We start from the raw sequence: 288,358 nt of genomic DNA, 5'->3' as shown, positions 1-288,358 counted from the left end.
TAAGGAGATACATCATTTTCCCTGAGGTGGCGGATTTGCCTACAGTGAAAGGTGACTTCTATGCCCTTGGACATATCCCCAACGTCATAGGTGCCATTGATGGGACCCATGTAGCTCTGGTCCCCCCCGCAGGAATGAACAGGTGTACAGGAACAGGAAGAGTTATCATTCCATGAATGTCCAGATGGTCTGTTTGGCAAACCAGTACATCTCGCAGGTAAAGTCAATGTTCCCTGGCTCAGTGCATGACGCCTACATCCTGCGGAATAGCAGCATCCCTGATATGATGGGTGAACTTCAGAGGCACCATGTATGGCTATTGGGGGTCTCTGGTTACCCCAACCTGTCCTGGCTACTGACCCCAGTGAGGAATCCCAGGACCAGGGCAGAGGAACGGTACAATGAGGCCCTTGGGCGGACTAGGAGGGTGATCGAAGGCCAGGTTCAGGTGCCTCCATATGACAGATGGGTCCCTATTCTACTCACCGAAGAAGGTGTGCGACATCATCATCGCCTGCTCCATGCTTCATAACTTGGCATTGCGACGCCAGGTGCCTTTTCTGCAGGAGGATGATCCAGATGACGGTGTTGTTGCAGCGGTTGAGCCTGTGGAGCCTGTGGACAGTGATGAGGATGAAGCTGATGAAGATGAAAACGACAACAGGGAGTCAGTCATACAGCAATATTTTCAATGAGACACAGGTGAGTACAATTTCATGTTTCGCATCATATTACATTTCACACATCTACCTCTATCCTGTACCTACATTTCACTCCCTATTTGGTAACTGAGTTGTCCCCTTCCATTTCAGTTTCAGTAATGTGGTACCCTACGTGTCAACAGCTTGCACCCTTGAAAGGCTTGTGATGTGTGACATTGGTATGTTGACCTTCCAATGGGTAACCTTTTTTAACACTGTAATTGACAATACAAAGTTCACAATCATTGGCTGACTCCAATATTATTGAGGTTTCAAGGGTGTTTATTGAAGTGCATAAAAATGTAGGGGGTTTGTGAAATGGGGAGAGATCATGGTGGAAGAATGTCCATGGCAGAGTCCAGTCTATTAGTCTCACAGGTACATTGCACATCTGGCCATTGGAAGTGGAGCTGGGGCAGTTCCAAGCTGGACAGGGTAACAAAGTGGGACAGTGGGGGGACAATCAGGGTGGTCTTATTTCCTGGCGGGTGTCTTGCCATCTTGCTCTGTCCTGTTCCTGGATCTCAGGGCCCGCTTTCGTGGTGGTTGTCTGTCTGCAGAGGGTGGGGTGCTGGTGTGTTGGTCCTGTGGCGGGGCGTCCTGTCCACTAGCACCTGCGGAGGTGGTGGGCATTTCATCGTCGTGGCTAGTGTCAGGGACCCCTTGGAGTGCCACGGTGTCCCTCAATGTTTTTTGAATGTCCGTCAGCACCCCTACCATGGTGCCCAGGGCGGAGCCGATGGTCCTGAGCTCCTCCCTGAACCCCAAATACTGCTCCTTCTGCAGACGCAGGGTCTCCTGCAACTTGTCCAGGACCGTTGCCATCGTCTCCTGGGAGTGGTGGTATGCTCCCATGATGGAGGAGAGGGCCTCGTTGAGAGTTGGTTCCCTTGGCCTGTCCGCCCCCTTTCGCACAGCAGCCCTCCCAGTTCCCCTGTGTTCCTGTGCCTCCGTCCCCTGGACCGTGTGCCCACTACCACTGCCCCCAGGTCCCTGTTGTTGTTGGGGTGGTGGGTTAGCCTGGGTGCCCTGTAGTGGTGGACACACCGCTGATTGACCTGTCCTGGGTAGGGAGGTATGGGCCCGCTGGATGGGTGCTGTGTTGGTGTTCCCAGAGGGTGTAAGCTCGGTGTTGGGCTGTGGCTGGGCAAGGGGAACCGACTGTCCTGAGGCCCACGATGGTCCGGGCTGCTCATCAAGATCCAGTAGGGCAGAGCTGCTGTCGTCACTGTGGGATGGAGTGGTGTTGTCTGGACCCTCTGGTGTGGTGACGTTCCTTCGGGTTCCTTCGGGGGTATAAGTACATGATTATTGCATGTGTGTGTTTCATGGTGTGCAATGGTTGGGTGTGCGTGAACCCCAGTGCAGGCATTCCTGTGTGGGGGCTTGTGTGGTAATGTTTGGGGGGTGTTGTGGGTCTGTGCAGTGGGCATGCTTTAGTGATGGGTGTCCATGCTTAGTTGTGTCATGCAGGTCTTGGGGTTGAGATGGGTGGTTGGTGTTATGGGTAGATTAGTGAGGAGTTAGGGTGATAGGGGAGGGTGTGAGGGTGGGGGTGTGTGATAGCATGCAGGTAGGGTGGGGGATATGATAGTGAAGGTTTGACTTACCAGTGTCCGTTCCTCCAACGACTCCTGCGAGGCCCTCAGGATGCAAGATGGACAAGACTTTCTCCTCCCATGTTGTTAGTTGTGGGGGAGGAGGTGGGGGTCCGCCGCCAGACCGCTGTACCGCAATGTGGTGCCTGGATACCGTGGAACGCACCTTCCCTTGTAGGTCGTTCCACCTCTTCCTGATGTCCTCCCTATTTCTTGGGTGCTGTCCCACAGCGTTGACCCTGTCGACTATTCTTTGCCATAGCTCCATCTTCCTGGCTATGGGTGTGTACTGTACCTGTGAGCCAAATAGCTGTGGCTCTACACTGATGATTTCCTCGACCATGACCCTGAGCTCCTCCTCGGAGAAGCGGGGGTGTCTTTGGCGTGACATGGGGTGTTGTGTGTGATGTGTGGGGTGGTGTATGTGTTGATGAGTGTGGTGAGTGTAGTGGTATGTGGTGTTTTGTGCGTGGGTGTTGTGTGGGTGATGGTGTAGTGTGCCTCTGTGTGATGGTGTTATCTATTCTGTGCTGTCTCTCTCTGGCCTTCGTCTCTAATTTATGGTCGTAGGGGTTTGTGGGTGTGTGTTTTATATTGTGTTGGGTGTGTGGGAGTTGTGTGTGTATGTGTATCAGGTGTGTGTATTTGTAATTGTCCAATGTGGCTGTGTTTTGTAAGAGTGTGTGTATATTGAGCGCGGCGGTGTGTACCGCCAATGGAATACCGCGGTTGAGAGACCGCCGCGTGGATTCGTGGGTCGTAATAGCATGGACATGTTTCTGTTGGCGTGGAGGTGGAGGATTTGTTTCCGCATGTTTATTGCTGACCTTTGGTGTGGCGGTGTTGTGTGGGTGTCTGAATTTCGGCGGATTCCGAGATGTGTGTCATAATAGCTGTGGCGGTCTACCACGGCCGTGGCGGTGTATTGGCGGTCTTCTGCACGGCGGTAAGCGGCTTTTACCGCCAATGTTGTAATGACCCCATTTGTTTTTTTTTAAAAAATGGGAAAAAAGGGCTGCAGAAGGCAGCTCGTGGTTTTTTCCCTGAAAATGGCATCAACAAAGGGTTTGCGGTGGCAAGATCACCATCTTCCCAGCTCTCAGGAACAGGCAGACTTGAATTGGAAAACCCAATTTTTCAATACAATTTTGACATTTTACTGGGACATACCCCATTTTAACTATTTTTTGTGCTTTCAGCCTCCTTCCAGTTAGTGACCAAAATGGGTGAGAAACCACTGATCCCAGAAAGCTAAACATTTCTGAAAAGTAGACAGAATTCTGAATTCAGCAAGGGGTCATTTGTGTACATCCTACAAGGGTTTCCTACAGAAAATAACAGCTGAAATAAAAAAACTATTGAAATTGAGGTGAAAAAACCAGCAATTTTTCTCCACGTTTTACTCTGTAACTTTTTCCTGCGATGTCAGAATTTTGATAGCAATATACCGTTACGTCAGCTGGACTCTTCTGGTTGCGGGATATATAGGGCTTGTAGGTTCATCAAGAACTCTAGGTACCCAGAGACAATAAATGAGCTGCACCTTGCAATGGGTTTTTATTCTATAGCGGGTATACAGCAATTCATTTGCTGAAATATAAAACGTGAAAAATAGGTATCAAGAAAACCTTTGTATTTCCAAAATGGCCACAAGATGAGGTGTTGAAAAGCAGTGGTTATTTGCACATCTCTGAATTCTGGGGTGGTCATACTAGCATGTGAATTACAGGGCATTTCTCAAATAGACGTCTTTTTTACACACTGCCTTACATTTGGAAGGGAAAAATGTAGAGAAAGACAAGGGGCAATAACACTTGTTTTTCTATTCTGTGTTCCCCCAAGTATACCTGATAAAAATTGTACCTCACTTGTGTGGGTAGGCCTAGCGCCCACGAAAGGAAATGGCTCAAAACACAAAGTGGACACATCCCATTTTTTCACAGAAAACAGAGGTGTTTTTTGAAAAGTGCCTACTTGTGGATTTTGGCCTCTAGCTCAGTCGGCACCTGGGGAAACCTAGCAAACCAGCACATTTTTGAAAACTAGACACCTAGGGGAATCCAAGATGGGGTGACTCGTGGGGCTCTGACCAGGTTCTGTTACCCAGAATCCTTTGCAAACCTCAAAATTTGACCAAAAAAAACCTTTTTCCTCTCATTTCGGTGACAGAAAGTTCTGGAATCTAAGAGGAGCCACAAATTTCCTTCCACCCAGCGTTCCCCCAAGTCTCCCGATAAAAATGGTACCTCACTGGTGTGGGTAGGCCTAGCGTCCACGAAAGGAAATGGCCCAAAACACAACGTGGACACATCACATTTTTTCACTGAAAACAGAGGTGTTTTTTACAAAGTGCCTACCTGTGGATTTTGGCCTCTAGCTCAGCCGGCACCTGGGGATACCTAGCAAACCAGCACATTCTTGAAAACTAGACACCTAGGGGAATCCAAGATGGGGTGACTTGTGGTGCTCTGACCAGGTTCTGTTACCCAGAATCCTTTGCAAACCCCACAATTTGGCCCAAAAAACACTTTTCCCTCTCATTTCGGTGACAGAAAGTTCTGGAATCTGAGAGGAGCCACAAATTTCCTTCCACCCAGCGTTCCCCCAAGTTTCCCGATAAAAATGGCACCTCACTTGTGTGGGTAGGCCTAGCGCCCACTAAAGGAAATGGCCCAAAACACAACGTGGACACATCACATTTTTTCACAGAAAGTTCCCTTAAAGGAAAACGAGTTTCAAAATAAAAAAAATAACGAAACCATTTGGTTTAGTTTTTTCAGTGTAGACAGTGGTCCATTGGACCACTGCCTGCTCTAAAAAAAACTATTTGGCAACATTCACAAAGGGGAAGGGGTCCCATGGGGACCTCTTCCCTTTTGCGAATGAGTTACTACCAGTGTGACACTGGTGGTAACTGCGAATTGCAATGCGAGTCACCAATAGGAAGGGAACACCCCTTCCTATTTGCGAGTCGCATTCAGAATTTGCGAGTCGGTACCGACTCGCAAATTGTGAATTTGCATTGCAGAAGGCTGTTTGCATGGCGCAAACTGCGATTTTCGCAGTTTGCACCATGCAAACGGCTTACTACATCTGGCCCTAGGCCTTTATTGGCTTGTCGCAATTCTAACAGTTCTCGGTCTGCGGATAGAGTAACTGTTCTTCGATCAAACTCTCTTTCAAATTTCCAGACAAAGTTTCTCCAATCATAAAGCAGGGGAATGTCTTTACGCACAAGAGGGATTGCCCAGGTGGCCGCATCTCCAGTCAAATAGGATAGCAGGAAGGCCACCCTGGATTGGGCATCAGGGAAGGTGTTTGGTCGACATGTAAAATGCAATTCCACTTGAGTCAACAAGGTTTGTGCTTTCTGAGGATCACCTGAAAACCATTCTGGGGGAGCCAAAGGAATGGGTGTGGGAACTGTGAGTGAAATGTTAGTTGAAGGATTAAGCCCTCCCACACCCAAGGGACTTTGCTCCATCTGTCCCACTCTGTTTTGTAACTGATCCACCCTTTCTGCTAGGTTGGCTGCTATGTTTTTAGATTCAACTACATCTAGTTGGAGCTGCGTAACCACCTGAAGTAACTCGTCCCATGGGGCCATATTGAGAACCTAGCGCAAACCAGGAGGATTAAAAATTTGTGGGCTCACTGTTCTGTCAGGAAGACCGGATCCTCGGGGTTTGCGTCTCTTCCCAATATGTCCACCTCCTGGCAGCTCCAAACTCTACTTGCTATTATAGCACAGAGTTAAAGAATGGCCAAGCGGGGGATGGGGTGTTAGGTTGGGAACAGCGAGGAAGGAGACCTGTGGAAGCAAGAGTTAAGAACACAATAACAAGATTATGCACATTGACCTTCATAAACTTTGTTCCTAATATTTATATATTGATAACATGAATGATCAAGAGCTTCTCTATAACATGACCTATTAGCTCTGGGTATCTGGAAAATAAAGAAGGATTATGCAAACTTCCATATGAGCGTTTTTTAGAATAACATCTTATGTTCTGAACATTGAATAACACTCTGCTGAATCTGGGATTCCAGAATACTATGAACATTAAATAACACTCTGTTGAATCTGGGTTTTAAGAATACCATGAACATTGAAGAACACTCTGTGGAATCTGGGTTTTAAGAATACCATGAACATTGAATAACACTCTGTTGGATCTGGGTTTCAAGAATACTATGATCATTGAATAACACTCTGTTGGATCTGGGTTTCAAGAATACCATGAACATTGAACATTGAATAACACTCTCTTGAATCTGGGCTTCAAGAATACCATGAACATTGAATAACACTCTGTTGGATCTGGGTTTCAAGAATACCATGAACATTGAGTAACACTCTGTTGAATCTGGGTCTCAAGAATGCCATGAACATTGAATAACACTCTGTTGCTAATTCATACCTCAAGATTCTAATGTCATGAAATGATTGCGCACTCTGCCGATCTGTACTGCAAGAATTAAATGCCAAGAATGAATCGTGCACACTTTTGCTGATTTGGACATCAAGATTCAAATGTCATGAAATGATTGCGCACTCTGCCGATCTGTACTGCTAGAGTTAAATGACATGAAATGATCGCTCACTCTGCCGATCTGTACTACAAGAGTTAAATGCCAGAAATGAATCGCGCACCCTGTTGCCGATTCGAACATCAAGGTTTTAATGCCAGGATACGATTGCGCACACTGCCGATCCTAACTGTGAAAGTTAAATGCCAAGAATGAATCGTGCACACTTTTGCCGATTCAACCATCAAGGTTAAAATGCCAAAATACGATCGCGCACACTGCCGATTTGAACTGTGAGGGTTAAATGCCAGAATGAATAGTGCACTCTGTTGCCGATTCAACCATCAAGGTTTAAAGGCCAAAATACGATTGCCCACACTGCCGATCCGAACTGTGAGGGTTAAATGCCAAGAAAACCATTGCACACCCGATGTAACCAAAATGCCCAAAACTCGAGAATTTCTGAAAAAACTGAGTCGGGCCTAACCCGACCTCCACCTTACCGCCCTGCTTGATGATCACCAATGAAATGAACACAGGGCCTGGAAATCCTGGGGAGGCCTTCGATACAGGAGCTCAGGAAAATGCTGCTGCTCTGCACCGGGACCTCTGAATAGTGATCACGTAGAGCTGGGCTGGGTCCCTTAAATAGACCCACGTCCGCCCATGTGCCACACCCAGCCAGGCTGCAGGAAGGGATTCTAGAAAGGGTTAGATTAGGGACCATACCCTAACCACACCCTGTAGTACTGCAGCAAAGCCTTGAAAATGAGCAATAGATTGCAAACAGCATTAATGATGTTTCAACATGAATCTCTGCAATGCAAAAGGTTAACATACTGCATTAACACATAATGCATGAATTATTACATTTCTTCAGAGTTGGTGTATTGCATTACGTCACCTGTAGAGCGCCCACTGTCCTGAAGTTGACATCATGTTTTGGCATGGTGCTGAGTCCCAACAGGGTATCCAGCTAGTCCATCCAGCTTTAATCAGATTCTAAAGAAGAATCTGGAGTCCCTAGTAATGCCTTTTCATGCAGTCCTGATTCAGTGTATTGATGACATGTTAGTGGCATTAAATACTAAGGAACAGTGCAAGTATGATACAATTGCCCTTTTGAACCATCTAGCTGTGAATGGTCATAATGGGTCCCCAACAAAACTGCAGTACTGTAAGAAAGAAGTCTTGTACTTAGGACACCACATTGAGAAAGGTATGAGGAAAGTGTCTCAAGAGAGAATATCAGCAATTTTTAAGATGAATCCTCCAACAACTCAGAAAGAAGTCAGGATGTTTTTGGAAATGGTTGGCTATTGTTGCCAGGGGATTTCAAATGTTTCCCTTTTGTCCAAGTCTTTACAGAGGCTAACACACAAGGATGTGTCTGATCCAGTACAACTGTTTACATATCTTCACAAAGCCCCTGCTCTGGAAATGCCTGATTATAACAAATGTTTTAGTTTGTTTTGCTGTGAGAGGCAGGAATGCGCGCTCTCAGTTTTGACTCAGTCTCATGGAAACACAAACAGGTCAGTAGCCTGTTTTTGGCTACTCTTGATCCTTTAGCTTCTGCTTTGTCCAGCTGTCTCAAGTCGGTTGCAGCAACAAGTGTCAGCACTGAGCAGTGTGAAAGCATTGTTATGGGTCATCCTTTGAATGTTTTTTTGGTCCCACTCAGTGGACATCCTGTTACTGCGAAACAAGACCCAATATCTTACTGCAAGGCTAACGTGTTATATACAGAACCTTTTAGCCATGCCAAATGTGTCTCTGAAGAGCTTAATGTAGCTACCCTTATGCCCAGCCCTATTAATGAGAAAAATGCAAATGTTACGGATGGGGTTGAGCATGACTGTCACTGTACTATGCACCAAGCCAAGACCTGATATTCAAGAGGTTGCATTTCCCTAAAATGATTATGTAATGTTTGTTGATGGCCCCTTTTGAGAGATCATGAGGGAAACCTGAGAGCTGGTTATCCTGCCTATACAGTCTCAGGTTTGGTTGAAGCTTCCTGGCTTTTAAAAGTTTTTTTTGCCCAAGTATCTGAACTAGTTGTTCTTACTAGAGCATGCTGTGTTTCTGACCAGCTGAAGGTGCCAATTTTCACTGACAGCCGCTATGGTTTTGGTGTTGTCTATGATTTTGGACAGTTATGGTCCCATAGAGGGTTCATAATTTGATAAATGCATTGCAGATGCCTGCCCAGATTGTGGCTGTGAAGTGCTCAGCATACCGCAAAGCAGCTGATTTTATTGAGCTTGGTAATAATGACAGAAAATTGGCTAAGTATTGAACCCTTAACTGAACTGCCTTAAATAGAGAGTACTCCAACAAGGGAAAGGATGAAACAGATTACAATCTATTGTTAACTGCTACAGATACCTGGGAAGAGATTACAGCATTGCAGGAAAAAGGGTCAGAAGAAGAACAGCAGAGTTGGGTTAGAGCAGTTTGGGTCAAAAGAGATACATATGATATTTGGGTTTCAAGTAATGGAAGAGTTGTGATGCCTAATAGTTTGTTGCTACCTATGGCTACGCATTACCATGGTCTCACTCATGTGAAGTGTGATGTAATGGTGCGCTGGTTTCTTCAGAATTGGTTTAAACCCCAGATTCAGATTTATGGCGAAAGCCCATTGTCATAGGTGTTTTAGTTGTCAACAGATGAATGTAATTACACTGAGTCACACAGGGAGATCAGGAGGACCCTTCAACAGAAGGCTACTTCACTTTATCGAATCTTCTGCATGCAATGGACTGAGATACATCTTATTTTATTGTGTGTATTTTCCCTTGGAGGGTTGGAGCTTACCCAACCAGGAGAAATGACAGCCTCACATTAGCAAAATTGTTGCATAGGGAGTTGATACCACATTTCGGATTCCCGACTTCTGTAGAGTCAGACCACAGGACCCACTTCAACAGTGAAGTCCTGAGATTACTGTGTGTGGCATTGCAAGTTGAGCAAAGTCTACATTGCAGTTACAGGCCTGAGGCTTCCAAACTGGTAGAGCAAATTAACTAAACTTCAAAATCAAGACTGGCGAAAATCTGTCTTTCCACCTGCCTGAAATGGGCCGATGCATTGCCTCTTGTTTTGATGGGTTTGCACAATACTCAAGACAGAAAAACAGGTTTATCGCCTCATGAAATCATCATGGGACGTGCCATGTGATAACCAGCTGTGCCAGCAAGTGCGCTTGTGAACATTACAGATGACATGGTTCTGGATTATTGCAAAGGACTGGCTGACATGGTTCGTTCTATGTTCCATCAGGTTGGAGAAGCTACAGCCCAGCCACAATAGGAGATGTGCATGACTTGTGTCCTAGTGACTGGGTCATGGTGAAGAAACAAGAGGAAGTCCTGCTTAGAGCCACGTTGGAAAGGCCCTCACCAGGTGATTCTGGTGACTACGACAGCTGTGAAATGCGCTGGTCTTTCAAATTAGGTGCACGCTGCACACACTCGGAAAGTTCCAGGTCCCTTTGATGATACAGCTCCAGCCTCTGAAGGGTTGGTTACAGTGAGTCGTAAGGAGCAGGCTAGTGGAGCTGTTGGGGATGTGCAAACAACCGAAACAGTACAATTGCAGTCTGAGGGGAATCTGAGTGAATCAACAGCAGTAGTTGGTATTGAAGGGTCGAGACAGAAACCGTTGACTGCACAAAGCTCAGGTACTGATGAAGGACCTAGTGCTGTAGCCTACAGTGTGGTGCTTGGTGATAAATGGCAGAGTAAGCAAACTGTGTCAGCAGTACAAGTAGCAACCACTGCTCCAGAAGAAACTGAAGTGTTAAGTCAAAGTGACAGTGATACAGAAAGGCCAGTAGCTCAGAGACCAAAGAGAAGAAGAGTTCCTTGCCAAAAGTACATAGTACCTGAAAGGTCAGACTTTGCAACAAAAGAAAGGAAGAAAGAATTTACAGCTTTTTTTTTTTTAACAATACAAGTACAGCTAAACATTTGTTTCTTTCTTGTGGTGGAACTGAACTTTGAAATTTCATTGCCACTTGATAGAATGAGACATTACATTCTGGAAGTAGATATTAATGATTTTATACTGCACATTTATTAACGATTCTGTAAACAAGATTTTTGCAACTCATATTGAACATGTTTCAAGAAATATTTTGCTATTTGCCTTGCTGACAATGAAATAACTGAAAGAGTCAGTTGGTATTTTCGATGCCGCAAGCACATTTCACAGTTTGAATTTTTGGTCTGAATTTAGAGAACTCATGAAGTCCACTAGAAACAAAAAAGTAAACTTAGGTACATATGCACAGTAGTATTAGTTGTAGCAGTTCTGATTATGATTTTGTTGTTTATAGGATTGAATTTACCTACACATTCTGGTTCAGAAGACATTAGATCCCCAAGTGCCCCAGTTCATACAGCACCTGTAGTATATAGAGAGTCATATCCAGATGTAAAAGCTACATGCAGACGGGTCCAGAGGAGACCTGTCAACAAATGTGTATTATAAGCTTTTATATGCGTATGTAGATACCATGCAGGTTAAGAACAGTTATGTCTATACCAAGACTCCTTAATCAGTTGCAAAGGGAATTACTTATCATAGCTTGCCCCTTACATATGGAATTATCTGCAGTCTGGTGCTGACTCTCATGTATCAGCAAGAGTATTTCCAGTATTAGTACTCGGATTACAACTATGGGCCTGATAAGTGTCAAGACGGGGGCACTCACCTGAAAAGCAGGATGTCTGCAGGGGCAATGGTATGTCCCTGACCTCCTGGAACACCTCTCGGCACTTCCTGGTGGGCACAGAAACCCCAGGAGGTGTTCCAAAAGGAAAGGGGGGGTGGAAGAGAAAGAGACAAAACACTGCATTATAAAAAAACCAAACTGAGTACCATAACAAGAAGTACTGCAACACTAGGGCTGGCTTCACAGAGATTCACTGTTGCACACTACAATTAGGACTGTGGTTGCACTTATCATGCGCAAGAAAGACAAACAAGGGCATTAATTATAGCACGTATAACTTTCCTGCATGCATAGGTTTAAACTAAAAGGAACAAAAACAATCCAAGAAATACAAATGTCCACTCTGGGTTTAAACAGTTAGGGTGACACAGTTTGGTTTGGTTTCACTGTGTGTGTGAAAAACCCTTCAAAAGCAAAGGACTCAAACCTGAAACACAGGCATGAATGACACAATTTAATAGTTATGCTATTAAAGAAAGAAGAGTCACGTAAATGCTCTTTTAAAATTACACTGTCACTTTTTGTAGTACTTGAGCTCAAGCAGATTTCCTGAAGAACATTTAGGCAAGTAACTACAATAATAATGTAGAATGTTCAGAAATGCATTTGTCTCTTCAAGATAGGCACTGTGCCAAAATACGAGGTCTGAAATACGCCAGCTGTTCTAGGAAAGCGCAGTGCTCAAAGAACAAACTCCCTGGAGAATACTAGTTACTTAGCTGCAGCCTTTTCCAGAGTGCTGGAGGAATGCCTGGTGTCAGCTGGTACAGGAACGAAAAAAAGAATTGGCTGAAAAGTCCTGAATATGAGGATGACAGCAGGGGCTGGACTGCCAAATCAGATGCTGAGATCAGGAAGCAAAACAAAGCCAAGAAGGGAGGCATGCTCCACTCTGCCATTTATAGCCAATCAGGAAAGCAGTTGAGTTTCCACATGTGGATGAGTCACAACACCCAATTAGAAGCACATGTCTACACCACACCCAATTAGAAGCACATGCCTACACCTGCTCACATTAGCAAACAAGCATTGGTAAAACAAGCTTTGATAAAACCCATTGTGTAACACAGCACATTATGCTTACTTAGAAACATGTGAAGGTTTAACCAAGAACAGAGATATGATTTAACCCTAATCCCTGGGGATGCTGACAGATAACGCAGGAGGCACCTTGTGGATTCCTGACAATAAGGAGTCTGGCGGTAGGACTGCCAGACCTCCAATACTGCAGTGGGGAGAACCCCGCCAAGCCGGCGGCCTCTCCACCACTACATTATGATATTTCCGCTGGGCTGGCCAGTGGAAATAGGGCAATGGCATTAGACTCGGCTCTCAGAGAGAGCCGAGGCCAGTGCTTCTGCACACAGCACACTCTGAATGAGCACTGTCTGCCATGGCAAACAATGCTCATTCCGAGTATGCTCGTGGTAATGAACTTGGTCGTGGGCAGTGCAGGGGCTACCCTGTGGCCCCAACTCTGCCTTTCTGCCTGCCAAGAAAAGGCTGGTGGAAAGGAAAGTCATGATCAGCACGGCGGTGCCGACAGCAGCATTGACATGCTTGACCATAGCTTTCTGCACCGTGGAATCTATGTTCCTGGTAGTGTTAGCAGTGTTATCACGGTCCGACTGCCAGCATCCTAATCTGGCAGTCGGAGCACCAACGATGTAGCAGTCAGATCGCCACAGCGGGTACAGAAGTCCGATGAACTGCTGTACTCATAATCAGGCCCTATGTCTTTTCAGTTATCCCCATCATGGAACATTTCAGCAGCATTGCAAAAGCTAAAAACATTGACACAGTAGGAGGATTTTTTGAGCCTTTACTGACATTTAGTACAGTCTATGCCCATAGCAACAATTTGACCTGTGTTCATTCCCCAGTAGAAAAGGAGTTTGTAGGGTAAGTGGAAGATAGAAGGAGAAAAATGAAAGCAAAGGCAGAAATGGGAGTGATTGTTTGAAGTTCGGGAAAAAAAGAAGTAGCTCATACAGCCAAAGAGAGACGAGCTGCCCTGACCTTAGATTAGCAACAAGTAGGGAAATTGTGTATATACAGACTGAAAATTGAATGTAGATATATGTTTCTGTTTGTAAGTGTTTGAAACTTCATGTTAGCCGGACAAGATCCCACTATACCAGGAGCCTATTTCATTTGTGGAAAACAGCTTATTTCAGATAGCCAAAAGGATGGTATGGTACATGCTATCTAGGAGAAGTGTTTCCAAAGATTTATCAACTGGAACACTTTAATGAACCTGTATGGAAGCAGAAGACAACTGCCCAAGTCAAGAGATGTTCCAGTACTTCAGAGATAGTAGGAAATATTTTTGGCCACTGATTCCATCTGTAGGTGTAATCCTAATTGACCTGAAGATAAGGAAGTTGTCAACTATTGTAAATAGGTTGTCTACAGATATAGCAGGTTCATTCTTGTTAGTCGACACAGATATGGTTGCTATGCAATCAATGGTTTTGCAAAAGAGGCTTGCATTATACAAAGAGCGAAGTCTGCAAAATGTTGCAAGTGCAACAATGTTACACATTTATCCTGGATAATACCAAAGAAGCTGAGGAAGTAGATCAAAAACATGACAGACCTGAAAAAGGACTTGAAGAGTTTAGAAGCAACTGGTGCTCGGGAAGCAATAGGTGGTGGTTTTTCAGCAGTTGGAAAGTGGTTTAGTTCTCTAGGAAGAGGATTTGTTGGCAGTATCCTGAGACCGATACTGATAATAGCATTGTGCGTCATAGTTGTGTTTGGTTGCTTCAAATTGTTCAAGAAGATCAAACCGAAAAGAGCAGAAAAAGGATAAAGAAAGCAGGAGATTGAAATGGAGAATAGACAAAACATCTATTACAGTAATATAATGCAGTTAGGGGTGTCCAGAAGCTCTTACCTGGCTCGACCTCAGCGATTTTGATCTGTTTCATTCAAAATTTAAATATTGGGTACTTACCATGTGTCCCTTGCTAAACACCACTTGAAAAGGTTGAGTATTATAAGAAGCAACAGATTTTCTTTCTGTAACTGTCGAGCAATCATGAAATCTACTTTTCAGAATGAGAGATCTTTTGCATGTCACCTTTTGTCTGCATACTTTCATTTCTGTTTTTGAACCAAGTACCTTGCATGAATCAGGTATTCATTACTTTTTCTTTCTGTGGTCCATTGAGGTATCTTGGTTGCCAGTGCTCTCATTCATATCACAGTCACAGGACTTTCACCCATGGTCCAGTGAGGTGTCAAACAATTAGCCCTTAGAGCAGAGTTCAGTCCTGTTTTTAGACTGAGCTTCTCAAGAGTTGCACACTGCACTGCTTTCTTTAGCATACTCTTAAACCACTCAACGAGTCCATTGGCCTGTGGCCATAAGGATGTGATCTTTTGATGCTTTATATTCAGATGATCCAGAAATTCTTTAAATTCTTTGCTGTTCAAGGGTGAAACATTGTCATACTTCACAATGAGTGGTAAGGCCCATGTTGTAAAGATGTCAAGTTTTTCAATTACTTGCTCATGTGTTGTGGATGAGAGATCTTCGACCAAAGGAAAACATGAATATTAATCTATGGTCAACAATAAATGATGTATGCAGGAAAGTGCCCCTTTTTGACATGGGCACCCCCACTTTTTGTTTGGTATTGGATGCAATTTTGACCGAAGTGCAGTGGCTTTTTGCTAACCATGTCCCCAGTGCCAGATCAACTGGGCCAGTTATTCCCCAATTGGATATACATTTAGCGCCTCTGTAAGTCCTTAGTAAATGGTACCTCTTGTACCTAGGGTCTGGATTACTAAAGAGTGTCTCTAAGGACTGCAGCATGTATTGTGCCACCCCAAAGGGACAGCTAAGCAAACTCATGCAAACTGCCATTGCAGGCTGCATGACATGGTGCAGAGAAAAGTGAAAACAACATGGCATACCTCCTGTGTGCCATGCCTGCTGACACTGCATGCAGTATAAGTAAGTCACCCCTACAGCAGGCCTTACAGCACTAAGGCCGGGTGCACTCCACTACATGGGTGGACATATCTGCATGAGCAGATATGCCCATGTGAGATCTAAGTTGATTCTTAGATATTACGAGTAAACAGAAAAGTAATTTTAAGTACATGTGCTGGACACTGCTAATTACGAGTTCACCAGCTACACAATGATTTCACTGAAACCCAAGATGTTTTATAATGATATTAGATAAATATATTAATACTCAACTATCCATGTTGTTGGGGAATAATAACATCCTTCATCCTACCCAGATGGGTTTCAGGCCGCTTCATAGCACCGAATCAGCCTTGACAGCCGTCATGGAAGAGGGCAGAAATCGTATGGACCAGGGTCACATGACGGCAGTTATTCCTCTTGATCTGAGTGCGGTTTTTGATACAGTAGATCATCAGGTGCTTAGCCAAAGGATGAGGGAGATTGGAATTGAGGGCCTAGCACTCAGCTGGCTTACCTCGTTTCTCGAGAATAGATCATTCCAGGTCCTTGATCGGGCATATTTCTCTGATAGGTTCAACTGCAGCTGTGTTGTGCCACAGGGCTCCTCGCTCAGTCCTATGCTATTCAATATATATATGGCCCCACTGGCTAATCTGGTGGAATCTTTTGTACTCTCCCTTATCTCTTATGCAGGTGACACCCAATTAGTGGTTTCATTCTCCATTAATTCTGGGACAGAGGGACCCTTACTCGCACTGTCCTCCTGCCTACAGGCAGTATCAGAATGGCTGATGGATAGTAGGCTCCAACTAAACAGTGACAAAACAGAAATAATGATTTTGGCCCACCACCTGGGCCTGGGCAAGAATCTTTTGCTGCCTACTGTCCCTGGGGTATGGCCTCCCCCCAAGAAGTATATTAAAAGCTTGGGTATCTGGTTAGACCCCCAACTTACGTTGGAACACAATGCTAAGAAAATCTCTGCCACTTGTTTTAGATTAATGAGACTCTTAAGGAAGGTTCTTGTAATACTTCCTCCCCTTGCAAAAAGGCTTTGTCATTCAGGCGATTATTATGTCCCGACTTGATTATGGCAATGGACTGTTTCTTGGCTCCCCCAAATACGTTAAAAGGAATTTGCAGGTAGTTAAGAATGCCGCGGCCTGCCTGTTACTGGACATCTCTAGGCACACATCCGTGAAACCGGCTCTTGCCTCCCTACATTGGCTACCAGTGGAACAGCGTATAGAATTTAAAACTTTATGCGTTATCCGTAGGTCACTGCATAACAGAGGTCCTCCTTTGTTGAAGACCCTAGCAACCTTCTATAATCCCACCACAGCCCTTAGAACTGCGTCACCAGCAGTTGCCATGCTATCTATGGGAAAAAAAGCCAGATGGGGCGGTGCCACTATGGCATACCTGGGAGCTAAATTGTGGAACGCCCTTCCCCTGAAGCTCCGACTAATCAGTTACAAACTTAATTTTCGAAAGGCACTGAAAACCTGGCTGTTTTAGATCCAGCCGTCTCTCCTTCATAGTTATGGGGATTGTCCTTCAGCACTGGGAGGCCTTTGGGTAGCCATGCGCTCTACAAGTCAATTAACATAACATAACATAACATAACATAACATATCAAACATCTCATATTAATAGGTCCACATTGATTCCAGTGTTGGATTTATTCATACATGCACCCAGAGGGCACCTTAGATATGTCCCCTAAAAAACCTACCAACTACTAGTGTACTGGCTGACCTGTCCTTACCAGTCTATCACCACAGTCGAGTTTCTGACCCTCAGGAGGTGACAGCCTACACTCCCTGGCATCAGAGACAAAGCCTGAACTGGGCAGAAGTATTACCATATCCTCCAAGCAGGATGGCTAGTTATCAGCATTTCAAGGCAGAAGGCTTCATAAGGCCTCTGCTGCCTTTGTTATGTGACTCCAGCTTCCCCAGTAAGTCAAGACATGACCCCCTTGCCACAGGCCCAGTTGGCAGCAGGACAGGCAGGAACATTAGCTAGTCAGGTGGAGTGTTCCCTATCAGGCTAGTTCCACCCCTAAGGTGGGCTATCTGATGTGAACACAAAACTTAGAATTCCACCATCTTGGTTTTTGGTGGAAGTAGGCTCACTGAGTCAGGGTTGTGCCCACTCCCCACAGCAAGTGGTCATGTAGAGAGTGCAGTCACCCTATAGGTAAGCAGCCCATTGGCTACTCTGTTTAACACCCCTAAATTGAGTATTTTGGAGGCACTCTTAATACCAGGAACAAAGATTTGTCTGATCCTGAAGAAGCGTACAAAGAAGAGCCACAAGAAATGAGAACAGATAACTTGATGTGGACTTTTGGCACCAAACTCTGCCAGCAACAGTCTCGACAAACATGACAAAGTGATTCGTCCTGCATCTGAGCATCTGCTAAGAACCCCTGTAGATTAACAGCCCTTTGGTGAGAGGAGCTACTCCCCTGCAGTCCACAGATGCTGAAGCAGCAGAGTCCAGTCCACTATCTTGCACCTCCCTGGTCAGCTCGATGGTGCAGCCAGCCAGGAAGATGTACCTGTGCCCTAAAAGGTCAGACCCAATGACCCACCAAGTGAGAAGACTCCTCGACCAATTGAAGCCATACACCACCAATACCCAGAGTACCGAACCCCCTGCAGCAAACCAAGCCCGTCTGAGTCCAGCCGGACTCCCACTGCACGGAGACCAAGCAGCCGTCAAGAGACATCAGCACCAGAGAAACTCACTTCCAGAGTGGCCCAGCTGACCTGCTTTTGCACCCTCAACTGGCGTCCCCAACAACAGCAAGGACGTTTGATGCACCCATCCCAGTCATCCTGTCCACTCTGCACCCAAGAGCTCTATCCTGGGTACTCGAGAACTGGCTGTGCTTTCTTGCTTCCAGGACAGTTGTGACTTCTGTCCCCCATTGGGAGCTCCTAGTTCTAGCTCCTAGCTCGCCAAGTCCCCCTCTGCAGCCTGTTTCCAGATGGCCCCCCTTCTTTCCACCAGTGTATGCAAAAGCTACCACCCTGACCCGTAACTGTGCAACTGGACACCCTAGGGCAGGTAATGAGTAACTGCTGGTGGTACTTTGGACGTTGGCCCCCTACGACTCTAAGTCCCAAAGGAGAACCCCAGAAAGTGACCATAAATAACTGCATGCAACATATGACTTTTTCCCCATGGAAAAGCATTGCTGTGTAAAGATGCATTTAAGTGAACATTTTACTAACCTGTAAAAATCTATGGGGGTTATTACAACTTTGGAGGAGGTGTTAATCCGTCCCAAAAGTGACGGTAAAGTGACGGATATACTACCAGCCGTATTACGAGTCCATTATATCCTATGGAACTCGTAATACGGCTGGTGGTATATCCGTCACATTTGGTACGGATTAACACCTCCTCCAAAGTTGTAATAACCCCCTATATCTTAAAATGTACTTACTTGACAATTAAGTTCTTGGCATTAAAATGTACATAACATATTTACTATTTTTCTAAATTGGTCTCAGATTTATTCTTCAAGTGTGTGTCTCATTAAGGGGGTCATTACAACCCTGGCGGATGGCGGAGAACCGGCGGTAAGACCGCCAACAGGCTGGCGGTCTTACCTAGGTGAATTACGACCATGGTCATCCGCCGGTTCTCCGTCCCGCCCGCCAGGGCGGAAACGACCGCCGGGCTGTAGACCTGGGTCTCCAGCCCTGCGGCCGTCAGTATACCGCCAGCGGTATTTGGACCCGGCTTACCGCCGTGGATTTCCTGCGGTTTGAACCGCCATGAAATCCATGGCGGTAGGCACTATCAGTGCCAGGGAATTCCTTCCCTGGCATTGATAGGGGTCTCCCCCACCCCCACCCGACTCCCTCCCCTACACCCCCCACCACCCCTGCCACCCCCCAAAGGTGGCAGGGCCCCCCTCCCCACCTCGACCCCCAACATAACATTACTGACACACACCCGACACGCATGCAGGCACCACCAACACACACGCACATACCCCGACATACATGCCCACAGCCACACACACAGTCAGGCACGCACACCCACATTCAAACATACACGCACACATCCATACAGACATACCCACAGTCATACACGCACTCATTCCCATACACACAACACCCCCCCTACATACACACACGCACTCCCCCATGCACGCACACAACACCCCCCCAACCCCATCCCCTAACAGACGATCGATTTAACTGGTCTGTCGATCCTCCGGGAGGGGACGGGAGCCATGGGGGCAGCTCCGCCGACACCGCCACGCCAACAGAACACCGCCACAGCGAATCACAGGACGTGATTCGCTGGGCGGTGTTCTGTTGGCGTGGCGGTGGAGGTGGAGCAACCTCCACTTCCCCACCACCCACAAGTATGGCTGTTGGCGGCTCTCCGTCTGAATAACGACGGAGAGCAGCCAACAGTCATAATACGCCGAGCGGCAAACCGCCTGCACAGACGGTCTTCCGCACGGCGGCCCCTCGGCGGTCTTGCAAAAAAACCGCCGAGGTCGTAATGACCCCCAAACTGCCTTCTGTGAGTAGAACCAATGCTTAACACTACCCGCTGACAAGCCTAAACTGGTCAACCACACTAACATAAGAGCGTTTTTGACTCTGTAGACCAATAGAGGTTTGCATGGACTCTTTACACAGTGTACCTTGTCTTGGTCCACTATATAAAGAGCCAGATTTCTACAATCTCCATTGTGGACCAGACCAAAGAACTAGATAGCTATTCTCTTCCAAGCATGTTTAGGGAGTTCTGACATGTTCAAAATATTTGGTTTATAGGCAATTGCACAAGTGAAAGGCTTTGAGTTCCTTTTCAACCAAATTCCGTCTCAGAGAGCTCTCTTTGTAGCAACAATACCGCAGCTACTACTATCCCTTTTTGTCATATACTCTTCTGAATCAGGATCTTCGATCCTCGTAATATAACTCCTTTCTGAGTTATGGACAATTCATCTTTAACATTCTTGTACTTTGATATTCAACATCATTGCTGAGAGGTCAAACATGATTGTTCTGTGACTAAGGTCACTATCATGACTCTAAGCAGTGATAATCTGGGCTAACAATACAGCAGGAGTTGTACTTGACTTGACAATTAAATTGATTTAGGCCTCAGCAATTTTAGATGGAGCACCATGGCCTTGAATAGGCACTCTCGAAAAGTAGTCTGCAGGATTTTGATCCTTTCCTGGTCAATGCACAATTGTATGATCATACCCTTACAATTGTAGTCCCCATTATTCAGTTTGAGGAGGCATCTTGGCTTTTGGATTACTGAAGATGGTCAGTCACCAGCATAAAATGATTTCCATACAGAAATACATTGAAGTGTTCACAAGCACATACTTCAGCCAACATTTCCTTTTTAGGCTCTGAGTAAGCACGTTCTTCTTGAGACAAACACAATATGTCACTTAGCAGTAGGGCCTTCACTATGCTATGCAAGCATAGGGCCTAACCCAAAAGGGCTAGCATCAACCACAATCTCGGTGTTTAGCTTTCAATTGAAGTACACCATTTCTGTAGCATTTTAGATGACATGTTTGAGTCCCTTGAAACTTTTTTCACATTCTTATCACCATTTGAAAGGAACTTTTTTCTTTGTTATCTTTCACACTGGAGCATTGACAGCCATCAGAAAAGACATGGCCAAATAATTTTAGTTTTGTCTTATTCAACTTACACTGGTCCGAGTTTAAAGTCAAACCTGCATCATTAAGTAATGTACATACTTGTGTGGTGGCTCTATTGTGCTCCTTCTGTGAAGCTCCAAATACCAGTATGTCATCGCTATAGTTAAATGCATTAACACCAGATTGTATGATGGGTCGTATGACATAGTGGAAAAGTTATACAGCTGAGGACACAGCAAAACTAAGGCTCATCATGATACTGACGGTAAATCCCGCTCACCGCCGCGGTACGGCTGCCAACATACCGCTGCTGTGGCGAATATCTGTTTTCCATATTATGACACACACATACCAAACCGACAGAATACTGCCACATACACAAATCCACCATCCCAAAGGTCAGTGTTAAAGTGTTGGTACGAACACCCATACCGTTACGCCAACAATACATCGCCCACCACATTATGACCCATGAATCACCACGGCAGAAATTCAATGGGGCTAAACCATTGGGGGTACACACCGGTGTGATCAGAATGGTCACCCTAATACAAAACAATACTACATTGGCCAAAACGAAAATCACACACCTGACACTGATGCACACACCACACACACCCACCCACAGCACTATGAAACACACACCCACATTACCCACAACCCTTTGCCAGCACCAAAAGACTGCAAGAGCTAACCATCGACATCACAGACATAACTACACACACACACACACACACACACCACAACCACTCATTCATCCATCACACACCCCACATCTCACACCACACTACATTACTCAACACCCTCTGCACAACACACACCCCACAACACCCATGTACCCACTAAGGCACCCCCGTTTCACTGTTGAGGAGTTGAGGGTCATGGTGGAGGAAATTGTCAGGGTAGAGCCACATCTGGTTGGAGCACAGGTCCAGCAAATATCCATTGCCAGGAAGATGGAGCTACAATGGAGGATTGTGGACAGGGTGAGCGCTGTGGGACAGCATCCAAGAACAAGGGACTACATCAGGAAGAGGTGGAACAACCTACGGGGGGAAGGTACATTTCTTGGCACCAAGGCACCAGCTCACCTTACAGAGGACTGGCGGTGGGCCCCTACCTACTCCCCCACAGCTCACGGCAGGCATGGGAGGAGCAAGTCTTGGCAATATAGCATCCTGAGGGACTCACTGGAGTTGCCGGAGGACTGGACACTGGTGAGTCAATATTTACTACTTATCACCCCCACACCTGCATGCCATCTCACCCCCACACCCTGACTCCCTGCACTCCACTCCATCACACACACTGCACCTACACATCTGACTAACCCCAATGCCAAGCCCTGCACGCTATACCAATGCATGGACAGCTCTACCAGCCCTGCATGGACACCCATCACCAAAGCATGCACAGCATGGAGAACTAACCATCCCACAATACATCACCATACACAAACAAAGGTGGCAGGGCAACAGCAACAATTGAGGGGAAGCTAGGGATGTACAATTTGTCACAGACATGAAGCATAATACATCACTTACCTCCCCAGTGGTGCCCCAACCAATGTGAGCGGTGAAGAGGTGCCACGACTACCCAGTCCCCCATCACATGATTCCCCCAGTGATGACAGTAACTCTGGACTTCAGGATCTGGATCAACTACCTGGCCCATCAGGGACCACTGGTCAGTTGGCCACCCCAGCTCACTCACAGCCCACCACAGAGCCTCCCCTATCAGTATCCAACACAACAGCACCCACCCAACGTCCCCACACCTCTGTCCCCAGGACACGTCAATCAGCAGTGTGCCCACCTGGACAGGGACCCCAGTCCACACCTCACCCCAAGAAAATCAGGGACCTGGGGTCAATGGCAGTGGGCACACCATTCAGGGGACAGAGGCACAGGGGAACAGGGACACTGGGAGGACCACTGTGCACCGGGGAAGGACAGGCCCAGGGAACCGACTCTCCAGGAGGCACTCACCAATGTCCTGGGGGCTTACCAACAATCCCAGGACAAGATGGGCCAGATCCGAACCAACATGCAGGAGAATAAGCAGCTGCAGGAGGAACACCATCAGGAGATCAGGGAGGATTTGCAGGTCCTCAACACCACCATGATCTCCATAGCAGGGGTGCTGGCAGATATGGCCAACATCATGAGGGAATGGACAGCACAGCAGCAGGCCCCTACCTTTAGCCAGTCAACTGACCAGCCCTCCACTTCTGCTGCAGCTAGTGGGCAGGAGGCCTTGCCACATGACCCACAGGCCACCAGCACCCCTCCCCCTGCAGAAGGTGAACCACCCCTCAAACGTTTCCTGTGACCCACACAGAAGCCAGAGACACTTGCCAAGACAACCGCCAGGAAATGAGACCCTCCTGAATGTCCCCCTTGTGCCCCACCCGGTCACCTTGTCCACTTTGAACTGCCTTTGCTCCCCTTCCTATGGCCCCTTATACAATGGATCTGTGCTACAAACAGACTGGAACAATACCCTGGACTTTCTTCTACCATCATCCCATTCCATTGCACTTATCTGTCAATTATTTGCACTACAATAAACACCCTTAAACACAACTTGAGTGATAGTGTTTTATGTGATGAAAATGTGCAATTATGGAAACAGTCACATCATGTGCAAATGATCTGAACACTGTGATAGCATACAGTTAATGACTTGTAGCTGTCTGTAGTCATCACATCAGTACACTGTTGTTATATCACCAACATCTGCAAAATGAGAAGCCATAGGTGACAGTAAGTTGAGATGTAAAGGAAGTGAATGCTATCCTGCTACAGCCACACAGATAAAATCAATATTCAGAGGAATGGTCAGTTACACTGTCTCACCTGTGTGTCATTGGAAGTGTTGACATATAACTGATGTTCTGTTGTCCACATCCTGATCCTCTGCCTCCTCATCCTCACTGTCCTCAGGGTCCACTGCTGCCACAGGGGCATTTCCAATCTCCTCCTCCTGCAGATAAGGCACATGTCGTCTGAGGGCCAGGTTGTGCAACATGCAGCATGCCACTACTATCTCGCAGACCTTCTTGGGTGAGTAGCACAGGGATTCACCTGTCAGATGGATGCATCTGAACCTGGCCGAAGTTCTTTTCAATAATTCTCCTGGTTCGCACATGTGCATCATTATAATGATTCTCAGCCCCTGTCCTGGCATTCATCACAGAGGTCAGGAGCCACGATAGGTTTGGGAAGCCAGAGTCCCCTGCAAGTATTGAGGGACAAACATTAGCCTTACACAATGGGATGGGGTTAACATCAGAAGGCATACGCTGACATACATTGGGTGGGGATTCAGGCTCACCTATTAGCCACACCCTGTGCCTCTGTAGCTGTGCCATCACATTTTGTTATTCCTCAAAACAAAGGCTTCATGTACCTGTTCATTCTGGTGGGGGGGGACAAACACACTATGGCCCTCATTCCAACCCTGGCGGTTTGAAACTGCCAGGGCGGAGGGCAGCGGAAGCACCGCCAACAGGCTGGTGGTGCTTCCTGGGCTATTCTGACCGCGGCGGTAAAGCCACGGTCAGAAAAGGGTAACCGGCGGTATCCCGCCGGTTTTCCCCTGGCCCAGGGAATCCTCCATGGCGGCGCTGCAAGCAGCGCCACCATGGGGATTCCGACCCCCTTACACCGCCAGAACCAGGATGGCGGGAACGGGTGTCGTGGGGCCCCTGGGGGCCCCTGCACTGCCCATGCCATTCGGAGCCGGCTTCATGGTTGCAGGGGCTTTCCCGCGGGGCCGGCGGGCACTCTTTTGGAGGGCGCCCGCCGGCCCAGCGGGAAAGTTGGAATGGCCGCCGCGGTCTTTTAACCGCGGTGCGGTCATTCGGCGGTGACCGCATGGCGGGCGGCGACCGCCGCCCACCGCGGTCAGAATGACCGCTTATGAGTACCGTCAATCGCCCCAATAATATTGGGTATATGTCCCATTGCATAGAATCCAGCCTTCATAGTGGCTAAATCTTCGACCTGCGGGAAAACAATGTAGCTGCACATGTGTTTGACCATTGCAGACAAAACCATTGCCAGCACGATTGAGAACATTGGTTGTGACATTCCTGCTGCCAAGCCCACTGTCACTTGGAAAGAACCAGTTGCCAGGAAATGGAGCACTGATAGAACCTGCACAAGAGGGTGGATTCCAGTGGGATGACGGATAGATGATATCAGATCAGGCTGCAATTGAGCACACAGCTCTGTGATTGTGGCCCTGCCCAGTCTATAGGTGAGTAATATGTGCCTATCCTCAAGTGTAGACAAGTCCACAAGGGGTCTGTACATGGGGGCTTGTCTCCTCCTCCTATTCATCTGCAGTGGTAGGTATCTAAGGTACACAAGAGTAAGTAGGCTGTCACAATTTGAACAACGGAACCACCACCTCAGTGTACATAGAGCATAAATGTGATGACAAAGTGGGAATGGCAATGTATGTGCAATTTCCAGCAATGACGCAGTTATGGATTATCTGAATGTTGTCCAACACCATGAAATGGCAACCGCCTGTCCTGTATGTAGGGACAGGTGGAAGTGAGGGAACTCCGCCAACGTTGGGTGTCATGGAGGAAGGCGGTCTTGCACCGCCGTGCAATTCTTCATTGGCTAATATGGGGCTCTATGGAGTACAATGGCCAATGGGGATCAGCGGCGGCCGCAGATGTGACCATCATTTTATATCTAAAACGCACTTGATTCCTGACTTTCCACAGGACAACACCTACACTACATGTGCTGCTGTGACCTGTGTCTGGAACCTACCAAGGCCCGTGTGACCGGGGAAAGGGTACCTGCCTTCGCTTCAGAGGAGTTTGAGCTCTTGGCGGATGGGGTCCTACCCCAGTATGGACAGCTGTATGGCCCTCCAGACCAACAGAGTACACCTTGGGCATGATGCATCTGGCAAGGTTGTATGGAGATGTGTGTACAAGCAGCGTGTCATTTGGGGGGGTGGTATGTCTGGTGGTAGTGTACATGGTGGGCGCCAGGCGATGTGTGTGCCAATGGAGATGGGCCATATGTGTGATAGGCTGGATTGTATGTGTAATGGTGTCCTCCTGTCTGTAATACCTCTGCAGCTCAGCACCCATCAGAAGAAGGGATTGTGGTGTGCCATCGCCAAGGACATGTGGACCTGGGGTCTACAGCAGGCGGAGCACCCACTGTAGGAAAAGGTGGGAGGACCTGAGTCGCTGGGCACGGAAGACCGGCTGTGCAGGCCCAGCTGGGGATGGCCTCTCAATGAGGAAGGGGGTGCCCATCGGAACCTGACCCCCTAGATGGCACGCATTCTGGTGGTGGCCTACCAAGAGCTGGATGGGCTCTTGAAGGAATCACAGCAGCCACATGGAGTGAGGACAGTGGGCATTACAACAAGAACTGGAAGATGTCATAGGATCCGGTTGGTGGGTTGGAGTTAGTGGGTGCCCCTTAATGCCAGCTCAGACGTCGCAGCGTGATCCAGCTCAAGGGTAATGGGTGTATAGCAAAATCAGGTAAATAGAAATAAAAGAGGGTGTAATAGTAGGGGATTAATGGCGCTCAGGTAAACACTTGGCCAAGTGTATCTTCAGGGGTTGCCACCACAAGGGAAAACACCCATCCCTCCGAGGTTTCAAAAAAACCCCAACAAGAAACAATTTAACACAATGTGAGGCCCCCTGTCAGTATAATAAATCAACAACTTTTCTTCAAGAAATTCAAAAATGAAGTGAATGATATTATGACACAAGTAGGTCAAATTCAAGTGAGTTAAATTCAAAGGAATGCAGTCAAAAGAGTTTCACATAAGTCATTTCACAGTCCATTCTAATCCAGAGATTTATTAGAAATGTCTTCTTTTTTACAGCATCATCCATGGAAAAACAAACATCGAGCCAACACGTGTTTCGTCATGGGGACTTGCGTACTCGCAACAAGGCGTTTCTGGCAACACACACTCGTCGTACCTGGAGCGCTTGACACTAAATAGGAGCATTGAATAAATCGGTATTTTCAAATATTGGATTCCGGACAATTGAGCAACTGAACATTTGGAGATAGTTGTATAACCTACCTCTTGAAGCCAGACACGACCATTTATATTTGGAATTCATATAAGTTAAGAGTCGCCGGTCGTGGACTCTGTCATCGGACTCTTTTCACTATCTATAGAACAAAAGCCCTGAAGAAGTCGTTGGGAACTAGAGAACTTCCCCATGACGAAACACGTGTTGGCTCGATGTTTGTTTTTCCATGGATGATGCTGTAAAAAAGAAGACATTTCTAATAAATCTCTGGATTAGAATGGACTGTGAAATGACTTATGTGAAACTCTTTTGACTGCATTCCTTTGAATTTAACTCACTTGAATTTGACCTAGTTGTGTCATAACATCATTCACTTCATTTTTGAATTTCTTGAAGAAAAGTTGTTGATTTATTATACTGACAGGGGGCCTGACATTGTGTTAAATAGCAAAATCAGGTAGCCTAGCTAGGTTGCATTCCATGTCAGACAGGGCTTAGTGGGTCTCAGGAGGGGTTCAATTGGCAGTGGTTGGCCGTCATCTTGCTGTGGCACCTGTCCAATTGAATCCCAGTTCTGATCCCTGTGTGTGTTGGTAATGTGTATGCCAACTGTGGTGTTGGTACTCTAATTGAACCAGTGTTCCCTTTCTCTCTCTTACCCCCCTTTGTTCTTCTGCCATCCTGTCCATGTGTGCATTAGCATCATCTGGCGGAGGAGCAGGGGAACCGGTGACAGAGGGAGCTTCATCCAACAGGACCCAGGGGGCAGAGTCCACTGACGCCGAGGGAACCAGTGGTACGGAAGGCAAAGGGAGCACCACAGCGGAGACAGGAGGTGACAACACTGACTCTGATTCCTCCTCCGATGGCAGCTCCCCGGTGGTGGCGGACACCTCTGGGACCATCCCAGCTCCAGGTACAGCCGCCATCCCAGTACCAGCACTGCCCTCCCAGTAGCACCTCAGCGATTTCACCCCAGGCACCTCAGGCCCTGCCCAGTGAGCCCTGCTACCCTGAGTGAGGAGGCTATTGACCTCCTGAGATTCATCTCTGTAGGGCAGTCAACCATTGAAATGGCCATCAAGGGGCTGGCATCCCTGATGCAGAAATGCAATGCATTCCCGGAGGGAATCCACAGTGGAGTGGCGGCCCAACAGAGATTGTTTCAGGCTCTGGCCTCCTCACTGATGGCAGCCATTGTCCCTGTTCCTACCGTCTCCCCTCCAACTACCACATCCTACTCCCAATCTCTTCAACCTCAACCCATCCCATGCACACATATAGACAAGCATGCACACAAAACATCACACAAGAGTGGCACAGACAAACACAGGCACCACACTTCAGGCCACAGGCACTCACACAAACAGGCAGCTACACACACAACAACATCCACTGCCTCCACTGTCTCCCCCTCCTCCTCCTCCCTCACAGTCACATCCGCACTCACACCTGCATGCACTGCTTCAACAGCCACCACCACCATCACCACACCAAGCAGCACACACACCTCACTAGCAGACATCTCCACAACATCCATCCATGCATCCCGTGTCCTCTCCCACCCTGTCTGTCCCCACCCTCCTAAGGGACACAAACGCACGCTCTCAGATACCCAACAGCCATCCACCTCACATCAGCACACTGCCCATGCACCTGCACCCAAGTTCAGCAAACATACTCCTCCAGCAACCACTCACTGAACCTTCACTCCCATCCCTTCTCCCTCATCCCGCTCCACCGTCCCAAAGAAGCTTTTCCTTGCCCAACTTGATCACGTCCCTCCCCCAATCCCCCATCCTGCCCGTAAGAGCAGGGTTGCAACAACCCAGCCCAGCACCTCAGACAAACAGTCCACCGTGACAGTGGAGGCACTTCCTAGTCCTGGTAGAAAAGAGAGGTTCCCACTCACCCACCAATGAAAGGAGAGGTTCCCACTCAACCACCATTGAAAGGCAGGAAGCCCTCACCTCCAGCTGAGATACAGCAGCCTTCACCTCCAGCAGAGGCTGCCCAGGAGACACCTCCCACAGCAGAGACACAGCAGCCCTTACCTCCAGCAGAGGGCATGTAGGCCACCCTCCAGGGATTGTTGTACATGGAGCCCCTTCCAGAAGCAGTGGGCAAGTTTCCCACATCAGAGACTGTGATCTTGCACTCCCCAGCATTGGGAAATGGGCATGGAGCCCTGCCAGAACCAGTGGCCAATTTCCACACTTCGGCTGAGGTGCCCTCCATCCCCATTCCCCCTGAGGTGCTTGCCCACTTCCAACATGTTGCCCCTGCACAATTTAGTGCTGACATTGTCAGGATCAAGTTGGGGATTGGGCTGTGGCCATGTGGGCCTTTTGTACTTTGGACTGGGCATTGGCCCTTTATGGACAATTGTTCATATATTTTTGTTTCCACATTGAGACATATGGTGGCTGTTGCCATACAATCAATTCTGCATTACTTTTGTCCTTGCATTATTATGGTGTGTGTCCTGTGACATTGTTTTTCACTTGTAGCTGGTTGTGTGTATGGTGTGTGTGAATGGTGTTTTGTGCGTGTGTGGCACTCTCCTTTTCCTCCCTCCCTCCCTTGTGTGCTAGGTGGCTGTACTTACAGTCATCGTCTTCTTCGTCGGCGTTGGTGTTCCAGGTGGAGCATGGCGTAGAGGAGCATCGGGAAGACTTGGAGGTCCAGTTCCATGGCAGTGTTGATCTTCTCTGTGTCTTTGAGGGTGAGTCTTTGGTCTTCTGTGTTCTGTTTCCGCCAGGCTTTTGATGGTGTTCATACCTCCCTGGAAATCATGGCGGTACCTTGTCTTCCGCCTGGCTGTTGATGGCTACCGCCATGGTGAGTGGTGTTAATGCCCTGGCGGATGGTGTGGTACATTGGCTGTCTATGGGAGTTATCACCGCCATGGTCATAATTTGGCGGTAATTAGAGCCAGCCTAGTGGTGGTATTACCGCCACTTTAACAGTCACCACCAATGTCCAAATGACCACCTAGGTCTCTTGTATCTAAACAAACCAACATGTGTAGCAAAGGTTGTAATATATCTGCAGCTTTCCTCTAGTTCTAGCTAATGATAACCTTTATTCAAATCAAGTCGAGAGAAGATTTTGGCACCATTCAATAGCGTGATCATGTCAGCAATGTGCGGCCCTGAATGTCGCTCTCATTCAATTGTTAAGTTAGCCTGGCGCATGTCAATGTATATGCGCTCAGCTCCTTCATAGTCCTTTTTTGGGCACTATGACTATGGGAGAAACCCAAGGTGTCTGACCAGTGGAACGTTCAATAATGTCATGCTTAAGTAATGAATCAAGTTCTTTTTCAATAGCTACTTGTAAATGAGAAACAACTTGTCTATGTTTCTGAGCAACAGGATGGATATCCTCATTGATATGAAGTTTGACTTTCACATTCTTTAATTTTCCTAAACCATTAAACACCGAAGGCAATTTACTTACTATTTCCTCATGAGCATTCATGTTGTAATTCACTAAAATCAGTCAGCAGCTGTGTTGAAACTCATCTCTCAGGCACTTGCGTCTGTACCTTGAAGCACAGGGATCGGTGCTTGTACCTTTATTTTCTTATGTTTTGCTGTCACCTTGAACAATCCTTTACTTTTCATGGGTGTCAATGCATCAAATGTGTATACTTTGGTCTTTGATGGTGTAAATAGTGGTAACTGAAACACTTCATTTTACTTGTCTTCAGGCATTATATTTATCAAAGCTTCCTCTATCGTATCTGTTATTTAACATCCATTTATTTTCAATGTAATCTTTGGACAGTGTTTGTATGATTTTGTTACTTTGACATGTTGACATTTCTTAGTCTGACTTTTTTCACACAGGCAACCAGTCTGATGTGCAACTTTTTCTGGGGTAAGCACTGACGTGGCACAATGACTTTCTTTACTTTCACTTATTATTGATGTTGAAGAACTGTTTAAGGATGATTTAGATGACAGTCAGCTTTGTTTAGTATATATTTGCCTCAACTGATGTTGCTGCTTGGTCTTGTTGTAGGAAAGTAGCCTATTTATTGCATGGTTACCCCCACTTTTGGCCTGTTTGTGAGTGTGTGTCAGTGTGTTTTTACTGTGTCACTGGGATCCTGCTAGCCAGGCCCCAGTGCTCATAGATAAAAACCTATATGTCAGTGTGTTTTGCCTGTCTCACTGGGATCCTGCTAGCCAGGACCCCGGTGCTCATAGTTTATGGCCTAATGTGTATGCCTGTGACTGTGTCACTGAGGCTCCACTAACCAGAACCTCAGTACTTATGCTTTCTCTGCTGTTAAATTTGTCACTATAGGCCAGTGACTTCATTTACCAATTTAAATTGGCACACTGGACCCCCCCTTATAAGTCCCTAGTATATGGTACCTAGGTACCCAGGGCATTGGGGTTCCAGGACATCCATATGGGCTGCAGCATTTCTTTTGCCACCCATAGGGAGTTCAGACAAACTTAAACAGGACTGCCTTTGCAGCCTGCGTGAAATACGCTATGCACACACTATTTCACAGCCATTTTCACTGCACTTAAGTAACTTGTAAGTTACCTATATGTCTAACCCTCACTTAGTGAAGGTTAGGTGCAAAGTTACTTAGTGTGTGGGCACCCTGGCACTAGCCAAGGTGCCCCCACATTGTTCAGGGCAAATTCCCCAGACTTTGTGAGTGCGGGGACACCATTACACATGTGCACTACATATAGGTCAATACCTATATGTAGCTTCACAATGGTAACTGTGAATACGGCCATGTAACATGTCTAAGATCATAGAATTATCCCCCATTCCAAATCTGGTATTGGGGAGCCAATTCCATGCATCCTGGGGGCTCCCCAGTACTGCCAAACCCGCTCTCTAAGGCTTGCACTGCAGCTACAGCTCCTGCCACTTCACAGACAGGGTTCTGCCCTCCTGGGGTCTGGGCAGCCCAGTGCCAGGAAGGCAGAACAAAGCATTTCCTCTGAGATCAGGATGTTACACCCTCTCCCTTTGGAAATATGAGTTACAGGCTGGGGAGGGGTAGCCTCCCCCAGCCTCTGGAAATGCTTTGAAGAGCACAGATGGTGCCCTCCTTGCATAAATCAGACTATACCAGTTCAGGGACCCTTTCTCCCCTGCTCTGGCGGGAAACTGGACAAAGAAAAGGGGAGTGACCACTCCCCTGTCCATCACCACCCCAGGGGTGGTGCACAGAGCTCCTCCAGTGTGGCCCAGACTTCAGCCATCTTGCTTTGCAATGTGTGGAGACCCCTCCTGATAGGTCCATACCTGATAAGGTAGCCAATCCCCCTCTCAGGGCTATTTAGGGTCTCTCCTGTGGATTCTCTTCAGATTCTGCTTGCAAGTTTCCTTCAGGAATCCTCTGCAACAACTTTAGACTCTTCTGACCTTGGATCAACCGCAGCCTGCTCCAAGAAACGCTGTAACTGCACTAAAGTGTCTACAAGAGACACTTTTCTTTAGCAACCTCAGCTCCAAGTCAGCAACTGTAACAGTTTCTATGATGTGCACACTCTGGGGACTCCCTGTCTTCATCCTGCACCAGAAGGACTGAAGAAATCTCCCATGGAGTGAAGGAGTCACTCCCCTTCTCCAAGCAGGCACCTTCCAAGACTACGACTGGTACCCTGGGACTCCTCTCACAATGACGAGCTTGCTCCTAAGGACACAGAGGGTGGACATCATCAACTTAGACTGTCCTGAGGTCCTGCTGACGCAATTTGGAGGAGGTAAGAACTTGCCTTCCTGAGAACGATGGTACCCCTGTGTACTGTGTCTTCTTCACCTCCTGAGGCCTCTGTGCACTCTTTGCAAAATTCCTTCATGCACAGCCTGGCCCAGGACCCCAGGACTCCCCCCTGTGACGCTGAACTCGCTGAGTTGTTCTCCAGCGGTGTGGGATCTTCTTTTGTTGTGCTGCATCAACTGCATTTTGAACCTCCTTTGAACCCAGATCCTGTGGCTTCTGGGGGTGCTGGCTGGCATCCTGAGGGCTCTCTAAAGTGCTGAGAGCCCCCTTTTCCTCCTCACATGGAGTTGAAGCCCCCAGGTCCCTCCTGGGTCCATCCAGTGCCATTTTGATGAAAAACACACTTTTGGCACAGCCAAGGCTTGTTGGTGACTTACAATACAAAATCTTGTTTGCAACAAACTTCATGCCATGGGACATCTTTTACATCATGCAGGAACCGGCTGGCATCTTCCTAGGGTGCAATTCTGCAGTCTTTGACTAACCATGGACTCTTCTTTTGCACCCTCTTCTGGGTTGGCAGGGGCTCCTGTCCTTCCTGGAACTTCTTTCGACTTCTGGACTTGGTCCCCTTCCTTTGCAGGTCTTGAAGTCCAATAATCCAGCAGTTGTTCTTTGCAGACTTGGTTGGCTGCTGCAAAATCCCAAAAACGAGGTAAGTGTGTCCTAAGGAAACTTGCAGTACTTTAATCCTGCTTTTCTGGGATAATTTACTTACCTTTACTGAATTCTTACTCTCCCACTCCCAGCGATTCTGCACACACTACACTTCTCTAGGAGGGAATTTGTGATTCACATTCCACTTTTTTAGTATATGGTTTGTGTTGCCCCTAGACCAATTTTCTCCCATTGCATTCTATAGGATTTCCTACTGTTTGCATTGTTCTATAACTATTTACTTGTCTAATTTTGGTTGTCTAGTGTTTATATTGTGTATAATACTTACCTCCAGAAGGAGTATTGTCTCTAATATATTTTTGGTACTGTGTCACCCCAATAAATACCTTTTGTTTTTGGTAACACTGAGGCCCGTATTTATACTCCGTTTGCGCCGAATTAGCGTCGTTTTTTTCGACGCAAATTCGGCGCAAAACTAACGCCATATTTATACTTTGCCGTTAGACGCGTCTAGCGCCAAAGTATGGCCAAATAGCGTCATTTTTTTTGCGTGAACGCCTTCCTTGCGTTAATGAGATGCAAGGAAGGCGTTCCCGTCTAAAAAAATGACGGCGACGCAAATGCGTCGTATTTATACTCCCGGGAGGTGGCGGGTCAAAAAACCCCGCATTTGCGCCACTATTTAACGCCTGGGTCAGGGTAGGCGTTAAGGGGCCTGTGGGCTCAAAATGAGCCCACAGGTGCCCTCCCCTGCCCCCAGGGACCCCCCCCTGCCACCTCTGCCCACCCCAGGAGGACACCCAAGGATGGAGGGACCCACCCCAGGGACATTCAGGTAAGTTCAGGTAAGTATAATTTTTTATATTTTTTTATTTTTTTGGGGTGGCATAGGGGGGCCTTATTTGTGCCCCCCTACATGCCACTATGCCCAATGACCATGCCCAGGGGACAGAAGTCCCCTGGGCATGGCCATTGGGCAAGGGGGCATGACTCCTGTCTTTACTAAGACAGGAGTCATGAAATGGCGTCTGGGCGTCGTAAAAAAATGGCGCAAATCGGGTTGAGGCGATTTTTTTGCCTCAACCTGACTTGCCCCATTTTAAGACGCCCTAACGTCATTTTTTCCCAACGCCGGCGCTGCCTGGTCTACGTGGTTTTTTTCCACGCACACCAGGCAGCGCCGGTCTGCTTGCGCCGGCTAACGCCATTCCATAAATACGGCGCCCGCATGGCGCTTCAGAATGGCGTTAGACGGCGCTAAATTTTTTGACGCTAAACTGCGTTAGCGCAGTTTAGCGTCAAAAAGTATAAATATGGGCCTGAGTATTGCCTTTACTTGTGTAGAAGTACTGTGTAACTGTAAGTGATAACGAACGGGCTTTGCATGTCTCCTAGATCAGCCTAAGCTGCTCTGTTATAGCTACCTCTATCAGCCTAAGCTGCTAGAACACTACTACATTCAGTAACAAGGGATAACTGGACCTGGTGTAAGGTGTAAGTACCCAAGGTACCCACTACAAACCAGGCCAGCCTCCTACACTTGTGGGCTTGCATCACACGTTGCTTCTGGAACATTCTGGCAGCTATTTTGTCTGTGCATCTTGACAGCTTCTTTTTCCTTCACTCTGCATTTCGTTACAAAACAGTTAACTTTACCACATCCTTTGCATAGCTGAGCAATGGCGGGGCACTTTCCTTTGTTTGGAAATGTAAATCCACACCTAAAGCACAACTTCTTTTCTGAGTGTAGACATCACTTTGTGTCCTTCAGTCTTTTGTTTTTAATTACTTTTCACACTCATGACTGACTCGCTCTGTACATCTCCAGCCTCCATGTTAACAGCTTGCCTCTCAGCAAGTTTCTCAGCTCTGGCAGCCATCCACACTTGATCCAGACTAGGAGTTTTTCTCAGTGTAGGAAGTTGGCTCTGTATATACTATTTCAAAGTAAGAAATAGTGTGCACAGAGTCCAAGGGTTCCCCTTAGAGGTAAGATATTGGCAAAATTAGATAATTCTAATGCTCTATTTTGTGGTATTGTGGTCGAGCAGTAGGCTTATCAGAGGGTAGTGTCAAGCATTTGTTGTACACACACAGGTAATACATGAGGAACACACACTCAAAGACTTACTCCAGGCCAATAGGTTTTTATATAGATAAATATATTTTCTTAATTTATTTTAAGAACCACAGGTTCAAGATTTGAAGTAAATACATAAAATGCAAGGTACTCCACACAGGTAAGTTAGGAACTTCGAATAAAAGCAATATCATATACAGCATTTGTTAAAATGGCAATAAGCTATTTTAAAATTGGACACAGTGCAAAAATCAAAAGTTCCTGGGGAGGTAAGTAATGGTTAGTTTGTAAAACACTTACAAGTCTTAGTTCCTGGGCATAGGCAGCCCACCGGTGGGGGTTCAAGGCAACCCCAAAGTTACCACACTAGCAGCTCAGGGCCGGTCAGGTGCAGAGGTCAAAGAGGTGACCAAAACACATAGGTGCCTATGGAGAACAGGGGTGCTCCGCTTCCAGTCTGCCAGCAGGTAAGTACCCGCGTCCTTGGGGGGCAGACCAGGGGGGTTTTGTAGAGCACTGGGGAGGACACAAGTAGGCACACAAAACACACTCTAAGCAGCACAGGGGTGGCAGGGTGCAGTGTGAAAAGCATTCGTTGGGTTTTAGATAGGAAACAATGGAGGGACCTGGGGGTCACTCTAGCTGTGCAGGCAGGCACAGGGGGGGGCTTCTCGGGCCAGCCACCACCTGGGCTAGGCAGAGGGTCGCCTGGGGGTCACTCCTGCACTGAGGTTTGGTTCCTTCAGGTCCTGGGGGCTGCGGGTGCAGTGCTGGTTCCCGGCATCGGGTCCCTTGTTACAGGCAGTCGCGGTCAGGGGGAGCCTCTGGATTCTCTCTGCAGGCGTCGCTGTGGGGCTCAGGGGGGGTTGTCTCAGGCTACTCACGAGGTCGCAGTCGCCAGGGAGTCCTCCCTGTGGTGTTTGTTCTCTGGATCTCGAGCCAGGGGCGCCGGTGCAGAGTGAGAAGTCTCATGCTTCCGGCGGGAAACGTGAGTTCTTTGTTGCAAAGAAGTTGCTGTTGTTGAGCAGAGCCGCTGCTCACAGGAGTTTCTGGGTCCTTTAGTCCAGGGCTGTCCTCTGAGGCTTCAGAGGTCACTGGTTCCTGTCGGATGCGTCGCTGGTTGCAGGTTTTCGAGTCAGGAGACAGGCCGGTAGGGCTGGGGCCAAAGCAGTTGTTGTCTTCTGTCTTCTCTGCAGGCTTGTAGGTCAGCACTCCTTCTTGTTTCTTCAGGTTGCAGGAATCTGATTTCCTGGGTTCTGGGGTGCCCCTAAATACTAGATTTAGGGGGGTGTTTAGGTCTGGGAGGGCAGTAGCCAATGGCTACTGTCCTTGATGGTTGCTACACCCTCTTTGTGCTTCCTCCCTGTGGGGAGGGGGGCACATCCCTAATCCTATTGGGGGAATCCTCCCAAACTAAGATGGAGGATTTCTAACGGCAGGGGTCACCTCAGATCAGGACATCTTAGGGGCTGTCCTGACTGGTGGGTGACTCCTCCTTGTTTTTCTCATTATCTCCTCCAGCCTTGCTGCCAAAAGTGGGGGCAGTGGCTGGAGGGGTGGGCATCTCCACTAGCTGGGATGCCCTTGGCGCGCTGTAACAAAGGGGGTGAGCCTTTGAGGCTCACCACCAGGTGTTACAGTTCCTCCAGGGGGAGATGTGAAGAACCTCCACCCAGTGTAGGATTTGTTCCTGGCCACAGAGTGACAAGGGCACTCGCCCCATGTGGCCAGCAACATGTCTGGTTTGTGGCAGGCTGGCAGGAACTGGTCAGCCTACACTAGAAGTCGGATTGGTATTCAGGGAACATCTCTAATATGCCCTCTGGGTGCATGTTACAATAAATTGCACACTGGCATCAGTGTGCATTTATTGTGCTGAGAAGTTTGGTACCAAACTTCCCAGATTTCAGTGTAGCCATTATGAAACTGTGGAGTTCATGTTTGACATACTCCCAGACCATATACTCTTATGGATACCCAGCACTTACAATGTCTAAGGTTTTGCTTAGACACTGTAGGGGCATAGTGCTCATGCACATATGCCCTCACCTGTGGTATAGTGCACCCTGCCTTAGGGGTGTAAGGCCTGCTAGAGGGGTAACTTACCTATGCCACAGGCAGTGTGAGGTTGGCATGGCACTCTGAGGGGAGTGCCATGTTGACTTAGTCATTTTCTCCCCACCAGCACACACAAGCTGTGAGACAGTGTGCATGTGCTGAGTGAGGGGTCCCCAGGGTGGCATAATACATGCTGCAGCCCATCAGGGCCCTTGGTACCAGGGGTACCAGTTACAAGGGACTTATCTGAGTGCCAGGGCTGTACCTATTGTGGAGACAAATGTACAGTTTAGGAAAAGAACACTGGTGCTGGGGCCTGGCTAGCAGGGTCCCAGCACACTTTCAATCAAAACTTAGCATCAGCAAAGGCAAACGGTTAGGGGGTAACCATGCCAAGGAGGCATTTTCTTATACTCAGCATTCATCGTCTGAATGAATCAGAGACGCATCCATTGATCACTCTAAGCCTCATGGCTTCTTCATCATTAAATTGAACTTAACAGTGTTTGATGATTATGTTGAGTCTTTCTACAAATTCATGAATTGATTTTGCCAACTCTTTGATGTTCCTGAATGAAAACATATTGTTCATAGTCGACATTTGGTACTGGATTAAGCTTGAGATTCAACCCATTCCTAATCTGACAGTATGTGACTTCTTCAGTAGTTCTTGGCTGGCAATTTCTTTTTGTCTTCTTTCACACCTTCACCAGAAATATTTTTGAAATATTTTATAATCTTTCTTTTATGAGTCTGTTCAAGTGCATCTATGAAATCTTCAAATGTCTCTAGCCATACAGTCAATCACTCACCAGTGTTTTGCTTTTTGGCAGTGTCAAATGGTGGTAGTAGTTTGAGGAAGGCAGCAGCATTGTAACTGTTCACGGGAGTGTCTGACGTCGAGTGTGGAGCTCTGACAAATGCTGTACTTTGTCCCTGGGAATCTGCATCATTACTGAGGCCCATCAATATTTCAGCTTCTGCGTCATCCAAGACAGTCTTTGAAGTTTTGACCTTCTTCTTGGTCTCCATCAGAGCCCTGTCACTCATGGAGACCTCTGGATTTGTTCTGAGCCACCACCCGGCACCATTGATGGTATGGCCTCTCAGGTATAGGTCATTTCAGTAAGCACAACCCCAGTGCTTCTTCTTGAGTCTCCCCGCCTGGTGCTGTGGTAGCTTAATGCTCCAACAAGACTCAGGTAAGAGTAATATTGGTATGCTTCTTTTTTACTTGTACTTGTTCTGTCAGCCAGCACTATTTGGTATCTGATAATTGTCTTTAACTGTGCTTGTGCTTTGTGAACCTGGTTGAATCCACCTTCAGGGTTAACTTTATTTTGTGTGGCAGTGAATTACCTTTTAGTGGGATGCTGGTCATAGTTTCTTGACCAACAATGCATAGATCGTACAGTGAAGCGTTCTTTCCATTCACACGCTTCACACCGGCAGAAGTTGCGCTTTGACTCCACATAAGCCAACAGTCGACTCAGCACTTTAACAAAGTCACACGTGGCACACATGAGCCATTTCCTTGGACCATCGCAAATTCTCCAGGAGAGCACTTTCTTCTTCAAGTTACTTAGGGCCAGATGTAGCAAACTTTTGCGAGTCGCAAATGGCCCGAATCGCAATTTGCGACCCCGCAAAATCGGAAATGGGATGCAAAAATCCAATTTCTGACTCGCAAAATGCGACGCGAGCCATTAGCGACTCGCAAAAATAGCAACCCCATTTTGCAACCCGCAAATAGGAAGTCGCTATTTGCGAGTCGCAAACCATATGCAATAGCCACTCGCAAATTGCGACTAGTCGCAAAAAGCCCATTTTGCACTTCCAATTTACCACTAACTCAGAGCAGGTGGTAACCAGAACCAAAGTATAAAAGGAGACCCAGAAGGCATCTGGGTTAATCAAGATGGCGGAGATATATGTGATAGCAAGGAGGAGGAGAGCCCACGCCGCACAGCAGATGAGGAGGAGGAGCCAGAGACAGGGGAAGATATACAGAACCAGGTAGACACTTTTCCAACAAACTGAGGAGGAGATATATGATAAATACAGACTTAACAGTGCAGCAATCCTAGATTTAATAGATCTACTCAATCCACAGCTTCAACGCCAGACTGTGCGCGGCTGCGCCATCCCCACACATGTGCAAGTGTTATGCTCACTGCACCTCTTGGCCTCGGGTAACTATCAGGGGGTCATTGCCGTGGCAGGTGGGGTATCCCAAAGTGCACTCTCACAGTTCTTCAGAGCATTCCTAGATGCCATACTCACACACATGTCCAGATACATATACCTACCCAGGAATGAGGCAGAAATCAACAGCACCAAGTTGGAATTCTACAGGATTGCCAACTTCCCCCATGTCATAGGGTGTGTGTAGACGGGACACATATACAAATATGCCCTCCTGCAAATCTGGAATATATGTTCCGCAACCGGAAGTGTACCCACTTACTGAACATCCAGGTGGTATGTGACGCCCATTATGTTATCACTGACATGGTTGCCAAATTTCCAGGGAGTACACATGACTCCTACATTTTCAGGCACAGTGGAATACACCAACGCCTAGAACGTGGGGAGTTTGGAGACGGATACCTCCTAGGTATAGCTGAATACACCTTGAAGACATACACACAGGTCAATGTGGAACCCATCTGTGCCCAGCAATTTCCGACTCGCTAATTTTTTCCTACCTACATCTTGCCCTAAGGGAAAAATTTGCGAATCAGAAATTGCGAGTTGTTGCGACTCGCAATTTCTGACTCGCTAAAGGGTATCCAAGAAGAAAAATCAACTTCATTTTGCGACTCGCAAATGAAGTCGCACTGCAGATTGCGAGTCCGCTGTTTGTGAGGTCGCTTTTTGCGACCGCGCTAAAAAACGAACACGCAAATTGCGAGTGGGTGTCGCAAATTGCGTCTGTGCCGCAAATTGAATGCAGGTGCAGCAGAACACTCTGGAAAACACTTCCTGGCTCTTGATGATGATGAGGAACTGAAGAAACGGTGGTATGACCTGCGCTCCCGGACCAAGGAGAGGGTTGCAGAGCGGTTTCGGGAGAAGAGGGGCACTGGAGGGGGACCATCCACCATACCATTTACTTTATCACCAAATTGTTCTCAAATTTTATTAAAAGTGACTTGAAACAGCACTTCCTGTTCACCGGCTCTGTACTGCAATAGATTCAGTAAGGCGTTCATAAATCTTTCTATGCTCTGTTCCTAAATTATGGAGAAGAATGTGTTTTCTTCTTAATGAGGGAAATTGTATCCCCCATTGGCAATCAAATAGAGTTCAAATAATTTAACCTACTGTTTCCACAGCAAATATGGCTTGCTATAATCATTGAAAAATGAAGGTGGTTGTCTCATGCTTGCAGCTGCCACAGACATGAAGTAAAAATACTCTGTTAGCATTAGAGAACAGCAAAGTAACCAGGCTATTTATTCATGTATTTTATAATACAATGGGTACCCAATGGTGAAGTGGAAAAACATTGTATAAGAACTATATCAATATCAGGAAAATCACATTTTATAAATTAATGATGGAGAATGTATGTGCATGGTGGTTGATGATATAGCCCACACAATTAAATGAGTGAAACTTCTAGCATTGTGATGTAGGAAGAATAGGAACACATCATATTCATCACATACATACAAACATAAGTTCCCAAACCCCAATACAAACATTTTAGGCTAGAGATAGTTGTAAACTAATGTAAGTAGTGAGAGGCTTAATACATGACATGCTAAAAAAGACAGACTGTGGGTTCAATAGGAAAGGCAGGTCATATTTAGGACAAACACTTGTTACTTAGGAAACTTATACACATGCTGCATTGCTAAGTTAGCTGTGCTGAAACACACAAGAGGCCCAAGCCACATTAGAATGAGAGTTTTTTCTTTGGAGCTGCACCAACTGTCGCTTTCAAAATCTTCACTTAGCACGTACATGGTGGAACAAAAGGGTGTATCCTGCCTTAGCACAAGAGTCCTAAAAACCACAAGTCATTCATACCTTGGTGAGGGGAACTGTGTAAGGGTCAGATAAGCATTTGCACAAAGCAGGGCTACGGGAGCATCATGTAACAACTTGTCGTGCAGAAAGATAGAGATGCTGAATGACGTCAATGTTACTTACCTACCCATGAGGTGACCAATAATCGTGCATGTGCTCTTTTCAAGAGGTATCTCTCCCCTATTATCTCATCTGTACTGCTTGTTCTTGCTTACGTCAATGCTAAACTTGTGACCATAGTTTTGGTGTTTTTTACAGTATAAAAACCACTGCATGTGAATAGAACTTTGAACTTCAGTCATGGCCTCTATGTTGAGACTGCCTGTCGTTCCCAGCTGAAAATCGATTAAACCTATATTACTTTGTCAAATTGATCTATTTTATTTTATTAACAGATTTCCCTCTAACAATTGGATGTAGGTTGCAGCAAACATTCTGCAACAGCAACAAAAAATGAAGAATGCGTGGGTATTGATGATTACAACACACATTTACATGCCAAATTGGGGTATTGCACAGAGGAACAATTAATAGTTCCTTTCAAGAACACAGAATATTAAGGAGATCTACTACAGTAAAAACTTCAAGGAAGGTACGAATTGTGCGTGTATGGCAGAAACTTGTACACACAATGGTGACAATGCCAGATGCAAATGAAGAACAGTAAGTGTATCAACAGAGGACTCATACAGAAATTGAACTTGTTGAATTAACCACTACAAGATGGCTGCCTTGAAAACGTGTGCTGTGAGGTAAACTCAGCCCCTCCAAAAGCTTGTAGTGACGCACGTGACCCTCCCGCCGGATGAACACGCACCTGGATGGGAAAAGGAGCACCAGGTGTGGTAGGTAACAGCAGAGTGAACTCCGAGGCCACCGTTCTCATTCATGAAACACATTTTTGCTTAAAAAAACACAAACACAGTACCTTATGGATTGGCTTATTATGCTGTATCATGGGATGCTTTTTCAAGGTTATGGTCAGTCATGAAGCCAGGCGATACCATATCTACAGGTAATTTCGTCTTCCAGGTGCAGAAGTGATCTTCGTGAGGTCATTGTCAGTTCCGGGAGTTTCTTTTTCCTGGCACAGTTGTTAATCATGAGAACTCAAATCAAATGAGGGGTGATAACATTGGTGGTGCCCTCTGCACAGCATGCCCAGTTCTCGTCACCCATGCTGTTATCAAAGATGAGGCGTGAAAAGTAAGGTAACCTTTTTTTAAAAACCTTTATTTAAGATTTTCTGCAAAAAGAAATACAAACATATATCAGAAAAATACAGAAGCTGTAAATTAGACAAAACAATGACATTACTCGGCAGCTCAAAAAGCAGAGTAGGACTATAAATCAAATGAGCCCTTAAAAAGGGGAGAGAAGAGTCAAATATATTCGTCAGAGCCTCAACGGAATCTCCAATTTGATAAAAACAGCAGTAACGGAAGGGGGAGGGAAGGTAGAAGGCACAGAAAGCAATTATGCAAAAAGGTGGGGTGGAATAAAATATGCAGTTGAATCGGGTAGACCACAGTTTAACCCACAGAGCCCAACGTTTGTGAGTCACTGAGGCAAAAGAGCAATTACTGCAACTGTTTAGGTCAATCTCAATCTGGCCGGGCCTCTGGCCAACCTGCTGCTGGAGCTCCTCACACTACATCAGGGAGAGGGGATCAAAACCAATATCGTGGTGCAAGGAGGGATCTTCCTGGCAAGGCAGAGTCACCACTCAACTCAGTTTCAGAAGGCAGACATTTTCTAGTTTCTGTTGAGGAATGCAACGGCACATGGGCTTTACTCCATGTCTTTGTGCTCTTTGTTGTGGCTGACACTTCCACTCTGACATGTAGTTTGATAACAGAATGGCAATCCAGCTTACTTTGTATGGACTGTTCTGTTCATAGTTGGTGAGTTCTTGAGCTGGATGGAATCTCTAGCTTGTATGTTCAGTGCATGGCTATTTTATTACAAGACTGGAGGCTCCTATTGTTTTACAAGACCGGAGGCTCCTATTGTGCTTCCTTTTCTTGCTTTAATTTAATAGCAGCCAAGATATCACAACAAAAACTACATCTCCCAGGGGAAGAAGATACGACCAAATGAAGTAATAAATGAACAACCAATAGGGAGACTTCAAGTCCAAAAACTGTCTTAACTGGGAGCAATAATTCTTCTTTTCTTGCTGCTCGCAGTCAAGATAAGTTTTATTGTTCTATATTTCCTGACATAAATGTTCTGTACTTAATTGTGTTTTATTACCTGGGTTCCTCTGCTGTAGAATGCACTCCCCTGTCAGACGACCTGTCTGTTTCACGCTCAAGCATGTTTTTACTCGTTGCGCTCCCTCTATGCTCCAAGGAGATATGCTCTTCACGAGTGCTTGCCTCATTGCGCGCCCCTCTGTGTTCTGAGGAGGCAAGCTCTGCTCTTTGAGTGATTCCCTCCTCTGTCTCTCTGTGCTCTGTGGAGAGACACTAGCTTCAGCATGCGTTCACTGGAAACTTCGACTGCTCCTTTAAGACTGGGTGGTTCCTCTTGTCTGCTCTGGGCCCTTCCCCGCGGGTGGAGCTTGTGGGTTGTGCCCACCTACCCCTATCTTTTTTTCATGGCACAGTGCTATTTCTCTGTCCAGCAAGTTGTCTCAGCTTCCATGCTACAGGTGTCAAGAAATGGTGAGGTTTCTTTTCGAAAATTAGTCTCACAAAATAATATTTCTGAATTAAATAAAGGGAAGAAACATACCTTTTCTAAAGTTCACTCAACCTTAAATAATGCAAGTTCTTTCCAAAATTCTGGTCCTACCCCTGTGAGGAGTCTTAATACAGCCGATAAGGTTTCTCTTCAACTGAATATTAGCAGTTGAGGGATACTTATGGGATACTACATGGATAAAGATTATCTGGATGATATTAATGACCAAGATACAGACAATGTCTGGCATGGGCCGCCTGAAAAAAGGTGCAGAATTTCTCAGATGGATTTTGGTGACTCATCCAATAACCCTGATTTCACTGTTCTTGATTGTATGGGGGAACCAATGTTTGAACTTACTTTAATCCACCATCCGAATTCTCCGGAATGGTTCTCTTCTGATAATTTGGCTTTGTTTTTCTCCATTTGAGACAGGCTTTGGATAAATCCACTAGGAACAAATTACATTCTGAATGTCCCTGTCCTTCTCTTCCATACAACATTACAGCCACACCTGCTATACATCTTAACATAGTGCTATTCTTTTCAAAATGTGGCAAAGACCCTAAAAAAGGGGTGAACAGGGCCTGATCCACCTGTCAAGACAGGCTTCTTGATTTAACGGGTCCTCTAACCAGAATCTTAGATTTGGCTGAGGAGGCTAGACTGGAAGGCTCACAAATTGATCCAGACGCTTCATCAAATTGAGCTCAGAGGGCTCGTGAATCCTGCCATTTCCCAAGAGGGATGCAAAAGTCTTTTATTGAAGATGGATCCAAAGCTGGGCAATTTGGCCACCAGAGAAGAAGGCCAACAGGCCAATGGATTGCTTTTCAGAGGCACTTTTATAAAAGAAATGAGCAAGTATGTGACTACTTTTGCCACTATGGATAAGGATTAGTTTTCTCTTAAAAAGATCTTCAGCTCCTGAGTTTTCGGCAGGACTGGTAAAGGCAGGAATCGCTTTATCAGCCGCTATGCCTCCTGCAATGGCAATTTCTACAGAGGCTCCCATGGATACACTCAGGAATACAAACCCCAGTTCTACCCTCAAAGAGGTCGAGGATTCAGGAGCAGAGGTTTTCGTCAAAGAGGAAGCCAAATCTCAGGTAAGAAATTTAAATTCTGTCCCGCTTCCTGTAGGAGGTCGTTTGGCATTCTTTCTTCCAAATTGGTGCAAGATTACCGCAGATCTATGGGTTCTACAAACGGTTCAGGGTTATTACACAGACGTTTACCAAACCCCTTGTCAAACATATTTTCCTCCCCATTTAAAATTTCCCCAAGAACAAACCCATTTAATCAACATGGAAATTCTTTCTCTAATTTTGAAGAATGCAATAGAGAAAACGAGTCTTCACTCAATGGGATTTCCTAATTTTTCTTGTGCAAAAGAAGAACAAAACGTTTTGTACTGTGATAAACCTAAGAATGTTCAACAATTATGTTGACTACAATCATTTCAAGATGGAGACTATTGTTAGAGGGTTATTGGATGGTCCGCTTAGGTCTCCAAGGCGCTTATTTCACTATTCCCGTTCATCTGTTTTACAGGAAATTCTTACATTTTCAATGGGAATGTTCAATATTCCAATCCACAGCTCTTCCCTTAGGACTCTCTTCGGCACATTGGTGCTTCACGAAGATACTGAAACCGGTAGTGGCTCATCTAAGAGCGCAAGGAATAAGATTGATCATTTATTTAGATGATTTCCTTATTATGGCCCAGAACAAAGACCTCCTTCTGTGTCATTTGGAAACATGTCTTCATCTTTTGAAATCTCTAGGTTTCCTAGTCAACATGAAAAAATCTTCTCTCTCTCCCTCAACTCAGACAAGTTTGTGGGTTTCCTCATAAACAGAAAAACATCCTCTTTGCTTCTTATCCAATAAAAAGTAAATCAAATAAAACACAAAGGGCCTCATTACAACCCTGGTGGTCGGTGTTAAAGCGGTGGTAATACCGCAAACACGTCGGCGGAAAACAAAATGGGATTACGACCGTGGCGGAAACCGCCAACATAGACAGCCACTTTAACACTCCGACCGCTACTGCGGTAGAAACAAACAGCGCGGCGGTCACCGCCAACAGACAGGCGTGAGACAAAGTACCGCCCACCCTATTACAAGAGGCCTATCTGCCACCTTTTCCGGGACGGAACCAACGCTATCAAAAGCAAGGCGGAAACAGTACACAGAAGGGAAAACACTCACCTCTCAAAACCCAACGAGGAACCAGGACTCCATGGAGCCCGAACTACACGTACTGCCCATGTTGGTGTACCTTCTCTTCTACCGGGAGTACGAATGGTGGCGGCGGCGACCATGGTGAGTACTGCACCTACAACACAGGAGAGGGGGGGAGGAAAGAGAGTGACACACACACACAACAACCCCACCCTCACCGCCACACACAACAACAGACACACAAATACACGCAGCAACATCACATATACACCCCCCCACCCCCTGGAAGAGAGCAAGGACAAAAGGAAATGATTGTAACCATTGTAATCAAGAAAAATCCATTATTTCAAAGTCAAAATTTAGTATATACAAATATGTACACAAACTACACAAGTCCGGATAGTGTACTAATCAATGTCCGTGGACCACTGGGCCCAAAAGCATGGGCCAGGCCCACACATGATACCTGACTGGAAACGGAGAAAACACTGCTGGGGCATCAGATCTAAAATATACAGGCACCTCAGGGGGATGGGGAGGGGGGGGCACCTCAGCCTAATGAATGCACGACGCCACTGCTGCACGAGGGGGCTCCATGCCCATTGATGTATCCTGGGGAGTGCAAAGCCACAGTCTCTCAAGTCTCTCCAGTGGGTGGTTTGCCCACTGCTTTATCCTGGGGAGTGCAAAGCCACAGTCTCTCAAGTCTTCCAGTGGGTGGGTTGCCTACTTCTTTATCCTGGGGAGTGCAAAGCCACAGTCTCTCAAGTCTTTCCAGTGGGTGGGTTGCCTACTGCTTTATCCTGGGGAGTGCAAAGCCACAGTCTCTCAAGTCTTTCCAGTGGGTGGTTTGCCCACTGCTTTATCCTGGGGAGTGCAAATCCACTGTCTCTCAAGTCTTTCCAGTGGGTGGTTTGCCCACTGCTTGGTCCTGGGGAGTGCAAAGCTACAGTCTCTCAAGTCTCTCCAGTGGGTGGTTTTCCCACTGCTTTATCCTGGGGAGTGCAAAGCCACAGTCTCTCAAGTGGATAACAGTCTCCACTGGTTCTTGAGGGGGCCTGGTACCCAGAGTGCTTCACCCTGCCAAGGACTGAGGTAGTGGATGTCATTCTCCACTGGTTCTGGAGGGGGCCTGGTGCCCAGAGTGCTTTATCCTGCCACGGACTGAGGTAGTGGATGTATTTCTCCACTGGTTCTGGAGGGGGCATGGTGCCCAGAGTACTCCACGTGCAGTGTGGCCGGTACAATTCCCTCACCAGGGTGTGCGTGCCACAATATTTTTGAGGTTCAGGTAGCATGATGCGCCATGGAGGCAGCGACATACCCCACACTTCTGTGGCTGCGCCTTCCACCTGCAGGTGTAAACAGTGATGGAAGAAATGCCTCATGGAAGCTGCCTGCAGAGGGACACAGCAGGACGTTTCCTGCCGCCTCGGATGGCTGCCCACTGGGGAAGAGGCTGGGGACTGTTGCTAAGGCTGTAGACAAGCCTGGGGCAGTGCAGGTGGCGGTACTTGTGGCGGTGTCTGTCGCAGCGGTGCCTGCAGCGGTGTCTGTTGCGGCGGTGCTGGCGGCAGTGCTGGCGGCGGTGCATGGGTGAGCACCTGCAGAGGGACACAGCAGGACATTTCCTGCAGCCTCGGACGGCTGCCCTCCGGGGAAGAGTCTGGGGACTGTCGCTGAGGCTGTAGATGTGCCGGTGGCAGTGCAGGTGGCGGTTGTGGTAGCGGGGCAGCTAGCGGTGTTCGCCGCCATACAGGTTGGCGTGGTCATGGATAGAAAGTGAGACACTGGTCCCTCAGTCAGTCCCACCATGCCCTCTCCTGACCTGCTCTTCAGCTTTTGGCCCTTCCCCACCTTTGATGGTGCTGCAGTTGTCTTGCCACTATCCCCTTTGGTTTTTGCTGAGCCCTTGGTGGCTGGTACTTTCGAATTCTCGCTCCGGGATGTGGGCACCTTTTTCACCTTGGCAGGTGGTGGAATGTCCTTGCCCTCACTACGTGGCACACTGGCAGCCCTGTTGGGTGGCGCACTTCATAACCCGCAGTTGCTGGCACCACTGTGCCTGGGGATTTGGTGGGTGAGGTGCTGGGCTGGGACCCGGAAAGCCTGGCCCTAGGGGAAGGACGCGGGGAGGTGTAGGGAAGAGGTCAATGTTAGCCAGGAAGAGTTTCTTAGACACACTGGGACGGGAAGATGGAGGGGGTTTGGGAGTGGAGACAGAGGTAGTGGTTGTAGGAGGTGTACGTCTGCTGAATTTGGGTGAAGGTGCATGAGCCGGATGCTGTTGTGAGGTGGATAGTTGTTGGGTGGGTGTGTGCCTGCGTCGTTTGTGTACTTTGGGAGAAGGGCTCACAGACACAATGGGAGAGGACACAGGGGATGTGTGAATGGTAGTGGGGGTGGTGAGTGCACGTGAGCGGTGTGTGGTGATGGGCGTGCTGGTGATGGAGGCAGTGGCTGAGGATGTAGTGCATGCAGGTGTGAGTGGAGACGAGACAGGGAGGGAGGAGGAAGACGTGGAGGAGGGGGACACAGTGGAGGCAGTGGATGTTGCTGTGTCTGCATGGGGATGGTGCTTGTGTGAGTGCCTGTGGGATGTGTGGTGCTTATGTTTGCCTGAGCCACTCTTGTGTGTTGATGAGTGTGCATGCTGGTCTGATGGTGTGCTTGGAATAGGCTGAGTTGCAGGCAATTGGGTCTGGGTGGAGGAAGTTGGAGGGCGGAGGCTGGACACAGGGACAATGGCTGCCATCAGTGCTGAGGCCAGAGCCTGACATGCTCTCTGTTGGGCTGCCTGCCCAGAATGAATGCCCTCCAGGTATGCATTTGTTTGTTGCAACTGCCTATCTACACCCTGGATGGCATTCACAATGGTAGATTGCCCAGCAGTGAGGGATCTCAGGAGGTCAATAGCCTCCTTACTGAGGGCAGCAGGGCTGACTGGGGCAGGGCCTGAGGTGCCTGGGGCGAAGGAGATGCCCACACTCCTGGGTTAGCATGCACGGGACACGCGCTGAGGGGCTGCTGGGAGGGCGGTGCTGGTAAGGGGAGTGGTGGCTGTACCTGTTGATGCGGTGGGCACAGAGGTGCCCGCCACTGCAAGGGAGCTCCCATCAGAGAAGGAGTTGCTGTCACTGATGTCTGCTCCTGTCCCCACCGTGGAGCTCCCCTCGCCCCCCCGTCCCACTGATGGCTTCAGACCCAAGTGGGTTGCAGCTCCCTCATGCTCCCCTGCCAATGCTCTTCCACCTGATGATGCTATTGCACACAAGAACAGGGAGACCACAAAAAGGGGGGAGAAAGACAGAAGAAAGACATGTTCAGTGCATGGAACACCACTACCATTGGCGGACCCAACACACATGGAGCAGCCCTCTGCACTACGCCATGCACTAACAGTTCCTAGAAATTTCAGCTGACCATCGGGTACGAGGGCTAAGACCAATTGCTGGACACCTGGAAGTCACAGGAGCCTGACTAGGTGTAGATGGCTCTTACCACTGGTGGGTTGGGGTGCCACATAGCCTGCCTCACAAGGGACCTTGCCTACCAACCTCTCCCTGGCCTAGGGGAACCCACTGCTCACCTCCCCTACCCAGACACCTTGTTAGCGCGCAGAGTCAGCTGAATGAGAGTGTACTCATCCCCTTGTGGCTGCTGTGATGCCCTCAAGTGCCCATCCAACTCCGGATAGGGCACCACCAGGATCCAGAACATCAGGGGGTCATGGTGCGACAGACACCCCTCCCACGTTGGGAGGCCATCCCCAGCTGGGCCTCCGCCGTCTTCTTGCTCCAGCGGCGCAGGTCCTCCCATCTTTTATGGCAGTGGGTGCTCCGTCTGTGGTAGACTCCGATGGTCCGGACGTCCTTGGCGATGGCATGCCAAATACCATTCTTCTGGTGGGCGCTGACCTAGAGGAATGGTACAGAGGGAAACGGAAATTACTTACCCGTCCGGACAGTCATACTCATTGGGATGTGTGGGTTGTGTTGGTGGGGTATCGGTGGGTTGTTGGGGTGATGGGTGTGAGGGTAAGAGTGGGAGTATGTGATGGCAAGCAGGTGGGGGGGGAAAGGTAGTAAAGATTTGCCTTACTAGAGTCCAGTCCTCCTGCTACTCCTGCAAGGCCCTCAGGATGCAGTATTGCCAAGACTTGCTCCTCCCATGTTGTTAGTTGTGGGGGAGGAGGTGGGAGTCCACCGCCAGTCCTCTGTACAGCAATCTGGTGTCTGGAGACCACAGAACGCACCTTCCCCCATAGGTCGTTACACCTCTTTCTGATGTCATCCCTAGTTCTTGGATGCTGTCCCACTGTGTTGACCCTGTCGACAATTCTGCACCATCGCTCCATCTTCCTTGCAATGGAGGTCTGCTGCACCTGTGATCCGAATAGCTGTGGCTCTACCCGGACGCTTTCCTCCACCATGACCCTGAGCTCCTCCTCAGAAAACCTGGGGTGTCGTTGAGGTCCCATGATGTGGTGTGGGTGATGTGTGAGGTGGTGTCTGTTGTGATGTGTGAGGGGGTGTGTTAGTGTGTGTTGTTTGAGGTGCGTGGATGTTGTGTAAGTGATGGTGTTGTGTGTCTGTGGATGCTGGTGTTGTTTTAGGTAGTGTCTCTCTCTGGCGTGCTTTAAAAATTCTGGTAGTAAGGGTTTGTGGGTGATGTGGGTGTGTGCTTTATATTGGATTGGGTGTGTGGGTGTGGTGTGTGTATGTGTGTATGTGTATCAGGTGTGTGTATTTTGAATTGTCCAGTGTGTTTGTGTTTTGCAAATGTGTGTGTATTGTGAGCACGGCGGTGTGTACTGCCAATGGATTATCGTGGTGTGGCGGACTTGTGTGGGTGTCTGTATTGTGGCGGATTCCGGCCTGTGGGTCATAATACCTGTAGCGGAATTCCGCGACAGCAGCGGTATGTTAGTGGTCTTCTGCACGGCGGTAAGCAGGGTTTACCGCCAGGGTTGTAATGAGGGCCAAAATTCAGCTAGTACTCAATCTTTCAATCTTATCCCTCCAGTCCCTTGCAAGGATTGTGGGCCTTTTAGCCTCTTCCATCTAAGCTATCTGTTCAGGTCCTTTACATTATAGAGCCCTACAAAGATTAAATATTCGACATATTCACATCACAGAGGACTTCTTATTCAAATGTAATTCAACTAGACCAGGAATCACAAGCAGAACTCCAATGGTGGCTGGATCACTTGGACGCTTGCAGCCCCAGATCTAGTATTAGATCCGGTGCAAGTCGGATAGGTTGGAGCACAAGATGTGGCAACATCTCGACTGGAGGCATATGGTCAGAGACGGAGTCTTCAGTGCACATAAATTGTTTAGAGATGCCTGTAGGCTCCATTATGCTTCAGACATTCACGAAAGACAAGGTCAGTTGTTCAATTCTTCGGAGTCATCTTGGCGGGACCAAATCTAAACTGTTAGCAGATCTAGCTAACTGTTTTTGGGAATTCTGTCTACAATGATAACTGTCAGTCCAAGCTCAATATATTCTGGGGAAATTTAACACTATAGAAAATTGATGCTTCAGACACCGAGAGACTTGTACAGAAGCCTTTCTTTGAAGTTCTGCACCATGTCAGTAGACTTGTTTGCCTCTTGCTTGAATTCGCACCCTCACATATTTTACAGCTGGAGACCAGATCCTCAGGCTTTAGCAACAGACGCTTTTCTCCAAGACTTGTCTCTTCACCTCAGCTATGCCTTTCCTCTGTTCGTGATTATAGCCAGGCTTGTAGGCCTAGTTCATTGCCAACTGGCTTCGTTGGTTCTAGTCACACCCTTTTGACAAACTCAGCCGTGGTTCCCCTCTGTGGTGGAATTTTCAATAGACTTCCCAATTATCATTATCATTCCAATTCTCATTCCAACCTTCCCTAGTCATCTTCTCAACCCGGAGGGTCTTCTTCGCTACATAATTCTCTATCATTCTCTTAAAATTTCACATCAGCCTAGAGAACCCCTGGAATTTCAGAAGAAACAGCTTAATATATCCACCACTTTTTGGCTCTAGCAATGTTTATAAGTCTGCCAGGCTGTCCTGGTGTAGCTGGTGTGTGGACAAGAATTCAGATCCCTTTTCAGCTGATGTGACTTTGATTATTATTTATTTAGCCTCCTTAGCTTCACAAGGGAAGGCACACAGATCAGTCAATACCTAGATCTGCTGTTTCTGCACCCGTTGGTGAGCATGTTTTGATTTGTCGTCTCTTGAAGGAAGTAAGATTTTCTCATCCTCCTACTCCAAAATTCTGTCAAATGTGGGATGTTAATTTTGAATTTTTTTACTTCTTGGCAGGATAACGAGTTTCTTACTCTTAAATATCATTCTGCAAAATTAACAATGTTGTTGTGTTTAGTTTCATTGAAGAAAGTATCTGATGTTAGAGCTCTAGATGTAACTTCAGTACAATTTTCTCCATCTGGGGTGTCTTTCAGAATTCATAGAAGAACAAAAGCAAATTTGTCAGTGGTGCATTACCCCTATTTTTCTTCCCATCCTAAACTTTGCATGGGAAATTGTTTAAAACATATATTGCAAAGACTGCAGATTTGAGAAAGTCCTCTTCTCTCCAATTATTTATTTCCTCTTGAAGCTATTTAAACCTGTGTCTTCTACTACCCTTGCATGTTGGGATAGATGTATTATGCCCTTAGCGGGAATTGCCACCAGTTTGTTTGGAGCCCACTCCACTAGGGGGGCTATGGCTTCTAAAGCCTTCTGGGCAGGTGCTTGATTGGAGGACGCTCTCAGATCAGCAGATTGGTTCAATGTTTCCACTTTCAAAACTTTTTATTGTAAACCAATTTCTAATGTTGCTACCTCTGTTATTAATTTGCTTTAAACAAGCTTAATAGGAGCATTCAATATTGTAATAAAAGAAAGATTTTCGTAGTTTTAGTAAAGGAAAGTCTAGATTTTATAATGACTATTATCCCACTGCTTTCTCTTTCATAACCCTTCCTATTTTGTTTTCAGTGCCGATTCCCCCTGCATCCACTAATTCAACATCAAAATGTTTATCTTTCTACCAAGTTCCCCCCACAGGATTTGTCTACATCAGAGACACTACATCAATGGCGACTTTTCTCTTCCTGGCAACCTGTGGAGCATTTTAACATCTTTCAGCTTCAATATTGGATCTCGCTACAGACTTTTGTACTCTATTGCTGGCCATTTCTGTTGTTCTTGGTATTATTCCAATGTTTTGTTATCCTTGACACGCTCTTGCAAGAAAATTGAAATTGTTGCTTGCAGTTAAGACAGTTAGTTGGCTTTGAGTCATCCTATTGGTTGTTCCTTTCTGACTTCATTTGGTGGTCTCTTCTTCCCATGGGTTCATTGGAGATGTAGTTTTTGTTGTGATATATTGGCTGCTATTAAATTAAAGCAGGAAAAGGAAGCATAATACTCGCCCCCTGTCTTCAATAACATCTAGACTTTCCTTTACAAAAGCTAGGAAGCAGCATCCCAGTGTCAATGAAAGCATGATTCCACTTTCAAAACCCAACAAACCAAACTGGAGTAGATTTTGCCCTCCTAGCCCCTTGCCTTCCTCCCAGATGCTTGCTGCCCAAACATAGAGGGTTGACATGTGTCAAGTTGTGGCGGAGATTGCTGAATGTGGGAAAGGCCAACTTCACCTGGGGTGTCCTCTCTCTGAGAAGATTGCAAGAAGACTGAGGTTGAACCTGAATTGGAAGAGTGGACGGTGAATCCTTCATAGATGGAAAAGCATCTGTGGCTAAGGTGCTATTGGAGTTGTCATTCTGTGTAAGGCAACAATCTCTTCTTACTCTTCAGTGGCCACAGAGGTGGCTGGGATTAGGCATTTCTCCCTGAATTACATGCCGTTCTTCACTCGTGGATAGCATACCACAGCTCCTATATTACAAATGCCTTTTAGGTTAGCTAATGTTGTTGAATGTTATTATGTCACTTCTGCATGATTCCTTTGCGGATTCATCATATGCCATGCTCTTTGTCACTCTTGCATGATTCAAGAATGTAGTCTTCTCTGGCAGCTGAAGAGAAGTCTAGTATTGAAGAGGCCTTGGGTGTTATATGGAATAAACTTGAGCTTTACTGTTCCGTTGCAACTCCATACTACAACACCATCATCATCAGACGATTTGTCCTCATGTGATGCAAGGGAATATTCATTAAAGAGGGTGCAAGCACAAAAACAAGATATTATGCACATTAACTTTAAGGTACAGACAACACTTCAAGACCAACAAGTGAGCCAATTCAATCACATCTAATGTTATTTGCTGCTTGATACATGTCTATACACTCAGATATAAAATCATATTACCTGTGAATGCCAGTTATGCATCCAGTGTGGACAGACACAAGTTGAGGTCAGCTACTGAACAATCGTCCTTGAAGACGGCAGTGGACTTGTGTGTGTGTCCCTTCATGCAACAGCTAAAGAAGGAAATAATTAATAGCTTTGGAATTCTGACTGAGGGCAACTAGGTAATTGACACAAATTGTGTTAATAAATGTTAAAGACAGATTGACCCATTTGTTCACATTGAGAAATGGATAAATTGACTAATATTTCTTAGAAATAAAAGGTAATTGAGCTGCAAGCAAACATAGATAGTAGTGTATATATATTCTAGTCACAGACTCACCTGAACGATGAACGGAGGGTGGGGGGGAGAGCGGTGATGTACCCTGATGTTGTCTGATGCTTGATGCTTAGTTTGGAAATACACAGCCATTGTATCACCGAAGCTGTTCAAAGAGACACATAAATAGTATTAACATATCCCAACAGAAATAATAATTGAACATGTTCATAATATTGGGTAAATTAACATTCCCAGAGTCCACTCATGTGGTGGCTTGTGTAAAAATGTATATATTAAAGACTGTCATTATTGTGACATGGGAGATTGCTAGTTACTGAGAAAGTGGATATTTAGAACTGAATAAGTGTCTGTGATGTTGAATGGGTGAAAGGAGTCATAGACATAGACTTACTAGTAAAGTAGCATATTTAAAGGTGCATGTTGTGACATAAGAATACAGACATAAGACCATTTAGTTCACCAGGTATACTCATTGCTGAGACATGGGGTCTTACTGTGTTGTGAAATCACATTTTTAGGTCGAGCGTTAGCGTTCGACGTCTTGTATACTTTTAGGTATACTTATACTGGGGGTTCAACTGATTTCATTTGTTGGTTCCAGTGCCCTTTAAAAATCCTTGCTTGCTAGTGGTCAGTCCTGCCTCTTTGTCCTTCCTTTTTTTCTTTGGGAGCAGCACCAAGTACTGTATAATTACACTATATCCTGTTTATCTCTTCAGTAAGGGACTTTTTTTTTGTATTTGCCTGTTTGGCTTACATTGTGGGGGTGTGTTCAGTCCCTCCTCCCCACCAGCTTCCTCTGTAAACATAAACCAACAGCCGAGGGGGTGCTTTTCCAGGGCCAGCTCGCCCTTGCTCTCTTTCTGTTGTTTAATCAGGCTAGAAGGTTTCTTTTCTCCAGGAGCCTACGTGCATGTGAGAGGAGTGAAGAGCACTGCAATGAAACAGTTTCATGCTTCTGAAGTGGGAGGGCAGAGCGAAAACAGAAGCAGCCTGTTGGTAATTTGCCTTGTGCTTTTCGTTTCTCAAATGTTTGTTGCTTTATATGTCTGTTATGTTTCCCTGGGATGTTTTCTTTACATCTGAAGCAACAACATTTCAGTAACAAAAAGCGTAAGTGGAGTAGTTTCATTGCAGCGCTCTTAGCTCCCCTCCCCTGCACGTAGGCTCCTGGAGAAAAGCAACATTCCAGCCTGATTAAAAAAGAATAGCCTTGTTTCATCAGCATTTTCTACTGTGTAGGAGGAGGGGAGGCTGGAGGTCATCAAGCTGTAGAAGCGGCTCCTTTCCGAGGCAGCTTTTAACATCAGGAGAAGCGACTGGCAAGCTGCAGTGCTGCATTTATCTTTTACGTTGTAAAGACAGTGGCAATGTCCACAGTGGGATCTGCTCATCTGATGAGTCGAAGAGCCTGAGCTCTTTCAGCCCCATTACTAGCTCATAGTCGGGTTCCCTCTGACTTTACCACGAGCTGCATATCTTCCTGGTGCTTCCCATTTTCTAACTTTTATTTTTTCACATTCCTTCCAGTTTTAAAGTGCTTCATCAATTCACACCAGTTAAACGCTAACAGCGCTAACTTCATCTGAGTCATTGAAGTGCTTTATCAGCAATCATTATTGTATGAGACCCTATATAACAGATGCCTGTCCTGCTCTCTTTGACAAGTATCACAGCTCTGAAACATAACTAATTTATAAATTATGCAAACCACAGAGTCAGATGACATTTTATGGTTGGTAATGGGGGGAAAAAATAAGATAATATCCCACTTGTTCAATGTATATATAAGACCTAGAAGGACAAACTTGGAGTCGCCTGAAATAACTCTATTAGACGACCTGCTTAAAAAGATCCCAGGAGGAGAGACAATTATGATAGGGGGTGACCTTAATTGTAATTATGAACCCATAACTGGTTTCGAACATTTAGCAGAAGAAGAAGATCGAGCCAGAGCAATCCCTTATTTAACAATAGAAAAAACTGTCCCAGGCACAGTGGCTGCATTGCAACTTATGGGCCTTACATTAAAACATGGACTGAGGGCATGTAATGGTAGAGTGGGTGAAGGAGGCCTTAATTTGGATACCTTCCAGAGAGGCAACTCTACCTCGAAAATAGATTATATTTTACATAGTATAAGTACATGGGGAAGATTAATGACTTTTAAGATAGATAAAAGAAGGGAAAGCGACCACTTCCCGTTAATAATTGAACTTAGTGCCCACCTCCTAGATTTGGATTTGGAATATGTAGAACATAATAAGGTGGAGATACAACCCTTCCTCAGCAACAACAGACGGGATATAAAATGGCCTGCAATAATAGGCAATCTGGAGACTATGACAAATATTTACCATACATATTCTAATCTCCTAGACCCTTATGTTGAAAATGAACTTACTGATATCCCCATCACGGCCATCGACCAATCAATGAGTATTGCACTAAGACCCTTCCTGACCAAACAGCCACGGTACAAGCCCAAAAAGGAGAAGGTGCAGATTACCCCAAGCAGCCCATGGTACACTACCAAATGTAGGGAGAGGAAAAGAGAGCTGATAGAGGCTCTAAAGCAAAAGAACCAATTGGCCATACAGCAGGCAAGGGCCAGTTATAAGAAAACCCTGGCAACTGCCCAAAGTAACTGGGAGGATCAAAAATGGCAAGATCTCCTGGAAGCAGCAAAAACCAGTGATGCTAGGATCTTCTGGAAAATAGTTACCCATGGTAGTAAAGAGGGGAAAATTTCTACTGATCATCATATAGATCCCAATACATGGGTTAACTATTTTACACACCTTTATTCTGATCCCCCCAGCCTTGATTTCTATCCCTCAAGACATAAAACATTAGCCACCCAGGGCATCTTACCCGAGTTACAATTTAGCCTGGAGGAGACGGTGAACGCCATTGAAGCAATTAAGCTGGGGAAAGCCCCCGGTTTGGACAAGATCCCGGGGGACCTGTTTAAACATAGTTTAGAAATTTGGGCACCTTATCTAAATCTTTTAAGTAACGCTATATTAAGGGGAGGTCCTGTGCCCGAGACATGGAAAGGGGCAGAAATAATCCCAGTCTTCAAAAAAGGTTCCAGGGACGAACCAGGGAACTATAGACCTATCAGCCTCATAGATGTCACACAAAAAGTATATGCAAGACAGCTGCTGAATAGGATTAACAGCTGGATAGATGGAAACAGCATACTGACTATATACCAAGCTGGCTTTAGACAGCAGACGAGCACAGTCGATCAGGCCTTTAGGCTATTGACGTTAATGTGGAAATATACTAGACTAACGAAAGGCCATCTCTACATCGCATTTGTGGACCTGCGCGCAGCCTTTGATCTAGTGCCAAGAGACTCCTTATGGGCTGCTCTAGGGAAACAGGGTATGCCAGGGAACCTCTTGAGCCAGCTAGAGAGACTACATGAAAATACATTTGCAAAGGTTCGGTGGGGGCCAAAGGGTGAGTTGACAGACTCAATACCTATTAAGGGGGGGGTGAGACAGGGTTGTGTGCTTGCCCCAACCCTCTTCTCACTATACATTAATGATCTGGTTCAATATCTGAAGCAAAGCAACCATGACTCACCAAGATTGAACGGTGATCCTGTCCCCGCCCTCCTCTTTGCAGATGATACCATCCTATTATCTCAAACTCCCATGGGCTTGCAAACTCTATTAGATAAATTTAGCGAGTACTGCAGCCTGAAGGGATTAGAAATCAATACAAACAAGACCAAATACCTGACTGTTAACCCTCATAAAGCACTTAAGAGAAACATTCGGATTAGAGGGCAGGCATTGGAACGAGTAACAAATTTCAATTATCTAGGGATACTCCTTGATGCTAAATTGTCATGGGCACCGCATGTTAACAAAGCTGCTATTTCCTTAGCGCATAGCTCCATGGCAATTAGCAAAAATTATAAATGTTCAAGGTCTAGTATTGTTTCACCAGTATTTGAGATCTATAGGTGCAAAGCACAGGCTGCTGCCCTATATGGTGCTGAACTCTGGGGATTCACAAACCTAACCCCATTGGTTACCCAGGAAAATAATTTTATGAGGGGGGTACTGGGTCTCCCTCCATCTACTCCACTGATTCCTTTAACCTATGATATTAACATGAAACAAATAGGTAAATTGGCAGCCTTGAGGCCCTTGCTCTACTGGTGTAGACTCTGGTCTACCCCTGAATTAATCCATTATAGGCAAGCGCTAATTGAGATTATAGACTTGGACAAGGCAATTTCCCTCCGGTGGCTCCATTATATAAGACAATGCTTTTACACTCTTGGCCTTAAATTTTACTGGGAAGAACCACATACACTAACAAAACAATCTAAGATTCAACTAAAACAAGTATTTTGGGACTTTACCTTAAACAGCCCTCTCTACAGCAAGGATCTAGGCAGACTTACTTTAAGTTTCCTGGACATTAAACCATTACCGTATGCTGAGGAATGGATAGATACTATCCAACCTAGACAAGCAAAAGTTTTATTCATGAAGCTTCGATATGGGACTCTCCAGGTTAAGGCTTTTACTTCTAAATGGGGCCCCTTCAATGGGAGAAGACAAGAGGTGATTTGTGGGCTGTGTAATATGGAGACTCCTGAAACGACGGACCATGTCCTCTTAAACTGCAATGCCTATGATAAACCAAGGAGGAAATGGCTTCGACCGATTTGCAGGAACGTTGGAATCAGGAACTATAATGAAGCAGCAAGATTCTTGAGATCTAGTACGATACCATATGTTGTTTTTGGTTTAAGCCGGTTTTTACTAGCAATTTCATTTATCAGAGACAAGGCGGGCCTAAGGCTCTAGGATCCAGTTATTTATTCATTTTATTTTAAATAGTCCTCACCTACCAAAGCAAAATAAGTCCCTGATGGCTCTGGAGGCAAATTCTAAGGGCTTTATAAAAATTTAATACTGTAATTGATTCTTATTTATAGCTTTTAAGATTAATATTTGCTTTTATCCAGACAGTTGGTTTTAGTCGCTAAATGAATATTTATTGTTGTTGGAATAATGTGTCTTTTGTAATACTTGATTGTTTGCCTCTTTTTGGCCTTCAGCCGAATATAGGCATGTATGGGAAAAAGAAATCGTTGGGCATTAGAGATTCTCACTCAGCTCTTAAAAACTAGCAAAACAAGACCACATGTGATGGTGGTAGGCACATTGCCAAGATTCTTAGAGGCACTTTGGTATGCTAGGGACAAATGTCTTACAAAAGAAGCACGAAATTCTATTTTTTACAATGATCATTATTTGTGCGTACTTATAGTTCAAGAGACCAAGTGAACTTTCTTGCCAGTACACAGCCACTCCTATTAACAGTCAGATATCAATCCCATTTGCTTTGTGCACACAGATTGTATTTATGGTGATTCTATAATATTCTTGGTGTTTTGTAAAGTGATGTGTACTGTGTATTTCTACAATGTTTTAATCGATCAATTGCTTATTCTTTTCTTTTATCTAATTGTATTGTATGACCTTGGGGGAGTCCTGGATTTTTATTTTTTTTAATCTTATGATGGGTTTGGTTTTACTGCTTTTATCAAATTGCTTTTGTTTTCTTTTAGAAATGTATGATTTGTGTCGGTATGCTTTTATGGTATTGTCTTACCGAAATAAAGCTGAAATTGAAATTGAAATACATTTTGTGAGTGCCATTTTCCTGCGAGGTTTGTGCATTCATTTTTTTCTGAACAAAAACATATTTTTGTTTAACAGAGAGCAGAGAGATAAGGGATTTCCGCACTCCACAATGTATGGGAATTGCCCATGTGTGTCGACTTTCATCTTCAGCCAGTAGATTGCATGTGGACAAGAAATCATTCTATATAGTGTGTGCCACCTGCCAGCATATTCGTGTTTTAGCAAAGGCTGCTTCTCGGAAGCTTAGCTCCCTGGGAGTCGTCATGGTGAAGATTTATTGCTCTCCTCCAAAATATTAATAGCCCAGAGTTCACATTTCTGGAATTCCTCCATTCCCAGAAAGAAAGGGAAGGGGCAGCGGGGCGCATTAGCCCACCGTTGTAGAGACAGACTTGTGACTGCTGATACAGTGTGGTTCTGGGTTCTTGTGACAGTGCCCATGTTTACTTCGGTCAGTCACAGTGTTGGAAAACGTGCAACGGGAAGAACATTTGGTTCAGAGTTGGCACTGAAAGTATAAATGTAAAATCTTTGCAGCAGGTTTTTACATTATGCACACATCAGAAACGAGAAAACACAGAAGGATAAAACATCTCTGCAAATGTCATAACCCACAAGTGTTAACAATGAGCCTAGTTGAAAAAAATATTTAAGGCACCTCCTAGAAACTTGTAATTCTCTGCAATGGAGTGACACTTGTACCAAATAATAATATATATATAAAAAAATACTGACAGCATTTACATTTTTTCAGCAGATAGAGGAAGAAGGTTAATGGAAGTGCTTTAATTATATGCAGGGCCACTGGAATTATGTGCCAGAGAGGACCAAAATAATGGCAGTGTTGACCAATTTATGTGGCAAGAAAAGTCCAGTTATGCATTTACAATGCCAATAGCTCTAACTCAAGCAAATGCGAGACCTATTGCATTTCAAATGCTTGTTACTATTCTTACACTTATGCAGAGGTGACTCTTTCTAGACACTGGCCTCTTCCCATCATGACACTTTTTCTGAAATCCCCCACAGAAAGCCCCGCCACACCCAAAGCGTTCAGCCTCTTGGTGAACTGTTCACACATGGCCACATTATCTGCTGCACTGAGGGTGTATGGAAGCAGAAGTTTCATGTAGTGGTTTATAATAAACCAAACTACCTGCTGTGTCTCCTCCTCAGTGATGTCCCTCTTCCTTTTGGGTTAAGTAGACAGCATTCTGTAGGATTCATCCATGTCTGCTGTCTCAATGTCAGGAATTATAAGGGGGAGAGGGTATAGGGTAATTTTATTGTGCTTCTCTGATAATATATGCCAGGTGTGTGTGTGAGAGAGATTGTGCTCAGACGAATGCTATTTTCTTGTTCTTTTCCATTCATAGTTCTACATAGCACATGTGGATATCTCCACCTATGGTGCTTAGAGTTCAGCTTGCAGGTGTGTATGCCTGAAAAACAATTGTAAATGTATTAATTGTATTGTTATGGTGGTTAAAGTATTAGCACAAGTATCTTTACCTCCTCATATAAGGGGATGGAGACACGTCCTTTTAATAAAGCTAGCAAAGATCGCCAGATGTAGGCTATGTGAAAATCTGTATGTACGGAGTTTAGTGCATATAGATCCTCCTATGTAAAAAGACCCAATGTTTTTAAACACTTCCATTCGATAAAAAAGTGCACACAGGGGTCCATTTGTACAAACATTGGACTTGCGTTAAAAAGGGGCACATGTGCCTATTGCACCGCTGTTGGAGTGTGTCTTTAAAAAGCAATATTAACATGAAAAGCTTGCAAAATTATTGTGTGATAAAGCTGCATAGAAAACGTGTTAACAAAGAAAATAATGCACACGTTTGAAATGTGCCCACGGGGAGAGGCTACCAATGTATACGAAGACTGATGAAAGTTGCTAATTCAGAATTAGCTATGTACTAATGTTTTGAATTTGTATTAGCATATCATAATTAGAGTTATGTATTACAAGTTGTTTATTAATTAAAGGGCCTTAGCTTAGCAAGGGTCTGGGCCTAGCTGCCTGGTCTCATATTAAACTGTATTTTTCTAACGTGTAATGTGCTGTTTTTCCTGAAGGACACAAAGCTGTGCTTTTCCAGAAGTTATGTGTGTGTAGCCGTAATAAATTCTTTCTCATGAGAACCGACTTGTTCAAGGAGACGTTCTTGCTGAATGCAACAGTGTAATTGGTAACAGGTGCAAGGTTACTGGAGTAGGAGAAAACAATGTAGACACTGACTGGAGCGCAAAGTGTAACTTTTCTCACCTGACATTCCAACCGATGAAGACGTCAATAACATGGATCAATCCTCGACATGAGAACTGTGGTTTGTGGAAAATTCTGGCGAGATGCATGAAGGATTATTGGACAGAGATATCGATGCACCAATTATTATCCAATGAGGAGGTAAGGGCTAATTAGGGAGTTTTTTTTAACGGAATGACCTAAGGAGTTGAGAGCAGAAACTTTGAGACTCCACTTTAACTCTTTTGCTTTGTCCTGATACTTTAAACCATTCCTTACCCGTCCATACCTGATACTTACTTCTCCTCCATATGAGGGAAGATCCTATTCTTTAGCTATGCTATATCGAGACTTTGCCCCGTCTTATCTCTGCTGATGGTGAATCGACTGATGTCCTGAGAACGAAGACTGACACTGTTTGCTGATCTGTTAGATTGGTAACTATCTGATGCAAAATTGTCATTGACTGTTTGCCTTTTCTGTCTAGGTACCAACTGCTCTTTTGACAGAAGCCACAGTTTAGATGTTTTCCAAATTTGTGTTTGCTAAAATGTTTTGCATGAAGCCCAACATGCTAATGCTAATCTGAGGTTAGATAAGGTGTTCACAAATATCCTACGCAAATAGACAAATGATTGAGTTCTTGCTTTGTTGAATCATGTAATACTGAGACTTTGCTAAGTTGCTTTTTATTAATGACGTGTTTAATACTGAATGAATATTCTCTATGCATTGATTAATTGCGTTCTAATTGCAAATCTGAAGAGTTACTAATGAGATGAATTGTTAATGAGATTAACAGAAATGACCTCAGATTGTAACTAATAGGGAAAATAAATATCCTAACACTTAACTAACTTGGTGTGGTTATTCATGACTGAAAGGTCACGGTGTGTTCAACTTATTGATTTTTATTAAATGCTATTGATTGGGTTGTTATTTAGTCATTGAAATTATTGATTGGGTTATTGATCTATTGATTTGTGATGTCAAAATGACATCTTGTACTGGGAAGTCCCCGAACGTGGTCCAAAGGTCCGTCGACATAAACGCGTCTCCTTGTAAGTTTACTTATCAAGGCTCTGAAGCGCTAACACACCAACACACTATACTGTGGTAACCAGCCATGCAAGCAGGCCAAGAGGGGTAATGAAAGGTGAGTTTTTGTAATGTCATGGACTGTGAAGGGTGACCCTGAGGTGCACCGCAGCCGTGGTTTGAGACAGTGCTTATTTTGCCAATAAAAACGTGCCGGTGCCCAAAGCTCTGCTCTGAAACACGCTTCTGCTGCAATTAAATGTGCGAACACAGAATACTGAGGCAGCGTAATCCTGAAGCCATCTCGGGCCTCTTCGGTCCATTTACAGTCACTCCCTGTACCTTCAGATCACTCTTGCAGCTTTCTGCTTTATCCCTTTTTGACGCTTTTCGTTTTTCTCTTCCATTCGGCAGTCCTATATGTGTCACTTGCTAGCAGTAAATGCTTGAGGAAGAAAATAAGTGCTGGTCCTCAAAAATAAGTGCCGGTGCTTTGCACTGGAAACAACAAGCACAATTTAAGCACTGGTTTGAGGCATCCTCTGAATGAGAGGTCCCAGAAACCCTGCCAGAAAGGACGACAGTGCTATCAGGGCTGTGGAAAAATGGAAAGAATGGTAAAGTTCCACTGATAGATGGTGACCTTGTATCTTCATCCTTACAAGGCTGTTTTTGGACATTTTTGTCTGGTCTCTGTGAGTGTGTTGTGCGAATGTTGGCACTAATTGTATTTCAGATGCATATTTTGATAACGCGTCCCGTCTTAGATAATTAAATTTGTCTGGGACTCGTTTTAGGTCAATGAATCTTTTGACCCTGATTGAAGACACCTTAGGACGAGACAACTAATCAGCATATAAATCACTAGGTCAATAATTTTCTCAATATTCAATATGTCGAAGTAAACCAGTCGAGATAAATGCATTAATAAAGTTTGATCACACCATGACCTTTCAACCATGAATAACCACACACAAATTAGTAAGATTTAAGTTATTTTATTACACTCTACTAGCAAGTTCATTAGTCTCAAAACCAGAAAACACATCAGCAATGTCACAATGTGGCAACTAGAATAAGAATTCATCAAGGCAAATATCATAAACATTAGAACAAAGCACAGCGTCAAGATGGATTAACTTTAGCAGAGTATCATTAGCATAATATTCAACAAAGCATTGATTCAGTCATTTGTCTATTTGCATCTGTTTAGTGAACCCCTTAACTAACCTCGAATTAGCATTAGCATGTTGGGCTTCATGCAAAACTAGCAAAACTATTTAGCAACACAAATTTAGAAAACATCTAACTATGGTCTCTATCAAAAGGTAGCAGTTGATACCTAGAAAGGAAAGGCAAGCAGACAATTAAAATTTCATTATCATATGGTTACCCTCCGTAATGGGTCAGCATACAGAGTCAGTCTTCGTCCTTAGGACATCAGTTGATTCGCCATCAGCCAGGGAACACAGCAACGTTCAGCAAGACAGGCAATACGGGACACTTCCCTCTTATGAAGGAAAAGTATGAATCGAGCAGGACAAAGATAAGGATGGTTCAAAGAATTAAACAGCCAAGTATTTAAGACAGAGCGACGAAGAGTCTAGGTAGTAGCAAAGGCACGTAATGGCTGATTTCTCCTCGCGTCACAGGGTTATGTCAAACTTGTTGTACAGTCCCCTAATTTTGAATTGGCAAATTTTGATGCATCATTATCTCCGTCCAATAATCAGGTAATCACCTCATTAGAATTGGCACTTTAGAACAGTTCTCACGTAGTTCATTGGCTCCTGTAATTGACGTCTCCAAAGGGTAGAATGTCAGGTACAAACCTTTATTCTCTCAGGCTCAGTCAGTAGTTCCATTGTCTTTATCAGTTCAGGCGACCTTGTACCTGTTGCAAGTTTACACTGTTGCATTCAGCAAGAATGTCTCCTTGAGCAAGTAGAATCTCATGAGAAAGAATTTACTACGGTTACACACATCTTCTAGCTTCTGGAAAAATACGGTACATGTCCTTCAGCAAGTCAGCACATTGCACGTTAGAAAAACACATTTAATATGAGACCGGCAGCTAGGCCCCGACTCATGCTGACTAAGACCTAGTTATTAATTTTTAGCGACATCTTAACATATAACTCTTGATGCTAGTACAAAATCATACATTAGTACATTATTAATTCATCATTAGTCAATTTCATTTAATCATCGTATACATTGGTGGCCATTCCCCGTGGGCACATTTCAAACACGCTGTTAGAAATGGGGTTTCTGGTTGGCTAGGGTATGCACCTCAGCCAGACAGAACCCACCCACTCTAGTCAGGGCAAGGGAGTTACACGTCCAAGATAACCCCTGCTCACCCCCTTGGTAACTTGGCACGAGCAGTCAGGCTTAACCCGGAGGCAATGTGTAAAGCATTTGCACAACACACAGACACAAATGACGCAATATCCCCACCACAAAGGAAACACAACACCAGATTATATGAAAATATACTGTATTGTACACAACGCAATTATCAGACCAAACTTCACATATCAGTACTATCCTGCTACCTTAGCAGTTGTCAGAACGTTACACATTAGTTACTCTGCAAATTAGCAGTAGTCACACATAACACACAGGTTACTCAGTATTCTGCAACAGAAGCAGTAGTCAGGAAACACGTTATCACATTAGAACACTTGTCATAAGAATATCATAAAACGCGCATAGTAGGGACATTAGAAAAAATATGGCAAGTTAGGGAAACATATTAGCAAGTCATGCCCATAAAAGGAACATTTGCATATGCCTATGAAACACCATCAAAAACAGGTAGGCAACATATAAATCAGACGAAGTCTCTAGTAAGAATTTATGTTCTATATATTGTTCCTTTAACAGTACCTGGCTTGATGAAGGCACCTCCAGTGCCTAGAAGATGAACAATGGGGACCTCGGCGCTACTATGTGCAAAACGGGGGCCTCCCTTATACTCTGGGTTCAAAGGAGGGCGACATGCACCTCCTCTCTTTTATAGACAGGCCCCTCCCGGGACCGTGATTACTGGGGGCCCCCCAGGGCCTCAACCGGCCCTCACGAGGGGGACAAAGCCAGCAAAAACAACTTAGGGCAGGAGAGGGGCGCCACGCACCCCCTCCGGTTTAATGACAGGCCCCTCCCGGGACCTGTGATCTCTGGGGGCCCCCCCGGGCCTCCACTGGCCCTTCCACCAAGCTGGGGGGGGCACAATAATGCCTGCTTTACCTTACAGCAGAAAAGGAGCGTTCTGCTCCTAACGCAGAGGCCAGGGGGAAGGGGGCACTCGCTGTGCCTTCCCCTGGTCCTGCTGTGAAGCCACAAGAAGATCAGACCCCTCCTGGGCGAGCAGACACTCGCCTGCACCCGATGCGGTGCGCAAGTGTTCTTCCAGCTTCCCGGGCTGCTGCGGTGATCTTATTTAAAGGGGAACAATGCAGCAAGGAGCCTATGAGCTCCCAAGGCTCCATAAGCGCGCTGCAATCAGCGCTATGGCAGCCGCAACCACGGAGAAGCACCCCTCGTGAAGAAATGGATGCAGGGGTCAGGGGCCACAGCACCCTGCCCCTGGGGAGCAAAATCTTAAGACAAGGTCCTCAGGTGGAGGGCCCAGCTACAGACCAGCACAAGGGAAAGGCAGCAAGCGGCAAGTCCTTCACAGTGACCAGGCAGGTCAGCACAGCAGCAGCAGTCCATGGCGGTTCCTGGTGAGTCCTTTCAGCCTTTGGTGTCCAGTTCCAAGATGATTCCAAGAGTCTCCAAATTGTGGGGAAAATTCCCCTGTACTTATAGTCAGTTCTTACAATGTTTTACAATGGTAAGGAGAGGAGGTTCCAACCAGTTACAACTGGTTCTGGGAGTGCCCCCTCTCTCCTTTCAGCACAGACTCCAAACATCAGTGGGGGTTAACGACCCTATTGTGTGAGGCCAGGGCACAGTCTTTACAAATGCAGGTGTGCCCCACCTCTCCCTTCTCTCTGCCCAGGAAGACTATTCAGTATGCAGATGCAGCTCTGTGACACCTCCACCCTCCCTGTGTACAGGCTGTCTGAAAAGTATGCACAAATCCCCAACTGTCACTCTGCCCAGACATGGATTGGAGTCAAGCTGCAAAACACCAGAGTCATAAGCACAGATAAATGCGCACTTTCTAGAAGTGGTATTTCTGTGATAGTAATAAAAAATACACCCATACCAGTAAGCAGTATTTATTATCACCATCACAACCATACCAAACACGCCTACACTACCCCTCATAAATCAGACAATACCCTTCACACATAAGGCAGGGTATTTCTAATGCAATCCTATGAGAAGGCAGCACTCACAGCAGTGAGACACCAAGTTAGGCTGTTTGTCACTACCAGGACAGGCCATGCAATATGGCACATGTCCTGCCTTTCTACATACATGGCACCCTGCCCATAGGGCTAGCTAGGGCGTACCTTAGGGGTGACTTACATGTAGTAAAAGGGGAGTTCTGGGCCTGGCAAGTAAGTTTAGATGCCAGGTCCCTGTGGCAGAAAACTGCGCACACAGGCCCTGCGCTAGCAGGCCTCAGACAGGTTTGAAAGTCTACTTCAGTGGGTGGCGCAAGCAGCGCTGCAGGGCCACTAGTAGTATTTAATTTACAGGCCCTGGGGATAGAGATATCACTGTACAAGGGACTTATAGGTAAATTAAATATGCCAATCATACCAACTTTAGATGGGAGAGCACCTGCACTTTAGCACTGGTCAGCAGTGATAAAGTGCTCAGAGTACTAGAGCGAGAGGTCAGAAAAACCAGGAGGAAGGAAGCAAAAAGACTGGGGATGATCCTGCGTAAGGCAAAAAGTCCAACACACGCGTTTAGTAAAAGCACAATAATAAAATTTCTATGCGGCATCATTAAGCATTAATTTGCAAACATTTCATAGTAATTTTGGTTATAATAACTACACTCCAACAATCCCTCCTCTGATGACACTTGTCATCACACAAATCCATTCTTTAACAATCCTTTACCTTTTCAATTCCTTCATTTCGATTTCCTCTTTCTGCTTCGACTTTTCATATTTTTCTCTGAACATTTTCTCCCTTTTCTTTTCTTCTCTCCTCGCTTTATGTTTTGCCCATTTTGCTTTACTTCTTTCGCAAATTTTGCTTAGTACCCATCGTCCAAATAAACAAGCCAAAACAATTACTATTCCCAGTATTAATTTTCCCAAGAGCCCATGCCAAAGACCACTAAACCAACTTCCCACACGTGCAAATCCCTCTCCAACCTTTTCCCAGACTCCTGGTTCTTTCAGTTCCTTAAAATCTGCACTATCTCTTGTTAGGTTAGTAGGCATACTTCTAATCTCATTACTATTATCTGGTATATAGGTACAACAGTGGCGCTCATTAAGCATCTAAGAGGCTCCGCCACTTTTAGCTAAAAGAATGTCAATAGCAAGCCTATTTTGAAGAGTCATAGCCCTCTCCGCAGCAAGTTCAGTATCCTTCAGGAGAATAGCCCCTGTGTAGTTTGTCAGCATGTTATCCACAATAGTAGACAACTTTCGAATCTTTGTGGAGTTCAAAACAACTCCCACTGAAGGAATTATTGCTCCAAATATGTCTCCTACTACACCAGCAGCAGTTTCTCTCTTTTGTCTAGCACGAAGTAATTCTGTCACTTTCGGAAACTTCTTTAAATCATCTAGTTGATAGATCTTTGGAAAAACTATTCCCAAATAACATGTCCCATACCATCCCTTTGGAAGACGGTAATAAGCACTAAGTCCACAAATGTAATAAACCCCTGGGATCGCTTGATCCATTGCATTTAACATGAAAGTCCATTTATTCTGAAACAAAAACACATGCTTACACTCACTCGTTCCCACAAACACATTGTCATAATATTACTTTGGTCACGTTATGCAAAGCCTTCCTACATGTTTAGCATCTAAAGCTAGCTTCTCTTGTTCCCTAACCCCATTATTACTATTACTAAGGAATGATCGTTGCTGCAAGCCCTTTTCTAATTTCCCCTTTAAAACCCTCCTTCTATCTTCAGTGTGATCTAGAAAACTCTTTTCTACAGATGTAAGCAAGCTTGTCAAATTATTGTGGTGCGCTTATGAAGCACTAATTGTCGTTATAGGCTCAAAGAATCCCTTAATCAGCTTTATAGCATAATACCTAGCTACACTATTCACATCTTCTATGATAGGCACATAAGAGAACACTAAATCATAGTTCGAATGAAAATATTGCACTTCTTCTTGATTATAGAGACGCGTTAGTAGCAAACTACAACTAATCCTGTATGTTAATGGCAAGCTGTGATATGTAACTCCCTCTTGGACTCAAAGAGGAATTTGTGTACACACGTAACAAGCCTTCACATCCATAGTGTCAACATACTCACTCAGCAAGTGATAGAAAACATTGGTAGACATCTCCCCTTTTGTATTAGTTTTGTCATGCAAGTACTTTGTATCTAGCTCAAACTCATCCCACGGTGTTAGTGTAGCAGTCTCAGAAACTGTAGCATTGTTAGCGTCACTCTCATCCACCAAACGCATTTCCACAAACAAGGCGATGATGAATATCACACACATAACACCCAAAGCAATACCCAAATATTTACAGCGCTTATTCCCCTCAACGTCATCTCACGACCTAGGCATGATCTGTAAAGTATCAGAAAGTAAAGTACTACAAACTTAATCAACTAACAGGAGGATGGTTAATAACTCTTTTTCTCCGCAAGGCTTATGCAAAAGTCTTTCTTCAGCAAGTATTTACAGCTTTCTCATTCACTCCAGGGTCTTTTGTCAATCCAGTTAGCAGCTTGTCACAATCGGTTCTCAAAGTCAATTCAGGTTAGCAATGTCACATCCGATAATTTATCAGTTTCTTTCCCAGGTTTCCCTTTATTCAATTTCAGCTTAACACAGTCTCTTTTTTTTGTAGTCAGGTACCATAATATTGACCTGGAACTTCACAATGAAAACAAAATGCCAAGAACTCTTGTTGCCACTCGGCTGATGTTGCATAGGCCCATTCAGGACCTGCGTATCTTCTGTTTGCTATTCTCTTTCTTTTCAACTTGCGGTCACCCTGTAATTCTCCTTCACTCAGATCTTCTTTCCTTGTGGTATCGACCTCTTCCTCTATTGTTTCAATAATGACCACTTTCCCTTTCTCAGTTTGCGATTCTGGCCACTTATCTCCTCTCAATGTTCTTTTTCCGGTCTACTTTTCAGGTTGCTGTTCAATGCCCTCCTCTTGTGCTATGGTGTTTTCTCTTGATGGATCTGCAAGTGGCTCCAGAGGACTCTGAACACTCTGACTATCTTCTGCCTCAACTCCTTCGCCTTCTTGGCCTGTCAGGGGTTCAACTTCAAACCTGTATCCATCTGCTTCTGGGAGAACCTCTCTTTGGGTCGGTTCCCCTGGTGCCTCAGTTGAGATAGGCTCACCGTCACCCGCCTGGATCTTGTTTGCTGTTTGAGTGACCAAGCCGTCCTCAACGGGCTCTCCTCCAGTCTCAGTTCCACTCTCTGGCCCTGAGACTTCCTTCTCTGTGGCTGTTAGTTTCAACAACTCAATTTTCTCATCAGTTGGAAACGTCACCTTCTTTGTGTGACTGGCATGGATCCAGTTTGGAATTCCCGCACATTTCACAGCGGTGGTAGTTGTCAGTATCACTTGATACGGCCCCTTCCAATGTGGCTCCAAACACAACTTCCTCATGTGTTTCTTGACAACAACCCAGTCACCGGCTTTCAGATTGTGACCTGGATCATTTATCGGTGGCAGTGTGGTTGCTTCCACCTGGTGAGAGAAAGAGCGGACCACGTCAGCCAGACCCTTGCAGTAGTCCAATACCATATCATCCGTGATATTCACAAGAGCATTTGCAGGCACTGCGGGCAATCTCATAGCTCGGCCCATGAGAATTTCATGAGGAGACAGTCCTGTTTTCTTGTTAGGTGTGTTTCTCATTGACATTAGCACTAAGGGCAATGCATCTGGCCATTTCAAATTGGTAGCTGCATACATTGTCGCCATTCTCGACTTCAAGGTACCATTCATCTGCTCCACTAGTCCTGAGGCTTCAGGATGGTAGCTACAATGCAACTTCTGTTCAATGTTCAGTGCGGCACACAAGAGCTTAACCACCTCATTGTTGAAGTGACTTCCTCTATCTGATTCTAAAGAGATCGGAAACCCGAAACGTGGTATCAACACCCTAAGCAACAACTTCGCTACTGTGAGACTGTCATTTCTACGTGTAGGGTAAGCTTCAATCCAATGACTAAAGATGCACACAATCACCAACACGTACCTCAGACCTCCACACACAGGAATCTCAATAAAATCCATCTGCATCCTGCTAAATGGACCTCCTGCTCTCCCAATGTGGCTCAAATTCACCACAGTCCCTTTCCCCGCATTCATCTGTTGACAGATGATGCACCTGTGACAGATTACTTCTGCGGCTTGTCTGAATTTTGGATTGAACCAATCGATTTTGAACAACCTGATCATGGTGTCTCTCCCAATATGTGCTTGCTCATGGTAAAACCTTGCAAACTGTGACAAGAGACTGTTTGGCAAAACCATTTTCCCCTCATCTGAAACCCATAAATCATCAGGTCTTTGTACACATTGCATTTTAAGCCAAGAACGTTTCTCTTCTCTGCTGGCACATCCCTGCAACAATTTGAACTCTTCCATTGTGTCAACCACCCTCAATACGTAACCTGTGCATGTCTCATTTTCAGTTTCAGGTAACAATTCCCACTGATCTTTGAACGATATACAGTTCAATGCACAAAACATTGCGACTTGATCTGCATATCCGTTTCCCATTGACACAAAGTCTTGTGATTTCACATGAACGCTGCATTTCACCACCGCAATTTCAAGAGGTAACTGAATCGCGTGCAACAACTCCTTAATTCTTTCACCATTTTTCACTGGAGAACCAGAAGAGGTCATGAAACCCCTCTGTGACCATAGCTGGCCAAAATCATGGACAATTCCAAATCTGTATCTGCTATCAGTATAGATAGTGACTTTCAGTTTGTCAATGGCATGGCATGCCCTAGTAAGAGCAACTAATTCAGCCATTTGAGCAGAATACACTCTCTCGAGCCAAGATGCTTCCAGGATACCGTTGATTGTACACACAGTGTATCTGGCTCTCAGTATTCCTACTGAGTCCCTCAGGCATGAAACAACAACAAAGATAATGTAATCGTTTTCCTCCAATTGAGTATCTTTAATGTCAGGTCTCGGTTTGGTGCACAGTTCTGTTACCTCAAGACAATCATGTTCTACTTCCTCAGCATCATCAACATCTGTATTCTCATTGGGAAGCAAAGTTGCCGGGTTTAACACAGTACAGCGTTTCAATGATACATTAGGTGACGCCAATACAATCGTTTCGTATTTTGTTAGACGAGCATTTGTCATGTGCTGCATCTTGGTTCGGGTGAGTAGTATTTAGACTGAGTGTGGGACCATAACTGTTAGGGGATGTCCCATCACCATACCTTCACATTGAGTGAGGCTTTGACCAACTGCTGCAACTGCACGCAGACAACCCGGTAAGGCTGCTGCAACTGGGTCCAAAGGAGCTGAAAAATATGCTTTTGCACCTCCATTGACCTGTGTCAGGACAGAAAAAGAACAAGCAAAGGCTTTGTGTAGTCAGGCATACCTAAAGCTGGAACCCTGCACATACATTCCATGAGCTCAATGAACGCCCTCATCTCTTTCTCAGACATAGTTAGGGTATTGGGGCCATCCTTAACCTCCTTTACGGTCAACCTCACCAAAGGCATAGAGATAATTGAGAAGTTTGGAATCCACTGGCGACAGTAGCCCACCATTTCCAAAAACATCCTAAAATCTCTCTTGGATGTTGGGGGACTCATCTGTAATATGGCTGTCACTCTTTCTTTGGATATTCTTCTTGACCCCTTCTCAATCAGGTGGCCTAAGTACTTCACCTCTTTCTGACAGTACTGCAGCTTCTTTGGGGACACTTTATGTCCGTTATTTCCCAAATGATTCAGTAAGGCAATAGTATCAGACCTGCAGTTATCTTTTGTTTTGAATGCAATCAACAAATCATCAATGTACTGTACTAGAGTCTAATTAAAAGGCAGTTCCAATGATTCCAAGTCCTTCTTCAATATCTGATTGAAGATGGAAGGCGATTCTGAAAACCCTTGAGGAATTCGACACCAACTGTAAACCTTGTCCAGCAATTTGAAACTGAAGAGAAATTGGCTGTCCTCATGAAGAGGCACAGAAAAGAACACTAGAGACAGGTCCACGACTGTGAACCACTCTGCATCACATGGAACCTGAAACATGATCACGGCTGGATTTGGCACTATGGGGCAGCATTTTACCACTATCTCATTAATTTCCCTCCTATCTTGAACAATTCAAACTTTCCCACAAGGCTTTCTCAATCCCATTATTGGCGAATTACATGAGCTGCTCATCACTTCTTTTAAGACCCCTTGCTTCACAAAGTCTGCAATTATCTGCGTCACATGTATGAGGACATCTTGTGCCATGTGTTACTGTGGTACCTGGGGAAACACGGCATTTGGCTTCACTTTGACTGGTTCTACTCCTTTCATCAGTCCCACTTCCTTTTCTGTCAAGTCCCACACCTTCTCTGTGACTGTTCCCTGTAATTCGGTTGGCAAATCGGTCACTGTGAACATCGGGAAAAAGCTTATCACAGGGTACACCTCATCTGTGGACTCCGCCTCTGGTTCTGAGATCTGACCATCATCCCCTTCATCATCACTGTTTGTCTGTACCTCAATTCCTTCATTGGAACAGGTGATTGAACACCTTGTCTTACACAGCAAGCCTCTCCCCAGTAGGGACACAGGACTTGAATCACAGACTACAAACCTTTGTAATCCCTGAAAGGTACCAATCTCAATTTGGACCGGATCTGTAATTGGATTAGTCAGGAGCGGATTTGCTACTCCTACCACCTTTATTGTACGTCCTTAAAGGGGCAATTTCTGAACCTCTGCACTTCTGACTGTAGAGCGTGTAGCTCCTGTGTCAACCAGCAACGAAACCTTGTGACCCATCACTTTCCCTTGCACATAAGGGCCCCTCTGAACTACTTCTAGGGACGCTGCAAGCCTGCACTCCTCACTATCCGAACAGTCATCCGACCATTCATCGTTTATTCCATTCTCACCACGCAATGGGAACTGTTGTACTGCATTATTTTGACTCATAGTTTGACCTGTGACCTGTTGAGGAAGCATCACCTGTTGCTGTCCCATCGGAGCTAAAGGCAACTGCATTTGCTGCCTAGGTACCATGGGAATCTGCTGTTGTATTTGCTGCACCTGTGCTGGCTGAACACGTGGCATTTGCATTTTTCACATAGGCTGGAGACCCTGCATCTGAACCACATTATTCTGGAAGTTTGGGTTTGAACCCCTCATTCTTGGACCCCTCACATTTTGGAATGCACTGACATCATTGTTTTGTTGAACAACACCATCCTGCGCCACCATTGGACATTCCCGCTTCCAGGGTCTCACGCCCCCGCACGCATGGCATGGTGACATCTTTTTCATCCCTTGCACGTCATTATGAACCACAACAGTATTCAAATCTGGACCACGGTTCGCAAAACCTCCCCGACCTCTGCCTCTGGTTTGCGGCTGAAACATTCCATTTCCTTGTAGCTGCTGCACCATCTGCTGTACTCCATTTCCCTGCATCCCTGCTTGAGCTGCCTTAATTTGCATCACCATCACCTTCTCTTTCAGCTTTCTCTGCTTCAATTCAATCTCATCACTACAGTATTTTGCATACTGCAACACCTCGTCAATCGGTTTAGCTTGCCAACAGATCAAATGATTCTTAATCATCTGGCTTATCTCTGGCCTCAGTCCTTCAACGAACCTGAACACAAGATGATTCATGTCTTTTGGTTCTATGACCTCTGTGCCACTATAGTGTTTGAACGCCTTTACCAACCTCTCATAGTAAGCATGTATCGACTCTTTGCCTTCTTGTGCTGTTCGATCAATTTTCTGCCAATCAGTAACTTTCGGCGACACTTTCTGCTTCAAGAATTCAATCACCTTATAGTAGTGCTTCATCACCTCAGGAGACGGTGCTCCTGTAGTCCTGTTCCTTAGCGGTTCCGCTGTCGGTCAATCCACACTCCTCTTGCACTCAAGCCACAAATCGACTGGAACTATAATCTCAAACAGTGTATTCAAGTCTTCCCAAAGACATTTTGCAAGCTTCACAAACCTATCCGTTTGCTGATACCACTCTATCGGCTTTTCCCTCAACCTGGGATAATCATTTGTGAATGACAAAATGTCACCTCTAGACCATGGTACATGAACTAGAACCCCTCCAGCTGTCTCTCTCATCGGTAACATCTTTATTGTTCCCGTGTCTGGCACAGCTTTCGTCTGCTGCTGTTCCAGGCAGTCACTTTTCCTCTTATCTCTCTTCTTTTCCCATCTGCCTTCCCACTTCTCTAATGCTCCCCAGACTTGAGCACTCTGTAGTATCTCTTTGAGGTGTGCCTTCATCCCAGTGGATCTCACGTGATCAAAATCTTTAGGTTCGAAGTCTAACCTATAACTCTTCTTCAGATGTTTAGTATTGTCTAAGTCTATGCCGTATTTGTCTGCCACGTTTGCTAACCTCTGGTGCACCTTACTCACTTCTTTGTTTTTTTTCGGGCACAGATATCTTAATTCTGCTTCAGTGTATAATTCTAATCTGTTCACTCCCATGCTCCCTTCAACTAGCTCAGCTGCTTCCACTCCCAACCTCACAAAATTCAGGTATTCCTCTCTTTCTGACCACCCTGCTGTCGCAGGAGTAGCCTGTGGAGTGTTAAGCTTGTCTAACCACTCATTCAAATGTTGCGCAGTTAAGCCTTGCAACTAGATATTTCCAGCTTGTACCATTGGGGTTCGTGATGTGTATGCACTCATTACCTGTGGGGTCAGTAGACCCAAACCTGCTTGTCTCATTGTCCCTAAAGGAACCCCAATCGGACTGAAGTCCAACAAGGATCTAGACCTCTCCGCTGTCTGTTCTCCCGGTGTCATCCCTTGGGAGTTTCCTGTGAACCCTCCTCTTATCACCTCTTGCGTCATTACTCCTTGGTCACATACACTAGGTTTTGCCTGTGCATATAGTGGTACTGGCGGACCAACGGTAATTGGCAAAGATATCGCAGCTGGTGTCTGTCCATTTCCCAATCCCGATGGAGCATTGACTCCCATAGCTTGATTCATTATAGGTGCTGTAACTGACTGCAGTCCTGTGACCGAAGTGTAATTCGGGACCATCTGTTGCTGCGGCTGGGGCAGCAATTGTGGAGTTGGCTCAATCTGCACTAATTTTGATCTCACGTATACTGGATCAGGCGGCACCATCAGATTCGTAGTCGTCTCTAATACAGGGACATCAGGGTAGAGTCTCTGAACTGGTGGTGGCTGCAACTGTATCTGCGTCTCGGGGGCAGTGGATACACTAGCACCATTCTGTATCGGAGCTGATGTGGTAGTATTAATTGTCTATACTGTATTCGGGATCCCCTGATTCTGTGACGAACTTACAGGACCTGTGCTAGTACTCGGCCTGTTGTCATTTATGGTATATGGTGGTGGTTGATCATGTAACAACTGATTGAGAAACTCATCATCATCCGAATCATCTGCATCTACCCAGGACTTCTGAGTCTCCTTTTGCCTACTAGACCCCTTGTCTGTTTTACAAGTTGCCTTTCTTCCCTGTGTTTCGGCTTCTATAGTTATTGCCGGAAACATTCTAACTCCGTCTATTATTTTCCTTCTCCACATCCTGGCCTCACTATCCCACCTAGCCTCCGCTAGAGTGTTTTCTGCTTTTCTCATTCTCCTCTCGAATTTCTGTTGCCTCTGTCGCATAGCCATTAAATCCCAAATTGCTAACGCCTCAAACTGAGCTGGTCTCGGAGGCGGCTTTTGCTCATTTAACTCTTTACGCACATTCTCCAGAACCCCTATGTTAAAGATTCCATTCTTTGGAAACGCCAAACACCCATCTTTCTCTGTTAATTTGCACCATTGCTTTAACCAAAGACATGGCGCAACTCCCTTCTCCTCCATTACGGCATAAGCCGGAGTATCCTCTGGCGGTGTTGGCTCCCCCACACTCACTGTAATGTACACATCTCTCCTCAAAGCACTATTTAAAGCCTTGAAAAACTTAATTTTTGCGCCTTTTATTTTGTTCAGAATCGAATCAGGAAGTGACTTTAGTTCCCAGAACACTCTTTGCCTACCTTCTCAACCAATTACCTCTCACGGACGGCTGCCAATCCGTGTGCGACCCTTCTCTCTAGCTGACCTATCCCAGCGCGGCTCCAATGACGTCACACCCACATACACTGTGGCTGACAAAGTCTTGCAGCTTGCCTTCCTCACTCTAAATCCACACAAAACTAATGCAATATATTGCGAGCACCTTAACAACAAACTCAAATTTGCCGGTTTACTACAGGAAGGTTAACACAATAGCTTCAGAACTTTACAGAGATTTCACTTGAAGCCTCGGCCGCTACTGTCTCCTTCTCAGATCCCGCACCCGCGAGCAGAATTCGACCCGCAAATTCTAGTCTCGACTTGTCAATGGTTCGTCCTAGTGCACTTTAGAACTTACCAAATCTCCATCGAAGGTTTCACTCACACACTTTGACTCAAACTTGACTCGTCAACGACGCCCGATTGACCTATAAAACCTGCGCAAATTACAACATAAACCAAGTGTCTCATACACTTACCAATATACTCTGGAGTCTTGGACCACGCCGGGTCCGTACATCACCAACAACCATGTGGACAATTTTTGAGCACAAAGCACCACACTCACATGAAGTTCGCCGACTTCCCTACTCTCATACTGCGGAGTACGCCCACTCCTACTAAACATTGACTGGCCTAAATTCTCACAAACGTCACAATTCAACTGCGATATGCATAAGCTGAGCAAGCGCGAATTCTACGTCACGCATACCTATCACTACAACGCCGAGAACATACCCAACTCACTTCGGCAAGCTCTGAGATTCCGGGAAAGTAATTTGGGACTTAGGGGGCACATCCTCTTTCCAATTTGCTTTTATTTCGAAAATACTTCTAAAACAATGGTCCCTCGTCCTAGGGCCCCAAAGGGCCTAAAACGTCCTCTGCTACCAGAACTGATAACACGACCCGTCTTAGATAATTTAATTTGTCTGGGACTCGTTTTAGGTCAATTAATCTTTTGACCCTGATTGAAGACACCTTAGGACGAGACAACTAATCAGCATATAAATCACTAGGTCAATAATTTTCTCAATATTCAATATGTCAAAGTAAACCAATCTAGATAAATGTATTAATAAAGTTTGATCACACCATGACCTTTCAACCATGAATAACCACACAAAAATTAGTAAAATTTAAGTTATTTTATTCCCCATTGGTTACACTCTACTAGCAAGTTTATTAGTCTCAAAACCAGAAAACACATCAGCAATGTCACAATGTGGCAACTAGAATAAGATTTCATCAAGGCAAAGATCATAAATATTAGAACAAAGCACGACGTCAACTTGGATTAACTTTAGCAGAGTATCATAAGTGTATTATTCAACAAAGCATTGATTCAGTCATTTGTCTATTTGCATCTGTTTAGTGAACCCCTTAACTAACCTCGAATTAGCATTAGCATGTTGGGCTTCATGCAAAACAATTTAGCAACACAAATTTAGAAAACATCTAACTATGGTCTCTATCAAAAGGTAGCAGTTGATACCTAGAAAAGAAAGGCAAACAGACAATTACAATCTCATTATCATATAGTTACCCTCTGTAATGGGTCAGCATACAGAGTCAGTCTTCATCCTCAGGACATCAGTTGATTCGCCATCAGCCAGGCAACACAGCAAAGTTCAGCAAGACAGGCAATACGGGACACTTCCCTCTTAAGGAGGAAATGTGTGAATCGGGCAGGACAAAGATAAGGATGGTTCGAAGAATTAAACAGCCTTTAAGACAGAGCGACGAAGAGTCTAGGTAATAGCAAAGGCACGTAATGGCTGATTTCTCCTCGCATCACGGGGTTATGTCAAACTTGTTGTACAGTCCCCTAATTTTCAATTGGCAAATTTTGGTGCATCATTATCTTCGTCCAATAATCAGGTAATCACCTCATTAGAATTGTAACTTTGGAACAGTTCTCACGTAGTTCATTGGCTCCTGTAATTGACGTCTCCAACGGGTAGAATGTCAGGTACAAACTTTTATTCTCTCAGGCTCAGTCAGTAGTTCCATTGTCTTTACCAGTTCAGGCGACCTTGTACCTGTTGCCACACATCTTCTAGCTTCTGGAAAAATACGGCTACATGTCCTTCTGCAAGTCAGCACATTGCACCTTAGAAAAACACATTTAGTATGAGACCAGCAGCTAGGCCCGACTCATGCTAACTAAGACCTAGTTATTAATTTTAAGCAACATCTTAACATATAACTCTTGATGCTAGTACAAAATCATACATTAGTACATTAATAATTCATCATTAGTCAATTTCATTTAATCATCGTATACATTGATGGCCACTCCCCGTGGGCGCATTTCAAACACGAGTTTAGTAAAAGCACAATAATACAATTTCTATGCGGCATCATTAAGCATTAATTTGCAAACATTTCATATCAATTTTGATTATAATAACTACACTCCAACAATTTCATATGCACATTGTCATAGGGATATTTCCTCGATTGTTTTTATAGAGCAGCTTTTTATTTACAGCCATTTCATAACTTGTCCAATCTTGCACCAGATGTCTTGTTTTAGGACAAACCCCAGGGCTTCCTCACCAGTACTGAGGAAGTGCTCTTTCGGAACAACCTCACGCGCCCTCAGCAGGGTTCTCTGTTTCCGGTGATCTCGTGAAGAGAGCGAGGCCACTGAGGTCGGCACTGAGGGTTGCGGATAACTGACGGAGTGTGGGTGAAGGATGGCTGCGGTGCTCACTCCTTGGCTGTTGCTGCTGCTTCTCCACTCCATCACTGCACATCCGGGTCCCGAGGAGCCCAGCCCCACAGACAGCGGGGGCCCAGGTAGGACTGTCAGTAACTTAGGAGGTAATACTAGGACCCGTATGTACGATGAGTATCTGAAAATATGCAGCTGTGCGGATGGAATAAAACGTCAAATGGCGTGAGCGAGCTGCGCAAACCGTGGGAGGTCTAGAGTGCTTTACAAGCGTGAAAACAAACGATAATATTACTAATACTGCGCGTCGGCTGTGATTTTGCCCTTTGCTATGACCTTGTTATGGGGCACGTTGTGGCCCTCTTGCATTGTACCTTGCAAGTAAAGGGACCACTTCCTGTAAGATGCTGCCAGTGGCATACGTGAGACCGGATGTACTTAACTGAGAATAGGAACAAGTGGTAACATAAATGTATTTGCAAATTACTCCACCAAAACACACCCGCCCCTACCATCCCATAAACTGCAGGTCTGAAAGTCATAAAATACCTTGATATCAATTAGTCAGGCACGATTTGCGAATGTGAGTTAAAGGTACCCCATAGTCTGGGTATTTAAAATGTGGGATATATTTAAATAGTATGGCCCTCTGCTCACCCAGGTTGTAGCTCCTAATGCCCTGTGTTGAGGGATGTAACTGCAGTTAGTTGCTTGCCCATATAATGAGGGGGAAGGAAAATCAACACCCACTATCTTAAGCAATAAGGCGATTAATGTCTAACCTCTTTATCCCACCCCATGTCAAAGCTCCTTTCTGGAATCACCAAGAGCAGACAGGGGCCTCTGGGTCCTTTACATGGTGGTTGAGGTTGTTTTCCATTGATGTCCTGTGGCTCTGCAAATTGGGCCAAATACAACCCTTACCACATTTGGTTTTCAGGGTAGCGAGGGTGAGCAATCATAGGCTTCACAGATCTGTGGTGTCTGTGGTGGGAGGGGCACGAGCTCAGACGTCCACAATCAACCAACAGCCTTAAAAAGTACGTGTCCAGGCCAGTGCTTTAAATAAAAAATAAAAAGAACGTTCAATCACACCGTAATAATGCACAGTCTGAATGAATTATACACGTTAATATCCGTGGTCACTGTCTGTCTCTGGGCACTACATTCCTTCATGCTATAACCCGCCCTGTTGTTCCGATGGTTGAAGTATGAGCCAGTCTCAAGTCCTCATGTTCACCATTGTTTGGTGCTGAACACATGCCAAGGCCCTTGCACTTTGTGCGCGATTCTGATGGCTATCGCAAGGGGGGCAGGCACATCCCCTGATGATTTTCTGAGCAGCCTCTTGCATGAGCAGACATATTCTGCTTGGTGTGCCTTCAAAGTTCCCAGCAGTCGTAATTAACTTCTGAGCTGAGATGATGAAGATACAGCATGGCACTTGCAGCCCAGCACAGGTTTGTCCGGTAATCACGCTGCACAATACACGGTACACGATGCATGTACCCAACACAGACTGGGGGGCAGGGGAGTCACACACCAGGTCACACCACATTTCATTTGTAGCCAAGTTACGGCTGGTGCAGGAATCACATAACACAGCAGGTGCAGCCCAACAAGGGCTGGTGCAGTTCTTAATGTGAAATGTGGGAGGTGGCTCATTCTGTCTCAGGCAAATGGATATCTCTGGGTTTTCCTCAGTGATAAAACTAGTTACCCTTTTCCGCCATCCATTTGTTGGCCATAAAGGACCTGTAGCTGGAACAAATTGGAGTGGTTTGGGTGCCACTTTCATACTGTTTTTGTAGAGAGGGAAAGTGGATCCATTGTCTCAAACTACAGAACCAGTTTGGGATGGTTCTCTTCAAGTGCCATTCTCGGGTTGCTTTCCAGGCACAACCTTTGCGTAAAGTGATGCTCCTCACAGCAGGTTGCACTGGGGCTTTTTCTCCAAGTTTCTCCAAGCTGGCGTGCCAACGCCAAGAGCACAGTGAAGTGTGAGGTTTCTGCAGGTTTCTGGACATGGCTATTAGCAAACTTCTTAAACAGTAATGAAGGACAGCCAAAAGAGCATCCCTGGCCTCCAAACCAGTCCCACTCTTCACAAATACCATCAACCAAATGGCAGTGCCCATGAAGAACTATTTAACACCCTTTTTAACAAAGGCTTTAGAGAATTTCTAACAGTAGGCCAGTTTACATCTTTCTCAGTTCTGATTTTTGATTTTGAACTTCAAGCCACAATAAAGCAGGCAATACACTTTCAAGGTCCTCATTCACCACCTTGAGCCATGCTTAAACCAGGGGCATCCAAAATGGATCCCACTGGCTTCAGCACTCTCTCTACCACTCTCTCACTGTCTCTCTCTGTCTCTCTCTGTCTCTCTCTCTCTCTCTCTCACACACACACACACACCCACCCACTCACAGAAACACACACACACAAAGTTATATTAGCACTTGACATAAACTCAGAATGTGAGTGCAAGGTTATGGGTTTCACATAACAGGATTATAAACAAGGGTTGATCTACAAAACATAGTACACTGCTACCCATGCTTCATTTGTACAGGGACCATAGTCTTCTGTCAAGTATGATCACATGTGGGGTGCACCCGTCTAGGTCAAGGTCACGGAACATGTGTTGGGCCTCAGATTTCCAGCGACAGGCCAAGGCCTCAGTGCACACTTTAAGCTAGTGTGACATCAGGGCCAAAATAAAAGAAAATATAGCAGATAAACAGGCAGTCAGGAAAAAAGCATAGGGAAACATGTAAGATCACCATGCTGTGGATAGTCCAGTCCTAATACCACCTAAAGGCAGAAAATTAAGCCAAATGTCCACCTCTAGTTTTTGACGTGCTTCAGACTAGCACCAAAAATGTATGCTAACATCAGTAGGGGGTTAAGGATCTGGACAGTCACAGGCCACATAGGTATGTACAGTTGCACTACCCGGTAGACAAGAGTACCAAGGAGGGCAGGGTGCCATCCCTCACAGTTAGGCAGGAGGTGTCAGGGGTGAATATAGAAAAGCCCATGCAAACAGTGATAACCTTGTGCTTCTGGCGGAGGTTCTAAAACATGCAAGTCCGATTGATGAATGGCAGGTGCCGTAAAATGGGGCTGAGGTATAGGACAAGCTAGTCCAGGATGAATGTCCAGTATAAAAGGCTAATACTCTGGTGAGTCATTGCCATATTCCTCCTGTCCCAGTTTCAAGGGGAACCTTGACTTGTGTCTGTCCCTTTCCATGTGCAGTGCTTCCACCACTTGATGTGAGCCTCTCTGATTCCTACTGGATGACAGTCCCAAGCCTCTGATGTCTACATTGTAGAGTCAGTCAGAGGGATGAGGAGTCAGTCAGAGGGATGGGGATTGCAGCCCTTTCAGCTATCAAGGATAAGAAAACTCCTTTGTCTCCCCATCATTTGTCATCAGCATGTGTGCGGGATCCAGAAGGCCATATTTAAAGTCTTTTATTCACAGCCTAGGCCAGATGTCCAGGAATCTTCTCTGTTTCTCGTTGGTGGCTGTAGAGTTATCTGAAGAGTAGGAAATGCAGTGTCCCTCGAGGAGCAACACCTCTGTTGCCTTCCAATCTGCAAGTAGTATACTTTGGGTGTGTTGGTGGCATAGTACACATTCTGTAATTGGTCTGTGGGTATTCGACTGGACCGCCACAGAAGACTGAGCCCTATGTGCCCTCTAGAAGTCCAAGGATTTTGCCAAGTGCAGGTTAAGTAGTTTCCGAAGCATCAACATTAGGAATCCATATTGTTCAGTTCTCTACCTTCTGGAACGGACACGCCAGCTAGCTAATAAAAGAATGATACAAAGACCCAGTATTGATTTGTCAAGCAGTGCCTGGTCATTAATGTTATGCCTGAGAGGCCGCTGAAAGCCTGGGCTAGTATCCTGAAGATTTGACCCATTTTAAACCTCTGGCAGAAGTTTTGCGCTCCATGCTGATTAGTGTTGTATGTGTAAATTGATTTCCTCAGCATGGTGGGCTTCATTAAAGAAGCACTAGTGGAAGATTTATATTTAGAAATTTAGTACTCTAATGCAGTGGTCTGGGAACCCCTGGGCGTCCACAGTGCCTGCTCAGGTGGTCTACGATTGCTTAGAAAATGAAATAATATTAACAGATTCATAAAGTGTTTATAAATAAAGTTAAGTGAAAATGCATCAAGCAGAATATAGTATGGCCGAGTCGGTTTAATTTAGAAAAGCCCCTAACTTCCCACTAAAATATTTGATTGTGAACTAAATTAAAAAATAGTTAAAACGGGGAGCACCCTGTCTTCCATTCCAGCATTTGTGACCCCAAGGCATCATGGTAAATGCAGTCATTAGCACAAATTTGAATATAGTTTTGAAAGTTTTTCACCATAAGTTGGTCCAGCAAGTGCTGTATCTTCGGACACGTGTTTCTGGCTATTTGGCCGTCATCAGCGAAGAGCAACGTGTAGCTGGCGGGGTTGCTTGAAATGCCGCCTTGAAAGTATTCACAGGTTTAAGTACCACTCAAGAAGGCGCACAGGTGCTTCACCCGAGCTCGTCAGCTCAGAGGCTCACAGGAGCCTTAATTACAACAGTCAAAACGGGGAGCACCCTGTCTTCCATTCCAGCATTTGTGACCTCAAGGCATCATGGTAAATGCAGTAATTAGCACAAATTTGAATATAGTTTTGAAAGTTTTTCACCATAAGTTGGTGCAGCAAGTGCTGTATCTTCGGACACGTGTTTCTGGCTATTTGGCCGTCATCAGCGAAGAGCAAAGTGTAGCTGGCGGGGTTGCTTGAAATGCCGCCTTGAAAGTATTCACAGGTTTAAGTACCACTCAAGAAGGCGCACAGGTGCTTCACCCGAGCTCGTCAGCTGAGAGGCTCACGGGAGCCTTAATTACAACAGTCAAAACGGGGAGCACCCTGTCTTCCATTCCAGCATTTGTGACCCCAAGGCATCATGATAAATGCAGTCATTAGCACAAATTTGAATATAGTTTTGAAAGTTTTTCACCATAAGTTGGTGCAGCAAGTGCTGTATCTTCGGACACGTGTTTCTGGCTATTTGGCCGTCATCAGCGAAGAGCAACGTTTAGCTGGCGGGGTTGCTTGAAATGCCGCCTTGAAAGTATTCACAGGTTTAAGTACCACTCAAGAAGGCGCACAGGTGCTTCACCCGAGCTCGTCAGCTGAGAGGCTCACGGGAGCCTTAATTACAACAGTCAAAACGGGGAGCACCCTGTCTTCCATTCCAGCATTTGTGACCCCAAGGCATCATGGTAAATGCAGTCATTAGCACAAATTTGAATATAGTTTTGAAAGTTTTTCACCATAAGTTGGTGCAGCAAGTGCTGTATCTTCGGACACGTGTTTCTGGCTATTTGGCCGTCATCAGCGAAGAGCAACGTGTAGCTGGCGGGGTTGCTTGAAATGCCGCCTTGAAAGTATTCACAGGTTTAAGTACCACTTAAGAAGGCGCACAGGTGCTCCACCCGAGCTCGTCAGCTCAGAGGCTCACGGGAGGTACCTGTGCGCCAGGGAGTGGTACATAAACCTGAGAAGACTTTTGGCGGCATTTCAAGCAACCCCACAGATTTGGCTGCTCTCTGCTGATGACGGACTAAACCTAGAAACACGTGTCCAGAGATACACAGCACTTGCTGCACCTACTTAGGTGAAAGACTTTTGATTACTTTTTCAACACAAAACGAAGTGACTGCATTTACCATGATGCATTGGGGCTAACTTTTTGCTGGAGTGTGAGGCAGTGTGCTCCCTTTTTTCTTTTTGTCCAATAAATTAAATAATGTGTATTTGTTTATCTATTTGATGAAAGGTTGTTCCTGTATTTTTTTTTTTTGAGGTTCAAATAATCAAAATTGCTCAAGCTGCAGCCCCGGCTTCCATTAGTGAATCAGTGGACTTACACAAATACACACACACACACACACACACACACACACATCCTCACGTATTGACAAATTCTCTTACTTAAACACACTTTCACATACAAGCATGTTCACAACAAAAATTGGGATTCTTTTTACTTACTTCAGCTGACAGTGAAGGTCGCCTTCCAACTCGTATTGCTCTATTTACTATTTTCTATTACACTAATAGTGAATAATTGCGTCAACTAACTAAATGTGTGACAACTGAGTATACTTTTCAGGTGTAAAGTAAGCCCTCATGGATTGATAGGAGATGAAAGAAAACAATTAGGAAGCCAATAAAAAGACAATAAGACTTAGGATCTCATTGCGACCTTGGCGGTCCCACCACAGGACCTCCAAAGCTGTGGGGAGGAGCCTGCCATCATACCGGCGGTGTCCCTCCCAGGTGAATTACAATGTTTCCACTTGGCTGACCAGCGGGAATATTGTATTATGACTTCTCACCAGGCTGGCCATCTGGAACAGTGCTACGATATTGTTCTATGGAGCCAAAGCCAATATCATAGCACTCCAGCACCCTCGGAATGGGCACTGTCTACAAAGCCATTGCGCATTCTGAAGGTGCTGGGCAGGGGGGCCCACCATGAAAAGGCTGGCAGAAACAGGAGTTGTGATCAGCACGGCGGCCATGGGTTCAGTGCTGTTGTGGCTGACCATGAGTCAGACCACCATCAGCCGTCGGGAACCTTGTTCCCTGTGATGATGGCTGTCCTCTGTCGTAATGTGGTGGTCGGACTCAAGACCTCCAGCCTCGTAATGATCCCCCTAGATATTTATCTGGTCTGTGCCAAGATGTGAGTAACAGAATCTCAAGCCAATGACTGAAGTTTCCTCAGCCAAAGAAACCATGTCTGAAGGAGGCAAAGCCAAAGTCTCTTGTAGAGTATGTATTATTACAACATGTTCTCAGTGAAGTGTGCATGCCCCTTTAGACGTCAAACCTAAAAATGTATTTTGTCTCCTTTGCCTATGTTCACCTTGTTCATCTGTCTCAGGCCTGGCAACTTCTCCAGTTTACACGCACATGAATCTTGATTAGTGCTTACGCTAGAAGTTTGGGCTGTAGGTCCAATAGACCACTTCCAAGTCTATCACTGTACTGGGCACTAATAGCAGTCCCTTCTGCTGGTATGTAACACATCATACGGTTTTACACGGGACAAAAACACCAGTAGATGATCTACTTTAAAAATCCTGTTTGGCTTTTTGGACTTTCCTAAAATTGTAGTTCTGCTCCAGGAACTGCGTTCCTCATTGAGAAAGAGCCTTTGGCATGTTTTATGAAAGCACAGATCTTTCTGACTCACTCCTACCTCTCCTGCTGCCCTTTTGTTGCTGTGGAGTGCTGGACATGGTACTTGATCTAGTTTCACTTGAGGTGTCCTCTGTCATACTGTTCAATGCTTTCCGTGAGCCGGCATGCTATGCTTTCAAGTACAGTTGTGCAGTTCCACATAAGAGGTGGTTGTCATGGTAATATAGTTTTTGGGTTAGAGGTATATGCCTCTCTCATAGGCTGGTGATTTAATGCTTGTGCTGCTCATGGGCATCCCTTGTCTACTCTTTTGTTTTCCTGTGTCCTTTTCTCACTTCTTGTTTGCTCAGCCACCTTTGAAATTAGTAGCATATTTTAAGAGGTTTTCAGGCATAACAAAATTGACCTGCCATTTGTTGCTGACAGGTCTTCAAATGTTGATGAAACATAGCCTTTAGAAAAGTTTTTTTCTTCTTTTCAAGTAGTATGGGAAGGTCTGATGTATGAAAGTTTATTAACAAATCTTTGCACAGGAAGTAGTTCTTATGTTTTTCTAACCAAGAGCAGTGTTCACAAACATTTGTCCTGACATAGGGAAGATAATTCAACATATATTCTCATTACGTTTCATAAAATAAGGTAATAGTTACAATGGTTATGTACAGCAATAAGTGCTCACAATTAGCAAAACCTGTGGAAAGCACCTCTTATAAAAAGTTAGTATTATCATAGTAGAGTGAAAAGGTCGTGGACATGACCCCAGGAAGCAATACCTTTATCCTCGAATAGGGAATCTACATATTACTCTTCTGGTAAATGGCACTTGCATACTGATTGTTAGATGTCAAGATATGGAGAACTTACTATTGAGAGTTGCATATTAATATAGTGTCTGTTTGCTATTGTACATAGTCTTTTTGTATTAACATGTTAGCATTAAGGAAGTGGCAGCCTATTACTTCACAGGAGGTTCGAGAAAAAAAGTACCCTGCCATTTATTTCACATTCTTTAATTAAGCATTTCTTTACATAGCTCTGCTGTCAATAATTGTCTTCCTGTAAGGAGACTCACACATGTGTAGCCAGTTGGGTAGTCTGCATGCAATTACAGGGCAGGCTGGTCTGTTACATTAAACACTCAGAGGCTCACTTAGATGCTGGCGGACAGTCTTCCTGGCCCACCAGCTTATTAGAGGCTATGGCCTCGAGTCTCCTAGAGGAGGACCTCCGAGATAGTTTGAGATTGCCACCAGAAAGGCAGGGATATCTGTGTCTTCAATGGAGCCACCGCTGAAGTGGTTATATTGAAAGCACCGATCTTCATTAGAAAGGACACCATGTTTAAGGTGCCCGCATGGCAATGTTTTTTTGTTTCCTGAAAATAGATTCCTATATTGGAAATTTGTTTTCGGAAAACAAAGGACGATGGTCACCTGGCAGCCCTGTGGTGGATGGACCTCTTAAGTCAATGGTTCACTCTGGCTGAGCTAGCTGAGGCTCTGCTGGTGATAACCATGCATTTCTCCAAATTTAGATAAGGTGGTGGAACTGCAGTTTATGGTGGTGCTCCCCATCTGCCAAATTCTAACGGACTCTCTCATTATTAACCTCTTAAATGCGGGCGTCGGCCACTGGCCGACGCCCACACACCCTCCCTGGTGCGGGTCACGACCAGTGGCCGACACCAGGAAGGGCATTAATAAATCCTCGGGTGCGTCGCACCCGAGGATTTATTTTTTATTTTTTTTCCCCCCCCGGGAGACACGGAAGCTACCGTGTCTCCCCCCGCCCCCCACCCGCCCCTTTGTGACGTCAGCGCGCCGCGAGGCGCGCTGACGTTGCAAAGGTGTTTTCCCCATGAAAGCAGGAAGCAGCCTTGCGGCCGCTTCCTGCTTTCATGGGGGAAAACGGCCTTTTTCACGTTCGGGAAGGCCTCGTAAGAAAGGGGAGAGTCTCCCCTTTCTTACGAGGCCTTCCTGAAAGTGTTTCCTGGCCCCCGATCGCAGCACAGCTGCGATCGGGGGCCAGGAAACACTTTCAGGAAGGCCTCGTAAGAAAGGGGAGACACTCCCCTTTCTTACGAGCCCTTCCTGAAAGTGTTTCCTGGCCCCCGGTCGCAGCTGTGCTGCGATCGGGGGCCAGGAAACACTTTCAGGTTTCCTGGCTCCCCCGATCGCAGCACAGCTGCGATCGGGGGGGTCAGGAAACATTTTGAAAAGGCCTCGTAAGAAAGGGGAGACTCTCCCCTTTCTTACGAGGCCTTCTGAAACTGTTTCTGGCCCCCACTAGACACCAGGGATTTCACTTTTGGGGGGCAGCCCCCCCCCGGAAAACGGGCCGCCCCCCCCCGGATAATTTTCCCCCTGGTGCGGGTCACGACCAGTGGCCGACACCAGGAAGGGCATTAATAAATCCTCGGGTGCGTTGCACCCGAGGATTTTTTTTTTATTTTTTTCCCCCCCCCGGGAGACACGGAAGCTACCGTGTCTCCCCCCGCCCCCCACCCGCCCCTTTGTGACGTCAGCGCGCCGCGAGGCGCGCTGACGTTGCAAAGGTGTTTTCCCCATGAAAGCAGGAAGCAGCCTTGCGGCCGCTTCCTGCTTTCATGGGGAAAACGGCCTTTTTCACGTTCGGGAAGGCCTCGTAAGAAAGGGGAGAGTCTCCCCTTTCTTACGAGGCCTTCCTGAAAGTGTTTCCTGGCCCCCGATCGCAGCACAGCTGCGATCGGGGGCCAGGAAACACTTTCAGGAAGGCCTCGTAAGAAAGGGGAGACACTCCCCTTTCTTACGAGCCCTTCCTGAAAGTGTTTCCTGGCCCCCGGTCGCAGCTGTGCTGCGATCGGGGGCCAGGAAACACTTTCAGGTTTCCTGGCTCCCCCGATCGCAGCACAGCTGCGATCGGGGGGGTCAGGAAACATTTTGAAAAGGCCTCGTAAGAAAGGGGAGAGTCTCCCCTTTCTTATGAGGCCTTCTGAAACGGTTTCCTGGCCCCCGATCGCAGCACAGCTGCGATCGGGGGCCAGGAAACCCCACTAGACACCAGGGATTTCACTTTTGGGGGGCAGCCCCCCCCCGGAAAACGGGCCGCCCCCCCCCGGATAATTTTCCTAAAAAAATAAAAAGGTAGGTGCCCCCTGGGGAGGGGGGGGGGGCGCGATCGCGCCCCCCCCCCCCCAAGGGGATTTTTTTTTTTTCTTCAAAAAAAAAAAAAAAAAAAAAAAAAAATGAAATGACAGGGGGTCGCCCGTGGGCAGGGTGACCCCCTGTGGGGGCAATTTTTTTTTTAGATGTTGTAGGGTTTCCCTGGGGGCCATTTTGGCCCCCAAGGAAACCATACAACAACTAAAAAAAAATATATGTATATATCTATATATATATATCTATGTAGATAGATATATCTAGGTACATGGATATATCTATAGATATATCTATGTAGATATATATTTATATATATATATATAGGTAGATCTGTACCAAAGAGATTTATAAAGCGCGCTACTCACCTGTGAGGGTCTCAAGGCGCTGGGGGGGGGACGGGGGGGAGGGAAAGGGGCTAGGAGGTTCACTGTTCAAAAAGCCAGGTTTTGAGGCCCTTCCTGAAAAGAAGTAGGTTTTGGGTCTTGCGAATGTGGGTTGTGAGTGCGTTCCATGTTTTGGGTGCAATGTAGGAGAAGGATCTGCCCCCGGTGGTGGTGTGTTTGATGCGGGGGTCAGAGGCGAGAGAGAGGTCAGCTGAACGGACGTTTCGTGTGGGGGTGTGGAAGGTGACTCTCGTTGAGGTAGGCAGGGCCTGTGTTGTGGAGTGATTTGTGTGTGAGGATGAGGATCTTGAAGGTGATCCTTTTGTCAATGGGGAGCCAGTGGAGGGATTTGAGGTGTGGAGAGATGTGTTCGTGTTGGTGGAGGTCGAGGATGAGTCGTGCTGCTGAGTTCTGGATGCGTGTAGTTTGCACTTGAGTTTTAGAGTGGTGCCGGCGTAGAGGGCGTTTCTGTAATCAAGCCTGCTGCTGATGAGTGCGTGAGTGACAGTTTTTCTGGTCTCTGTGGGGATCCATTTTAATGTTTTTCAGTATGCGGAGTTTGTTGAAGCATGAGGAGGTAAGAGCGTTGATTTGTTGGGTCATAGAGAGGGAGGAGTCTAGGATGATGCTGAGGTTGCGTGCGTAGTTGGCGGGGGTGGGTGCAGGGCCTAGCGTGGTGGGCCACCATGGGGGGTCCCAGGTTTTTTTGGTGAGGGCCAAAGAGGATTATTTCGGTTTTGCTTGAGTTGAGTTTCAGGTGGTTGGCTGTCATATATACATCACTTTTGTCAATATGTGTGTGGTTTCCCCGGGGGGAAAAGGGTCCGACTTGTCTAGTGGCAGTTTTAGTGCCATAAAGAAGCGCAGAAGGTTTATATGCCTACTGCAAAGAGCACATCTGTATTTTATGTAAATAGCTGAGTACATTAGTAAAGTCTATGGAGAGATGAAGGGCACTTTTGCTGGGTGGTAATGAGGGAATCCGAGGAGGAGGGAGTGGGAGCACCAATAATGATTGTTGGACTGGGCGCAGGAGGTGCTAAAGACTGTGACGAATGGTATGTGACAAGGTGTTTTTTGAGTGTCTTGAAAGTACGTGCTGATTGAGGGAAGAAGCGCAGGTAAGGTGGCCTCTACTGTTGCACGTATCTCACACACACCATCGATTTTGTGACTGTCTACGTAGGCTAGTGTTTTAGAGCAACAGTTTAGCCAATAGCAGAGATGGCATCTTGATGGATGACTGCTGCCTGCACTCGGGTTATAGAGGACCGCTCTGACATAGGATCAGAGACTGAGACATCAGATACTGAGACAGCATCTGAGGGATAGGACAATGGCGCAGACTCTGGGAGTGATTTTTCAGTCAGAGGAGTCCCATTCGAAAACTCCTCTTCCAGTACATTATGAGGGAGGTGATGAGGACAGTCCTGCTGTCCCTTCGCAAGCTGTTCGTGCAACTGGGTAATAGTGGGTTAGGCCAACCCAGAGAGCAGGTGAATGCGGCAGCAAGCAGAGAGAGAGTGCTCTCTTGGGAGCTCACCAATTTAGTTCAGCCCCAAATTCCACCACCCAAATCATATTGTGGAGACATCAAAATTGTCTATGGCAAAACAAACTGGTTTTGTAAGGCAGGCACCTGTGTTTTTGGTCCTGGATTCGGCGGCCATATAGAGAAACACACTAAACCCAAACATTTCTGGAAACTAGACATTCGGGGGAGTCCACAGAGGTGTGACTTGTGTGGATTCCCCAAAGTTTTCTTACCCAGAATACCCTGCAAAGCTGAAATGTTGAGAAAAAACTCTATTTTTCTCGCATTTCTGTCACACAAACTACAGGAATATGCTGGGATCCACAACATTCCTACCACCCAGTGACTCCTCACCTGTCCTGATAAAAACACTACCCCACTTGAGTGCCTACACCTAGTGCCTGTGTCAGGAATGGATCACCCCAGGGTCAACAGCTGCCTCACGTAAGGACCAACATTGACCGTTGTGTGATCTATTCCTGTCGCAGGCACCAGGCCTAACCACACAAGTGAGGTATCATATTTATCGGGAGACTTGGGGGAACGCTGGGTGGAAGGAAATTTGTGGCTCCCCTCAGATTCCAGAACTTTCTGTCACCGAAATGTGTGGAAAACGTGGTATTTTAGCCACATTTTGAGGTTTGCAAAGGATTCTGGGTAACAGAACCTGGTCCGAGCCCCACAAGTCACTTCATCTTGGATTCCCCTGGGTTTCTAGTTTACAAAAATGTGCTGGTTTGCTAGGTTTCCCCAGGTGCCGGCTGAGCTAGAGGCCAAAATCCACAGGTAGGCACTGTTTTCTATGAAAAAATGTGATGTGTCCACGTTCTGTTTTGGGGCATTTTCTGTCGCGGGCGCTAGGCCTACCCACACAAGTGAGGTATCATTTTTATCGGGAGACTTAGGGGAACGCCGGGTGGAAGGAAATTTGTGGCTCCTCTCAGATTCCAGAACTTTCTGTCACCGAAATGTGAGGAAAACTTGTTTTTTTAGCCACTTTTTGAGGTTTGCAAAGGATTGTGGGTAACAGAACCTGGTCCGAGCCCCGCGAGTCACCCCTCCTTGTATTGCCCTAGGTCTCTAGTTTTCAGAAATGCACAGGTTTGGTAGGTTTCCCTAGGTGCCGGCTGAGCTAGAGGCCAAAATCTACAGGTAGGCACTTCTCAAAAAACACCTCTGTTTTCTTCCAAAAATTTTGATGTGTCCACGTTGCGCTTTGGGGCGTTTCCTGTCGCGGGCGCTAGGCCTACCCACACAAGTGAGGTATCATTTTTATCGGGAGACTTGGGGGAACGCCGGGTGGAAGGAAATTTGTGGCTCCTCTCAGATTCCAGAACTTTCTGTCACCGAAATCTGAGGAAAACTTGTTTTTTTAGCCACTTTTTGAGGTTTGCAAAGGATTCTGGGTAACAGAACCTGGTCCGAGCCCCGCGAGTCACCCCTCCTTGGATTGCCCTAGGTCTCTAGTTTTCAAAAATGCACAGGTTTGGTAGGTTTCCCAAGGTGCCGGCTGAGCTACAGGCCAAAATCTACAGGTAGGCACTTCTCAAAAAACACCTCTGTTTTCTTCCAAAAATTTTGATGTGTCCACGTTGCGCTTTGGGGCGTTTCCTGTCGCGGGCGCTAGGCCAACCCACACAAGTGAGGTATCATTTTTATCGGGAGACTTGGGGGAACGCCGGGTGGAAGGAAATTTGTGGCTCCTCTCAGATTCCAGAACTTTCTGTCACCGAAATCTGAGGAAAACTTGTTTTTTTAGCCACTTTTTGAGGTTTGCAAAGGATTCTGGGTAACAGAACCTGGTCCGAGCCCCGCGAGTCACCCCTCCTTGGATTGCCCTAGGTCTCTAGTTTTCAGAAATGCACAGGTTTGGTAGGTTTCCCTAGGTGCCGGCTGAGCTAGAGGCCAAAATCTACAGGTAGGCACTTCTCAACAAACACCTCTGTTTTCTTCCAAAAATGTTGATGTGTCCACGTTGCGCTTTGGGGCGTTTCCTGTCGCGGGCGCTAGGCCTACCCACACAAGTGAGGTATCATTTTTATCGGGAGACTTGGGGGAACGCCGGGTGGAAGGAAATTTGTGGCTCCTCTCAGATTCCAGAACTTTCTGTCACCGAAATCTGAGGAAAACTTGTTTTTTTAGCCACTTTTTGAGGTTTGCAAAGGATTCTGGGTAACAGAACCTGGTCCGAGCCCCGCGAGTCACCCCTCCTTGGATTGCCCTAGGTCTCTAGTTTTCAGAAATGCACAGGTTTGGTAGGTTTCCCTAGGTGCCGGCTGAGCTAGAGGCCAAAATCTACAGGTAGGCACTTCTCAAAAAACACCTCTGTTTTCTTCCAAAAATGTTGATGTGTCCACGTTGCGCTTTGGGGCGTTTCCTGTCACGGGCGCTAGGCCTACCCACACAAGTGAGGTATCATTTTTATCGGGAGACTTGGGGGAACGCCGGGTGGAAGGAAATTTGTGGCTCCTCTCAGATTCCAGAACTTTCTGTCACCGAAATCTGAGGAAAACTTGTTTTTTTAGCCACTTTTTGAGGTTTGCAAAGGATTCTGGGTAACAGAACCTGGTCCGAGCCCCGCGAGTCACCCCTCCTTGGATTGCCCTAGGTCTCTAGTTTTCAGAAATGCACAGGTTTGGTAGGTTTCCCTAGGTGCCGGCTGAGCTAGAGGCCAAAATCTACAGGTAGGCACTTCTCAAAAAACACCTCTGTTTTCTTCCAAAAATTTTGATGTGTCCACGTTGCGCTTTGGGGCGTTTCCTGTCGCGGGCGCTAGGCCTACCCACACAAGTGAGGTATCATTTTTATCGGGAGACTTGGGGGAACGCCGAGTGGAAGGAAATTTGTGGCTCCTCTCAGATTCCAGAACTTTCTGTCACCGAAATCTGAGGAAAACTTGTTTTTTTAGCCACTTTTTGAGGTTTGCAAAGGATTCTGGGTAACAGAACCTGGTCCGAGCCCCGCGAGTCACCCCTCCTTGGATTGCCCTAGGTCTCTAGTTTTCAAAAATGCACAGGTTTGGTAGGTTTCCCTAGGTGCCGGCTGAGCTACAGGCCAAAATCTACAGGTAGGCACTTCTCAAAAAACACCTCTGTTTTCTTCCAAAAATTTTGATGTGTCCACGTTGCGCTTTGGGGCGTTTCCTGTCGCGGGCGCTAGGCCTACCCACACAAGTGAGGTATCATTTTTATCGGGAGACTTGGGGGAACGCCGAGTGGAAGGAAATTTGTGGCTCCTCTCAGATTCCAGAACTTTCTGTCACCGAAATCTGAGGAAAACTTGTTTTTTTAGCCACTTTTTGAGGTTTGCAAAGGATTCTGGGTAACAGAACCTGGTCCGAGCCCCGCGAGTCACCCCTCCTTGGATTGCCCTAGGTCTCTAGTTTTCAGAAATGCACAGGTTTGGTAGGTTTCCCTAGGTGCCGGCTGAGCTACAGGCCAAAATCTACAGGTAGGCACTTCTCAAAAAACACCTCTGTTTTCTTCCCAAAATTTTGATGTGTCCACGTTGCGCTTTGGGGCGTTTCCTGTCGCGGGCGCTAGGCCTACCCACACAAGTGAGGTATCATTTTTATCGGGAGACTTGGGGGAACGCCGGGTGGAAGGAAATTTGTGGCTCCTCTCAGATTCCAGAACTTTCTGTCACCGAAATGTGAGGAAAACTTGTTTTTTTAGCCACTTTTTGAGGTTTGCAAAGGATTCTGGGTAACAGTACCTGGTCCGAGCCCCGCAAGTCACCCCTCCTTGGATTCCCCTAGGTCTCTAGTTTTCAGAAATGCACAGGTTTGGTAGGTTTCCCTATGTGCCGGCTGAGCTAGAGGCCAAAATCTACAGGTAGGCACTTTGGAAAAAACAGCTGTGTTTTCTATAAAAAAAATAGGATGTGTCCATGTTGTGTTTTGGGGCATTTCCTGTCGCGGGCACTAGGCCTACCCACACAAGTGAGGTATCATTTTTATCGGGAGACTTGGGGGAACACAGAATAGCAAAACAAGTGTTATTGCCCCTTATCTTTCTCTACATTTTTTCCTTCCAAATATAAGAGAGTGTGTAAAAAAGACGTCTATTTGAGAAATGCCCTGCAATTCACATGCTAGTATGGGCACCTCGGAATTCAGCGATGTGCAAATAACCACTGCTCCTCAAAACCTTATCTTGATCCCATTTTGGAAATGCAAAGGTTTTCTTGATACCTCTTTTTCACTCTTCATATTTCAGCAAATGAATTGCTGTATACCCAGTATAGAATGAAAACCAACTGCAGGGTGCAGCTTATTTATTGGCTCTGGGTACCTAGGGTTCTTGATGAACCTACAAGCCCTTTATATCCCCGCAACCAGAAGAGTCCAGCAGACAAAACGGTATATTGCTTTCAGAAATCTGACATCGCAGGAAAAAGTTACAGAGTAAAACATAAAGAAAAATGGCTGTTGTTTTCAGCTCAATTTCAATTTTTTTTTATTTCAGCTTTTATTTTCTGTAGGAAAACCTTGTAGGATCTACACAAATGACCCCTTGCTGAATTCAGAATTTTGTCTAGTTTTCAGAAATGTTTAGCATTCCGGGATCCAGCATTGGTTCCACACCCATTCCTGTCACTAACTGGAAGGAGGGTGAAAGCACCAAATATAGTAGAAATGGGGTATGTCCCAGTAAAATGCCAAATTTGTGTTGAAAAATTCGGTTTTCTGATTCAAGTCTGCCCGTTCCTGAAAGGTGGGAAGATAGTGATTTCAGCACCAGAAACCCTTGGTTGATGGCATTTTCAGGGAAAAAACCACAAGCCTTCTTCGGCAGCCCTTTTTTCCCATTTTTTTGGAAAAAACAAAATTTTCACTGTATTTTGGCTATTTTCTTGGTCTCCTCCAGGGGAAACCACCAACTCTGGGTACCATTAGAATCCCTAGGATGTTGGAAAAAAAGGACGCAAATTTGGCGTGGTTAGCTTATGTGGACAAAAAGTTATGAAGCCCTAAGCGCGAACTACCCCAAATAGCCAAAAAAGGGCTCAGCACTGGGGGGGGAAAGGCCCAGCAGCTAAGGGGTTAAGTAAAGCTCTCACAGCTGTTTCTATGGCTGCACTTACTCTGTGATTGCACTGCTGCCTGTTGCACTTTGTGTATTCTGTATATCATAGGGGGATCCAGACTTAGGGGGTCATTACAACATTGGCGGTAAAAGCCGCTTACCGCCGTGCAGAAGACCGCCAACACACTGCAGCGGAATTCCGCCACAGCTATTATGACCCACATCTCGGAATCCGCCAAAATTCAGACACCCACTCAAGTCCGCCACACCAAAGGTCAGTGATAAACTGGCAAAAACAAAACCTCCACCGTCACGCCAACAGAAATACGCTCACACTATCACAACACACGAATCCACGCGGCGGTCTTTCAACTGCGGTATTCCATTGGCGGTACACACCGCCGCGCTCAAAATACACACACTCTTACGAAATACAGCCACATTGGACAATTTGTAATACACACACCTGATACACATACACACACCACTCCCACACACCCAATACAATATAAAACACACACCCACATCACCCACAAACCCCTACGACCACAATTCACGACCGAAGGCCAGAGAGAGACACCACCATCAACAAACTAGCATCCACAGGCACACAACACCATCACCCACACAACTTCCACGCACCTCACACAACACACCACTACATATCGCCACACTTATCACCACACACACCACCCCACACATCACCTACACCACCCCATGGCACGGCAAAGACAGCCCAGGTTCTCGGAGGATGAGCTCAGGGTCATGGTGGAGGAAATCGTCCGGGTAGAGCCACAGCTATTTGGATCCCAGGTGCAGCACACCTCAATTGCAAGGAAGATGGAGCTATGGCGAAGAATAGTCGACAGGGTCAACGCAGTGGGACAGCACCCAAGAAATCGGGAGGACATCAGGAAAAGGTGGAACGACCTATGGGGGAAAGTCCGTTCCGTGGTCTCAAGACACCAGCAGCAGCAGCTGGTGGTTCAGCGGACTGGCGGCAGACCCCCACCTCCCCACCCACAACTAACAACATGGAAGGAGCAGGTCTTGGTGATTCTGCATCCTGAGGGCCTCGTAGGAGTCGGTGGAGGAATGGACTCTGGTAAGTCAAATCTTAACTATTACATCCCCACCCTACCTGCATGCCATCACATACCCCCACCCTCGCCCTCACCCCATCACTCCAACTCCTCACAAATGTACCAATATCACAAACCACACATCCCAACACCAAGCCCTGCATGCAACAACAACGCATGGACACCCATCACTAAAGCATGCCCACTGCACATACCCGTACACCCCCCTAAACCATCATCACACAAGCTCACACACAGGAATGCCAGCACTGGGGTACACGGTCACCCACCCATTGCACACCATGCCACACACAGATGCAATAATCATGCCTTTCCACCCCTGCAGGACCACTACCCAACGTCACCAGACAGGAGGGTCCAGACATGTCCACTCCAACCACAGAAGAGGCCCACAGTGATGACAGGACCTCTGTCCAACTGGATCTAGATGACCAGCCCAGACCATCGTGGGCCTCAGGACAGTTGGTTCCCCTCACACAGGCACAGGCCACCACAGACCTTCCCCCCTCTGGAAACACCAGCACAGCACCCACCCAGCAGGCCCATACCTCCGTCCCCAGGACACGTCAATCAGCAGTGTGTCCACCACTACAGGGAACCCAGGATAACCCACCACCCCAACAACAACAGGGACCTGGGGGCAGTGGCAGTGGGCACACGGTCCAGGGGATGGAGGCACAGGAATACAGGGGAACTGGGAGGGCTGCTGTGCGACAGGGGGCGTACAGGCCAAAGGAACCCACTCTCCACGAGGCCCTCTCCTCCATCATGGGAGCCTACCACCACTCCCAGGAGACAATGGCAACGGTACTGGCCAAGTTTCAGGAGACCCAGCGGATACAGGAGGAACAGTATTGGGCTTCAGGGAGGAACTCAGAACCATCAGCTCCACCCTGGACACCATCGTAGGGGTGCTGAAGGAAGTACTCAACACCAGGAGGGACACTGTGACACTACAAGGGGCCCCTGACACTAGCTTGGATGATGAACTGCCCACCACCTCCGCTGATGCTAGTGGACAGGAGGCACTGCCACAGGACCACCACACCAGCACCCCACCCCCCGCAGACGGAGAACCACCCCGCAAACGGTCCCTGAGATCCAGGAACAAGACAGAGCACGATGCCAAGACCCCCGCCAAGAAATGAGACCACCCTGATTGTCATCCCACTGTCCCAGTTTGTCATCCTGTCCATATTTAAACTGCCCCAGGTCCACTTCCTATGCCCATATGGGCAATGCACCTGTGAGACTAATAGACTGGACCCTGCCATGGACACTCCTCCGCCATCACCCCTCACCATTTAACTTCCCCCTCCAATATTTTATATTTAAATAAACACACCTAAAGCACCAAAAGATCTGGAGTCTGTCTGTGATTTCGAAATAGTGTATTTGCAATTACAGTGACAAAATGTTCTTGAAATAGTAATGTCAACATACCTATGTCACACATGAGGAATCTAAGCAGATGACACACGTTGGGACCCACACCTGTGAAACCGTAAGGGAAAGTGACAACTCAGTGACCTCATCACTGTCCACAGGCTCCACAGCTGCCACAGCACCGCCATCTGGACTATCCTCCTGCAGAAAAAGCATCTGGTGTCGCAAAGCCAAGTTATGAAGCATACAGCAAGCCACGATGATCTGGCACACCTTCTTTGGTGAGTAGAATAGGCATCCACCTGTCATATGCAGACACCTGAACCTGGCCTTCAGGAGGCCGAAGGTCCACTCGATCACCCTCCTAGTTCGCCCATGGGCCTCATTGTAGCGTTCCTCTGCCATGGTCCTGGGATTCCTCACTGGGGTCAGTAGCCATGACAGGTTGGGGTACCCAGAGTCACCTGCAAATGGCGAGGGACAACTGTTAGACACACACTAACCTGTAGGGATAACCCCAGACAACCATTCCCACTGTCTTGCTTCCAGGGGCTCACCTAATAGCCACACGCGGTGCTTCTGGAGTTAACCCATCACATAAGGGATGCTGCTATTCCACAGGATGTAGGCGTCATGCACTGAGCCAGGGAACATGGCATTCACATGGGAAATGTACTGGTCGGCCAAATATACCATCTGTACATTCATGGAATTATAACTCTTCCGGTTTCTGTACACCTGTTCACTCCTGTGGGGGGGGGGCAAAGCCACATGGGTCCCATCAATGGCACCTATGATGTTGGGGATATGTCCAAGGGCATAGAAGTCACCTTTCACTGTAGGCAAATCCTCCACCTGAGGGAAAACGATGTAGCTCCACATGTGTTTCAGCAGGGCAGACAACACTCTGGACAATACGTTGGAAAACATAGGCTGGGACATCCCTGATGCCATGGCCACAGTTGTTTGAAAAGACCCACTTGCAAGGAAATGGAGCACTGATAGCACCTGCACTTGAGGGGGGATTCCTGTGGGATGGCGGATTGCTGACATCAGGGCAGGCTCCAACTGGGTACACAGTTCCTGGATTGTGGCACGGTCAAGCCTGTATGTGATTATGACATGTCGCTCCTCCATTGTCGACAGATCCACCAGCGGTCGGTACACCGGAGGATTCCGCCATCTCCTCACATGTCCCAGCGGACGGTGCCTATGAAGGACAACAGCGAGCACAGAGTAAAACAACTCAGAGGTATGTACCCACAGTCTACACAGAACACCAATCATACACAAAATGTGGCCTGTATGTGTGTTGAGACTAGGCCTAGGTATGTGTGACGCATTTGGAAATTAGGCCATGTGGGCCCCTGAAATGGCGGCTGCCTGACCTCTAAAGTGGGACAATGGGATGTGAGGTAACTGCACTGGCGTTGTACACCGTCGCGGTAGGCGGTCGAAAACTGTGGCGCAATGCTGCATTGGTTAACATTGGACCCTATGGGTCCCAGGAGCCAATGACGATGTACGCCCGCGGTGATGGTACGCACTGCTGTGGACGTGACCGCCACGGACGTGACCGCCATTTTCTATCTGTATAATCACTAGATACCTGTTCTTCGACAGGAGAGGACCTACACTGCAAGTGCTGCTGTGACCTCGGTCTGCAAGAGGCAATGGCTCGTGCGTCTGGGGAAAGGGCCCCTGCCTTCACATCGGAGGAGTTGGAGAAGCTCGTCGATGGGGTCCTCCCCCAGTACATGCTACTCTACGGTCCTCCAGACCAACAGGTAAGTACACAGGGAGCATGTTGTACGGGCTATGCCTGTGTGGAGAGGGCTGGTTGTAAGAAGGAAGGGGGCAGAGTTCTGCGCGCATGAAAGACGGTGGGTGCATGTGCCACATGGCAAGGGTAGGGATAGGGGCCGCTCACTTTGACACCGCAGTTGGTAATGACTTCTCTTCTTCCCCTGTACATTTCATGTAGGTCAGCGCCCACCAGAAGAAAGATATTTGGCGTGCCATCGCCAAGGACGTCCGGACCCTGGGGTCTACCACAGATGGAGCACCCACTGCCAGAAAAGATGGGAGGTCATTCGCCGCTGGAGCAAGAAGACGGTGGAGGCTCAGCTGGGGATGGCCTCCCACCGTGGGAGGGGTGCCCGTTGAACCATGACCCCCCTGATGTTCAGGATCCTGGCGGTGGCCTACCCGGAGTTGGATGGGCGCTTGAGGGCATCACAGCAGACACAAGGGGGTGAGTACACTCTCATTCAGCTGACTTTGCGCACAGTGGAGGTGTCTGGGTGGGGGAGGAGGGCTGTGGGTTTCCCTAGGCCAGGGCGAGTTCCATAGGCTAGGCCCCTCCGTAAGGCATGGCCATGTGGCCCCCCCACCCCACCTCTGTAGAGTGCAAAGTACAGCTATTCATGCACCTGTATCATCTATGTGTGCAGATGTTGTCCATAGCCTTGTAGGCCATTTCCCATGAATTGCACTGTAGAGCCCAAGAGCGCGACGTAGTGCAGGGGGCTTCAGTGTCTGTCTTGTCCGCCAACTGTAGCGGTAATCCATGCACTCAACATGTCTTTCTTCTGTTCCCCCCCCTTTTTTGTGGTCTCCCTGTTCTTGTGTGCATTAGCATCATCAGGCGGAGGAGCAGTTACACTGGAGCATGAGGGAGCTCCATCCCACATGGCCATGGAGGGCCACACTACGGACTCAGAATTCACCAGTGGGACGGAGGGCGGGGGGAGCACCACGGCGGGGACAGGAGCTGACACCAGCGACACAGACTCGTCCTCTGATGGGAGCTCCCTTGTGGTGGCAGCAACATCTGTGCCCCCGCATCTACAGGTACAGCCGCTACCCCCCCTACCAGCACCGCCCTCCCAGCAGCCCCTCAGCCTTCGCCCCGTGCCCGCTCACCCAGGAGGGTGGGCATCACCTTCGCCCCAGGCACCTCAGGCCCTGCCCAAGTCACCCTTGCTGCCCTCAGTGAGGAGGCCATTGACCTCCTCAGGTCCCTCACTGTTGGGCAGTCTACCATTTTGAATGTTATCCAGGGTGTAGAAGGGCAGTTGCAACAAACAAATGCATTCCTGGAGGGCATTCATTCTGGTCAGGCGGCCCTTTACCGAGCCTTTCAAACTCTGGCCTCAGCACTGATGGCAGCCATTGTCCCTGTGTCTAGCCTCCCCCCTCCAACTTCCTCCACCCAGACCCAATCCTCTGTACCTCTGCCTATCCCAAGCACACCATCAGACCAGCCTGCACACACCTCACCACACAACGGAAGCTCAGGCAAACATAAGCACCACACATCCCACAGGCACTCACACAAGCATCACACACATGCAGACACACCAACATCCACTGCCTCCACTGTGTCCCCCTCCTCGTCGTCTCCCTCCTCCCTCCCAGTCTCGTCTACACTCACACCTGCATGCACTACCTCTGCAGCCACTACATCCCTCACCAGCACACCCACCAGAACACCCCGCGCACGTGCAGTCACCCCCCACCATACACACGTCCCCTGTGTCCTCTCCCAGTGTGTCTGTGACGCCCCCTCCGAAGATACACAAACGCAGGCACACACCCACCCAACAGCCATCCACCTCACGACAGCCTCCAGCGCATGCACCGGCACACAAAGTCACCAAGCGTACACCTCCTACTACCACCACCTCTTCCTCCACTCCCAAACCCCCTCCAGCTACCCGTCCCAGTGTGTCCCAAAAACTTTTCCTGTCCAGCCTTGACCTATTCCGCCCCCGTCCAACTCATAGGTCCCGAACTAGCACCTCAGCCACAACATCTCCGGGACCAGTGGTGCCTGTAGTCACAGGTATGTGGAGTGCACCGGCCACCAGGACAGCCAGTCTGGCACAGAGCCACAGCACAGCCAGTCCCCCCGCTGTGAAGCACCAGAAGTTGGCCAGTGCACATCGGGAGAGGGGGAAGACTCCAGCCACCCAAGCCGCTTCCAGGGGTCCCGGTGGGAGTGTGGACTCAGCTGTGACACCTCCCAAGGTGGGGAAGGGCCACAAGAAACCCGGCAAGTCTGGGAGGAGCAGCACGGCGGAGAAGACCGCCATCATCCCCGCTGCCCAGGAGGGCCCCGCCAGCCCCATCCTCGCTGCCCAGGAGGCCACCGCCAGCCCCATCCTTGCCGGCCAGGAGGCCACCTCCAGCCCCATCCTCGCTGCCCAGGAGGGCCCCACCAGCCACAGCCCAGCTGCCCAGGAGGGCCCCCGCCAGCCACAGCCTAGCTGCCCAATGAAGGACCACCAGCCCCAGCCCAGTTGGGCAATGAAGGACCGCCAACTCAAGCACCGCTGAACAGGGCACCGCCAACTCAAGCATCGCTGAACAGGGCACCGCCAACTCAAGCACCGCTGAACAGGGCACGGCCAACTCAAGCACCGCTGAACAGGGCACCGCTAACTCAAGCACCACTGAACAGGGCACCGCCAAATCAAGCACCGCTAGCCCATGAGCCCTCCAGTCCCCCTCCAGAACCAGTGGAGAGTTACATCCACTACCTCTGTCCTTCACAGCATGAAGCACTCTGGGCACCAGTCCCCCTCCAGAACCACTGGAGACATGCATCCAGTACCTCTGTCCTTCACAGGATGAAGGACTCTGGGCACCAGTCCCCCTCCAGAACCAGTGGAGAGTTACATCCACTACCTCTGTCCTTCACAGGATGAAGCATTCTGGGCACCAGTCCCCCTCCAGAACCAGTGGAGAGTTACATCCACTACCTCTGTCCTTCACAGGATGAAGCACTCTGGGCACCAGTCCCCCTCCAGAACCAGTGGAGACTGTTATCCACTTGAGAGACTGTGGCTTTGCACTCCCCAGGATAATGCAGTGGGCAAACCACCCACTGGAGGGACTTGAGAGACTGTGGCTTTGCACTCCCCAGGATTGAACAGTGGGCAAACCACCCACTGTATAGACTTGAGAGACTGTGGCTTTGCACTCCCCAGGATAATGCAGTGGGCAAACCACCCACTGGAGGGTCTTGAGAGACTGTGACTTTGCACTCCCCAGGATTGAACAGTGGGCAAACCACCCACCGTATAGACTTGAGAGACTGTGGCTTTGCACTCCCCAGGATAATGCAGTGGGCAAACCACCCACTGGAGAGACTTGAGAGACTGTGACTTTGCACTCCCCAGGATTGAACAGTGGGCAAACCACCCACTGTATAGACTTGAGAGACTGTGGCTTTGCACTCCCCAGGATTGAACAGTGGGCAAACCACCCACTGTATAGACTTGAGGGACTGTGGCTTTGCACTCCCCAGGATACATCAATGGGCATGGAGCCCCCTCGTGGATCTGGCACCGTGCACTCATCCGGCTGAGGTGCCCCCTCTTCCCTTCCACCTGAGGTGCCTGTTGTATTTCTATATGATGCCCCTGCAGTGTTCTCTCTGTTTTGATCTGGTATCGAGTGTGGGCCTCACCCATGCATTTTGGGCCCAGTGGTCCACGGACTATAAATGGTGCACTACCTGGACTACTATTCTTGGTGTATATTTTGTTAATAGTGTATATATGTATATTTTTGCGTACTGCATTTTAATATATTACAATGGTTACACTCATTTCCTTTTGTCTTTGCATTCTTCTGGGGGTTGGGGGTGTTACTATAATGTATAGATATGTATTAGTGTGTGTGTTGTAGTGGGTGAGGGTGGGGGTGTTGCGTGTGTGTGTCCCTGTTTTTTGCCTTCCCCCTCCCCTGTGTCGTAAGTGTAGTACTCACCGCGGTCTTCGCCGCCGGCGTTGGTACTCCTGGTACAGGAGTAGGAAGACTATCGCAGGTAGGATTTGGATTTCCGGGTCCATGGTGTACTCGTTCCTCGTGGAGTGTGTAGAGGTGAGCGTTTTCCCTTCGAAATTCCTGTTTCCGCCGTGTTTTTATCTGCGGTGAATCCGCCCCGGAAAAGGTGGCGGATTGGCCTGTCATAATAGTGTGGGCGGTACATTGTCCTCCGCCTGTCTGTTGGCGGTGACCTCCGCGCAGTTTGTTTGTACCGCTGTGGCGGTCAGAGTGTTAAAGTGGCTGTCTTTGTTGGCGGTTTCCGCCACGGTTGTAATTCCAATTTTTTTACCGCCGGCCTGTTGCCGGTCTTACCGCCACTTTAACACCGTCTGCCAGGGTTGTAATGACCACCTTATTCTCTGTGTTCAAAAGTATACAGAAAACTCCCAACTAAGAATTACATCTTGAATGGTACTGAGCGAGCGAATATAGAAAATTAGCCAGAACTCCCCAATAAATGTTAAGGGATTGTACACCATTTGAGGTAATGTTTGAAGCAGAGAACCCAAATGGTACTTTTCACAGCTTAATTTGCAAAGACTTTTGCAATTATGTTACAGGTTTTCCAGGACGTTCTGTGTGTATGGATATTCATGATAAAAATGCTTCCTGAAGAATTATCATCAAGCAGTTGGGGGAGTCACTCCTTCCAAAGAATAGGTTAAAAAACGGAGCATATTGTCATCAATGTTCAAATTTATTGGCTAGAAATCTGTAGTTTTCTAGGAAGCTCTAAGGATCGTTATGAAATATTCCAATACTTTTAAAGTGTTCCAGATGGATCTCATACTCCTCAGATGTTTATCGGGTGCCTGCCAAGAATACACTGTAAAATGTAAGGAAATTGCAGCATGTTTGATTTTAAACGCCATAAACGTCGCCTAAAAACTAGGGGCCTCATTTACGAGGACCTCACTGCACATTGTGCCACCAGAGCGTCATTTATTTTAACACTCCTGTTGCGCAGTGTTCTGGCCCATATTTACAAGGCCATGCAAAGCCATCTTAATTTTTACACATTTGTCCCATCAAAATAAATTTGCCTGCATAAGTTATCACAGAGAATCTACATGCATGCAGCTCAGTGGAAGAATTTTAATGCATGCTGAATCATAAGACAGCAGAGGCATCTCTCATGTGAGACAGGCTTCACAGGCTCAGGCACCAAAGCCACTGCTCATGTTCCAATAGCAGACATATCCTTAATATTAAGCTACTTTTATGCTAATCTTGCAAGCACCGGCCTCAGTGCAGTATGATGACAATTTCTTGAAAAGCTTTATAAGTAAGCATGGTTATGATTCACCAGAAGCATGGTTGTGATTTCAGCCATGCCTTGATACTCTTTTAGTTTATTTTTTTAACTCTTTGGCTTTTCTACAGCCATGTCTAACTCCATGGCTGTTACTTGGATGTTCTAGGCCCCCACCCAGCTGTAAACACTTTCAATGTGCATTTGCAAACTACCTGGCTCCGATGTGGCCGAGCCACTCAATTGGTCTTAGTGACTTTAACGATTGAGCAATGTAAGAAATTGGTTTATTATTTGGAGTGGGCGACTGCTCACATCAAGGAATAATCACAACTCTAGATAAAGTTCCTAAATTGCCTTGAGCTCAACCTCCTGGTAGGCATGGCACAGAGTAGAAAGGCTTAACTTAGGGCAATGTGTAAAGTATTCAGGCAGTACCAAAACAGTAATAATGTCAAAACGTCAAGCAATTAAAATCCCAAACTGAATTAGACAAATAAAGTAAATGTTAATAAATAAAATGACTCAAAAACACAAATCCCATAAGGGGAGCCAGAGATATTAATTTTTAAAGATTTAAGATAAAATAATGGCAGAAAGTATTAAGTGCAAATGTAAGCCAATGGTAGCATTAGACCAGGACCTAGGTGTGTTTTTAGGAAAACTGATCGGATATATCAACTTGTTCTACCCAGTTGGATACCCAGTTGGATAGTTTAACTTTGAGTCTCAAAAATGAAAGTGAAACCCCTTCAGCATGACAAGGTAGTAGGCTGTATTCAAGGAAGATTTTACAAAATAAGATAAGTGCTGGACGAGGTCCTACTCAAGGCATCATTTTAGGCGGGAAAAACCTAGACCGGGAAAATTCTAATTTCATGCCCTTGTAATTCCTCTCACCAGCTGGATATTTTTAGAGCCTTTGCCAAGTCAAGATTTCTGTCTTTGGAGTTAGGGCCCGATTAAAGATATATATTTATCCGCTGTGGCAGTCCGACTGCTACATCTCTGGCAGTCCAACCACCAGATTTTGATCCTAGCAGTCGGACTGCCGCCACCTCCAGGATCAGTGATCCCGAAGGGTTGGCAGTGGGGAAAGTCGTGGTCAGCCACAAGGGTGTCGAGTTCGGTGCTGATCACGACTTTCCCATCTGCCAGCCTTTCAAAAGCGGGTTCCCCCGCCATGAAAAGACTGGCCGAAAGACAGAGTTGGGGCAACGGTGGGGCCCCTGCACTGCCCATGACAATGTCGTGGGCTGTGCAGAAGCTCCCCTGTCAGTACCCTCGGAATGCGCACTGTCTGCTATGGCAGAAGGTGTGCATTCCAAGGGTGATCCATGCACTGGCATTGGCCTCGGCTCTCTCTGATAGCCAAGGTCAATGCCGTCACACAGTTTCCATCTGTCAGTCCGGTGGAAACATTGTAATACCACAGTGGGGAGGCCGCCGGCTTCATGGCCCCCTCTCCACGGCCGTACAGGAGGCCTGGCGGTCGAACCAACTGCCTTCGTAATGAGTCCTTTAGTCTCTTTTTCAGAGCTCAGAATCCTCCACCAGGCAGGGCTGTGGGCTTTATATGACAAGGGACTGAATACCTCCTTGATGATGCCCTGCTCAATCGGATTTGCTGCTGCTGAGAAGATCTCACTAAAGGAAACCTGATTTCGAAGCCCAGCATAGCCCTGCATTGGGTGGATAGGCTGAGGTCTTCAAGTTCAAAAATTTGTAAAAGCCCCAGGTTCTCAGAGGGGTAGGAGAAGTCCACTGACACAGCCAAGGATCACAGGACATTAAGAACATCACTTGGGGGTCAAGACTAACTCAAGCACAGGCCACAAGCAGAGTCCCGGTGAGGGCTAGTTGTTACTAGTCAGCTGGCCCCTTCAAGTAAAAGGTATCATGCAGCTTGTTGTGTCCCTCTAGCCTCACAGGAGGTTAGCCAATAGACCCTTTGAGTCCACTTCTTTATTCTGGGTACAAGAGGGAGCATGTCCAGTGCTTCAGGGTTAATATCAGGACATAGACAGCAGGGTCCAGTCCTCTTCTGTTCTTCCACAGGTCCAGAAAGTATTCTGAAGACAGTGCCTGAGAATGCCACATTTATGCCTGACACTAGCTAGTGGATGGGGATGACTCCTGGGCCCTCTCTTAGGTTTCCTGGTGTAACCCTAGCCTGTTTTGCAGCAGTTCCTGTTTGCCCTACTGCAAATAATCTCACAGTGCCCCTTAATCTCAAAATCCAAGATGGAGAAACCATTTTCCTCTTGTGCAGAACTTGTGTGCCAGCCCAGAAGTGTGGCCAGGGTAATGAGCAGCCCCTCCTCCTTGGTCACTCCAAACCAGTTCTGGTTGTGTCCCCACTGGATTGATGTCTGCCTTTCTGGGAGGGAAAAACTTGGGGCCTTTCCAGTGTCATCAAAACTTTGCTCCTGGCAGGGGAGGACTCTTTGGGAAACAAAAGTGAAGCTCCTTGGCCCACAGCCACTGGTCCGCCTGAGAGAGGAACAAAAACATCTCCCAGACCCAAGCATTTGCCTCTACTTTGGGGGCGGTTTTCACACTTCATCAGGGCTAATCTCCCACTGGGCTACTGCTTCAGAGCTAATGCAAATATAGCCTCCACGAGCTTCAAGCAGGGAAAGGTAACATTCTAAAGGTGGTCTTCCCTTGATATTTATAAAAAATCGGAATTCACCAATAAGTTTGGCTTTCAACCCCTTCTGTTCCGGGGACGTAATGGTTACGTCCACCGGCACAGTGCTCCTGTGCCGAGGACGTAACCATTACGTCCTCGACCTGGAGCTCGGAGGGAGCACTAGCGCTCCCTCCGTGGGCTTCCCTCCCCAGTGATGTCTGATGACGTCAGTGCACGATCGCAAGCTGACCTCATCAGAGGCCACTTCCCCATCGCACTGGAAGCGGAAGAGAAATGCTCAGCATTTCTCTTCCGATCATGTGATGGGGGCCTGAGAGGCTTCAAAGGGAAGGAAAGGAATTTCCTTCCCTTTGAAGTCTCTCAGAGCATTTCAGAAGCCGGATCGTGAAGCGATCCGGCTTCTGAAATGCCCACTAGACACCAGGGATTTATTTTATAATGAGAAATTGGCATAAGGGGAGCGACCCTTTGGGCAAGGGTTGCTTCCCTGGGGGGCAAATTGTATTTAGACCATTTCTTCCCCACTTGGGAGCAGATCGGCCGATTTTTGTTAGGCCAATCTGCCCCCAAGGGGGGCAGAAACCACTAGGCACCGGGGATTTCTTTTTTGCGCCAATTTCACGCAAGGGGAGTGACCCCTTAGGCAAGGGTCGCTCCCTGGGGGGTGGTGGGGCAAATTTATTTTAGGCCATTTCTTCTCCCCTTGGGGGCAGATCTGCGTATTTCTATTAGGCAGATCTGCCCCCAAGGGGGGCAGAAACTACTAGGCACCGGGATTTTTTTCCCCGCCAATTTCACGCAAGGGGAGTGACCCCTTAGGCAAGGGTCTCTCCCCTGGGAGGGGGTCAAATTTATTTTAGGCCATTTCTGTTCCCCTTGGGGGCAGATCCGTGTATTTCTATTAGGCTGATCTGCCCCCGGGGGACAGAAACCACTTAGGCACCAGGGATTGTTGTGTGTGTATGTGTGTGTTTTCTTTAGGGGGGCGGCCCCTTGGGTAAGGGTCGCTCTCCATGGGGACACATTACTGTTTGCCATATCGTCCCCCCTTGGGGGCAGACTGGACTATTTTTGGAAGGCCCATCTGCCCCCAAGGGGGGGGCAGAAAACCCACCAAGTTTTTTTCCTAAATAAGAGGGGGTATGACCATACCCCCACCCCAAATAAATGGGGCCAAAGTTGTTCTGCCCACCAGTGGGCAGATGGGGCAATTACCCCTGATCCACACCCCGGGGGGTGCAGAAAGTCTACTAGATGCCAGGGAATTTTAAAAAAAAAATAGTGGGGTGGTGGCTACCAACCAGTATGGGCCTGGTTATGCCCCCACCCCAACTGAAGGGAGTAACAGTCTTTCAGCTCTCCCCCCCACACTAAAAACATCTTATCCCATGGCAAGCAAGAGGTCATTTGATTATTTTGGGTTTTAGTTTTACATTTGGGCCATGAGAGCTTGCTAACTCTCAAAATCGTCCAACTTGGAATGGTGAGGGCTGCACTTTATGGACTTTGGGCGCTGCCATGGAGAAAAATCCACAAGACCTAGACACATCTGAAAAAGAAACATCTGGGTGATTCCAGGGTGGTGTGTTTCATATGCACCCGCACCATTTTCTTACCCACAATGCCCTGCAAACCTCCAACTTTGCTGGAAATCACACATTTTTCCCACATTTTTGTGATGGAACCTTTCAGAATCTGCAGGAATCCACAAATTTCCTACCACCCAGCATTGTCTCATCTATACCGATAAAAATTCTTCTGCACTTGTGAGTCTAAAAATGTTTTTTTTCAAACTGCCATTTTGGACCCCTCAATTTCAACATGTTTTTGTCTCTTCCCTGTCACAAGCACTTGGCCCACCTACACAAATGAGGTATAATGATTACCGGGAGACTGAGGGGAACGTTGAGTGGTATGAAATTTGTCCCGGTGCGGTGATCCCACACAGAAATGTGGGAAAAATTTGATTTCTTAGCTAAATTTGAGGTTTGCTGAGGATTCTGGGTAAGAAAACATTGGGGGATCCACGCAAGCCACACCTCCCTTGACTCCCTCAGGTGTCTAGTTTTCAGAAATGTCTGGGTTTGGTAGGTTTCCCTAGATGGCTGCTGAGCCCAGGACCAAAAACGCAAGTGCCCCCTGCAAAAACAGGTAGTTTGTATTTGATAATTTTGATGTGTCTAGATAGTGTTCTGGGGCATTTCCTTTCACGGGCAGTAGGCCTACCCACAAAAGTGAGGTACCATTTTTATCGGGAGACTTGGGGGAACACTGGGTAGAAGGAAATTTGTGGCTCCTCTCTGATTCCAGAACTTTCTGTCACCGAAATGAGAGGAAAAAGTGTTTTTGGCCACATTTTGAAGTTTGCAAAGGATTCAGGATAACAGAACCTGGTCAGAGCCCCACAAGTCACCCCATCTTGGATTCCCCTAAGTGTCTAGTTTTCAAAACTGCGCAGGTTTGCTAGGTTTTCCTAGGTTCCGGCTGAGCTAGAGGCCAAAATCCACAGCTAGGCACTTTGCAAAAAACAGCGCTGTTTTCTTTGTGAAAATGTGATGTGTCCACGTTGTGTTTTGGGGCATTTTGTGTCGTAGGCGCTAGGCCTACCAACACAAGTGAGGTACCATTTTTATCGAGTGACTTGGGGGAACGCTGAGTAGAAGGAAATTTGTGGCTCCTCCCCGATTCCAGAACTTTCTGTCACCGAAATGAGAGGAAAAAGTGTTTTTTTGGCCAACTTTTGAGGTTTGCAAAGGATTCTAGGTAACAGAACTTGGACAGAGCCCCACAAGTCACCCCATGTTTGATTCCCCTAGCTGTCTAGTTGTCAAAAATACGAAGGTTTGATAGGGTTCCCTATGTGCCGGCTGAGCTAGAGGCCAAAATCCACAGCTAGGCACATTGCAAAAAACAGCTTTGTTTTCTTTGGGAAAATGTGATGTGTCCATGTTGTGTTTTGGGACATTTCCTGTCGCAGGCGCTAGGCCTACCCACACAAGTGAGGTACCATTTTTATTGGGAGACTTGGGGGATCGCTGGGTAGAAGGAAATTTATGGCTCCTCTCTGATTCCAGAACTTTCTGTCACCAAAATGAGAGGAAAAAGTGTTTTTTTTGGCCAAATTTTGCGGTTTGCAAAGGATTCAGGGTAACAGAACCTGGTCAGAGCCCCACAAGTCACCCCATCTTGGATTCCCCTAGGTGTCTAGTTTTCAAAACTGCGCAGGTTTGCTCGATTTCCCTAGGTTCTGGCTTTAGCTAGAGGCCAAACTCCACAGCTAGGCACTTTGCAAAAAACAGCTCTGTTTTCTTTGGGAAAATGTGATATGTCCACGTTGTGTTTTGGGGAACTTCGTGTCGCAGGCGCTAGGCCTACCCACACAAGTGAGGTACCATTTTTATTGAGAGACTTGGAGGAACGCTGAGTAGAAGGAAATTTGTGGCTCCTCTCCGATTCCAGAACTTTCTGTCACCGAAATGAGAGGAAAAAGTGTTTTTTTGGCCATATATTGAGGTTTGCAAAAGATTCTGGGTAACAGAACTTGGTCAGAGCCCCTCACGTCACCCCATGTTTGATTCCCCTAGCTGTCTAGTTGTCAAAAATACGAAGGTTTGATAGGGTTCCCTAGGTGCCGGCTGAGGTAGAGGCCAAAATACACAGCTAGGCACATTGCAAAAAACAGCTCTGTTTTCTTTGGGAAAATGTGATGTGTCCATATTGTGTTTTGGGACATTTCCTGTCGTGGGCGCTAGGCCTACCCACACAAGTGAGGTACAATTTTTATTGGGAGACTTGGGGGAACGCTGGGTGGAAGGACATTTTTGGCTCCTCTCTGATTCCAGAACTTTCTGTCACCAAAATGAGAGGAAAAAGTGTTTTTTTTGGCCAAAGTTTGAGGTTTGCAAAGGATTCTGGGTAACAGAACCTGGTCAGAGCCCCACAAGTCACCCAATCTTGGATTCTCCTAGGTGTCTAGTTTTCAAAATGGCGCAGGTTTGCTAGGTTTCCATAGGTGCCAGCTGAGCTAGCGGCCAAAATCCACAGCTAGGCACTTTGCAAAAAACAGCTCTGTTTTCTTTGGGAAAATGTGATATGTCCACGTTGTGTTTTGTTGCATTTCCTGTCGCAGGGGCTAGGCCTACCCACACAAGTGAAGTACCATTTTTATCGTGAGACTTCGGGGAACACTGAGTGGAAGGAAATTTGTGGCTCCTCTCTGATTCCAGAACTTTCTGTCACCGAAATGAGAGGAAAAAGTGTTTTTTTGGCCAAATTATGAGGTTTTCAAAGGATTCTGGGTAACAGAGCCTGGTCAGAGCCCCACAAGTCACCCCATCTTGGATTCCCCTAGGTGTCTAGTTTTCAAAACTGCACAGGTTTGCTAGGTTTCCTTAGGTGCCGGCTGAGCTAGAGGCCAAACTCCACTGCTAGGCACTTTGCAAAAAACAGCTCTGTTTTCTTTGTGAAAATGTGATGTGGCCACGTTGTGTTTTGTTGCATTTCCTGTCGCAGGCGCTAGGCCTACCCTCACAAGTGAGATACCATTTTTATCGGGAGACATGGGGAAACTCTAGGTGGAAGGAAATTTGTGGCTCCTCTCAGATTCCAGAACTTTCTGTCACCGAAATGAGAGGAAAAAGTGTTTTTTTGGCCAAATGTTGAGGTTTGCAAAGGATTCTGGGTAACAGAACCTGGTCAGAGACCCACAAGTCACCCCAACTTGGATTCTCCTAGGTGTCTTGTTTTAAAAAATGCGCAGGTTTGCTAGGTTTCCCTAGGTGCCGGCTGAGCTAGAGGGCAAAATCTAGCACTTTGCAAAGAACATGTCAGATTTCAATGTAAAAATGTGATGTGTCCATTTTGTGTTTCCTGTCGCGAGCATTAGGCCTACTCACGCAAGTGAGGTACCATTTGTATCGGGAGAATTGGGGAAACACAGAATAGCACAACAAGTGTTATTGCCCCTAGTCTTTCTCTACATTTTTTCCTTCAAAATGTAAGACAGTGTGTTAAAAAGACGTCTATTTGAGAAATGCCCTGTAATTCACATGCTAGTATGGGCACCCCGGAATTCAGAGATGTGCAAATGACCACTGCTTCTCAACACCTTATCTTGTGCCCATTTTGGAAATACAAAGGTTTTCTTGATACCTATTTTTCACATTTTATATTTCAGCAAATTAATTGAATGATGCCATTTTCAGAAGAAAAAAAACACAAGCCTTCTTCTGCAGCCCTTTTTTCCCATTTTTTTGAAAAAAAACAAAATTCTAGCTGTATTTTGGCTAATTTCTTGGTCTCCTTCAGAGGAACCCACAAAGTCTGGGTACCTCTAGAATCCCTAGGATGTTGGAAACAAAGGACGCAAAGTTGGCATGGATAGCTTATGAGGAGAAAAAGTTATGAGGGCCTAAGCACGAACTGCCCCAAATAGCCAAAAAAAGGCTAGGCACAGGAGGGGAAATGGCCTGGCAGCGAAGGGGTTAATACATGTTAAAAATAGTTTTTAGACTTATTTCCAGCCAGTCCCTTGTTGGAGATAGCAGAATTCATGTTTAATATCACTTCCCATTGTTTGTCTATGGGCCAGCTAGCCTTCATGCAGTGAGCATGGCTTTTGGGTGCTGGTCCTGTAAGAATATGTTAACTGTACATTCCTACATGTCCTGCTTTTAAATACCATGCACTCTGCCTTGTAGGGTGACTTACTAATATTTAAAAGGAAGGATTTTCCCTGTCATAAAAGGTTATTTTGACAGGCTGCACTGCGGGATATTCATTGCAGCATTCAGGATACACAGGGTAGGACTGAAGCCAAGTTTGCACTGCCACTATTGTGAGTGACACAACAGGTTTGGCAGTGCATTGGTGGCACTTAACTTTTAGTCCCTAGGCGCACTTTTCACAGCATATGTTAGGTTTATAGGAGGGGGACAGGTAATTTACAACTGATCAGAAGTGGTAAAGTGCACAGAGTGCTAAAACCAGCAAAGCAGATATGCCAAAAAATCTTGGGGACAAAACATAGTCATTTCCTACAGACGAAGACTCAGGAAGATGCCATGACCAAGACTCTTATCATCGCTCTCCAGAATATGAACATCACTCAAATTAAATCAGGCCTCACACACATCATGGAGCATATCCGAGATTTAATTTTCTCCTCATAATCTCTCACAACCTGCATGTATCTATGTATGTATATGGTATTTCTCTACAGCGAACCTAGCCAAAAAGCAGTGCATCACTTTACAGGGTTAAAGATAACCATAAACTAAACAAAGGATAGAATGGGTAGCTGGACTGTGTGCTATGGACCTGATGGATACAGAAATGTTGTTTGAGATCCTGGGTGCATAGATGGAAAAAGCCTACCTGCCTTGTTTTTCTTTTTTACATTTCTTAGTCTGCAGTCTTACTGCATCATGGATGCTGGTGTTCCAAGAGCTACCAGAGATGATGAGCAAGATATGTGGGTGTGCTGGTCATGATGTCTTTTATAAATGCTGCAGGTGGGGTGAGAATAGTGTGGCCCAGTAAGGGTAGCTCATTGAGTTCCATCAGGATGGGGTGATGTGATCATTTTGTCTCAGACTAGACAGGATGCAGCGTGCAGGATGCCCTTAACAGCTACCATTGGGGAGTCTGGGAGGCAAAGGAGCAGATGCAAGATTACTTGGGTTTGAACCGCGGTTTTGGAGTTGCTTTCTGGAAGAAAGGATTTCACTTTCTTTAGAAGAGAGAGTTGGTACGAAGTTGTCTTTGTTTTTTGGCATGTGTGCCTTGAGGGTGAGGTTGGTATCCAACTGAATCCAACTGTCTTGGCATTCAGTGAAAGTTGGGGCTTGAAGCTGTAATGGTTTATGTCATTGAGCCAGGTGTGTACCTTCAGGTAGGAACTGGACATCCAGGTCTGGATGATGGACAACGCAGTGTTTGAGGCGTAGAATATCTAAAGCAGAGGAGACTTTTAAGTAGAGATGTGTATCCTCAGCATATATCTTGATGCTATGATCTTTAAGTAGAGCACCAAGCCACTAAATGTTTAGGTTGAATATGACGGGTGACAGTATGGAACCGAAGGGGACTCCGCATGCATCGGTTGGAAAGGTAGACGGAGAACCAGTGAAGGACATTGCTGTTGAATCCCATTCAAGACTCCATGGTGCATATAAGGGTGAGATGGTCGACTGTGTTTAAGGCAACTGAGAGGTCCAGCAATATAAAGAAACAGGGGTAATCTTTACCTGTGGTCAAGACAACATTATCTACAATGTATAAAGTAGTGGTCTCTCTGATGAGCTGAACCACCCTGGTGCTTGTGCAGAAGATGGTTAACACTAAAGTGATTGTGGAGATGAACATAGACAGTTTTTTCAATATTCTTGCTGAAAAATGTGATGGGTGTGTAATTGGCGAATTCATCAGGGCCGAGTGCAGATCTTATTAGGAGTGGGAGGATATGGCCTATCTTGATAACTTCTGGGAAGATGCCTTGAGTGACTCTCCCATTCTTCTAGCATTTACAGAACAGTTGGGGCCACTTTACATTCCTTCCCATTCTTGTTGGGGTTCTTCCATAAGGCTAGGGTGACTATGGCCAAAATGTTCATCTTAAGCTTTAACCAGGCTTTAATGATAACCCCTTTCCTCTCACTTCAACATCTTCACTTGACACCTATATTGACGATTTCAATAGCTACATGACAACTGAACTGGACTCGGTTCTTCCAGTGACACCGTCTCATCCCCACCGGCATTGCACATCAACCCTTGATACAACAGTTTTGTGAAGAATTCTAAGCTGCATTGTAAAGTACTTTAATGTAAATGGAGATGTAATTTCTCAGAGGACTCAAGCCTTTAGGAAAATCTTACAAAATCTTAATCATGAAAGCTAAGGCAGAATATTTGACCTCTTAGGTGCCTAACGCTCACAGACCCTTCAAAAGAAGAGAACTTTTTAATGTATTACTGTCCATTCAGTTTCAACCATTTTGCAAGAATTTACCTAACTTCTTTTCCAACAAAATCAATAAATAACATGTCAGGACTTCATCTCCTTGAAGCAAGATCCAGACCCTTGGACCTTGCTTCCAAATACTATTTCCTCAGAACCCACCTTGCCCAGATTCATACCTTTTCCCACAGAAGATATTATCCTCCATCAAGTCAGGGTCACCCAACATGTTCCAATCTGCCCCTTCCATCCTCTCATAAATTCTTCTAAATCTTTTCAGCATCTCAATAGAAGCAGCTACTGTCCCACATGCTTCAAAGAATGCATTTGTGATCCTGTTACTGAAAAAGCTAAATGCCAACCCGACAATAGTGAATCATTTCTGTCTCATCCAGTTTTTTACCTAATGCCATATAGGAGCTAGAGAAAGTCATCAATGGACAAATCTGTAAATTTTAAGGAAAGTATGCTGTTTTGGATGAAACTCAGGTAGGCATTCAACCAGCGCACAATAGTGAAACACCATTGACTTTAGTGAATAGGTAAGTTGAATACCAGGGCACACCGTAGGCAGTCCTGTGTAGTAGATCCAAGTGGTCGTTAAATCAGAGTCGGAAACCACAATGAAGATGGAAGTAGAGTTTTAATAGCAGTGTTGCCAATATTCAGCAAGTAGACCAATGTACAGCAAACAGCGTGATATGCAGCAAACAGCCATTGCTTATACCGACGCCAACTGGCACGGACATTACTTTACTGTACTGGCTTATCAGGGCTATCTGCACTTATACTACATGAAAGTCCATGGCAAGATCTGGCCGGATTCTACTTTGCTGTGGATGTATCATCCCCACCATAGTGCTCATTTATATTCGAATTGACACTCCCAAAGCCTTGACAAAGTCTAGGAGACGAAACACGTGTCAGCTGTTTGCTGGACTGCCTACGGTGTGCCCTGGTATTCAATTTACCTATTCATCATTACTGATTACCTTCTTGGTCAGCAATTTGGGATACCTTTGGTGGTCAGGTGTCCCACCAGGTTGGCACCCACTACATTATTGTCACTCCTTGTGACTAAGGACTTCTCTTATAACATTGTTTTTGGCATGCTCTTTGGATGTGCGAGCGCATTGGCATTCACCACCTTTGTTCTTTGTGTTGTAACCATTGACTTCAGTATTAGATGACCTTTCAATACTGACAGACCAGGTCAATTCTTGTGTGCTAGTACTAGATGCAAGACATGTCTTCAGCACTTGACATGGTTTCCCATGCAGCACTTCTCCTTTAGCTGGAAAGTGTCTGTAATAGACTCTCACACATCACCCACAAAAAGTAAATTAAAGGAAAACGGCATTTAAAACTATCTATTTAAGAATTATTCAAGGTAATCAGGGCAAGACTATACAGAACAAAGCTGGCTGTATCAGGGCTCTCAAAGGCCGGAGGCCACTTTGCCCAGGCCTTACAATGTCTCTGCACTTACTTGTCTGGATGAGATCCTATCCTCTGGACTGTTCTCAGATGGCCTTCTTACCTCTTACCAATCTGACTTGAAATCTTTGTCCCATGGGGTTCCTTAGGCCTTCTCCCCTATCCCTACTCTTTTAAACATGTATGTCCACTCAGTAGCTTAATTTATTCACTCTTACAGTCTACATTGTCTAATCTTTGAAAACAAAACCCCGGTCTTGTTATGTATGTTTGAACAATGATGTCTGAACTCTCAAACTTCATAGACTGTATGACTCAGATTGTGTGTGTATGGCACCCAACTACCTTACCCTTAGTATGGAGCAGACAAACATAATGTTCATCCCTATATAGCCTACAATCTGGGGCCCCTTTGTGTGGGCCCATGCCAACACCGGCACACTCTGTCCACAATCTTGGTCTCACCTTTGGCCAGGGCCACTCTTTAACTAGTTAGATCAATAAGATGGACTATTTGTGTTTTCTGTTTCTCAGGCGTTCATGGAAAATCCTCCCTAATCACCCACATTCTTCATGTCCTGTTGTGGTCCAGTCCACAATTGTTAGTAGGCATAATTACTGCAACTCGCTTTTCCTGGGCACTTCTAACAACATCATCTCATAGCTGCAGAGTCTACACAATGCAGCAGCATGTCCTGCATTAGACCTTTGTCCCCTTGCAGTGGCTTCCGATTGCAAATGGAATAGTCATTAAATCATTCTGTCTGGTATTCGAAGCAATCCATTTACGAAGGCTAGAATATCTCAGTAAGAAGTTTCAATTCTAGTCCCCATATTGGTCTCTCAGATCTTCTACTGCTAGACTCCTGACAGACCACAGATTCAACTACTCTAGATTAGGTGGGCATGCTTGCTCAACTACAGCAGCCAGACTCCCAAGAGATGTTTTCCTCTTTCAATGTGTGTTGCAGAATGCAGCACACATAGAGGAAGAAACTTAGAGAAATAAATATATTTTCCCTTGCTGTGTCACTCTTAGGCCACCCCTGAGGTGGCATAGGAATCTGACACATTCCCAGACTTGTAAATCTGGGAATGCATGAGATTCGTTCGGACTTCATGGGTGTTGGATGGGAACACCCCAAGCAACATCCTTGCAACCCCCCTTTCACGCAGTGTTATGTGCAAAAGCGGTCCATATTTGCAAGGCCATTAAAGGCCACCCAAGGTGGCTTTACATGGCCTTGTAAATATGGGCTGGCTTACTGCACCACCAGAGCGTCAAAAAAGTGACGCTCCCGTGGCACAGAGTGCTGCTGGGGCCTCGTAAATGAGGCACTGAAACCCTGTTACTTCCTTTAGTAAGCAATCGAAAACCTGACTGTTTCCAAAAACACTTCCCTCTGTGTAACTTATTTTCCTAGCTCATAAGTCACAAATCCTATTTGTCCAGTTCTAGCTCCAGGACATAACAGTAAAGATGATAAAGTGCCTTTAGTTAAATCAATAAATTACAGCCATAGGCACAACAGCCTTTGGGCACCAAGAAAATGGCATCACCTACATAAACCTCAAAATAAGCATGAATTGTAGCATACATTTTCGTTGCAAATACATTAATAAAAATTAACAATTTTTTCTTCATTGATCAGATTGAAATTTTCCAAAATATTGCATGGTTTTGAAAACCAGACTGACAATGTTGACTTTCGTCTGGGTTGATTCTTGGGTTGTTTGATGTTGATTACGTTGAGAAGAATAATGCTTCTTTGAATTTCTTCAGGAGAAATTGGCATGGTATTTGGGATATATGAGAAATAAGTAGATGATGGTAGATTAGTTGTTGATGAGGTCTGTGATTTCCCCTGTGAAGACTTCCAGGATTCAGGTGTGCAGAATCAGTGAAAGAGGGAGGCCTAAGAAGGGTCAGGGGTTTTTGAATAATAGGGAAGAGTTACTGGTAGTTTGGGTTGCATGTGGTTGAACACAAGGTCCTGAAGGTATGTGACTTCTAACACAGTTTCAATCTAAATGTTCCAAAAGAGAGCACTAGGTTATGTCTTTGCCCCGGGCCACTAAAATACTTAAGGTGGCTCTGAGCACATTTATCTTTATTGGGTGTGAACAGCTGTCCCGTCTGATGTAGTGGTGCACAAATGCATTTTTGTGTCGAGTTTAAAGGTAGCAGGTCCAGACTGCACCTGTGTCTGATTTGCACGATGCATTTCAGATTGCACTCATCGCCCTTTATAGCCCTCATATAGGGCAAATAATTGTGCCATGTTTATTTTGATGGTGTAGATCATTTTGCAGATTTACCCTGTTAGAAATGGGGTCTTTGGTTGGCAGTCAGGTTACCTCCTGTCCAAGCAAGGACCCTCACTCTAGTCAGGGTAAAGGAGAATCACCCTCAGTTAACCCCCACTCACCCCCTTGGTAGCTTGGCATGAGCAGGCAGGCTTAACTTCAGAAGCACAATGTAAAGTATTTGTACCAACACACACAGTAATACAGGGAACCACTATAAAATAACACAACACAGGTTTAGAAAAGTAGGTAATATTTATCTAAACAAAACTAGACCAAAACGACAAAAATGGAACATGCACAAGTCAAAATATGAATTTTTAAAAGAATAAGATTCTTAATCCTTAGAAAACAGTGAGAATGCTGTTGTTACACAAAGTACCTGGTTAGCATCAAAAATAAGGCCACACGGACGAGCGTGCATCAGAAAAGTCAGCGATGCGTTGATTCCTTACTCGCAAGTGAGGAAGTGCATTGTTTCCTTCTCCGGTCGGGTCGGCTAGAGAACGATAGGCAAGAGAGCGATGCATTGATTTCTGGACGGGGCACCTCAGATCCGTGCAGAGTCGGGTTGACTTGGATGCCCAGGGACGATGCGTAGAAAATTCTGTCGCACAGTGTTAGAAAACCACACTGTGTGGGGTTTGCGTCGTTATCAGCCTCCGTAAGCGGGTGTTGCGCGTCGTTTCTCTAGCTGCTCTGCATCGATCTCCCAGTCGCGATGCAGATGGAGTGTCGATTTCAGCCACAAAGCCAGCAGCGTGTCATTTATCTGCTGCGTGCAGGAGGTGCATCGTAAATTTCCCAGCACTGCGTTCTGTGCGTGGATTTTCAGTTCTTGTCCGCCAGCTTCACCTTTTAAGTGCCCAGGGACTGGATAGGGCACCACTTGGCAGGGCAGAAGTCTCAGCGGAGAGACCAGGTGCTGGCAGGGGAAGGTTTTGATGGCACTGAGACTTCAACAACAGGAGGCAAGCTCAGTTCAAGCTCTTGGAGATTCTTCTCAAGCAGGAACGCACAACAAAGTCCCGTCTTTGTCCCTTTTTACAGGCAGAAGCAGCAACTGCAGGATAGCCCAACAAGGCACAGGCAGGGGCATCACTTCTCCTCAGCTCTTTTCCTTGGCAGAGGTTCCTCTTGATTCCAGAAGTGATCTAATTTTGAGGGGTTTTGGGTCCATTACTTATTCTCCTTTCTTCCTTTAAAGTAGGCAAACTTCAAAGGAAAGTCTCTCTTGTTTGTAAGATCCTGCCTTGCCCAGTCCAGGCCCCAGACACATACCAGGGGGTTGGAGACTGCATTGTGTGAGGGTAGGCACAGCCCTTTCACGTGTGAGTGACCACTCCTACTCTCCCTCCCAGCACAAATGGCTCATCAGGATATGCAGGCTTCACCCCTGTACAGTAAATAAGAAACCGCATACAGCAGTATATTTTTATGCACTGCTACAGACCACGGCCAGGAAGGGCTGACTGGCTTGGTGTTTTTTCACAACTAGAAAAGAGGAACTCTTCAGTGATTGAATGCCGTCAACAGAGCATTGAAAAATCAAGAGTTTAATAATATGTAGACTATTCTGAAACATACTCAGAAACCCACTAGAGAGACCAAGGGGATGTAGTGGTGAACGGCTCCTCGTTTTTTCAGAGAGCACTTTCATTTCAAGAAGGCAACAGTTAATAATTCTCATAGGCAGGCAGATAGGAAAGAAAATGGTTCGAAACTCTTTTAATGGATAAAGATGTGTTTATGACACATATTGCCTGGAAGGCACAACGTTACCTGTAGGAAAGGGTAAGGCCACAGACTGGTTACCTAAAAGACAGAAAATGTGACAACTTTTACCTTTGGGGCATATAAATATTTTCTAAAACATATATCACTGATGGTTTTAAAAAAACGCAGCTGCTCACCTGCAACACAACAGTTGTGCTTATGTTACCTTTTTAAATGTAAGTTGGTGTACAATTTGCATTTCAGATTTAGGCATCAAGCAGCTGCATCGTCCTTTAGGAAGGCAGAGTTCCTGCTGCCCAAGTGACACAAATACCAGCTGCAGAGGGTCCAGAAACAAAAAAAAGGACTGGTGATCACATTATAAAAAGTGCCAACAGTACTCAGCCAAATCTGTGTTAATTCTCCTAAACCTCATCTTCCTAGAAGGAAGACTCCCAGCTCTTCTTATAACGTTTTAGGTTTTTCACAAGGGCAAAATAGCAATATTCCTCCTTACTGGTTTTCTTCATCTTCTGCAGCCACTCCTCAAAAGTTGTTTGCCGTGGGGACTTCCATAGGCTAGTAATAATGGAACGATCCACTAAAGTTGAAATACAAATACATTGATCACAGTGTTTCCCCATCTGTTAAGGGATAGTGAGGCCAAGCAAGAGGTTACCAGCTGAGGGTTTAATCTCGAAGCCAAGCTTAAGGGCTATGTACTCGAAAAATATGTGACCAAAAATCAGAAATAGCCTTACAAGTCCTAGACATATTCCCCAAGTCACCCACTCCCTTACACCTGGGGCATTTTTCTGGTGGAGGTGCAAAACATTTCGTTAAGCCTTTGTGGGGTTTAGTAGAGCATCCAAGCATTAAAAACATAATTCTGTGAAAGCCTGCCCCCTGCAGCAGCGTTAATCCATACTTGAAATGCTTCCACCAAGTCTCCTCATCGATCTCTATCTCTGTGTGGCTCTGCCATGTTGCCCAAATATTATAGGTAGCTAAAGAACTATCAGGCTGCAGTTTTCTGTACCAAAAACCTAAAGAATCATTCACTTTATCCCAACCAACCTGGCCGAACTGTAAACCCCAAGTAAAGAAAGGCTATAAGAACAGAAACCATTTGTCTATGAGGGTATTGCCAGAACAGATCTCTTCCACCAATTTTATTCTGTCTTGACCCAGGATGTCTCCAATCTTGGAAACGTGGATGTTTGCCCACCACTTGACGGCAGATGACGAAAGACAATGGGGGAGATGGAAACAACACACCAAGGTTCCGATGTGAATCAAATGTATTTTAAATTTACGAAACAATTGTTGCTTCAAAGCAATAATATTAGACAGGGTCTTGTACCTCACTTTCTTCGGTACTTTCGGTTCATGGATAGCTCTCAACAGACTGGCTATACCACAACGGGCAAGCGTATGTGAGATCAAAAAGTTGTCAAACTTGTGACCCTTGCATCGCAAAACAACGTAACTGCGCTGCAACAGACGCAGAATAATAGGTTCTGAGACAGGGAAGTGTGAGCGCATCTGACCTCATTTGGCTTTTTATAATTAGTTGATAAGGGGACGCGTTAGAGGTTTGATGGACCTTTTGACTGCGCTTATAGGGATTCCACCATAAATCAAATCTCTACTCATAATCTAATCAACATCAACATAATATAATCAGCATCATTAATTATTAAAGCTTTGAGTCAGTAATATTCACGTACCATGACCCAGTTGGCGATGAACAATCACGCCTTTTAGTAAACATTAGAAAGATTCTTAAATTAGTCTCAATACCAAATGATAAACATATACAAACAACACTGGGTGACCAAAGCATCGAAAGAATCTCAATTTGGCTAATGCATTTATAATTAAGCATTCAAGAGTTACAATGGAAACTAATAAAATCAATAACTGAGCAACAGAAATAGCATACATCTAGATTTCAACAGGCATACTAACTAACTCTCCAATTAGAATAGCATGTTTGGGCTTCAGGCAAAACAAAATTTTAGTCAAAAGTAAATTTGGAAAACATCTAACCATGGCTGTATCAAAATAGCGGTTGGTACCTAAAAGAAAACACAAAGTGCAGCATAAAGGAATGACATTTTGTCATACCTCTCCTCAATGAGTCAGCAATAGGTGGTCTCTTCATCAGGTGGACATCCGTCGGGTCAGCATCAGCAATAGGACAGTCAAAGGGGATGATTCTGTGATGCTGCGCTTAACTGTAGCGTTTCTTTCTTCAGCTGCGGTCAGATCGCGACTTCGATTAGTGGAGCGCCGTCCTGTGCATTTTTGCACACATTTAACAACATGTTTCAGGACGCACATTTTGTGCTCCCTGGTCGCGTCGTTCTTACCTGTTTCCTTAACATTCTTCTTACTTACCGGTGGTGGATTTCTCTTCTTGTCTTTTTTCCTTTTCTTCTGTTTTCTATGCACTTTGTTTTTTCTTTCTCCTGGGTTTCCATGCTGTCTTCTTGCTGGGTCGCATATTGTCTTCCTTCTGTTCCTTTTCCCAGCATGCCTTTTTCTTTTATACTTCTGCCTTTTTCCCTTTCTGTTCTATGGGTCTTTCCCAATCCAAGATGGTGTTGCCTTCTCTTTCCTGTGTTGTCACTTCCTGTCTTCCAGTATATAAGTTACTCAGTCCTGATTTGCCTTGCGATGCAAACACTTCTTCTTGGTGGTGATCTTCGCTCGTGTTCATCTTATTTTTTCCTGTTCCTGTTGCTGATTGATATTTTTTCCTTATGTTCCTTTTTTCATTCCTGTTTTTTCCTCTATTTCAGGAGTTCCTGTTTTTGTGTTTTTTTCCCACATTTTGGTTTTTTTCCCTCTGGGACTCCTTCTGGAGGGTACGGTCTGCTTAGGTGTTTTCCTATCAAGCAGCATTGTGGCTACTAGAAAGGGTCGCCCATATCTATTATCATAGGAAAAATGGGACTCAAATGAATCGGGAAAATAATTCTAAGGCATTGGAAAAGGGACTAACTTGCCCTAAATGCGAGCAGGCTAAGTTAAACTCGGATAAAGTATCTTCTCACAGCGTCATTGGTCAGAAAATCGTACGTTTACAGTAGACCCAATAGAAACTAGAACCTATATCCAAACCATAGCAAAACTGTCTTTCCCATGTCGATGATTGGCTCCTCTTCTCCTGTTCCCATCGTCAGGTAACTCTCTTTTTGCAATCCATACTCCAGTCAGTGCAGCCATCGTCCAAGCCTGAGAACGTCTCTGTCTCACGCATCACATACACAATGTTGCAACTTCTAGTACAGCGCATCTACACAAGCAGTTCTCATGAGAAAGTTAAAGACATTTACAAATCACTTGGTTATCACAGTGTGAACAATGAAATAATTAATTCTCTAGGCTTACAATACACTTTCGACAATTTATTAAAAATGGCAGCCTGACATGAGGTTTTACTAACTAGGTCCAAACATCGCAATCTTATGGCCTAAAGTTATTAAAGCAAATACATAACATGAAATTATTAATATGAGGTACTAATACATTTTGCTCTAAACGTACATATTAACTTAATAATAATATGCATTCACTAATAACAACACGTATTTGATGGCGGCCACTCATGTGGGCACATTATCCAAGTTGCACATTATTTCTCTATGTTAGCCTAATTCCATGCAGATTCTTAACCCAAAATAAAACAAATAATTAATAATTAAGTCAGCTTTCACAATCCCTCCTCTGATGACTAAATATGTCATCACACTTTACTATTCAATTCAAATCTTTGTTTACCTAAAATGTGGATGCGCTATAACTTTTAATTCTTCTTCCCTTTCTTGAATTTTCTCCAAAGTATTTTTCCAATTAAATTTTTTCCCTCCTCTGATCATTTTTCAACTTTTTCATTTTAATCATATGGTACAATCTATAAATTCCCCATGCTCCAGTTATACAAGTCACAATAATCAATATTATCTGTACTATTTTCGGTATTATACCTTTCCCTAGGTTGCCCAGCCAATTTCCCACAGAGGCAAAAGCTTTTCTCCAACCATTCCCCAAAAACGGGTTCTTTCAGTTCTGTTAAATTAGAGCTAATATTGGTTAGATTGTTAATAATACCTCTAATTTCTTTACTATTGTTAGGTATATTTGTGCAACAATGTTGCAATTCCAGCATTTTGCAAACTCCGTCCTCCTTTGCTAAAAAGATGTCTAACGCAAGATGGTTCTGAAGAGTCATAGATCTTACTACAGCCATTTCTGTACCCATTAGGTTCATGGCTCCTGAAAAACTAGTCAGCATGTTAGCCACAATAGTAGACAACTTTCAAATTTTCACTGAATTCAGAATAAGTCCCACTGAGAGAATTATTGCTCCAAAAATATTTCTGACTATGTCAGAAAAAGATTCTCTCTTTGTTCTAGCAAGGTGAAATTCATTCAACTTAGGTATCTCCTTCAGGTTCTCAAGTTGATAAATCTTAGGAAAGACTATCCCCAAGTAACACGTGCCATACCATCCTCTTGGAAGATGGTAATAAGCATTTGGCCCACAGATGTAATAAATCCCTGGAATTGCTGGGTCTTGTCTATTTAACATAAAAGTCAATTTACCTTGGAATAAAAACACATGTTGGCATTCACTCGTTCCCACAAACAATGTATCTGTTTTAGATTTAGGCCTATAAACAGAAAGCTTTCCTACATGTTGTGCATCTAAAGCTAACTTCCCTTGTGTTTTGATCCCAGTAAAAGCATAGTAATTTCTAAATGTTCTTTTTTCTAAGCCTTTCTTCAATCTATCCTTTAAAGCCTTCTTCTTGTCATCAGTATGATCAGAGAAACTTTTTTCTATTGGTGTAAGCAAGCATGTCAAATTGTTCCTGTGTGCGTAAGCTGTTCCAAGTGTCGCCGTAGGCTCAAAGAACCCTCTCACTAACTAGTATTTTCCTTAGCTATTCTACTCAGGTATTTAATTATAGGAACAAACAAAAATACTACATCATAGTTTGAATAAAAATATTGAATGTGTTCTTGGTTATAGAACCTTGTTAGCAAAAGACTGCAACTAATTCCATTGGTTAGCGGCAAGCCATAAGTAATCCCTTCCTCTACAGATGAAGGAATTTGTGTGCATAGATAACACTCTTTCGCATCCGTTGTCACAACGTACTCATCTAATAAGCGATAGAAGACATTAGAAGAGCGTTCTCCATTTGTATTATCTACGTGTAAATATTTCTCATCCCTTCTAAACTTATCTTACTCTGTGAGTGTAGTAGAAGTTTCTAACGTGGACTTACGATTAGCTACATCTTTATCTAAAAAGCTCACACTCACTATCAGTATCAAACACCCTATCATACACAGAATTGCTAAGCCAACACCTATGTATTTACGACACCTACTCTTTCTAATTTGCTTGTTAGGGTTACTCATGGCCTGTAAAGAATTAGAAAGTAGAAAGAGGCAAAAATATATAGCTATGCAGTAAAACAAAAATCTTCTTTGGTGAATATTTACTCGTTCAGTCTTTTCTTCAAGGGTTTTGTCATCAAAAATAGGTAAGCTGTCAAAATCAGCAATTCTTGTCACAAATCGGTTTAGCAACTCATCAAGATTAGCTAATTTCAAAATGCCTCTTCCAGTTATTTTCAATTGTCTCTTGCCACTTTTCTCAGTTTCACAACTTTATAAGGTTCAGTTCATTGACCTCTTTCACGTACCAAAATATTGACCTGGAATTTCACGATCAAAACAAAAAGACAAAAATTCACTTTGCCATTTACTAGTTGTTGCATACGCCCATTCAGGACCTGCATACCTTCTGCTTGCAATTTGCTTTCTTTTCAATCTTCGATCTCTATTCAACTCTCTATCACTCAAATCTTCTCTCCTTGTAGTGTCTATTTCTTCTTCGATTGTCAACAATGTAATTGATTCTTTTCTCTTGGCTTGTGATTTTGGCCACTTGTCTCCTTTCAGTGGACCCTTGGTCAATGCTCTTTTCAGCGTTGAACTTTCAGCTTCTTCCAGTTCTGCAGAATTTTGTCTTGACGTACCTGCGACTTCTGTTGGAGGAGTCAGATCGTTTTGACTCAGATCCGCCTCAACTCCTTCCGTTTGCTTCTGAGAGAGTCATCCTCTGACTAGACTCTCCTGCCACCTCACTTGAGGATTGTTCGCAGTCACCATCCTGTATGTCTTCCACTTCGTCTCTCACAGGAGTGCCTTAATTGTCTTCGGTCTGCTCAGTCAGTCTCTGATTCTCCAGTTTCTTTCTCCTTTTCTGGAGATCGTCTAGAGGTTGTTGGTACTCTCAACAACTCGTCATTGTTATCCAGAGGACAGGGTACTTTCCGAGTATGACTGGTGTGAATCCAGTTCTGAACTCCTACACACTTCACAGCTGTAGTAGTAATCAGTACCACTTGATACAGGCCTTTCCACCGAGGCTCCAAACAAGTCTTCCTCATGTGTTTTCTGATCACAACCCAAACACCAGCTCTTAGGTTGTGGCTTTGATCCTGGGATGGCTGAACAGTTGTGGCCTCTACCTGATGAGAGAAAGAGTGAACCACATCAGCCAGACCTTTGCAGTAGTCCAACACCATATCATCTGTTATGTTCACAAGAGCGTTTGTAGGAACCGCTGGCAGCCTCATTGCTCTGCCCATAAGGATTTCATGTGGTGACAGCCCAGCCTTTCTGTCAGGTGTGTTTCTCATACTCATCAGAACTAACGGTAGTGCGTCTGGCAACTTCAGATTCATTGATGCACACATTTTTGCAATTCTTGACTTCAAGGTACCATTCATTTGCTCAACGAGTCTTGATGCTTCGGGGCGATAACTACAATGCAAGTTATGCTCAATGTTTACAGCTGAACATAGCAATTTAATTACTTAATTGTTGAAGTGACTTCCTCTATCGGATTCTACAGAGACTGGAAACCCAAAATGAGGTATCAGTTCCCTAAGCAAGGACCAATGGACAGCCAGTCACCCAAACCCAGTCACAGACCACCACAGAGCCTTCCCCATCAGGAACGAACATCACAGCACCCACCCAGCGTCCCCAAACCTCTGTCCCCAGGACACGTCAATCAACAGTGTGCCCACCTGTACAGGGACCCCAGGCTACACCTCACACACAAGACAATCAGGGACCTGGGGTCAGTGGCAGTGGGCACACAATTCAGGGGACAGAGGCACAGGCCACCAGGGACACTGGGAGGACTGCTGTACGCCAGGGGGAGGACAGGACCAGGGAACCAACTCTCCAGGAGGCGCTCTCTGAGATACTGAGAGCCTATCAACATTCCCAGGACATGATGGGCCAGATCCTAGACAATGTTCCAGAGAACAGGCGGCTGCAGGAGGGACAGTATCAGGGCATCAGGGAGCACTTGCAGGCCATCAACAACACGCTGATCTCCATAGCAGGGGTGCTGGCAGACATGGCCAACATCATCAGGGAGGCAGTGTCACACCAGCGGGCCCCTGCTACTAGCCAGACATCTGAACAGCCCTCCACTTTTGCTGCCACTAGTGGCCAGGAGGCCTGCCACAGGACCAACAGGCCACCAGCATCCCTCCCCCTGCAGAAGGTGGAACCACCCAGTAAACGTTCCCTGCAACCCAGACAGAAGCCAGAGATACTTGCCAAGACCCCTGCCAGGAAATGAGACTCTCCCGATTGTTCCCCTTGTGTCCCACTGAGTCACCTTGTCCACCTTGAACTGCCATTGCTCCCCTTCCTATGTCCCCTGGGACAGTGCACCTGTGCTACGAAAAGACTGGAACAATACCCTGGACTTCCTCCATCATCACCCCATCCCATTGCACTTTCCCCTCTATATATTAGCACTACAATAAACACCCTTTGATAAAAATCGACTTCAAGTATGTCATGTATTTCAAATATGTATTGATTGAAACAGCTACAACCATTGCAAATGAACTGTACATAGAATGAGCATAGAATTAATGACTTGTAGCTGGCTGTTGTGATCACCCCAGGTGTATTTGTCAAATCACCAACATCTGCAAAATAAATATCCAGAGGTAACAGTAAGTGGGCAAAGAATTGGGAAATACCAGCATGCCAATGCCACACAGATTACAACCAAAGTCATTGAAATGTAAAGTTGCACTGTCTCACCTCTGTGTCATTGGAAGTACTGATGGATCACAGATGTTCTGCTGTCCACATCCTCATCCTCTGCCTCTTCATCCTCACTGTCCACAGGCTCTACTGCTGCCACAGGGGCATCTCCAGTCTCCTCCTGTAGAAAAGGTACATGGCGTCTGGGGGCCATGTTGTGCAACATGCAGCATGCCACTACTATCTGGCAGACCTTCTTGAGTGAGTAGCACAGTTATCCACCTGTCAGATGGAGGCACCGGAACCTGGCCTTCCGGAGGCCAAAGGTCCTTTCAATGATCCTTCTGGTTCGCCCATTTGCCTCATTATAACGTTTTCCTGCCCTTGTCCTGGCATTCTTCACAGGGGTCAGCAGCCATGATAGGTTTGGGTAACCAGAGTCACCTGCAAATATTGAGGGACAACATTTAGCCACACACTGTCCTATATGGCCAACACCATAGGCGCACATCAACATATACTGGGTGGGAACCAGGGCTCACCTATTATCCACACCCTCTGCCTCTGTAGTTAGGCCATCACAGTGGAAACTCTTACGATTCCTGAACACCTGTTCATTCTGGCATGGGGGGACGACGAATGCAATATGTGTACCGTCAATAGCACCAATTATATTGGGGATATGTCCCATTGCATAGAATCCGGCCTTCACAGTGGCCAAATCCTCAACCTGGGGGATTGCAATGTAGCTGCTCATGTGGTTTATCAGGGCAGACGGATAGCAGATGTTAGGTCAGGCTCCAATTGGACACATGCTCTGTGATTATGGCCGTGTCCAGTCTATAGGTGAGTATTATGTGCCTGACCTCCAGTTTAGCCAAGTCCACCAGGGGTCTGTACACAGGGGTATGTCTCCATCTCCTATTCATCCACAGCGGTAGGTATATAAGGGACAAAAGAGTGAGGAGGCTGTCACAAACTGAACAATGGAGCCACAACAGCAGTTCACAATGTGCAAACATGTTATGGGACAGTGTAATTTGTCAAGTGTTGCCTATTTATCCTGTGACATAGCATGAATCCATAGCCCTGTACCCGCCTCCCCCTGAAATGGCGTCCGCCTGTCCTGTGTGGAGGGACAGGTGGAAGTGAGGTAATGCCGCTGACGTTGTGCGCCGTGACCATAGGCGGTTGTGAAGCGCCATGCAACTCCTCATTGGTTATAATTGGGCCCTATGGGGTACAGTGGCCAATAGTGATCGGCGCCGGCGGTGACAGTATGCACCGCCGCGAACGTGACCGCCATTTTCTATCATATTCCTCACTTGTTTCCTGACCTTCCATAGGAGAGGACCTACACTGCATGTGCTGCTGTGACCTGTATCTAGAACCTACCATGGCCTGTGTGACCGGGGAAAGGGCCCCAGCCTTCACTTCTGAGGAGTTGGAGCGACTGGTGGATGGGGTCCTACCCCGGAACAGACTGCTGTATGGGCCTCCAGACCAACAGGTGAGTACACTGTGGGCATGATGCATGTGGCATGAATGCATGGAGTAGTGTGTGAAGGCATCGTGTAAGGGGTGTGGGTGGATATCCTCTTGGCGGTGCACACATTGTGTGCTGGGCTATGTGTGTGCCAGTGGTGATGGAAACGGGTAGGATGGGCCATTTGTTTTACTGGTTGGACTGTTTGTCTAATGGTGTTCTCTTGTCTGTATTGCCTCTGCAGGTCAGCGCCCATCAAAAGAAGGGTATATGACATGCCATTGCCAAGGAGGTGCAGACCCGGGGGGTCTATGGCAGGCAGAGCACCCACTGTCACAAACGGTGGGAGGACCTGAGACACTGGGCACAGAAGACCGCGGAAGCCCAGCTGGGGATGGCCTCCCAACAAGGAAGGGGTGCCCGTCGGACCCTGACTCCCCTGATGGCCCGCATACTGGCGGTGGCCTATCCTCAGCTGGATGGGCGCTTGAGGGCATCACAGCAGCCACACGGGGTGAGTACAGTGGCCAGCATTGAAGCTCATGACTGGAGGGTTGGTATCCAGGTGGTGGTTGTGTGTCAGTGGGTGCCCCGAGACCAGGCCAGACATAGCAGCGTAGGTCCTCTTGTGGCTAAGGGTCTGAAGGGGAAATACTGCTTACCTAGCTTATTAGCATTCACTACTGGTCAGGGCTGCTTGGGTCCCAGGTGTGCTGCAGTTGGTGATGTGTACCCCTCCTCATTCCTTGTTGAGTATCCATTTCACTGGTGGTGCAATGCATAGTGCGTATGCCTGTTCCCTGTGTGTGAGGGTACAGCTGCCACCCCCGTACCAGCACCGCCCTCCCATTAGCCCTTCAGCAAGTTGCCCGTGCTGTGGGCATCTCCTTCACCCCAGGCACCTCAGGCCCTGTCCCAGTGAGCCCTGCTGCCCTCAGTGAGGAGGATGTTGACCTCCTGAGATCCATCTCTGTAGGGCAGTCAACCATTGTGAATGCCATCCAGGGGCTGGCAACCCAGATACAGCAATCTAATGCAATCTAATGCATTCCTGGAGGGCATTCACAGTGGATTGGCGGCCCAACAGAGATCGATCGAGGCTCTGGCCACATCTCTGATGGCAGCCATTGTCCCTGTTTCAACTGTCCCCGCTCCAACTTCCACTTCCCAGTCGCATTCTCCTCAACCCCAACCCATCCCAAGCATGCAGCCAGACGAGCATGCACACAAGACAACACCCAAGAGTGTCACAGGCAAACACAAACACCACACTTCATCCCACAGGCACTCACACAAACACCATCCAGTTGCAGACACAACAACATCCACTATTTCCACTGTCTCCCCCTCTTCCTCCTCCCCCACCTCCCACCCAGTTACGTCCAGACTAACATCTGCATGCACTACATTATCATCCACTCCCAGCATCATCACCACACCAAGCAGAATACACACCTCACTGGCAGACACCTCCACAACATCCATGCACACATTTCCTGTGTCCTCTCCCATTGTGTCTGTCCCCCCTCCTAAAGTACACAAACGCAAGCACTCAGACACCCAACAGCCATCCACCTCACAACAGCATAGAGCCCATGCACCTGCACCCAAATCCAGCAGACAAACACCTTCAACATTCACTCCCTCATCCTCCACTCCCATTACTCCTCCCTCCTCCTGCCCCAATGTCCCTTAAAAGCTTTTCCTTTCCCAAATTGACCTCTTCCCTACACCCCTCTCTCCCCCCATCCTGCACATATGGCCAGGGTAGCAAGGACCCAGCCAAGCACCTCAGCCACACAGTCCATGGGCCCAGTTTTAGCAGCACCTACTAGTGGTGGAAAGGATTCCAGGCCACAAATACTGAAGGGGAAGGAGCCTGCACCAGCCACAAAGAAGGGAAAGGAGGCTGCACCAGCCACAAAGAAGGACAAGGAGGCTGCACCAGCCACAAAGAAGGAAAAGGAGGCTGCATCAGCCACAAAGAAGGGGAAGGAGTCTGCACCAGCCACAAAGAAGGAAAAGGAGCTTGCACCAGCCACAAAGAAGGGGAAGGAGCCTGCCCCAGCAGCTGTCATGGAGCCCCCACCGCCAGCCATGGTTGTACAGCCATCAGAGAGTGCAGGGGCTGAGCAGGAGCCTTCCACAACCACCACCACAGTGCAGCCATCGGAGGGTGCAGGGGCTGAGCAGGAGCCTCCCACAACCACCACCACAGTGCAGCCATCGGAGGGTTCAGGGGCTGAGCAGCAGCCTCCCACATCTACCACCACAATGCAGCCATCATCGCCGGCAGACGCCATATAGTCTAGCCTTCATGGGCTGCTGTGCGGCCTGCCCCACCGGAACCAGTGAATAAGTCACCCACTTGAGAGACAGTGGCCTTGCACTCCCCAGGACCAAGCACAGGGCATGTTGCCCCTTCCAGAACCAGTGGGCAAGTCACCCACTTGAGAGACTGTGGCCTTGCACTTCCCAGGACCAAGCACAGGGCATGTTGTCCCCACCAGAACCAGTGGTCTTGTTTCCACATCCGGCTGAGGTGCCCCCCCCCCTGAGGTGCCTACCTATTTGCCAACTGATGCCCCTGCAATGTTTTCTCCGTATTGGGGCAGGAATCGAGTGGGGCCTTGGACTTAGCCCTGTAGCCATGTGGGTCCTGTGAACTATGGACTGTGCAGTGTCCCTTTTTGGACATTTGGACATATATGTTGCATTAGCATATCAACTTATGAATTTTGATGTTGATCTTATTACAATCACTTTAGTCAATTCCTGTTGTCCTTGCATTATTCTGCCAATTATTGGGGACAAATTGATTTTCTTGTGCAGCTGGTTGTGTGTATGGTGTGTGTGTGGGGTGTGTGTGTGTGTTTCACTCTTGTTTTCCTCCCACCCTCCCTTGTGTGCTAGGCATCTGTACTCACCGTCCTCATCTTTGCCGGTATTGGATTGGTGTTCCAGGTGGAGCATGACGTAGAAGATCATCGGAAAAACTTGCAGTTCTGGGTCCATGGCGGCGTTGTTCTTCCCTGTGTCTCAAATGGTGAGTCCTTTGACTTTTGTGCTCTGTTTCCACCAGGCTTTTGATGGCGTTGGTACCACCCCAGAAAAGGTGGCGGATTGAAGGGTCAAAATATGGTGGGCGGTACTTTGTCTTCCGCCTGGCTGTAGGCGGCTACCGCCGTGGTGACTGTTGCTCCCGCCCTGGCGGTCGGTGTGGTACAGTGGCTATCTTTCGGATATATTACCGCCTTGGTCACAATTTGGCAGTAGTTACCACTAGCCTGTTGGCGGTATTATGGCCACTTTATCACTGACCACCAGGGTCGTAATGAGGGCCTAAGTTTTGATTTGCTTCTGTCCTATTGACGAAAGCTCAAACTAAATAAATTTGTTATTTTCTCTTTTTTCCCTTCTGCCTCGTCTGTGGAACCATTGTTCCATCTTCAACAAAACCTCATGTTCAGGAAGAATATTTCAGACAAAGCATCATCTACTTCCACCCTTGAGAGAAACACACACGTTAGTAACATTTACTAAACAATAAGAACAGTTAAACTCGAAAAAACGTTAATTAATTATGTCATGTTCTGACCTTGTAAAGACTACTGCAAAATACCACTAGGGGTAGCTGTTTACACATCTATAAACTATTAAACACACTCTTCTTGTGTAAGCATTGAATTATGAAAAACAATTCCATTTAAAACTTAAGTTAGCATCACTAGAAAACAAAATAGAATATGGTGACCATTTACAAAAAACACCCGTTTTGGTAACATTGTCATGAATAAGAATTAAAACCACACATTAGTTCATCAAGATCATTACATATTAATCAGAGATTTCTATCAGTAAAGTCTCTGCTTCCACAATACCATTCCCCTGGTTTTTCTCTCAACCTGGGGTAATCATTTGTAAATGACAGACTGTCACTTCTGCTCCAAGGGACATGAACAAAATTCCCTCCTGGAATCTCCCTCATCTGTAATATTTTTACTGGTTCCTCAACCTGCTGCTCATTTGCAGTAAGATTTGGAGAATCCCTTTTTTTTGTCTCTTTTCTTCACCCATCTGCCTTCCCATTTATCTAATGCTCCCCATGTTTGAATGCTCTGAATTAACTCCCTAATACGAATTTCCATTCCTGGTATTCTCATGTTCTCAAAGTCCTTTGAGTCAAACTCTAATCTGTAACTCCTCTTTACATGCTTCGTTTTCTCAATTTCTACGTCATATTTCTCTGCCAGGTCTGCTAATTTCTGATGTACTATTCCTACTTTGTTGGTAATCAGTTTGCACAAATAACTAACGTCCAGATGTAGGAAGCCTTTTGCGCCTCGCAAACGGCGAAAAACGCAGTTTGCGAGGCGCAAAAGGTCTTACGCGATGCAGAGTCACATTTTGCGAGTCGGTACAGACTCGCAAAATGTGATTCCAACTCGCAAATAGCAAGGGGTGTTCCCTTCCTATTTGCGACCGCATCGCGATGTTGAGTTGCTTTGTGACCGCAAAAGCGGTCGCAAACCAACTCGCAGTTACCATCCACTTGAAGTGGATGGTAACTCATTCGCAAAAGGGAAAGGGAAGGGGTCCCCATTAGACCCCCTTCCCCTTTGTGAATGACAAAAAAAAGTATTTTTCAGAGCAGGAAGTGGTCCTATGGACCACTGCCTACTCTGACAAAACCGAAACTAAATGGTTTTGGTATTTTTTCTTTTTGCAGCTCGTTTTCCTTTAAGGAAAACGGGCAGCAAATAGAAAAAGAAAAAAACTGCTTTATTTAAAAGCAGTCACAGACATGGTGGTCTGCTGTCTCCAGCAGGCCACTATCCCTGTGAGTGCCTAGACTCGCTATGGGGTCGCAAACTGCGACCTACCTCATTAATATTCATGAGGTGGGTCTTTGCGACCCCATAGCGAGTTGCAGAAGGTGTCTGAGACACCTTTCTGCATTTCATTTTGCAAGTTGCAAATTGCAAGTCGCTAGTACTCGCAATTTGCAACTCGCAAAATGAAACTTACCTACATCTGGCCCTTAACTCCTCTTCACGGTACGAGTCAATTCAATTCTGTCTAACCCTATTGTTCCCTCAATTAATTAATCTGCTTCTAGTCTAAGCCTAGACAAATTCAGTGAACTTCTCCACTGAAATCTCCTTGTGAGATACTCCGCATCGCCAACCATTCAGTTAACTGCTGAGCTGTCAAACCTTGTTATGAAATGTTGGTATTACTTACACCGGGCATTTGCTGTAACGTTAGACTCAGGGTCTCTGGTGTTGCCCGGCTTGGGTTGAGACCTATGTCTTATCTCCCCTGGCTATTGGGATGAGTTCTAAAGGAACGCAAATCAGTTAACGGGCTTGTCCTGTCAAATGTTGGTCTCATCGGAGTTATCATTCCTTCATGTTCATTGAACCCTTCCCTTTCTACACTTGGACTCAAGCTTTTCTGTCCACTGTTCTTATTGTTTCCTTGGGCAAACAATGAAATAACTGGACCAATAGTAACGGGTACTGACACTGCATCTGGACTTGGTCAGACATTTTGGTCTCCAGAGTTCATTAATCCTGCATTCTGGCTTGTCAATGCATACATCTCTGTTTGTGACCCTGTTATGGGGGTGTATCTCAGAATTGTCTGTGCTTGCATTGGAGACATTAAATTTGAGGTAGACTCCATCTGGATCAGAGTCGGTTTCTGATAAACCATTGTCATGTGAGCAGCTTGTCCTGTTGGCACCATTAAGCTTGTCGCAGTATCTACAACAGGTCACTCTGGATAAATTCTGGGTATGTCAACCTGCGGCATAGGCATCTGCAGTGTAGAAGTGGTAGGAATATTATGGTTAACCTGTATATGTCTCCATGCAGTTTCAGGAGGCACCGGAGCTGTAGAGTCCGCACTAGTACTTGGACCTGACTCATGTGCTGCATACGGTGAGGGACAATTTCTCAATTATTGTAAAATAAACTTGCCATCGTCTGAGTCTTCATCATAAGTCAGAGGTTTTATAGACTCTGTCAATTTTTCCTCTCTGTCATCTGAAGCATATGAATCCTTCTTCTTGGTACTCTTTCTAGCCTTGCTCTCGTCCTCCTGGGTAATCGCGGGAAACATCTTAATTCCCTGTAAAGTCTCGGTTCTCCCAAATTTCTGTTCACTATCCCATCACGCCTCCACTAAAGCTTTCTCAGCTTTTCTCATTCTCCTCTCAATTTTTTGTTGCTGTTGCTGTCTGGCCACTAATTCCCAAAAATCACTAATGCTTCAAATTGTGCAGGTCTCGGAGGAGGTTTAGAGTCATACAGTACTCTCCTCAAATTCTCCAAAATTCTCAAATTAAATGATCCATGGGCAGGAAGCGCTAAGCTCCATTCTTTGTTTGTCTCTTTGGACCGTTATTTCAGCCAAAGGCATGGCGCAGCACCTTGCTCTTCGAATACTATATATGCGGGTGTACCTTCTGGCGGTGTTGCTGCTCCTATTCTAACTGGAATTAACACATCTCCCCTCAGGACACTCCTTAATGCTTTTAAGAATTTTATTCTTGCAGTTTACGTTACACTTCAATTGAATCAGGAAGTAAATATTAACCCCAAAATCTTTTTCGTCTACCTTCTCAACCAACCGCGCTTCACGGTTGTCCACCAATCCACTTGCGGCCTTTCTCACTAACCGACCTATCCCAGCGTGACTCTAGTGATGTCACACTCGCACTTACAGCGGCTGACAAAGCCTTTCGTCTTTTCCTCCTCAATTCAGATCCACGCAAAACTACATGCAATTATTGCGAGCACTAATAAAATCAACACACAACTTGTCTGTTTACTACAGGTAGGTAACACAATTACTTCAGAAACCTTACTGAATTTTCACCTGCTGCATTTTGCTGTAACAGATACTCCTTTGATCTCAGTTTCCCTGACTCGCAAGCAAAATTCGACCAGCAAATTCTACTCTCAGCTGATCATTGGATCCTCCCGGTGCACAAAGGACTCACCAAATCTCAGTCGAAAAAAATTAACACGCACTCTGAGTTTGTAAACCCCGCCTGATTGACCTATTAAACAGACACATTCCAACATAAACCAAGTGTCTCATACACTTTTACAGTACTCCAGAGTCTTAGACCATGTGGCTCCCGTATACCAACAACCACCTGGGAAATTTTTGAGCACAAAGCGCCACACACATGTGAAGTTCGACTACTTCTCTACTCTCACACTTTGGAGTACACAAACTCCCTAAACAACTTCATTGGAGTACACAAACTCCTTAACCCCTCCCATGCCCGGGACAAGCTGGTCTCGTCCAGACACATGGTTGCGGTGTGCCTGGGACGAGACCAGTTCGTCCTGCACCTGGCCCGCGGGGGAAGCGCTAGTGCTCCCCGTGGTCCCCCCACCCACACCCCTCCGTCAGGGATGAAAGGGGAATCGCTTCCCCTTCGATCCCCTCCCACCCTTTCAGTGACGTCTACTGACGTCAGGGTGCAAATCGCACACTGACCTCATCAGAGGTCACCTCAGATCGCGCTGAAAGCTTGCTTCCAGCACGATCCCGGAAGAGAAATGCTTTTCCATTTCTCTTTCGTATGGGAGGTGGGTGGGAGAGACAAGAAAGGAAAGGAAAGACCTTTCCTTTCTTGTCTCTCACAGCATTTCTGCTGCCCGATTGCGATGCGATCGGGCAGCAGAAATGCCCACTAGACACCAGGGTTGTTTTTTAAAAATTTTATTTCAGTAAGGGGAGCGGTCCCTTTGGCAAGGGCCGCTCCCCAGGGGGGCAACTTATTTCTAGGCCATTTCTGCCGGGGGGGGGGGGGCAGAAAACCACTGGACACCAGGGATACATTTTTTTTTGTTTATTTTTATTTTTTTATGTGTGGGGAGCCAAATTATTTTTAGGCCATTTCTGCCACCCTTGGGGCAGATCGGCCTTATATAATTAGGCCGATCTGCCCCCCTGGGGGGCAGAAACCACTAGACACCAGGGATTATTTCTTATTATTCATAGTTGCACATAAGGGGAGCAGCCCCTTGGGCAAGGGCCCCCCAGGGGGCCAAATTATTTTTAGGCCATTTCTGCCCCCGGGGGGGTAGAAACGACAAGACAGGGATTTTTTTTTTTTTTTATACTAACACATAAAGGGAGCGGCCCCTTTGGGAAGGGCCACTCCCCAGGGGGGGGCAAAATATTTTGAGACCTTTTCTGCCCTCCTTAGAGGCAGATCGGGCTAATATAATTAGGTGGATCTGCCCCCGGGGGGACAGAAACCTCTAGACACCAGGGATATGTATATTTTTTTATTTACTTTATGTTTTTATGTATGGGGAGTGACCCCTCAGACAAGAGTGGATCCCCTGGGGGGCAAATTGTATTTAGGCCAATCTGCCCCCAAGGGGGGCAGAAACCTCTTGACACAATGGATTGATGTGTGTGTGTATGTGTGTGTTTTGTTTGGGGGGTGGGCAGCCCCTTGGGCAAGGGTCGCTCCCCATGGGGGCACATTACTGTTGGCCATAACTGCCCCCCTTGGGGTCAGATTGGCCTATTTTTGGAAGGCCCATCTGCCCCCAAGGGGGCAGAAAGCCCACCAGTGACCAGGGAATATTTTTCAAAATAAGAGGTTGGGGGTATGGCCAAACCCCTACCCCAAATAAATGGGGCCAAAGTTGTTCTGCCCACCAGTGGGCAGATTGGGCAATTACCCCCGATCCACACCCCGGGGGGACAGAAAGTCTATTAGATGCCAGGAAATAAATTAAAAAAAAGAAAATAGTGGGGTGGTGGCTACCAACCAGTATGGGCCTGGTTATTCCCCCACCCGAACTGAAGGGGCTAACATTCTTTCAGCTCTCCCCCGCACACTAAAACATCTTATCCCATGGCAAGCAAGAGGACATTTGATTATTTTGGGTTTTTGTTTTACATTTGGGCGATGAGAGCTTGGTAGCTCTCAAAATCGTCCCACTTGGGATGGTGAGGGCTGCACTTTTTTGACATTGGGACGCTGCCATGTGGAAAAATCCACGAGACCTAGACACATCTGAAAACTAAACATCTGGTTGTTTCCAGGGTGGTGTGCTTCACATGCACCCCGTACCATTTCCATACCCACAATGCCCTGCAAACCTGCAACTTTGCTGGAAAGCACACATTTTTCGTGATGGAACCTTCCGGAATCTGCAGGAATCCACAAAATTCCTACTACCCAGCATTGTCTCATCTATACCGATAAAAATTCTGCTGCACTTGTCAGCCCAAAAATGTTTTTTTTTCATACTGCCCTTTTGGACCCACTTTGGTTCCCCCTCAATTTCGACATATTTTTGGCTCCTCCCTGTCACAATCACTTGGCCCACCTGCACAAGGGAGGTATAATTTTTACCGGGAGACGTTTTGTCCCGATGATCCCACAAAATATCAGATTTTGTAGCTAAATTTTAGGTTTGCTGAGGATTCTGGGTAAGAAAACATTGGGGTATCCACGCAAGTCACACCTCCCTGGACTCCCTCGGGTGTCTAGTTTTCAGAAATGTCTGGGTTTGGTAGGTTTCCTTAGATGGCTGCTGAGCCCAGGACTAAAACTGCAGGTGCCCCGCCGCAAAAACAGGTTGTTTTGTATTTGATCATTTTTGTGTCCAGATAGTGTTTTGGGGCATTTCTTGTTGTGGCCACTAGGCCTACCCACACAAGTGAGATATCATTTTTATCTGGAGACTTGGGGGAACGCTGGGTGGAAGGAAATTTGTGGCTCCTCTCAGACTCCAGAACTTTCTGCCACCGAAATGTGAGGAAAAAGTGTTTTTTAGCCAAATTGTGAGATTTGCAAAGGATTCTGGGTAACAGAACTTGGTGGGAGCCCCACAAGTCTCCCCATATTGGATTTCCCTAGATGTCTAGTTTCAAAAAATGCATAGATTTGGTAGGTTTCCCTAGGTGCCGGCTGAGCTAGAGGCCAAAATCCACAGGTAGGCACTTTGCAAAAAACACCTCTGTTTTCTTCGGGAAAATGTGATGTGTCCATGTTGTGTTTGGGGCACATCCTGTGGCAGGTGCTAGGCCTACCCAGACAAGTGAGGTACCATTTTTATCGGGAGACTTGGGGGAACATAGTATAGCAAAACAAGTGTTATTGCCCCTTGTCTTCCTCTACATTTTTTACTTTCAAATATAAGACAGTATATAAAAAAGATGTTAATTTCAGAAATTCCCTGTAATTCACATGCTAGTATGGGCACCCCGAAATTCAGAGATGTGCAAATAAACACTGCTCGTCAACACCATATCTTGTGCCCATTTTGGAAATACAAAGTTTTTCTTGATACCTATTTTTGACTCTTTATATTTTAGCAAATGAATTGCTGTATACCCGGTATAGTATGAAAACCCCCATTGCAAGGTGCAGCTCATTTATTGGCTCTGGGTACCTAGGGTTTTTGATGAACCTACAAGCCCTATATATCCCCGGAACCAGAAGAGTCCAGCAGACGTAACGGTATATTGCTTTAAAAAATCTGACATCGCAGGAAAAAGTTAGAGTAAAACGTAGAGAAAAATGGCTGTTTTTTCACCTCAATTTCAATATTGTTTAATTTCAGTTGTTATTTTCTGTAGGAAACCCTTGTAGGATTTACACAAATTACCCATTACTGAATTCAGAATTATGTCTACTTTTTAGAAATATTTAGGTTTTTGGGATCCAGCATTTGTTTCACACCCATTTCTGTCACTGATTGGAAGAAGGCTGAAAGCACAAAAAATCGTAAAAATGGGGTATGTCCCAGTAAAATGCCAAAATTGTGTTAAAAATGTGGGTTTTCTGATTCAAGCCTGACTGTACCTGAAAGCTGGGAAGCTGGTGATTTTAGCACTGCAAACCCTTTGTTGATGCCATTTTAAGGGAAAAAAAACCACAAGCCGTCTTCTGCAGCCCTTTTTCCCATTTAAAAAAAAAAAAATGTTCACAGTATTTTGGCTATTTCTTGGTCTCCTTCAGGGGAACCCAGAAAGTCTGGGTACTTCTAGAATCCCTAGGATGTTGGAAAAAAGGACGCAAATTTGGCGTGGGTAGCTTATGTGGCCAAAAAGTTACGAGGGCCTAAGCGCGCCCTGCCCCAAATAGCCAGAAAAAGCCCTGCCACCTGAGGGGGAAAAGGCCTGGCAGCAAAATGGTTAAACAACTTCATTCGGAGTACGCAGACTCCCTACTCTCTCACAAACATCACAATTCACCTGTGATTTGCTTAAGCTGTGCAAGCGCAAAACCTATTCCATTCTCACCCTCACTCGAAACACCGAGAACATCTTCAAACTAGCACTGGCAAACTCCAAGGTTTCGGGAAAGTCATGGTAGACTTAGGGAGACATATTCTCTCGTCTGTAGTACAAATCTGGAAAACTTATGATGTGTTCTTAGGGAGGTTAGCCATCCAATTCTTCTATCAATTACTAGAAATTATGGTGGCCTCTTAAGGAGACTAACCATCCGACTCTGCTACCAAAAACTGTGAGCGCGTCTGACCTTATTTGGCTTTTTATAATTATTTGATGAGGGGACACGTTAGAGGTTTGATGGACCTTTTGACTGCGCTTAGAGTGATTCCACCATACATCAAATCACTTCTCATAATCAAATCAACATCAACATAATATAATCAACATCATTAACTATTAAAGCTTTGAGTCAGTAATCTTCATGCACCATGACCTACTTGACCATCAATAAACATGCCTATTAGTAATAGTTAGAAAGTTTATTTCCCAATATTAACAGTGCTAGTATCACGTAAATTAGTCTCAATACCAAACGATAAACATATATAAAAAACATTGGGTGACTAAAGCGTTGAAAGAATCTCAATTTGGCTAATGCATTTATAATTAAGCGTTCGAGAGTTACAGTGCAAACTATTAAAATCTATAACTGAGCAACAGAAGTAGCATACATCTAGTTTTCAACAGTTGAACAAAATCAGTTCTTTGTTAATAACATTTATCAACCCCTTTAGGCATAGTAACTAACCGTCCAATTTGAATAGCATGTTTGGGCTTCATGCAAAGCATACTTTTAGTCAAAAGTTAATTTGGATAACATCTAACTATGGGTCTATCAAAATAGTGGTTGGTACCTAAAAGAAAACATAAAGTACAGCATAAAGGAATAACATTTTGTCATACCTCTCCTAAATGAGTCAGCAATAGGTTGTCTCTTCGTCAGGTGGACATCCGTCTGGTCAGCATCAGCAATGGGACAGTCAAAGAAGATGGTTCAGCCATGGTGGGGTTCTAAGTTAGCCAAACCAACTTAAAGGCATTAAGCTAAGGAATCAGCATTTCACAATTAAAGGAATACATGGGACTGCGGTGCTCCACAAAAGGACTCTAGCAGGAATTGGAAAAATGGGTCTAGAAGGAATTGGGAAAATAACTCTAAGGCATCAGAAAAGGGACTGACTTTCCCTAAATGTAAGCAGGCTAAGTTAAACTTGCATAAAGTATTTTCTCACAACATCATTGGTCAGGAAATCATACGTTTACAGTAGACCCAAAGGAAACTAGAACCTATAACAAAAACATGGCACAACTGTCTTTCCCACGTCCGTGATTGGCTCCTCTTCTCCTGTTCCCATCGTCATGCTCGTCAGGTAACTCTTTTGTTGCAATCCAAACTTCAGTCAGTGCAGCCATTGCCTAAGCCTGAGAACGTCTCACGCTTCACGTACACATTGTTGCCACTCCTAGTACAGCGCATCTACACAAGCAGTTCTCATGAGAAAGTTAAGGACATTTACAAATCACTTGCTCATCACAGTGTGAACAATGAAAGAATTAATTCTCTAGGCTTACAATACACTTTCGACAATTTATTAAACATGGAAGCCTGACATGAGGTTTTACTAACTAAGTCCGAACCTCGCAATGTTATGGTCTAAACTTATTAAAGAAAATACATAACTAATTATTAATATGAGGTACTAATACATTTTGTTCTACACATACACATTGACCTAATAATAATATGCATTCACTAATAACAACACGTATTTCATGACAGGCACTCATGTGGGCACATTATCCAAGTCGCATATTAATATTTCTCTATGTTAGCCTAATTCCATGCAAATTATTACAACAAAATAAAACAAATCATTAACAATGAATTCAGCTTTCACAGAAGTGCAAGACCACCTGCAATCTTAGACATTTGGAGTACCTTTAAACTAACCCTGGGAGGATGAATGCTGAAAAACTGCTCTCCAATTTGCGGAAAAATAAAAGGGAAGAATCAACATCTTTATTTATGATATCCGTCTGATCACAGATATAGGAAGGGATTTCTAGAAGGTACAGAGAGACTGGACTTTAGCTAAAAGTGGGACACAATTCAAAGAATAACTATCCAGGACAGAATCCGAGAAAAATATCCCAAAACATCTCTTGGGTTTGCCATTGTAATTACTCCTAACATCTGAAGGTTAGATCTCTTTAAAAGTATTAAACAACTAGGACACTTGCAGTGCTGTTTCAATGTTCTGCTTCTCTGGAAGCAACGTCATAAGCATATCATTTTATTTTTGCAGCACCAGGAATTGGGGGCTGATACCATTATACAACCGAATATACTGAGCTAGAGGCTCTATAAACAGGGCAAATAGGGCTAGTGATAGGGGGCATCCCCGACGGGTCCCTCTATTCGGAAACAACGTCCTGGCTCTGGAATTATTTACCATTATTCAAACCAACATATTCTTGTACAGCTGGCTATCGACCTTGTGAGTTGGGGCAGAAATTTAAACTTCTTCAAGATTATAAAAAGAAAATCCCAATTTACAAGGTCAAACACCTTTTCTGCATCCAATAAAATGACAACGGTGGGGATGTGGCCGGAGGTGACCAAATCAATAAATACAGCCAGATAATAAGTATTAGCTCTCAAGCTACGACCCTTGGTCTGGATGAATCAGTGACCCCCAACTCAGCATTAATACTGTTAGATACGATTTTCACGAAAAGCTCATAATCCGTATTAGGAGTGTTATAGGCCTATGTGATGAAATAACTGTCTCATCCTTCTCTTTCCTCAAGAAATTTATTAAGACTCCTTTCTTAAAATAGGATGGGACTGGGCCCCCAGCCAGGATTGAGTTAAACACATCGTTCAGGGGAGTAGCTAATAAAGTGCAAAATCACTTATAGATCTAAACCCCTATACCATCCTTACCAGGGGAATTCGACCCCGGTAATTTTCTTATGGCCCATTTAACTTCCATCGGGCTGATTGGACATATCAGAAGATCTTCAGCCTCACTACTCATCTCTGGAAGATACATTTCCTGTAAAAATGTATCTGCAAGGGCTGAATCCCATGTTGCAATGTCCTCACCCATTCCTGGATCTTTTATACTGGCGAGTTTTTTTCTTTGGCCATCCAGGCTAAAACATGACCCATTTTCTTGCCCTCTTTGTATACAGGACATTGGTAGCCCAGCTGTTGAGAATTTCCTTACCTAAATAGAATTCTTTTAGAGCTTCTTTCATCTCTTGCCAAGATTGCAGGGAACTAGGAGACTGCTCCACAAAGGCTTGACGATACGTCTCCACAGCAGCCCTTTGTAGACAGTCCTTTTTTTCAGCACTCTTTCTCTGGAAGCCCTTGAATGGTGGCCTTAAAAGCCTCCCAAACCGTCACCCCATCCGCTGTGTAGGCATTAGCCAAGAAAAAGTGTTCAAACTTGATAGCCAGGGGGCAGACATAAGATTCCTGACCAAAACAGTGTTTATTCTATGACTTACCTCCTAGTTACCCTCAAATAGAATGTAGAACATTTTAGGAGAATTGCAGAATGATCTGAAAAAGTCCCAGCATAATAATGGAAGGAGATATTTGGAATTGTCAAAAAGGCGAGAAAAAAGTCTATACATGAACAGGCCAGTATTTTTTGGAATAACAAGAATACACTCTGGCTGCTGGATGTAGCTTACACCTTGAACACCCATCCTAGAGCATAGGTCAAGTAAGATCCTTTCTATAGTCCTCTTATGTTGCCCACGATGTGGATTAGGAGAATCAAGCCCAGGCGCAGGGAGATAGTTTAATCACCACCGATAATGGGTATCCCAGGGAGATTACTTGCCTCCCACTGCAGGGACTGATGAGGCTTGATGTTATCATGAATTAGACCATAGAAGGAGACAAGCTGACCTGGGCCCTACGACTAATCACCACCGCTGCCCTCTTTGAGCAGATTCTGCAGATGAAAAGAAACACTGGCCGACCCAGGGATACTGTAATTTGTTGCCTTACTTCCTCCGAACCTAATGGGTTTCTTATATGAGAATAACAGAGGGATCAAACTGCTTCAGCCCTCTTCCATCTGTTAGTTAAGCTATTGGCATTATGGCAAAATATGGTAACGTCTGTTAACTCATTATCCATGTGAAAACCTGATCTTTCTATCACACTGAAGACAACTTGCCCCTGCTAGAACCAGGCTGCACAAACCCACTGTATCCAAGCAGAATTTCCCCCCTGCAGTGATTTCCCCTCCTGCTCACCAACTAACCCTCGCACCCTCGCACCCTCTTCCTCACCTCGTGTGCACAACCCTACCCAATCCACAGTCCCCTTCCCCCAAAAGCTGGGTACTGGGCAACCAACTAGCCTGTGGTGCGTTTCTTCCTGCACCTGGGTCTCATCCATTTGTTACAAATTGACTTCCTGGGGTTCCTCCTCATGTGGGGCAAAGGTCCTCTACCTCAGCAGGATGGGAAAACATATAGAACTTCCCTCCCCACAACACCTTCAATTTAGGGGGGGTTCAGCAGCTGTATTTGAGCACCATTAGCCCTCAGCATCTCTGACAAGTGTTTCAGTTGCCAGCATCTCCTAGACGTTTCATATGCTGTGTTTGGAAAAATGTTAAACGAGAAGTCCTCCCCCACTTTTACAGTTTTCAGCTGAATGTGACTATTTTTCGAGTCACTGCTTCCAGTGTGTCTGCAAATCTCTCACTAACTTTGTCTTAAATTACCAAAATCTAATTCTGTTCTTCAAGGATTTTTGCTTCGACTTTTCTTATAGTACTGACTTTGTATCTAATGCTGCGGGGGCACGTAATTATGTCAACTGCAGTGTGACTTGTATAGTTAGTGAAGAGTGTTTGTTGCTAATTTGTCTATAGTCCTAAATTTGTGCTCTTACCAACGTCATTATAATTACATAGAATGCAGGACCTGGAGTCCTCTTACTGGTGGCAAATCCCTCCATGTTTTCAGTTGGGGATGATTCTGGGTTGCAATTTTTGGTTTTGTATGAACAACATGATATCTGACATTTCTTATTCTTATGATTGCAAGGAAAGGTTTTTATGGTGGGGCTTTTTCTAGTCTTAAGAATGTCTAATGTCTGCTAGTAGTCTTTCTAAGTTAAACTGTCAGGGTAGGTAAAGCAGTAAAGAAGTCCGCCCCTATTTCTGTTAGGATGATTATCTGAGAGTGGTTCCCGGTTGATATTTTCCATCCTTTGGTATGTTCTATTTGTTAGGTGTTTTGGATAATTTTTACATAATGTTTCAGCTTGTTTGTCATATGCGGTCAAGTGATAACAACTTCTCACAATTGAGAATTGCCTTACCTGCAGTACATAGAGACAATTGCTTTCAAATCTTAGCAATGCTGGCTTCGAGAACAATTCTGTATGTAGCCTTCAAATACCCCTGGTGATAGGTCCAAGACTAAGGCCCTTATTACAACCCGGTCGGTGTTAAAGCGGCGGTAACACCAACAGGCCGGCGGTAAAAAAAATGGAATCATGAAAACGGCGGAAACCGCCAACACTTAAACACTCCGACCGCCACGGCGGTAGCAACAAACACCGCAGAGGTAACCGCCAACAGCCAGGCGGAAGACAATGTACCGCCCACTGCATTACAACATGCCCATTCGCCAGCTTTTCTGGGGCGGTACCAACGCCATCAAAAGCACGGCGGAAACAGTACTCTGAAGGGAAACCACTCACCTCTCGACACTCAAAGAAGAACCAGAACGCCATGGAGCCCGAGTTGCAGGTTTTACCCATGCTGGTGTATCTTCTCATCTACCAGGAGCATGAACGCCGGCGACGACGACCACAGTGAGTACTGCACCTAGCACACAAGGCTGGGGGGGAGGAAAAAGAGATTGACACACACACGCAACACGCAACACCCCCACCCCCACCCCCAACACCATACACACAAACACATGCTACAACATTACATATATACCCCGCAACCCTCAGGAATAACCCAAGGACAAAAGGAGTGGAGTCAAATGAGTGTAATATTAGTAATACTTAGAAATACGTTCAGAAAGCAAAAACAGTATGTACAATACATACAATATATACAAAATGCTGGACAATGCCCACTCAAAATTGTCTGTGGACCACTGGGCCAAAACACATAGGCCAAGCCCACACTTGACTCCTGCCTCAATATGGAGAGAACACTGCAGAGGTATCAGGTCAAAAACACACAGGCACCTCAGGGGGACGGGGAATGGGGAGGCTCCTCAGCCGAAAGATGGTACAACGCCACTGATTCTCGAGGGGGCTCCATGCCCATTGCTCAGCGTGGGGAGTGCAAGGCCACAGTCTCTCAAGTGGGTGGTTTGCACACTGCTTGTTCCTGGGGAGTGCAAAGCCACAGTCTCTCAAGTGGGTGGATTGCCCACTGCTTGGTCCTGGGGAGTGCAAAGCAACAGTCTCTCAAGTGGATGCCTTCTTCCACTGGTTTAGGAGGGGGCCTTGTGCCCAGTGTGCTTTATCCCGGCAAGGATGCAGTGAGTGGATGCCTTCTTCCACTGGTTTAGGAGGGGTCTTGTGCCCAGTGTGCTTCATCCTGGTAAGGAGGGTCTGAGTGGATACCTTCTTCCACTGGTTCTGGAGGGGGCCTTGTGCCCAGGGTGCTTCATCCTGGCAAGGATGGGCTGAGTGGATGCCTTCTTCCTCTGGTTCTGGAGGGGGCTTTGTGCCCAGTGTGGTTCACCCTGGTAGGCAGGGGCTGAGTGGATGCCTTCTTTCACTGGTTCTGGAGGGGGTGTGTGCTTTTTCCTGGCAAGGAGGGGCTGAGTGGATGCCTTGTGCCCAGTGTGCTTCATCCTGGCACGGAGGAGCTGAGTGTATGCCTTCTTCCACTGGCTCTGTAGGGGGCCTTGTGCCCAGTTTGATTAATCCTGGCAAAGAGGGGCTGAATGGATGCCTTCTTCCACTGGTTCTGGAGGGGGCTTTGCACCCTGTGATGCAGATATTTTTGAGTGCAAGGTCTCTCACCCGGGTGTCACAACAACAGCTTTTGCAGGGGCCAGGATGCACTGCAGCCCATGTAGTCACCACTACACACTGCTCTCCGGCGGTGACGGCTGTTCAGTGAATGGCAGTTGCGCTGCAGGTGGCGGTGCTGGCAGTGTTGGTGTTAGCCTCCAGGCCTTCACCTGCAGCTTCGAACGGCTGCCCACTGGGGCTGCTGCTGCTGGCAGTGGTGCTGCTTGCGGCGGTGCAGGTGGCGGTGCCAGCCGCGGTGCAGGTGGCGGTGCTGGCAGTTGTGGTGGTAGCCTCCAGGCCCTCACCTGCAGCCTAGAACAGCTGCCCACTGAGGCTGCTGCTGCTTGCAGCAGTGCAGGTGGCCGTGCTGGCTGCGGTGCATGTGGCGGTGCAGGTGGCGGTGCAGGTGGCAGTGCTGGCGGTTGTGGTGGTAGCCTCCATGCCTTCATCTGCAGCCTCGGACGGCTGAAGTGGCATGGCTGGTGTTCTGTGGCCCTTCCTGCCCTTGGCAGTTGGTGGTGCCTCCTTGCTTCTGCCAGCTGAAGTCTTTGACTTGGCCTTGCTGGCTGGTTGTTCCTCCTTCCCCTTGCTGGATGCTGTCCCCTTCTTGCCCTTGTCAGGTGGCAGAACCTTTTTGGGCTTGGCAGGTGTTGGTGGCACACTGGCTGGGCGGACGGGGCCTCCTTGGAGCCTCTCACAGCAGCTGAAACCACAGCAGACATGGACTGGGTGGCTGAGGTGCTCGGCTGGGTTCTGGACACCCTGGTCCGAGGTGAAGGACGGGGGGAGAGGGGGAGGGAAGAGGTCAATGTTGATGAGGAAAAGCTTCTTAGGGACACTGGGGTGGGAAGAGGGTGAAGGTTTGGGAGTAGAGGGAGAGGGAGTGGTTGTAGGAGGTGTGAGTCTGCTGTGTGTGGGTGCAGGTGCATGGGATGGATGTTGTTGTGAGGTTGATGGCTGTTGGGTGGGTGGGTGTGTGCTTGCGTTTGGTTTGTGTACTTTGGGAGGAGGGGTCACAGACACAGTGGGAGAGGACACAGGGGACGTGTGCATGGATGTAGGGGTGGTGACTGCCAGTGAGGGGCGTGTAGTGATAGGCGTGCTGGTGATGGACGTAGTGGATGAGGATGTAGTGCATGCATGTGTGAGTGGAAATGCTACTGGGAGGGAGGTGGACAAGGAGGAGGAGGGGGACACAGTGCAGGCAGTGGATGTTGGTGTGTCTGCATGGGGATGGTGCTTGTGTGAGTGCCTGTGAGATGAAGTCTGGTGCTTGTGTTTGCCTGAACCACTGTGTGTTGATTTTGGTGATTGCTGGTCTGAAGGAGTGCTTGGGATAGGTTGGGGTTGAGGGGATTGGGACTGGGTAGAGGATGTTGGAAGGGAGAGGCTGGAAACAGGGACAATGGCTGCCATTAGTGCGGAGGCCAGAGCCTGGAATGCTCTCTGTTGAGCCGCCACACCAGAGTGAATGCCCTCCAGGTATGCATTTGTTTGTTGCAAATGCCTTTCGACACCCTGGATGGCATTCAGTATGGTTGACTGCCCAACAGTGAGGGATCTCAGGAGGTCACTGAGGGCAGCAGGGCTGACTGGGGTAGGGTCTGAGGTGCCTGGGGCGAAGGAGATGCTCACCTTCCCGGGTGAGCGGGCATGGGAAACACGCTGAGGGGCTGCTGGGAGGGTGCTGCTGGTACGGGGTGGCGGCTGTACCTGTTGTTGGGGTGGGAATAAAGGTGTCCACCACTGCCAGGGAGCTTCCATCTGAGGAGGAGTTGCTGTCGGTAGTGTCCCCTCCTCTCTCCGTTGTGGTGCTTCCCTCGCCCTCTGTCCCACTGGTGACCTCACCGTCGGTGGATTCGGCCTCCAGCCCCATGTGGGATGCAGCTCCCTCCGTCGCCGGTGACTGTTCTCCTACGCCAGATGATGCTAATGCACACAAGGACAGGGTGACAAAACCCAAAGGGGGTGGAGAGATAGATGATACACTTGGTCAATGCCAGCAACAACACCACCGTTGGCGTACACAACACACAGACAACAGCCCTATGCACTAGGCCATGCACTACCAGTTACAATACCAGTCACCAGCCCATGGGGTACATCACCTAACACCATTAGCTGCACACCTGAAACCAACAGGACCCTGCCCAGTAGTAGATGGCCACTAACACTATTGGGGTTGGAGTGCTTCAGAGCCTGCCCAACAAGGGACCTACACTGCCAGTTTGCCCTGGCCTAGGGGCACACACAGCCCACAGGCGCCACCCAGGTAAAACCTTAACACGCGCAAAGTCATGATTCTGAATCTGTACTCACCCCCTTGTGGCTGCTGTGATGCCTTTAAGCGCCCATCCAACTCCTGATAGGCCACCGCCAGGATGCGGTACATCAGGGGGGTCATGGTACGAAGGGCACCCCTTCCTCGATGGGAGGCCAGCCCCAGCTGGGCCTACGCCGTCTTCCTTGCCCAGCGGTGAAGGTACTCTCACTGTTTGCGGCAGTGGGTGCTCCGCCTGTCAAAGACCCCCAGGGTCGGCACCTCCTTGGCGATGGCACCCCAAATACCCTTTTTCTGATGGGCGCTGACCTGCAGAAAAAATAGAGCAGAAAAGGGATTATTTATATCGTCCGGACTGTTACACTCATGGCCAACAATATACCTCCCATACCATTTACGCACAGACATTGACCACCAGACATGCAGCACTCTGCCCAGGACCCCTCAGCCTCCCCCCTACACAAAGCTTACACACACAGCAATCCCTACATTCATGGCCCACGCATCATGCTCACAGTTTACTCACCTGTTTGTCTGGAGGACCATAGAGTAAAGTGTACTGGGGTAGGACCCCATCCACCAGTCTCTCCAACTCCTCCGAAGTGAAGGAGGAGGCCTTTTCCCCAGACACTCGAGCCATTGTCGCTTCCAGACACAGGTCACAGCAGCACTTGCAGTGTAGATCCTCTCCTGTTGAAGATCAGGTAGCAAGTGAGTGAACAGATAGAAAATGCCGGTCATGTCCTTGGCGGTGCGTACCGTCACTGCCGGGGTACATCGCCATTGGCTCCTGGAACCCATAGGGCCCAATGATAACCAATGCGAAGTTGCGAGGTGGTCATCGACTGCAACGGCGCACAATGACAGCGGAATCACCTCATTTCCACTTGTCTCTCTTCACAGGTCAGGCAGCTGCCATTTCATGGGGGCACAGACCATGGCACTTCACTGCGTCACAGCAGACATTGGCACATCAACTGACTCTCGATTTCACATACTGTTTCTGTAAAGGAAGAAATGTATTTTATTATAATATATGTGTGAATATGACCCTCTGATCACCGTTTTTCTCCCTAGACTTCAACCCCTGAGGATGAATAGGAGATGGAGACATCCCCCTGTGTACAGGCCCCTGGTGGACCTGGCGACAATGGAAGACAGGCACATTATCCTGACCTACAGACTTTATAGGGCCACAATCCAAGAACTGTGTGCCCAATTGGAGCCAGACCTGATTGCAGCTATCCGCCAGCCCACAGGTATCCCCCCTCTAGTGCAGGTCCTGTCAGTGCTCCATTTCCTGGCAAGTGCTTCCTTCCAAGCATCAGTGGCCATGGCATCAGGGATGTCTCAGCCAATGTTCTCAAACGTGCCGACCAGTGTGTTGTCTGCCCTGCTGAATCACATGCGCAGCTACTTCGTATTCCCCCAGGTGGATGATTTGACCACAGTGAAGGTTGACTTTTATGCCCTGGGACATATCCCCAACATCATTGGTGCCATTGATGGTACACATATTGCATTTGTTCCCCCCCTGGAGAAATGAACGAGTGTTCAGGAATAGAAAAAGCTTTCACTCTCTGAATGTGCAGATGGTGTGTTTGACGGACCAGTACATCTCCCATGTGAATGCCAAGTATCCTGGCTCTGTGCATGATGCCTTTATCTTGAGGAATAGCAGCATTCCATATGTGATGTCTCAACTCCAGAGGCACCAGGTGTGGCTAATAGGTGAGCCCATGGTCCCCACCCAGTTAATATAGGTATATGGGTGTGGGTTTGGCCCTAAGGGTGAGTGTCTGGCTAACAGGTATCCCTCGATATTTGCAGGTGACTCTGGTTACCTCAACCTCTCATGGCTACTGACCCCAGTGCGGAATGCCAGGACAAGGGCAGAGGAACGTTACAATGAGGCACATGGGTGAAGAAGGAGGATAATTGAAAAAAACCTTCGGCCTCCTGAAGGCCAGATTCCAGTGCCTCCATCTGACAGGTGGATCCCTGTACTACTCACCCAAGAAGGTGTGCCAGACCATCGTTGCATGTTGCATGTTGCCTATTCTGCAGGAGGATGAGCCTGAAGATGGTCTTGTGGCAGCGGTGGAACCTGTGGACAGTGACGAAGAGGAGGCAGAGGAAGAAGATGTGGACAACAGATGTACACTCATTCAACAGTACTTCCAGTGACACACAGGTAAGACACTGTAACTTCACCTTCCATTGCATTTATGTGTTTGACATTGGACATGGCAGCCTAATTTCCCTATGTCTATGTCCACTTGCTGTACCCTTTGGCATCTCTATTTTCAGATCTCTGTGCCCCACTCTGGCTCCTGGTGTGTTTACTACTGCCCACTACAGGTTATATCTATGTTACTATTACAGTAGATTGGAAATGCAATGTTTACAGCTTGTTAAACGAATACATATTTCAATCAGTTGACAGATTCCATACTTGTATTTGTTCCAAGGGTGTTTATTTCCGTGCTAATAGGTGGAGGGGGTATTGCAATGGGCTGGGTTGCTGATGGAGGAAAGTCCAGGGTAGAGTCCAGTCTATTTCTATTACAGGTGCATTGTCCAAGGAGGCATAGGAAGTGGAGCAATGGCGGTTCAAGGTTGACAGGGTGACAGAGTGGGACAGAGAGGTGACAATCAGGAGAGTCTTATTTCCTGGCGGGGGTCTTGGCAATGTTCTCTGGCTTCTGCCTGGATCGCAGGGACCGTTTGCGGGGTTTTTCTCCTTCTGCAGGGGATGGGGTGCTGGTGGCCTGTTGATCCTGTGGCGGAGCCTCCTGTCCACTAGCGCCGCCGGAGGTGGAGGCTGTTCTTAGGTGTGGCTAGTGTCAGGGGCCGGTTGGTGTGCCACTGCCTCCCTCATGGTGTTGGCCATGTCAGCCAGCACCCCTGCAATGGTGCCCAGGATGGTGTGGATGTGTTTGAGGTCCTCCCAGATCCCCAGGTACTGTCCCTCCTGCAGCCGCTGGGTCTCCTGCTACTTGGCCAGTATCTGGCCTAAGGTCTACTGGGAATGGTGATATGCTCCCAGGATCCCTGCAAGTGCGTCCTGGAGAGTGGGTTCCCTGGGCCTGTCCTCCCCCTGTCGCACAGCAGTCCTCCTAGCTTCCCTGTTGTCCTGTGCCTCTGTCCCCTGAACCGTGTGCCCACTGACACTGACCCCAGGTCTCTGATTGTCTTGGTTTTGTGGGGTTTCCTGGGGTCCCTGTAGTGGTGGACACACTGCTGATTGATGTGTCCTGGGGACAGAGTTATGGACCCGCTTGTTGGGTCCTGTGCTGGTGTTTCCTGAGGGGGTAGGCTCTGTGGTGGGTTGGGACTGTGGCTGGGTAACTGACTGTCAAGAGGTCCATGATGGGCCAGGTTGGTCATTGTGATCCAGGCGTGCAGAGCTGCTGTCATCACTGTGGACCTCTTCTGGGGGGAGACTGGATGTTGGTGGCACCTCCTCTCCGGTGACGTTGAGTGGGGGTCCTGTGGGGATGTAAATCCAGTGTTTTTGTATCTGTGTGTGCCATCTTGTGCATGGATATGTTTCCCTCTATGGTTGTTATTAGCAAGGTAGCTTTGGGTTGTGTGAGTTGTGATTTTGTTGGCTAAGTGATTGTCACTAGTGTGCATGCTGTGGTGATGTGTGTCCATGCAGGTGTGTGATGGGGGTCCATGCATTGGTGTTGCATGCAGGTCTTGGTATTGGGATGGGTGGGTTGTGATGGTGGGGTATATGTGAGGTGGTGGGGTAATTGGGGTGAGGGTAGGGGTAGGAGTTTGTGATGGCATGCAGGTGGGGGGGTGGAAGTAGTAAAGAGTTGACTTACCAGAGTCCAGTCCTCCTGCTACTCCTGCAAGGCCCTCAGGATGCATGATGGCCAAGACTTGCTCCTCCCATGTTGTTAGTTGTGGGGGAGGAGGTGGGAGTCCACCACCAGTCCTCTGTACAGCTACCTGGTGTCTTGCAACCACGGAACGCACCTTCCCCCACAGGTCATTCCACCTCTTCCTGATGTCATCCCTTGTTCTTGGGTGCTGTTCCACAGCATTGACTCTGCCCACGATTCTCCAACATAGCTCCATCTACCTAGCAATAGATGTCTGCTGCACCTGTGATCCGAATAGCAGTGGCTCTACCCGGATGATTTCCTCCACCATGACCCTTATGCTCCTCAGAGAACCTGGGTGTCTTTGGGGTGCCATGGGTGTAGTGTGAGTGGTATGTGTGAGGGTGTGTGGGGTGCTGTGTTGGGGTGTGTGCTGTGAGGTGCGTGGATGGTGTATGGTTGATGGTGTTCTGTGGCTCTGATTCTGTGGGTGCTCCTGGCTTGTCTCTCTCTCAGTTGGCAATTTCTTTTTTCTTTGGAAGGGGTTGTGGGTAATGTGGGTGTGTGTTTTGTAGTAGTGTGGATGTGGTGTGGGGGTGTAGGGGTGGTGTATGTATGTGTGTCAGGTGTGTATAGTTTGAATAATCCAATGTGGTGCTGTTTTGTTAGTGTGGGTGTATTATGAGCGCGGCGGTATGTACCGCCAGTGGTTTACCGTGGTTGAATGTCCGCCTCTGTGATTCGTGGGTCATGATGCTGTGGGCGTATTTCTGTTGGCGTAACGGTGTGGGTTTTGCTACCGCCAGTTTATCACTGACCTTTGGGCTGGCGGACGTCTGTGTGTGTCTGTATAGTGGTGGATTTCTCTGTGTGGGTCATAATACCCGTAGCGGTATACCACTGCGGTCACTGTATGTTGGCGGCCGTCAGCACGGCGGTAGGCAGCATTTACCGCCAATGTTGTAATGAGGGCCAAACTCTTCTGGTAATCACAATCATTAAGTCATTAAACTAACATCTCAGCTTCTTGTTCTTTACTCTCCTATATCAAAAATGCTAGTCAATTTAGCAATACAATGATTTTTTATTCAGTCTGGCTTATTGTCATCTGCAAGAAGAATGCCACCTATCTCCTTGGCTGGGCTGAACAAGACAAAGGAACACCAGATGCAAGTGCATTTTACATATACGCACTACATAGTTCTATCAATCCTTCCTAAAATGGGGCTTACACTTTTAACTTAAATCTGAAGACGAATGCCTAATTTAACTAGATAATGTTTTCCCTACACATGCAGGTCATGTTACAATGTGTTTTCTTTATTACTGGTCTGTCTGCTCATTTTGATGTCAGCAGGTCCTATATTTATATCTGTGATTCATCATTCTTATTTCAAAATAGTGTAAATGGATTTGCTTAATTAGACCATGTGTTGAAAAACTGATAGTATTTTGATTACCTAATACAAGGTAATTTGGCCTATTACTTTATTTTAAAACCAATTCACTGAACTGTGCATAGCACTGTTCAGTGATTTGGTTCAATTCATAGGACTGTGATTTGCACAGGAAAATGGCTCATCTTGCTTAGTTTTTTCAGGACAATCAGTATTTTATTAACCAAAGCCCTGGATCTGGTATCATGTATAACTTACCAAGGACCTTAAATTAATTTCTGTATGACCAATGAGAAACAAGACACAAAATTGCTCCAAATAAAAGCTTCAGGATTTAACATGTCTAATGAACTGTTTGATGGAACAGAGTTGTTTATAAATTAGTTCTCGCCTTGGACAGCGATCAGCGTTTCATCGCTGCTCAGTCCTGTAATGCACTTAAGGCTAGATGTATGAAATATTTTGCGAATCGTAATTGGGAAATGTCTATTCCTAATGTATGAAATTCTTTTAAGTTTCATTAGAGATTCGTAGTGAGTCACAAACAGACCTACCACATCATGAATATTAATGAGGTAGGCTGCAATTTATGACCCACTATGATTTGCTGCCATCACAGGGATATTGGTTCGCTGGAGTCAGCAGGCATCCATGTTTGTGATTGCTTTAAGTAAAGCAATATTTTTTTATGTGCCTGTTCATCATAAAAGAAAACGGGACGTGTTAAAAAAAGAAAAAATACAACTTTCAAGTTTTATTTTTAAAGAGTAGGCAGCGGGGACCACTGCCTGCTCAAAAGAATATTTCCCCAGCCATTCTCAAAAGGGTAGGGGTCCCTTTGGGGCCCCTTCCCATTTGGTAATGAGTCATGACCAACTTTCAATTGGTTGTAAATTGCAAATGTTTTGTGACCGCATTTCGGTCACAAAGCATTTGTACATTCCTTTCCAATTAGGTATTAGGAAGGGCCGCCCTCAACACGCCCGTTCCAAATACCGAATTGCAAAACCCACATTGCAATTCATTAACAAGTAACAGAATTGCAGTTTGGTCTTCGTACATTCCAAAAAGCATTTTTGCAGTAGCAAATGACCAGATTCTGTGAATTAGGCCTTATGGAACCTCAAAAACACTTCGTACATCTAGCCCTAGATTCCATCAAAAAGCAATGTATAAGAGAGGTACTGGTAAGGGGCAGAGTCTTTCTTCACCAACGTCTCTGACCATCTTTCATGCGGAGATTTGAGCACCTGTCACTAGCATCCAAGTTATTTATTGTTTATTTTATTTATCCATTTAGATAACATGCACGGACAAGATGGTATAAGGACACTTCATACTACAACCATGTAAACTTTTTGGGATTACACTGAAATTGAGAGAGTGTTTAAGCAACTTAAAACCATAATGTTTACAGGCTGAGCAGACAGGCTTTCAACGTTCAGAAGTTGCTTTGAAGAATTGTCTAAAAGGGCGAGCCTTGAGTAGTTTACATATGACTAAAACAGTGATGGGCAATGGATGGCACTTGTCAGAGTTATCACAGCAGGTCAATAACAGTTGTGTCTTGCAGTCTACAACAGCGTCTGGCTGTAACTCTGCTTATTGAGTGAGTAGTTTCACAGCTGGCCTGTTTGAAACGTCAGTGTTGTATTCTATTCAAAGGAATCTTAGTGGGCTGCTTAGCAACTGGGAGGAAACTGGAATGTTATGATTAGATTGTAAGGCAGGCAGTTGTTGATAAGACCTGCCAGGGTTGGATGTGTATTTCTTATCTGAAGAATAAAGAAGAAAAAGAAGCATCTGTGGTGCAGCGATTTCTTTACAGTGGCGACGAGGGATGGGATCATAAGGAATAAGACGTGGACCAACCCTGGCAGCAGTGTACTGTGACTGGTGGTGCGAGAAAGCGGTGATCTTAATGACCATAAATTGAAAGGTGGATTTTGTGATGGATTCCGAACTCGGTTTGTCAAGTTGACCGAGTTGTGGAGGTAGCGCGTTTTTTTTTTCTTTCTTAAAGAAAAAAAAAAAAGAAGAAAAAAGTTTGTGCTGTTGGGTTGGCATTTTGAATGAGGCACTTACCTGAAGAGTCTCGCGGACGCTGCCCAGAGAGTCCTCGTGCTGCATCCACACTGTGGATGATATCCGGTTTCAGTTGGATGTGACGTCAGCTGTGTTTGCGGCAAAACAAGGGAAACCTCTTGTAGAAAGAGGTCGAAGCAACAGTAAAAACATAACAACTGTAACATATTGCCTTCGACTTTTAACTTTGCAGCGCTTTCAACTTTCAACTCTGCAGTGCTGTATTTTAGTTTACTCAACGGTGACAATGGAAACAATCAGCCTGAGGACGGTGACAACGGTGACTTCTTTATTTATGTTAATTTTTTTTTTCTCTTCTCTCGTCATATTTCATTAGTTTTTTAGATTATTTATGGGATTATTTATGCTCATAATAGTTAAATAACTTACGTACCAGACATGCAGTCGATTGCACCACCACCTATATTTTTGAGCATGCCTGGCGAACCAACCATGTCATGGGAAGATTGGAGGGAGGCGTTTGAAACATATTTAGAGGCTTTGGGAGGTGCCATTTTTACAGACAAAAGGAAGTTGGCTTTGTTAAAACACAATTTGGGTGTGGAAGGTAGAAAGATTTTGAAAACGTTGCCATTTGCAAATTTTGTAACGAATAACGATGGAAGGTCTGAGGATGAGGAGAATGACAGTGAGGACGATGTGTATATGATGGCGTTGGGGGTGTTGGAGGAGCATTTTAGCAAGAAAGTAAGCATTGTTGTAGAACGTCACAATTTTTTTTCTAGGACCCAAGCGTCTCATGAATCGGTCGATCAATTTGTGTGTGTGTTACGTACGCTGGCTAAATCGTGTAGATTTAAAGACTTGCATGAAGAAATTATTAGAGATCAATTAATAAATCGTACATGTTGTTTGAAAATTCAGGAAAAGTTGTTAAATTTAAAAGATCCATCTTTGGAGGAGGCCATAGCAGTGGCTAAACGTGTTGAAAACACATCTAGGTATGTTAAGGAGTTAAGTAGAAATGATACCGAGGCTGCACTAGTACAAGCTGTAAATTCTGTGAAAATCAGCAAAAATACGACTGTAATGGATGAAAGAAAGAAATGTTTTAAATGTGGAAGCATAAAACATCTACTGTAAAGAAATCGCTGCACCACAGATGCTTCTTTTTCTTCTTTATTCTTCAGATAAGAAATACACATCCAACCCTGGCAGGTCTTATCAACAACTCCCTGACTTACAATCTAATCATAACATTCCAGTTTCCTCCCAGTTGCTAAGCAGCCCACTAAGATTCCTTTGAATAGAATACAACATATCTCCCTTCTTACAATAACAAAATTATCTTAAAACAACAAGAAAAAAACAATAAATAACATAAACTAACACAAGAAAACACGTAAACACAACTACTCTGTATAATAATCTTTCATATATTCTGGTTTCTTGAATACTCTCTGTGACCTTCTCACCCCTCTTGACTCCTCGACACCATGGCCACACCCAACCTGCTTCTTCCACTCAGCTACTTCCATTTCACTGCATCTGACAACATCAGCCATATTCCTTCTTTTACCGTTGCTTAAAACCACACTATAACACTTCACTCCCCCAACCATTTTTGGTTCTGACCACTTTGACAAACCCTTCCTGCCACCATGCCATACTCTGGTTCGCACCCAGTCCCCAACTGCAACCACACATTCCTTTGGTTTTCCCAATACACTTTCGTCATACTTCTCTTGCACCCCCTCCACTCTAAATGCAAGATTCCTTACACTTACACGTTTTTTCTCACGTATCCTCCTGAACCGCCGCCTTCCAAACTTCCTCACTGATAGCCTTTGTCTTGATGTCTTGCAGGTCAGCCACAACCCATTCTTCCTCTTCTTCTCCACATACATTTTCTAATGGCAACCTCGACAAACAGTCCGCATTTACATTCATTATACCAGGCAACTATTTTACTGTGAAAGTGTATTCCTGTAACCTATATAACCACTTAGCAATCCTAGAAGAAGCACGACTTGCACCTGCAGTAGTGAAAATGTCCACAAGCGGTTTGTGGTCTGGTTATGGTAGATTACCACTCCAAATGGCCAGAAGTTAGTATCGTCAAAGACACTAAAGCTGGAGTGGTGATTGAATTTTGTGAGGAAATTTGGAAAAGGAAAGGTTATCCCGAGGAGGTGGTGACTGACAATGGGACACAATTTACTTCGTTTGAGTTTGAGGACTATTTAACATTGTGTGGAGTAAACCATGTGAGGACAGCTGTGGCACATCCAAGAGAGAATGGGTTAGTAGAAAGGTTTAACAGAGTGTTGTGTGACAATATTCAACTGTCAATTCAGACTGGTTTGTGTTGGAGGACTGAAGTGAAAAACATGCTATGGAATTATCGGACGACTCCGCATTCGACGACGCGAGAAACCCCGTTTGTTTTGTTGAAGGGAAGGAAACCGTGTACCAAAGCTGTTCCTGGTTGGATGGGGAAAGCTGGTAAAAAACGTGTAAGTGTGAGGAATCTTGCATTTAGAGTGGAGGGGGTGCAAGAGAAGTATGACGAAAGTGTATTGGGAAAACCGAAGGAATGTGTGGTTGCAGTTGGGGACTGGGTGCGAACCAGAGTATGGCATGGTGGCAGGAAGGGTTTGTCAAAGTGGTCAGAACCAAAAATGGTTGGGGGAGTGAAGTGTTATAGTGTGGTTTTAAGCAACGGTAAAAGATGGAATATGGCTGATGTTGTCAGATGCAGTGAAATGGAAGTAGCTGAGTGGAAGAAGCAGGTTGGGTGTGGCCGTGGTGTCGAGGAGTCAAGAGGGGTGAGAAGGTCACAGAGAGTATTCAAGAAACCAGAATATATGAAAGATTATTATACAGAGTAGTTGTGTTTACGTGTTTTCTTGTGTTAGTTTATGTTATTTATTATTTTTTTCTTGTTGTTTTTAGATAATTTTTTTATTGTAAGAAGGGAGATATGTTGTATTCTATTCAAAGGAATCTTAGTGGGCTGCTTAGCAACTGGGAGGAAACTGGAATGTTATGATTAGATTGTAAGGCAGGGAGTTGTTGATAAGACCTGCCAGGGTTGGATGTGTATTTCTTATCTGAAGAATAAAGAAGAAAAAGAAGCATCTGTGGTGCAGCGATTTCTTTACAGTCAGCATGATTGATAACGTGTTCATGTGCATGACTTGCTTAGCCTGGCTTCATAAAATGCTGCAGGGAAGCTGATTAGCCCCTCCCATGGCTCCTTCTGGGAACAGGTTTTAGTGTAGGTTGAGGCAGTGCTCATGTGCACTTCTCCCCGCTGCCGATCTCAGTAAGAAGGGTTCCTGCAGTCACTGTGAGGCTGGAATGGCTGATTAGGCAACATCCACGCCTAGCTGCCAAGAAACGATGCACTTCTGCAGCCCAGCGCCAACGCAAACACTCTTGTGCCACAATGTAAGGGTGCCTGCATTACGAGGAGATTTGTTTTCATGCAGGAAGGGGTACCCTGCATAATACACCACACATAGAAAGCCCATGCTCCATCCATGCCACCCAGAACAAATGTAACCCCATGCAGAACAAGACGCTGCGTTGCTTTACATTGCTCCTCAAAGCCACGTAAGGGGGTACAAATCTCTCCTTTCGTGGCTTTCTAAATATCTACTAGCTTTTTGTGTTGTGGATGTGCATTACAGTGGCTCAACCACGACATAAAATGTTATTAAATCTGGCCCCCTGTTCAGGGCTTGCCTCAATTATGAAATGGCACTGAACCTGTAAAGAAACTCTTTAGACGTCCCTTAATGTTAGTAAAATAAAAACACACAATTGGTTTTGTGACAGAGCAACCAAGTTGCCACATGGCATTTGGGACTATTAGACAAAGTCTTAACTTTTTAATCGACATCAGTTTGAATTCTGGGATCTGTAGTTTCACATCGACCATATAAGTTCCATTATAGGCATCATCTCTAAAGCAGCAGCATGTTAAGTGTTGGCTAAGAAGGCAAGACTAGCCATGGGTCTTACATTACTTGTACTACTTTCCACCTGTGACCGAACTGGTCCCATTTTATTATTAAACGCCAGTGTAGGTAAATGATCTTGACAACATTTAAGTGTTGGTCATAAGCTTAAAACATTGATTTTTGTTGCAAAAAATGAAATTTGTGATGCTTGTAAAGATCAGCCTGAAGTGCTTTCTTGTGTCACATGATATCCTCTCTCTCCTCTTACTCTATTTTTATGGGCTTTAATATGTCTATTTATAGATTTTCCCCAGTACTGAGGGTGTAGAATTCATATGAGAGCCTGTCTATCCTGTAGCACAGCTGCTGGAGAAGGGTTTGAGGAGGTTTGAAGAGGGGGTCACTGGCAACTATGCCAGTACATCCCTAACAGTCCTTTGTTAGGAGAGGCACATTGAGCCAGTCCGTGCTTATAAGCCAATAGTAGAGTGCAGTCTGAGACCTGCAATCTCTGGTTTCCCATTATAGGTATATAAATGTGGACTCCAGGTCCCAGAAACAATATTGTTAGATAAAATCCGGGGCTTGGTGCAAGTGATTCAAATGGCACAAAATTCACAATATACTGGAGCTGGAAAGCCTGTCTGTACTATGCCTAAAGAGTTTGCTAAAGTGAGATAAAGTGGATTACTTACACAGGGCTTTGCAGAGGATACAAAGCCAGTGACAACTGTGTGTAGAGAGTTGGTAACAACACATAAGTAGCAAGGTGCTGGTTTTTATGTTTTGGTGTAGTGATGGGCACATCAGTAACACCTCTGAGGTTTGAATGGTGAGGGTGGTGGGGGTCTCTGCTGTATGGTACTGGGGGTAGTGGAGGCTCCACAACAAGACTAAGGGTTGGATGATACTGGCAGTAGAAGTTCTGCACACAAGCCTCTGTATTGTTTGTGGAACATAGACTTGTTGAAGAGGTTGCCTTGAGGCACCTTTAAGGATATAGAGAGACTGAAGTGCAGTCCTGTACTCAGAGAAACTTGTGACATATATCTGTCAATTAGTAAGGCTGTGTAACTTTCAGTGATAGATTTTCACTCAATGTGTCACACATAGGACATGAAAATGTTGCGCATAAACACACCTTAATGTGGAAATGTCACACATATGCAAACTGACTTCTTTTCAGTGGTGTTGGGTATATATCGTGATCTAACATGGTATTGATCAGATTGTACTGTGTCTTGAAAGATATGGAAATAATGGGGTCATGGAAATAAATTGTGTATCTTAATTCTTTTGTAGTTGTGGCTAATTTCTCTGTGGTGATGAGTAAGTAGGAGTCCCAAGTAAGAATGTACTTTGAAGGGGGGGGGTCAATGCTGGAATAATGTAACCACTATTTCCTATTGCTGGAACGTTCTCAGTGATGCAAATAAGGAATTCTGAACATTTTTGCATTATTGGGTGTGCAGCTGAGAGATTTTGATGTGCCACAGTAACAAATGTGTGGTCCTGAGAGAGGGTGTATTTGCTCCGGATGTTGGTAGATTTAGCAGATTTCCTACGTGCCATAGGCTTGGATAGTTTGTTTTTTCTCCATTCATTTGACATTTTTCTGGGCATTGCTGTATGGGCTAGAGGTACAGAGAATCATGATTGGATGAGAATTTAAAGCAACATTTATTTAGCAGTTTGGATCTATTTGATATTCTTAAGTGGATCAAGACGTTTGGGTTTAGGATCAATGTGCTATTGGTGAGCTTTTTCAGTGCAAGGGTGAGTCTTCTGGTAATAGGAGGCTGTTTGTAAGAATGTGACATTTGGTAGGCTAATTTGAGATATTTGAATGAATGGTATGTTTGAGTGGGAGAGTACTTGTAATTGATGGATTTCCTAATGGTGAAGGGCATTCCCACTCCCAATTTCCGTTAACTGTCTGCTCTGAAGACTGAATTATGTGGTACAAGGAGCCCAAGAATGAACTTCGAAGGTTTGTGCAGCCTGGTTTGTGTGATAAAGATCTCATGGATAAACAGCCCTATTTCCATACCTTTGGCATTTGTTTGGATTGATTCCGGTCAGTGCTCTATTCTCCAGTTAGACTAGACCTACTCCCACTACAATTAGAACCAATGGATATTATCCAGACTTACATACTGCAGAACTGAATAAATGCATTTGTTATTGAATGATATTCATTAATCCATCCTCTGATGTCTATGAAATCAATATGTCATTACTTGTACCTATTAGAATAATCTAAAAATAATCATTGAAATATGTATGGGAATATTTAGAGAATTATTTTAATGCTAGTATTAGTTCCCATCAGAGATTTGCAGAACAGTCATAAAAGGGCCTCGCTGTTCAATTTAGCAATTTCGAGACTTTTTTGTACTCAGTGTTTTTTTAATTGCTTTTGAAATGTGTATAGTAACAATATAAATACACGTAGCATCATATTCATGACAGTTGTTAAGATGACATCGAGTGGCACACCCACTCCCTCCCATCTTCATGAGCGGTATCCACGTCACACCACTGTTCCAGTTAAAGCTGTGTTGGTGTATGTCTACATGGAGTCTGAATTCCAATTTCCCATATCTTGCTGTGTCTATTGAAACAGCCTCACCATTTGTAGATCTCTTTTTCACCAAACATCCATTCCCCCGCGCCACATGGATATTGAGGTGGAACTGTAGATCTCCAGTTCTGACCAATGCTACGTTCAGCCACTAAATATCCAATGCCGCCAAATTTCCTATGGTATGTATTAGCAGCTAAACCGTCCTGTCATCCCAAGGAGTGCCTCCTTGGGGCACAGATCTGGTGCAGTATGCAGTGTTTCTGTAATCTACGTATGCATTAAACCCAAGTAGGTCGCAATGACTGGAGAAGACCATGTGATGTGATAGAAGGACCCCTCTCGCTCGTCCCATCCTCCACAGTGTATCTGGGCTGTAGCGGGTGTAGTGGAAATAAATGAATAGTATAAGCCTGAGATTGGAGGTAATGGACATAACTTGCAATGTCATTTTTGTCTCCTGCCAGTTTTTCCACATTCAATGCCCAAGTCGGTCTTAGTTTTAGTAGGGTATCTGGAATATTAGATAGGAGGGATCTGTAGAGTTGGGAAACCCCCTTACAGCCGATAGGATCCATTGTCATTTTTCCCTCAACAGGTTTATTTTGAGGACTTCCTCAAGTATCTCTTTGTGGGTCTCAAGGGCATGTCGTATCTGGAAGCATTCAAAGAATTGTGAATTATGGAGACTATATTTACCTTTGAGGTGATCAAAGAAGACAAAGTGATCTGTTTCTTATAAGTCACCCAGGGTTGTGATACCTTTTTCTTACATACCACATAAAATCACACTGGGTAGCAAGCTTAGCATAGAAGATAGCTTTTTCTAGAACTAACTGCCTGTGCCGATTGCCTCAAAATGAAAAACAAAAAAAGCCCTGAAGCCCGATATTTGCCTATTAGCCTCTGAAGGATGCCACAACTGACAGACACTGTTGGAGCGCATGGTCCAAACTTTATGACTGACACACAGCTCCCATCCTCACCTTCGATAACCTCCTTTGCAAAGCTCTTTGAAACAGCTAGTGGTCTCCATCAGCACAATACCAATATAATACATTTCAGTGAATTGCATGGAAACAACCCCTCTCCTAAAGATTGGATAAAGTACCGATTCAAGTGTCTGATTACACGGAGAAACTTCTACAATAAAATGCCATTTGACCTCCCTGAGGGATTGGAGCGCAGGTTAGTGGAATATTACTGATAATTCATGGTAATGGATTATAGAATTAACTAATACAGCCACATTGGGCTTTACAAGGGGTAGGAAAGAAATATAATATAGTTATAGCATATTACAATGTAGCTGAGAGTTAAAATATCTATTTTCCATGCCTGAGGTGGTAAGATTTTTCTGCTGGTATACAAAAGAAGTCGGACAGATAATCTGTAATATGCCATTTCAGATGCTAATGTGTCCTGCAATACTGTATAAATTGTATTTATTTTTTTACGCATGTTCTAATTTTTTCACAGAGATAAGTAAGCTATACATGGAGGCTCCATTAGACAATGATGAAAGCAGCACTTCAGGGGCACCAAACGATGAGGAAAACGCAAACGCAGGTAAGGTAACTGCTTGCCTAACCAGAAGCCTCGGTACTCTGCCAGTGACAATGAAAGAGCATGAAAAATGTGGTAGGGCATGTACCAAGATCCCAGGACATGCCCTGCAGTGCAACACATCCGCAAACACACACATCAGGAGCATACATTGGTCCAGGCCTTGCATGCCACAACAGGGTCGACTACATCTCCTCTTTCTTGTCTCCTTAGTACGATTATGAATTTATTCGTGTTTCTTGATTTCATTTTATCATTTCACTTTGAAATAGGCCATGGCCTTTAGTTATAAAATTAACATTCATACCTCGTAATAAGTGATGCAGCATATGAACACATTCCAGGAAAGAATATAGAATATAAGACTCCAGAACACCGAGAAATAAAAAGCTAAAAGGATTACAGGTATGCAAAATGTTGGAGTAGAAAAGACAAAAAAGTATTACACATCATTTTCTTGTCTGTACTCCATTAATTACACATGTAGCCCCAGGATGGGTATATAAAGATTATCTCTTCAGGCATAAGCACAAGCGACCTCCACCAGTGCAGTCACCCAATAAATGAGCCTGTGGACCACGATCCAATGGTAGCCGAACCTTCTTCTCAAGTCTAGTCAAAATGTGAAAATAAATGAAGATTGATGAAGATTCAAAATCCATTTTCTGCCATTACTCACTGACGGGAGAAATAGGGTGTCGTTTGTCAACACTTTCTGACATTTCCTTCCCCATTTCTCCAATCTCTGCCCCACAGTGACACACAACCACATATTCTGAGAACTCACTTGCCTGGTTTTAGTTCTGATACATTCCCTATAAGATACTCCCTTTGGTAATTCACAGGCCTCCTCAGCATCTTTATGGTATCTGGCACCACTAACACAAGCCAAGACCATCCAATATATTCAAAGTAACTGCTGCAGGACAAAGTATGAGATTAATACAATTGTACAGGCACGTGTACATTTATGGTCTATGGACCATTCTCACAATGCTGTAAATATCAGCACACACACCACCATGCACAGATCTACTCATATACTTTTGTGAGACTTTACATACACACACACACACACACACACACACCACCCAACAACAACACACACACAATGCAACCTTTGTGAGATATCACAAGTTAGAAATTTGAAAGCCCAGAAACTTAATTTCACAACAATAATTCATTCATTGGTAAGCTGTAGTCTTGGTGGAAAAATGTGTAAGACCTATTACAACCTGAATTAGGGTGTGGTACGTTTGACTGCAAACTGTCACCCACAAGAGTATTCTGGCACTATGAAGATGGAATAGGGAAAATCCAGGCCTTAGGAACTCCACAAAATACAGGTGGTCATCTATAATGGATGGAGTCTGTTTGTTCAATATTTTGCACCTTGATAACAACAGACGTCATCTCCAAGGGAGATAAGCAGGTTAAGAGAGGACCATGTGAGCAAAATGGAAGGGGAGTAAGGTTTGAAAGGTGATTGCTAGTACCAGGTCTTGAGTTTATACAAAGCAAAATGAACAAGGTAAAGCCTCTTTAAAATGAGATGTTTGGACATGGGAGTCAGTGCAAATAATCAAGGTGGGAGTGACAAGGAATAATATGGATACAATACAATGCAGCATTTCTGCAGCGTATATGTTGTCTCTGGAGATGAGGTATCTCACTACCTGGCATTCGTAGATACTGAGTATTACAATAGCCAAACTGTAAGAAATTGATGTGTTGGCTGGCTGGGATGTGAGCCGTAGTCAAGCAGTATACACAATCCTTGTTGTGGTGAGGTACAAACCAACTGTAAATTAACCTGTCCTCAATCCTCTGCTAGCTTGGCACAGAGCAGACAGGTGTGACGTAGAGGCAATGTGTAAATTATTTGTGCAACACAGTAATAAAGTGAAAACACCTTGCATAAAGGATTCCACACCAAATTACAAAAATAGAGATTTCTGTAATAAATAAAACAAGACCAAAACAACAAAGATCTAATTAGTAAAACCGGAGGTATGTAATTTTAGAGATTCTGGTGAAAATAGCCGCAAAAAGTACAACAAGCCAACTGTGAGTATCTGGTTGCGCCGGACCAGGACAAAGTCACAAGTTCAGACTGACCGCAATGGAGCATGGGCCCGCTACAGGTACCTATTTAGGGCCACTAAACAAAGTACCTTATGTCCTGATTTATGGAGTGTTTCGAGGAGCCGCGTTGAAGATGCATCGCAGAGCCAGAGCGATTCATTGGTTCCAAGATGTGGGGAAGCCATGGTGCACGGTCCTGCTTCATCTGGATACTGCTATCAAGGGCTTGCGATGTGAAGTCCGAGGTTGTGAATGTGTTGCGCAGCCGAGGTGATGCGTTAGTTCCTAGGAGCTGCAAGGCTGTGTTGCAGAATCCAGCTGCAGCATCACTGAGGGGTACAAGGGTCTGCATCCAGGATGTGTCGTGCAGCGGCGAGCCTGAAGAGGCTGCAAAGGCGATGCAGGCCTTTGTGACAGGTCCAATCTACGCAGCAGCAGCTATGTATTGGTGCTGCTCAGGGTTTTGCCACACAGCAGAGAAGATTGCTTCTGCTAGGTCAAACAGAGGATGGCAGAGCACCTTTAGCCCACTTTCAAGGGGCCAGGACTGGATTGGCACCACTTGGCAAGGTAGACTCACAGATGGCAGAGTCCAGGGGCAGGTGCAGGGTTGGCGGAAGCCTGATGTGTCCCTGAGGCTTCAGGCCAGGAGGCCAGTCAGCTAGCCATTGGAGACAGTCCGGGTTCTTGGTTCAAGAGATATAGGTCCAGGTCTTCTCCCCCAGGCAAGAGGACAGCATGCAGCAGGTCAGCACAGCAGTCCAGCAGAGTGAAAGTCCCTTCAGCAGCACAGCAGTCTTTCCTGGCAGACTATGCATACATCCAGAAGTGTACTGAAGTGGTGTTATATGAGATCTAGTTTGCATACCCAGTTGTGCCTTTGTAGAGGGGAGAAGCTTCTAGACCCACACTTGTGAAGTGCACAGAAGGCTTGCCTTCCCTCCTGTGGCTCCAGACTAACTACAGGAGGTATTCAGTTCTTTGTTTGGATACAGGACACAGCCTATTCAAGTGTAAGTGGGGCTGGGTCCAGCTCCTTCCCATCCTGCCAGTGATGGCTCATCCAGTCACACCTAAGCTTTCTATTGGATGTATGGCTGCCTAGGAGGAATACACAAAGCCCAACTGTCACTCACACTGAGTCATGTGTCCCAGAGACAGGCTGCAGGCACCAAATGGCTAAGGCAGAAAATGGCAACTTTCTAAAAGTGGTATTTTCAAAATTGTATTTTAAAATCCAATGTCACCATTCAAGTTGGGATTTGGCATTTTAATTCCAGAGTCACCAAACCTGACCTGGTCACCTGTTCCAGTTTGGAAATTACACTTATAAAATGTAATAAGTTACCTACAATGTTATCCGATGGGAGGGGTAGGTCTTGGAGTAGTGAAAAACTAATCTAAGGGTTTTTCATGCCCAGGACATATAAACCTCAAAAGTATGTGTCCCACTTTTCTAAATACACTACACCCTGCCCTCTGGGCTGTCCAGGGCCTACCTTAGGGGTGCCTTAAATGTATTAAAAAGACAGGTCTAGGCCTGACAAAAGGTTTATTTTGTTGGGTCGAAATGGCAGTTTAAAACTGCAAACACAGGCTCGAATGGCAGGCCTGAGACAGTGCTGCAGGCCCACCAGTAACATTTAATTTACTGACCCTGGGCACAGGAAGTGCCACTTAACTTGGAACTTACAAGAAATATAAATTTGCCATTTGGGCATAAGCCAATCATACTATGTTTTGAGCTGAGAGCACAAGCACTTTAGCACTGACTAGTAGTGGTAAAGTGTGCATAGTCCTAAAACCAGCAAAAATGAAATCAGCAAAACAGGAGTTCTGAATGGAAAACGTTAGGGAGTAAATAATACCAGGGTTGCTAGGTCTAACAGATAAAGATAGATAGATTTAAATATAGATATGTGTAAAAAGCCAGCCGTCAATCCACGAGAAAATACATTTTCCAAGGCAGCCATTGCCTTTTTAGATGTTGTAATTGTGGGAGATAAGTGGACTTAATATTACATGTTTCAACTCGACAGGTGAGTCTTGATCAAGCAAGTCGCCATCATTTTACTATTCGTGACATATTCAACTTAGAAAGTGAAAAAATACTACTAAAGTGAAAATGTGTTTTAAAACATTATCACAAATTCTTATTTCATCTCCCTGCTTTATCTCAAATATCAGAATCTTGACTTTCTAATTCATGTTTCTGAAGGAGGGATTGTTACAATCATCAAGCCCCTCCCAACTTTGATTTGTTAATGTTTTGGAAACCACGGAGGCAACATTCGCCACTGAGGGAGGGGTGCCTGGCCCACTAATATGCAGAAATACAGGTAGCACCCTTTGATTAGTGGGACTAAGGTGGAAGCCTTGTGGGACACATGAGCTGGTGCCATTGTGGTGACCTAGCACCTGATGCGCTGAGATCAGTACCTGATAGGGAAAACATATCCTGTGACCAATGCTGACAATGTCACAATGATCCACCTCAAGGCAATGGTATCTTTTTGACTGGGGGGAGTAGTTGGACAGAAGCAAGTAGCTGTGTACCCCTCCATCCCTGTAGACTGTCTGCTTGGAAATGATTTGGAGCAATCTCTCTGGGCTGAAGTGTTACTGAGGACTCATGCACCAATGTTTGGGCTCCTAGAATGGGGTTGTGTTAAGACAAAGACACAGAGCAAACACTAGAGTGAAAAAGAGGTGTTTGATCCTGAAAGAGTGAACCAACCCTCCACGAGAAAAGGCAAGAGGACTGGGGGCCTAGCTTCTGACCATCTGAACGGACCACAAGTCAAAACCACTCTTCCCAGGAAGAGGACTTGTTATCCCCAGAGGGAATGGAGCTTGCAGAGCTTGGACCTTACCACCCAGAGCTCTTAGGACCGAGGGAGCCTCTAGGGAGTATCTGTGCCAGAGACAAAAAACCTGTCCCACTTTTAAGGACCGGGGGCAGCAAGCTGCACAAGAAGAGAAGGGTATTGTTAGTGGTACCCACAGGGTTTACTGGGAGGATAGACTCCATCTTACTGAGGCCAGAGACCTCAAGCCTGGTGCTACCAGGAGGGTGGTAGTGTCCCAGTAATACAAAGAGTTCCTTCTCTCTCTAGCCCATGACAGTTTCCTAGCTGGGCACCTGGACCAAAACAAAACCTGGAGCAGACTAGTTAATCACATTTACTGGCCTGGTGTGTCCAAAAAGGTGAAGGGCTTTTGTCCCGTCCTGTGTCACCTGTCAAGTCAGCGACAAGTCAGAAGGCCCCCTAAATCCTACTACCTGTCGTTGGGGTGCCCTTTGAAAGGGTAGGGGTTGACATTGTTGGCCCCTTTGATCCTCAAACAGCTTCAGGAAACAGGTATATTTTAGTGTTAGTGGATCATGCCACTGGGTACCCTGAAACCGTTCCAATTAGGACCATCACTACCACAGTAGTAGCCAAGGTCCTCCTGACTATTTTTACCAGAGTTGGCTTTCCTAAAGAGGTAGTATCAGCCAGGGGTTCAGACTTCATGTCTGCATACTTAAAACACATGTGGCAGGAGTGTGGAGTCTTGAATGTTCACTACCCCTTACCATCCACAGACCAATGGACTGGTTGAAATGTTTAACCAGACATTGAAAGGCATGATTGGAAGACTCACTGAAAAGCTCAGAAGGAGATTGGATATCTTACTTCCATATCTGCTTTTGCCTACAGGGAAGTGCCACAAAAGGGAGTAGGGTTTTCTCCCTTTGAACTTTTGTTTGGGCATTCTGATAGAGATCCATTTTAGCCTTGTGAGGGAAGGCTGGGAGAGGCCCCTCAAAGACCCTAACCAGGACATTGTGGGCTATCTGCTTGGCCTACGTTCCAGGATGGCTGAGTACATGGGAAAAAAAAGTAAAAATCTTCAGGCCAGCCAGGAGTTTAAAAAGTATTGGTATGATCTAAAAGCTGCACTGGTGGAGCTCCAACCAGGACTGAAAGTTTGGGAATTGGAGCCTGTGGCTCCTAGGGCTCCCCATGACAAGTGGTCTGGGTCTTATCCAATACTTGAAACAAAAGGGGAGGTCACCTACCTGGTTGACCTTGGCAGTTACAAGAATCCCAAAAGAATTATACATTTCAACTGTCTGAATCCCTATTTTGACAGAGCTGATATGACAATGCTCATGGTAATAGATGAAGGACAGGAAGAAGAGAGTGAACCTCTGCCTGATTTCCTCTCCAGCAACCTACAAGATGGTTCTGTGGATGGAGTGGTCTTGTCAGACACCCTCACAGACCAACAGCAGGCTGATTGCAGGCAAGTCCTCAACCAGTATGCTGATTTATTCTCTCTGACCCCTGGTAGGACTAACTGGTGTACCCATGATGTGTTTACGGGTGACAGCTTACCTGTCAAAAACAAAATCTATAGGCAGTCAGACCATGTCAGAGACAGCATCCTAGTGGAGATTTAGTCCCCAAGCCTCACTCAAAAGGAGAGAAAAATGATATGAGGTTTCTTTTGACCTGCAGGGGCCTCAACTCAGTCACAAGAACAGATGCACACCCAATTCCAAGAGCTGATGAGCTCCTAGACAGATTAGGAATATCCAAATACCTGAGTACCTTTGATCCTACATCTTAGTACTGGCAGATTCGACTGACACCTGGAGCAAATGAGAGATCAGCATTCTCCACCCAAGTAGGCACTGTGAGTTAACTGTCATGCCCTTTGGATTAAAGAAGTCCCCTGCCATCTTCCAGAGGCTGGTGAACCAAGTCCTGGCTAGGATGGAATCCATTAGTGCAGCATACCTAAATGATATTGCTGTCTACAGCTCCACCTGGCAGGATCACCTGATCTACCTTGGAAAGGTTTGTGAGGCCCTGCAAAAGGCAGGCCTCACTATCAAGGCCAGTAAGTGGCAGATAGGGCAGGTAAATGTTGTGTACTTGGTAGATGGCAGGCAAGTTCAACCCCTAGAGCCCAAGATCCAGACAATTCTTCCTTGGAAAGCTCTAACTACCCAGACCCAAGTCAGGGCATTCCTTGGCTTGCCTGGACACTATAGAAGCGTTGAGAAGTATTATGACACCATAGTGCCCCCCTCACAAAACCTACCGCCAAGAAAATACCCAAAAAGATCAACTGAACAGTGAGTTGTCAAACGATGTTTGACACTCCGAAAGATGCAATTTGCTCTGCCCCAGTCCTGAAAGCTCCAGGCTAGTCCAGGCAGTTTATTGTCCAAGCAGATGCCTCAGAACCTGGGATAGGAGCAGTCCTAGCCCAGACCAATGATGAGGGGCATGACCAGCCTTTTGCTTTTATAAGCAGAAGACTACTCTTTATGGAACAAAAATGGAGTGCCATAGAGAGGGAAGCCTTTGTTGTGGTCTGGGCCTTGAAAAAGCTGAGGCCATACTCGTTTGGCTCTCACTTCATAGTTCAGACAGACCACAGGTCTCTCAGTTGGCTTCAGCAGATGAAAGGTGAAAACCCCAAACTGCTTAGGTGATCCATATCTCTACAGGGAATGGACTTTAAAGTGGAACACAGACCAGAGACTGACCATGCCAATGCAGGTTCTTCCACTTAGAGGATGAAGACGTCTGGCCTCTTACTCTGCTGCTAGCAGCAGGTAGCCGCCCAATGGTTTTCCCCATGCTTTGAGCAGGAAAATTGGTAGGAAAACTCAGTCAGAGTAGGAGGAGTGCCTCTCCTAAGCCTACATTAGCCCCCAGGAGTGGCAGGCAAGGTGACCACTCAATTTTATTTTCCTCCATCTTGAATGGCAGGAAAATAGCAAATCAGGGTTAAGGATGTGACCTCTCCCCACAGGAAGTGGTCACATAGTGGGTGTAGCCACCCTAAGGTATGTGGCTCAATGGCCACTACCAGGTACTTACCTAGACCCCCACTACATGCAGTATTTAGTGGCCATCCATAGACCTGCAGATCAGATTCGACAGACACAAGAAGACAGGTGACAAAGAAGATCCAATGCTCAAGTACAGAAGTCCTGCTGCAAGAAGAAAAGGGTACAAAACCCTGCCTGCTGCACCCAGGACTCGACAATTGCCGCTGAAGGGTCGACTGGACATCAGAATGACTCAAAGAAACCCCAGAGGACCCCAAACCTTCTAAAAATTGGCAAGAGCCTCCCTACCGAGTGAAGGCATCACTCCCTGCACTCAGCAGGCAAGAACCAGTGAAGTTCAGTTCACTGATCGGCTGCTGACCAATGAACTGGACTTAGCAGCCAGAGCATGTTTCACCCAATGGATCCGGAAGGCAAACCCTGCCAGTGTGCCAAGTTTGGTCACACTCCGACTCCAGTGGCTGAGACGTGCCATAGCCTGGGGTACTGGACCCCCAATGTGTGACATCCAGAAGAAAAGTCCACTCCAGACTCTCTGAGGACCAGAAACAATCACCAGTCGAGAGACTTCAGGACACCCAAGAACTGCCCCCCAGAGTGGACTGCTGACCAGCAATCCACCCTCCAAGGGACCTGCACCTGACTCCAAAGGCTTCTTGATGTACAGCCCTTGGCTGACCTATCTGCACTGCACCCGGCCTCCCTTGCACCAGAAAACCAGTTGTGCTGTAGGGGTCCCTAACCCCTTGGAACCTCTACACTCTAAGGGGACCCACAGGACTTACATTTTAGTTAACTGTGCAGTGTGTATCCAAGTGGTCCCTTACTCGGTTCTGCACCAGCTCCAAGACTTTCAGCCCCTGCTCCTGCTTGAAAAGGGAACCGCCTGAACTTCTCTCGCTGACCCACAGGGCATCTCAGTGACCTTGACCTAAAAACAGAAGGTAACACTTCTGACAGAATTGCCTGATTTTATATGCATTTTTAAAGTTTTCTCCCATTGATTCCTATGGTGTCTAATTACACACAAAGAGGCTATTTTTTCTAAACTTTGAAAAATCATAACTTAAAAAGCACTTATTACATTTTGATGATCTTATTCTTAAACATTTTATAGAATTCAGAAGTAGTTTTGGAAATTGGTCTTGAGTTATTCTTTTGAGTGTGTGTCCATATTTATTGATACTGTGAGACCAAGAACATGCTTAGCGCATCTCCAAGATAAGACTAACTACTCGCCCACACTACCACAAAAGCAGTCCTATAGGTGGTTTGCTATTTACCTAAAGTTGCCAAAATGGGGTTGCTTGGACTCTGCACAGTGCATGTATTTTTTATTCTCTATATAGAGAGCCAGCCTCCTACACTCACACAACCACTCACTCTTCTAGAGTCGCTCACACACCCACTCACTTACTCATACATCCACTCCCAGAGCCACATACTCACCCATACACATCCACCTATTCACCTGTACAGCCACTCACACAGCCACTCACTCACCCAGACAGCCTCCCAACACAGCCAGTCACTCTCCCATACAAGCCCCCACACAACCACTTACATACTCATCATACATCACACATACAAGAACTCACACATCTGCTTATTCACCATACATCCATTCACAGAGCCACTTACTCTACATAACAGCCATACACCTACCCACTTAACCAAACAGCCACTCAAACAGCCAGTCACTCAGCCCTGCAGCCACTTACACAGCTAGTCATTCACTCATACAGCCATTCAGACACCCACTCATGCACCGATACAGTCACTTACACACTCACTCACCCACCCATAGAGCCACTCACGGTCACACACTCACCCATACAGCTAATGACACACCCACTCACTCAATAATATAATCACTTACACAGCTACTCACTCACTCACACAGCTACTCACATACCTACATAAACACACTTTTAGAAAACCCTCACTGGATGATGTCATCAATGATAGCATCACTGATGACATCTCAAATGACATCACTGATGACAACTATGTCATGAGTGATGTAATATGTAAGGTCCTAAGCAGTGCATTGCAGGGGCGTAAGTTGTAGTTAGCTCAGGTAACTATAGCTGCTGAATTTCACTGGTTTTATACGAGAAAAATGTGACCCTAGCAATACCATCCATGTAACCTTTAGTTTTTTTCAGTGAATTTCTAGGGATTTTTTAATTCTCTTTATACTATAACATCCCTGTAACTTTTGTTTTTTCAATGAATTTCTAAGATTTTTTTAATGTTGTTTCCTAATTCACTGAAAAAACAAAGGTTAAAGTAAAGTTAATGTTAGGTGACATGTCAATGAGAACATTATGGTTCTGAACTTTAAAAAAAAGAAATTTACCAGTTATAGTTAGAAGAGCTAACTATAACCTACCCCCTGCGATGCACTGCTTGTGACCTCATTAATTATGTCACTCATGACATTTTCTATGGCATTACCTATGACATCATCTATGACATCACTGATGACACCTCAAATGAAATCGCGGATGACCACTCATGCCATCATACAAACTTCTTTTGCACAAATGGCTTTATAAACAGTTATGGCACTGGAAGCCTGAAAGTAAGGACAAAATAGCTCAGAATAATATAAAGCGTCACTAATGCCATCACAAATACAACTCCCTTGGGTGTAGCAAGCATGCGTTATGTGCAACATTGTCCCTCTAACATACACTTCATGGGTAGTCTAGTTCACATCAACAATCAACTACAGATATATGGGAAGCTCTTTTTGCAAACAGTGTTTCAATATGTATACAGTATGTATACAAGTGTTCAAAGAAAGCCCCTCAAAATACTCAACGTCTCTTCCAAAATTATTATATTTGACTCCTGTTTCATTTATACTTTTTATTGATGTTATAATTGTTGTCATGAGTGCTGCAATATCTGGGGAAATTACCAGTGCATGGCGAGGGCACGAGTTATAGTTACCTTAGGCCGCGAGTAAACTTTGTTTCTTTAAGTGAATTTCAATGTTTTTTTAAATTCTGTTTCCTAACTATTACATCCCTGTAACCTTTGAGTTTTTCAGTGATTTTCTATGTTTTTTTTACTTGAAGTGATTTTCATTACTAAACATTAATCCAGCCACGCATGGACTTTGGCTATATGCGGCAGTGGTTAGCCCGTTGTTGAGAAATATTAGGAAATCCACATTTTCATCTCTAGGGCCACGGTTTCTCTGCAACAACTTCACAAAGAATAACAAGCCCGTGCAGGGAAATGCAGAGCTCTGATTGGTAGCCAACACTTTAACCAGGAAGTGTTGGCAGCCATCTTGGGACTCGGCTTCAACCAAGCCCCCCAAAAAAACAGAGGAAAACAAAAGAAAAGGAGGCAGAGTACGAGTACCGTGACCCTCTAGCCTTAGTCTAGGGGTTTCAGAGGGACCCCACCAGGGCAGAAAATCATTTTATTTTCAGTTTTGGCTCAACATTTGCAGCAACAATTAAAAATATAAACAAGCGCGGTCTCCTGCGCCTGTTTTTAATCAAGCCCTCAGGTGGGACAGGTCCCGGGTGCATGAAGTTCCCCCTCCAAGGACCGATTTATGCCCTGGGGACCGCCACCTCCCCAAGGCTTAAAGTAAATAGTATGTGGGGGTCCCTGCGGTCCCCCACTTCCCAGGGACCACCACCTCCCTGTGACAAAACACTATAATTATAAAAGGTGGGGTTCTGCAAACCCCCTTGTGCCTCAGGGACTGCCACCTCCCTGGGCCGACTAAATAAAATAGGGAGGTGTTCCGTTGCAGACCCCTAGCACAGAGGACCTCCACCTTCCTGTATTTTGATTGTAAACACTGGAGGGGGTCCTCGCGGCCCCCCTTGTGGAGCCAGTAATGGCCCTGGCGACCCCCACCCCCCAGGGCCGGTTTCCTGCTATGTCCCGAGGTACCCACCCCTGGGACATAGCTGTTTGCTCTGACTTTGCGGGAGCTTTGAAAACTCCTGCCAAGTCAGAGCAAACACTGCTTCTACCGGGCAAGAGCTATCAAAGTGCTCTCCCCTGGTGGAAGTGGAGGTTTAATCTCTTTCTCTGCTCGCAGAGGTGCTGGCAGAGAAAAAGATGAAATGATTGCTCTAGCATACAGTGAGTTGTATGTTTAGCAGCTCCCTGTTTGCAATAGCAATGCTGCCTCATGCAGGAAGCGGGTAGCCAGCTGGGATCATGGACACCTTCAGGTTCACCCTAGGTCCGGTTGCTAACTGTGTGCCAAAGGGAACCTAGGAGATGTGGCCGGGCCCCAGGGGATGGGGTTCCCGGGCTGAAATCAGCCTGAGGAGGTAGGCCACGTGCCTCCTTGTTGCATCTGGCCCTTTTACAGGGTCATTCCCCAGACTTTTTTCCTTTTTCCTCCTTGTTTTTCTGACCCATGTTGGCTGACGTTATAGTGCATGTACTCTCCCTTGTAAATTGGTATGATTGGCTTATACCTAATTGGCATATTTAATTTACCATATACCCAGGGCCTGGCAATTAAATAGTTCTAGTGGGCCTGCAGCGCTGCTTGCCGCTCCCACTGAAGTAGCCTTTCAAACCTGTCTCAGGCCTGCTAGCACAGGGCCTGTGTGCGCAATTTTCTGCCACAGGGACCTGGCATCTAAATTTACTTGCCAGGCCCAGAACTCCCCTTTTCCTACATGTAAGTCACCCCTAAGGTATGCCCTAGCTAGCCCTATGGGCAGGGTGTGATGTATGTAGAAGGCAGGACATGTACCAGGCTGTGTGGCATGTCTTGGTAGTGACAAACAGCCTAACTTTGTGTCTCACTGCTGTGAGTGCTGCCTTCTCATTGGATTGCATTAGAAATGCCCTGCTTTATGAGTAAGGGGTATTGTCTGATTTATGATGGGTAGCGTATGCATGTTTGGTATGGTTATGATGGTGGTATGAAATACTGCTTACTGGTGTAGGTGTATTTTTTATTACTATTACAGAAATGCCACTTCTAGAAAGTGAGCATTTCTCTGTGCTTATGACTCTGGTGTTTTGCAGCTTGACTCCAATCCACGTCTGGGCAGACTGACAGTTGGGGTTTGTGCATACTTTTCAAACAGCCTGTACACAGGGAGAGTGGAGGTGTCACAGAGGTGCACCTACGTATAGTATGATCTTCCTAGGCTGAGAGAATGCACACCTGCATTTGTAAAGGCTGTGCCCTGGCCTCGCACAATAGCGTTGTTTACCCCCCACTGATTTTTGGAGCCTGTGTGGAGGAGAGAAGGGGCACTCCCAGAACTAGTTGTAACTGGTTTTAACCCCCTCTCCTCCTCATTGTAACACACACTGTAAACTGAGTACAAGTACAGGGGAATTTCCCCCACAATTTAGACATTCTTGGGACTTAAAGAGACTTACTGGAATCCAGACACATGATGCTACTGAAAGGACTCACCAGGACCCACCTTGGACTGCTGCTGCTGTGCTGACCTGTGCCCTGTGATCTGTCTGATCACTAGGAGGAACTGCCACCATCTGCATCCCTTGTGCTGGCCTGTTGTTGGGGCCTGCTAGCCCTGTGACTCTCTCCCCACTGTTCTGTCTCCAGGGGCAGGGTGCTATTGCCACTGACCCCTGAACACTATCCAGAGCACGAGGAGTGCTCCAGCTTCCTGGCCTTTGGTCCTTGCTCTGGGGGGCAGCGCTCTATCTGAGGGCCCCCCCTAGCACCTCATGAGCACTGCACTGGGCCTCTAGCACTCTTACCACTTTATGGTAGGATTGCCCGACGTCACCGCCGCAGCCCGGGTGTTTTTACATTTCTAGTGCATCGCGGTTCGAGGAAGCTCTCCCTTGCTGCCTGAATTCACTGCTGCATCCCCGGTGTTTTTGCAGTTTGAGCGCGTTGTGCTCTATCAAGTGCCCCCATGGCACCACAACAACAGAGATCAGAGCCGTGCGCTCCTATTTGTGCCCCGGGGGATCTGCTCGCCATAGGAGGCGCCCCCGGGGCACACGCCGGCTCATACTGGGAAGGAGCATCACCGCAGCAGCCTGGGAAGGGCAGGAGAGTGGCTTGCGCACTGTGTCGGGTGCGGCTGCCTCAGAGCAGGAGGGAAGCCTCATCGGAGGCCCCTGCCCCACTCTTTTACTTAAGGCAGCCCCACCGAGGACAAAGGTGGCTGCCTCCAACCTTGCAGGGTATGGGGGGCAGAAAGGGGAGTTCCTTTTCCCCCAGCCACTGCCTTAGGAGCATCTGTTTTGAGTGCCCCCCACCCACCCTGTGCTGGAGGGTCAGTCCCGACCTGTTGGGGGCCTACTGAATGTGTCAGCACCGGATTCAGGCGCGGGCCCCAACACTCAGCACCGGAGGGGGTGCATACCGTCCTCCTCCCCCCAGAATCAACGTCTGGCCCCCGCTTTGCGCCTAGGAGCGCCGGGGCCCCTCTATGATGAACATTCATCATAACAAAACAGGTACTTTTCCTTGGACATACTTAAAAGTTCCTAATATAGGCCTTAGGGGTTTATATGCTAACCTGTTTGATCCTTGATGTACTATATATGTTTTGCTGATGTTCCTTTTATGGACCTGCTCTGAAGATATGTTTTCATGACTTGCCATAGATTTTGCAATGTTCCTGATATGGGCATTTATGCTATTTCCTGTGATTCCTGACTACTGCTTATGTTGCAGAATCCTGAGTACTTACGTGTTCTAATGTGACAACTGCATACTCTTGCAGAGTATTAGTAACCTGTGAAACATTCTGACAACTGCTAAGGTAGCAGGGTATTACTGCTGTGTAATGTTTGGTCTAATTATGTATTGTGCGATACAGTTTATTTTTACACAGCTAAGTGTTGTGTTTACTTTGTGGTGTACATATTGTGTCACGTGTGTTGTGTGTGTTGTTCAAACGCTTTACACATTGCCTCCGGGTTAGGCCTGACTGCTCATGCCAAGCTACCAAGGGAGTAAGCAGGGGTTATCTTGGACGTGTGACTCCCTTTCCCTGACTAGAGTGGGTGGGGTCTGCTTGGCTTAGGTGCATACCCTAGCCAACCAGAAACCCCATTTCTAACACCCCCCCATACATAATTGGCCCTGCACCGTCCACCTTAGTAGTATGAAAAGGTCTTCTCGCCTTTTACCAGGATGATGAACAGCTTACCAAAGGGCCCCCCAGGGCGTTTACAGCCGAGTTTGGTGGTACGTTTTTGATGCGAAGCAATATAAAGACATCAAGCACTTATGTCCTATAGCTAAGAGGAAGGACCCTGGTTTAGTGGAGATTTACGTCTTTGTAGTCTCATTGGCCTTCCTATAGGAAGAATCATGTTATCACAGAATTCTAGAGAAAGACGCATGTGGAACAATCATATTGCTGAACGCACAAAAGGTCGCTGGAGAAATTTACGCATGGTCCAATAGGCAGCGGTAGTGTAGAATGCACACTGGACATTTACCCAATGAGGTAGCATTTACTAACAAACCAGTAGAAAGTACTTCAATTGGTTAGACATTTTGTTCAAAACTGTGGACTCTTGTATAAATGGACAGGTGTGGTTCCTTTGTGGCACTCAGTCACTTAGTCACTCAGGCAGCTACTGTCAACCCCACACAGACATTCACATACTCACTCACAGACTCACTCAGAGACTCATGCACTCAATCACAGACCTACTCACACACCCACTCATTGACCCACTTAGACACTCATGCACCTACTCACAGACCCACTCAGGCATGCATGCACCCACTCACAGACCCACTCAGACATTCATGCACCATGTTAGAAATGGGGTCTCTAGTTGGCAGTCTGTTTGCACCCTGCCCAAGTAGGGACCCTTACTCTAGTCAGGATAAGGGAGATACCCGCTCAGATAACCCCTAATCACCCCCTTAGTAGCTCAGCATGAGCAGTCAGGCTTATCTCAGAAGCAATGTGTAAAGCATTTGCACATAACACACAGTAACACAGTGGAAACACTACAAAAGGACACCACACCACTTTTAGAAAAATAGCCAATATGTATCTGTGTAAAACAAGACTAAAACAATAAAAATCTGACATTCAGTAATAAAGATATGAACATTGCAAGATTTAACTTAAAAATACAGTTCCTTGAAGTCGATAGCTCCACCTGGGGCTATCACGGCATTGTGATCAACAAAACCAACAGTTCAGGCCGGCCGCGGCGTCGCGGGCCAGCTACGGGGTCTGGAAGACCCACAAATATTCCCATTGGAATTGCAGGGCATCGGGATCCTCGCGATGAGATCCGGAGAGCGGCATTGTAGTGTCCGTGCGGGGATCGCTGGGCCCTTGAAGTCACACGCGTTGCAGATTGAACTCCAGGCTGATCAAATCAGGAGTGCTGGCGTGGATGGCGTTGGGGCTGCAGTACCAATGCGACGTGCAGTGCCCACAGGTAACGGTGCAGGCAGCGGCTCAGTGATGGCGTCCAGCGGCGTTGGTGAGACCAGGCTGAAGCAAGGCGGTGTCGCATGCGGTGTCACCAGGTCACGGTGCAGGCAGCGGCGTCATTGTTGCTGAAGTGCTGTCATCGGTAGGCCCAAGCCAGCAGTGCGGGCGGGGCTTTGTGACCCTCATGAGCGGTGTCCATAGGCCACAGTGCAGGCAGGGATGCCTAGTGATGACACTGGAGTCGATGGTGCTGGCGTCTGTGGACCGGGGCTGCGGTGTGGGACATGACAGTGCTTTGTGTGCCTCAGGAGCGGTGTCCACAGACCACGGTGCAGGCAGCGGCACCAGTGTCAGCAGGAATGGCATCGTCGGGGATGCCCAGGTTGCGGTGTGAGCAAGACGATGCCGTAGTGTGGGGCCCCCAGGTCGCGGTGCGAGCAGCGGCTAAGTGAAGTCATCTAATGACAGCGTTGTGAGACCAGGGTCGTGGTGCGAAGCAGGGCAGTGCGGCTCTGTGCGGAGTCGGCAGGTCACAGTGCAGGCCAGCGGTGTTGTTGCCGGCATTGCAGTAGTTTTTCTTCTTTTACAGCACAGAACACACAGTTCCGAGTGCTGCAGGTTGAGGAAACTGAAGTCTTTGATATCCCTGAGACTTCCAACAGAAGGCAAGCTCTACTCCAAGACCTTGGAGAACTTTCTCAAGCAGGATACTCAGCAAAGTTCACTCTTTGCTCTCTTTTAAAGCAGAAGCAGCAACTGCAGGCCAATCCAGCAAAGCAACACAACAAATGGACAGTACTCCTCCTCCAGCTCCTCAGCTCTTCTCCTTGGCAGAGGTTCATCTTGATTCCAGAAAGATTCTAAAAGTCTGGGGTTTTGGGTACAATACTTATACCCCTTTCTGCCTTTGACTTTAGCAAACTTCAAATGAAAGTCTCAGTTGTTTGCAAGATCCTTCCTTGTCCAGGCCAGGCCCCAAACACATACCAGGGAGTTGGAGACTGCATTGTGTGAGGGCAGTCACAGTCCTTTCAGGTGTGAGTGACCACTCCTCCCTCCCTCCTAGCCCATATGGCTCATCAGGATATGCAGGCTACACCCCAGCTCCCTTTGTGTCACAGTCTAGAGGAGAGGTGTAAACAGCCCAACTTCCAAACCGACCCAGACAAGGAATTAACAAACAGGCAGAGTCACAGCATGGTTTAAGCAAGAAAATGCCTACTTTCTAAAAGTGGCATTTTCAAACTTACAATCTAAAAACCTACTTCACTAAAATATGTATTTTTAAATTGTGAGTTCAGAGATCACAAACTCCATATTTCTATCTGACCTCAAAGGCAATCTGTGCTTTAAAGTTAATTAAAGGCAGACTCCATGTTAACCTAAGAGAGAGACAGGCCTTGCAACAGTGAAAAACAAATTTGGCAGTATTTCTCTGTTAGGATGATACTCAGACACTCATGCACCCACTCACATACCCACTTAGACACTCACCCACCCACTCACAGATGCACTCAGAGACTCTCACACCCGCTCACAGACCTGCTGAGACACTTATGTATTCACTCGCACACAGTGTCAAAGGTTTATGATTACAGTTAGGAATTTTTTTTTTTTAAACCTTGGAAATTCACTTAGAAAGCAAAAGTTACAGGGACGTTATAGTTAGGAAACAACATAAAAAAAAATCTTAGACGTTCATTGAAAAAAACATAGGTTGCAGGGAAGTTATAGTTAGGAAATAGAATTAAAAAAACCTTAGGATTTCACTGAAAAAAACAAAGGTTACAGGGACGTTATAGTTAGGCTCTCACTTCACTCATATATATATAAATATATATAAAACTGGTAATTACCTATATATAGTTACATGAGCTAACTATAACTTGCTCCCCCACTATGCACTGCTTAGGACCTCACATATTTCTTCACTCAAGACGTGTTGAAATACCTTTGTGAATTGCAGTTTAACATTTATAGGATCCTTTGAGTAAGATGCAGGGCACATCTCATTAGATTTTCTCTTCCTTCTTTTTCAGAGGTAGTTGTTAGTTGGCAGGGTTTCCTCTGTGCCCGCCGATCACAGATCTATATAGAGAGGCTAGAACGTCTAGGAAATACACAAATTGTGGGTTATTGTAGGCGAAGTTTGATATTTGCAGGGCACTCTTATTAGGAAATACTAGTGAACTCCACAGAAGACGTACTTTCCGTGTCCCTAGTTTTTCAGAAATTACTTGTGTTGTGTCTCGTGACATCGACCCACATGAAGCAGCTATAGTCTAATGGAACCTGGAGGATAAGGAGAGATTTTTTTACGAGTAGTTTGACACATACAGGAAATCCTTCCATGCAAGACACTCCTCATTAGAATTACCTGGAGGAATACATGATCCCTGATGACCAAGTACATTACTTCTAAGAATCACTATGAGGTGCAGATCTATAAGTAATATTCCTAATCCCTTCCCCAGTGCAGCAGAAATGCAGATAGTGGAAAGAGGCAAGAGATGTGATATGACAAAAAGCTTGGACACACACCCAGGTATTTTTTTGTCACATAAGCGATCTCCGGAGTCCAGAGCGCATTTAAGGTCCCTTAGATGGACGCATCAGGACATAACGCACCAGATCTGGTCTTCCCATGGAGATGAAATTCAAATGGTGGGTAGAAACCCAAGAAAGGCATGTTTTGTGTCAGGGATCCCACTGGATTGAAAAATTAACTGTGATAACCATGTGCATTTCAGGTGCCCCAGGGGGCTATATTGAGGCACCACAAGGACAGCATGGTGGATAGAGGTCAGAGAGAGGCATGCCAGTTTATTCGAAGCACTGCTTCTAATTCAGCTCCTATTTTTCATTTGACAACAAATGATTTCTGGTATCCATGTTGAATTCCATTGCCATTCCATTTCTTCTGGCAAAGGCAGATAGGGCAAACACCACTCGCCTGCTCCTTCAGGGTAACTGAAACGCAGATGGTGGATAGAGGCCCACTCCCCACTCTGTTTAATTGGACAATAAATAAACCTTGGTATTTGGTGGGCATTTTAAGTTGGCAGAGAGAGGCAGGCCATGGTGTGGGTAGCAGTCCCAATCCCCTTGCCAAGGGAAACTGAAATCAGATGGTGGGCAGATGCCAAAGAGAGGCACATGCACAGCAAGTAGATAGCTACTCAATGTTTTTCCATGGCACTCATGTAATAACAGACACACCACTAAGTCACATCTGGAGCAAGGGAAATGTATTGCCAATAACTGTTCCATAATCAACAGAACTAATGGCCTGACTTAGATTTTGGTGGACGGGTTACTCCGTCACAACATTGGCGGATATCCCATCCACTGAAATAAAAATCTAAATATTCCCTATAGGATTTCTATTTCGGTGGACGGGATATCCATCACCGTTGTAATGGAGTAACCTATCTGCTGAAATTTAAATCTGCCCCTCAGTCAGCATTACATATGTTATATGAAAGCAATACATTTATCCTAACACATGATGTTGACATTTTCAGAAAATACATACATTTTGTTCCCAAACACCAACTTTACATTTTTTACTAATAAAAAACATAATTCCAACAAGACAATTAGCTTCCCATTAAAAATAAAATATGTTCTTCACAAATACCAGCTTTTCATATAGTGAATCCATGACTTATGTCCCCAGATTTAATTGTGTACTCATGTGTACCACAGCCCCACATAGAGAGATTCTTACTCATGTGTAACTATCATACTACCCTGGCTAAATGCCTACCATAGGAAAGTGGTCGCCACCAAAGTAAGGAGTCCCACGGTATATCAGGAGTCCCATCAGAAGCAGTGGGTGGCTAGAACACGCAGAGGTGGGACATTGCCTAGAAATATAATACCATAACATGCAAAGGTGGAACACTACATGTCAGGGCAAACTAAGAGTGGGCAGGCGGTTATATGCCAGGGAGTATGAGCCCTATATATGAGAGGAAATAAAAAAAACAACTCACATGCACACATACACACCCGTACACAGACCCATGTCTCAACATAGAGAAGACACATATTCACCTGTTCCCCTCCCCTGCCCACAAGGAAAGATATCAACTTGGAGGCATTGCTATATCTGATTAAGCTAACCTCCTTGCTAGATATGGCAGAGGGCAGTCAAGCCTACCTTAAGAAAATGTATAAAAAGCTTAGGAAAATGTGATTAACAGTAACTTAACTGTTAAAAATTCAAAACAACATGTTAAATATCCCACAATCATTTTCTAAAACTAGAGAAAACTGTAATGAGCTAAATGGCAGAAAAACGACAAAACTCCTGTAAGTGGAACTGGACATGAGACATTTTCAGTCCATCCTTGATGGAACGCAGGTTCGCTGATTGTCTAGGTCATAGATTTTACCTTCTGACATGATCTCTGAAATGGAAGTTGAAGTCCTCCAGCTGTACAAGCTTTCAGGCTGAATTCAACAATGTCCTTACTGTACTGAGAAAAGCTCAGAGTCTGAGTAATTCATATAACACTGCCGCTGAAGTCCTTGCATTCAGCTGATACTTTTCGTGTCTTGCCTCGTCAGGATGTCTAACTTTGACCATAGTCATTTTTATGATGCTCAAAATCCTCCAGCAAGGCAAGGGTGAAGCTGTATTAAATTACGCTGCTTGAAATTGAACACCTTTGCTGCAAGGGTAACAAAGAAAAGAGAACGCCACAGTTCACAAAATGAATTGAATTTGTTCTCGAAGTTCAACATATCCAAAGGATGATCCATATCCAAACTGAAGAAAAAGTTCTTCTTCTTTTAAATCATCATTAGATGGGAGCCATACTTCAGTATCAAAAATCAGCTTTATTGGTCACACTATCCAGCCCAGTCAACACGTTTCATTCTGTAAGGACTTAATCAGGGCTATAATTTAAACATTCATAAACTTTTTTTTTTCAACAAAAGAAAAAGAAAGAGAAAAAGAGAAGCCCCATTCTTTAATCTCAGAGATTTAGATAAAAGCAAGCCTAATCTACCTACACATAAGTCATCAGAACATACTTTGTCCCAAATTAATTACACATCTTCCCTTCAAGAACACAAGAACTAGTTCAAGTGTTGAATAATATATTTCATAATCATATCCCTTAAAATATTTTATCACAAGATGAATATAAATTGTGTAACCATCCTCTATACCTATTGACAAAAAATAGTTTCTAGAGAAATCACATGTTAGACTTTTCATCCTTGCCGTGGTCTCCCTTAACTCTTTGCCTCTGTTTCCCAGGTTGTTGATGTGTGGTGGACTCTGTTTTTGCTGTTTTTGTTACTCTGGGCACTTTACCACTGCTAACTAGTGCTAAAGTGCAAGTGCTCCTATCCAAAATGTGTATGTAATTGCTTCATCCATGATTGGCATATTTGATTTACTGGTACGTCCCTAGTCCAGTGCACTAGTGGTGCCCAGGGCCTGTAAATCAAATGCTACTAGCTAGCCTGCAGCACTGGTTGTGCCACCCACAATAGTAGCTCTGTAAACATGGCTCAGACCTGCACTGCAGTGTCTGTGTGTGCAGTTTTAAACTGCCAATTCGACTTTGCAAGTGTACCCTTTTCTTACATGAAAGACACCCCTAAGGTAGGCCCTGGGTAGCCCCATGGGCAGGGTGCAGTGTATGTTTAAGGTAGGACATATACAAAGGTGTTTTATATGTCCTAACAGTGAAATACTGCTAAATTCGGTTTTCACTGTTGCATGGCCTATCCCTCTCATAGGTTAACATGGGGCCGGCTTTTAAATATGATTAATGTGTAGATTCCCTTTGTGGAGCTATCATGCAGTTGCTGCTTCTGCCTGTGTAAGAGGACAAACACTGGACTTTGTGTGCCATCCTGCTTGTGAATAACTCTCCAAGGGCTTGAAATTGAGCTTTCCTTCTGTTGTTGAAGTCTTAGGGACCGCAAAGACTTCTCTTTGCCAGCACCTGGAGCCTCTGCTGAGGTTTCTGCCCTGCCAAGTGTTGCCCTATCCAGTTCATGGGGCTTTGAAAGGAGAAGCTGGCAGGCCAAGTCTGAGAAACTCACACACAGACCGCAGTGCAGGGAAATTTTCGACGCAACCTCTGGAAAAACAAGGTGCTTCGTGGCTGAGATCGACGCTCCGCCTGCAGCGATACTGGGAGATCAACGTATGGGGCTGGAGAAACGGCGCACAGCATTGCTGACAGAGGCTGGTGAGATCGCAACCCACAGTGCGTGTTTTTGGATCACCGTGTGGCAGTATTTCTGACGCAAACATCGCTGGGCGTGTAAAAATGACGCAAAGCCTGCCCGGACCCGAGAGTGCTTGCGCGGATCGATGCATAGCTCTCCTGCGGAGAGAAGAAACAACGCACGCCCACCCGACCGAAGGAGAAACAACACACGGTCTCGCTTGTGAGTGATATCGATGCATCGCAGGCTTCTTTCGACGCACACAAGCCCATGAGGGGTTATTTTTGATGCGACCCAGGTACATTTTTACGCTAATAGCGTTAGCGTTGTGTTTAAAAGAACATGAAGACTCTTTTTGCTTTTTAATTAATAACACTTGACTTGTGTGTGTTGGATTTTTTTCATTTTGGTCTTGTTTTGTTTAGATAAATATGTTCTATATTTTCTAAACCTGTGTTGTGTCATTTTGTAGTGTTTTCATTAAATTACTGTGTGTGTTTGTACAAATACTTTACACCTAGCACTCTGAAGTTAAGCCTGCCTGCTTGTGCCAAGCTACCAAGGGGATGAGCGGGGGGGTTAGCTGAGGGTGATTCTCTTTTACCCTGACTAGAGTGAGGGTCCTTGCTTGGACAGGGGGTAACCTGACTGCCAACCAAAGACCCCATTTCTAACAGCACACCAAAAAATGTATATTATAAACAGTAAAAAACTCACTTTCCATGAGCATTTCATATATGAATAGGTTTCCAACATTTCCTCGAGTCATTCACCCTGAAAGATCATATCACTTCCCAGTGGGATCTTAGTGCAAACAGATAGAGGGATCATAATTTAATCAGATAGCATTCCATCTTAAAATCTACGAGTATCATCCCTACAACAAGAACCAAGTATTCACGATACTCAAGATTTCACTACTGTTAGAAATGGGGTTTCTGGTTGGCTAGGGCATGCATCTCAGCCAGGCAGAACTTACCCACTCTAGTCAGGGCAAGGGAGTTACACATCCAAGATAACCCCTGCTCACCCACTTGGTAGCTTGGCACGAGCAGTCAGGCTTAACCCTGAGGCAATGTGTAAAGCGTTTGCACAACACACACAACACATGTGACGCAATATCCCCACCACAAAGGAAACACAACACCAGATTATATGAAAATATACTGTATTGTACACAACGCAATTATCAGACCAAACATCACATATCAGTACTATCCTGCTACCTTAGCAGTTGTCAGAACGTTACACATTAGTTACTCTGCCAATTAGCAGTAGTCACACATAACATACAGGTTACTCAGTATTCTGCAACATAAGCAGTAGTCAGGAAACACGTTATCACATTAGAACACTTGTCATAAGAATATCATAAAACGCCCATAGTAGGAACATTAGAAAACATATGGCATGTTAGGGAAACATATTAGCAAGTCATGCCCATAAAAGGAACATTTGCACATATATGTAAAAGCATCATAGAACAGGTAGGTAATATATCACAATTAGCAAAGTCTTTAGAAAGAACTTCGATTATAATTATATTGGTCCTTTTTAAAAGTATCTGGCTTGATGCAGAGGCACTTCCAGTGCCTAGAACGAACAATGGGGCCTCCTGCGCTCCTCTGCGCAAAACGGGGGCCTCCCTGATCTCCTGGGGTCAGAGGAGAGCGGCACGCACCTCCTCTTGTTCATGAACAGGCCCCTCTGGGGACCGTAAACACTGGGGGCCCCCCTAGGCCTCCACCGGCCCTCTCGAGGGGGGCCCAGGTCAGGGAAATCTTTAAGGGGGGAGGGTAGGTGCCACGCACCCAAACGGGCCCCTCCAGGGACCCACGAACTCCTGGGGTCTCCCCGGGCCTCTACCAGCCCTCACACAGGGGAGACTCCCAAAAATACCACTGGCCCACGAGGGGGCCAACAAGGGAGCCGGCGGCACAGGCGAGCCTCCAGTGAGGCTGCCACCTGGCCCCCAAATCAAAGGAGAGCCCTCAAGGGCTTGGGCAGGCGAGGGAGAGGCGTCCTCCTTTCCCTCCTGCTCCGATGACGCTCTGGCCCAAGGCTGGGCCTGCCGGTGCCCCGGGGGCACTCCTCGGAGCGATCCCTACCCCGGGGGCACCGCTAGGAGCACGCCTGCTCCGGACTCTCCGACTTCGTTTTCCCCGTGCCCTTGGGGCACTAATAAGCGCGTAACACTTGTGCTTTGACCAACAGCTTGCCCGGGGCTGCGGCGGTGATCCTTGGGGTTCTAAATGAAGGCAGAGCGCTTTAGGGAAGCACAATGGCCCTTTTATAAACCTGGGCTGCGGAGGTGACTTTTGGCAGAATTAAATCGTTTTTCAAAGCGCTAGGGCACATCTAAAGCCCGGGCTGCGGCGGTGATCTTTTTCCCAGCAATTAAGAGAGTGCCTTTTTCCAAAGCGCTCTGGGCAAAGATGTAAAGATTGTTGCAGGGGTCAGGGGCCACAGCACCCGGCCCCTGGGAGCAAGCAGGACAAGAAAAAGCACAGGGCTGGTGGGCCCAGCTACAGGCCAGCACAAGGGGTGCAGATGGTGGCAGTTCCTCCAAGTGACCAGGCAGGTCACAGGTCAGCACAACAGCAGCAGTCCAAGGTGGTTTCCTGGTGAGTCCATTCATCAGTGTTCTGTGTCCAGTTTCAAGTTCCAAGAATGTTCAAATTGTGGGGAAAATTCAACTGTGCTTATAGTCAGTTCTTACAGTGTTTTATAATGGTAGGGAGAGGAGGTTCCAGCCAGTTACAACTGGTTCTGGGAGTGCCCCCTCTCTCCTTTCAGCACAGGCTCCAAACAACAGTGGGGGGTTAACAACCCTATTGTGTGAGGCCAGGGCACAGCCTTTACAAATGTAGGTGTGCTCCGCCTTTCCCTTTTCTCAGCCAAGGAAGACTATTCAGTATGCAGATGCACCTCTGTGACACCTCCACCCTCCCTGTGTACAGGCTGTCTGAAAAGTATGCACAAAGCCCTAACTGTCACTCTGCCCAGACGTGGATTGGAGTCAAGCTGCAAAACACCAGAGTCATAAGCACAGATAAATGTGCACTTTCTAGAAGTGGCATTTCTGTGAAAGTAATAAAAAACACACCCACACCAGTAAGCAGTATTTATTATCACCATCACAACCATACCAAACACGCCTATGCTACCCCTCATAAATCCGACAATACCCTTTACACATAAGGCAGGGCATTTTTAATGCAATCCTATGAGAAGGCAGCACTCACAGCAGTGAGCCACCAAGTTAGGCTGTTTGTCACAACCAGGACAGGCCATGCAATATGGCACATGTCCTGCCTTTGTACATACATGGCACCCTGCCCATAGGGCTAGCTAGGGCGTAAAACTGCGCACAGAGGCCCTGCGCTAGCAGGCCTGAGACAGGTTTAAAAGTCTACCTCAGTGGGTGGCGCAAGCAGCGCTGCAGGCCCACTAGTAGTATTTAATTTACAGGCCCTGGGTATAGAGATACCACTGTACAAGAGACTTATAGGTAAATTAAATATGCCAATTAGGTATAAGCCAATCATACCAACTTTAGATGGGAGAGCACCTGCACTTTAGCACTGGTCAGCAGTGATAAAGTGCTCAGAGTCCTAGAGCCAACAGCGAGAGGTCAGAAAAACCAGGAGGAAGGAGGCAAAAAGACTGGGGATGACCCTGCATAAGGCAAAAAGTCCAACAACTACTATATCCACGGACATAAAAATATTACTACCGAAGCTCAACAAAAATATACTCTCATAACCCACATTGCGCCCTATTCAAAAGATACAACACTAAATGTTCCTGACTCACCCATAAAGAATAGCAGCCTCCACACACCACAGCACCGGAATACTGAAAAGCCTAGTGAATTGAAACATCTTTTCTCTATTTAACTAGGAATGTAACCAGTCATCACCCTCAATACATCATAGAGTGGTATTGGAGTATGGGATAGTACCTGGGCTAGTCACGTCTAGTTTGAAAAAGGACACTAATCTCGTGCTACCAATTTTAATACAACTAGAGCATCGAATTTCAAAGGCAAATGCACGAATCATGCGCTTTCAAGTCACTGGAGCAGCGAGTTCAAGTGTTCCTTTTTGCTGAAGTATCCAAGGCACCAATCCATATTGGATAGTACATAAACCAATGACACAACTGGTCTGTAGGAGAGACACTAATCAAGCTCTACAGATTTCAAACCCACTGGAGCAGTGAGGTCAAGTAGTCCTTTTTGTTCAAATATCCAAAGTACAAATTTGTATTGGATAGTATATAAGCCAATGACAGGTTTGGAGGAGGGCTACCAATCAAGAGCTACCAATTTCAAGCCTAGCAGAGCATCGAGGTCAAGAGTTTATACGTGATTCATCATAGTATTAGTAAACGCTGACTAATCCCAATCTTAGGCTTGAAAGCATATTGGAGCTTGCAAGTCAAATACCCAAATGAGGCCAAAAGTTCATACATGGTCCGAAGTGCCAATGTAAACGGTACGTCATCTGCCAAAAATCAACAAAAAGAATCAGCAATGGGTACTAAGTTCAGCAATGCCAAACCTCAGCCAAATAAACATTAACACCCTACCTACAGCATGCACAACAGGTAATAACTGGCAGAGGACTGAAAAGCATATTTATAAAAAATAATGCAACTCATTCTCTGAATTCAATCCTTTAGACATAGGGGGTCATTACAACCCTGGCGGTCGGTGTTAAAGCGCCGGTAAAACCGCCAACAGGCCGGCGGTAAAAAAAATTGAATCACGTACGTGGCAGAAACCACCAACATAGACAGCCACTTTAACACTCAGACCGCCACAGCGGTACAAACAAACACCACAGCTGTAACCACCAACAGACAGGCGGAAGACAAGGTTCCGCCCACTGTATTACAACAGGCCAATTCGCCACCTTTTCCGGGGCGGATTCACTGAGAACAAAAACACGGCGGAAACAGGACTTGAAAGGGAAAACGCTCACCTCTACACACCCCACGAGCAACCAGGACGCCATGGAACCCGAGCTCCAGATACTCCCAGTCTTTATCTTCCTGCTCCTCTACCAGGAACAACAAAGACGGCGGCGAAGACCATGGTGAGTACTGCACCTACGACACAGGGGAGGGGGGGAAAGAGTGACACACACATGCAGCACTCCCACCCCCACCCTCACCCACTACAACACACACACAAGTACATGTAGATGCATTACATTTACAACCCCCAACCCCCCCCTGGAAGAATGCAAGGACAAAAGGAAATGAGTCAAACGTTTGTAATCTATTCAAATACAGTAATAAAAAAATATATATATATATATATTTACACTATAAACAAATATATACACCAAGAATACAAGTCCAAGGTATTCCACCATCATAGTCCGTGGACCACTGGGCCCAAAATGCATGGTGAGGCGCACACTCAATACCCGATCAAAACGGAGAGAACACTGCTGGGGCATCAGATAGAAATAGAACAGGCACCTCCGGGGGAAGGGAAGGGGGGTACCTCAGCCGGATGAGTGCACAATGCCAGATCCACGAGGGGGCTCCATGCCCACTGCTGTATCTTGGAGAGTGCAAAGCCACAGTCTCACAAGTCTTTCCAGTGGGTGGGTTGTCTACTGCTGCATCCTGGGGAGTGCAAAGCCACAGTCTCACAGGTCTTTCCAGTGGGTGGGTTGACCACTGCTTTATCCTGGGGAGTGCCAAGCCACAGTCTCTCAAGTGAATGCCTTACTCCACTGGTTCTGAAGGGAGCTTTGTGCCCAGAGTGCTTCATCCAGCCAAGGACAGAGGTAGTGGATGCCTTATTCGAATGGTTCTGGAGGGGGCTTTGTGCCCAGAGTGCTTCATCCTGCCAAGGACTGAGTTAGTGGATGTGATACTCCACTGGTTCTGGAGGGAGCCTTGTGCCCAGAGTGATTCATCCTGCTTGTGGCGGCCTCAGTAGCGTCGGAAGCTTTGGAGCTCATTGGCCTGCGGTGCTGGTGGTGGCTGTGTCCTGTTCAGCGGTGATGGTGGCGGCGGTGTCCTTGGCAGCGGTGCTTGTGGTGGCGGTGTCCTTGGCAGCGGTGCTGGTGGCGGCGGTGTCCTGTTCAGCGGTGCTGGTGGCGGCGGTGTCCTTGGCAGCGGTGCTGGTGGCGGCCGTGTCCTGTTCAGTGGTGCTGGTGGCGGGGGTGTCCTTGGCAGAGGTGCTTGTGGCGGCGGTGTCCTTGGCAGCGGTGCTGGTGACGGTCTTGTCCGTCGTGCAGGTTTTCACCAACTTGCCTGTTTTTCTGTGCCCCTTCCCCATCTTGGATGGTGGCGCAGATGTCTTCCCACTCCCAACTGTTCCCCTGGGAGAGGCTTTGGTGGTAGATGTTTTGCCTCTCTCCCGCCGGGCACTGGCCAACTTTTTGTGCTTTTGAGGTGGGGGACTGTCCGTGGTCTGGCTCCTTGGCACACTGGCTGTCCTGCTGTTTGGCGCACTCCAGAAGCCTGTTACTACTAGCACCACTGTTCCCACAGATGTTGTGGCTGAGGTGCTGGGTTGAGACCTGGAAAGGCGGGCCCTAGGAGACTGAAGGGATGGGGAGGTGAGGGGAAAAGGTCAAGGTTGGAGAGGAAAAGTTTTTGGGACACACTGGGACGGGTAGATGGAGAGGGTTTGGGAGTGGAGGTAGAGGTTGTGGTTGTAGGAGGTGTACGTTTGCTGACTTTGGGTGAAGGTGCATGGGCTGGAGGCTGTCGTGAGGTGGATGGCTGTTGGGTGCGTGTGTGGCTGCAATTGTGTACCTTGGGAGCTGGGCTCACAGACACACTGGGAGAGGACACAGGGGATGTGTGAATGATAGTGGGGGTGGTGACTGCACGTGAGCGGGGTGTGGTGGTGGGTGTGCTGGGGATGGAGGTAGTGGCTGAAGATGTAGTGCATGCAGGTGTGAGTGGAGATGAGACTGGGAGGGAGGAGGGAGACGAGGAGGAGGGGGGACACATTGGATTGCTGCACAGTCCATCCAGCCAAGGACTGAGGTAGTGGATGCCTTATTCGAATGGTTCTGGAGGGGGCTTTGTGCCCAGAGTGCTTCATCCTGCCAAGGACTGAGTTAGTGGATGTGATACTCCACTGGTTCTGGAGGGAGCCTTGTGCCCAGAGTGATTCATCCTGCTTGTGGCGGCCTCAGTAGCGTCGGAAGCTTTGGAGCTCATTGGCCTGCGGTGCTGGTGGTGGCTGTGTCCTGTTCAGCGGTGATGGTGGCGGCGGTGTCCTTGGCAGCGGTGCTTGTGGTGGCGGTGTCCTTGGCAGCGGTGCTGGTGGCGGCGGTGTCCTATTCAGCGGTGCTGGTGGCGGCGGTGTCCTTGGCAGCGGTGCTGGTGGCGGCCGTGTCCTGTTCAGTGGTGCTGGTGGCGGGGGTGTCCTTGGCAGAGGTGCTTGTGGCGGCGGTGTCCTTGGCAGCGGTGCTGGTGACGGTCTTGTCCGTCGTGCAGGTTTTCACCAACTTGCCTGTTTTTCTGTGCCCCTTCCCCATCTTGGATGGTGGCGCAGATGTCTTCCCACTCCCAACTGTTCCCCTGGGAGAGGCTTTGGTGGTAGATGTTTTGCCTCTCTCCCGCCGGGCACTGGCCAACTTTTTGTGCTTTTGAGGTGGGGGACTGTCCGTTGTCTGGCTCCTTGGCTCACTGGCTGTCCTGCTGTTTGGCGCACTCCAGAAGCCTGTTACTACTAGCACCACTGTTCCCACAGATGTTGTGGCTGAGGTGCTGGGTTGAGACCTGGAAAGGCGGGCCCTAGGAGACTGAAGGGATGGGGAGGTGAGGGGAAAAGGTCAAGGTTGGACAGGAAATGTTTTTTGGACACACTGGGACGGGTAGATGGAGGGGGTTTGGGAGTGGAGGTAGAGGTTGTGGTTGTAGGAGGTGTACGTTTGCTGACTTTGGGTGAAGGTGCATGGGCTGGAGGCTGTCGTGAGGTGGATGGCTGTTGGGTGCGTGTGTGGCTGCAATTGTGTACCTTGGGAGCTGGGCTCACAGACACACTGGGAGAGGACACAGGGGATGTGTGAATGATAGTGGGGGTGGTGACTGCACGTGAGCGGGGTGTGGTGGTGGGTGTGCTGGGGATGGAGGTAGTGGCTGAAGATGTAGTGCATGCAGGTGTGAGTGGAGATGAGACTGGGAGGGAGGAGGGAGACGAGGAGGGGGGGGACACATTGGAGGTAGTGGATGTTGGTATGTCTGCATGTGTATGATGCTTGCGTGAGTGCCTGTTGGATGTGTGGTGCTTATGTTTGCCTGTGCTTCCCTTGTGTGTTGACGTGTGTGCATGCTGGTCTGATGGTGTGCTTGGGATAGGCTGAGGTACAGGGGTTTGGGTCTGGGTGGAGGAAGTTGGAGGGGGGAGGCTAGAGACAGGGACAATGGCTGCCATCAGTGCTGAGGCCAGAGTCTGAAAAGTTTGCTGTTGGGCTGCCTGACCTGAATGAATGCCCTCCAGGTATGCATTGGTCTGTTGCAACTGCCTCTCTACACCCTGGATGGCATTCAAAATGGTAGAGTGCCCAACAGTGAGGGACCTGAGGAGGTCAATGGCCTCCTTACTGAGGACAGCAGGGCTGACTGTGGCAGGGCCTGAGGGGCCTGGGGCAAAGGAGATGCCCAACCTCCTGGGTGAGCGGCCATGGGGCACACGCTGAGGGGCTGCTAGGGAGGGGGGTGCTGGTAGGGGGGGTGGTGGCTGTACCTGTAGATGCGGTGGGCACAGAGGGGCCCGCCACCGCAAGGGAGCTCCCATCAGAGGAGGAGTCCGTGTCGCTGGTCTCTGCTCCTGTCCCCGCCGTGGAGCTCCCCTCGCCCTCCTTCCCACTGGTGGCTTCTGACTCCATTGTGTTGCCCTCCAGGGACATGTGTGATGCAGCTCCCTCCTGCTCCTGTGCCACTGCTCCTCCGCCTGATGATGCTAATGCACACAAGAACAGGGAGACCACAAAAAAGGTGGGGAGACAGAAGAAAGACATGTTGAGTGCATCCAATACTGCTATCATTGGCGGACACTACAGACACAGAAGCCCCCTGCACTACGCCGTGCACTTAGAGTTCCCTAATTAATCACAGGGGCATGGGTTACACAGCCTATGCACCGATTGCTGCACAGATGGAAGTCACAGGAGCCTGACTAGGTGTAGTTGGCTCTGAACACAGGTGGGGTGGGGTGCCACAGGGCCTGCCTTAAGAAGGGACCTTGCCTACTAAACTCGCCCTGGCCTAGGGGAACCCACAGCCCACCTCCCCACCCAGACACCTACAATGCGCGCTGAATCAGCAGAATGAGAGTGTACTCACCCCCTTGTGGCTTCTGTGATGCCCTCAAGCACCCATTCAAATCCAGATACGCCACCGCCAGGATCCAGAACATCAGGGGGGTCATGGTGCGACGGACACCCCTCCCACGTTGGGAGGCCATCCCCAGCTGGTCCTCCGCCGCCTTCTTGCTCCAGCAGCGAATGTCCTCCCATCTTTTCGGGCAGTGGGTGCTCCGTCTGTGGTGGACCCCCAGGGTCCGGACTTCCTTGGCGATGGCACACCAAATATCCTTCTTCTTGTGGGCGCTGACCTACATGAATAGTACAGGGGAAAAGGAGAAGATATAACCGTACGCACCGTCATAGTCATTGGCCCGCATCCTTACCCTTGCCATGACGCACATGCACTCACCGTCGTATCATGCAGGCCTCATTCTCCCCCCCTATCTTTCATCAAAACCAATCCACACAGGCATTGCCCATTCGGCATGCTCACAGTGTACTTACCTGTTTGTCTGGAGGACCATAGAGTAGCGTGTACTGGGGGAGGACCCCATCCACTAGTTTCTCCAACTCCTCCGTGCTGAAGGCAGGGGCCCTTTCCCCAGACACCTGAGCCATTGTCTCTTCCAGACTGAGGTCACAGCAGCACTTGCAGTGTAGGTCCTCTCCTGTCGAAGGTCAGGTATCAAGTGATTGAACAGAGAGAAAATGGCGGTGACGTCCGCGGCGGTGCGTACCATCACCGCCGGCGTACATCATCATTGGCTCCTGGGACCCATAGTGTCCAATGTTAACCAATGCAGGATTGCGCTGCGGTCTTCGACCGCAACGGTGTACAACGCCAGCGCAGTTACCTCATATCCCCTTGTCCCACATTACAGGTCAGGCAGCCGCCATTTCAGGGGGCCACATCGCATTAATTCTGACTGTGTCACAGATATCTAGGCCTTGCTTAAACACTAATACAGCCATATATCGATTTTCAAACATTTTGCTATAAAGTTGTGTTTACGTACCTCAGTATTGGTTGACTCTCTGCTCGCTGTTCTCCTCCTATGAGCACGTCCGCTGGGGCAGGTGAGGAGATGTCGGCATCTTCCGGTATACAGACCGCTGGTGGACTTGTCGACAATGGAGGAGTGTCAGGGATGTCTCAGCCTATGTTCTCCAATGTGTTGTCCAGAGTGTTGTCTGCCCTGCTGAAACACATGCGCAGCTACATCGTTTTCCCTCAGGTGGAGAATTTGCCTACAGTGAAAGGTGACTTCTATGCCCTGGGACATATCTCCAACATCATAGGTGCCATTGATGAGACACATGTGGCCTTGGTCCCCCTCCACAGGAGTGGACATGTGTACAGAAACCGGAAGAGTTACCATTCTATGAATGTGCAGATGGTGTGTTTGGCCGACCAGTACATCTCCCATGTAAATGCCAAGTTTCCTGGCTCAGTGCATGACGCTTACATTCTGCGGAATAGCAGCATCCCTTATGTGATTGGGCAACTCCAGAGGCACCGTGTGTGGCTATTGGGTGAGGACATGGACCCAATACAGTGTGACTAGGTGTCTGGGTCTGGGGATGTCCCTAAGAGTTAGTGTGTATCTAACAGTTGTCCCTCGCCATGTGCAGGTGACTCTGGTTACCCCAACCTGTCATGGCTACTGACCCCAGTGAGGAATCCCAGGACAAGGGCAGAGGAACGCTACAATGAGGCCCATGGGCGAACTAGGAGAATTATAGAGAGGACCTTCGGCCTCCTGAAGGCCAGGTTCCGGTTCCTCCATATGACAGGTGGTTCCCTATTCTACTCACCAAAGAAGGTATGCCAGATCATCGTGGCCTGCTGTATGCTTCACAACTTGGCTTTGCGATAACAGGTGCCTTTTCTGCAGGAGGATGGTCCAGATGGAGGTGTTGTGGCATCTGTGGAGCCTGTGGACAGTGAAGACGAGGAAGCAGAAGAAGAGGACATAGACAACAGGAACACAGTGATCCAGCAATACTTCCAGTGAGACACAGGTAAGAAGACAACACTGCCTGCTACATCTGATTTAATTCTTCTACGTCTCATCTGTCTGTCATTTTGACCCAGTTAATGGACACTGAGTTGTCACTTTCCCATTCGATTTCACAGATGTGGGTCCCACTGTGTGACCTCTGCTTTGTGTCTGCATGGACTAGAGCTGTGCGACATAGGTATGTTGACATTACATTGGATATAGCATTTTTCTACAGTTATTGCAAATACACATTTTCGAAAGCAGACTGACTACAGAATGTTTTGTGATTTAAGGGTGTTTATTTAAGTGCTAAATAGTGGAGGGGATTATAAAATGGTCAGGGGTGATGGTGGAGGAATGCCCATGGCAGAGTCCAGTCTATTAGTCTCACAGGTGCATTGTCCAAAGGGGCATAGGCAGTTTAAGTATGGACAGGGTGACAAAGTGGGACAGAAGGATGACAATCAGGGTGGTCTAATTTCTAGGCGGGTGTCTTGGTATTGTTCTCTGTCTTTGTCCTGGATCTCAGGGACCGCTTGCGGGGTGGTTCTCCATCTGCAGGGGGTGGGTTGCTGGTGTTGTGGCCCTGTGGCGGTGCCTTCTGTCCACTAGCACTGACGGAGATGGTCGGCAGTTCATCGTCCAGGCTAGTGTCAGGGCCCCTTGTTGTGCCACAGTGTCCCTCCTGGTGTTGACGAGTTCCTTCAGCACCCCTACAATGGTGCCCAGGGTGGTATTGATGGATTTAAGTTCCTCCCTGAACCCCTAATACTGTTCCTCCTGCAGCTGCTGGGTCTCCTGAAACTTGGCCAGTACCGTTGCCATCATCTCCTGGGAATGGTGGTAGGCTCCCATGATGTTGGAGAGGGCCTCGTGGAGAGTGAGTTCCCTGGGCCTGTCCTCCCCCTGTCGCACAGCAGCCCTCCCAGTTACTCTGTGTTCCTGGGCCTCTGTCCCCTGAACCATGTGCCCACTACCACTGCCCCCAGGTCCCTGGTGTTGTTGGGGTGGTGGGTTAGCCTGGATTCCCTGTAGTGGTGGACACACTGCTGCTTGACGTATCCTTGGGACAGTGGGATGGGCCCGCTGGGTGGGTGCTGTGCTGGTGTTTTCAGAGGGGGGAAGCTCTGTAGTTGCCTGTGCCAGTGTGAGAGGAACCAACTGTCCTGAGGTCCCAGATGGGCCGGGCTGGTCATCTTGATCCAGTTGGACAGAGCTGCTGTCATCACTGTGGTCCTCTTCTGTGGGTGGAGTGGACATGTCTGTACCCTCCTGTCTGGTAAGGTTGGGTAGGGGTCCTGCAGGGGTGTAAAGGCATGATTATTGCATCTGTGTGTGTCATGGTGTGCAATGGGTGGGTCACCCTGTACCCCAGTGCTTCCATTCTTGTGTGGGACCTTCTGTGATAATGGTTTAGGGGGGTGTATGGGTATGTGCAGTGGACATGCGTTGGTGATGGGTGTCCATGCTTTGGTGTTGCATGCAGGGCTTGGGTTTGGGATGTGTGGTTTGTGATAGTGGGACATGTGTGAGGAGTTGGAGGGATGGGGGTGAGGGCGAGGGTGGAGGTATGTGATAGTATGCAGGTAGGGTGGGGGATATGGTAGTTAAAGGTTTGACTTACCAGAGTCCAGTCCTCCAGCTACTCCTGCGAGTAGCTGGAGGACTCAGGATGCATTATAGCCAAGATCTGCTCCTCCCATATTGTTAGTTCTGGGGGAGGAGGTAGGGGTCCACCACCAGTCATCTGAACCGCAATCTGGTGTCTTGAGACCACAGAACGCACCTTCCCCCGTAGGTCGTTCCACCTCTTCCTGATGTCATCCCTAGTTCTTGGGTACTGTCCCACTGCGTTGACCCTGTCCACGATTCTGCGCCATAGCTCCATCTTCCTAGCTATGGTGGTGTGCTGCACCTGTGATCCGAATAGCTGTGGCTGTACCCAGATGATTTCCTCCACCATGACCCAGGCTTCACAGTAGTGGAAAACGAATTTAGGAGTTTTCCACTACCAGGACACATAAAACACACATGTACATGTCCTGCCTTTTACCTACATACCACCCTGCACTATGGTTTACCTAGGGCCTACCTCAGGGGTGACTTATGTGTAGAAAAAGGGGAGTTTAAGGCTTGGCAAGTACTTTTAAATGCTAAGTCAAAGTGGCAGTGAAACTGAACACACAGGCCTTGCAATGGCAGGCCTGTGACAAGGTTAAGGGGCAACGTATGTAGGTGGCACAATCAGTGCTGCAGGCCCACTAGTAGCATTTAATTTGCAGGCCCTGGGCAAGTGTAGTGCACTTTACTAGGGACTTACAAGTAAATCAAATATGCCAATTGGGATGGAACCAATGTTACCATGTTTAAGGGAGAGCATGCGCACTTTAGCACTGGTTAGCAGTGATAAAGTGCACAGAGTCCTAAAACCAGTAAAACACAGTGTCAGAAAGTGAAGGGAGGCAGGCAAAATTTTGGGGGATGACTATCCTAAGGCTATCAGGTCTAACAATTACATTTAATAAGCTGTAATTTCCGAATGGAAGCAGATACTCAATTCATGTTTGATGTATTTGGAATTGTAATGAAAAAATCCTAACTCATGGTGAAGTCAGATTTTAAATTAATTACAATTTTGAAAATGCCACTTGTATAAAGTTGCAATTTTATTGCCTTAGCCATTTAGTGCTGGTGGCCTGTACCTGGGTCACATGACTGGGTATAGTTGATGGTTGAGCTTTGTGTATCCTTCCTAGACAGGCACACAATAGCGATCTTAGGTGTGTCTGTGTGGGTCATCACTGGCTGAATGGGAGGGAGGAGCTGGGCACAGCCCACCCTTCACCCAAAGGGCTGCATACCCCACTTAAATAGTCTGGAGCCAGGACAGGGATAGTAGGATGACTGGGGACTTCAAAGGGAAACCTCTAGAAGCATCTCCCCAACTTCAAAGACAAAATTAGGTGTAAATACTGGACCTCAGACACCAACTCTTCAGTACACTCCTGGACCTGTGGATACTCTGTCAGGAAGAAGGACTGCTGTGCTGCTAAAGGGCTGCCACTCTGCTAGATTGCTGTCCTGCTGGACTACTGCCTTACTTGGCTGCTGCCTTGTGCTGACCTGCTGCCTGCCTCCCTCTTGCCTGGGTGAGAAGGACTGGACTAGCATCTCTTGAACCCAGAACCCCAGAATGACTTCAAGGTCTAGTTGACTGCCTCCTGACATCAGCTTCAGGGAAGAAGTCTCCAAAAACCTTGCTCCTGCACCCAAAATCTGCCATCCTTTGAGCCTATCATGCCAGGTGGTGCCACCACAGTCCTGCACCCTTGGAAGTGGGCCTAAGGTGCACTGCCTGCCTCTGTGGATCCAGCATGTGTGATGCATCCCCAAGCAGGACCGACGCATTGCCACTGCTGCGTAGATAGGAACCGCCACAAAGACCCACACTGCAGTCCGTCACCACATTAGATCCAGCACTGCACCACGAATCCTCACTGCAGGCCCTTGCATCCCTCATCAACAGCAGCCTCGATGATGACCCCTGAATCTGCACCGAAGTTTTGCAGCTCCTCAGAACAGACGCATCACCCCAACTGAGTAACATATCTTCAACTCTGTACTTCACATCGCAAGCACTTGTCGATGGGATCTTCTTTGATAACACAACAAAGCCTTGCACCACAGCCTCACCGCATGTCAGAAAGGACACATGTCCTTTGCTGTGCAATGCATCTTTGACACAGATCCTTGCAACGCTCCACAAACTGGTTATGTACTTTGTTCAGCTGGCCTAGCTTGGTTCCTGTAGGTAGCCCATGCTCCATTATGGTCAGAAAGTGGTTCAGCCTATTGTAGATGGAGTGAGGCAAGTAGATGCTACAGGACCATCCCTCAACTCCATTCACTATTTCAGTATCTATTTCAAGGTTCTCTGGTATCTGGTGGGCCTTTCAGCACCCCTGGGGTAGGCAGATTGGGATGAATCCTGCTTTTCCTTGGGCTAAAAGATCTTCTGTGTCAAGGAGATAAGATGTTGACAAAAAGGTGATGTTGACAAGAGATGCATAATGATGCCAATGCCAGGAGCAGCTAGATCACTTCTACATTATTTTTCTATGTTTTTTTGTGGTCCTTTCCACCTCCCTGTGGAGGCACATTGGAGTAAACCACTCAATATGGCCTGCACAGCACACTCAGTTCACCATATTGGGCATTTCCTGGTAGCTGCTTCTGTTCCCACTAACTTGGTAGATTGGGATTGACTATTTAATTTGATCCTGGATATGGGCAGAAATCCTGGTCCTTGGTGTTGTCTTGGAGTTATGCACTAAGCCAGGCTGCTGATCCCCGCAAGACAAAGACACTTTATGGTGGTCTACCGCTGGATTTCTACTTGTGAAGCACCCTTTTGTGATGAGTAGCAAACAGGAATCCATTAAGACTAGCTTTTTCTGCAAAACACAGGGTCTCAGTTTTCAAGTCACCTTTCCCACCTCAAAAGATGCTCAGTGTGTTGACCTGTGTCTTTGAGTGCTGCAACTCCTGTCAGCCGCTTGGTTGGACAGGGGCACCCCACACAGTGTATATGCCGGCTACTGCAGAGTGCATGGAGCCAGTGTGGGCTTTGGGGCTTCCTTCAGTGCCAAAAGAGAAGCCAAATTGCTAATGCTACAGCCACTGTCCACTTGGTAGGGTTACTTGATTTGCCCATGCACCATCTCTGCAAGCGTAGGCGAGCTGAGTTATAGCCTTGCCTGGTGAGCACAATGCCCATACGACAGCACTTGATTTATTCCAACTTTATTCCATGTCTGTGGAATCCAGTGTACCTTACCCTTGGCTCCAGTCAGACATCAAGCATGCTTGCTAGCTGAATCCAGAGCTCAATGAAGGTCCTGTGTGATTCTGTGTGTGCCCATCTTTGTCTTTGTTGCATAAAAATTTCCTCGAAGGGTCACAGTGAGATCTGATCTTCCTCCTGACCACCTGCTGGGAGATTTGTTCTGCGTGAATACCAAACTTTTGACCAGGTTCATCTGTCACATTTTAACAGTAGAGACACCCTAACTCTAAACTCGCATCAGCTTGTTACGATGATATATTGTGCATATAAAGACTGAACTGCAAACAATGACACTATAAATACAAATGACTGTTTTATTGAGTTTTTCACAGTTGTATGATTTATATTATGACATCATGAAGCGCTACAGTTTCAGTGGGCGGGTCCAGTATTCAGATTACCTCACATAAAAATATCGCAGTCTAATATTTTATATGAGAGGACCATGAGCAGCACAGTGGTTGACAATCACTGGTGTCATCGACAACAGCATAGTGTCACGATTTGCACGCTTCTTACCGCTGTAATCTGCAAGTCTCTGGGCACCACCTGGTTTCTTGCTTGTTCTGGATTGGCCAAGGTAAGGGCGACCCTTTCCAGTAGGAAATAAGAAAAAAAACATGAAAATATGGAACAAGAAAACTGAGAGCAAAACAGGAGAGGTCTGAATCACAGGACACGGGAGCGAGGAGCACCACCAGGACGGAAGTGTTTGCAACACAAGGAACAGGAGACCTTCTGTGCTTATATACTGACCAACAGGAAGTGACATACAGGAAGAGCTAAGACACCATCTTGGACTGGGAAAAGCCACATTCAGGTGAATGGAAAAATAGCCATAGTAGACAAGGTGATGAGCAATACATGCAGGGAAGGAAACACAGACTCCTTGGAGGAAGAAGATATGGCCAAGGAAGGAGAAAAAAGAAAAAGAAAAGAAGGAAAAAGAAACCCAGAAAGTAGGTAAGCAAAACTATGGGGGTCGCGAAGGAGTGCAGCATGACCCAGAGCCCAAAATAGAACTCCCAGACCATGCCGATGCCCAAAAACAAGTTGCGGACCAAAAAGAGGCCCACTGCAGAATGGGCCACCCGAAACGCGGACCGCCGATCCGACTGTGGCCCGCAACGGGGACGCCGCTGGTCTCCGCGGCGTCACAGTAGGTCCCCCCCTCGAAGCCACAGGCTTGTCCGTAAAATGCTGAAAAAATGTGCAGAGCAAGCGGGGAGCGTGGACAGAGGAAGCATCCTCCCAAGAACTATCACTTATGGGATATCCTTTCCAGTGAATCAAGAACTGAAGTTGATTTAGAAAAATGCGAGAATCACAAATCTCCTGTACTTCATACTCAGGATGGCCATCAATCCAAAGAGAAGGAGGACAATGGGCATGTCTCTGGTAGGGATCAGGAACAAACAGTTTGAGTTGAGACACATTAAGAACTGGATGAACTTTCCAAGACAGTGGTAGACGAAGTTGAACAGAGAATGGATTCAACACATGCAGAACTCTAAAAGGTCCATAGTAATGGGGCTTGAACTTATTCTGGGATAAGCGAAAGGGCAGAAACTTTGAAGAAAGCCATACTTTATCCCAAGGCTGGTAAGATGGGGCAGAACTACATTGAGTATCAGCTACTTTCTTCATATAACGTTTTGTAGCTAAGAGATTGGTACGTATCAGGTCCTGTATATGGCGGAGACTTCGAGCAAATGAGGTAACTGCTGTAACAGTGGAGTGTTCACAAGTGACATTAGGAAAAGCCGTAGGATTAAATGTTGAACTGTGGACTGTATTATTATAGGAAACCTCAGCCAATAGTGGATACGAGGACCAATTGCTTTACAAAACAAGCATTTTCAATGCAATGTGTCTCTCATCTGCGAAAGTTAGAGCTACTGACATTGTAAATATCTAATTGGACTTTTCTTGCCACATAAACTGGTCAACCCTGCCTCATAATTCGGTCCTTTCCTGCCACATAATTCTAGTGGCCCTGCAGATAACTAAGGGCCAGATGTAGCAAGGCATTAGCGCCTCGCAAACGGTGAAAAATGCCATTTGCGAGGCACTAATGCCCGCACGCGATGCAGAAACGCATTTTGCGAGTCGGAACCGACTCGCAAAATGCATTTCCGACTCGTAAATAGGAAGGGGTGTTCCCTTCCTATTTGCGAATCGCACCACGATGTAAGTTGATTTGGACCACGAAAGCGGTCGCAAATCAACTCGCAGTTACCATCCACTTGAAGTGGATGGTGCAAACGGGAAAGGGTCCCCATGTGACCCCTTCCCCTTTGTGAATGATCACAAAATTATTTTTTCAGCGCAGGCAGTGGTCCTATGGACCACTGCTTACTCTGAATAAAACCGAAACAAAAGGTTTCGGTATTTTTTTCTATGTGCAGCTCGTTTTCATTTAAGGAAAACGGGCTGCAGATAGAAAAAAATAACTGCTTTATTTAAAAGCAGTCACGGACATGGTGGTCTGCTGTCTCCAGCAGGCCACCATCCCCGTGAGTCCCCAGACTCGCTATGGGGTCGCAAAATGCGACCCACCTCATTAATATTAATGAGGTGGGTCTTTGCGACCCCATAGCGAGTCGCAGAATGTGTCTGAGACACCGTTCTGCATTGCAAATTGCGAGTTGCAATTTGCGAGTCGGAAGGACTCGCAATTTGCTTTCTTCCTACATCTGGCCCTAAATCACTTACATTTGCCTTCTTCCTCTATCTGCAGCTTGCAATACAGACACATTACTCTGAGATTTTGGAAAAGTCAACACTGTTTGATCATCTGAAATAGGAGTGAAGTTTGAATGTGACTTTTGTACTGCAATGACTCCACATGGCATTGTATCATCAGAGCAGCTTTAAATATTCCACTATGAGTGAAGCAGAGCCTCGTTGGTACCTCACAGAAATGGAAAGACAAGCACACTATGGAATTAAAGAATATGTATGGTTAAGTTCATTCCCTGAGGAAACCTGCAGCTTGCACTGACATCATACTTCAAGGACTCATTGAAAAGCTGTTTGCAGGATATATCAATGACACGAACGGAGAATAATAGCAAACAAACATGGTTGGGACCTTGCTGGCAGCTGAGTGAAGTGTTGGCATTGGTCATATGTCTCCTAGCGCAAGCTCTGTTTGGGGTGAGTGAGGTGTCAGTACGAAGGTCTGCATAATGCAGAATAAGAACACACCAGGCATATTACTGGCCGAAAGCAGGGGCAGCTGGGGGCGGAGCCATGGAGCAGCAAGTATGCTGTCTGAGAGCTGTGATATGTTTTTCGTGTACTAAAGAAAACGTGTATAATGCAGTTTTGTGATGTGAACAATATTAATACAGACACTTATGCATTACTAGATGTTAGTGTGGGGTGACTATCTCTGTTAATAGGCGTTGTTGCTGTTCAGCTCAACTGTACTCAATTAATCAGCCACAGAAAGATGAAATACAGAGACATTCCTATGGGGAAAAAGGGAGGACCGACGGTGCAAGGGGCTTGTAAATAAGTGTGTGTTCTATGCTGGGTATTCAGTTAACACAACAGTGCACACAGGGGTATGGACTCTTGCTTCAGTTCAATTGTACGAATGCATCTGAAAATAACATTTAAAAAAAAAATCCAAAGCTACAAAAGGTGCGCCTAGATGAGAACTGGTTATAACTGACAAACATATGTATGCAGCAGATACAGCAGATACATAAACTTGCTATGCTATCTTACTGTCTTGAAGTAACTGCCCCAAGGAGCTGCTGCTGCTTTTTCCTCCACTTAAGTTGTTTGTATGTATTACTCAGCAGGTTCATGATGGAAACCACCTGGTCTAAGCAGTCAGTGCACTACCGGCCAGGCTACCACGCAGTCTCATCACAATAAGGTAGCCACATGCACCATCACTTCCACCACGGGCACGAGCGCTTCCTTTCCCAGCCCACGTGCCCGGCCCAACAGTAAATGCATCCAAAACGAAGGCATCGGTGTGTGCACTCTGATTCATGTATTCCATTGCATACATCAAGGCTCTGTGGAATCCTGAACCCAAATCCACACCACCGTCTGACATTCCTTCTCAATCCACACTTAACCATACCAAACTTAACCTTTTTAAAACAGCAAGAAATCTTGGTTTTTCAAGTCATGCATGGATTTTCTTGCCATTTTGGAAGTATAGAAGTCGGAAAGGAGAAACATTGAGAAACAAGAATAAATAAGAAAAGAAAAAAAACAGCACGATTGCACTCTGTAAAATGCAGCGCAATCGCTCTGAAATTGAAAATGGAAAAACGAGCGCTGTAGCGCTATGTAAACCCCAGCGCCATCGCTCTGCGTATAAAATAAACAGATAAAGTAGTCAGGACCCCAGGTTGAAAACATGGAGCCTCGTATGTTTCTAGTAGTTTACCGGTGCTGTGTAGGTGGCTAAACAGCGGAAAAGGCATGACCTATGCATGCTTTTCACAAATGAAAGCAAGCGTATTTTAAAAGGCAAGCCCACAAACCAATGTAAGTGACTGACGTGACATGGGCATGGTTTGAAGCCCAAAGAGAGATTACTGAATGGACTGAGAGCTTTGCGCTCGCCCATAAACAGCATAGATATTGGTGTAGTCCTTGATTTAGGCGTTCCGTTTGACCACTGGTCTGAGGATGGAATCCAGATGATAGAGCCATATCTATATGTAAAAATTTACAAAAACCTCTCCAAAAACGGGACACGTATTGGGGTACATCGATCAGAAATTATTATTTGAGGAAGGCCGTGCAATTGGAATATATCTTGTAGAAAGATTTGACTCATTTCTTTAGCGGTGGATAATTTCTTTAAGGCTGTAAAATGAGCCATTTTGGTAAACGAGTCAACAGTTACCATTGTGACCTGATGACCTACAGAAGGTGGCAAAGAACATATAAAATCGGTCGACAACATATGCCACGGAACGGATTGCACAGGCAAGGGCATCAATAAACCTGCTGGCTTGGTTCGAGGTATCTTAGTTTGAGCACAGATTGGGCAAGAATTTACATATGTTTCAACGTCAGACCTTAATGTTGGCCACCAAAAGGAACGAAGGAGCAGTTCCTGTGTTTCTTGATTCCACAGTGTCCAGCAATAGGGGAGTCATAACAAATTTGAAAGGCTTCTGTTTGCACTTTCTTAGTAGGCAGAAACAAGGTGTCTTGATGATAGTAATAGTCCTCATTCTTCTGAAAGTGGGGACTTAAATCGTTCCATTCTTCAAGAGGTAGATTCTGATACTCTGTCTTCACGCGGTCAAGAATTGAGTGAACGACTCCCACAATTCGACATGGTTCTATAATGTGTGGAGAAGAAGTAATTGTGCTTTCTGGATATCAGCGGGATAAAGCATCTGGCACAACATTTTGGGATCCAGGAATCGTATTGACTGAAATAGAATGCCCATCTGGCTTGACAACTCTTTCGACATTGAAAGCTGCATTGTATATTGCAATGATTGGATCTAATTTCAAATGTCTCCTTAGAACCCATTAGAAAATGCCTGCATTCTTTGCAGGCAGCTTTTAAAGCAAGCAATTCCCTTTCCAACACAGAATATTTTTGTTCCGCATTTGACAACACATGGGATATATAAAAGACAGGATGTTCCAAGCCATCGTCGTCTTGTTTCTGTAGTAACACAGCTCCAATGGCTCTATCCGATGCGTCAGCAACCACTATACATTTCTTAGTAGTGTCAGGATGCCGTAATATCGGGGCTTGTGTAAAGGTCCTTTTAAGATTCCGAAAAGCCTTTTCTGCTTCTTCTGTCCAAATTAAACACTTTAGGTTTTCTTTCTTGATGGTCTGGCTTATATGGCCTTGTAGTTGGGCAAAGTCCTTTATAAATTGTCTATAAAAATTGGATAACCCAGAAAGCATTGTATCTCCTTAACAGAAGCAGGAGAAAGCCAGTCAAAAATGGCTTGTACCTTTTCTGGGTCCATGGCGATGGCTACTTGATTGTTACGGAAACCAAGATATTGAACCTCAGTCTTATTGAACTCACACTTTTCAGGCTTACAGTACAGATAGTTTTGTCCGAGTCTTTCTAAAACCTGAAGAACATGCTTAGTTTGTTGTTCGGGACAACAGGAATATACCAGAATGTCATCTTGATATTTTACGACACTTTGGTTCAAAGGATCAGAGAACACTGACTCCATAAATCTTTGGATCATGGAAGGTGCGTTGGTCAGACCAAAAGGCATAACGTGGTATTTAAAATGGCCCAACGGAGTACGTAAAAGCGGTCTTCCTTTTGTCACCTTCCTTATTTCGTGAAAGATGGTAGGCTCCCCACAGATCCAACTTGGTAAATATCTTGGCTCTTGGGACTGCTACTAAAACATTCTTAATAAGGGGCAGAGGTTACCTATCCTTGATGGTGATTTTATTCAACTCTCGAAAGTCAATTCAGGGGAGTAGATCTTTAGTCTTCTTCGGTACGAAGAAAAGAGGAGCCCCGGCAGGTGACGAAGAGGGAACAATCCATCCACTCTGTAGGTTTTTATCAATGTATTCCTTAGGTACCTTCTTTTCCTGCTCAGACAATAAATACATTCTTCCAAATGGAACTACTTCCCCAGGTATCAAAGGGGTAGTAGAGTCATATTCCTGATGAGGAGGCAAAATGGGTTTTATAGATTTCTGGAACATGTCAGAGTATTCTTGATAGCAGCTGGGTACTCCTTGAATTATGATAATGATAGAACTTGCTTCTTTGGAGGATATGATGGAACCTTTAGGGGACCAATAGGAGTCTGTCGAACAGCAATGTACTTGGCAAAAGTGGCATGAAAGCGATATAGTCCATGTTCCCAATTAATATATGGATTATGTCGTGTTAGCTAAGTAATACCCAGAATCATAGTATTGGTAGGGGAAGATATCAAGTCAAAAGTAACGTATTCCTGATGTCTTCCGAACTGCAAACAAAGTGTAGGAGTGGTAACAACAACTGGTCCAGAGGTTAGAGGAGAACCATCCACAGTTTGGACATGTTCTGGGATCTCTTTAGGGACACGAGGTATTCCTTTTTCTTTAGCCCATTTCTCATCTAAAAATATTCCACTAGCTCCACAATCCAATAACCCGAATACTTGTTCTTCCTGGTTATTATGACACTGTAGGATTACTGATAATATAAAGAGAGCTGTGGTACTTGCTTTTGGAGATCAGATAGAAGGTATCTCAACACCTCCCTTCCCCTTCCTTCACACAGGGGCCAGCAGTTGGCGTTTCCCGAAGGTCTGATAGGACGAATAGGATACATTCGGATTAGATGACCCGCACTACCACAATAAAGACACAGGCCCTTACGTCATCTGTTTTCTCGCTCTGCTTTGGATAAAGGTCCACGGACAATATCTATTTGCATGGGTTTTCTGATCAGTTTTCATCAGGGTGACGTACGGAGGGGCGCATTGCTCCTGACTGGGACTGCAACCTGGTCTTTTGTTTCTCCAATCTACTTTCTTGTAAATGGTACTCCTATTTTTAATACCAGATCCATCAGTTCTTTCAACTTTCCACAATAAAGACACAGGCCCTTATGTCATCTATTTTCTCACTCTGCTTTGCATAAAGGTCCTGGACAATATCTTTTTGCATGGGTTCTTCTTCTGTAGAAGCTGGGTTTTCTTATCGGTTTCATCAGGGCGACCTACTGAAGGGCGCATTGCTCCTGACTGGGACTGCAACCTGATCTTTCATTTCTCCAATCTACGTTCTCGTAAACGGTACTCAATATTTAATACCAGATCCATCAGTTCTTTCAACTTTCCACAATAAAGACACAGGCCCTCATGTCGTCTGTTTTCTCGCTCTGCTTCGGATAAAGGTCCACGGACAATATCTATTTGCATGCGTTCTTCTTCTGTAGAAGCTGGGTTCTCTGATCGGTTTTCATCAGGGCGATTTACGTACGTACAGGTTGCAGTCCCTGTCAGGAGCATTGCTCCTGACTGGGACTGCAACCTGGTCTTTCGTTTCTCCAATATACATTCTCGTAAACGCTACTCTATACTGATCGGTTTGTTCCTGACTGGGACTGCAACCTGGACTTTCGTTCCTCCAATCTACGTTCTCGTAAACGGTACTCTATATTTAATACCAGATCCATCAGTTCTCTCAACTTTCCACAGTAAAGACACAGGCCCTTATGTCGTCTGTTTTCTCGCTCTGCTTCAGATTAGATGGTCCACAGACAATATCTATTTGCATGGGTACTTCTTCTGTAGAAGCTGGGTTATCTGATCGGTTTTCATCAGGGCGATGAACGGGACTGCAACCTGGTCTTTCGTTTCTCCAATCTACATTTTCGTAAACGGTACTCTATATTTAATACCAGATCCATCAGTTCTTTCAACAATTCTACCTGGGTGGAATGCACCAGTTCATACTTTTTTTCATCTCGTAGTCCTCGAAGGAAGAGATTCACAAAGGTGCATTTAACCCAAGTGGTTTCAGCCACCCTGGTTGCCTGCCCGAAACATGGACCGCCGATCCGACTGCGGCCCGCCAGGGGGACGACACTGGTCTCCGCGGCGTCACACATAGTGGGAGCCTCTATCTTCTGGCAGAAAGGTTGGTAGTCCCAGAGATAACATGTGTCATGCCTGTGAGAGAGGAGCAGATTCTTTAAAGTTTGCGTAAAATCTTATTATAAGCAGTGCACTGATTCTGATAGCTGTACTCATCGCCAATAGTATATTTTGACTTTAACTGGGTTACCCAGTGTTAATACATTGTACCACTGATAGTTGTTTGAAGTTTTATGAAATTCCATACTGTTGATTTACGTGTTATTTTTTCTTAATACTGTATATCTGCTAAGGTGTGGTCATAGTAGTGTTAGTAATAGCTTGGACATGGATATGTTTGCAATGTTTGTGTTACAATGTATCTACTCTCACCTTCACTCCAGTTTATTGAACCTTGAACCTTGGCCTTGAGTGACCATATAATCTCCACCAGTAAGTAAAGAGAGATTTTGGAGAACATTTCATCTCATTTAAAGTACTCCAAGTACTCAGGAGAAGGGAGAGCAGGGAATTTACCTTTTAATACTTCTGTCTGCTCCTTAAAATCTCACAGATTTGGAAAGCCTCACATTGTTAATTGGCAGTGCAGATCGGATTGTAGGATAGATTGTTGAGACAATTAAAGTTCAGTTTTAAGCCTGAAAGCAATAAAAACAGGGATAAAATTAGAGAAAATGATGAGACAGTGCTTCTGGGATGAATGACAAGGTACTGTGGGATTGATGCAGATGACGGAGCCTAAAAATACAAGACCTGATTTACAAAGGGAAATTTACACTTATTTGTAAGTTTATAAATATTTTTGATATTCAAAAACTACGAGTTGAATTTCACTAATAATAATTTCACGACAGCGGGGACTCTAACATAAAGAGATAGGCCTATCTTATCTGTGTATCTGCGACGTTCTCCACCCTGACTGCGGAGTCCCTGCAGTCATAAAATTACAAAATTACAAATTACAACAGTGTAAAGTTACCTTAGTAAATCAGGCCCACAGAATCTAAGACTTCCTTGCAGGAGTCCCTGTTACTTAATCAGGAAGTGCAGAGAGGGCAGACTAGCCCCCTAAGAGGTACTGCCCATAGCACTCCTGACCCAAAACGATAACATACTACTCCCAGGTCTTTCTCCCAAATTTCCTCCATTTTTGTTGGTCCTTTAGCCCATGCAAAGGTTGTAGTCCTGGGAGTTGTTTCAATAAAATAAGCTAAGTAAGGAAAAAATACAAAAAGAGAAAGTTAGGCCTTGTGTTTGAGGTAGTAAGCTAGTGGTGAGCCAGCCATCCCTTCCAGTCTTGACCCTTATGTCTTCAGGTATATAGTAGAGCTTTTTTCTGTGTATAAAGAAATGTTGACTTTGTTGGATTGATTTGACGCCCTTTACCACGGCTATAAGTTGAATGTGCAAAGAAAGTTTCGCAAAGGTAGTTTGCCACTGGTGAGCTCAATTATTCATTCATTCAGTCAGTCAGTCATTCATTCAGTGTAGAAGGTAAGGCAGCAGACTTAGGGCCTGATCCAGAGTTTGGTGAACGGAGTGTTGTTCCTCAGGACGGCAGAGAACATTACCTCGACCATTCTGATAGTACTTGTAGGAAAGTACCCTCTTTTTGGCATTGTTACCCCCACTTTTTGCCTGCTATCAGTATGCTTTGTTTTCACTGGGAGCCTGTTAACCAGGCCCCAATAATTGTGTTCTCTACCTCTAAATTTGGTTGCCTAGGACTTTACACACCCCACAATGGGCATACTCGTGCCCCCTTATAAGTCTCTAGTATATGGTTCATAGGTACCCAGGGCATTGGGGCACCAGGGGATCCCTATGGGCTGCAGCATGTATTGTGTCACCCATAGGAAGCCCATGCAAAATGTGTCTGCAGGCCTGCCATTGCAGCCTGCTTGAAAAGGTGCATGCACCCTTTCACTACAGGTCACTGCACAAGTTCACTGTAAGTCACCCCTATGGTAGGCCCTCCTAACCCAGAGGGCAGGATGCAGGTGCCTGTGTGTGAGGAGCTCATGAGGAAACATGAGCAGAGGTGCCCCTACGAACTCCAGCTCCATTTCACTGGACTTTGTAAGTGCGGGATGCCATTTTATGTCTGTGCTAGACATAGGTCACTACCTATGTCCAGCTACATAATGGTAACTCCGGACCTAGGCATGTTTGGTGTCAAACATGTTGGAATCATACACCAATACTGTTACCAGTATTGGTTGTATAATTCCAGTCACTCTGGGGCATTGCTCCTACCACTCTTCCAGGGTTTTGCGAGCAGCCCGCGCTGCTGCCACCCTCCAGACAGGTTTCTGCCTTCCTGCTGCTTGCCCAGCTCAGGCAGGGGAAGGCAGAACAAAAGATTTCCTGTGGAAGAAAGAGGCAACACCCTCTCCCCTTGGAAGTAGGTGTTACATGGCTTGGGAGGGGTAGCCTCCTTGCATAACCTGGTTTGCACCAGTCCAGTGATCCCCAAGTCCCTGTTCTGACGCGAAACTGGACAAAGGAAAGGGGAGTGGCCACTACCCTGTCCATCCCCACCCCTTGGGTGGTGCCCAGAGCTCCTCCAGGTGGCCACTTGATTCTGCCATCTTGAATCCAAGGTAGGCAGAGGCCCCTGGGAGCATCTGAGTGGCCAGGTCAGGTAGGTGACATCACAGCCTCCTCCTGATAGGTGGTCACCCTGCTAGGTGACCAATCCCCCATTCCTAGGCTATTTCGGGTCTCCCTCTTGGGTGGATCCTCAGATTTTACATGCAGGATTCCACCAGGACTCCTCTACATCTTTACTTAATCTTCTGGCCACTGGAACCGCAACGGGACTCTTCAGGAACCAACAATCTGCAATTCCAGTGACAACTCCGATGTGCAACGTTGTTTCTCCGGCTCCTTCCAGCAATTGCAACATTTACCAAGCTGTGCATCCTCTGAGGGGGGCGAGTCTTTAGCCTTCAGAAGAAGTAAGAAGGAATCTCCCTTGGAGTGAAGGAGCCACTCTCCTACATCTTGAGGCACCAATTGAAACCACGACCGGCTGCGTGGATCTGCACTCCTCCGGAACTGCTTGGATCCTGGATCACAGGTGGTGGTCTGCAGTGGTACCCTTGGTCCTCTCTACCAGATGTCCAACTTGTCAGATGGTAAGCCCTTGCCTTTCCTTGCAGGACAGTACCCTTGTGCACCACAACTCTTGCAGCTACCAAGGCTTGTTTACTCCTGCTCTAAGGGATCTTCAGGCTCCATGTAGCCCCAGCCTCCAGCACCTCCACCTGCAAAGCACAGTCTCCTCGCTGCTGCTCCAGTGACATGGGACCCTTCTTCAGGTGTGCTGTGTGGGACTCACTGCAAATTGCTGTGCTTGCTGCCGGTGGGTTGCCTGTGGGGGCTGCATCCTCTTCTTGTTACTCTCCCCTCTGCTGAAGGTATCCCCGGACTCCCCTCCTTTGGGCTGAGTCCCCTGGACCTCGCTGGAACTCTTCAGCCGTGCAAAACTTCTTCTCCGTCTTTTGCATTTTCCTAGGCTTCTTGGTGGTTTTTCACCACCACTAACCAACTGTACCTCGACTGCCGACGTGGGACACCACTTGCATCACTCCTGGGACTTCTCTCCATCTCAGGTGCTGCACTGCTGGCCTTCTTTGTCCACCATCAACCTGGTCCTGCATCCACAGAAGGGTGGGTAGTGGCTCCTGCCACTGCCGGACACTCCATCACGAACTGGACTTGGTCCCCTTCCTTTGCGGATCCTCTTCTGTCAGGATCCACCTTTGGGTCCCTCCTATCTGGTCTGGGTCTTGCACAGTCATTTTCCAAAGTTCTGGTGGGTTTAGGGAAAACCAGGTACTTATCTCTCCTCTCCTGGTCGCTGGGGGTCACTCTGGTACTCACCTCTTGGGGTTCCTAGTTCCTCCAGCTCCCCTCTACCTATTCCACATCCTTGGGTGGGGGACTCTGGACCTTTCATTTAATTTACTTAGTATATGGTTTGGCCCTCCCCTAAGGCCCACACTGTTTTCTACTGCTTTTGCCAATGCCTTTTGCTTTCTATACTCTTCACTGATTGCTAATGTGTATATAATAGTGTGTTTACTCACTCACAGTTGAGGGATTGCCTATTCAGTATTCTAGTGTTTGTGTTACTATTATAAAGTACCTTTATTTTTGTAACACTGTATGGTTCTTTCAGGTGTGATGGTGCAGTGTGACTATAGTGGTATTGCATAAGCTTTGGATCTCTCCTAGATAAGTCTTGGCTGCTCATCCACAGCTACCTCTAGAGAGCCCTGGCTTCCTAGACACTGCCTACCCTCACTAATAGGGGATACCTGGACATGGTATAAGGTGATAACACAATAGGTGCTCACCATACACCAGGCAGGCTTCCTACAGTACCCTGCCTGCTAAATTTAGAGATGACCGCTGGCCTTTTGGCTATCTCTATACATTGAAAGGAACCGCTGCTACAGTAGTTCCTTTCTTTGCACTAAAGGTCTGATATACAGCCATCGTCAGATAAGACAGGCGCCCACCAACTTTTGGCATTGTTATTCTTCACAAACAAACTCAGAGAGTGGGAAAGTCTTCAATACTTCAGTTACCCTCGAACATGCCATTAAATTGAAAGCTTCAATGCTTAAGCGCTATTGTATTTCCAGTCTTTCGGGTGTTCACATACGTGACTGCGGTGGTTGCAGCTCATCTGTGTAGGTTAGGGGTGTCAGTCTTCCCCTACCTCGATGACTGGCTGTTGAAGGCGAACTTGCCCCAGAAAGTTGCCTCCCACCTTCAGACTACGGCAAACCTCCTGCACATGCTGGGGTTCACTATAAACGTGCCGAAGTCACACCTGACTCCCTCTCAGACGCTCCCTTTCATCTGTGCTGTTCTGGACACAGTGCAGTTTCGGGCTTATCCTCCCAAAAAGCGAGTCCAAGACCTTCAGGCTATGATTCCGATCTTTCGGCCTCGGTCTTGAGTTTTGGTGAGACTGACTCTGAGGCTGCTGTGCCTCCTGGCCTCCTGCATCCTGCAAGTAAAACATGCCAGATGGCATTTGTGGGCTCTATAGTGGGACCTGAAGTTCCAGTGTGCGCAGCATCAGGGGAATCTCTCTGACATGGTCCAGATCTGAGAGGGAACTTCAAAAGACCTACAGTGGTGCCTTTCGAATCCGCATTGAGTCTACGGCAGATCCCTCTCCCTCCCCCAACCAGTTCTCTTTATAGTGACAGATGTGTCACTTCTGGGTTAAGGCGGCCACATAGGAGAGGCGGAAATCAGAGGCCTCTCGTCTCCAGCGGAGTCTGGGCTCCATATCAATCTTCTGGAGCTCCGGGCAATCAGGCTTGCGTTGAAAGCATTTCTTCCCTCTCTCAAAGGGAAAGTAGTGCAGGTGTTCACGGACAATACTACCACCATGTGGTACTGCAACAAGCAGGGTGGAGTAGGATCCTGGACCCTTTGTCAGGAGGCACTACGCCTCTAGACATGGCTGGAACATCAGGGCATTACCCTGATGGTTCAACATCTGGCGGGTTCCCTCAACGCCAGAGCGGACGAACTCAGCCATCGATGCACAGCCGATCACAAATGGCGTCTCCATCCGGAGGTGGCACAAGGTCTCTTTCAGCAGTGGGGAGAGCCTTGGTTAGATCTGTTCGCCTCCCCAGAGAATGGGCAATGTCATCTGTTTTGCGCGTTGAAGTTTCCAAGGTGGCACTCGATCTGAGACGCTTTCCGTCTCGAGTGGAACGCCGACCTCCTTTACGCCTTTCGACCTATACCACTTCTGCCCAGAGTTCTCAAGAAGATCAGGAACGACCAGGTCCAAGTCATCTTGGTGGCTCCTGACTGGGCACGGAGAGTCTGGTATCCAGAGCTATTGAGCATGTCCATCGATCCTCCACTCAGACCGCCTCTTCAGGAGAGTCTTCTGTCACAGCAACAGGGGTCGGTTCTTCACCCGAACCTGTCCAGCCTCCACCTTCATGCGTGGAGATTGAGCGGTGACAGTTGATCACTTTTGATCTTCTACCCGAAGTCTGCGATGTTATCTTGGGGTCCAGGCGTCCCTCCACCAAAACTGTGTACACCTGTCGTTGGAATACATTTGTGGCATGGTGCACCAACAAATCTGTTGATCCCCTCTCTGCCCCTCTATCCGAGGTTCTCCAGTTCATTCTTTCTTTGGCCCAGCAGGGCTCTGCTTTGAGCACCCTTAAAGGGTATTTATTTGACATTTCGGCCTTCATTAGGTTACCTGACCAGCCCTCTTTTTTAAAATCTCCTATTGTGAGTAGATTCCTAAAAGGCCTCACCCATTTGTTTCCTCCCACTCCATTTATCATGCCTCAGTGGGACCTCAATCTTGTCCTTACCTATTTAATGTGTACTCCCTTTGAGCCGATGCACAACTGGTCCCTTGTAGCTCCTCACCATCAAAACTGTCTTTCTTGTTGCCGTCACCTCTTCTCACAGGGTGAGTGAGCTGCAAGCCCTTTCATCTAAACCTCCATACTTGTCTGTGTACCCTGACAAAGTGGTGTTGTGCACTAAGGCTTCCTTCCTTCCAAAGGTGGTTACACCTTTTCATGTAGGCCAGTACATCACCCTGCCTACTTTCTACGCACCCCCACATCCTTCTCATGAGGAGGAGAGGCTCCACCGTCTAGTCCCAAAAAAAGCATTGGCGTTCTATCTTAATCGTACTAAAGATTTCTGTGTGGACGATCAACTCTTTGTCGGGTATGTGGGTGCGAAAAAAGGGAAGGCCGTGCAAAAGCGTACCATCTCTCGATGGGTGCTTCTTTGCATCAAAATGTGCTACGCTTTGGCCAAGAAGCAACCCCCTGAGGGCTTGCGTGCTCATTCCACCAGAGCAACTGCTGCTTCCACTCTGTTAGCATGCGGAGTTCCTGCCCTGGACATCTGCCAGGCAGCTACATGGGCGTCCCTGCACAAGTTTGCTAAACACTACTGCCTGGACAGTCAGGTCCGTCGGGACGGCTACTTTGGTCGTTCGGTCCTGCAGGACTTCATAGTATGATCTTGGTTTGCAGCCCACCTCCGAGGATGGCATTGCTTGGGTCTCTATTCTAAGGTAAGGAATCTGCAACTAGAAGTCTCTATCAGATGTACAAGTTACTTACCTTCGGTAACAAAATATCTGGTAAAGACATATTCTAGTTGCAGATTATAGGCTTATCTAGGAGATATGCAAAGCTCATGCAATACCATTGCAGTCACACAGCACTTACACACATAAAAGAAAACACTCAGTATTACAAAAATAAAGGTACTTTATTTTAGTGACACAATACCAAAAAAGTACTAGAGAGGCAACCCTTTAATAGGAGGTAAGTAAACACACTAAATATGTACACTTGTTATCAGCAATAGGCATAGAAAGTGGTATAAAACAGTGCAAATGCAAATAGACAATAGTGTCCCTAGGGGGAGCCCAAACCATACACTGAAAAAATGGAATACGAACACATCTTCCCCACCTAGGTAAGTGGAATGTGAAGAGGGGAGCAGAGGGTACGAAATCCCAAAGGTAAGTACCACAGTACCCCAGAGCGACCAGTAGGCAAGGAGTAACATAATAGATTTTCGCCAAACTACCCAAAAGGAAGGAAAGGAAGAAAATGCAACACCCAGACAAGACTGCAAGAAACCAGCAATAGATTCCTGAAGAGGAAGACCTGTGAAAGAAGGGGACCAAGTCCAGAAGTCATAGAAGAGTCCAGGGGAAGCAGGAGCTACTACCCACCCAAGCTGTGGATGCAATAGTTGGTCAACGGTAGGACGAAGACGGTCAGGAATGCAGCCCTGGAGCAGGTGAAGTGTTCCTGGAGGATGCAGTCAACGTCCCACGCTGGATGGATGATTGCAGTCGGTCAGTGGCGTGGAAGAGCCACCAACAAGCCTTGACAAAGGCAGAAGTCACAGTGAAGCAAAAGTGGAGCTGCTGGGGACCAGCAAGGTCCGGGAGGACTCAACCCATGGGGGAAGAGCAAGGGGGACCATCAGCAAGGCAGAGAGTCCACAGAAGAAGAGGCAGCCCCCACAGGAGGCTCACTGGACGAGGAACCAGGAGTAACACAAGAGCCCACTCACCAGAATTGGAGAAGAGTCCCACGCTGCAGGAGAAGCACGCAGAGGGCTGTGCATCGCAGGAAGAAGTGCTGGGGCTACACAGAGCCTGAAGATCCCTTGGTGGAAATGCACACAAGCCATGGTAGCTGCAAGAGATGCAGCGCATGGGTGTACTGTCCTGCGTGGGAAGGCAAGGACTTACTTAGACAGCTGGCAGAGAAGACCAAGAGGACTACTCTGGACCACCACCCGTGATGCAGGATCCACGCAGCTCAGGATGAGAGGAGATCCATGCAGCCGCTCTTCATTGCAGTTGGTGCCTGCGGATGCAGGGGAGTGACTTCTTCGCTCCAAGGAAGATTCCTTCTTCTTTCTTGTGCAGACTAAAGACATGCCACCCTCAGAGGATGCACAGCCAGGAAAATGTTGCAGAAGCGGGAAGGAGCCATGGAAACAATGTTGCAAGCAGAATCTTCCTCGTGGATGAACATTGTCCTTTCCTGGAGGGTCCAGTCGTGACTCCAGTGGCTAGAAGTCAAAGTAAGGTTGCAGAGGAGTTCTGCTGGAATCTTGCAAGCTACCTGGTTTGCCCAAATATACAACCTTCCCCTGCCCTATCTGGCACTTAGAGGCCTTGATAGTGAGGCCTGCTTTCTGAGAGCCTCCAAAACATTCCACGGGTGGACCAGGTGACCCTCCCAGGTGGAGCTAAAGACAGCTATGTCATCTAGATAATCTGCACTATAGGCCTTCAACCCTTGAAAGATTGTATTCACCAGCCTCTGAAATGTGGCAGGTGCATTTTTCAAACCAAAGGACATCACTGTAAAGTGATAATGCCCTCCAATGTAAGAAAGTGCTGTCTTTGGTTTAGCATCATCTGATAATTTGATCTGTCAATATCCTGCTTTCAAATTAAAATGTGCTTAGATACTTGACAGATGCCAGTGTATCTATTAGCTCATCTGCCCTAGGGCTAGGATGAGCATTTTTTTTTTGTGACAGTGGTGAGCCCTCTATAGTCAACACAAAACCTAATTTCCCTTTTCCTATTCTGAGAGTGAGGTTTTAGGACTAACACCACTGGGCTAGCCCAGGGGCTGTCAGAGTACTCAATGACTCCTAGGTACAGCATCTTTTGCACTTCTGCTTTGATGAAGTTTATAAAACATGGTCAAGTTGCCTATAGATTTTGCTCTTTATGGGCAAACTGTCCTCTGTATCATTGGTGTGCTCACACCATGTTGTCTGACCAGGTGCTAGAGAGAACAGTTTTAAGAACTGCCCAGGAGATTCCTGCAGTCTTCTTTTTGAGATTCAGAAAGATAGTCTGCCAGGACTACTCCATCAACTGAGCCATCACCAGCAGTGTTGGAGAAGAAGTCAGGGAGAGGGTCACTCTCTTCCTCCTGTCCCTCATCAGTGGCCATGAGCAGGGTAATGTCAGCCCTGTCATTGGAGGGCTTGAGCCGGTTCACATGAAGCACCCTTGGGGCTTCTGGGATTGCCTAGGTCCACCAAGTAGGTGACCTCACCCTTCTTTTCCACTATTGTGTGGGGAGTACTCCACGTGTCTTGGCATGCCCTGAGAGCCACAGGTTCCAGGACCCACAGCTTCTGCTCTGGCTGGTAAACAGTTAAAACAGCCTTCTGGTCATGCCACTGCTTCTGCAGTTCCCAGCTGGCCTGAAGGTTTTTAGTAGCCTTTGTCATGTACTCAGCCATTCTGGATCTGAGGCCAAGTACATAATCCACAATGTCTTGTTTAGGGGGCTTTAGAGGTTACCCCCAGCCCTTCCTTACAAGAGCAAGTGGACCCCTAAAAAGGTGTCCAAATAAACGTTCAAAAGGGCTGTAGCCCACTCCCTTCTAAGGAACCTCCCTCTAGGCAAAAAAAGAGGCATGGCAGTAGGACATCCCATCTCCTTCTGAGTTTTTCAGAAAGTCCCATGACCATGCCCTTGAGAGTTGTATTAAACCCCTCTACCAAACCATTGGTTTGGGGGTGGTGAACTTGAAAGTTACACCACATTCCTTCCAGCAGACATAACATTTGTACCTCTGTCTGATACCACCTCTTTGGGGAAGCCCACTCTGGAAAATTCCCAGAAGGGCTTTTGCCTCTGCAGGAGCTGGAGTGGCCCTTTGAGGTACAGCCTCTGGATACCTGGTGGCATGGTCCACCACCACCAGTATAAATCTGTTTCCAGAGGCAGTGGGCAAGGTCTGGGGGCCAACAACATCCATCCAAACCCCCTCAAAGGGAACCTTAACCACTGGCAGTGGAATTTGGGAGGCCTTTGGAGCGCCATCTGTTTTGCCACTGGCTTGACAGGTGACATAAGAGCAACAAAACTTCTTTGTATCTTCAGACATATAGGGCCATTGAAAGTGTGGGACAAGCCTGTCCCTAGTCTTGTTTTGGCCCAAGTGACCTGCCATGGGTATGTCATGGGCAAGGGTCAACAAAAATTCTCTATACTGCAGAGTTACCACCAATCTCCTGGTGGTAGTAGGTTTGGGTTCCCTTGGCTCTTAGTATAAGAGGCTGTCTTCCCAATACACCTTGTGGGTGCCACTGGCATCCCTTGCTTCCTGCAGGACAGCTTGCTGTCTTAACCCTTCCAATGTGGGACAGGTTTTCTGAGCCATACTAAATTCCTCCCTGGCAGGCCTCCGCACTTAAGAGTTCAGCTGTGTCAACTTTCAACTGCTCAGGTGTAGGTTCTGCCAGGGAAGTGGATTCCTCCTCCTCAAAGGGGGAATCCTCACTGGAGGGTGGGGTAGCGGGCAATGTTTTGCCTCTTGGGCCATTATTTCAAGCTCCAAGCTCCAAGCTCCAAGCTCCAAGTTTCCTTTTTCTTTTTGTTTTTTGGCATGTGCCCTAGTTAAAACAAAAATATGCCCTGGGATGCCCAGCATTGCTTTGCTGAATGAGCCTCCAACTCTACTTCAGCCCAAGCTGAAGTCTCCAAGTAGTTCCCTGGTAGACACTCTACAGATAGGTGTGTGGACACAACTGAGGACATCTGAGGACCAGTAGCCCCCCCACTTCCACCCCCTAACTGAAATCAACAACTGCCATGGGGTGGCCCACAGTGTTATTATGGGCGTCAGTCACTTGGTACTGGCGACCAAGGAGGTATTGCTCAGGGGACACCAGTTTTTCAGTCACCATGGTGACACTGGCACCTGGTTCTCTGTAGGCCTCTGCCTGAACACCATTTATCAAGGGTAGCTGCCTGTACTTACCCATGTTAAAGGGACAGGCAGCAAGGGTGACAAGATCAATGACCCCATCTGAGACTAAAACAGCCTCAGTAGTCTCTCTGACTAAACCAGCCTCCACTACACTTCCTAAAGTGAGCCCAGCTTCACCCTTGGACTGGCTATTGCTACCAGACCCTCCACTACCGATGTTACTAGGGGCACTAGTGTTAGGGGTGGGGGTTGTAGTGGTGGATGGCTTGATGCCTTTCATAGGGCAGGAGCTGTCTCCTGGCCTACGGCCGTTGTTTTTGCAAACATAGCACCAAGGCTTTTTGTTGTGGAAAGAAGATGAAGAGGTTTTGGACCCACCCCCAGAGGAATTTTGTGGGGCTGATGAAGACTCTTTAGGTTTGTTTTGTCCCCACCCTTGTCTTGAGACTTACCTGCTTCCTTTTTCTTGTCTTTGTGTGAGCTTTTCTGTTCATCTTTGTTCTGACCCAGTTGTCTGCCTTCTTTCCCAATTCTTGGGGATAGGTCAGATCTGAGTCAACCAAGTACTGATGTAACCAATCAGACACACAATTATTAAGTATATACTCTCTCAGAATAAGATTTATAAGCCCTCATAGTCACTGACTTTGCTACCATGTAACCAGCCTTCCAAAACCTTCACAGAGCAATCCCGAAAATCAACCCAATCTTGGGAGTACTCTTTCCAAGTCTCCCTGAACTTTATCCTGTACTGTTCAGTGGCGAGACCAAAACCATCCAAAAGAGCAGACTTTACAACTGTGTAATTAGCAGCATCCTCCTCCATGACAGTGAGGAGTCTATCCCTCCCCTTGTCAGAGAAGGAGAGCCAGAGATTAGCAGCCCACTCTCTCTGGGGGACCCTCTGTACATTACAGGCCCGCTCCAGAGAAGAGAACCACTTTTGAATGTCATCCCCCACCTTGTATGGGGGAACAAACTTACTGAGGTTTCTGGAATTAAAAGGGTCCTTCATGACCTAGGCTCTCTGATACCAAAGTTGCTGCTGCCACCATGGGGTGCTAACCCCAACCCTTGCCTCTCTCTCTCCACTGCCAAGGCCTCCCTGTCTAGGGTTAGGTGTTGCTGCTGCAGCCTCAGCTTGGTCTCCTCCAGCCTCAGTTGCCTGGGTTCCCTATCTAGAGAATCCCCTGGAGTTGTGCGCTGGCTCTCCACAGATTCTGAGGAGATGTGAGAGTGGGCAGAGGAGGATCTGTTCCTATTCTGGGAGAACCTCTGAACCAGCCATCAAAGGACAAAGGTGTACGTACTGTTATGCCCCCCCTTTACACTACTGAAAGTGCTCCTAGCAGGACTGTGGGTGTTCCCATGCTTTGCCCGATTCTTCCTGAGTGTGTCCTGACCAACCTCTGTGGCTAAATTGTCTTTTTCTAGCACTGGGGGGTTAGAGCCTTCTTCATCCCCCTCCTCCTCCTGCCTACCAGCATGTTCCTGGTCAACCTGGAAGAGCAGACCTAGAAGTAGAGTCTTGTTGGGATTTCTCCCAGCCTTCAGCTTTCTTTCTGCACACAACTCCCTAAGCTCTTAGAAGGTCATTTCCCTATAAGGAGACTCCATGACCTGATTTGTGTGCTGTGCTGAAGACATGTCAGCTAGCTAGAGTGGTGTAGGATCCCTAACTACTTTAACTAAGTCCCCCAAAATAAGTTTGGAGTAAGGGCTATGCCTAAACCCCTCTCTTACCTAAACCCAAGAGACAGTTTCCCTGTTACTAGGTATAGTGTAGACCCCTAGCAAGTAAGTGGTCTTTCTCATGGAAAGTACCAAGTGACAGAGTGGTAAGGCAATTGCAAGTGCTTATCCCACTGGTGCACCACCAATGTAGGAAGCTCACCTGGTGTGTGGTGGGTACCCAAGGCACTTACACCTTATACCAGGTCCAGGTATCCCCTCTTAGTGAAGTGTAAACTGTGTCTATAATCCAAGCTCTCTAGAGGTAGCTGTGGATGAGCAGCCAAGGCTTATCTAGGAGGCATGTAAAGCTCATGCAAAACCACTGTAGTCATACAGCACTTACACACATAATAGAAAACACTTTATTTTTGGTCACAAAATACTAGAAGGGCAACCCTCCAATAGGAGGTAAGTAATACACTAATTATATACGCTAGTAAACAGCAATAGGCATAGAAAAGGTTAGAAAAAAGGCCAAATGTAAATAACCAATGGTGACCCTAGGGGGAGCCCAAACAATATACAAAGAAAAAGGAATGCAAACACAGGACCCCCACCTATGTAAGTGGAATGTGTAGAGGGTAGCTGGGAGTACTAGAAAACCACAGAGGTAAGTAATACAGTACCCCCCAGCGACCAGGAAAGCAGGAGTAAATCACTGAAATCTCCCTAAACCACCCAAAAGGAAGGAAAAGAAGACACCCAGACAAGACTGCAAGAAACCAGCAGTGGATTCCTGGATAGGAAGACCTGTGGAGAGAGGGGACCAAGTCCAAGAGACACAGTGGAGTCCAGGAGTAGTAGTACTGGCATGAGTTGGTTGATGGAAATGAAGAACAGGTCAGCACTGAAGCCCTGGAGCAGGAGAAGAGTTCCTGAGGAATGTAGAAGATGTCCCACACTGGAATGAAGATTGCAGATGGGTGTCGGTGCAGGAATTCCACAAACAAGCCTTGGCAAAGGCAAATTCGCAGTTAGTGGAAAAGTGGTGCTGCCGGGGACCAGCAAGGTCCAGGAGGACTCAACCCAAAAGGGGGAGTCAGAGGGGACCCTCAGAGTCACAGAGAGTCCACAGGAGCAAAGGCAGCACTCACAGTAGTCCCACAGGATGGAGATACAGAAGTCTCAGAAGGAGCCCATGCAGCACTAAAGAAAGGGATCCCACTCTGCAGGAGGAGAACAACACAGAGAGCTGTGCATCGCAGGAAGGTGTGCTGGGGGCTAGAGCTGCACATAGCCTGGAGTTCCCTTGGAAGAGATGCAAACAAGCCTTGGCAGCTGCAAGTGATACGGTGCATGGGGGTACTGTCCTGTGTGGGAAGGCAAGGGCTTCTTTTCACCAAAGTTGAACAACTGTCAGAGAGGGCCAAGAAGACTACTCTGGACCACCACCCATGATGTAGGATCCACGCAGCTCAGAATGAGGGGAGATCCACGCAGCCGGTCGTTGTTGCAGTAGGCACCTGTAGATGCAGTGGGAATGACTTCTTCACTCCAAGGGAGATTCCTTCTTCCTTCTTGTGCATGCTGAAGATTTGCCAACCTCAGAGAATGCACAGCTGGGGAAATGTTGCAGAAGCTGGAAGGAGCCGTGGAAACAATGTTGCAAGAAGAGTTCTCCATGGATGCAGAATGTCAGTTTATGGACGGGCCAGTCACAGTTCCAGTGGCTAGAAGTTGAAGTGGAGGTTGCAGAGGAGTCCTGCTTGAATCTTGCAAACCGAATCTGAGGACCCACCCAAGAGAGACACCCTAAATAACCCTGAAAGTGGGATTGGTCACCTAGCCAAGTGACCACCTATCAGGAGGGGGCTCTGATGTCACCTGCCTGGCCTGGCCACTCAGATGCTCCCAGAGGTCCCTGCCAACCTTGGATTCAAGATGGCAGAACCCAGGGAACCTGTGGAGGAGCTCTGGGCACCACTCCTGCGGTGATGATGGACAGGTGAGTGGTCACTCCCCTTTCCATTGTCCAGTGTCGTGCCAGAGCAGGGACTGGGGGTCCCTGAACCGGTGTAGAGTGGTTTATGCATGGAGGGCACCAAATGTGCCCTTCAAAGCATATCAATGGCTTGGAGAGGCTACCCCTCCCAAGCAAGTCGCACCTATTTCCAAAGGTAGAGGGTGTTACCCCCCTCTCCCAAAGGAAATCCTTTGTTCTGCCTTCATGGGCTTGAGCTGTTCAAGCAGCAGGAGGGCAGAAACCTGTCTGAGGAGTGGCAGCAGCTTGGTCTGCCTGGAAAACCCTGAAGACTGGTAGGAGCAATACTGGGGGTCCTCTAAGGAGCTCCCAGAGTGCATGGAATCATACGTCCAGTACCGGCAACAGTATTGGGGTATGATTCCGACATGTTTGATACCAAACATGCCTAGGTTTGGAGTTACTATTATGTAGCAGGACATAGTTAGTGAACTGTGTCCAGTACACGCATAAAATGGTGACCAAGCACTCACAAAGTCCATAAAAATGGCACTGGAGCTCGTGGGGGCACTTCTGCTAGTGCAGGAGTGTCCTCACACACAGGTACTTGCACCCTGCCCTCTGGGCTAGGATGGCCTGGCATAGGGGTGACTTATAGTGACCTTGTGCAGTGACCCAAGGTGAAAAAGGGTGCATGCACCCTTTCAGTCAGGCTGCAATGGCAAGCCTGCAGAACACTTTGCATGGGCTCCCCATGGGTGGCATAAAACATGCTGCAGCCCATGGGGATCCCCTGGTACCCCAATGCCCTGGGTAGCTGTGTACCATATACTAGGGACTTACATGGGGGCACCAGTATGCCAAATGTGGGGTGAAAATGGTACAAGTTACCAAGTTAGAAGGGAGAGAGCTTAATCACTCGGTCCTGAGTAGCAGGATCCCAGTGAACACAGTCAAACACACTGATAAAAGGCAGAAAATGTGGGTAACCATGCCAAGAAAGAGGGTACTTTCCTACAGCTTCACTAACAGGATGGGATAGACTTTTAAAGTTTGGTGACTCTAGAATCCCCAGTTAAAATCACAATTGATGAATTTTAAATTGCAATTCTGAAAATGCCGCCTTAAGAAGCTATTTGGTGCGTATTAAACTAATCCTGCCACTCAAGAAAGTTGCTGCTGTACGATTAGGATACGCTTTCAACCAAGGCAACATAGCTTCTGGTTTAATAGGAGTATCCACCCTTTGTCGTTAATCCCTTATTGTTGCCCTGCACCTTCACACCAGAACTTGGTTACCCCCTGATGTACACTGCAACAAGGAATGCTGGTTGCCACATTTGGAACAGTCAATGCAAAACTTGCAGGGATGCCTCTAGCACACCCTTGTGGGACCTTTCCTGATTGCACCACCCATCCCTCCCTAGGTGGGTGATTCATAAAAGGCTGGCAGGTGATGGGCAGCCTGATTGTGGTATGTGTGGACTGCACCGGTCTAGTAGGCATTATGTACCACACTCACATCTCCTGGTCTATGTCCCCCCATAACATCCCCGCTGTCATACTCCTCCGTGCCCTGTACTGCTCATCATACTGTAACCATGTCAGGCCTCCAAAACTGATGCTGGTCTCCTGGAACATCTGGATATTTCCACAATGCCACACTTTGCTCTGGGGCCTTCTTGTGTGCTATGCTGGTGTAGATATTGAACCCTGCTGTACACATGTTCATGTTAGTAGGCACCTTTGACCACTTTGCCATCTCTCTCCTTCACCTTTGAAGCCTCTTTGCTCTGTGTTTTGCTGTGAAATAACTTGAATATTTCCACATTTTCCTTAGCCCAAATCTTATTGTTAGTGGACTGCATCAGGTAACCTCTCAGAGGGTCACCTATTCCCATAGATGGCAGCACTATGTCACTTCCCTTCACGCACCCCTTTATGCCTTGCTAAATCCCCAGGATAGCACCTGCCAGTGAGTCTGCGCAGCGCCCCCTCTTTCTGTCCTACTTGTGGTTTGACCCATGGCTACCTCCATCCCCTACCCTCCACCTGGTACTGGTGAAGTCTCTTTTTCTTGTGAAATGGACCCATGCACACTCTGTCTCAGTTACCTGACCACCTGCCTTCCCTTTCCCTTGTTCGGTTAAGACCTTCTTCTACAATTCCCACCACGCTTTCTGCATCTGCTCAAACTTAAACACACCTTTACCGCCAAACACACCCCAGGGCCACTGTCTTCCCCAGTCATGCCCACCATGCGTCCCCACATCCCCCCAAGATGTCGCCCAGCTCTCATCATACTCATCCTGATCCCAGTCACCTGGACTGCCAGCTCTCTTCTCTCATGAACCACTTGCCGTTGTCCTGTTGCGGGTCCACTCAAAGGCATTCCTGGTGTACATTTTGCCCCATTGTCCGCCCCTCCCACTGGGACTACTGTCTTCACTGTCTGAAGGTTCACCTCCCCTATACTCAGTGTCGGGGCTGTACCCTCCAACATCCCCTCTGCACACCGGGCCTGCACCTGAGCCTTCCGCACCCAAAGTAAAAGCTCCCTCTCTATCACTAATTGTTTACCTGGATTAGGATGCTCTTCTATAACTAATGTATCCCATTGTGTTGTACCATACCTCCTGGCACACCCTTCCCTGTTGCTGGCTCTGGTATTTTCACCACCACTGGCCTGGGAGCAACCCTGTGCTCAATCACCTCTACAGACTTAGTCGACAACTGTTCCTCACCTGCAACTCTTCCAAGGCACCCTGGTCTAAGCATTGCCCTTCCTTTCTCTTCCAGCTGCCTTTGACCCAGTGCCATTGCCAAGTGACCCCCATAGAAACCTGAACTCCCCTCTTGGAGAGAGAACCTCCCCAGGGCCCCTTTCATGAATGTCATGAAGCACCGAACTCCTCGCCGAACTCAGGGTTAGGTTTATTGAAGGCCTCCTATCATCTTCTGATGATCCTGCCCTGACGAAGTCCCACGTGACCTGTCACTGGACGGCCACCATAGCCCAGGGCCATGCAACTCTCACTTGCTGTTGAATTGGAAGACTGCTAGGTACCACCAAGTCCGCTGCACCCACCCCACCTCAGCCCTTGCCCAGGCCATAGAAACTCACTGCCTATGGGGGGCCGGTACCTGCAGTGCCCACTCCTCTCATTTGCCACTGCGTGAATACACATGGATCTGCTGTTCTTCTGGGACCATCTCATCAGTGTTGGTGTGCCAGCCACCTCCCCAGGCCCCTCCACACTGCTGAAACTCATGGAGAAGTCATGGTCCGCACCGGGCTCTGCATTGCTGATCTTCACCCACACCATTGGGGGGACAATTAGAGATGGGCCCCACATTCCCTCTGCTGTGTTTGCCTGCACGCCAGCTTCTCCTGGGGAAGTCACACACAAGCCAGTGTTGCTGCCAACATTCCAAAAGATGCAGCTCTGCGGGGCCGGGCACTAGTTGAAGACTCCCACCAAAGTGGTTGATATCTATGGGGAGACGCCCCATGGGCTACTTGCTGAATCTCAATCTCCATGGCGAAGAGCACCAAACTTCCAAAAATATTTAGCATTGTACACTCGCATCTGGCTGCCTTCCTTTCTGCTGCAGGCATGGAGAAAAAGTGCCCCTCTCTTGCCCAACGCAACCTGCGTAAAGGCCATATTCTATCTCCAATTCTGCCCAAACAAAAACAACTGTTTACCGTTTTTGGTAGGAGAGACTTGCTGGAATGTGGATCTATAGGGGCAAACAAGAGTCGTGCCACCCTGTGCCCCTGTTAGTCCCTAATGTTTGCCTTCTGTGAATCCAGCAGACTTTACCATGGTGCTTGTAATGGACACAGAGGATCATTGCTAGACGCAGGGACCAGAAGATATACACAGGTGCTGTGCATACCTTAGAGCTGAATTTTGTAAGTCCATTGGTCTGCAAAGTGCCTGATCACATAATTGACGGTTTTGACATGTGACCAGGTGCACGTATGACATTTTGGTCTGTCTGGCAACTTTAATGACACTTCATGCTCTGAAAGCAACAACTTTGGCTGCTGCTCCGAGAGCATATTTCAGGAGCACTATTACAACATCTCTAAATCTAGACATAGCTGTCCATTGCAGAGACGTTCAATATTTTAATATCTGTCCTATCCAAATGGCCTGAACATACAGCATTACAGAAGAGCAATTGCACCCCTTTGGTAACAACCAAAGCTGGGCACCGTCCTGTTAGAATAAGAGACATGTCTTCACCTTGGGGATGCTTGTGTGTTAGGGTATCTGTTATTAATCTACAGCGGGCTTGAATACACTGAGAGGGTTTGTGAGTATAATAGCACTGCCCTGTGCAGATGCAGCACTGTTACTAGTTGTTACACAAGTAAGCTAATGAATCCCAGCCTGAACTTATTGACAGAAAGTGTAGGGTTCTTTTACACGTGTGTACAGTTTCAGCAAAATCAGGATAGTTTCAGACATACTGTCTTCCCCAAACCTATATGTTATAAATCACGACGTGATTACAATTAATTAGTAGTTTTTATTGAATAACTCCTTAAACCCCCATCCCTCCACTCCAGTTCTTTACAACTGCTCGACTTCAACATTCTAAGGTAAGCTCCCGGGTATTCCATTACCACTACATTCTGAGGAGCCACCTGGCGTGTACCATGAATAAATATTGCAGTACAAATGAATTGTATAAAACCCATACTGCTGAATGAATACTATCATCCTAAAAACACGAGGAAATTAACTATATTACATGCTATAAATATATATACATATATACTATACACAGGTTATAACACTATACCAACAACTTGCCCCGAACTGGCTACTGCACCAACCACAGAATGAGAGAAAAATGAGTAAAGCCATCTTGGAATCAGGGTCGGATTGGCCTATAGGGCAATCAAGAAGTGCCAGACGGGCCGGTCTCAAAGGCCATTGTGTGGGCTGTTTTTTGGGTGCTCGTGGGTCTGTTTTATGGCGTTTTGGGCCGGTTTTAACTGTTGATTTTCCTGATATTAAAACCAACATTGCCTGCAGCAAGCTCAAATCCATGTAGTCTTCCATACCTTGCAAAATACTTATATAGCGTGTCTGGACAAGTTCAAAACTGCCCCAAGTTGCAAACATGGACCTGTAGAAAAGTGCCCTTGTTGGCATGGTTACCCCCTACCCCCGACACACACTTTTTGCGTGATATTGATGCCAACTTTGATTGAGAGTGTGTTGGGACCCTGCTAACCAGGCCCCAGCACCAGTGTTCTTGCCCAAAACCTGAACCTTTGTTTGCACAATTGGCACACCTCTGGCATCCAGATACGCCCCTTTTAAAAGGTACCCATAGTACCAAGGGCCCTGTGGCCAGGAAAGGTCCCAAAGGGCTGCACCATGTATTCTGTCACCTTGGGGGAGCCCTCACCAAGCACATACGCACTACCTTTAAAGCTTGTGTGTGCTGTTGAGGAGAAAAAGACAAAGTCTACCTTGACAGGGGTGCCATGCCCACAAACCACTGCCTGTGGCATAGGTAAGTCACCCCTCTAGCAGGCCTTACAGCCCTAAGGCAGGGTGCACTATACCAGAGATGAGGGCATAGCTGCATGAGCATTATGCCCCTACAGTGTCTAAGTCCATTCTTAGACATTGTAAGTGCAGTGTAGCTATATTGAGTATATGGTCCTGGAGTTTGTCAATTCCAGCTCCAAAGCTCCATAATGACTTCACTGAATACTGGGAAGTTTGGTATCAACCTTCTCAGCACAATAAACCCACACTGTGTAAACTGAGATGCATACTGAACACTAGGTTATTTTATGTGAGTAAACAAAAGTAAGCGCATTGTGATTCATTATTCAATAAATTATAATTTAGTTGACTTCAGCGCTAACTGTGCTTGAATGGAAAGCATATTTGCAATAAAGTCTAACACTTCTCCAAGACTGACAGCATCAGGAGAGACTCAAGGCTTTGAGGGGCAGCTGAGGCCCAGAGTACAGGGCGTACAATAATCTTCATCTGTAAATACGCAACACTACACGTTCACAAAATGAGATTAATATTGTACTTTATCACTGGCAAGACAGCAAGAGCTGCGAATGCGAAATTAGACAAGTCTGGAGCATATCGCCAGGTACGTGTTATTAATTTGAAGCTCAAAGGAGGAAACAATACACTGGCAAGGATCGCTTGCAGGCAGTGCTTAATTTGTAAATAAAAACATGCCGGTGCCCAAAGCCCTCCTCTTAAACATGCAGCTGCTGCAATTAAATGTATTAACACGGAATACTGAGGCAGCGTGATCCTGAAGCCATCTCGGGCTTCTTCAATCCGTTTACAGCCACTCCCTGCCCCTTCAGCTCACTGTTGCAGCTTTCTGCTTTCTTTCTTTGTGACGCTTTTTCATTTTTCTCTTCCTCCATCTTTCCCATATGTGTCTTTTGCTCGCAGTAAATGCTTGGGGCTGAAAAAAAAAGTGCCGGTGCACCGCACCGGAAACAACAAGCACAAATTAAACACTCATTGCAGGTGATAAGAGAGGAGACATCTGTTCAGGTGGAGCAGAGGTGGTGGCATTAACAAGAATACACTAGGCAAGAGAACCAATCTATTACTCAAAATCTTAATGGAATGTTTCAGTGGTCCAAGTTATCTAACCCTGCTTTCCTTAGGAGACAATTTACAATTCACACATATATTTTAGTATAACTCCTATAAGCATCGAAATGAAAAGTAAGTTGTTTTGAATGTTTTGCAAAAATGTTCACTAAAAATAGAGCAAACGTTGCCTAAAATTACCGTTACCATTTATTATCCCCATTACAATAGTTCCACCAAAATATTTACTCAGATATGCTGTCTCTGACCCCCCACAAGATCTTCCAATCTCACAGCTGGTCAAGGGCAGTGACATCTGTAACAGAATGTTAGGCGATGTTAGGAGATGTGCCCGTGTTGCACCCTTGCAGGTACAAGCGTGAGGGGCCCTTCACATGCTCTGCTGTGGACTGGACTTCACTGGGAGGGTGGGGGGATCGGATTTGTGGTGTTACGTCTAGATGCAGCTTTTCAACTATTTATAAGAGGCCACTGGGGAAACTTCAGTCTGAAAGACCCCCTCACTAGGTGTAAGGACGGTGACAAAGAAATAAAAAACCTTGAGATCTTGTATCTGTGAAGTGCTCTGTGCCTGGTGAGTGCAGCCTGCTTTTGACTGTAGGCCTAGAGGGGATAAAGCGCATAGAAGCTGCTGTCTGCTACACTTCTGTAGGGAGCATCTGTCTGCAATCTGTGCACAGTGGGGAACTCTTCTTGTGATTAGCTTATACCTCTTCAGGGTGTCTAATGTTTCTTTTATTTTTCAGAGAGGTGCAAAACCCCAAGGGCAGATGGGTCGCCTCTTACCCTATCTCCCTCAAGACAATGGTACGATCGTGGACAGAAGGTTCGAGTGACGTGTTCAGAGGGGTACCAGCCTTCAACATCCCAAATAGAGTGCAGACAGAAGGACCAGGGTCCTGCCAGTGAATGGGATGTCGCGCCCACCTGCATCCGTAAGTGGGTCTTATCTTGCTGTTCACCTTCATTCTTTATTTAAGTCAGCGATAAGAGTGAAAAAGTTGGAGCAGTGTTAGCACACAGTGTGACTGACACACTACACCTCCTCTGATAGGCTCATTTGAAGGGGTTTATGATTGGCCAATTTTTAAAAGGACATGGTAGTCATAAAAACAAAAGGCTACAGGAACCTGCCAGGAATTACTAATCAGTACTCCTTAAAATATTACAGGGCTACAAAACAAAAAGAAATATTTGTAAATAAAATGAATTTATGTGGGACTTTTTGTATCTTCTATCGTAAAGTATCTTCAAATTGCCCTGCAGAGCTCAACAAAGTGTGAGTATAAAGCAAACAAAAATACTTCCTGTGAAGGACCGGCAACACCAGGAATAGTGATATAAATCAAATTCAACCACAAATGGGCCCTCTTAATAATGGAAACGAACAAAATACAATTGGCTGCAAACTTTTTAAGAAATAAAAGACATTTTAGAAAGTTCAATTTTACATCTGAATAAAATGTCTTTACTTTTTTTGTAGCGCTGGTTTGCAGGTATCTGGATCATGGGTTTGCAGGAGTCTCCACCCCGCTTGGGGATAGTTTAAGCCAGTGGTTCCAAACCTGTGGTCCGGGGACCACCGGGGGTCCGCAAAGCCCCCTCAGGGGGCCCGCGACTGCTTAGAAAATAATAATATAATATTAACAGATTCGATCCCCAACTTTCAGTAAAGGGGGGCCCGGGTTCGAATTATGATTCAGTGGAGGTCCCCGGGTTCCGGTAATGGTAAAGTGGGGGTCCACAGATGTCAAGAGGTTGGGAACCGCTGCTTTAGGCGGAGAGAGGGGACACATCTTAAGTCATGGGGAAATGTGCAGAAAGCATCGCCCTCGGGGGAGTTTTTAAAGGGCTCCCTCCTTCTTGACGAGTTGAGAGTATGTCCTCTACTCCCAAAAAGAACTTCCTTACAGAGAGATGGGCTAACAGTGGGGAAAGCAATGAGGCGCACTAAGAAGGGAAAACAAGAGAGTGCACAGCACGTGCCTGTGGAGCAAAGTAACACAACAAGGTATGGTGAACAAATACACAAAGCACATATATTCAGGGTTTGTTATTCCACAGCTAGGGAGGGTAAGGTGAGTTCAGCGCTGCAGGAAAATATATTTTTGTCCACTTTTCAGCCCCCAGCATTGTGACGCCCGCGAAGTCCGCACACGTTTCACCAGGTTGTGGAAGTGATGGCGATCTAAGCCGGAGCTCTTGTGGAAAGGTGTCCATGAAATATAAGGCGGACCAGAGATGGACTGTACAGCTGGCCCTGCAAGGAGTGGGTGGAGTGGTACTTGGTCCCCCGCCCAGCATAGAAGGTTCAGTCAGGTGGACCTTGGGGGTGGATACATTGTGTAACAATGTTTCAGTTGTCTGACCAGGAGAGTCTCAGTGAAAGAATGAGGCTCCACCAAGGTGTAGGCTGAAGCAGCAAATGAGGGACTAAGGAAGGTAGAAGATGTGGTAGAAGCAAGAAACCATTCCAGATGGGGGTGTAAACACACAACATTCATAACAGCATGGTAGGTCATACAACAGGCCCCTGCAGAGAAGCTGAAGGGTAAGAGAGCGCAGCTGGCACACCATGCGATGGTGAATCAATGGGCTCTGGGTTTCCAGCACTGACAGACCGTAGCTACATTGAGAAATACACTGCATGAAAGGCCCTTTCATTGAAGAGGTGATAGAGCGGTCCGTACTAATAATTTACCTGTATTCGGACGCTCTTTAGGCCGATGAATCTTTTGACTAAGTGGGAACTCTCCGTACTCTTATATCGATCAATTGCATCAAATCAATAATCAATAACGAACATAAGCAATACCCTGCTCAACATAACACTTAACAATTAATCCAGAATACATTTTCGGCGAACCCTGACCTTTCAGTGAGGAATAACCACACCAGTTTATTGCAAAGTTAGTGAATTTATTTCCCTATATTAACAAAGCTAGCACAATATAAATGTGTCTCAACACCAAATGATAAACATAAATGAACATTAATAGCTGTCCATAGCGGCGAAACAAGTGCAATCTATGTAGCATTTGAATCACAAGGCATTCGATAATAGCTATGCAAATCACTAATACTATAATCTGTAATGAACTAATTGCATACATTTAGTCAGCATAACAAGGTCTCAAATTGCATCGTGCAACAGAAGGAATCCTCATCTAACCTCAAATTAGCATCGGCATGTGGGACTTCATGCAAAACAATTTAGCAACATTAATTTAGAAAACTCCTAGCTAGGGATCTTGTCAAGAATCAGCAGTTGGTTACCTAAAAGAAACACAATGCAATTGTACAATTTCCTTTCATATTTACCAATTACGATCAGCATACAAGGAAGTCTTCGTCTCACAGGTACCGTTTCTCGATCAGCATGGGTACCGTTTCGATCGGCATGGAACGGGGCAAAGGGGCAGGGGTGGACGGGGCAATTGCCTCACGGCGGCAAGGTAAAACTATTACTTCATGCAAAGGGATCAAATCAAAGTTAAAGTCTCTAGGGCCAGAATCATTTAAAGTCTCTTTCTCTCGATTAGAGAAAGCATCAAAATATCTCTCAAAATGGCGTCGCAGCAAGATGGGCCATAATAGCTACGAAGTCTGCAAAATGGCGGGATGTCCGATAATGGCCGTAATGATCTAATTTCTTCTCGTGCACCTGGTTTTTATAGACAACAGTTCAAATCCAGTAGGGTCTTCCATTGGAGGGTTCATAGGTTAGCTTCAAATTGTCCAATCAAAAACGACAGTTCTCAAGCTTTTACTTAAGCATACATTATCCTTGGAGATGGGTACGCAAGTTGCAACATTTTATACCAATTAGCTCACTGTCAGAGCTTCCATTGTCCGCACCTGCAGATCGACCTTGGAGTAAAGAGAAAAATATGCCAGGCTGGCACGAAACTTTAAGATAAGCATGTGAACGATCTCAGTGGAAAAGTACAGCTTCAAGCAAAAATACACGTTTAATAGCACGTTGGAAAAATACGAGCATCTAAACCGTGAGACCAGGCAACTAGGCCAAAGCCTCCGCTAAAGTAATGCTAAGCTAAAACATTTCAAACAAGCAAATCGTAGCACACGTTTATGATTATGTCGGATTAGTGCAATTCTAATACATCACGTTATATAAAGCACGCTTATAAATGTTGGCAAACTACTCTAAGGGCACATTTTGGCCCCGTACAATCTTTATTAGTTCGGTTAGAGTCACACATGATTATTTCAACACTACGTTTAAGCGCTAATAAATGTAAACCTTCATTTTCTGCTTCATCAATCCCTCCTCTGATGACTACTTGTCATCACACAAATCATGCCCACAAATTTTATTCCATTAAAATTCTGTCAGTTCTCTTTTCCTTTTAGTTCCCCTAGTTGTCGCTTTGTATTCTTCTGCCATTCTTTTCATTATTTTCTCCTCCTTCCTTCTTTTAATTCTTTCCATAATCATTATTATTCCCCTTTTTATTCCCCAAATTCCAAATACGCAAATTATAACTATCATAATTCCCTCTATTATTTTTAGCAATATTCCATTCCAAATTCCCCCAATCCAATGTCCCACTGAAGCAAGTCCTTTTCCAACCTTCTCCCACACTCCTGGTTCTTTCAATTCCTTCAAATCTGCACTTTCTTTTGTTAGATTAGCAAGCATAGTTTTAATTTTCACACTATTGTCAGGAATATAAGTACAACAGTGTCGTGCACCAAGCATTTTGCAAACGCCGCCATCCTTTGCTAAAAGAATGTCTAAAGCAAGCCTATTTTGAAGAGTCATAGCTCTTTCCGCTGCAAGCTCCGCATCTATCAGGATTACAGCACCTGAAAACTTTGTCAACATGTTATCCACTATAGTAGACAACTTTCTTATTTTGATGGAATTCAGCACACCTCCCAATGAAGGAATCATGGCTCCAAATATATCTCCTACCACAGCAGCTGCGGTCTCTCTTTTCTGGATACGATGGGATCCAGATGTCTTTTGAATCATCGATAGGTCATCCAGTTGATAAACCTTTGGGAACACTATACCCAAATAACATCTCCCCCACCATCCCTTTGGAAGACGATAATAGGCATTATACCCACAAATGTAATATACACCTGGAATGACAGGGTCAAGTCCGTTCATCATGAATGTCCATTTGGCCTTAAAAATAAACGTATGTTTACACTCACTCGCTCCTACAAAAATGTTGTCATAATAAGATTCACCTCGATATATACAAAATTTCCCTACATGCCAAGCATCTAAAGCAATTCTCCCTTGTAGCTTTATTGCGGCAAAATCATAATTATCTACTGAAGTCCTCTTATGTAGCTCTTTTTCTAATTTCGCATTCATTTGTGCCCTTCTATCATCTGTGCGATCTAAAAAGCTTATTTCTACTGCAGAGAGCGAGCAGGTAAGATTTTCCCTATGAGCGTGAGCCGTTTCAAAAGGTAGCATTGGCTCGAAAAATTCCCTCATTATTTTAGCATCCCAATCTTTAGCAATCTGGCTTAGCTGCGCTATTATAGGAACATATGCAAAGGTAACATCATAATTCGAGTAAAAATACTGTATGTTAGTTTGACCATAAAATCTAGACATTACTATACTACATGTAATCCCGTATGTAAGAGGCATGTGGTGATAAGTCACCCCTTCCTTTACTGATGTCGGTATCTGTGTACACACATAACAATCTTTCGCATCCATTGTCTCAACATATTCTGTTAGCAAGCGATAGAAAACATTATATGAAAGCTCCTTCTTATCATGCAAGAGTCTCTCATCTATTTCTAGTCTTTTCAATGCGGTTAGTTCAGTGACAGTAACAGGAGCAAAAGTAGAAGCATCAATTTTCTCATTCTCACCCTTTCCATGCATTGCAAGCACTATTGCCATTATTATTAGTACACATGCAATTATCAAGCCTATACACACATATTTACAATATTTCTTTCTACTGTTTTGCGTCATGATCTGTATAGAATCAGAGAGCTAGAAGCACCTATAAATGAAACTATTTAGCAATTCAGTTACAAAGCTGAACGAGCGCAATGTTCACACAGTTTTCTTCAAGAGGCCAGTCACTTATCGGTTAGCAGCATTTGTCTCAATTCGGCAATAACTCAGTCTTTATCAGTTCTACAAGTGTCTCATCCGGTTTAGCAATGTCTCAGCTGGTTTTATCACTTTATATTGTAGCAGGCAATGTCATTTATCACCCTTTCAATCGACACTGTCCATAAAACTTTTCTTTTCTATCGGTATCTCTTCTTCTTCGTTCTCGATGCTTAGAGATACAAACTCGTCAGTCCAATCGTCATTGACTGCATATGCCCATTCAGGACCGGAATATCTCCTATTCGGTATCCTTTTCCTTTTCAATTTTGCTTCTCTTTTCGATTCTGCCTCGCTGGTACTTTCCTCTTTTGTCAAGTCTTTCTCTTCACTCGAGGTTGGTACCACGACAGACACTTCCTTTCTTTTCTCTTTCACTTTTGGCCTTTCTCCGTCGTTCAAACCTTCTCCAGTCCTTTGTTTAACTGGTGATATACTTAGTCTCCTCTTTGCACCATGTCCATTTGTTGGACCTGCGACCTTTTCTGTAGAAGTTTGAACTGTTTCGTTCTGTTCTGCCTTGTCCCCTCCTTCTGGGGAATCAATCACGTTCTCTTTTTCTTTTTCTGTATCGTCTGCTTCTGGGAAAGCCCTCCTCTGATCAGGCTCTCCTGCTTTTTCACCTTTTTCGAGCCCTTCGTCACCGTTACTTTCGTCAGGCTCTGTATCACTTTCAGCTGCTTCAGGTTCTTTGTCACCTTCAGCTTCTTCGTCGCTGTCTGAACTTTCTCCCTGGTCTTCCCCAAGTGAGTCGGACTCTTCGCCCTCCAATAATATCCCTCTCTCTCCTGCTTCTGTCTGTTCTCTTTCAGTTCGGTTTTGTTCTGTCTCAGCACTCAGCACTGTTTTGTCAGGCACTGGCAGTTTCAGCGCTTCAACTTCCTCATCTGTGGGACACAACACTTTCTTTGTGTGACTGGCGTGAATCCAGTTGGGAACCCCCGCACACTTCACAGCGGTAGTTGTCGTCAGGATCACTTGGAAAGGGCCTTTCCAACGGGGTTCCAAACACGACTTCCTCACGTGCTTCTTTACCACGACCCAGTCAAATGCTTTCAGTGCGTGTCCTGGACCTTGGATCGGTGGCAAGGTGGTTGCTTCCACCTGGTGAGAGAAAGAGCGAACCACGTCAGCCAGACCCTTGCAGTAGTCTAACACCATATCATCTGTAATATTCAAAAGCGCGTTTGCGGGAACTGCAGGAAGCCTCATAGCCCTGCCCATGAGAATTTCATGCGGAGACAATCCAGTCTTTCTATCAGGGGTGTTTCTCATTGACATTAGCGCCAAGGGCAATGCGTCAGGCCATTTCAAATTTGTCGATGCACATATTTTCGCCATTCTTGATTTCAGTGTACCATTCATCTGCTCCACCAGTCCTGATGCTTCAGGGCGATAGCTACAATGCAGTTTTTGCTCAATGTTCAGCGCTTCGCAAAGTAACTTTATCACCTCATTATTGAAGTGACTTCCCCTATCTGATTCTAAAGAGATCGGGAATCCGAAACGTGGTATCAACTCTCTCAACAATAGCTTTGCAACTGTAAGGCTGTCATTTCTACGTGTGGGGTATGCCTCAATCCAGTGACTAAAAATGCACACAATCACCAACACATACTTTAGACCTCCATGCACAGGCATCTCAATGAAATCTATTTGCATACGACTAAACGGGCCACTGGCTCTGCCAATGTGGCTCGCGTTCACAACTGTCCCCTTCCCTGGGTTCATCTGCTGGCAAGTGACACATCGATGGCAAACTGCTTCTGCAGCTTGACGAAATCTGGGGTTAAACCAATCAGTTTTGAACAATCTTATCATGGCATCTCTCCCTAGGTGAGCTTGCCCATGATAGAACCGCGCAAGCTGTGATAAGAGACTGTTTGGCAAAACAAATTTTCCCTCATTTGAAACCCATAACTCGTCTGGTCTCTTCATACATTGTGATTTAATCCAGGAATCTCTTTCATCCTCCCTGACGTTATTCTGTAGTGCTTTTAATTCATCTATTGTATCTACAACTTTCAAGGCAAATGCTTCAGCTGGTTCGAGTTCTGGCTCACTTATCGAATTCCATTCATCCCTGAGTAATATACAGTTCAAGGCACAAAATCTTGCGACTTGATCCGCATATGCATTTCCCAGAGAAACATAGTCTTGTCCTTTCGTATGAGCACTACACTTTACCACTGCAACTTCAGCTGGCATTTGAATGGCGTGTAACAATTCCCTTATTCTCTCCCCGTTTTTCACTGGGGATCCTGAAGAAGTCAGGAAACCTCTCTGTGACCATAGTTGTCCAAAATCATGCACAATCCCGAACCCGTACTGACTATCAGTGTAAATGGTGACTTTCATCAATGCAGACAGTTGACATGCTCTTGTAAGGGCTACAAGTTCTGCTACTTGTGCAGAATAGACTCCTTGAAGCCAGGCTGCTTCCAAGACACCTGTTACAGTACATACAGCATATCCTGCTTTCAAAATTCCCATCCCATCTCCTAGACATGAACCATCAACAAAAACAATTTGGTCATTTTCATCAAGCTTAGTGTCCTTAATGTCAGGTCGAGGTTTTGTGCAAAATTCAGTCACCTGAAGGCAGTCATACTCGACGTCTTCAGCGTTCTCAATTTCAGCATTTTCTCCAGGAAGCAAGGTTGCTGGATTCAACGTAGTGCACCTTTTCAGCTGCACATTCGGTGAGCCCAGAATTACCGTTTCATACCTTGTGAGTCTTGCTCCGGTCATGTGTTGCGTTCGGGAGCGGGTCAAAAGTATCTCAACTGAGTGAGGGACCATGAATGTTACTGGGTGTCCCATCACTATTCCTTCACTCTGAGTGAGGCTGATACCAACTGCTGATACGGCGCGCAAACACCCTGGAAGTGCTGCTGCGACCGGATCCAAAGTAGCTGAAAAATACGCTACTGGTCTGTTTACGCCACCATGGGCTTGAGTCAAGACAGACAAAGAACATGCATCACGTTCATGACAAAACAATGTGAAAGGCTTTGTGTAATCAGGCATACCTAAAGCTGGAGCCCTGCACATGCACTCTTTCAATTCAACAAAAGCATCCATCTCATCTCCTTTCAGTTCAATTTGATCCAAGGCATCCTTCTGGGTCAGTTTCAGTAAAGGCTTTGCTAGGGTCGAGAAGTTGGGAATCCACTGGCGACAGTAGCCCACCATTCCCAAAAACTTCCTCACCTCCCTCCTTGTCTTTGGTGGACTCATTTGAAGTACACTTGTTATTCTTTCCTTCATTATTCTCCGTGACCCTTTCTCTATCTGGTGACCCAAGTATTTCACTTTCTTCTGACAGAACTGCAATTTGGAAGGAGACACCTTGTGTCCATTCCTTCCCAAATGGTTCAACAGAGCAATGGTATCGGCTGTGCAGCCACTTTCTGTCTTTGATGCGATCAGTAAGTCATCAATGTACTGTACTAGGGTTGACTCGAATGGCAACTCTAATGCTTCTAAATCTTTCTTTAGAATCTGATTGAATATTGACAGTGACTCAGAGAACCCTTGAGGAATTCGACACCAACTGTACACTCTGTCTAGGAATTTGAAACAAAAGAGAAATTGGCTGTCCTCATGAAGAGGCACCGAGAAGAATGCTTGTGACAAATCGATGACTGAGAACCATTCGGCATCGCAAGGGACTTGAAACATTATCACAGCTGGATTTGGTACGACAGGGCAACACTTGACTATGATGTCATTTATTTTCCTCAAGTCCTGCACAAGTCGGACCTTTCCACTTGGCTTTATTAGTCCCATTATTGGTGAGTTACATGGACTGCTTAACACTTCTTTCAGTACCCCCTGTTTTACAAATTCGTCGATGAGTTGGGCAACTTTCATGAGGGTGTCTTGTGCCATGTGGTATTGTGGGGTCTGGGGAAAGATTGCATTGGGCTTTACAGTCACTTTCACTGGTTCCACTCCTTTCATCAATCCCACCTCTTTCCCTGTCATATCCCACACTTCCTTTCCGACTGTTTCCCGTAATTCAGCTGGAATATCTTCTTCAGTTATCATCGGGAAAAGACAAATCAGAGGATACTCTTCATCGACAGTTTCCATCTCATCCCCCTCTACACTGTCCTCTTCTTCCCCATCACTGCTCGTCTGGATTGTTATTCCTTCATTCGAGCACATAATCGAACAACCCAATTTGCACAATAGGTCTCTCCCTAACAGTGCTATCGGGCTTGAGTCACATATCACAAACTGATGCACCCCTTGATAGTTACCGATGCTGACTGGTACCGGATCTATTATTGGGTTCGTCAGGTGCCTATTTGCTACTCCCACCACTTGAACTGTCCTCCCTGAGAGTGGCAAATTTGGTACTTCACTGCTCTTAACAGTTGAACGTGTGGCTCCTGTGTCAACCAAGAATGAAACACGATGACCCATTACTCTTCCCTCTACGTACGGACCCTTTTGATCAACTTCCAAGGATGCTGCAAGCACACAATCTCCTTCTTCTTCTGAACTTTCACTCTCCCATACATTGTTTATTCCACTCTCACTGTGTAGTGGGAACTGTTGTACTGTGCCATTTGTACTCATTACCTGACCCGAGACCTGTGGAGGAACCATCACTTGCTGCTGACTCATTGGTGCCAAAGGTATTTGCATTTGCTGATTAGGTACCATGGGTAACTGCTGTTGCATTGGCTGCATTTGCGTCATCTGCATACGAGGCATCTGCATCTGCTGCGGCTGCATAGGTTGTAATCCCTGCAACTGATTTACGGTCTGAAAATTTGTGTTTGGACCTCTCATTTTCGGTCCCCTCATTGTCTGAAATGCATTGACATCATTGTTTTGCTGACCAACACCTGCACCTGCACCTACACCTTCCTGCACCACCATCGGGCACTCGCGTTTCCAATGACCGACAATTCCGCACACGTGACACGGCATCACCTTCTTCATTGCCTGCACACCAGTCACAACAGTGTTCAAATCCGGACCATTATTCACAAAACCTCCTCTTCCTCTGCCTCTGCCCTGTGGCTGAAACATCATGTTTCCCTGCAACTGCGGCTGCGGTTGCGGTACCTGCTGTTGGAACCCTTGCATCCCTTGCAAACCTTGCAGACCTGTCTGAGCTGCTTTAAGTTGCATCATCATCACCTTCTCTTTCAACTTTTTCTGTTTCACTTCAATTTCGTCGCTACAGTATTTCGCATACTTCAACACCTCATCAATCGGTTTCGACTGCCAACAAATCAAATGCGACTTTATCATCTGACTTATCTCTGGTCTCAGCCCTTCCACAAATCTAAACACAAAATGAAGCATGTCCTTCGCCTCTATTGTTTCCGTGCCACTGTAGTTCTTAAACGCCTTCAACAACCTCTCATAGTAACTATGAATCGACTCTTTAGCCTCTTGGGCAGTTCGATCGATCTTCTGCCAATCCACATTTTTCGCGGCAACCTTCGTCTTCAAATGCTCAATCACTTTATAGTACAGGCTCATCACCATAGGTGATGGTGCACCCGTCTCCCTGTCTCTCTCTGGTTCACTCGTCGGCCAACCTACAGCTCTTTTGCAATCCTCCCACAAATCTGCTGGAACCACAATCTCAAAGAGAGTGTTCAGGTCTTCCCAGAGACATTTTGCAAGCTTCACAAACCTATCAGTCTGTTGATACCATTCAATCGGCTTCTCTCTCAGTTTGGGAAAGTCATCCGTAAAAGACTGAATGTCGCTTCTGTGCCATGGTACATGTATTAATTTTCCCCCTGCTGTCTCCCTCATTGGTAACATAGTTACTGCCTCGCTACTCTGTGGTCTTTTCTCGTTGAGCTCTGTAGCACTGTCCCTCCTCTTTTCCTTCCTCTTTACCCATCTGCTTTCCCACTTGTCTAAGCACCTCCACACTTGTGCACTCTGCAGCAGTTCTCTAAGGTGCGCCTTCATGCCTGCTGACCTCATGTGTTCAAAATCTGTGGTCCCGAAATCCAACCTATAGCTCCTGCTCAAGTGTTTCATCTTGTCTATATCAACCCCGTTTTTGTCAGCTACTTCTTGCAAGCTTTTGTGTACCTTGTTCACTTCTTTTGTTATCCTGGGACATAGATACCTCAGCTCTTCCTCCGAGTAGGACTCTAACCTATTCACACCCATAGTCCCTTCCACCAATTCTTGTGCCTCCATGTTCAACCTGACCCTATTCAGATAATCTTCTCCCTTCCCACTATCTGAACTTTGTGTGGAATTTAGACTGTTGAACCACTGTGTCAGCTGTTGCGCATTCAACCCCATCAGTGTAGCGTTCACATCGACTGCCATTGATTGTTGCAGCAACTTTTCAGTATTCGATGACAGAGGTATTATCAGTGGGGGACTCGACCTCACCAGTGTCGACTGAGCACAAATGGGACTAAACTCCATCAAGGTCCCAGATCCTGTTGGCTGAGCCGCTATCGGAGTTATCCCTGGAGTGTTTTCTATGAACCTCCTCTCTGTCCCATTCTGCAGCATTGATCCCTGACCGCTCATACCTAGATTAGGCTGACTGTACAAAGGTACCGGTGGACCTACAGTAATGGGTAGCGATATCGCATCTGGGTTCTGTCCATTTCCCATGTTCTGAGGCACGTTCATTCCCACACTATGGGTCATCATTGCCGGCATGCCCATCTGACTCCCCGTCATCTGAGCATGTGCATTTCCCCCCTGCATCTGCTTTTGAGGCATCAAAAACTGAGTTGGTTCAGCTTGTGCCATTGTTGGATTGTGACCATTCTGTACTCCCCTTACGGTTGGATCTAGAATCATTCCTGCACCGTTGTCACTGCTGTAGTACCCTGGCATCTGCGGCTGATAATTTTCTGCTGGTTTCAACATGGGCACATCTGGATATATTCTCCTAACCTGCGGTATCTGCGGTGTGAACAGTAAACTCGGGTCCTTAGATCCCGATGAAGCCCCTGAACTCTGTGTTTCATTATTCTGTACCGATGCCGGAGGGGCAGAACTGGTACTTGGACCTTGTCCACTCTCTGCATAAGGTGGTGGACGGTCGTTCAGCAATTGCATTATTAACTCCTCATCCTCTAACTCCTCTTCTCTTTTCAACTTTTCCTCGTCCTCTTTATCCTTGGAACACTTCCTGCCTATCTTACATGTAGCTTTCTTACCTGTCTCCTCTTCTTCCTTAGTAATTGCGGGAAACAATTTTATCCCCTGCAGTACATCTGACCTCCACACCTTCTGTGCATTATCCCACCTAGCGTCCGCTAGTGTCTTTTCTACCTTTCTTATCCTGTTCTCGAACTTATTTTGCTGCTGCTGTCTAGCCATCAGTTCCCAAATTGCTAGAGCCTCAAACTGTGCTGGCCTTGGAGGTACCTTCATGTCGTACATCGTGAATCTCAAATTCTCTAGGATCCTTATATTGAATGTCCCATGAATCGGGAACGCTACGCTCCCATGTTTCTCTGTCAACTTGTGCCATTGCTTTAGCCAAAGACACGGAGCTACCCCTTTTTCCTCCATTACAATGTAAGCTGGTGTACCTTCGGGCGGCGTCTCCTCTCCTACGCTCGCTTTAATGTAAGACTCCCCCTTCATCGCACTCCTGAATGCTTTAAAGAATTTCATTTTCTCGTCTTTTATTTCACAAAATTTGTAATCAATAGGTGACTTTAATTCCCGGAATACTCTTCACCTGCCTTTCCCCTTCCAATCGAGCCCCACGGACTGCGTCCAATCCATGCGCGACCCTTCTCTACAACCAACCTATCCCAGCGCGGCTCCTAGTGACGTCACACTCACACACACTGCGGCTGACAAAGCCTCGCGGCTAGTCCTCCTTCACTCAGCTCCTCTCGTAACAACTTCTTGCATGTATCGCGAGCTACCAAAAATAAAACAGATCTGTCGGTTTACTACAGGAAGGGTAACACAGTCGCTTCAGGACCTTAGGGACTTTTCACTAGCCTCGGCCGCTATTCCGTCTTTCTCGGTCCCCACGTTCGCAAGCAAATCTGACCCGCAGACCTACTCTCAACTTGTCAGTGATCTATTCTAGTGCACTTAGAATCTTGTCAAAGCCCGAAGTCGAAGTTTCTTTCACTCCCTTAACGCACGTACCGACTTGTTGACCACGCCCGATCAACCTACTAAACCGCCCAGACCACAACATAGATCAACATACTCCGGAGTCTCTTGACCTCGCAGGGCCCGTCTCAACAACAACAACCACGTGGACCTTTTTATGCACAAAGTGCCACACGCACATGAAGTTCGACGACTTCCCTACTCTCACACTCGGAGCCGCACCTCCGCTATTTCTATGAAGTTCGACGACTTCTCTACTTCTACACTCGGAGTCGCACCTCCGCTATCCTCTATAAAGGAAAAAAATTCCTCGCAACCTTTTCACCCAACCTGCGGCAATAAGCTGTGCAAGCGCAAAACCCTAACTTCACTCATACCATCACTAGTACCGCCAACGCCGATTCCACACCTCCATTCTCTTCATTCGCAAGCTCTGAGATCCCGGGAAAGTCGCGGTGGACCTAGCCCATCATCATTCTGTCAATCTGTTTTACCCAAGAAAAATCTAATCCAACTTCTCGAGTGGGGTCTCAAAATGCGTACTCGTTAATTCAACACCATGTACTTTGAGAGTACAGGGTCCCAAAAGACGAAACCGTCCTCTGCTACCATCTACTGATAGAGCGGTCCGTACTAATAATTTACCTGTATTCGGACGCTCTTTAGGCCGATGAATCTTTTGACTAAGTGGGAACTCTCCGTACTCTTATATCGATCAATTGCATCAAATCAATAATCAATAACGAACATAAGCAATACCCTGCTCAACATAACACTTAACAATTAATCCAGAATACATTTTCGGCGAACCCTGACCTTTCAGTCAGGAATAACCACACCAGTTTATTGCAAAGTTAGTGAATTTATTTCCCTATATTAACAAAGCTAGCACAATATAAATGTGTCTCAACACCAAATGATAAACATAAATGAACATTAATAGCTGTCCATAGCGGCGAAACAAGTGCAATCTATGTAGCATTTGAATCACAAGGCATTCGATAATAGCTATGCAAATCACTAATACTATAATCTGTAATGAACTAATTGCATACATTTAGTCAGCATAACAAGGTCTCAAATTGCATCGTGCAACAGAAGGAATCCTCATCTAACCTCAAATTAGCATCGGCATGTGGGACTTCATGCAAAACAATTTAGCAACATTAATTTAGAAAACTCCTAGCTAGGGATCTTGTCAAGAATCAGCAGTTGGTTACCTAAAAGAAACACAATGCAATTGTACAATTTCCTTTCATATTTACCAATTACGATCAGCATACAAGGAAGTCTTCGTCTCACAGGTACCGTTTCTCGATCAGCATGGGTACCGTTTCGATCGGCATGGGACGGGGCAAAGGGGCAGGGGTGGACGGGGCAATTGCCTCACGGCGGCAAGGTAAAACTATTACTTCATGCAAAGGGATCAAATCAAAGTTAAAGTCTCTAGGGCCAGAATCATTTAAAGTCTCTTTCTCTCGATTAGAGAAAGCATCAAAATATCTCTCAAAATGGCGTCGCAGCAAGATGGGCCATAATAGCTACGAAGTCTGCAAAATGGCGGGATGTCCGATAATGGCCGTAATGATCTAATTTCTTCTCGTGCACCTGGTTTTTATAGACAACAGTTCAAATCCAGTAGGGTCTTCCATTGGAGGGTTCATAGGTTAGCTTCAAATTGTCCAATCAAAAACGACAGTTCTCAAGCTTTTACTTAAGCATACATTATCCTTGGAGATGGGTACGCAAGTTGCAACATTTTATACTAATTAGCTCACTTTCAGAGCTTCCATTGTCCGCACCTGCAGATCGACCTTGGAGTAAAGAGAAAAATATGCCAGGCTGGCACGAAACTTTAAGATAAGCATGTGAACGATCTCAGTGGAAAAGTACAGCTTCAAGCAAAAATACACGTTTAATAGCACGTTGGAAAAATACGAGCATCTAAACCGTGAGACCAGGCAACTAGGCCAAAGCCTCCGCTAAAGTAATGCTAAGCTAAAACATTTCAAACAAGCAAATCGTAGCACACGTTTATGATTATGTCGGATTAGTGCAATTCTAATAAATCACGTTATATAAAGCACGCTTATAAATGTTGGCAAACTACTCTAAGGGCACATTTTGTCCCCGTACAATCTTTATTAGTTCGGTTAGAGTCACACATGATTATTTCAACACTACGTTTAAGCGCTAATAAATGTAAACCTTCATTTTCTGCTTCATCAGAGGCACCTTAAGTCGATCTTTGCTGCTATACAAGAAGATGGAATTTTAAGTATTGTGATACAAAAAGTATTGTAGCCACAATATTGTCTACCAAACTGTGGTGAAGGTAAGCATATTTGGGTAAGTATAGACTTGCTATTGTTATCACTGTGTATATGTACTTTGCCAATATGCCAATCTCTCTCTCTCTATTACACCCAAAAATGTAACTATAACTTGCACCCTCACCATGCACTGCTAATTAACCCGCATATTACATCAGTCATGACATCTTCTATGGCATCATTGTTAATATCACAGCAACATTTACAGTAAAATTATTGATGAGAAAACTGCATGGTGGGAGCGCGAATTATAGTTACCTTAGGACACAAATTTTAATTTCTTGAGATGACTATAGATGTAACTGTTGAATTTCTATGGGTCTATGTGGGTACAATCTGTAAGATTTATATTTAAAATACACAGATGTTAGTAATAATAAATGTATACTTCTATATACTTACTCTAGGATATTTTGGTAGTCTGTATTCTGGCTAGGATATTTTTGTACGAGGCTATTTTTGTACTGGATATTGTGACATACCTTCATTGCAGGTGCATTAGCAGTTAAGGAGCAAAGTTAGTAGCCTCTCTCGGTCTGTGCACATGACCAGTCAGATCTTGGGGAAGGCAGGCCCCTCAATCCATTGGGACTTTGAGAACCACACCCAGCTCCCTCCTCCTGTCAAGCATATTACAGAGTGATCACAAGACCACCCGACTCCAGGGTGAAGTGAACCTCTTCTTCCTAGGGGAGCGATTCACAGTGTGTTTTTTCTATATGTACTATTCTAGATGTCAAAGGCTATTGTGCATTGAAGAGGACCTTGAAAAGTGCCAGTTATGCACCCTTTGTAGCTGTGTTTTTCCGAGAGCCGCTTGCCTTCATTTAGCATGAACGGATACGTGTGTGCAAAAGTGCTGCCTTGTGCAGTTCGAGGCACTCTTACTAATTACTAGGAGAATGGACATCAGCATTTCATTCTGAAGTAATTAGCTGAAGATATTATGATGTGAGCAAAACAATGTAAACCTTGATATGTTGTTGCTGTTAATGCCTGGTACCACTCTGATTCCAACCTTCTGCAGCTGTACGCAGTCGCCCGTGGCAGAGTGTCAAAGGAGTGTTCTAAGGTAAAAAGGCATCGTGGGAGAAAGTCCATTTTCTCTGCTGCGATGCACCCCATCAAAGCCAGTGCCAGGGAAGCCAGAATTGCAGTGACGCCCGAACACCCTCTGTTATTCTATATATTATTGTTTCCGTTTTCGTTGGAGTAGAGACAACCATTATTCCCAGGTTTCCAGCACTGAACTGTTCACTCTCCCATCTTAATGGTGATGGTGGCCTTACCACCATTACCACAATATTACGTGGGTTAAACCTCACCCAGTGAGGTCTCCAAAGGCATCAAGATATTGCAGAACCAGGAGCAGAGAGTCCCTTGGGGTCGTATAGTAGAATAATGTATCATCAGTGTAAAGTGACACTAAATGGGTCATTTCTCCGACCCGTAGATATTTCTTCACATTTGCAAAGTTTAACAATATTAGGCTACGTCTAATGCTCCCTGAGTGTTCTCTAATTAGATGCAGATATTTGCAGAAGCTTAAAAGCAATATTCAGGATCATTTGATTTCAAAATCAAAATGTTCATAAAAAAATGCAACTAGGAAAAAATAGTTTTGCTAAACCACTGACATTTTTGGAGTATCATTTAGTAAAATGTGTTGATGCATGCAAGTATTCCTCAAAAATATATCCATACTGGAAAAATCAGGGTAATGAGTTTCAACAAGATTAAGGGAAAGATGAAAGTAGGTTGGACCTTGATTGTCAGCCTTTTGTTTTTGTCAATGCATGACTTGATATGGTTTTTGTAAAACTTTATTGTTGTGGCAGCTGCTAGGCCCTCACTGTTATAACAAACACTAGCAAAAAGCAAAAATATTTTTGGTCTCAGAAAAGCACACATTGCCACAGTAGTTCCTGACAGTGAACGAAACTACCTTGTGTGCCAATATGCTCCTTGTGAAACAGCACAATGCTGTCATTCATAGTGAAGCCAGCTAAGAGACAGATAGTGAGAGACAGAATTTTAATAAGAACAACATTTCTTGGTTAATGCCAGACCTAATTAGGTCTTAAAGGAAGTCACAAAAGTACATCCATGGTATATATTCTTGCATTAGTGCAGATTTACGACTCATGAATTACCAATAATTTACAAAAGTAGGCCAGAAAATGGTACTCCTGTGAACTGCATTTTAGCTTGAGCAAATAAGTATGTGTAAATTTGCTCATGCGAAAATCTGTTGAGCATGTACAAGTTCACTTTACCTCCAATTACTTTTTTCTCAACTGTTAGGAATACATTTCCAAGCTTTCCTAGTATGGGAAAAGATTAGTGAAGAGCTAGCAAAAACCCATGAATAATGCAACTTTGTAGATTTATAGAGACTCAAAAGGGCATTCCAGCCCTGTAACTATTGCTCATTGGTACCTTCAGCCCCAGTACGTACATCTGTGGAAAGGTGGCAAAATAAGGGATTTGCTAATATGCACATGACAAATATAGTATGAGCCCTGGCATAATCAGAGAGGTTATTATCAGAGCCCTTATACAATGAGATTACTGCCATAATTTGTCATCGCTCTCCATGACACCAAAGGGACAAGTGAACTTTGTTACAGGACTAGTATTTTTATGAAGCAACTGTCCCATTGTCAAGTAGATATTTTATTACATTTCACACCCCGGCCTATCCGGGGCACACAGGCTGGTATACTCCAAATTAAGAAGGTCCCTGAGCATGTTCATGATATCATGTTGTGCGTATACATCAGTCCTCGCTGAGGTCTTGAGGTGTAAAATAGGGGATTGCGGTGTTTCGCATCTAAGTCTCTATAATAGGAGGTGCCTGGAGCTATCCCCCTCTCTATTTAGCAGTTGCTGGTAGGACTTGAGGGTGAACTGTTCAAATTTGTCTTGCATAGACGTGACCTGATGTTGCAAAGTAGCCTCCTCACCCTGCTTCTGTTCATTTCTGGGCTGAGATATTTGCATTTCCGCCCCGGGCCTCCTCCTTGCTGAGGAACTCTGATTGGAGAGTTCTGCGCACACCGTGGTGTGAGGCCCACACATCTACCTCTCAAAAATTCCTTCAAAGCCTTGGCAACTGTTTCCGGACCTACACTGTCCTACAATACCTCTGTTGGGAAAGGCCACATGCATGGTGATCGGGGACCGCAACCCCATTCAAGTGTGCACACGATTAGGGAATGATCCAATAAATAGCGTGATAAGTGAGTTGCACCAGGGGCGAATCACACCAGAACACTCTGAGAGTAGGAAGAATAATTAGCAAAATACACCTGACCCCTCCATTTTTTCTCTAACTTTCCTGCTTCATCTTCCGTAAGATGCATTCTCTGGATGCAGGCAGCACCGACATCATGTTTTTGAGCAGGGATAATACTCTATGGCCTTCAATACAACCCTGGCGGTCGGTGTTAAAGCGGCGTTAATACCACCAACAGGCCGGCGGTAAAAAAATGGAATTTTGTCCCTGGCGGTAACCGCCATCAAAGACCGCCACTTTAACACACCGACCACCAGGGTGGTAACGGCCGCTGGGCTGGAGACTTCGGTCACCAGCCCGGCGGTTGTCACAATCCCACCCTCGGGATTACGAGCCGACCTACCACCATGGTTTTCAGGCCAAACTTACCACTCGAAAACCATGGTGGTAGGCACTATCAGTGCCAGGGAATCCCTTCCTTTGCACTGATAGGGGTCTTCCCCGCCCCTCCCACTCCTCAGAGTACTCTCCTACCCTCCCCTTCCCTCTCCTGCCCCCCACACATATACACACCCGCACCCATATACATACATGCACACATGCATACCCACCACCACCCATGCATGCACACATACATACCCACACACCGCAACACACACCAACATACCTTGTCACACACATGCATTCACAACACACAACACTCACAATCACTCATTCACGCACGCATTCGACGTGACTCACACCCTCATGCACGCATTTAGAAACATATACACCCCCCCCCACACATACACACAACACCCCCCACTCCCCTCTCCTGTTGGAGAACCTGACTTACCTGCTTGCATGGGGTTCTCCGGCTGGAGACGGTCCACGGCCGTCGCCGTGGCGGTAGGCGGTAGTTACCTCCAATGTTGTAATGAGGGCCTATATCATTTTCGTGATGTGCCCAGGCCCAGCACATTCCAGGACAGGACTTTAATCTTGCTTATGTTTGTCATAGGCAGTTCCACACTGCCTCTTCTCTATCCTAAACCCCTGCATGTCACACAGGCAGTGGGTGTAACTCTTCAACCATTTAACCAACTCAATAGAACTTCGTTCCCCCCACCCAACACTAGAAATAGAAACCAGAAAGCGCAAACTTGTCCACCCTACTCAGTGTGCCAGGACAAGCACTATTGTAACCCATTAACTTGCTCGCTCTGGTCTCCTCTCGAGAAATCTACTGATGTACTCCCCCCAACCGTCAGCATAAGAACATTTGCATTCTTAATTTCAACTAACACCATTGTGTGATCTTTAGTTCTTTTGTCAGTACTATGAATGCATGCGTCCCCTGTTTAGTACATAGGAAACAAACATTCGGTTATCAATCCCACAGACAATGTCTTTGATAGTGTCATTTGGTACAACTCCCCCCTCCTGTCCAGTACTGTGACACTTCTCTCTAGTAGTCCACGACTATTGACTGATCACCAAAAGGTGAATTCGTATATTGTTACATTTCATCCTTCCTGCCCCCGAGAATCCATCTATGGGGCAGGCATCTTAAACAAGTCCCTAGGCCCAAAGCAAGGCACCCCTCAATATTATCTAAGTGTGAAACGGTAACAGGAGGGAACCTCCAAGTCTCAGTTCCCAGTATCAGGTACCATGTCATCCAAGCCCCCCAGGAAAGCTGATTCCTCCCCTGTGTTGGAGTTTGCATCTCGCTGTGTCTTTTCCCTCATTTGTGGATTAACTGGCTGCCCCGCCATAGTGCCATCCTCACGTATGACTACTCCGCCTGAACTTCCCCACTCCGCCTGAGCGTTCTTGGCCATGCGATTCTGTTTAGTTCCCTTCTGTTTTCTGCTGGTGTGGAAAGCTTCAATATCTGCAACAGGGTGTTTTTAGGAAACCCTGGTCATGTCCTGGCTGGATAAACACATCTGCAGGGTTTTCAAAGAAATGTGTCTCCTGCATCAATAACGTTAAGTTTGGTACAATATAGTAACATGCATTGGAGCCCTAATGGTCGTAGGCACTTCTTCGCTACACTTCTTCCATACACTATGCATCGCCTTCAGACCCAAGTCCTCACCATGTCTTCATTAAAGGGCTGAACCCCATCAGCACAGACCTTCTCATGGTCCTGAATGACTCAATAATCACACCACAGTACTCCTCCTCCTCAAGAAATCCTCAGGAGCCCGGAAGTCGCTAGTCAACTCCTGACATATCTCTCTGGCATTTACTCGACAAAAGTAATAGAAACGATGATAAACAAATGGCTAGCCACCCAGCTAAACAACAATGACCTCCTTGAAACTAGACAATCTAGATTCAGGCCTAACCATAGAGCTGAGACTGCCCTGATTGCCACCACAGACGACATCTGGATGATCATGGGGAGAAGTGACATTACAACACTCATCCTATTGGATATTTCAGCAGCTTTCAGCACTGCCTTCCACCCCACCCCATCCTTTTTCGATGGTTGTCCTCACCAAAGGTCTGCACTTAACTGTATTTGCTCACTCAAAGCAGTGATATATTCTGATATTTGAAGGTGAAACACTTTCAGCTTCTGAATGTTTAATATAGGTTTTATATAATGTTTGCTGCATGATATACCTATCAAATATTTTCCTGGCTCTCTGTTTGTACACTGGCTTTTTAAAGCCAAGTTAGACCCTTAGCACAGCTCTGGCCAGGCCATCTTTGTTCCTTTGGTGGCTCACACACCTGTGATAAGAAAGGAGCCCTTTCTTGTGTGCAATGCAGAGAACTTACTTGTAGCGCAGCGGACAGTGCTTGCTTTGGCTAGTAGAGCAGAATATTACTCCAGTATTGGACATATATACCAACTTCTTTGCTCTCTGATCTCAGAGCAATGCTGACTGACTACAGTAAGCGTTTTCCTCCTCAAGGAGAGCAACCTCCTCCGTCGCCTGTTTCAGGGGTTACCACTCCACGTCAGAGGCCAACCTCTTTGCCACTAGCGAATTTGGCCACGCCGGATATGACTATACTGCAGGACACTGATGTGTCGGAAGGTGATCAAGAAGAAGGGGAGCTCCTTGACACTCAGTCGGAGTGGGATGAATATATTCTTCCTGCTCCTCCTTATCCTTCTCAGCCCAAAGTAGATTCCCCTCCAGATGACATCAGGGAATTCCATAATCTTCTGGAGAGAGCGGCGATTCGCTCTGCCAATGCCGTCCAAGCAAACAGATTGCTTCTTATATGATTTTAAAGAGCAGTTCCAGAAATCTGTGTGCTCTATACCATTAGTCAAATATTTATGGGAAGAGGGGTTGAAAGTTATGCACAACCCTGCATAAAAATACAAAGCACCGGAGGATGTCCCAGCATGTCTAACGGGTCACCCTCATCTAGACTCAGTGGGTGGTCAGGCGGCACAGAGAAGGTCCAAAAAACCCTCTGCTCCAATTTCCGCACCTCCGGACAAAGAGGGTAGACGGTTGGCCAATATTGGAAAGAGGTTCTCGTCAATGGCTAGCCTCATTATAAGAGCTGCTAACTCCCTGGGGCAGTGTTAGCCAGATATGACAGACAGCTATGGGCGGACATCAGCCCGCATATTGACCAGTTGCCGGAGGATGTAAAGTCAGAGGCGAAGAAGACGTTGCATGAGAGAGAGTGTACGTCAGTTGAACTGATAGACTGTACTATGGACATAGCGATGACTGCATGTCGCCAGCTCGCAGGTGCGGCTGTCCTTAGGAGGCAAGGCTGGCTAAGAGCTACATCATTCCGGCCTGAGGTCCAGAATAAAGTTTTAGACCTACCTTTCAATGGCCAAGCGTTGTTTGGGAAACATATTGATGAGGCTATGCAATCTATTAAATCCAACACGGATACGGCAAAATCATTGTGAACTCTCCAGTTTCTGAAGCCTTCCTTTCGAACCAGAGGACGTGGACTGCCTTCATATAGGGGAGGCTACCAGCAATACAGATACTCAACCTATCCTTCCTCCTCTCAGCAGTTCCATCAATACTACCCACAAAGGCCACCGCCACAAGCGGGTTACGGCAGATCTGGCTCTAGGGGACGATTAACTCGCCCTGCAAAGGACTCGGCTCGCAGAGCCTGATACACCCAAGGCTCCGGCTACATCCAACCCTCCTCCTCTGGTTTTAGGCGGAAAGATATCCCTGTTTTTCAAACAATGGCAAGTCATCACATCAGACAAGTGGGTCCTACAATTAGTGAAACAGGGTCACACTTTGGAGTTTGTCCAACTACATCCTTCCAATCCTCCTCGCAGGACTCCATCGAGGTATCTAGAACAGCTCAAGAGGGAGATCAACAAGATGCTCCTCAAAGGAGCAATAGAAAAAGTACCTCTATCACAGTGATGAAGAGGGTTTTCTTCCGGGTTCTTTCTCATTCGAAAGAAGTGGAAGGACTGGAGGCCGATCCTCGACCACAGAATTAAACGTCTACTTGAAAAAACAGTTGTTCCGCATGATAAGCCTGCAGGATGTCCTTCTGCGACTTAACCAGGGAGATTTTATGTCTACACCAGACCTAAAGGATGCATATTTCCACATTCCCATTCACCCAACCCACAGACAGTACCTGAGATTCATGGTAGCCGGAAGCCATTTTCAATTTCGAGTCCTCCCCTTTGGCCTAAAGTCAGCTCCCAGGATATTTACCAAGTGCCTAACACCAATTGCAGCCTTCCTCAGGAGGAGAAAACACCAGATATTCCCATATCTTGACGATTGGCGGATAAAGGTGAAAACCTACTAAGGAGCGCTCAGATAAACAAGAAAGTGCGTTTCCTGACTCAGCAGCTTAGGCCTCACCATCAACTGGGAGAAGTCCAAACCCCTCCCATCACGCAGAATCACCTTTTTAGGAGCAAATCTGGACACTCAATCCACCATGGCGTATCCAACTGTAGAGAGACAACAAACGTTACTAACTCTAGCAAAATCGATACAGAGAAGAAACTGCATTTGAGTTCGCCTTTTCAAATCTTTGTTGGGCACAATGTCATCATGCATACCTCTGGTTCCTCTCTGCAGACTTAAGATGCGGCCACTTCAGGAGCGGCTCAAGCTACAGTGGTTCCAGATTTTGGGAAGCTTTGAAGATCGGAGAAGCATAACCCCACCAATAGTCGAAGCTCTGATATGGTGGTCTCGGAAGCGTCATCTGTCTGTCGGCCCTTCATTTCTCCATCTTCCAGCGCCATGGAATATCACCACAGACACCTCTCTGGAAGGCTGGGGAGCCGTTTTGCAAGACCTTCGAGTAAGTGGCAGGTGGCCACTAGAGTTGAGGACAATGCACATCAATCTGCTGGAGCTCAGAGCAGTTTATTTGGCTTTACAGGCTTTTCTTCCAAAGATAACTGGATCATAGGTGGTAATAAGAACAGACAACACCACTATGATGCACTACCTCAACAAACAGGGAGGCACAAGATCTCTTACCCTCTCCAGGGAAGCTAAAAAATATGGAACTGGGCCTCGCAGCAAGGCATCAGGCTCACAGCGGTGCATCTGCTGGGGATAGAGAACAAGATAGCGGACTCCCTCAACAGGCAAAGGCCGAGCTGCCACGAATGGGAACTGGACCAGTCCACAGTGGACCACATCTTTCCCCAGTGGGGAACGCCCAAAATCGACCTTTTTTGCCAGCAAGTGGAACACCAAATGCCAATACTTCGCAAGCTGGCATCACCAAAAGGGATTATGGGGGAATGCGTTTTCCATAGCTTGGTCAGGCATCTTTGCTTACGCCTTTCTTCCGATACCATTGATCCCAAGAGTCCTGACAAAGATGAAGAGAGAGCCCTGCACTCTGATATTAATAGCTCTGTACTGGCCTCACCAACTCTGGTTTGCAGAGCTACTTCTTCTATCAGTGAAGCCTCACATCCCGCTGAAACCATCTCTGCACTTACTGACCACAAACAAAGGGCAGATATCGCATCCGGATCCTCAGTCGATGCGATTGTCAGAATGGCTCCTGAACACAGGGAATTTGCACATTTGAATATTCCACAGGAGTGCAGAGACATTCTGTCTAAGGCTAGAGCAGATAGCACTAGTAAGGCTTACTCTTGCAAGTGGAAAAGGTTTTGTTTCTGGTGTCACCAACAGCAAATTGATCTGTTTTCCTCACTGCCGGAGCAAATATTGCCTTATTTCCTACATTTAGCGCAATCAGGTCTCGCGCATTCCTCTATAAAGTGCATCTGGTAGCAATAGCATCTTACAGGCGTTCAGACTCTTCACCTTCGCTGTATTCCTCTAGATTATTCAAATGATTTCTGAAGGGACTTTTCAGAGTTTTTCCTCTATTCAGACCTCCTCCTCCCTTGTGGAACCTGAATATCATTCTAGCGCAATTAATTAAGCACCCGCTTGAACCGATTCATCGAGCTTCTCTGAAATTCCTCTCCTGGAAAATTGCCTTACTGGTGGCCCTCACACCAGCCAGGCGAGTAAGTGAGATACAGGCTCTTTCCATACAAGAGCCATTTTTACAGATCAAACAAGACAGACTACTCCTACGCACTAACCCACATTTTCTCCCAAGGGTCCCTTCGCATTTTCATCTGAACAAGCCCTTAGTTTTCAAAACCGTTTTTCTACATCCATCAACTCCTGCAGAAAGAGCTTTGCACTCTTTAGACATTAAAAGATGTGTTAAATTCTATCTGGACAGAACTTAGGGCCAGATGTAGCAAGCATTTTGCATGGTGCAAGCTGCGAAACTCGCAGTTTGCGCCATGCAAAATGCCGATTGCGATGCTCATTCACAATTTGCGAGTCGGTACCGACTCGCAAATTGTGAATGCGACTCGCAAATAGGAAAGGGTGTCCCTTTCCTATTTGTGACTCGCATCGCTATGCTAAATTGCTTTGAGACCGTGAATGCGGTCGCAAAGCAATTTGCAGTTACCACCAGTGTCACACTGGTGGTAACCCATTCGCAAAAGGGAAGGGGTCCCGTGGGACCCCTTCCCCTTTGTGAATGTTGCCAAAAAGGGGTTTTCAGAGCAGGCAGTGTTCCAATGGACCACTGCCTGCTCTGAAAAACCAAAACCAAATGGTTTCGTTATTTTTTTTATTTTGCAACTTGTTTTCCTTTAAGGAAAACGGGCTGCAAAATAAATAAATAAAACTTCTTTATTTAAAAAGCAGTCACAGACATGGAGGTCTGCTGTCTTCAGCAGGCCACCATCCCTGTGAGTGCAGGGACTCGCTATGGGGTCGCAAAACACCGTTCTGCATCCGATTTTGCGAATCTGAAATTCTTAGTCGCACCGACTCGCAATTTCCGATTCGCAAAATTGGACCTACCTACCTACATCTGGCCCTAAGTCCTTTCGCAGGTCCAATCAGCTGTTTGTAGATTACAGTGCACCCAGGTGTGGTCAACTGCTCTCCCGAGTACAGCCAGATGGATCTCCTCAGCTATTCGATTCTGCCATCAGGCGGCAGGCAAACCACTTCATTAATCGGTCCGTGCAAACTCTATGCGGGCAGTTTCTTCCTCAGCAGCGCTGTTTGCGGGTGTTCCACTGCAAGACATTTGTAGAGCAGCGACGTTTAAAAACTGACATACATTTACAAGACATTACTGTATGGAAGCACTATCTCAAGGAGAGGTAGCAGTGTGTCAGGCAGTCCTCAGGAACCTCTTCTGGGGAAGGTGAGCCATCTCTTTCATCTCTCCATCCTAAGATCAGTTATGCACATGGTTTATGACTGCTACTTTCTTATTCAGATCCAATGCTTATGATGTTTTACAGACAGCATTTCATTTGAAATGTTGCTCTCTCTATATATATATATATATATATATATATATATATATATATATATGTATATATATATATATATTAACATGTGTTCCGTGGCTACAATGTTCCAATGTGCATGGGTACTGCTTGCTACTCTGATTCAAGCATGTGAATCTATGAAAGTTCATAGATTCACATGCAACCCACCCGCCTCCCCGAAGAAGCTCTCTCTCTCTGTCTCTCTCGCTCTCTCTCTCTCTCTCTCTCTCTCTCTCTCTCTCTACCTCTTTTGTTATGTTACACAAACTTGTGCTTGGAAAATCTGAGGTACTGGAGCTTCTCTCAGGAGGGTTCTAGAAGGTGGTGTCGTCTGATAGGTGGCTGCTCAAGTTTGGTCCTTTTTCTTAAAATGACTCTGATAGACTGTTAAATTTAAGAGGCCTAGGTCTATTCCAACACTACTTACATAATTATACCGGGGACTCCTATCTCGATGAGGGGAATGATTCAAGCATGTGAATCTATGAAAGATTCCAGTACTGGATAACTACAGTTACAGGTAAGTAACAAATTGTCATACCCTCTCCCTGCCCATAACTGGCCTGGTCAGTGGTGCTGCAGTAATTGTGCAGGTGCAGAGCACAGTGCTGCAGTCTGCAGACAGTATGGCTGATGGGGGCTGCTGTAGCACCAAGGGCACAAGCTATGGAGAGAGAAGTTCTGCCACGCTGGTGGTGTAGTGCAAATGTGGGCCATGTCACAGGTGGTCGCCAATGCATTAAAAGCAGCAGCACCACCATGGTGTCCTGTGCAGGTTGTTATTGTGACAATGTCTGCTGAGCTGGGAACGGAAGCTGTACCCTGAGATATGCTGTGCACGTGGAGCTCTGTGCAGACTCCACCAGGCTGATGAGTTCATTCCTGGAGGCGTAGCAGGGTAGAGCGCAAAAGGGCACGCGCCAAAGCCCCTCCTGGGCCTTTTTTTCAGTTTGTTTCCCATTATCTCTACAGAGAGAAAAGTCCATTCTACACCCTCCGATACTCTCCTGCGAGACCAGATCCTACAAGCCATAGTCTCTAGAGAAGGAAAGAGGAACAATGAGCAGTTGGCCCAAGCAAATAAAAATAACAATGCAAAAAAAAAAAAAAACAGCAACGTCTTTATTGTTTAGGATGTCCACAGAGCTCCGATTTTACACATGAAACCTGATGCTGACTTAGCATGGACAAGCACATCATGACTCTGAAACACATCTTTATATATCCTTAGACACACATTGCCATAAGGCCTGAGTAATGAAAGATGGGAGGTAGATGACACTCTACTGGCAAACGTGACCCTCGGTGAATCCCACTTGTTGGACATGCTAAGAATTATGTGCTATCACAACTAGTATTGATCTTGCTTGTGCCCTCCCATCCAACCTATTAAAATTGGAATACACCTGATTGGCACATTTAATTTGCTTGAAAGTCCCTGTTTTACAGTACCACCTGTTGCAGGGCCTGCAAATTAAGTGTTGCTAGTGGGCTACAGCAACTCATTGTTCCACTCACTACAGTAGCACAATAAAATGCCCCTAGCCCTGCCATTGCAGCCTGGGTGTGCAGTTTTGAACCGCCATCCCAACCTGGCAAAATATACATTTTGCCAGGCCTAAGTTTTCCTTTTTTAAACTTATAAGTCACCGCTAAGATAGGCCTTAAAAGCCCATGCAGCTTCACAGTGAGTCCTAACCCCAAGTGTGCCCTCCAGATCCTGGACCATTGGCTGGTGTTACAGTGTACTCCTCCTGTCCTCACTCTGCAAAAAGTATAACTTGGACATTTTTTGCCAACTTTTTGCCTCGAGAACCAATGGACACTGGGGTCACTATCAAAGCTACAGCCATTGAATAGCCAGTCGGCCTCAACCTCCTGGGGTGTACCACTGAAGGAGATCTGACTACCAGAAAAGATTTAAGTCTGAACATGGAGGGCTTCACCAGGATCTACGCTGAGACAGCATCTGATCAGCGTTGAGGACTTCCTGGGCACAGACTTCGTGAATGACCACACTGGGCCACGCTCTTCAGCAACCTGCTGTCGCTGAGCCACACTTTGGATACAACTTGCACTACAAATGACCAATTTTTCTTAATAAAAGCTTCTAAGTCAGAAGGTAATATTTCCACTGAGACATCCTGGTCCCTATGTCTGACCTGTGCTCCATCAGAGTCAGCCTTATCCTTTGACTTTGACACTGTCTAGAATGACCAGATATCGGCGGTTGGTGCTTGTGCTTTTTGGCACAATTTTTAATTAAAACTATAAAAATTCATATTTCTGGTTCTACTAATTGCATTTTTGTCATTTTGTCATTTTATTGTTTCAATTATTAAAATATTCTGTAATTTTCTAAATTGGTTTCGGGTTTTTATTAGGGTGTGTTTTAACTTTATTACTGTCTGAGTATTGAATAAATACTTTACACATTGCCTCAAAGTTGAGCCTTACTGATTTGTGCAAGCTACCAAAGGGTTGGGCACAGGTTTGTTTAGTGACTTCAGTGGTTCACCCTGAAACCGGCTGTGATTATTATTTGAAGTGGGTTTTCAGCCACTTCAACTAATACTCCAATTTATTAAATTGGTGTTCAGCATTGGGATCTATTACTTGTTTTTGTTCAGTACCACTCGGGGATCTTTTAAGACTAAGGGCCTGATTACAACTTTGAGGAGGGTGTTAATCTGTCCCAAATGTGACGGATATACCACCCACTGTGTTACGAGTCCATTATATCCTATGTAACTCGTAATACGGTGGGCAGGATATCCGTCACATTTGGGACAGATTAACACCTTCCTCCAAAGTTCTAATAAGGCCCTATAATCCATTTTGTAAAATCTATTATGAAAATTGATATTTGATTTTTAAATTCTCCTCTATTTTTAATTGGGTTCTAAGAAAATGCCTCTTTTTGAATGTTCACCCCCAACGTTTTGGACTGATGCTACACTGAAACCACACACAACTCCCTCCTCCTTTCAGGAACAATACTGAGGGGTCAGGAGACCACCTACCTCCAAGCTGGAGTGATTTACTCTTTCTAGAGAAGTGAACCACAAACCAGTCATATTTTGAAATGTGACAGTTATGCTTTTTTCTATAATTTGTGAGGATTAGAAGGAAGGAATGGGTGTGTGCAACCATCACATTAACGCTGCACTTTTCTTCTTCTTCTTACTAGTTACTAGAAGTGTGGACAGCAGAATTCCATACTGAGGTAACTAGTTGAAGGTTATATGATGTGAGCAAAACAAAGTAAAACTTGGTATGTCAATGTTTAAAAGTTCTTTATTCCTGGGCAAATGCACCACAGTGCTGCTGATGTCTGGTACCAGCCCGTTCACAGCAGTATCTGCAGTATGTGCAGTGAGGAGCTCTCTTCTTGTTATGAGATGTTAAACAGTTTCTTTGGTGTTTTAGAACATTGGAATGATGGGAGCTCCATTGAAGACAGTGGAGTAGCTCCAGGCGTATGGCTGGTATGAGCCCTGAGCTCCTAAATTCCAATGTTTGTCTTCATTTTTATCCCTTATTAATTTAAAGCATTCTACCTAATGTTCTAATAGCCTTATTGCCCTTCTGACTCGGGCTATACCAGTTGTTAAAGGCCCTGAACCCTAGGTAAAGGATTGAGCCACAGGTGAGGGGCTATAACAAGGGAGAGGGCCTTTAACAACCAGTATAGCCTCACGCAGCCGTCTATAAGGCTATATTATTCAGAGATTTTTCTTCTGGACTCAATACTTCAGATTCTTATCTGTTAGATGGGAAAACAATTACTTTGGATGCTTTTAAGTTGCATGCCAGGCCAGTAAAATCTCCTCTCCGCCCCAAAGCTCCACCCAGTCCTAAACCAGAAGAAAACCATTTCCACCCATTCCTGAACTCTGGGAACTGCTTTACACCCCTAAACTCCACCCATCCTGGAACCCTAAGAAGGCACCTCCACTTCTAAACCCCACACATCCTAAAACCACTCTCCACCCCTCCCTGAACCCTAAAAAAACATATCTCAATCCATCCCTGAACCCTAAGAACTCCTCTCCACCTCTAAGCTTCACTCATCTCGGAACCCTTAAAAAAATCTTCTCTACTGCTAAGCTTCACCCATCCCAGCACCCTAAAACCCCTTTTCATTCCAAAGTTCCACCTATGCCCTAACCCTGAAAATCTCCCTCCACCCATAAACTCCATTCATCCCTAAACCTTAAAATCCTCTTTACTCTACGCTTCACTGATCCCTGAAACCTCACAACATCTCCCCACCCCAAAAGCTCCACTCATCCCTAAAACCTAAAAACCTTCTCAATCCATATACTCTACCCATCTCTGAACCATACAAACTTCTCTCCACTTATATGCCCCACCCATCTCTGAATCATGAAAACCTTTTCCATTCCTAAGCTCCATCCCTGAACCCAAAAAGCCCCTTTTCACCCCTAACTAGCTGCTCTGGGAATTGTAACATTGGAAGGAGAATACAACTTGTAGAAGTTGACTGTAGGGCTAAACGATCTACACTGAGCCATCATTACAGAAACTTAAAACATTGACATAAAGCATTTTTCCTGACAGACGTAAGAGAATGATTCTTTTAGAGGCATTGACAAACATTTGGTGATTTGAGTTATTTTTTTATGCAAAATATCATGAACAAAACATTTTGAAAAGAAAACATTGGAAGCTATATTTTGCAGTCTCTTCTGCCAGTATCACTCAAACAGTAGTTAATCAGTGACAGAGACGACCGACTTCAAAAGAGTTTGTAGATGTTTTCATGATATTTGGTTTAACTTGTGATTATGTGTTTATCACAGATGTTAGACAAATTAAATGTTGTAACATTGTGCAAAATGAGCACTTGATTGAAATCTACCTTCACAGAGAGGCTCTTCCACTGGATGATGTACATCCCTAGAAATAGGGCTACATTATTCAGGAATGATGAAAGAAGTTGGTGACCATTTAAAACATTGCAATATCAGTAAAAGACCAGTTTAATTTGGATTTGCTTCTCATAAAGATATCTTGTTCTTTCATTGAGGTGGGAGATCCCAGTGATGTGGGCCTAAACTGCAGATTGGGTGTTTTTCAAAACCAACAGTAAGACATTCTAAAAAGAGATTGGAAAGGTGATCCACAGCTACAGTACAGTACTAGAATTAGGAAAGGTGATAAGTTGAGCTCTCACTGTTGTCCTCCATTGGTGACCACATGGTTACCCGTTAATGTTCTGGGAGTGGCTTTTTCTTCCAGAAGAAGGGTATTTTATATATGTATTGTATATGTTGGGGCTCTTAATATAACATGCTGGTTGAAAGGAATAAGCATATATGATGTCTAATAGAATACTCAGGTTCCATCCAACCAGTGCTGAACACAACACGTGTTCTTCACAGTGCTGAACAGCAGCTGAAACAAAGTTGAGAAGACAATGTTTATTATTATTCACACTCTAGTAATGGTTTTTGGAATGGCTTGTAGAAGTAAGTGTTCTAAGAATGAAATCATGCCTTTCTAAGTCAATTCAATATGTGAGGAGGTCCATTTAAAGTCTGATAGACCTTGGTTCCTTTGGGCCCTCATTGCTTTGGATTTCATTACACCCTGGTGAGGGCAGTTACACCTAGGTGCCTGGGGCATGGCCTTAAAATCCTGTGAACAGTGTAAGGGTCAGGTGACTGTAAGAAATTGGCTTAATAATTAAGGTATGTGACTACACACCTCACGGAGTAATCGCAACACTTGTCAGGGTGAACTCTCAAAATCAATAATTTAATCTATGCTCCTATGGGACAGAGCTATCAGGCTTAACTTAGAGCAATGTGTAAAATACTGAGAAAGTACCAAACAGTAATAAAGTTAAAACTCCTAGAAATAAAAATTACAAACCAATTAGAAAAATTGAGTGTATTTTAACAAAAGAAATGACAAAGAATTACCAAAATGCAATAAGGGGAGCCAAAAGTGCAAGATTTCAAAGTTTTAGATAAAAATAGCGCCAAAAGGCACTAGGGCCCATATTTATGGAAAGTTAGCGTCATCTTAGCGTCATTTATTTTGACACTAAAGCAGAGCTAACATACCTCCACATTAAAATTTTGATGCTAGACCCGTCTACCCTCAAAATATCTGAGTTAGCGTCATTTTTAGGAAGCGCCACCCCACCTTGCATCTCATTGCGACAATGAGATGCAAGGTAGGTGTTCCCTTCCTAAAAATGATGCTAGCCCCCCAGCGCAATATTTAACTCCTGACTCTAAAACTGTTGCATAGGCTCTCATTATTCTAATGAGACTATTGAATTTGAGTGGCAGAATCGCCTGAGGTGTGGGGGACTGAGTCTAACCCACTACAGGTGACACCTGTCGGCCTAATCCGGTTTTGCTCCGGCTAACTAGTAGTGCCTCATCTCTACCCAAGTGCAGGGATGATTGGGCAGCCGAACGCATGACACAACTGACTCCTCAGGGAAATCGTGGTCACTCAGATCGCATCCGTTTCTCTCAGTTACATTAGTCTCACATATGCAAGGACAATCAGAGGCAGTATAAGTTTCAATAAGGTTTCAATAAAGCAACTGCATCTTAGATAATAAAGCATGTGCTGCAATAACCAGGACGATAACGCATGACAAGATTAGAATTGTGAAAACAAGAGTGAAGCATACAAATAACACAACCATATTGTCACTAAAATCAGTAAAATAATTCCTACCTAGGCTATGTTAGAGCACAGCATGTTAAGCTCTAGTTCTGCCCTTCAGGTTCCCCTGGGAAGACATCATCCCCCATACCTGAGCAAGAGGCCTGTAGCCTACAGAAGCAGCTGTAGCGAAGCGTTCAGCAATCAGCATACAGTCGTAGTCATCTGGCTGGAATCTCCCTCTAACATGTATGGGACAGAGAAGTGTTTTTATAATAAAACAGCTGATATTCTGAGAAAATGTCCCTATGTAAAGATATGTATGTTTCTATGATAGAATACCAGAGACACCAGAGACAAAGCGTTACCACGTTTACCTGCAACCTATCTTACTGCAGCCTTGAGAAAAGCACAGAGTGAAAGAAATGTCTTGTTTAAGAATGCAGTGCTGGCCTAGGCAAAGAACAGCTAGATAGAGAAAAATAGAACAAGACCGCAAATGTGGTTATTGCTGAAATAATAAACGAAGCTGAATAAAATATATCTAGGTTAAATTGCAGAGCGACAGGCCTAGTTTACTAAAATAAGTTCATGGAGCTATAACTAAAATGGCTACACAACAAAACAACGCGCACCTAGGAGGTGGACCTAAATCATGGCGCTAAGCCTGATTAGCGTCACAATTTAACGCCTGGTCAGACCAGGCGTTAAAGTGCTGGTAGGCCCATTTCCAGGAGGAAACATCATGGAATGGGCACATAGATGCCAACCCCCAGCATAACCACCACCCACACCACAGGGACACCACTGAAGGAGGGACCCCATCCCAGGTAAGTGTATGTGTATGTGTGTGGTGTGCCACTGGGGGCCCCTTACATGGGGCCCACTGGCTGGCACTGGATATGTTGGGGTTGTCCTGGGGACACTGGTGCCATGTGGTGGCCATGGGTTGGCTTGGGGTTGTGGGAATGACTTCTGTCTATACTTAGACAAGATTAATTTTTGAGCTGCTTCTGCGTGAAAAAATGATGCTGGGCTGACTAGCGTCAGATATTTTGCCGCTAATCAGCCTACCTTCATTTTTGACCCACTAGCGCCATTTCCCCTAAAGCCATCCATCACTGGCTAGCATCTTTTTTTGGGACGCTAACCATTCTTTAGCCCCATCGTGTGTCATTTCTTAAATATGGCACGTGGATGGCTTTAACTCTCTAGAGCTGGACAACTGGTCACACTAGACCAGGACCTAAGCACGGTTTCAGGCCGACAGCGATGGAGAGCTGGTTGGATTCAGTAATCAAGTTCAACCCAATTGGCTGTTTCACCTAGGGACTTAGGGGGGCGATTTACATCTGACAGAGTAGAAACTGCGCCGCCATTGTATCTATACCAACAAGATAATGGCTTGTTTGCCTGATTTAGATGCAGGTGGATGATAGACTTAATCACAGAAGAGGCTACTCCATCTCTGCCATCATTAACTGCAGATCTGCTTGGCAGGTTTTTCCCGGTCTTCCGGATGTCCGGTGTTAAAAACATTTCTAAGTCCCAGATTTTCAGGGGTAGTAGAAGTCCATCTAAACACAGCTAAGGGTCCCAGGGCCTCTGGAACAGCATTTGAGGGTGAGGGCTCATTCCAGCAGGGACCACCAGCAGGGTACAGGTCATATCCAGTTGGAACTTGTGAGAAATTGGGTTGTTGGTTGACTGTAGTGTGAGCCTTGGTCAAGCAACAGCCATAATCACTGGCAGGTGAACCACAAAAAGTTTGTATTCAGCACACAAATCATAATAAAGTGAAAACACAAAACAATAAAAATCCCACACCAATTTAGAAGAATAGCGCAAGATATAATACATATTTTTACACCAAAATGACAAAAATCCGATCAGTAGAACCAGAGTTACACATTATTGTAGATTTTGGTGACAAGAGCCTAGAAATTTCGATTCAGCTCTACTGAGCTATTCTAAGGGTCCAGGACCTGAAGGGTACCACTTGGGGGTCAGGAGCATACTCCAGCTGGATCTGGGAGTTAGTTATGATGGTTAAGAGCCTGTTATGTCCATGTGGCTCTGAACAGGAGGCCAGCAGACTAGCCCTTGGAGTCCCTCCAGGGGTTTTGAGTTTAGGTGCAGGTCCAAATCCCTCTGACTCAGGCAGGGGGCAGCAAGGCACCAGGGCTTCAATCCAGCAAGGCAGCAGCCCACAAAGGCAATATTTCAACAGCAGAGTAATCCAGCAGAGTGTCAGTTCATTCAGCAGCACAGCAGTCCTTCTTCCTGGCAGTGTGTCCACAGGTCCAGGCATGTATTGAAGAGTGGGTCTGAGGGCCTTATTTTTAAACCTGCGGCCTTCTTTGAAGTTTAGGAGTAGTTTCTAGAGGTTTTGGAAGTGCTTTGAATTTCCTGATTTACCTGCCCTGGTTTCAAGCTGGCTGCAGTGACAATGAGGAGGTAACAAACCATTTGTGTGAAGGCAGACCACAGCCTATTTGTCAGAGTCACCAGATCCTCGGGGTCTGCGCACGTTCCCAACACTTCCACCACTGAACAGCTCCAAGACTCTGATAGATGAATCACAGAGGCTAAGAGAGTTCAAGAGGGGACGAGGGGATTAGGAAGGGGACAGCTGGGAAGGAGACCTGCGGGAAGGAAACGATTAAACGACACAACATCAGATTCAAAACCACATTTAGATTCATAAAAACTCTCTGTTGAATCTAGGGTTCAATGATACTTGGAACATGAAATAACACTCTATTGAGTCCAGAGTTCTATGACACTCGGAACATGAAATAACACTCTGTTGAGCCTTTAGTTCAGTGATACTCGGAACACGAAATAACACTCTGTTGAGCCTACAGTTCAGTGATACTCGGAACATGAAATAACACACTGTTGAGTCTAGAGTTCAGTGATACTTGAAAAATGAAATAACACTCTGTTGAGTCTAGAGTTCAGTGATACTTGAAACATGAAATAACACTCTGTTGAGTCTAGAGTTCAGTGACACTCGGAACATTAAATAATACCTAAAAGTAAGGAAACATGAATGGCTTAGAACTAGACTCTAATTAGGCCTCACTAAATCTAGGTACCTGGAAAAGAATAAAAAATGCAACCCTGTAAATGTAATAGAATGATTGCGCGCAATGAATATCTAGATTTGCACACGAGGAAAGAATCACGCGTCTTGCTGATTCGAATGCAACATTGTAAATGTCATAGAATGATTGCGCGCAATGAATATCTAGATTTGTACACAAGGAAAGAATCGCGCGTCTTGCCGATTCGAAGGCAACCTTGTAAATGCCATAAAATGGTTGCGCACAATGAATATATAGATTTGCACGCGAGTAAAGAATCGTGCGTCTTGCCGATTCGAATGCAACCTTGTAAATGTCATAAAATGGTTGCGGACAATGAATATCTAGATTTGTACTCGAGTAAAGAATCGTGCGTCTTGCCAATTCGAATGCAACCTTGTAAATGTCAGAAAATGGTTGCGCGCAATGAATATCTAGATTTGTACGCGAGTAAAGAATCGTGCGTCTTGCCAATTCGAATGCAACCCTGTAAATGTAATAGAATAAATGCGCGCAATGAACATCTAGATTTGTACACGAGGAAAGAATCGCGCGTCTTGCCGATTCGAATGCAACATTGTAAATGTCATAGAATGATTGCGCGCAATGAATATCTAGATTTGTACACGAGGAAAGAATCGCGCGTCTTGCCGATTCAAAGGCAACCTTGTAAAAGTCAGAAAATGGTTGCGCGCAATGAATATCTAGATTTGTACACGAGGAAAGAATTGCGCGTCTTGCCGATTCGAATGCAACCTTGTAAATGTCATAGCATGATTACGCGCAATGAATATCTAGATTTGTACACGAGGAAAGAATTGCGCGTCTTGCTGATTCGAATGCAACCTTGTAAATGTCATAGAATGATTGCGCGCAATGAATATCTAGATTTGTAAACGAGGAAAGAAGTGCGCGTCTTGCCCATTCGAATGCAACCTTGTAAATGTCATAGCATGATTGCGCGCAATGAATATCTAGATTTGTACACGAGGAAAGAATGCCCGTCTTGCCGATTCGAATGCAACCTTGTAAATGTCATAAAATGATTGCGCGCAATGAATATCTAGATTTGTAAACGAGGAAAGAATCGCGCGTATTGCCTATTCAAATGTCAGCATGTAAATGCCATTAAATATCAAGCGCACTTTCAGACGCACAAGAGCTAAATAGATTTATCATACTAATTAGGCCCAAGAACTCGAAATCCTTCGAGAACGAAATCCGGGGCCCAACCGGACCTCCATCTTACCGCCCTGATCAAGAATCACCCAGCCAAGTGAAAGGGCGAGGCCTGGAAAATCAAAGTAGGCCTCCGGAACAGGAGCTCAGGAAGTTGCTGCTGCTCTGCACCGGGACCTCTGAATAGTGAGCACGTGGAGCTGGGCTGGTTCCCTTATATAGGCGGTCGACCGCCGCCCGCCATGCGGTCACCGGCGAATGACCGCACCAGCTTTCCCGCTGGGCCGGCGGGCGCCCTCCAAAAGAGCGCCCGCCGGGCCAGCGGGAAAGCCCCTGCAACCATGAAGCCGGCTCCGAATGGAGCCGGCGGAGTTGCAGGGGTGCGACGGGTGCAGTGGCACCCGTTGTGATTTTCACTGTCTGCTAAGCAGACAGTGAAAATCTTTGTAGGGACCTGTTAGGGGGCCCCACGGCACCCGTTCCCGCCATCCTGGTACTGGCAGTGAAAACCGCCAGAAACAGGGTGGCGGGAAGGGGGTCGGAATCCCCATGGCGGCGCTGCAAGCAGCGCCGCCATGGAGGATTACCTGGGCCAGGGGAAAACCGGCGGGAAACCACTGGTTCCCCTTTTCTGACCGCAGCTTTACCGCCGCGGTCAGAATAGCCCAGGAAGCACCGCCAGCCTGTTGGCGGTGCTTCCGCTGCCCTCCGCCCTGGCGGTCAGAGACCGCCAAGAGGGCCATAGAGTCTTGGCCCAGCCCACAAACCACACCCAGGCATACTGCAGAGGAAGTTTCTAGAAGGCCCTGGAAAGGGACCACACCCTGACACACTCTGAAAGCCTGCAGCAATACATTGCAAATTAACAGTATTTACATGCACCTTGAATGTAAGTCTTCAGGATTAAACTCTGTAATGCAAAAGGTTAAACAACAGCATATCAACATAATGCATGAATTATGTCATCTCATAAGTGCTGGGTTTTTGCATTCCAGTTGCCTGTAGAGCGCGCACTGCCCAGATGTTGACAGTACTCCCCTCTCCCAAGCGCACTCTAGGGCCTGGTTTGTCTGGTTTTAGGCGATGAAAACACCTCACTAATCGTAGAGCATGAATGTCAAAAGCGGAGTCCCATGAGTCTCTCTTAGGACCATGATTTTTCATGAGAGCTGCATTTCATAGATCATTGGATTACCTTGTTGAAAGACGGTGTAAGGGCCGGTGAACTTGGGACTAAACATGTGTCTTTTCTTGAAATCAATATGTGGTGTAGAAAGCCTCATTCTATCATCAGTTTTATATTGAGGTCCTTCACAGTGTTTCTTGCTGTGATGTTCTGCATGCTTTAGTCTGTCTTTATTGCGGTGCGATAATACGCCACCACTTGTTCCATAGGGAGCACCTGTCTCTCCTGTAACTGGATTGTCAAGATCAGGATGAGTCAAGACTGGGACGGTGGAGAAGTCTTCTTTTTCAGCATCCTTGGTTGTGGGGGCTTGTTGAGGATCTGTACCACTGGATGTCTGGAGACAGTTTTCTGTGACAATGAAACTTTCAGCCCCTGAATGAGTCAGGATAGGAGTACTAGAAAATACTTTTTTTGAAATTGAAAAGGCTTTCTCGGCTTCTGGGGACCGCAAGAAGGGCTCTCCGTTCTTCCTTGCCCCCGCCACACCAGTACATGATACGCTTTGTGAAGGCAATGTCAGTTCCTTGGTAGCGACTATAGCTAACAGAGATTCCCTCAGATTGAGAACATTCAAAGTTTTAAGACATTGTGTCTTACAAAGGGATGACTGGAATATTATCTTTCTCTCCTACCAGTCTATCTGAGGATTATGGTGACTCAACCAGGGCATTCCGAGCATGATTCCATACTGAGGAGCATGAATAACATCAAAGGTTGCTAACTCAACATGTTTAGTGTCATAAGTTTGTCCATCACAAGTTATTGACAAGGGCAGGGTCTGTAGAGTCACTGGATTTCCAGTCAGGAGTTTGCCATCTGCGGTCTCCACTAACCCCAGTGTTTTCTTTTTCTCACACGGGATCCCCCATTCTTCCACCAATTGAGTGTCTATGAAATTCTCAGTAGCACCTGAGTCCACTAAAGCTTCTCTTAGGTAGGTGTGTCCTTCTACTTGAATTTCTAGATCCAATTTCAAATACAGTGATTTTCTTAACAGTGGTGTCTCTTTCTGAGAAAGGTCTGAGGTGACTCCCAATACTAAGCCTTCCTTGCACTCTGGGGATTTTAGTTTTGTCTCAACCTTTTTGGAAACATCCAATCTGCTCTGTGGTTTTACAGGACACTCTTTAACAGAATGACCTTCCTGGCCACAATACAAACATTGGTGGTCATTTCAACATTGGCGGTCTTTTCACAAGACCGCCAAGTTACCGCCGTTGTGAAGACCGCCAGTCGTGGTGGTCTTCCGCGCCGCGTATTATGACCGCTGGCAGCCTTCCGACGTTTTCCGTTCGGAAAGCCGCCAGCAGCCATACTGGCGGTGGGTGGGAAAGTGGAGGCTGCTCAACCTCCACTGCCACGTCAACAGAACACCGCCCACAGAATCACATCCCATGATTCGGTGTGGCGGTGTTCTGGTGGCGGTGCTGCTCCAATGGATACCGTCCCCTCCCGGAGGACCAACGCGCAGGGTAAGTTGATCGTCCATTAGGGGAGGGGGTGGGGGGTGATGTGTGTTGTGTGCGTGCATGGGGGTGTGCATGTGAGTGTGTAGAGGGGGTGTGTGAGTGCGTGTATGCGTGCAGGGGTGCTGTGTGTATGGAAATGTGTGCGGGTCGATCGGTGTGCATGTCTGAATGTGTGCGGGTATGTGTTCTTGAGGTGTATTTGTGTGTGTAGGGGTGCGTGTAGGTGCATGTTGGGGGTGTGTGCGTGTAGGGGTGCGTGTATGTGCATGTTGGGGGTGTGTGCGTGTAGGGGTGCGTGTATGTGCATGTTGGGGGTGTGTGCGTGTAGGGGTGCGTGTATGTGCATGTTGGGGTGGGGAGGGGGTGTGTACCACCTTCGGGGGGTGGCAGGGGTGTGGGGGGTGTGGGCGGAGGACTCGTGGGGGGGTAGTGGGGGGTGGGGAGACCCCTATCAGTGCCAGGGAAGGAATTCCCTGGCACCGATAGTGCAACCACCAGAAACCATGGCGGTATGCAGGGTCCTGATACCGTTGGCGGTCTATTGACGACCGCCGGACTGGAGACCACAACCTCCAGCCCAGTGGTCATGACCGCTGTGGCGGTCGGAATGGTAAAGTGGCGGTTGACCGCGCCGGTAACTGCCACGGTCAAAATTCCATTTTTTTTACCGCCGGTCTGTTTGCGGTCTTACCGCCGCTTCTCCGCCAACCGCCAGGGTTGTAATGACCCCCATTGTCTTCTTTTCCGATGGAGGTCTTTCTAAGCAGTCATTAATGACCGTCTGACAGTTCCAATTTCCATTGGTTCCTCATTGTTCTCTTCTTGAACTGGTGATTCTCTGTTATCATGAACACGCCAGGAATATTTCTCAGTTTTTTTGTGTGTCCCCCTTCGTTCTGCCAAACGATGATCCAGTCTCAAAACGAGGTTTATCAGGCCTTGACAGTCTGTAGGCTGTGGGTCTATTTGAGCTAGAATATCTTTTAATTCCTATTTGAGTCCCTTGTAGAACAAGGCTGCTTATTTTTCTTCCGGCCAGGATGTCTCAGCTACCAGCCGATTAAAGTTGGCTAGATATGTCACTAAATCCTGGTTACCTTGTTGTAAGTCTAATAATTCACGATCTGCCGACAATGTTACAGCTCGGCGATCAAATACTCGTTCAAACCCATGAACAACATTTTTCCAGTTGTAAAGCAGGGAACTGTCTTTACGCACAAGAGGAATTGCGCAGATGGCTGCTTCCCCAGTCAGGTATGATAACAAGTAAGCCACCCTGGATTGGGCATCAGATAAAACACTTGGTCGACAGGTAAAGTGCAATTCTACTTGCATCAGAAAGGATTGCGCTTTCAAAGGATCACCTGAGAATCATTCTGGAGGAGCCAAAGGAATGGCTGAGGGAACGTTGAAATGTTAGTTGGAGGGTGACCTCTGGTACCTTGAGGAGGAGGACCAGGCCAACCCACACCCAAAGGACCCTGCTCAATCTTTCCCACTCTTTCCTGCAACTGACTCAATCTCTCAGCTAAGTTAGCTGTTATATCCCTTGATGACACTACCTCGGCTTGGAGCTGCGTAATAACCTTGACTAGCTCGTCCAGTGTAGCCATGTCGAGAACACACGCAAACCAGGACGATAATCATTCGTGGGCTCACTATTCTGTCAGAGTCACCAGATCCTCGGGGTCTGGGCACGTTCCCAACATGTCCGCCACTGAACAGCTCCAAGACTCTGATAGATGAATCACAGAGGCTAAGAGAGTTCAAGAGGGGAAGAGGGGATTAAGAAGGGGGACGGAATCCCCATGGCGGCGCTGCAAGCAGCGCCGCCATGGAGGATTACCTGGGCCAGGGGAAAACCGGCGGGAAACCACTGGTTCCCCTTTTCTGACCGCAGCTTTACCGCCGCGGTCAGAATAGCCCAGGAAGCACCGCCAGCCTGTTGGCGGTGCTTCCGCTGCCCTCCGCCCTGGCGGTCAGAGACCGCCAAGAGGGCCATAGAGTCTTGGCCCAGCCCACAAACCACACCCAGGCATACTGCAGAGGAAGTTTCTAGAAGGCCCTGGAAAGGGACCACACCCTGACACACTCTGAAAGCCTGCAGCAATACATTGCAAATTAACAGTATTTACATGCACCTTGAATGTAAGTCTTCAGGATTAAACTCTGTAATGCAAAAGGTTAAACAACAGCATATCAACATAATGCATGAATTATGTCATCTCATAAGTGCTGGGTTTTTGCATTCCAGTTGCCTGTAGAGCGCGCACTGCCCAGATGTTGACAGTACTCCCCTCTCCCAAGCGCACTCTAGGGCCTGGTTTGTCTGGTTTTAGGCGATGAAAACACCTCACTAATCGTAGAGCATGAATGTCAAAAGCGGAGTCCCATGAGTCTCTCTTAGGACCATGATTTTTCATGAGAGCTGCATTTCATAGATCATTGGATTACCTTGTTGAAAGACGGTGTAAGGGCCGGTGAACTTGGGACTAAACATGTGTCTTTTCTTGAAATCAATATGTGGTGTAGAAAGCCTCATTCTATCATCAGTTTTATATTGAGGTCCTTCACAGTGTTTCTTGCTGTGATGTTCTGCATGCTTTAGTCTGTCTTTATTGCAGTGCGATAATACGCCACCACTTGTTCCATAGGGAGCACCTGTCTCTCCTGTAACTGGATTGTCAAGATCAGGATGAGTCAAGACTGGGACGGTGGAGAAGTCTTCTTTTTCAGCATCCTTGGTTGTGGGGGCTTGTTGAGGATCTGTACCACTGGATGTCTGGAGACAGTTTTCTGTGACAATGAAACTTTCAGCCCCTGAATGAGTCAGGATAGGAGTACTAGAAAATACTTTTTTTGAAATTGAAAAGGCTTTCTCGGCTTCTGGGGACCCCAAGAAGGGCTCTCCGTTCTTCCTTGCCCCCGCCACACCAGTACATGATACGCTTTGTGAAGGCAATGTCAGTTCCTTGGTAGCGACTATAGCTAACAGAGATTCCCTCAGATTGAGAACATTCAAAGTTTTAAGACATCGTGTCTTACAAAGGGATGACTGGAATATTATCTTTCTCTCCTACCAGTCTATCTGAGGATTATGGTGACTCAACCAGGGCATTCCGAGCATGATTCCATACTGAGGAGCATGAATAACATCAAAGGTTGCTAACTCAACATGTTTAGTGTCATAAGTTTGTCCATCACAAGTTATTGACAAGGGCAGGGTCTGTAGAGTCACTGGATTTCCAGTCAGGAGTTTGCCATCTGCGGTCTCCACTAACCCCAGTGTTTTCTTTTTCTCACACGGGATCCCCCATTCTTCCACCAATTGAGTGTCTATGAAATTCTCAGTAGCACCTGAGTCCACTAAAGCTTCTCTTAGGTAGGTGTGTCCTTCTACTTGAATTTCTAGATCCAATTTCAAATACAGTGATTTTCTTAACAGTGGTGTCTCTTTCTGAGAAAGGTCTGAGGTGACTCCCAATACTAAGCCTTCCTTGCACTCTGGGGATTTTAGTTTTGTCTCAACCTTTTTGGCAACATCCAATCTGCTCTGTGGTTTTACAGGACACTCTTTAACAGAATGACCTTCCTGGCCACAATACAAACATTGGTGGTCATTTCAACATTGGCGGTCTTTTCACAAGACCGCCAAGTTACCGCCGTTGTGAAGACCGCCAGTCGTGGTGGTCTTCCGCGCCGCGTATTATGACCGCTGGCAGCCTTCCGACGTTTTCCGTTCGGAAAGCCGCCAGCAGCCATACTGGCGGTGGGTGGGAAAGTGGAGGCTGCTCAACCTCCACTGCCACGTCAACAGAACACCGCCCACAGAATCACATCCCATGATTCGGTGTGGCGGTGTTCTGGTGGCGGTGCTGCCCCAATGGATACCGTCCCCTCCCGGAGGACCAACGCGCGGGGTAAGTTGATCGTCCATTAGGGGAGGGGGTGGGGGGTGATGTGTGTTGTGTGCGTGCATGGGGGTGTGCATGTGAGTGTGTAGAGGGGGTGTGTGAGTGCGTGTATGCGTGCAGGGGTGCTGTGTGTATGGAAATGTGTGCGGGTCGATCGGTGTGCATGTCTGAATGTGTGCGGGTATGTGTTCTTGAGGTGTATGTGTGTGTGTAGGGGTGCGTGTAGGTGCATGTTGGGGGTGTGTGCGTGTAGGGGTGCGTGTATGTGCATGTTGGGGGTGTGTGCGTGTAGGGGTGCGTGTATGTGCATGTTGGGGGTGTGTGCGTGTAGGGGTGCGTGTATGTGCATGTTGGGGTGGGGAGGGGGTGTGTACCACCTTCGGGGGGTGGCAGGGGTGTGGGGGGTGTGGGCGGAGGACTCGTGGGGGGGTAGTGGGGGGTGGGGAGACCCCTATCAGTGCCAGGGAAGGAATTCCCTGGCACCGATAGTGCAACCACCAGAAACCATGGCGGTATGCAGGGTCCTGATACCGTTGGCGGTCTATTGACGACCGCCGGACTGGAGACCACAACCTCCAGCCCAGTGGTCATGACCGCTGTGGCGGTCGGAATGGTAAAGTGGCGGTTGACCGCGCCGGTAACTGCCACGGTCAAAATTCCATTTTTTTTACCGCCGGTCTGTTTGCGGTCTTACCGCCGCTTCTCCGCCAACCGCCAGGGTTGTAATGACCCCCATTGTCTTCTTTTCCGATGTAGGTCTTTCTAAGCAGTCATTAATGACCGTCTGACAGTTCCAATTTCCATTGGTTCCTCATTGTTCTCTTCTTGAACTGGTGATTCTCTGTTATCATGAACACGCCAGGAATATTTCTCAGTTTTTTTGTGTGTCCCCCTTCGTTCTGCCAAACGATGATCCAGTCTCAAAACGAGGTTTATCAGGCCTTGACAGTCTGTAGGCTGTGGGTCTATTTGAGCTAGAATATCTTTTAATTCCTATTTGAGTCCCTTGTAGAACAAGGCTGCTTATTTTTCTTCCGGCCAGGATGTCTCAGCCACCAGCCGATTAAAGTTGGCTAGATATGTCACTAAATCCTGGTTACCTTGTTGTAAGTCTAATAATTCACGATCTGCCGACAATGTTACAGCTCGGCGATCAAATACTCGTTCAAACCCATGAACAACATTTTTCCAGTTGTAAAGCAGGGAACTGTCTTTACGCACAAGAGGAATTGCGCAGATGGCTGCTTCCCCAGTCAGGTATGATAACAAGTAAGCCACCCTGGATTGGGCATCAGATAAAACACTTGGTCGACAGGTAAAGTGCAATTCTACTTGCATCAGAAAGGATTGCGCTTTCAAAGGATCACCTGAGAATCATTCTGGAGGAGCCAAAGGAATGGCTGAGGGAACGTTGAAATGTTAGTTGGAGGGTGACCTCTGGTACCTTGAGGAGGAGGACCAGGCCAACCCACACCCAAAGGACCCTGCTCAATCTTTCCCACTCTTTCCTGCAACTGACTCAATCTCTCAGCTAAGTTAGCTGTTATATCCCTTGATGACACTACCTCGGCTTGGAGCTGCGTAATAACCTTGACTAGCTCGTCCAGTGTAGCCATGTCGAGAACACACGCAAACCAGGACGATAATCATTCGTGGGCTCACTATTCTGTCAGAGTCACCAGATCCTCGGGGTCTGGGCACGTTCCCAACATGTCCGCCACTGAACAGCTCCAAGACTCTGATAGATGAATCACAGAGGCTAAGAGAGTTCAAGAGGGGAAGAGGGGATTAAGAAGGGGACAGCTGGGAAGGAGACCTGCAGGAAGCAAAAGATTAAACAGCACAACATCAGATTCAAAACCACATTCATGGGTATATTTATACTCTGTTTGCGCCGAATGTGCGTCAAAAATGTTGACGCACATCCGGAGCAAACCGTGCACCATATTTGAACTCTGACGCCCGCAGCCTTGGGCGTCAAAATCCAAGCGTGTGCATCGTTTTCTGGAGGCGGGAATCCCACTTGCGTTAATCATATGCAAGGTAGGCGTTCCCGTCCAAAAAATGACTCAAACAGCTGTGCGTGGTATTTATGCCTCCGGGCAAAAATGACCCACGGTGGGGATGCAGACCAATTTGCGTCAACATTTAATGCCTGGGTCAAGGCAGGCGCTAAAATGGGGCAACACACCTGTACTTAATCAGAACACACAGAAGTAACAGCAGAGCAGCAAAAGGGAGACATGGAGGCGCTTCTCATCCTGCGTGCACGTAGACACAGAGCACAGCAACAACAACAGCAGCTACCACAACACCAGCAGGAACCCCAAAGGCAGCGCAGAAGGCAGGAGAGGATATTCCACACCAGAACAACACTTCATGGCCTCAGGGAACACAACATCATCCAGGGGTACAGGTTGAACTGGCAAGCCATTCAGCACCTGCTGCAAAACATTGAGCCACAGTTGGCACCCATCTTGCTGACACCCCGCACCATCCTAACACAAACCAAGCTGCTTGCTGTACTCCACATGCTGGCAAGTGGCTCTTTTCAAACAACTGGTGCCCTGGTTGCCGGAATATCACAGCCATCATTCTCTGCCTTCTTGCCCAAAGTACTGGATGCCATCATCAGACTCATACCCCAACACATCTACTTCCCTAACACACTGCAGAAGCAGCAGGAAACAAAACAGGGGTTCTATCTCATCAGTGGCTTCCCACACGTCCTTGGTGCAATCTACTGCACACATCTACAGGGAGTGCAGAATTATTAGGCAAATGAGTATTTTGACCACATCATCCTCTTTATGCATGTTGTCTTACTCCAAGCTGTATAGGCTCGAAAGCCTACTACCAATTAAGCATATTAGGTGATGTGCATCTCTGTAATGAGAAGGGGTGTGGTCTAATGACATCAACACCCTATATCAGGTGTGCATAATTATTAGGCAACTTCCTTTCCTTTGGCAAATGGGTCAAAAGAAGGACTTGACAGGCTCAGAAAAGTCAAAAATAGTGAGATATCTTGCAGAGGGATGCAGCACTCTTAAAATTGCAAAGCTTCTGAAGCGTGATCATCGAACAATCAAGCGTTTCATTCAAAATAGTCAACAGGGTCGCAAGAAGCGTGTGGAAAAACCAAGGCGCAAATTAACTGCCCATGAACTGAGAAAAGTCAAGCGTGCAGCTGCCACGATGCCACTTGCCACCAGTTTGGCCATATTTCAGAGCTGCAACATCACTGGAGTGCCCAAAAGCACAAGGTGTGCAATACTCAGAGACATGGCCAAGGTAAGAAAGGCTGAAAGACGACCACCACTGAACAAGACACACAAGCTGAAACGTCAAGACTGGGCCAAGAAATATCTCAAGACTGATTTTTCTAAGGTTTTATGGACTGATGAAATGAGAGTGAGTCTTGATGGGCCAGATGGATGGGCCCGTGGCTGGATTGGTAAAGGGCAGAGAGCTCCAGTCCGACTCAGACGCCAGCAAGGTGGAGGTGGAGTACTGGTTTGGGCTGGTATCATCAAAGATGAGCTTGTGGGGCCTTTTCGGGTTGAGGATGGAGTCAAGCTCAACTCCCAGTCCTACTGCCAGTTCCTGGAAGACACCTTCTTCAAGCAGTGGTACAGGAAGAAGTCTGCATCCTTCAAGAAAAACATGATTTTCATGCAGGACAATGCTCCATCACACGCGTCCAAGTACTCCACAGCGTGGCTGGCAAGAAAGGGTATAAAAGAAGGAAATCTAATGACATGGCCTCCTTGTTCACCTGATCTGAACCCCATTGAGAACCTGTGGTCCATCATCAAATGTGAGATTTACAAGGAGGGAAAACAGTACACCTCTCTGAACAGTGTCTGGGAGGCTGTGGTTGCAGCTGCACGCAATGTTGATGGTGAACAGATCAAAACACTGACAGAATCCATGGATGGCAGGCTTTTGAGTGTCCTTGCAAAGAAAGGTGGCTATATTGGTCACTGATTTGTTTTTGTTTTGTTTTTGAATGTCAGAAATGTATATTTGTGAATGTTGAGATGTTATATTGGTTTCACTGGTAATGATAAATAATTGAAATGGGTATATATTTTTTTTTGTTAAGTTGCCTAATAATTATGCACAGTGATAGTCACCTGCACACACAGATATCCCCCTAACATAGCTAAAACTAAAAACAAACTAAAAACTACTTCCAAAAATATTCAGTTTTGATATTAATGAGTTTTTTGGGTTCATTGAGAACATGGTTGTTGTTCAATAATAAAATTAATCCTCAAAAATACAACTTGCCTAATAATTCTGCACTCCCTGTACACCTTGTGCCACCTGCTGCAACTGAACACCTCTACCGCAACAGGAAGCACACACATTCCATCAATGTGCAAGCCATTGTTGATCACCAAGGAATGATCATCAACATCGTGGCTAAATATCCTGGGAGTGTCCATGACTCTTTCATCTTCCGTCACAGCACCATCAATCAACACTTCCAGGATGGACGCTATGGCAATGGACTACTTGTCGGTAAG

This window comes from Pleurodeles waltl, chromosome 1_1 (genome assembly GCF_031143425.1).
Source record: "Pleurodeles waltl isolate 20211129_DDA chromosome 1_1, aPleWal1.hap1.20221129, whole genome shotgun sequence".
Lineage (NCBI taxonomy): Eukaryota > Metazoa > Chordata > Amphibia > Caudata > Salamandridae > Pleurodeles > Pleurodeles waltl.
This window is presented reverse-complemented; position numbering follows the sequence as displayed.